General features: G+C 33.2%; 11 protein-coding genes and 3 non-coding genes across 30 annotated transcripts in view; 9 read left to right on the top strand and 5 right to left on the bottom strand.

Moving 5' to 3' along the window:
* Kn (EBF transcription factor knot) overlaps positions 1 to 103,535 on the top strand; it is a 171,252-nt gene extending 67,717 nt beyond the window's left edge. The window contains exons 7-14 of one of the 4 annotated variants that reach the window (XR_013081743.1): positions 77,524 to 77,605; positions 83,593 to 83,725; positions 90,263 to 90,417; positions 90,576 to 90,702; positions 91,929 to 92,231; positions 93,515 to 93,751; positions 94,645 to 94,882; positions 100,695 to 100,812. Coding sequence is in view for 3 of the 4 variants with exons in the window: in XM_076782927.1 (XP_076639042.1) it covers positions 77,524 to 77,605; positions 83,593 to 83,725; positions 90,263 to 90,417; positions 90,576 to 90,702; positions 91,929 to 92,231; positions 93,515 to 93,751; positions 100,695 to 100,807 (1,150 nt within the window). In the remaining variant the exon portion in view is untranslated. Of the gene's footprint in view, positions 1 to 77,523; positions 77,606 to 83,592; positions 83,726 to 90,262; positions 90,418 to 90,575; positions 90,703 to 91,928; positions 92,232 to 93,500; positions 93,752 to 94,644; positions 94,883 to 100,680 lie in introns of those variants that run through there. The other 3 variants (XM_076782927.1, XM_076782928.1, XM_076782929.1) reach the window with 3 other exon arrangements.
* A 6,869-nt stretch (positions 103,536 to 110,404) lies between these two features.
* Trnal-uaa (transfer RNA leucine (anticodon UAA)) lies at positions 110,405 to 110,488 on the top strand. The gene has a single exon. It is a non-coding gene; the product is annotated as a tRNA-Leu (tRNA).
* Positions 110,489 to 111,508: 1,020 nt separating this feature from the next.
* On the top strand, positions 111,509 to 111,592 carry Trnal-uaa (transfer RNA leucine (anticodon UAA)). Its single transcript has one exon. It is a non-coding gene; the product is annotated as a tRNA-Leu (tRNA).
* Positions 111,593 to 112,594: 1,002 nt separating this feature from the next.
* On the top strand, positions 112,595 to 112,678 carry Trnal-uaa (transfer RNA leucine (anticodon UAA)). The gene has a single exon. It is a non-coding gene; the product is annotated as a tRNA-Leu (tRNA).
* Positions 112,679 to 113,130: 452 nt separating this feature from the next.
* Positions 113,131 to 136,444, bottom strand: Invadolysin (leishmanolysin-like peptidase, invadolysin). Of its 3 annotated transcripts, none has more exons than XM_076783994.1 (15): positions 135,361 to 135,498; positions 127,499 to 127,598; positions 126,505 to 126,605; positions 125,915 to 125,945; positions 125,478 to 125,560; positions 123,053 to 123,164; positions 122,714 to 122,895; positions 121,259 to 121,462; positions 120,581 to 120,806; positions 119,929 to 120,122; positions 118,563 to 118,695; positions 118,071 to 118,230; positions 116,727 to 116,893; positions 116,518 to 116,637; positions 113,131 to 115,591 (listed from the first exon to the last, which is right to left on the bottom strand). In XM_076783994.1, exons 5-15 carry the CDS (start codon positions 125,513 to 125,515, stop codon positions 115,436 to 115,438), a joined length of 1,692 nt encoding a protein of 563 aa, XP_076640109.1. In that variant the 5' UTR covers positions 125,516 to 125,560; positions 125,915 to 125,945; positions 126,505 to 126,605; positions 127,499 to 127,598; positions 135,361 to 135,498; the 3' UTR covers positions 113,131 to 115,435. The 3 variants fall into 3 exon arrangements, with proteins under 3 accessions (XP_076640109.1, XP_076640111.1, XP_076640108.1); XM_076783996.1 differs by lacking the exon at positions 127,499 to 127,598 and adding an exon at positions 132,470 to 132,537 and having other exon boundaries at positions 135,361 to 135,478; XM_076783993.1 differs by lacking the exon at positions 127,499 to 127,598 and having other exon boundaries at positions 135,361 to 136,444.
* LOC143351915 (EEF1A lysine methyltransferase 2) lies at positions 135,622 to 145,768 on the top strand. 5 transcript variants are annotated; one of them, XM_076784001.1, is made up of 4 exons: positions 135,622 to 135,722; positions 143,404 to 143,500; positions 143,578 to 143,676; positions 144,055 to 145,768. In XM_076784001.1, exons 2-4 carry the CDS (start codon positions 143,445 to 143,447, stop codon positions 144,575 to 144,577), a joined length of 678 nt encoding a protein of 225 aa, XP_076640116.1. In that variant the 5' UTR covers positions 135,622 to 135,722; positions 143,404 to 143,444; the 3' UTR covers positions 144,578 to 145,768. The 5 variants fall into 5 exon arrangements, with proteins under 5 accessions (XP_076640116.1, XP_076640115.1, XP_076640114.1 ...); XM_076784000.1 differs by lacking the exon at positions 135,622 to 135,722 and adding an exon at positions 143,176 to 143,275; XM_076783999.1 differs by lacking the exon at positions 135,622 to 135,722 and adding an exon at positions 143,226 to 143,325.
* Fech (ferrochelatase, mitochondrial) lies at positions 138,522 to 143,363 on the bottom strand. Its single transcript, XM_076783997.1, has 9 exons — positions 143,236 to 143,363; positions 143,076 to 143,137; positions 142,626 to 142,824; positions 142,326 to 142,547; positions 142,131 to 142,232; positions 139,804 to 139,969; positions 139,601 to 139,708; positions 138,853 to 139,017; positions 138,522 to 138,786 (listed from the first exon to the last, which is right to left on the bottom strand). The coding sequence occupies exons 2-9, from the start codon at positions 143,107 to 143,109 to the stop codon at positions 138,589 to 138,591; spliced, it is 1,194 nt and encodes a 397-aa protein (XP_076640112.1). The 5' UTR covers positions 143,110 to 143,137; positions 143,236 to 143,363; the 3' UTR covers positions 138,522 to 138,588.
* Positions 145,769 to 146,443: 675 nt separating the features above from the next.
* Sosie (oogenesis-related protein sosie) lies at positions 146,444 to 153,599 on the bottom strand. Its single transcript, XM_076784003.1, has 4 exons — positions 153,065 to 153,599; positions 152,119 to 152,268; positions 149,950 to 150,084; positions 146,444 to 149,594 (listed from the first exon to the last, which is right to left on the bottom strand). Exons 1-4 carry the CDS (start codon positions 153,210 to 153,212, stop codon positions 149,503 to 149,505), a joined length of 525 nt encoding a protein of 174 aa, XP_076640118.1. The 5' UTR covers positions 153,213 to 153,599; the 3' UTR covers positions 146,444 to 149,502.
* An 8,625-nt stretch (positions 153,600 to 162,224) lies between these two features.
* LOC143348041 (uncharacterized) lies at positions 162,225 to 165,584 on the top strand. Its single transcript, XM_076777815.1, has 10 exons — positions 162,225 to 162,342; positions 162,585 to 162,764; positions 162,845 to 162,985; positions 163,060 to 163,200; positions 163,608 to 163,760; positions 163,804 to 163,962; positions 164,215 to 164,337; positions 164,427 to 164,714; positions 164,789 to 164,908; positions 165,351 to 165,584. The coding sequence occupies exons 1-10, from the start codon at positions 162,225 to 162,227 to the stop codon at positions 165,557 to 165,559; spliced, it is 1,632 nt and encodes a 543-aa protein (XP_076633930.1). The 3' UTR covers positions 165,560 to 165,584.
* Positions 165,585 to 185,519: 19,935 nt separating this feature from the next.
* Singed (fascin domain-containing protein singed) lies at positions 185,520 to 221,705 on the top strand. Of its 5 annotated transcripts, none has more exons than XM_076781920.1 (8): positions 185,520 to 185,606; positions 210,506 to 210,628; positions 210,934 to 211,177; positions 214,857 to 214,990; positions 215,276 to 215,565; positions 217,870 to 218,030; positions 218,337 to 218,807; positions 221,420 to 221,705. In XM_076781920.1, exons 2-8 carry the CDS (start codon positions 210,566 to 210,568, stop codon positions 221,623 to 221,625), a joined length of 1,569 nt encoding a protein of 522 aa, XP_076638035.1. In that variant the 5' UTR covers positions 185,520 to 185,606; positions 210,506 to 210,565; the 3' UTR covers positions 221,626 to 221,705. The 5 variants fall into 5 exon arrangements, with proteins under 5 accessions (XP_076638035.1, XP_076638009.1, XP_076638027.1 ...); XM_076781912.1 differs by lacking the exon at positions 185,520 to 185,606 and adding an exon at positions 208,600 to 208,776; XM_076781903.1 differs by lacking the exon at positions 185,520 to 185,606 and adding an exon at positions 208,605 to 208,739.
* LOC143351433 (SCY1-like protein 2) lies at positions 185,645 to 190,578 on the top strand. The gene is made up of 3 exons (XM_076782910.1): positions 185,645 to 187,703; positions 188,394 to 188,775; positions 189,329 to 190,578. Exons 1-3 carry the CDS (start codon positions 186,014 to 186,016, stop codon positions 189,756 to 189,758), a joined length of 2,502 nt encoding a protein of 833 aa, XP_076639025.1. The 5' UTR covers positions 185,645 to 186,013; the 3' UTR covers positions 189,759 to 190,578.
* On the top strand, positions 192,327 to 208,168 carry Tbcd (tubulin folding cofactor D). Of its 2 annotated transcripts, XM_076781788.1 has the most exons (9): positions 192,327 to 192,960; positions 193,038 to 194,718; positions 195,685 to 195,888; positions 196,856 to 197,020; positions 197,638 to 197,762; positions 197,838 to 198,191; positions 198,263 to 198,565; positions 198,633 to 198,941; positions 208,035 to 208,168. In XM_076781788.1, the coding sequence occupies exons 1-8, from the start codon at positions 192,619 to 192,621 to the stop codon at positions 198,912 to 198,914; spliced, it is 3,456 nt and encodes a 1,151-aa protein (XP_076637903.1). In that variant the 5' UTR covers positions 192,327 to 192,618; the 3' UTR covers positions 198,915 to 198,941; positions 208,035 to 208,168. The 2 variants fall into 2 exon arrangements, with proteins under 2 accessions (XP_076637903.1, XP_076637894.1); XM_076781779.1 differs by lacking the exon at positions 208,035 to 208,168 and having other exon boundaries at positions 198,633 to 199,133.
* On the bottom strand, positions 199,386 to 204,308 carry Fuctb (alpha-(1,3)-fucosyltransferase 10). Its single transcript, XM_076781941.1, has 7 exons — positions 203,649 to 204,308; positions 203,166 to 203,205; positions 202,941 to 203,062; positions 202,547 to 202,766; positions 202,136 to 202,325; positions 201,876 to 202,053; positions 199,386 to 199,894 (listed from the first exon to the last, which is right to left on the bottom strand). Exons 1-7 carry the CDS (start codon positions 203,745 to 203,747, stop codon positions 199,415 to 199,417), a joined length of 1,329 nt encoding a protein of 442 aa, XP_076638056.1. The 5' UTR covers positions 203,748 to 204,308; the 3' UTR covers positions 199,386 to 199,414.
* A 1,439-nt stretch (positions 221,706 to 223,144) lies between the features above and the next one.
* Rnasez (ribonuclease Z) lies at positions 223,145 to 228,129 on the bottom strand. Of its 3 annotated transcripts, none has more exons than XM_076781853.1 (7): positions 227,993 to 228,129; positions 227,423 to 227,634; positions 226,588 to 227,305; positions 224,728 to 225,041; positions 224,246 to 224,641; positions 223,826 to 224,169; positions 223,145 to 223,728 (listed from the first exon to the last, which is right to left on the bottom strand). In XM_076781853.1, the coding sequence occupies exons 2-7, from the start codon at positions 227,594 to 227,596 to the stop codon at positions 223,353 to 223,355; spliced, it is 2,322 nt and encodes a 773-aa protein (XP_076637968.1). In that variant the 5' UTR covers positions 227,597 to 227,634; positions 227,993 to 228,129; the 3' UTR covers positions 223,145 to 223,352. The 3 variants fall into 3 exon arrangements, with proteins under 3 accessions (XP_076637968.1, XP_076637976.1, XP_076637984.1); XM_076781861.1 differs by lacking the exon at positions 227,993 to 228,129 and adding an exon at positions 227,718 to 227,970; XM_076781869.1 differs by lacking the exon at positions 227,993 to 228,129 and adding an exon at positions 227,764 to 227,970.
* Positions 228,130 to 252,068: the final 23,939 nt, after the last annotated feature.

Genomic DNA, 252,068 nt, shown 5'->3' with positions numbered 1-252,068 from the left:
TAGGAGAAATTGTTCAGCAATAAGGGTATAATACAACACTTTTAATTTACACAGTGTTGGATTATTAATTTGACATTAAAATTAATAGTCTTTTGATTTTCTGTTGGAAGAAATTGCAAGAATTTATTTTATTGTACCTTTTACCAGCCTTATCATCTATTAATATTATTTGTAATTCACAAAGAATATTGTATTCCATATTTTTTACGAACATTCCTTAGTTTATACAAATTTTACCATAACAAAAATTTATATTTTTCATATTTACATTGAAATTCATATTTTTATTAATAGATTTAATGAAATGTAAGCTTTGTCGAGGGTTGTCCCAACCCCTAAATATAATAATTCGTATCTTACGTATTTCTTATATTTTTGCATATTAAGTGCATTCTATAATTTTTCGAGAATTAAAATTTCCCATAAATGTATAAACGCTTTAAAGTTTACTAAATTATTTTGATTTATCTCTCTTCGTTTAAAACAGCCTCCTATGCTATTACACATTAGAATGTAAATACGAGCTATTCACAAGTACTGAAATAGATATCTAAATCTTGAATAATTTTAAAAATATATAAACAATAAGAACGCGATTTTCGCCTAAAAGGAGCGCGACACTTCATATTTCTTATACAAGGTGTTCGGCCACCCCTGGGAAAAATTGTAATGGTAGATTTTAGGGCCCAAAATAGGACGAAAATCAAGAATACCAATTAGTTGATGGAGGCTTCGTTAAAAAGTTTTTAACGTTTAAAGTTCCGCCCGTATTGAATTTTTTACTCGAGAATGCGCAGGATTGCGGAGGTATGTCTATTGGGCAAAAATGATTATAATTGACCCCTGCAATCGAAAATAATTTTTTTAGAACGATTTGAAATATTTTAATTTCGTCGAATAAATGTCAATACCTACTCGAATTTTTTTCTCGAAACTGAGTAGGATTACGGGGATATGTATATTCACAAAAAATGATTGAAATTAACCCTCGTAACCAAAAATAATTTTTCCAGAACGATTTGAAATTTTTTTTTTCTGTCGAAAAATTTAGGCACCTACCCCCTGTTGATTTTTCTTAAAAATTCGTTTTTCATTTTTAGTAATTTTGTTTGACACCCTACGGAAAAGTTGTCTAATACTTTTTTGTAGGTACCCATGAGCTCTACTTCAGAAAAAAGTTTCATTGAAATATATTCACTATTGTAGGAGTTATGGCTGTTTGAAAATTGGACCATTTTTATAGGGTTTTTCTCGTTTTGCTGGGTTAAGGACCAACTTTTCGGATATTTTTGCGATTTGTACATATTCTCCATCAAAATACGCGTAGTTTGCTTTTTTAAACATTAAAATCGTCCAATCCGTTCAGAAGTTATGACGTTTTAAAGATTCGCAAGAAATTTCAGGGTAGCATTTTTGGCCTCACATTAGATTTTCAATAAGGAATTTTTTTCTCGAAAATGCGTAGGATTTCGGGGGTATGTGTAATGATAAAAAATGATTGTAATCGACCCCTCTAACTAAATATAATTTTTTTAATATCATTTGAAATTTTTTAATCTCGTCAAAAAATTTCAGTATCTACTCGAATTTTTTTCTCGGAAGTGGGTAGGATTTCGGGGTTATATGTATTCACCAAAAATAATTGTAATTGAGCCCCGCAACCAAAAATAATTTTTTCAAAATGATTTGAAATTTTTTAATAACTTTTTAACGAAGCCTCCATCAAGAAATTGATATTCTTGATTTTTATCTTATTTTGGCCCCTATTATCTTCCACTACAATTTTTCTCAGGGGTAAACATCCTGCATATTTGCATATTAAGTGCATTACGTAGTTTTTTGAAAGTTAAAATTTCCCATAAATATATAAAGATTCGCAGTCTAATAATAAACGAGTATCCTGATAGTCGTCGAAAAGTTAGGAATAAATAAAATTGCACAGTTTTACACCCTCGTCCGTTTCTGGAAGCACTATTTTCCGACGCGACTATTAAAGAAATCAAAACATACTCGGTGGTAGTACACGTATTGGTACACGAAACATATGGGACCCCATTGCTGGGGGTATCACACCCTCCTTTCTATACCCCTAAAATAAATGGTCGAGAGCGCGCGTGCACGCTCCTGTACAGAAACAAAAACGGCCGTTCGCTCGAGCGGGAAATCGCCGTATAAATAACGCTGTATTTGCGCGGCTAATTATTTTTTGGCTTCGCTGGTCAGAAAATTGAAACTGATAAGCATGATCGAACTTACACAGAGGCATACGCAAGCATAATAACACACGAGAAAATATATTAATAGAGTGTCACGAAACTTTATTCGAACCAAACGTGATTTTCAAGAGAAGTCTGTACCAATTCGTTGACAAACACTTTATTTAAACTTCCTCTAAACTCGTACTTTCCTTCAGTGGTGCGTTTTTATAAAATAGTTTAAAACCTCGTATTTTTCGATGTTCGTAAATTTCTAAAGCGTTTCGAATTTCAACTAAACGGTAGCACTTCCGGCAGTAACTTCTCGATGCAAGACGTAAAAGAGACATCGAGATTTATTATAATCCAGTATCGTCGTTTTAAAGCACATAAAGAATCATATTAATATTTTTTAATATCACGTGCTTAACGAAAATAAATATTTAACAATGTTTAAGCGGAGTGTTTTATTCGAGAAAGTGATCGAACAAAGAAATAAAGTGAATTCATCGAGGATAAATTAAACATATTTCATACCTCGCCCCGTTCCGGCGAAATTGAGGAATTCTGAGGGATTTTTGGAACGATCGTTAGGGAACAAAAGGAATCGCAGATATTTGAGAGCCAACAATGGCTCGGTTCCCTCGTAAATTCGCCCAATTAGTCGAATCACCAAAAAATTTGCGGAATATACCTACTCGATGTCGGCAGATATGCGGGGGTCCTTTTGACGAGTCCGAAGAGGAGAAAGGCGCCTAAAACACTCGCTTCACTTGCGAAATACGACTGGAATCTATATTGGATATTATCGATATCTCGATCTATTCAGTCTGCTAATGGAAAACTTATGCTAAGTTAACCCCTGTCGATACATTATGTATCAGCGGAATCGGTTCTCGAATTGCTCGAGCAAACCATTTGGTGCGTTTTTTGGCACTACTCTCTGACAGAAACAAACATTTGCACCCTGTACTTTCCAGGGGTGACGATAACTTTCGCTATTTGCAACGGTAGCGTTCACATCGTCATTAATCATTCGCTAAACGGCATCGTTCGATTAACGAAGCTCGTTCGTTCTCGTGTATCGAGAAAGGATTGTGTTTTTTTTAAATAATAATGAGCTTAAAATACACGAGCAAACAATTTAACGAATAAATATTTTTACACCGTCTCTTTGACCCTTTAATAAAATTAAAAGAAATTTCGAATTTTATACCTAATATCCTTGAATATTTCATTTTATTGTTATTTATTTTATCTAACTTTCGTTACTATACGCTAGGATTTCAATAATGTTGAAAAGATTATCATAGTAGTGGAGATAAAATTTCAAATGTAGAATCAGTATTTATAATTATGAATGTTACATACGATTTTTAAATATAAGGTGAGGCAAGAATCGTAAAACGATCGAAAAAAAAATAACTCTTTGGGCGAGAATAAATCGAAAATTTGGAACAAAATGTTCTCCTAAGAAACTTCGTTTCAAGGAAAATTGATTTCAAATATTTATTTAGACTCGTGCTGTAAAAGAATAACAGTTTACTTATTAATTTTTCCTGTTCGAGAATCTTTCTTGAGGCTATTTTCCTATACGATAAATACTTTGTTTTCCACACAACTGAAATTTTATATTGATTATAGCCATCTGTTATAACAACAAATATACAACAAATATAACCTAGTCTAGTGGCAATAAAAGGAACCTTATGAAAATAGAAAACACTGGAACTAAATGTTTCGTGTGTTTATTTGTTGTACTCCAAGAGATTTTTTACCCACGAATATTAAATAAAGAAATAAATTTAGCTGTAATTAATATTAATCACCGATATCTTTAACCACATTTTCTACACATTCTGTCAGAAAACATTTTGTTGGATTTTATCATTTATACGTCTCTATAGATATTGCACGATTCGTTGAATTCAAACAGTTACTGTTTATATTTGTTTACGTGCAACTGTGTAATTCATAGGAAGTAGTCCAATGATTGAAAAGATCGAGGGATGTGTCAGAGAATTTATGCATTAATAATAGTTTGCATGTAATAAAGAGGGGACTCTTTGAACAATTTCTTGTTTAATAAATTAACTAATTTTCAAACATCTCTACAATTTCATCGAACTTTACAACTGTCTAACAGATTGCTTTCTAAAATGGGGTGAGCAATCCCTTAAAAAGATTAAACACTTCTTTCTATTAATCGAAACCCAACAACTGCAGAAGTATATTTTTCTTGTATTACTTTAAACCCACGCAAGAATTTTCCTTCCTCTTTTCAGGAATGTGCCTCTCAAAAGACTTAAAAACCATCGAACTAAAGTTTAATTCCTCAAACTTTGCGATGCTTAACAATAAGTATAAGCTTATTGGATGAATTTTAAAAATTGTGATTCGAAAAGAGAACCAAATCGCGTATTTTGTATGAAAACATTTTAATCTCATGTTTTTTGAAATGGAGTACGAGAATAAGATTTTAATACAGGATGTTCGGCCACTCCTGGGAAAAATTTTCATAGGGGATTCTAGAGGCCAAAATAAGACGAAAATCAAGAAAGCAATTTGTTGATGGAGGCCTCGTTAAAAAGTTATTAAGAATTAAATTAAAAAATTTCAAATCGTTCTAGAAAAATCATTTTCGGTTGCAGGAACCAATTATAATCATTTTTGGTCAATAGACATACCCTCGAAATCCTACGCATTTTCGAGAAAAAAATTCCTTATTGAAAATCTAATGTGAGGCCAAAAATGCTACCCTGAAATTTCTTGTGAATCTTTAAAACGTCATAACTTCTGAACGGATTGGACGATTTTAATGTTCAAAAAGCCAAACGCCGCATATTTTAGTGTAGAATATGTAGCAATTATAAAAATATTAGAAAAGTTGTTCCTTGACCCCGTAATGTTAAAAAAACCCTATAAAAATGGTCCAATTTTCAAACAGCCATAACTCCTATAATAGTGAATATATTTCAATGAAACTTTTTTCTGAAGTAGAACCTATAGGTACCTACAAAAAAGTATTAGACAACTTTTTTGTAGGGGGTCAAATAAAATTACTAAAAATCAAAAACGAATTTTTAAGAAAAATCGACAGGGGGTAGCTGCCCAAATTTTTCGGCGAAAAAAAAAAATTTCCAATCGTTCTGGAAAAATTATTTTCAGATGCAGGGATCAATTATAATCATTTTTGGCGAATAGACATAATTCCGAAATCTTACCCACTTTCGAGAAAAAAATTCAGTACTGGCGGAACTTTAAATGTTAATAACTTCTTAACGAAGCCACCATCAACAAATTGGTATTCTTGATTTTGTTCTTATTTTGGCCTCTAGAATCTTCCATTAAAATTTTTCCCAAGGTTAGTCGAACACCTTGTATAGAAAAATATAAATAATTTGAACATTTCATCGATCAAAGCTTAACAACTAAGTATATTTTTCTTGTATCACTTTCACGAAAATTAAACCTTCACAGAAATTTTTATTCTTCTCAGAGGTACACTTCTTGGAAGATTTTAGAACCCATCGAACAAAAATATCATTCCTAAAATCTTATGGTTAATTGTACGTATTCTGGATGAATTTAAAAATTCATAATTCCCGAAAAAGAGCAAACTTTAACATAGAAAATCCCTTTTCTTTTCTGTTGTATTACGATTCCTGCCATGCTCTATTTATATAACGAACTAAAGTATCATATTTTAAACCTTGTGGCAAAGTGTACATTTCCAGGACAAATTTTAAAAATCTCGATTTCTGAAGGAAGCAAATTTTAACATAAAAAATCCCTTCCCTTTTCTGTTATATCACGATTCCTGCCTCGTTTTCTTTAAATAACAAATTAAAGTGTCGTTTCTTAAGCCTTGTAGCTACGTATACGCTTCCTGAACAAATCTTAAAATAATTCCTCAAAAAAGCAAATTTAAAAATTCCCGTACCAGAGAATACAAATTTTCTGCCTTATTACGATTCCTACCAAGCTCTATTTAAATAACGAACTAAAGTATCATCTTTTAAACCTTGTGGCAATGTGTACATTTCCTGGGCAAATTTTAAAAATCACGATTCCTGAAGAGAGCAAATTTTAACATAAAAAATCCTTTTTCCTTTTCTGTAATGTTACGATTCCTGCCTCGTTTTCTTTAAATAACAAATTAAAGTATCGTTTCTTAAACCTTGTGGCTAAGTGTACGCTTTCTGATTAAATCTTAAAATGATTCCTGAGCTTTTAGCATAAAAGTTCCCGTTCCAGAGACTACAAATTTTCTGTCATATTACGAATGCTGGCTCTATTTGAATAACGATATAAGGGTATCGGTGTCATCGGAAACGGGTACATTGAGAAAACTCACGACATTTGAAAAGTCCTTGCTCAAAGTGGACGTTGATTGTCCCACCGTCTGTACGAAAAGTGGTGAGCATATCGAGCGCTGTGACTACAGAAGAGCCTATATAGACAGATACCAAAACGTACCCAGGAGTGTCGTAGAGCCACGGAATCTTAGTCGTACTTGAGACTTCGGCTCGATTCCCTTACGGTTATTCTACCTACCGAGAATTACCCCGATACGCTATCCTTATTTTCGAAGAATATCTTAACAGCTTCCCACACAGTGCTTGTTTCTTATTCCATTCCTACTTCGTCGAAGCAAAGGGTAGAAAGAGGGAGCTCCTTGTTCGACCACCCCCTTTCTACGGTCTGAGCTTTTCTTCCCCGTCCGCCTTTTCGGCCCGTCTCTTTCTCTCCCTTAAAAAGAAAAAACCAATAGGGAGAACCGATCAGCTTAATGCATATTGATGCGCGCCGGGCTAAGTGAGTGAAAAATCGCCATCGATCTACCTTCCTGGAAACTGGAGGCATTCTCTTTTTCTTGTCGTCACTCGCCAGTTTTCTTCCACGGTCCTTGCCAAAGCCAATGGCGTTTCGAGATTTCCTCTCTGACCCTCGTCTATAATAAATATAATAAGTACATTCGCGCTTTCAAACAATTTTACACGCAACTTATCCATCGTGGACCAACCCTCCTTTCGCACAATATTCTTTACACAATTTCGAAGTTACGCATCCTCAAATTTTGAAAATAAATTCCCTCAAATATGGAGACTCATATGATGAAATTTTATTGCAAATTTTCGATACAGTCTTGCACGAATTTTTTATTATTATTTTTATTATACCACTATCTTCGACGATAGACGAGATTCTGCATTGGCAAACCCTCCTTTCACACAATTTTAATGTTACACATCTTCAAATTTTTGAAAATAAATTCCCTCAAATATGGAGACTCATACGATGAAATTGTATTGCAAATTTTCGATACAGTCTTGCACGAATTTTTTATTATTATTTTTATTATATTTCCTTTTTATTGTACCACTATTTCCGACGATGAACGAGGTTCCGTGTTAAGTCTAATTTTTAGAGTCTTTTACGTAGAAAATCTCTGGGGATAAAAGTGTACGAATTTCAGCGATTTATAGAAATTAGAAGAAATCTAATAAAGTAGGTTTGCAGGGGATTGTTCTGCGCGATCGCAGTCAATAAAAATTCCCCGCACAGGAACCCTTCCGATACGATTTAAGAGTACATATCTTTGCTGGTGGGTTAAATCATTCGGAAAAACGCGGGGCAGCATGGTGCTCGCAGGATCATTCTCAACGTTCGAGTGCACATAGACGTCATGATAGGACTCTTGACATTTTGTAGCGTTATATGCTGTCGCTGTCGTTGTTTCTGCCGTCCTCGTTGGGGTCTTGGCCCGCAGAACAGATGCCAACCGTCACGGCTCGCCGATGGCTGGAAGGGTGCCTCTAGATTGAGTCCTCTGCCCTGCCTCCCTCTCCCCATTCTCTTCTCGCTAGAAGAAATCGATCTCCTACTCTAATCTGTCCCACCTTCTATTATTTCTACCGAGATTTTACGCTACTCTAATACCTTGTCAAGAATTCGAAACTTTGCCCTAACGAACGTTCACTGCCACGATACACATTGGAATTTCATTTATTTTTAAATGGAAAAGGAATATTACAGTTACTTTCTCAACACTGTTTATGGTCCTTCAACACCTTCATATTGGGATGCAAATAATTGTTAAAAAGAATATTCTTATAAAATGAGAAATTCAATGGGAGGGGGAAATAGTTTAAAGTTAATGTGTTGCAGTTTTTGTTGTTACGTGTAACTTTCTTCCTTCGCTATTAGATTTAAATTAAAATAACACCTTTAAAATTTTATATTAAAATAACACACTGAGACTTTACCTTCGTTTCCTCCTTTTCCCCCCAACGAGTGTGCTAACAATCATAAAGATCTTTTCAATGTAAATAGAATTATTATCAAATAAAAAGACTATCCAATCTTGAACGATTGAAGTTTCACTAATGGAAGAAAACAAAATAACACAATGGAATTATACATTTCAAATTTTCGAGCAACATCGTATTGAAAAATTACGAAGACATATCAGGTTTTAAGACTGTTAAATATAGAAGGAACGCAAGAAGGGAGCTATAATATTTGAAAATTTTACATAAAGCACAGAAGAATTGACAAGCGTTTCCAGCGCACGATTTGAAAGAAGCGCACGAGCGCACTGGAGGACTCTTTATCTCGGTAAAGAAAACGAGCAAACAGATCACAAGGGAGCATCCGTACAGAAGGGATGATAGAATGACAACGGGTACGGGAGCATTATTTTGGGGCTTCGAGAACGGTGGCGCCCATCGGCCTTATGTCAAACCCTTCGACACAATAGACAACGCGAACGTCGAGTGACCAGCCCAGTATGCGCGTGTTTGTGTATTTTTCTTTATTGTCCGCACGTGTGGACGAGAGAGAAACGAGGGGGACAGAGATGGCCGGTGGTTTCGGCTCAAAACAGGTGGTTACCAACGAGAAGAAGAGCCTGCAGGGGTTGGTGGGAAGCCACTTCAAGAGTCGCGTGGCCAACTCAATTACTTTCTAGAGCCTCCAAACACCCGAGCACGCATTAATGCTTCGAGCACTTTGAACTCGTTCGTAACACGACGAGACAACCGTGTCGTCTTATTGTCGAAATCCATTTTACCCGGTGATGTATTCGAACGAAATTTCCACGAGATTAACCGACGGTAATTCTACCCTCGTAGAACACAACGTACAGGCGATCGTCAATAGAATTAATCAATTTGTTTGGGATTAGAGTCGTGTGCACGTCGATTATTCGATTAAACGGCGGCCTGTGTTGTTGGGTTTTATTCGCAAATAATGAATACAAACTTTAGATAGCCTGAATGCAGATTTAATTATTAGCACTAAACCGACACTTCGTGTATACCCGATCCTACCAAAAACCGGTAAAATGTTCCTTTTCTCTTTTACGAGGCAACGTACTTCTAATATTTGCATCATATGTGTAGAAAGTTGTGTTTCGAAATTTACTTATAAGATATTTCTCTTTTATGTAGTATATTTTTTCTGAAAGCATGCATTTTAAAAATTGAAATATAAATACTTAGTATTTTAACTTAAACATTTACAAACTACGTCGAAATTCTGTAATTTTCATCGAATAGAAGATAAAACACCCTTGAAAATGAATTTTGTTTCAAGTAGTTAATTCCGGAGAAAACAATTATTTACGAAAAAATGGCATAGTAATTATGCAAACACCCTGTATTTAAATTTAAATTAATTTTCAATTAAGTAAACAATTTATGATTAAGTTTTATCGTACACTAGTCGTAGGATTAGTAGGAATTGCTAAAACTTCTTTGGGTATGTAGAGTCAAAGTAAATGTTAAAATAAACATAGAAGACAACATAAATAATAGTAGTTGATATGGTCATCGGATAGGGGATGAAATGCCCTTTAAAATGAGCGTTTGTACGAGTCGATAGCTTTATTAGTTCCGGAGATATAGCGATTTTAATTTCAAGTCGATCGGATGGCTAGTTTCGGAGATAGGATTTGTTTACGTTTCGTTGATGCGCTCGCGAGCTCATTGATCTCGCGCGCGTAAAAATAGTAAACAGTGCGTAGTAAATTCTTGGAAATACTACGACTTCCTGGTCACGTGACTGTCTCGACTCACGCGCGACAAGGAGGTACGACGCGACGCGTCAGACGGAGACAGAGATAGTCAAATTAAGAAAAATACCCTTTTACATAAATTACGATATCTCGAAAACGAAAAGTCCGATCGACAAAAACCAAAAACCATTTCAAAGAGGAAGGTTTGCCGCTGCCAACGGTGGCTCGATCATGGAGAAAATGCTAATAATTTCGAAACTGCAACTAATTAAAGTTTTAGTAATTTCAATACGGGTCAGTAGTCTACTTTAACACGGGAAGTCCCATAAGAGAATTTTTTTAAAATTACCTATTTACATAACTTACGATATCTCGAAAACGGGAAGTCGGATCGACAAAAACCAAAAGCCATTTTGAAGGGGAGGCTTTGCCGCTTCTAACAATGGCTCAATTATTAATAAAACCCTAGTGGTTTCGGAACTGCACGCGTCTAAAGTTTTAGTATTTTTAATACGCATCGCGAGACAGAGATAGTGAAAATTGAAAAATTACGCCTTCATTTAAACTACGATATCTCCGAAACGGAAAGTCGGATCGTCAAAAACCAAAAACCATTTCAAAGAGGAAGCCTCACCGCTTCTAATAATGGCTCAGTCATAGATAAAACGCTAGTAGTTTCGGATCTGCGCCCGTGTAAAGTTTAACTATTTTTAATACGCGTTGTTAGACTATTCTAAGACAATGGAAACTGAAGATTCTCTCTTTATATTTTTACTATATATTTGCTATTCATATAGGAAGCTAACCGGAATTTGATACCAAATTTTGTTCGGATTTTTACAAAGAAATATAAATCATTCAATATTGAAAAAATTATTAATTATAATTTCAATATTGAAAGAATTTAAATGGCGCTAAAATAACATTGTATGTTAGAAATTCTAAATGAAATTTTTAAAACGACCCTTTAACCGGTCGTAAGATTTAGTGTTAATTTGTTATATATTATGAAACGTAAAGAGATGTTAGTTTGCGAATTCGTTATTTGTGAATAAAATTTTCTCTACTCCGACAGCATTTTGATAATTATGCATCTTTTCGTTTATGCAATTATACATATATTCATTCCGAAATACTACCAGATTTAGGCAAAAAAGCAAGTCACAAGAAAAGAACCATTTGTCTCTGAGAAAAATCGAAATCACTGAGATCGAATTTGCAAAAGAATTAAAGCAATTTTTAATTTTGATGGAGAGACATACGTGAGATTCTATCTAGTAGAATTTAAAAAATATTGCATTGGAGAATTAGTTCTTAACCGCGGTACAATGAAATCGATATAGAAACGTGATAATTCCACATGCAAGAAATCAAATGCCAAGTAATTGTAATTTAGCGAAGTGGCCATTATAATCTCCTTGACTTTTTCTTGTATTTATTTTTACATTCAATTAATTAAAATAAATGGGACCAATATCCTTCTATTTTAAATAAATATTTTTTTATTGAAACGTACCAATATACCATCACCAAATTGTTATCAGTTTCCAGAAACACACTAATTGATGCTTAGGTGTCGCTTTACAATTTTGCTAAATTTGCCTTTACTAAATATATAAATCAAGATCTGCATTGAAATTGGGAATTTACAAAACCGTTACTGGAAATTGTCAAGTTTCCAAATTAATTAGACTCGAAGTACCGTTCCAAATTAAAATATTAATTTAAATTAGGAATTTACAAAAACGTTATCGGAGACTGTCGAGTTTCTAAATTAATTGGATTCAAAGTACCGTTCCAAATTAGGAGAGTCGTACGGTACTCAGCAACCTCGGCATCGATCAGTGTGTACGAAACCTCGACGTGACCACGGAAAGTGGTCGAGAGTGGACGATTACAAAGTACAGGCGATCCACTTTAATGCCCGGTGTCTACTTGAGAGTTTTACTCTTGAGAATCGGTATGAGAAATGGCGACATAATAAAAACTCTACAAAAACCGTAAAAATTCGAAAATTTACAAATATTTAATTTATCCGGATTGAGAAACTTTCGACGACGACGTGCAATTAAATACGTACGCGCGTGGAGAATATTTAGAGTCGATTATTTTGAAACAAAAATCTCAAATAGTAGACTTCACTACCATTATCTGTCGTTGTCACGCGTACGTTATTTCACTGCTTCGGTCGCGATCACCTCGTTCATTCAACTTATTGAATTAATCTTTGTGTGCCTGACTTAGGTTTACGAATGTTGGTTTAAAAATTCGTTAATATTTCGTTGATTTAAATTCACACGAGTGAACCGCCATTTTGATAATTCCGAAAAAAAACGAAAGAGAATACTCAGACATATATAAATTAATTAAATTGAAGTTTGTATGTTTACTCAGTGCTGGAACTATGCAGGGGCATTTGAATATTTATAAACTGTTAAATTTAACAATTTCACATCGGAAAACAAGTTTAGAAACTCCCATTATATGTCTTTATGTGAAACGAGCGAAATATTAAGTTTTCCAATTCAGAACCTTATTGAATAGTTACTAAAAAAACTGTTGTAATTGTTAGAATATGGAAATTCGAATAAAAGGGCTCATCATCTATGTTATCATATATATATAGACAGCTAAAGCGAACGCGCCTTACTTTGTATATAAATTCTCGTGAATAAAACAGTAATTTCTTCAATTATTATTTCACTAACCAACAGTAATACGTATGTATGTATATTTTGGCACGCACAGACCAATAACTGAGTAAAGAAAGCTATAAAAGAAACTAACCAGATTCACCCCAAATCGATACCACTCGAAGCATTGCATATCAAAACATAATCGTCTATATTATAATCTCCCTCGAACGTTATCGCGTTAACTATTCATTAATCGTCGTTTTAATCGCTACTGCTCGCGGTGAACGAATAGAAAAGTTGAGGATCGAGTAGATACCCGTGGTAAATCGTCGAACATCTCGTCGTTCGTTTGTGTTCAGTGGTAGCACGCAGAAATAACACGCACACAGCGACGGGCACAGGCTCGTTAAGCTGTCGAGAAGGCAACATAAAATAAGAGCCGAATAGCTCGCATAGCTTGGCGCCTCCTGACTGTCCATCAGCTCCAGGGAACTGCTAAGGCACCCTACTCTTTCTTTGGCACCCCATGGACCCCCCCCTTCCCTTCGGAATCCGTTCCTCCCACCCTTCGATTCGTCCTTCATCATCAGGCGACGTATATCGTTCTTCGGCTCCGCAGAAGGGTTTCGCCGTACCGAGAACTAAAAGGCAGGTTTAGGAAAAACAGGAAGTCTTTGCGCGCCTGTCAATCAGCCGTCCACGGTTTTGCGGCCATCCGGTTAATGATGATCCACTGCTCTATCTCGTCAAGATCGTTCGCCTGCCAGCTACGCGCAGCCTGCCCACCCGAACGCGTCCCGATGAAAATAGTAAGCGCGATTGTCGTTACGTTGTCCGCGGGTCGTAGCTCTGGAATCTTCCATGCGACCTCGAAACCCTTTTTTTTCGAAACAGTATCGTCGCTGCGCCGATCCGTCACGTACCAAAGCTCACCGACTCGTACTTTTATTCCGATCACGGTGATCGACAAATTTATCCCTCAAATTCTGGGAACTTGCACGGGTCTCTGTTGTGCCAACAACGCCAATAAACACCCCTATCACGGATGAATGTTCCACTAAATAGAATACAACACATTTTTTAAAATTCGTAATTGATATGGAAAAGATATTTGTTGATAATTAGGGGCGAGTCGTGTCTATTGTTCCAAGTTCTTTAATTATAGCTTCACGAGAAAGTAAAATTAGAGAGCTAGTTTCACGAAAAAGTAAAATTAGGAAGAAATGTCTACAGCATGTATGGATTTGTGTTCGAGGATATTTTGGGTTTATCGTAATTTTGCGACAAGCCAGGCGAGACAAATTTTTCGTAGGCGTCCGCGTTACCGAAAGGGACGATCAATGCGTCAAGATTTATGCGATTGATTCGAACAGAGCAGAGTGACAGTACAAGGAAGCGCTCTTAGTCCTGGTGTCTTTGGTCCCCGGAGGATACATCTCCCTTCGAAGCGCCGGTGTCCGAAGGATCTCTATAAATTTGCATGTAAAATACTAGTGGAGGTTCTCACGACAGTATCTACGGAAGATAGTCTGTCGCATCTATTGACGCACGTTTCAGACACATTCGAGACGCTACGATTGCCTAATTTCATTTTCAAAATAACCGAAAGTCTCTTCCTCCCTGAAATTTCAAACGCTACATACTCTCTTCCACTTTTCGTCCGTCCGGTTCAGTCGATTCCATTCGAAACGGTCGCCATTTTAATTCAACGACCTACATTCTGATGGTAATTTTATTACGATTTAAATATTGCTATTAATCTACATATTAATTTTTGACAACGACTCCAGGTTAACTGAGGTATTAGAAAATTGCGCCATTTTGTGCTAGAAACGATATTTGTTTGTTCTATGCTCGTTTATATGATAGAGGATCATAAACATGTAGATGATGATTGCTATAAAAATATAGTAAATATAATGAAATGTTGGGAAGTGGTAGATTTTTTCTCAGACTCTGCTGGTTAAAATGATACAGTAATATAAACAGTAGGTACTGATTACTATAAAAATACAATAAGTATAATAAAATATAGGAAAAAATTAGAAATTATATTTTTTTGCGCAGACTATGCTGGTTTATATGATATAATAATATGGACATGTATAAACTGGTTGCTATGAAAATACAGTAAATATAATAGAATGTAGGAAAATGCTATAAAGGACATTTTCTTCTGGTCAGATTATGCTCGTTTATATAACACAGCAATATAAACTTCCAGACACTGGTTGCCATAAAAATACAGTAAATATAATAGAATATAGAAAAATACTACGAACTGAATTTTGTTCAAGTCAAACTATGCTGGTTTATATGATACAGTAATATAAACATCCAGATACTGGTTGCTATAAAAATACTATCAATATAATACAATGTAAGACAGTGTTACGAACTGAATTATTTTCTGGTTAGACTATGCTGGTTTAATATAAATATCCAGGTATTGGTTGCTACAAAAATATAGTAAATATAGTAAAATGTAAGGAAGTGCAAGAAACTGCACTGTTTTCTGGTCAGACTATAGTTGTTTATATGGCATAGTAATATAAACATGTAGATATTGATTGCTATAAAAATACAGATAGAATATAGGAAAATACTAGGAACGACATTTCTTCTGTTTAAACTATACTTGTTTATACGATATAGTAATATAAACATCCAGATACTGGTTGTTATAAAAATGCAATAAATATAGTAAAATGTAGGAAAGTGCTAGAAACTGCGTTGTTTTCTCGTCAAACTATGCTGGTTTATATGATACAGTAATATAAACATCCAGATACTAGTTGCTATAAAAATACTATAAATATAATACAATGTAGGACAGTGTTACGAACTGAATTTTTTTCTGGTCAGACTATACTCGTCTGTACAATACAGTAATATAAACATCCAGATACTGTTTGCTATAAAAATATAGTAAATATGATAAAATGTAGGAAAGTGATAGAAATTGCATTGTTTCTGGTCAAACTCTGCTGGTTTATATGATACAGTAATATAAAACTACAATAAATATAATGAAATATAGGAAAATCCTACCACTGTCATTTTTTTTATCAGACTATACTCATTTATACAACGCAATAATATAAACATCGAGAAACTGGTTGCTATAAAAATACAGTAACTGTAATAAAATATAGGAAAATAACTAGAAACGATATTTGCACTGTTCAGACTGTACTTGTGTATACGATATAATAATGTAAGATGCTGTAAATGTAAACGTTAAAATGTCTCGGTGGTAAAAATATGTCGTCGTAAGAACCCTCGATGATTTAGAAACGTAAAAAAATTGGTGCTCGGCCCTCCGAACGTTTTCCTGTCTATCCGAAGAAGATGACGAAGAAGTTATGGACGGTGTAACGATAGTTTAAGGAAAAGGCCGAAGAAGGGAAGAAAGAGATTCCGGCATAGGTGGAAGGGACGAAAGAGGTACGTGAACAGTTTCGTAAACAACGGTTCATGAATACATTTGCTTCTATTGGATTTCCGTTGGATCGAATCGACGTAGGCTGCCCGGTAGACAACTGGACATTGGGACGTGGCGAGATGAGAATACACAGACGTATGTATACGTTTTCGTTGGGCTGAATTGGTACCGCAAACGTAAAGATTCTTGGGCGAGGAAAGTACAGCGGGAGCTTGCTGTCCACCCTTCGCGGAACGCGGGTTCTCTCGAACCACCATCATCACTGCACCCCCGGGTCCATTCGTCCATTCGTTGGGCCGGCCTGGGTTTCCAGACTTTGGGCGTCGGGGGTGGACAAGCCAGGCTGACCGGTTGCCATGGTGACCATATGGATTGATCCGAGCAAATATCATCTCCGAAGACGCCCGAAAGAATCGCCGGATTTCAGAGAACAGCTCTCTGGATTTCTCTACCCTCCTTCCTCCGCCTTGACTCCCCCGTTTCTTTCTTACCATCGCTTTCTACCGCTTGGCAGCTCGCGCCCAGACAAAGCGGGAAAGAGAAGAGAAACTTAGGGGCCGGTTCGCAATAACCATCGGTCGTTGGCTCCATCCATCCGTACAACTAATAGTCGTCTTACATAAGTAAAAAACGTATCCACCTGATCGCGGAATATCGACGTTCCGCAGGAGCTTGAATCCTTTTTAGCCCTCGTCGAAAATTTATTATTGGGTCATTCACCAAGTTTACGCGGCTTTTCCTGCGCAGGATTTTAATTCTGGGTATATAAAATCCTACACAAATATGGTTTAATATATTTTATATACTATGTTTAACGCGACTTGTGCTTCTTTTATTTAAAGTGGCCACTAGTTGATTTTGTTTCATTCAGCGTATAGGGCATTTAAACTCCTAGCACTTAAAGAAGCTTGCAATATGCAGTTAGTGAAAGTGATATGCTAAGTTCAAATCTGGAAATTTTAATCTCGTAGATGTGGTTTCAATAAATGGTTCTCTAAAAGAATTAATGGAGACTAATCTCTGGGAAACTTGTGCAAAGGCACAAAATCTTGGCATTTCACGTGAAGAAATTTATATAGAATGCTCTTTGCTAGAAAATTTAAATAAAATTAAATAGTATACGATTGAATAATTATTTGAAATTAAATCGTACATCAAGGGATTAAGCATGTAATTTGAAACTCGTTAAATTAATTCTGTAAATCTAATATTAACGCTTGTAGAGTTTAACTTAACTTTGGACAATTTAACAAATCTAGCACTGAATATTGAGGAGGTCTTTAGTGACGAAAAAAATCTTCAAACAGTGCTTTCGATATGCAATGTCAATACAAATATTCTTCTGAATCATCTAGTGGAAATTGGATGCTCAATTAATACAATTAATTTCGTGAAATTCCTAAATTACATACGACTTATGTATGCTGATGCCACATGTGATGAAGTTAGGAAAGTATTATATATAAAAGTGTCCCACAAGGAGGTATCTTGAGTGAAATCCTACTCATTATTTACATTTACAGAAATACCATCGATTTGCTAAAAAGCGTCAAAGTCCCAATTTGTAGACGATTTCACACTATATCGTAAGAGACCTCCAATCAATTCCAGCAAATCTTTACTAGAAAAATAAATTTCCTCAATAAACAACTATTTAAAGAATTTAGGTTTATCCCCCCAGAAAACGATTCTCATTCATCTTAATAAACATTCAGAAAAAATAAAAATAAAGATTAACAACAATACACTCAAGTTAAACAGTTCGTTTTCCAAGGGGTAATTTTCGACTATATTTAAACAAAAACGACTCGTAAAACAGTTCTCATTCATTTGAATACATTAGGAAAAATTGAAATATAAATCAACAATAATACATTCAGATCAAACAGTTTATTTTCCAGAGAATAATTTTCAATTATACATTTACATTTAAACGAAAACTATTCATAAAACAGTTCCCATTCCTTTTAATACATCAGGAAAAATTTAAATAGGATAATTTTCAATTATACATTTAAACGAAAACGATTCGTAAAACAGTTCTCCTTCATTTTAAATCAAGAAAAATAGAAATGAAAATCAACAACGCTACAATCAAGATAAACAGTTCGTTATCCAGATGATAATTTTCTACTATTTTACATATAACCGAAAACGACTCGTAAAACAGTTCTCATTTATTTTAATAAATCAGGAAAAATAGAAATAAAGATCAACAACAATAAAATCAAAATAAACAGTTCGTTTTCCAAGGGGTAATTTTCGTTTATATTTAAATGAAAATGACTCATAAACCAGTTCTCATTTATTTTAATAAATCAGGAAAAATAAAAATAAAAATCAACAATACTACAATCAAGTTAAACAGTTCGTTTTCCAAGGGGTAATTTTCGACTATATTTAAACGAAAACAACTCGTAAAACAGTTCTCATTCATTTTAATACATCAGGAAAAATTGAAATATAAATCAACAATAATACATTCAAATCAAACAGTTTATTTTCCAGAGAATAATTTTCAATTATACATTTACATTTAAATGATACCGATTCGTAAAACAGTTCTCATTTGTTTGAATAAATCGGGCAAAATAAAAATAAAGATGAACATCGATAGAATAAAATAAAATAGTTCGTTTTCCAAGGGATAATTATCGTCTATAAATGAAAATTTAACCGAAAACGATTTGGTCGTGATTCCGGGTAGGACGTCTGGTAAAAGAAATCTGGTAGCGAGATTCCGATTGGAAAAATCTGTCGCGATCGAAGATAGACACCGCGTTTGGCGGGATGCCCGGTAATAAGTTTACGTGGACAAGTAGCGGTGTAGTAAATAATGTAGCCTTGTAGAATGTTAGAAGGTACCAATGCTCGCGAGTTAATAGCTCGCCTCTCGGTTGACTCTCGGTTACGGCGAACGACAACTAAGCACGATGAGTGATTCAGTGCGCGTCGTGGCTCGATCTCACTCTCCGCTGCCTTCTAGGTTAGCGATCGGTGGTTCTCAACGCGCCGATCGTTCCGATGAATCCGGGATGACGCCTGGTAAGACGTCCTACGGGGGACCACCCACGGGGACGACGCTCCATATAAAGGTCCATGATCGTCGCACCGCATTGTCGAACAGTTGCCCATCGGTGCAAGCGGCGGCATCGGCATTCCTTCCGTTTTATCTTCTTTCCACCGGCTTCTTCTTCTTCTGTAGGCGCAGAATCTCTGCGTCCTCCTTCTTCCTCCTTACTTTTCGTGCCTTCGTTTTTCTCGGTGACTCTGTTTCACTGACTCGCGCTTCTTTTCGTATCCGTTCCCTCTTCGCTAACTTCTTCTTACAATACGCCGTCCAACTTTATCGGTCGTTCCTTTTTCTTCCTTTTGCCTCGTCCGTCTCTATCGTCAGCTTTGCGCTTTGGCTCGCCTCTTCGTCCTCAGCCCCGATGCCTTTCGCCGGGGTTTCTTCTTCTTGCGGCGAGAATTATAAATTAAGCTATTAAATGTGTGTTGAACGTTTCTTGCCGGTCCCGCCGTTCCATCCTACGGTGGACTTTAGGAACGATCCTCGAATCCAGATATGGACTGCTTGAGGTCGTTTCCCGAACCGATGGTCACGCTGGCCGTGGTTCCGTCCCGTGGGTCAAAACGTCCCCCGGACCCGTCCTCTTGCGCGATTCGACACCTGGATTTCCATCCACGTGGTTTTTGCTGTACGTCGAACGGACGCGATCGTCGTCGTGCGCGACTTCTTCGCGCCTGTCGACAGCCGGCTGCCAGATCGTAATGCCGAGATGAAGCTTTGATCGTCCTTCGTTGGTGGGCACTCGTTCCGTCGTTGTAAATTCAAGTGACGCTTTAATTAATTGCCGGACGGACCCGACGACATGCCTTTCTTACGCCTGCTGCCGCTCATCCGACGACGCTTCGATGGCGTAATTAATCAGCGCACCGACATGCTTTTTCGCGCAATTGTCCAAATACGATTATCGTTTTAGTATTCTTGTTGAATTCAGTAGACGTCACGCGGCGGTTTCATCCCGGCGAACCGCCACATTAGGCGCGCGAATGGTAATCGGTACGAGGGAACGTCGTTAAGGCATCATAAAACATATTCCCCGACCGTCTCTTGCGATAAACCGCGAACGACCTTACTCCCTTTAATCTCGGGAATTAAATCGAACCGTTCGAAAAACGCACGCTGCCTCGCGAAAGTATTCCAGCGCATCGAATGTGTACACCACACCTATCGAATTGCACGGATCTGACCCCCCTGCAAACTATTGACGCGTTGCTAATTTAATACGTAAAAGTTTGTAATAGTTAAATGAAATTTCGATGGAGAAACTACATTATAAAATTGAAAAATATTTCGAGCAATCTTAATGTCAATAAAATTAAACTTTCTCGAAATTATCTTGACAATTCGATGTTCAAACATTGAACTATAATATTGAAAGTGAAAATAGCTCAGCACGAAAGAGTCTTCAGTATTTTTTGATTGAGCCAAACAGTGAAAATCGAATATATTGCGATGGTAATTGTATTCATAAAAATATCGAACAAAACACAGTTGGCTGTAGAAACCGTAAAAACAGCATTACAAATTAAATGCTATTTGTATTGAAAGGTTATCAATGAAACAACTATATTATAAAATTAAATTTAATTTTAAATCATTACAAAAATTGCATATCTTCGAGCAATCTTAAAATGATGTAAAAAATGAATTCAATAAGATTAAACTTGACTTTTTCGAAATTATTTTGACAATTCGATGTTCAAACATTGAGCTATAATATTGAAAGTGAAAATAGCTCAGCACGATAAATTAAATGCAACTTATATTGAAAGGTTGTCAATGAAACGATTATATTATAAAATCGAATGTCATTAAAAAAAAGTATGTTTTGTCGATATACTTTGAGCAATCTTAATACCAATGAAATTAAATTTGACTGTTTCGAAATTATTTTGACAATTCAATGTTCAAGCCTTGAACTATAATTTTAAAAGAGCAAGTGAAAGTAGCTCAACACAAAAAAATCTTCAGTATTTTTCGATTGAGCCAAACAGTGAAAATCAAATATATCAGCATAACGAAATAAACGCAATTTATATTGAAAGGTTATCAATGAAACAACTATATTATAAAATTAAATGTCATTAAAAAGAACTACATCTCTTCGATATACTTCGAGCAATCTTAATGTCAATAGAATTAAACTTGACTGTTTCGAAATTATTTTGACAATTTGATGTTCAAACCTTAAACTATACTATTAAAAGCGCAAGTGAAAGTAACACAAAAAAGTTTTTAGTATCTTTTGATTAGGCCAAAGAGTGTGAGATTGGGATGTATCGCGTTGGGGGAAACGCGCGACGAATTTGGAATATCTAGAACCGAAAATAGCGGTTCAAAAAAAAAGAATAGTTTTCGCGCAACTTCTAAGACATTTTCCCGGGAACTCGTAATCCATTGAGAGACTTAAACCTCTTGGCTCGACTTCGTTCGGTACGGTGGTCGGTCGGGTGGCGGTAACTTCCGGTTAAGTCAAACACAGCGTAAAGTCGCGGGAACTTCGGACTTGGCAAGTCCCAATGAGGCGTGTAATGCCATTAAAGGGAATCTTATTACGCTACGGCACCCTAACACGCCCCGTACACTAGACGCCTTCGCTTTACTGCAACAAGTACCCGTCTAACCTGGTAATTAAGTCCCGATTAATTCTCCGCTTACTTTACCTGCCAAATGGCGCGGGACGAGAGGAATACGAAGAACATTAAGGCCTCTCGACGAAAAGAATATTATTTACGGTAGCGTCGTTCTTTACGCGTGATCGACAATCTGTCAAAGTGACAGAGACATCCACTGTACACAAATCGTGTGAAACAGTGTCAAACTTGTGAGTCAACGTGGGCCAACAAATGCAATTTTGGGGAATCTATGAACCACGAACGGAGAAACGTGTGACAAAAGAATTTTAGCAATTTGGAACACGGTTCAAATTTTATATTTATTTTTGTTTCGATGCATTTGTAAGAATTTAAGAGTATTTTAATTGTTAGTAGGTGTATAGAATGTATTGATCATATTTCAACAGAGACGTGCACTGTGCATAAATCGTGTGAAACAGTGTCAAACTTGCGAGTCAACGTGAAACAACGTCAAAGAATTTTAGCAATTTGAAACACGGTTCAAATTTTACATTTTTTCTACGATCCATTTGTAAGAATGCAATTAACACTAGAACTACCGACAATTACACTGTACTTATTTGTACCAAAGAAATTAAAACAAAACTTGAAGAAATATATAATACAATGGAAATAAATGTCTATTCATTCTCTTATAGAAAACCACGATTTTTGAACAATTTTTATAAGAAATTACGAATGGCTCATTTGACTGCTTTGGTAGTTCCAGTGTTAAAAAAGAGTAATTTAATTTTCCAGTAGTAATATAGAATGTTGCAACGAAAATATCCTTTAAGATGTGGTGTTTTTTGGTAATGATATTTTTAATATTAAGGATAAATGTTGGATTAATTATACAAGATGTCTTTCATTTTTCAAGATTAATTCAGAGCTCCAAAAGTGTAATTTCTTTGAAAGTGGAGCAGTAAGTTACTTAATCTTCCTCGTACTTCGAGCTTGTAAGAAAAGACAGGGGTTAATTGCACCATTAATATTACAAACAATGTAATTTCCCTTCGTTCTACTTAATTCTCCGCGTTATTTTCACGACTAAACACACATGTACAATATTCAGAGTATCAATTGGTATTAACAATATTGTTTCGTAGAATGTGTAGTTTCGTTTCATTGCACCTGTTGCTGTAGGAAGTAAAAGCTTGCATCAGCGACGGCTCGGACTTTCAGGGACCTGCTAACTCGTATAGATTGCTTCGTTTTGCTATTTATTATTTCCACTCATACGAGAGTGAACAGAACTTTATGCCTTCGCAGAAATTTAAATTTATCTTTGAGTGAGAAATTGCTATGGGAGATATAAAATATATGATGCATGAGAAAAATAAATGTGAAGGAACGTGAACTAGTTATCTGTCTTATTATTGTAAAAGTTTTTATAGTATGTCGTATTAATTTTTTAATGACTTATGTTTCTATATTTATTACATACAAAGAAGACGAAATTCCAAAAGAAATATTGGATACTATAATTTATATAATTTTCCATAATTGTTTCAAAATATTAAAATTTTATTTGACATGTATTTAACTTTCAATCTATGATTTATTTTTCACTGTTTGGAAAGTGCTTTTTCTTCTTGCCTTCTCTAATTTTCTCAGTTCTTCTAACGTTCCTAGATCGATGTTACGTTCGACACAGTCATTCGTAAAGAAAATAAGACTAGTACGAGACGGTTTAGAAACGTTTGAGTAACCCGAACAAATCAAACGACCATTTTTCTTCCCGCTGTCAAAGTTCGAATCCCTTTCTAAGACGCGTTCGCTGAAGAATAAATTGTTATTTGGAAATAGCGACAACCCTTTCGGCCCACGGTACACCTGTTTGCTTACCTCTAACGACGATAAAGTGCTCGAGCAGCTCCGAAACCGTGGCCGTAAATCAATAGAAGCTAGAAAATAACTTCGCAATAATTCACAAAAGTGCGGGGAATCTCAACGAAAGGCCGCTGCGTTGCCGGTGAGAAATTAAAATAAATCAAACTTATCTGTTGCTCCGGCCACTTGCCGGTGGTGATCTGGTACGTGTACGTTTCCACGTACGTGTGTGGAACGAACACACATCACGAGTCACATGTACGTGGAAGACTGAAAACAGTGCGTGATAGAAACACTGGTGTATATAAATATTTCCTTTACTATCTACCGTGGCTGTCCTATCGTTATTAAATAACGGCTAACATCTATAGCGGGTGGATTCCATTTATTCGAACCGTGATCAGAAATGGACATGGTCTTTACGAATACATATACAGGGTGTTCGATCACCCCTGGGAAAACTTTAATGGGAGATTCTAGAGCTCAAAATAAGAAGAAAATCAAGAATATCAATTTCTTGAGGTTTCGTTAAAAAGTTATTAAAAAATTAAATTACAATGTTTCAAATCATTCTGAAAAAATTATTTTTGGTTGCGGGGCTCAATTACCATCATTTTTGGTGAATAGATATATCCTCGAAATCCTAACCATTTTCGAGAAAAAAATTCCTTACCGAAAATATAATTTCTGGCCAGAAATGTTACCCCGAATTTTCATGCGAATCTTTAAAACGTCATAACTTCTGAACGGATTGGACGATTTTAATGTTTAAAAAAGCAAACTACGCGTATTTTGGTGGAGAATATGTACAAATCGCAAAAATATTGAAAAAGTTGGTCCTTGACCCCGCAAAATTAGAAAAACCCCATAAAAATGATCCAATTTTCAAACAGCCATAACTCCTACAATTGTGAATATATTTCAATGAAACTTTTTTCTGAAGTAAAGCTCATGGGTACCTATAAAAAAGTATTAGACAACTTTTCTGTAGGGCGTCAAACAAAATTACTAAATATCAAAAACAAATTTTTAAGAAAAATCGACAGGGGGTAGGTGCCTAAATTTTTCGACAGAAAAAAAAAAATTTCAAATCGTTCTGGAAAAATTATTTTTGGTTACGAGAGTTAATTTCAATCATTTTTGGTGAATAGACATACCCCCAAAATCCTGCACACTTTCGAGAAAAAAATTCGAGAATGTGGACAAATTTTTCAACAAAATTAAAAATTTTCAAATCGTTTTGGAAAAATTATTTTTAGTTGCAAGAGTCAATTACAATCATTTTTGGTGAATAAACATACTCCCGAAATCCTGTGTACTTCCAAGAAAAAAATTCTTTACCGAAAATATACTGTGTGGCCAGAAATTCTTGTTTAATTACTGTCGCTATTTATTTAAAAACCTCACCACTCTGTAATAAACAGTTTGCAGAGAAGTAATTCTCTTGGAACCTGTAGAGAAATTGAATATGTAAATTAACCACTATAACCACTAATAAATATATTCAAACAGACCATTCACTTTTATGTTATCTTAAGTTCAGTATTTCGAAAGTATACATTTCAAATTGTAAATCATAAATGGCTGACGTGAACGTAAATAAAAAAATCTTGCAAGGAAATATTTAGATACACTTTAAATCAGTGAAACACTACATTAAACGCAATTGTGATCGTTTAAATGGCATTGTATTGCACGTATAAAGTAAAACAAGCGCCAGATTTGTCTTGTGACAAATGATTCTCGCTGGAAAAATTAATTTAGAAAGAAGTTGCGCAAAGTGTTGGATAGTGTTGGCTCGTTAGTAGTTTGAGCGTACACAGTTTATATTGGGGAGTCTAAAGAGGTTGATAGGGATTACTGATGATGGTTAGACCGACTTCTGAAAGACTTCATGGTGTTAAGACGCTGCTCGTGCTCGAGGCAAGACTTATCTCCGACGGTTCGGTAAATTCAGTCAGCCTCCCCGCCCCCCTCCTTCTGTGAATAAATACGGTTAGTGGCCAGCCAAGGCCCTTTAGATCCCTTTGACCGGAGGGGGCAGTGTGCGGGGCGATGGTAACTGGTAAGTGCCTAGGGCGACCATCTGTGCCCTTCTGCGCCTATGCTGCCACGTGGATGGCGTTATAGTTTATGCGGCATTTGTTGCAGCTATGTGCATGTATTATCGTTAATGTGCCGGGTAAGCTAAAGTAAGGCATCGCCTCCAGCAGTAAGTCATACATAAGAGAACAGGGAAACTTCTGTTCGTCAATCCGTGTTACGTTTGTCGACATCTATGGTAGCGTCGAGTCATAGATTACTACAATTATAATTTGTTAGGTATCGTATTATTTATTTGAGAAGAAACTCTTTTTTCAATATGGTGTAGGACTCAGGAGATGACGTCAAACGATAAGTACCCTTTAAAAGCTGGAGCTTGGGGTCACTTCTGACCTAGGATCACGAAACCAAAGAATACACTTTGGCAAGTTTCCGTTTTTCTATACTATTTCCCATATAGTATAAGAGACAACTGATTCCCCAAACACGGCCCAATAATGACACTTTAAAAGCTTGGGGTTACTTTTGACCCAAGATCACGAAATCAAAGAACAGACTCTAGAAAGTTTCTGTTTCCAATAACGACCCTTTAAAAGCTGAAGCTTGGGGTCACTTCTGACCCAAGATTACAAGATCAAAGAACGGACATTAGTAAGTTTCTGCTTTTCTATTGACCCAAAATATAGTACAAAAAGTAAGTTCCTTGCACAATTATCTTCAATGCATTTTTTTCATGTAATAATAGAGCACAATATTGATTATAAATAAATAGTTTCAGTCATGGGGTGCTAAGGTTTGAAATACACATACTTATGGAATATAAATTTACGAATTTTTAAGTCAAACTGAACCTGTGACGAATTTGTAATTAGGAGAATGAAACAATTTAAACACGGATTATTTGATAAAAATAATTGAAACTATTCCTCAATGTTTGTAAGAAGTTATTCGACATGATTGTAATTTTATGAAATCATCACTACACAGATTATATTAATATTTGTATGAGCTTTCATAGCATCTTTCCTTTTTAGGAAACAATAAGCAAGTACCAAAATGGCGGAAATTGTATTCTAAGCCCCGATGTCTAGCTTTAAAAATTCACTTTAAACTTTTTAGGACTAAATTTTATTCAATGAGCATCGTTTTCAAATTTTGTTTATTACAAATTTTATAACGATAAATTCAATATTAGATCTGTTATCTTAGAATAAAATATAACAAAATTGTCTTTTTTGATTTTCCCCTATTAAAATCAACGAGTAAACGATTCTTACTAAAATCGACCCATAATCTATCAGAATAGACAGTGGATTTTCTGTTTAAAACGAAGTTAGTTACATTGTAAGAGATGTATCGCCAACTGTTGAGGAAAAAACTTTTGAAAATTTTACTGTGATAAAGTACAGATTGTAGAGGGTTCGATTGTTAATTTGATTCGCAGTTTTTGGACTGGCCGTGACCTTTTTGGCGTTGTTCCGCTGAAGATGGCCAAAAACCCCTGACAGTAGGGACCAGTAGGGGGTGACTCAACGATCGTAGCGTTACCAAACTGTAGTGGTGTAACTTAATACATGGGGTATACGCCCCTCTCGCACACGTCGTTTAGCGCGCATGCCGCTATCGCCACCAGACGAGCCACAGTTAGCCTGTGTTTCTGTACACTCTGTGCACGCGCGTGTGCGTGAGCGTGTATCTGCGCGCTACGAATTAGTCATGGAGAGGCAATTCCCGATAATAAAATAAGAGAGGAGCGTAACCGATTATCGTGGTAACGAGCGTTGCGAAATTATCGTAACGGCCTGGTTCGCGGCTATCGGGCAGCGCGATCATCGCGATTCTTCGTACGCGCTATTGTTTTCTCTTGTACCGAGAGCTGGTCGATCGATATCACCGGGAAGGATGGTTAATTAGTCACGATCGGTGTCCGCGTAATTTACGACGCGATGGCGTAAAGATAAAGGGATAGCATCGTAAGCGACAACTTTTGTTAAGGTTGATCGCGATCTGATAGATACTCCACGCGACCGTGTATATTTAATAACCTAATCGTTTCGGTACATTCGGTACTAGTAAAAATTTTATCGACGCTGAGCTATCACCCCCAATCCATAGGTTCGTCCCTAGTTTGAAGGGAATCTCGAAAATGGAACGTTAAATGTACGTTTCACTGCTCTAAAATTTCTTTTTAAGTTGCTTTCTCAACGAAATTTATTATTCTTTGTTATTGCAAGTCATTGACCAGGATATATTTATTTTAATTCGATCGTTCGAAACATATACTTTCGTGCAAATTATTCGTACAATTTATCAATCTTATGTAAGTTTTATATTGATAGAACCAATCAATTTCTGCATCACGATGGAAAAATATTTTTTTTATGTACTTTTAACGATACTTCACTATCAGTCCCATAAGTTCGTTCTTATTTTGGGGGGAATTTTGAATTTAATACACATTTTGCTATTTTAATCGCCATTTTTTTTTTTAGTTATATTCTCAACGAAATTTATTACTTTTTTTGTTATTACAAGTCATCAACAAGGAGATATTAATTTTAATTCGACCGCTCCAAACATACACTTTCGTGCAAATTATATAAGTTTCATAATTTCTGCATCACAATGGAAAAATAGTCTTTTTAAATAAGGTTTTTCTTTTAATTGGAATAGACATTCCATTCGTCGTTATATTAATCAAATTTAGCGTAAATTACTAACGAATAATATTTACAAGTTCCATACTGTCAGATATGGAATTTTAGGGGTATCGCCATTTTTTAAGACGGAAACGTTTAAGTATCTCGAAACGGAAAATATGTGACTCGAGCCACTTTCGCGATAACCGGCAGAAAGATCGTTAAACATTCAGAGATAGGCGAGCATACGTATAAAATGTCAATGCCTATCAATGTCGGCATGAAATGAACTCACGACGTACCCTATTTCCGCGTCGTGCTACCCTCTACCCCAAATTGCCAATTTTATCGATAATACGGATCTAGTAATTCGATAGATATATAATGCAAATTCAGTTAATTGTTCCTTCGAAAGGAAGAGACGACAGGGAGTAGGAACGATCACGCTTGTTGCCCTTTTGTTGCCCACAGGACGGTCGAGGGTAGCGGGAACGGTGTTAGATATCTTCCTGTAAGATTGAGTTTCCATCTGCATGTGTTACCGATGAATCGAAGGACATGACTGACAACGGAACATGCCGTACAAATGGACCAGATGGTACAGATCTATTTCCCTCTTCGTAGAATACTGCGAATTTATATTTTATTCTTCCGTTAAATCTCGCTTGACGCGTACGTAAAATATATCCGCGCAAAATTGTGTCATTTGGTAGCACGTGAAAATTTAAATAAAATTAAAGTTAGATTGTTGGAAATAAATTTTGATTTTAAGGAAAAGTTTCACCTTTCAAAGAGGACCAGATGATTTGTAGGACACAATTTTCAGTTGTTTTTTATGCATTTCGAATTTGTTAAGACATAAAACATTTTCGTTGCCAGCCAGGTTCAAAATTGACCCACTTTTACTATTATATTTTAAGCCTTCAAAGGGAGAGGTACACTCTAGGATAATGTGACAAGTCAACCCCTAAAATTTTCCTGTTTCTTAGCACCTATCGAACAGTAGAAATAAAACAATGTAAATACCAAGAATCTAATTTTTCTAGAGAAAGAGAAACCAAACACGTTGCAAAAGTTTTTATTTCCTAAATTAACAATATACAAAGTGGTGTATAAAGTGGCCACGTCTTATAATAATTCCAAAGTTCTGAACCTGTTCGAAAATTATTTGAGAATATAAAAATACGAGAAACCAAAAAATATGCTTCGTTTTATTTTCTGTCAAGAGACATTGCAAACATTTATTTTATTGGAACTTGGCGTTGTTTTCTACAGAAATTTCACATACTGTCGATATAGAATTATTTATAATCATTTACAAAGTATACTGTCGCGTTTCCAATGACATATAGAATATTTTAGAAAGAAGAAAGAGAATTTTTTACACTCGCGATTAGATTGTTTTATAAATACTTCTTGCTTGTGTAAATCGGTTCGAACACGATGCGTTTAGAGTGATGGGCAGTAACGGGAAACGACAAGTAGACTGAATTCATTTTACACGACACGCGGTTGCTGTAATACATACTCTGCTTACCCTGACCTACATATTCCGTACTCAATCAATTATCTACGTACAGCCAATAGAAGCCAACAGTGTACTCGACTATACTCGAGTGGCATGACAGTTGATGTGTACCCTTATTTCAGCTGCTAAGTATGGTACCTCGCATCAATTAATACGGGAGAAGAAGAAATTAACTTCTCTATTCTTTCCATTTCTTTTCTTCTGCCATGTTTCTACAGTTCATTTAATTTACGATTTCGCTGTACATCTTTCGTGACTAATCGTCATTAATTATCGAAAGAAAAAAATTAATAAACTTCTGCATACCACTTTTGTATTATTACAAGCTTTCACGTTATTATTTTTATTAATATATATTTGTGTAGGATAATTGTATTAGTGATGAACTAACAACGCAGGGAATACAATTCGTGTTCTTTTACTAATTACAATTTGTGCTCGGTTGCAATTCTAAAATTGAAACAAATACTTTTTACGAGTATCTATGTTACTTTTTCTAAAATTTCTTCGACTCTAAGTAAAAAATAAAAGTTATTTGCTTGGGGGTTGATTATATAAAATGAAGCTTGGAATTTATTCCTAAGACCTCGAGCCGACTAAAAAACAAAATGGTTACATTTCAGTTATTACATCCCACATAAAACACGATTCTTTACAATACAGAATGATTTGAACGAAATAGAAAGTCTAACTATTTTTATTATTAATATACTATTGGGGAAACTATTTCAGGAACAATGGGATTTTAATATAATATCAAGGAAACCTACATTATATATTTGTAATAATTCAGACACATTCTTTAATAATAACAAAAATTAATAAAAATAAAAAATGCAATAGGACATAAACGTTCCAAAGACCTAGAGCAGATTAAAAAAGAAAATGGTGACACTTCGGTTATGACATCCCACATAAATCACGATTCTCTGCAACGCAAGGATGGTTCGTCCGAACGAAACGGGTCACCAGTCAGGGAAACTCGTTTTCCCGAGGAAAGGAGACTCCGGCCGGTTGAAATCTGTACGATAAAATTCAATCCGCAACGGTGCGTGAAACCGCGCCAGTCCGTCTTCCCTGAACCAGAGCCAGATGGTATCCACTAATTTTTTAAATGGCTATTTAAAGGGTTGGTGTCCCAATTAGCATGCTAATCGGAAAACTGGCCAAAGTTTCGGAGCGCCGGGATCCCTAGACCGGAAAGTCCCGTTAAAAAACAGCGGCGAGAACGATTTGCGCAACGGCACTCGTTGGCTCGTGGACGCCGTGTGCACCCTCGTCGATCGTTCGCAACAGATAAGAATGATAATTGTGCGGTACCACTCATTCTCGCCACACCCGAGCAAACGAACGCGCGGCTCGCGTGACGCGTGCGCTTCCACACACCTTTCCTGTCGGCTTTTCGTATCAACCCGGTGCACGCGTCCACGGACGTACGAGCATAAAATTGGGATTGCCAACAGGATGCTATCCGGCGCAGAACGAGTGCGTTCGATGCCTGTAAAGGAGTGTCCCCATAAGCGCGACTCGCCTCAACCTTTTTGGGCCAAAATGGCGCGCGAACTGCCAACCAGAGATGCCAGACGGAGGCCCCGGGTGCACCGAAGACACCTCATTCCACTTTCTCACACTATGCCAGATCACGCGTACGTGAGCTCGTAGAGTTTCGGAGAGTCGACAAAGGCAAACTGACACATGCCCTCTTTTTCGATTCTCCAGCCTCTGTTGGTCTCTGCATGCCTCTGCTGGTCTCTACATGCCTCTACTGGTCTCTGGTTGTCTCTGCTGGCCTCCACTGCCCTCTGTTGACTGCTACTGACCACTCCTGATACTTTTGACAAGGTATAACGATTGCTACCGACTGCTGCCAGCCTTTGTCAGCCTCTACTGGTCTTTGCTGATCTCTGCCTGCTGGACTCTACTTGCCTCTGCATGCCTCTGCTGGCCTCCGTTGGCCTCTGCCCACCGCTGCTGACCACTGCTGTTACTTCTGACAACGTATAACGATTACGACTGGCTACTGTTAGCCTCTCCCAGCCTCTGCTGGCCTCTGCTGACCACCGCTTATATTTCTGACAACGTATAACGATTACTACTGACTTCTGCCTGCCTCCACTGGACTCTGCTGACCGCTACTGACCACTCCTGTTACTTCTGACAACGTATAACGATTACAACTTGCTACTGTCTGCCCCTGCTGGACTCTGCTTGCCACTGCTTGCCACTGCTAGCCTCTGCTGACCACAGCTGACCACCCCTGATGCTTCCGACAACGTATAACGATTACTACTTATTACTGCTTGCCCCTGCTGGACTCTATTTGCCTCTGCATGCCTCTGCATGTCTCTGCTGGCCTCCGTTGGCTTCTGCTGACCACCGTTTATATTTCTGGCAACGTACAACGATTACTACTGGCTACTGCCAGCCTCTGCTGACCTCTGCCAGCATCTCCCGACCTAAGCTGGTCTCTGCCAACATCTCCCGACGTCAGCTGACCATCGCTGATCACTGCTAACCGTTGCTGACAACTTGTGACATGATGTAATATAATATAATATGTTTATATGTATTAAAGATTTGTATAATGTAAATCTATGGCAATAAATGATATAATAAATGATATGTTCTCATCATTTCTACCTTTCCTTTCCTCTCGAAACCATTCCCTTACTTATAAGATACGTGCCACCCCTTCCCATTTCATGTCCTCGTGATAACAAAGTCTAAAATGGACATAAAACTGTCAGCGTTTTACTTATGGTCGATTAGAGATACTTATTCATTCATTCAGTAAACGTCAGCTCCCGTACTAGCTGCCAGAGATAAAAATTTTTAAGTCTAAAATGGACCTGAAACCGTCAGCGCCATAGCTACGGTCGATAGGTAAACGCCAGCTCCGCGTACTAGCTGCCAGAGGCAAAAATTTTCAAAGTTCCGCGGAAAAATTTTAAATCTGCCGCCGCCTGGGCTTTCTCACAAGCGCTCGCTCGAGCCTTCGTTTCTATATATACACTCGTTAACCCAACTCTAAATGGGCCATTTCATGACATGCCTTCCTAGCAGCAACATCTAGCAGCAGCAGCGGAGCCGGCAGGAGCTGGTCCTCCCCTGGAGGGGGGGTGGGAGTCCGGCCAGGTCTGGCTGGCGGTCTCCCACCCAGTGGGAGAGGGGGGGGGGGGGGTGTCGCTGCAAAATTTTCGGGATGTTCCTTCCCGAAAATTTTCTAAGTTCCACAGCTGGCAGGAGACAACAACAATGGCGGATGGCGACTACCAGGAGAGAGGAGAAGGGGCCAGCGACGATCTTCCAGAAAAATTTCTAAGTTCCACGGCTGGCAGGAGACAACAAACACTTGGCAGAAAAATTTCAAAGTCCCACGGCTGGCAGGAGACAACAAACACTTGGCGGGAAAATTTCAAAGTCCCACAGCTAGCAAAGTTCCCGGGAAAGATTTCACAGGGGGGGCTCTTTAAAATTTTTGCCGAAAAATTCAGGCCGGAATTTTTGCCGCTGCCTGAAACTTCCGAGAAATTTCAGGGATTCCGAGAAGTTTCAGGGTTTCCGAGAAGTTTCAGGGATTCCGAGAATTTTCAGGAATTCTTAGAAATGACGTCATTTCCAGGAATTCGCAGAAATTTTCTGGCGGCGGGAGATTTGAAATCTTTCCGAAGAACTTCGAAAATTTTTAAAGATACGGAGTGTCGATCGAATCTTATAACTAAGGGAATGATTTGGAGAGGGAAAGAACGGTAAAAAATGATGAGAACAGATAGAAATCTTTGAAATTATATCATTTATTGACATAAATTTACATTATACAAAACTTTAATACATATAAACATATTATATTATATTATATCATGTCACAAGTTGTCTGCAACGGTCAGCAGTGGTCAGCAATGGTCAGCAATGGTCAGCTGACGTCGGAAGATGTTCGCAGAGGCCAGCTTAGGCCAGGAGATGCTGGCAGAGGTCAGCAGAGGCTGCCAGTAGCAAGTAGTAATCGTTATACGTTGTCACAAGGATCAGGAGTGGTCAGTAGCGGTCAGCAGAGGTCAGCGGAGGTTGGCAGAAGTTAGTAGTAATCGTTATACGTTGCCAGATATATACGCGTTGGTCAGTAATGGCCAGCAGAGGCTGAGAGAGGTTGACAGTAGCCAGTCGTAACCGGTATACGTTGTTAGAAGTGTCAGGAGTGGTCAGCAGAGACGAGCAGAGGCATGCAGTGGCAAGCAGAGATCAGCAGGGGCGAACAGTAGCATGTAGTAATTGTTATAAGATGTCAGAAGCATCAGGGGTGGTCAGCAGTGTTCAGCAGAGGCCAGCAAAGGCATGCACAGGCAAGCAGTAGCAAGTAGTAAACGTTATACGTTGTCAGAAGTATCAGGAGTGGTCATCAGTGGTCAGCAGAGGCCAGCAGAGACACACAGTAGCCAGGAGTAATCGTTATACATTGCCAGATATATCAGAAGTGGTCAGCAGTGGTCAGCAGAGGTCAGCAGAAGCAAGCAGAGACCAACACACGCAGGCAGAGATCAGCAGTGGCCGGCAGAGTACGTTGTTAGAAGTATTATCAGTGGTCAGCAATGGTCAGCAGAGGCCTGTAGAAAAATTCAAAAAGTTGACATTCCCTTTTTATTATTTTTTATTATCGCAAGCCATCGACTAGGACGTATTAATTTTAAGTCGATCGTTCGAAACACATTTCATTTAGAGCATTTTCTATTTTAATTTATTTTTTTGGACAAGAAAGAAACGCAAGAAAATTGGGAAATAGATTATTTTTGTATAAACTACTGTTTTCTTTACGAAAAGAAATTCCCGATCCGTAAAATGTAGTAAAACAGATTGTAAAAGAATTCAAGCAAGAGTTTTGCATAGAACATCGACAAATAAATATCGATGAGAACATGAACTCTAGAACTATTTTGAAAAATTATGAAACGTTCAACGTGAAAGATATGATTTAATTCCAGCAGTGGGTGACGTCCACTCGAGTATGTGAACCATAGACCTCCCTTTTGGTCACAATGGAATTCATTTCGCACATAAGGTGCCATTATCCCTTTGGAGAATCTCAAGTACGTTCTGTGCTGTTCGTCGCAACAGTGGGAACGCAGTTTTGACCCAAAACGGTCTGCCATCATCGTCAGCTCCGCGTTAGGTTTGTGGGATCGCGCCTTTTGTGGAACGCATGCGATTGATTTACTTATCTTCGTGATTTCGTGTTCTTATGCATGAAAAATATGCACATATGTACATGCAATACATTTATTACCACGTTTTCGATCATTTTTACTGTAAAATTTACAATGTTATTTGAACTCTTTATTTTTCGAGTAATTTCTCTATTAAAATGTCTTGCATCGCTGGAAGAAATTATATTTTTCATACATGTACTTGGAAAGGCATTTTTTTGGACTTCTCAGAGAATAATACTTCACTAATTTGTTGAGTGACTAAAACAATATCTCTACGTTTTGTCCCATGTATTTTTTTAGACCTCAAGAATGAGTTATTTTCCTATTGATATTAATTTATACGCAGAATAAATGTAAAAGAAAGCTCCAATAGCGTCAGATTTCTATATTTCAAAATTGAAATAAATATAGATTCAAAAACGTAACTTTTTCTCGAAAGACAAAAGCTATTTGCAATTTTGGCAGACAGTTATTCACTAAACGAATAATATTGACAAAATAGACACCAAAAAACGACTATCGAATGTCATTGTTGCCAACATGTTCACCATACTGTTTAATGCTACACAAAAGTGACAATAGTTGATAGAAAAATGTTTACTGTATTTTTTACGGTGATAAAAATCATGGTTTTTGAATTGTATCACTCTAGAAATATTTATGCAAAACATATGTAAAATATAAAATAAGTTTTATAACCCATAACTGGTAACACAAGATATTTTTCAGCGATTACATTCATTTTGTTTACAATTAATATTGTACTCTACTATTTCGCGTAACCAACAGCAGATAATAAAAACAATTATACAAGAAACTCATTGCTTTTTATTTTTCAATATATTTTGTTGTACTAGTTTTAAAAATACACGATTCCAAATAAGAGTGATCCCCCCTAACGACGAAACAAATTTCCAAATCTCACTTTTCTATCCCTCAGTACATTAACAAACGTACGCGACTATTCATATATTAATATGTTTTAAATTATTATTCAAAATGAGATACTTTAATAGTGAAATAAGGAAAGTTAATTAAAGGAGGTTCACGCGAGGTCGAAGGTCAATAAGGTGCGTTTGTTCTGCAATATAAACGTATCATTTATACAGGATCAATTTCAATTTTGATAGATCGACGCAGAAATTTATTTATTAGCCAGCCGTGCCGGGCACGTACAACATTTAGGTGGTTAAATCGCAACTTCGTTCGACGATACCAGCGCCAGTACCGAAAATCGTTTCGAGAGAACTCGAATCATTAGATTCCGTATCACGTTAGCTATAGCGCAAATCTAATAGAGTGCCTGCAGCATCAAATGTCACTGCTAGTTGTAGAGGGGTTGCAGTATTGTAGTTTTTGATTGGCTAATCCACCCTAATCTAATCGAACGTTCCCCGACATTGTAGCCGTTAGAACGGTCCTGCAGTGTCGTTCCAACCAATCACTAGTCAATTACGAAGTACAATCTTACGATAACCTTGTTCGTGGATCGTCAAGCATTGCGTCCCAACAATTCTACGACGAATAGAAATAGATTTTCGACAAATTATCAGGTGCGAATATAAGTGATTACCCTATTTATTCGTCCTCGCGAGAAAATCGTTTAAAGTCCAACATATTTCACCACTTTCTATCGCGATGGTACCGATTATTAAACGTGATTAATCAATAAAATAAATCGGTGAGTTGATCGCCCAGCAAACCTCGGGTCCATTTAGACCCATCAAAACTGTTTATTTTAGCGTTGTGCTAATTTTTAAAATTCGAGGCATAAAAGTGGACTTTGAAAGGACTAAAAGCTTCTTAAATTTAACGGAAGTATTTACAGATTTATCAAAATGGTTTGCTCGACTGTTTTACGGCGCCGTCGTCGTCCTTTCGAAATTTGATATTCGTTCGATTATTAATTACAAAAAAAGTTTGAGCGATCGGTGGATCGATGGATCGTTCCACATAGTGAGATGCATTGTACGGTTCGCTGGGCGAAAAAAAATATTGTATTGCTTGAAACCGGTTTTCTATTGCGCAGGCAGTTGCGATCGCTCGCACGTGATTAAGGATTATCCCAACCTCGTTGATATCGAGTCTTCCTCTACGTACCTCGCATTACATTATTCCACATTCAGTTTACCGGACTAGCCCCAATGGGATGAACGATTCTCTTCGCTAGTTCCATTTGTACGAATCGACTAGGTATTCCTTCCTACGAAAAGCTACTGCGGAATCATCTTACGGTTTCTATCAAAAATTGTAATTGGTGTATTTAAGACGTACAATGCCACTCATTAAATTGTTCCTTTAATTTAAATTCCTATTGGATTTCTTTAAAATAGAATCTAGACAAATAAAGAATACATATATCAGACAAATATCATTTTTCAATGGACAGAATGTAAAACTCAAATATAAAATTTCATTCGATAATCACATAATCTTAAAACGTATTTTTTCTGGATTAAAATACTTAAATTGAGAATCTGGAACGAAATGCTAGGAAAATCAAAGTTAGTCGATGGTATTTATTATATCATTCTCTCACTTAATTCCTCCGTACAAATTATATCCATTAATTATTAAACTTCACTTTCCCGAACCGGTGATACTTTGATCGCAATATAAATTACTAAAGTTTCCTGAGACCTCAGAAAATAGTTGTCCATATTCGAAAGCCAGCGTTCACATTTTGTACTGCAATTCATGATATATGAAACACACAGATCCAAACGGAACTTCAACGAAGAGTTCGATTTTTCAAGTAGACACGAATATACGTCTTCGATAGCCTTTTACCCTCATAAACAAATTTACGAGATTCTCCGTGTATTCCACAAAGCCGAACGGTACGTAGAAACGCAACGTGCACGGTTGAAAATAAGTGTACATAAATCTTTCCTGAAACTTGCGTAAGATGGAAATTTTATTACGTCGTCGAAACAATCCGCCTTCCGAAGGTTGAAGTTTCTCCGACGCGTAATCGCCCGTCGATGCTGTGCCAAACATTTATAGTATCGTGTCCGATGGTAATTGTATGCTGCTCGTTTGCTACCAGAGAGAGAATAGGAATAAGTTTATCGAACCGAGATGCTGTACAGGCGCAAATATAGACATCCGACACACCCTAAGACCGAGATATCTGAGCACGATGGTGCAAGCGAGGGTGCATACATTGTGTCGAGCCACCCTCCTCTTCAACGACGCCCCAGTAACACCCCCCCTTCCATATCCAGAGCCAATAATGCTTCGTACTAGTGGGCTACTACAACGGCTTATTATTTTTCTACGGCTCATCGAGCCCAATGTACTTCCTATCAATTACAGGACATTCCACGCGAGGCCCCTTCGGCCGGATTTAGGCGGATCAGCCTAACCAGCATTCCATCTGGTAAACTTTTACGTTATGCCAACTTGGGCACCGTGCAACCACACGATAGAGGATTAGTGGGGATGGGATGGGCAAACTCGAAGACGCTACTTACATGCAACGTTAACAGTACACGGATTTTCGAGCTTGCCAGAAAATAAAGTTTAACAGATTTCTACGTTTAGATTAAAATACGTTTAGGAATTTGTACGATTCACCCTTAAGATTGCAGCATTTCTCTGTAAAAAGTATTCTTTTCATTGTATATTTCTAGGACTCGTGCACGAAATATTTGACAGGTCTGCATGATGTTTTCAACTGTATTCTAAACATTCTTTATATTGTTTAGTATATTTACTGTCATTATATAGTATTGTAAATGGTGTTTGAAAGATGGAATAGCTTCTGATTAAAAAATAAAGGCACTTTCTATTGTCAGAATTTAAGAAAGTGCTTTTATTTTTTAATCAGAAGCTATTCCATCTTTTAAAAACCATTTACAATATTATATAATGACAGTAAACATACTGTTCTGGAGTCATCGAATTACCATACATTCAGCAGTATACGTCAATCTTTATATATCTTTTAGTATAGCTAATTAAAAACAAATTCGTGAAATTTGTATGGGAGATCATCCGCCATATTCATCAAACCTCTCACTAACAGATTTCTATTTGTTTCATAGTCTGGAGAACCATACAAGGAACAATTTAACAATGAAAGTAACCTGAGAAACAAATTTTGTCTTCCCTTGGTAAAAGACAAGATTTTCATACAAATGTCATCGATAAGCTATTAAAACAATAAAAACAAATTAACATGTTTTTTGTTAATGACCAAAAACAGGTTGAAACCATTCTTCACCCCCACATTTACTATGTTTAGCTCCAGCTGATTTCTTTTCGTTCCCAAAATAAAAATTATCGCTTAAAAAAAGGGATTCCAATTTTTGACATTCGAACAACGATGACAAGATCTTCAAAGAATATTAAATTTCTGTTCCTGTTTGGAAAGAGGATGCAAAGAATAAAATAAATAAAATTAATTTTCATGCGAAATTGAATTATTCCACAACCTTCTTCTCTGTCTTCTCAGCTCGGGTCTAATTTGACCCGGTACCGCGTCGACAGCCTCTTTCACAAATACTTTTTCAAGAACTGTATCTGCCATTTTGATCGAAACCGGCTCGCGTAAGTGAAATTCTGAACGAACGGCAGATCCTGCTGCGAGTCCCCAAGATTCTCTCATTGAATAAACACGAGTCGTAGAAAAAAATGGATAAAGCAGTGTCAAAATGTCGAACGATATCGTTGGTATTGCTCTATCGAAGTCGGTAGGGGAACGGTCGGAACATGTATGTAAATGGAAATAACATTATCCGTTGCTCTTGCGGCAATAGTAGGCTAGGAAGGTAGACAAGTAGAGAGGGAAGGATACGCGGTGGAAGGTAAAAGGGTGAGAAAACCAGAGAGGGAACTAGAATCCGAAATTCGAGGTAGGTAAGGGGGGGACAAAATGCATTTCACCCGCTACCCTTGTCGCCCACGGCGACTACATGTCGCAATGTAAACGCGAACTCCTCCGCGCTCAACATATGGCCGCGTTAGTCGCTTTTACCTATACTTTTCCACGGCCATATGACCGATAGGCATACAAACCGAACAGACGAAGAAGAGGGGTTGAACTAGGCTACTAAAATTTTTAATTGGTTCCTATATAACAGAAATTTTTTCACTGCTAACTCTTCTATTCTGAGAAAGTATTAGATCTTAACGTGGAAATAGACAATTCTTTTGTAGTAGGAAATATCTTCGTTCAATAATAAATTTTATTTATTTTAAACGTGCAAATGGGCAATTCTTTTGTGGCAGGAAATATCTTGATTCAATAATAAATTTTACGTTCTAAGTTATAATATATTCCCATCTTTCACACAAGTGAATTGACATCTTAAGAATCGAAATTTTATCCATTAAGGAGATTTTATAGCGAGCGTATTTTAAATAAAATAAAAATGTTTAAAAGACTACTTTTGATTCATTTTTTGATGACACTTTCTATGTACATTTTATATTTCGTACAGGTTAGCGCTTCGATTATTTATTTTTTAAAATATAACAGCTACAATCACGTCGAAAATGCTCCATTTGGATGTTCATTTGCAAAATTATGCCAACATTATAAAAAAGAACTTTTTCGTGACAGTATACAATTAAATGTTTACCTTTTTGAAGTCCTAAATTCATATTTCAAGTTTGGTTATTAGATAAATGGTGACAAGCTTAAAAAATAAATCACTTTTTATCTATTTATAAAGAAAATTGTTCTGGAGATTATAAAAGAGATATAAAATCAATAATAAACACAATGAATAATCAAGCAACACTTGAACTGTCACAAAATGGTATCATGAATGAATATTATCTAAAAGTGTGATATTACTAATTTCAATACTGCAGGAACGATACAAATTAATTCCTAGTATTTGAAAATAAAAACAAACACCAACATAACACTCGAATCATCACAAAATAATCATGAATGAGTATCATTAAAAAATCTGTTGCCAATCTTAACACCGCGGTAACGATGAAATTCGTGAAACAGCAAAATAAAAATAAAAAATAAAAAATGTCCAATTTCGAAGTGGAACCTGTCGAAACACCTGTGGCACGTTGAACACCGAAACAGATGAGAATGTGTTATGAATTTGTATACTTATCGCGTTGCAGGTCTGTAAGGTATCTTGCTCGACCAGATCTATCACATTTGACAAGATCTATCAAACCCGTTGCGACTGAACGATATCATTAAGCGTTGTACCGGATCCCTTTCGACGAAAGGATCCCTCTACTGGGCGTTTCTTTCGCGCAAGGAATTCTATCGCAGGAAAAGACGTGTCATATCACGAGGACGGTCTGTGTGTGGCCAAGCTACTGGACGATGAGGTGAGCTCCGGCTCGCTAAGTTGTCACTCGCAGTCAGCGACTCCTTTTTGCCAGACAGAAGGAAAAGAGCGAGGAGGAAAGCAGAGAGACGGAGAGTCCTGAGTACCCCGGGTTTCCCTCCCTTGGTCCCTCCAGGGATCTCCCTGCCCGTCAAGAACCGCGGATTTCCAGTTTTTCTTCAAGCTGCACGCAACCAACTCTCGATCTAATAGCTTGGCGTCGTCCTTCTCCTCGCGATCTTCCAACTTCCACGTCTCTTTCCCTCCACTCCTTCCTCCTTTTCTACCCTGCGTACCCTGTTCCCTTCCGCTCGATCCCCTTGCCTTTTCACTCTTCGTTCGTCTTGCCTTTCGTATTTATCTCTGTTTCTCTCGTCCTACGACAAGACGTTCTCGTACGAGGTCCGCGAGCGGGCGGATAGAAGCGAACTCAGACAACCCAGACTGAGAATCGACCTAATGAGGATAATTCCTGCATTGATTGCCAAGCCACAATGAATGGTACAAGCAGTACTTGTCCGACTGGCAGCCATGGCTGGTTAGCTCGGTGCTCGGATGGCTGACTGACTGACTGTCATCGGTAAATCATTTTTAATTAAACGATAGATATTTAATTCGGAAGACCTAGATTGAGTTAGTTACGAGGCGTGTAACCGTCGGCCGTTATCACGGTGGGCGATTCGGAGGCATCTGGCGATGCGGTCTGGCTTGCTTTGCGCCTGGCCAGACTTTTATTGTCAAACGAGAAAGAGGGCGGGGAAAAGATGGGAGCCACGAAATCATCGATGCTCGATCAGCGACGGAATTTAAGATCGCTGCGATCGTATTCCCAGCGTCGATTAAACTTCCTCGAGTTCTATCCTTCCATTAGCTTGGAGCACATGAAATTTTTTATTTATTTTTAGAAAACAAGTTTGTATTAACTAATTTTTGTTCACTTTCCACTTAGTACCCATGGATAGAGAAAACGCATCTGTTTTTAACGCTAGAGCTACTGGCAATAATGGTGTATTTATTTGTACTTCAAGATATGTATAATGCAATGGAAATAAATGTTTATTCATTCGCTTATAGAACACCACGGTAAATTTGCAAAAATTCGGTCGAGTAAAGTTTTTACAATTTTTATTACAAATTACGAATGGGTCATTTTGACCACGATAGTTCTAGTGTTAACAAAGGACAAGCAGAATATTACATTTTTTATGTTTAATTCTGCTGGTCCCCAGGCACCAAAATGGCGTTTAACCCTTCGATTCTCTGTAGTATATTTTTATATTTGAGAATCTAACTTTAACGTCTGAGATCGACATAGTAGTTGTATCATGTGCCTTCTTCTGAATAAATAGTTGTGTAAGAATAAATAAAAATTAAGCAGAAAGTTGCACCCTATCTGAGGGGTTAACACGTTAAATAAAACAATATCCATCTGCTTGAATACACTTCTATCAACAATGTAAATACAGTCCTTTGAAACATCTAAATTGTTAAACAACTCAAATAAAATAATGTCCATTTGCTGTAATATGCTTCTATCAACAATGTAAGTAACAATTTTTTGAAACATCTAAATTTGTAACCTTTTGATTTCTTCTTGGTTGGCAAAATTTAAGAAAATGTCCAGACTTTCCAAAGAAACAATAATCCGTAGAAGATAAATCTAGTGAACGTGAACTATTTTCAAAAAGATTTAGAAAAAATAGACTACATGTCGTAACTATAAAACCACTCTTAAATTGTCAATTTTAATACGTTGTTGTTAAAATAATAAAAAGTGCACCATATTTGAAATTGTGTTAAGAAACGATATTCCGCCAGAGAAGGATAAATTGTGTCCACTGGAAAAAGGAAGAATTACAGAAAGCTGATTTATTCTTGTTTAATAACTATAAAACCGGAATAACGAGGTACTCTTATTAAACAAATTATGCAAATATTGCGCTGAGAATACAATTTAATTAAGTTTTAATAATAATTTAATATCGTGTATGACCTTCCTTAGTTTCAAGAATTTCAATTAGTCGATTTTTCATGTTTCTTATTAGATTTTGTCGTGTTGTATTTTGTACCTCGCCCCACAGTGTTGTAATTGCATTTCTTAGTTTGGATATATTTTGATACTATTTATTACCAGTATAGATTTTTAATTTTAATAAAAATATATAAAAAATTGAAAATTTTAGGGTGGTTTTATACAGTGACTGTCACTTAAAATCGTACACCTACCGATTGAGTCGATTTTCATTTAAAAATCGTAAAATTTACAGAAAATTACTGAAATACAGATACAGGTATATAGTTCAATGCTTCTTTGTTTAATAAATTACAAAAGTAGAATGAAAGTTTCAGTAATTGTTAGAATAACAAATACAAATTGTCATTACGTATGAAACCAGCCTGTCAGTAATAATCGTACAGTATTTATTTTCGTTTATATTTAATATATACAGCTTATGTTAATATTTTGTAGGATATCCACGTGCATTTTTTAATAGATTATACATTTAACTAAATTTTTCTAACGTTTTCCTGAGAGTTTCTTTGTTTGTAATATTATGCAACCTTATTATGTAGACAGAGATATTATTATCACGTTAATGTCAGATAATTGGGTAGACGTTTCAAGAACTTTGAAGTAGTTATTCGATAGCCAATTTTGAATCACGTACAAATTATATTGCGAGTCGTTGTCGTTAATAAATTATTTGTTAATATATTCAGATAGATTCATTTGTTACATTATCTATAAATATTAAATTTGCAACGCTATTTACCTCATATTTCAAGATTTATTAATGAAAATCAGCTGAATTGCTAGCTATACGATTTTAAATGACAATAATATGGAATACGTTCCTAATTTGGAGCACCGCAATATTAAAGAATTGTGATTTTGTCATCTATTGACGATGAATGAAATCGATTACGATTGCCGTTTGTTGCAACTAGCGTGCATATGCCCAAATTCCAAAGCAAATTCCAAAATATCGCAGTCTGAATTTTTGATCTTTGATCTAATATTATACATAATAAGGCAAGTGCATCAGCTTTAGTGTTAGCTCGATTATTTCTTCAAATACAAATATAAATATAGTATTCTATATTACGAGCACTATGAGCCTACTACTAAAAATGAAGACCTCGCTAAAAAAAGTAAACATTTTCTAAACCGTTAAAAGATCATAAAATTTCCTATAAATTCATAATATTTAAGTTTTTATCAAAGTTCTGCAAGCAAGCGAAGCCAGTGCATAAAGAAAAGTATTCCATATTAGGGCAACTGATCCTATATTCCATTTCTTCAAACAACAAAAACAAAGTCGAAACTTTCAGAGTGGTTTTAGAGTTTTGACGCGCAGTGTATAATGGCGAGTCGAAACTTATCATGGAGAAGCGGCCGGCTGATTCGGTGATAATTCCCTTGATCGAAGGGGGCCATCGTCGCGCCATATTTCACGGTAGCGTTTCACGCGACACATGCGTCGATGCATGTCCCACGTCGGATACATAAAACACTTAACGACTAATTTCTCGGCAGGTCGTAAAGTTCGGTATAGAAGCCAGACCGGGCAGATTGCGGAAAACACGATCGGGCTGATGTAGGTTCTCGGTTGTCGAGAGGTTTTGACGGCTCCGTGACAAATGCGCGTCGGTAGGACATATATAAAGTACACGCCGAAGGAGGGTCAACGGGTCAGACAAACGCCAGGCGCCCCACTCGTCCTCGTGATCTGGTTCTCGTTCCTCGCTCAAAAGACATTTCCTTTCGGGGGGACGAGCCACGACGCTTGTTTCCTTTAGAGAGCAGTAACTCTCTGCCTCTATCTCGATATCCTCGGCACTGTTTCTCTCGTTACCTCCGTCTCCCTCTGTCTCATTCTCTTTCTCTCTCTCTCTCTATCTCTGTTTTTCCCCTCCTTCCGTCCCGCTCTATTCGTATCCCACTCTCTATTCTCGTATTTCGCTTTCTTCTTTTCTGTTTCTCGAATTACAAATTATACCGGCAATTAACGACGAGCCCGAGGCTTGTACGATCCTTCCTCGGCGAATCGAGCGACGACGTATCCGCAGTTAATACCGGTATTCTCGACTACGTACGTATGTACAAGGAAACTTAGTTGCGTCCTCTGAAGTAACCATGCGCACGTTTTGAGGGAACACGATTTTTTCCGATGCGTCGTTACGTCTATGGCAGCAGTAGCCACGGTGTCCTTAAGCAAACGTTTATTTTATGCCGAAGATGTAATGGCGTAACTCTCCCTGTCTACCGGCAAGGTCCTCGCAACGGAGTATGTCACTATCGACGGATCTCATGAAAAAAGGAAACGTACGATTATGTCTTGGAAATTACGAACCGTCCCGATCCGGTAACGGGAGATGCCCAAGATAAAATGCTACCGAGCTGCTGCCTACAACTGCTCAAATCGTGCCTCGACAACTTCGATGAATTATAAACTCCGGGCTCGGGCATGGCTCTACAAACAGAACTACACTGGACTCTCCACGCGATCAAACTGTAATTTCTGATTATTTTAGAAACGCTTTTAACGTATGCTTTGATACGTAACGTTAATACGAAAGGTGCAAAATATAATGGACATAGGATTTCTTAGAATAATAGTTAAATAATAGGTGTAATGTTGGACATGATCGATAAGTTCGATGAATTATAAATTCTCGTTCAGTCACAGAACTACAAACAAAAGTATTAAAGTACAGTTTTGGAACTATAAATAAAACTATTTCGTTAAAAATGAAAAATTTTAATAGGCGATTCTGGGATTACTAAAGTTCCGCCCGTACTGAATTTTTTCTCTCGATGCGCAGAATTCTGGGGCCATGTCCATTGACCAAAAATGATTATAATTGATCCCAGCCACCAAAAATAATTTTTTTAGAACGATTTGAAATTTTTTTTTCCGTTGAAAAATTTAGGCACCTACCCCCTGTCGATTTTTCTTAAAAATTCCTTTTTCATTTTTAGTAATTTTGTTTGACGCCCTACAGAAAAGTTGTCTTATACTTTTTTGTAGGTACCCATAAGCTTTACTTCAGAAAAAAGTTTTATTGAAATATATTCACAATTGTAGGAGTTATGGCTGTTTGAAAATTGGACCATTTTTATGGGGTTTTTCTCATTTTGTGGGGTCAAGGATCAACTTTTCGAATATTTTTAGAATTTCTACATATTCTTCATCAAAATACGCGTAGTTTGCTTTTTTAAACATTAAAATCGTCCAATCCGTTCAGAAGTTATGACGTTTTAAAGATTCGCATGAAATTTTGGGCTGACATTTCTGGCCAGAAATTATATTTTCGGTGAGGAATTTTTTTCTCGAAAATGTGTAGGATTTCGGGGGTATGTATAATGACCAAAAATGCTTGTAATTGACCCCTGCAACTAAATATAATTTTTTTAGTATGATTTGAAATTTTTTAATTTCGTCTAAAAATTTCAGTACCTACTCGAATTTTTTTCTCGAAACTGCGTAGGATTTCAGGAATATGTGTATTCGCCAAAAATGATTGTAATTGACTCCCGCAGCCGAAAATAATTTTTCCGTGAATGATAATTTGCCGATAAAAACTTTTCCACTGACTTTGAAACCTCACTTTTATTTGTTTGATATGCAATTTAAATATTGGAGCTGCCTCCTTCTTAAACTAAAGTAAGCCAATAGGTAGTAAATAATTACCTAAATAAATAGTAAATTACTATTTGCTAAAAAGACTTAGAGAAAGAGCAAATTGTAACCATTATATATAATCAAATATAATGTATTGTCTTACAAGATTTAATACATCTTTACATTTTTATTGATATTTTTGACTTCTATTGATAATATCTTGTCAATGCTTCCTTTTGAATAATTTTCTGGACAAATAAGTTTTATAACAGAAGAGTTTATACATCATAATCAAATATTTCTTTTCCCCCTTTATTATTTGCTGATCTATTGCAAGAAGACCATACATATTGGAGTTAACTCTTGTTCACACCAAATAACAGATCATATTTATGTTAATTAAATATACGTCAACCTATGTATTCACCAGTATACTAATAACAAACATTTATTCGTTCTCCTAACTATTACGGGAAGAAAACAAATACATTCGTATGCTCCTAATTCAACAGAAATTTTCCAGCATCTGATAATCAACTCACTATTATTATGTTTGTCTTAGTCAACATATTTACTAAAAATTCCCAAATGGAATTAATTGTAAATTTAGTGATGAATTAGAAAAAAAAAAAAAAATAAAGTGTATAACAGTGAACGTGTAAAATGTAGAATTACCTTTAAACAGAGAAATAATAAATAAAACATACTATAATATAGAGAAAAAGAAGATACAAAGTATTTTAGTCGTATCGAAGACATCTTGTGAACGAAATATAGAACAGTTCTGTACAGTTCGTACAAAAAATAGGGTCCACGGTTTTTTCAACGCGCCGTACATTTACCCCCGTCATTTAACGAGGATATTAAAGTTCCCATATGCGAGGTATAACTCGTCACACAAGAGCTTCCGCGTAGGCAAGCTAAGTGGCATTTTACTGGACGTATTACATTTATTTAATATTATTTACGACAAGTTTTACGACACCAATGATACATATGCGGAGTCTATCCAATATCAAATATAACGTCGTAACCCTCGAGAAGACGCGGAGGATGGCGGAGGCAATAAATGTACGGCAAACGGCGTTCCCGATAGGCATCCCCACATACACACAGGTTCACCCTTCGAATATAGGTACCAATCGAAGACCCCGACAGACTCCAATGTCGCGTCTGGGAAAGGAGCAACCGAACTTTCCACTTTTCCTTTCTTCTCATCACTCGCATTTCAATGTTCTACGCGTTAAGAAGCCAAACGTTTCGTCCAATATAAATATCGATCGACCATGTCATTCGACAAAAACGCATTTGTTCTTCTCATTTTGTATACGTTTGCATTTATTAATGAATCTTAAACTCACAAGGTGAGCCTATAGGTTACGTATGTATAAAAACAAATATTTTCTCAAGCACTCATAGAAAATTAATTTGCAATGAAATATTACACTCATAACTATTCAGTTCTAATTTCACTATATATTTGAATCCTTTAAGTTCTTCTGAAATTATATAGATTGTTAAGGGTAGCTGCCATTATGCAAAGGTCTTTCAATAATCCATCAATTTTCAAACACTCTGAAGCCGTGAAATATTTTTAATATATTCATTGTCTCATCTTTAACTCACAACGTGAGTCCATAGGTTACTTGGTAGGTTACTTTTCTCAAGCACTCATAGAAAATTAATTTGCAATGAAATATTACACTTATAATTATTCAGTTTTAATTTCACTATACAGGGTGTTCGGCCATCCCTGGGAAAAATTTTAATAGAGGATTTTAGAGGCCAAAATAAGATGAAAATCAAGAATACCAAATGTTGATAGAGGCTTCGTTAAAAAGTTATTAACAATTAAATTCAAAAATTTCAAATCGTTCTGGAAAAATTATTTTCGGTTGCGGGGCTGAATTACAATCATTTTTGGTCGATAGACATACCCCTGAAATCCTACCCACTTTCGAGAAAAAAATTCGAGTAAGTGCTGAAAGTTTTGGGTGAAAAAAAAGACTTTCGAATCGTCTTGGAAAAATTATTTTTGATTGCAGGGGTTAATTACAATAATTTTTGGTCAATAGACATACCCCCGAAATCTTGCGCATTTTCGAGAAAAAAATTAATTACGATCGGAACTTTAAACGTTAATAACTGTTTACGTTCCGACCATACATTACGTTCTGCACTCGAGAAATATTTTTAACATATTCGTTGTCTCATCTTTAACGTGATCTAATACCATAAATTGATTCCAGATAGTTTCACACGATAGACTAGTAAATTTATAACATCAGTAAGCAATGCAAAAAAATTCTGTTCTTTGCAATAAAGTCTTATGCTTAGCTTTAATTAAAAAGCTCTGTTGCACATTTCTGTTCACGCATATTATTTCTTAAAATTTTCTATAATATCTAAAGAATCAATTGTAAATGTGTCAAACACCGTAATTGAATAATATCAGCCAAAAGACTGACCATAACTCCCATAAGTTCTATTTTAATAGACTATTTAGACATTGATACTTCATTACGCGTTTGTCTTTCCATTTTCAATTGCACCTGTCTACAGAATTATGTGTCAAGTAACCAGATATTAAGCAGCCCGTAAATCTGTCACAGCATTGTTTTGACAACGGTACGAACAGTGATTGTGGCCAACAATAGATGTATGGTATGCTGTTGTACAGAACCTTTCCGCGGTACGTGCCACGAGTACGAAATCTTTTTCGTGGGGCCAACATGAAATAACTGCACCGGCGAATTGTCTGCATAAAATATTCAAAGGCAAGTTGAGGGACCAGTAAGATGGTACGCGTAAGATGGAGACGCCATATTTTGTTCTCTTTCGATTTCCTTTCCTTTCGTAGTTACTCGTTTCATCGATACCAACTATCCTACTCGACCAGGGTGAAATTTCCGACCTAACATCTGACGTTGTCCAAGTTTAATCGCGTTATAATATTAATACGTCCACAGTCAAAATACTGTGGAAAACGTGCGAGTACAGTGTGTCGTTTCCAACTTGCAAAAGATTTTGCAAATTCAACCGTGGTAACTTTAAATTGAAACATAAGTCATTGTACCTTTTATAATTATATTTTGAACAATTTAAGGAAGAAAAAATCCACGAATTTTGATGGCCTTGCTGATAATTAAATAAGTTATATGCCGTAATTGTAACATTTATAATATCAGTAACGTTAATTAAAAGTTCACAATTAGGGTTTGTAGATTACAAGTTTTTTAAAGAAACAAAATGAAACAGTATAAATTTGAAAAATTATTTCTAATTAAATCGTATGTTAAGGGGTTAAAGCGTGGATGTCCAGTTTAACCATAGTGGTTAACGCTTTAAACGGGTACAGTTATTGTTTGCGTAAGAACGTTTTCGAACTTTGGACGCTCAGATTCGACGAGTTCGCGGAGCAAAAGCGTATAGGTACAAGTCAACCGAGGAACTATGATGGCAACAGCGAAGAGGAAGAGAATGAAACAGAGAAATCGGGGAGAGTGTGAGCGACCGTAAACTGGGGTGTCGTTTGCGTTTTCTATTTAGCCATTTGAGATCAACCTTTCTCTGTTTCCCTTTATAGTCTTTTCCTTTCGCTCTGCCGCCATCGTTCCAGTAGACGAGCGGCTCGAATTGAATTCCTTGCGATACGGGTAGTTGAATTTACATGGATACTGAATGCACACAATTTTGGATCGACTTGCTTTCTATAAGCCTGCTTGTTAACAGCATATCGATTGATATCTGTCAATTCTACGCGAGTACAAATTCTGTTACATTTAAATTTCACCGCTTGCTATTCCTAGTGAAAGAAAATCGTAGACAACGACTTCGAAATGGCAAAATTTTCTATTCCAAAGATCGAATTTTGATCGAAATAACTCTGTATTGCCTTGCAAAATTCTGATTAAATGGGCGTTTCAAATTACGTGCGTATTGACACGAGTTCTTTGGGTTTGTTTGCATGGACTTTGGATGGGTAAAAAATTCTGTAAAAATTCTCCGAAATATGTTCCAATATGTAGTTCAAGCATATGGAAATTCGAATGCTCGAAAAAGATTAAAGAACCTTTTTATTTGCAACTATCTCACAGCGCGATAATCAAAATCAGTGTCCTACAGGGATTTATATTTTTTTCTCTAAATTTAATTATTGTTAAATCCGTAGAAAGATGTTTTGTTATTTGTTTGAAAAATTGCTTTCATTTTCAGAATAGTATTATTACTCGTATGCAGGATGTCCTGCGATTTAAAACAGATAGATTAATCAATGGAAATGATATCGTACGAAGAACTTAAAGAATTAAAATACTGAGAAACTTCGAAAAATAATAAATTCAATTGTTTATCATTTTGAAACGAAATGTTAAAAATAATACGATGTGGAATATATGTATACAATTTGTAATTTTTTTCATATAATAAAATATTTGTAACGTTAACTAGAAAAATATTTCATTTGCCTTTTTGAGTCATTTTGGACATTTTCTCCGCGGAATGTTTCTAATATACAAACTGCAATGTTAATTTTATTAATACATAAATTTGATACTCGATTGAGAGAACATTAATTCAGTCAAACATATTTTAAACATGACAGTAATCCTAAAACATTCTTATATTATTAAATTTATGAATAAAAAAGTAATTGAACGAGCTATGAAGCTTATCAGTAAGAAATGCTAGTAAGTGCAATAGTAAAAAAACACGAACTATTTCTTTCATTCCTGACTTTGTATTATCTCGAAAATCGTAATGTACTAGGTAGTCGAATTTGACTCGATATACGCTTTCGTATAATATAAAGAAATACGTAATATGCAATGTAATATTTGTTTCGTTTCTCCAAAATTATTCCAAATATGAAAAATTGACACACACTATTACGTTTTGTTATAAAAATGACAACTTTCCTCTCCTTCAATTTCCTCAATATAATTACCATTTAAGAAAAAAAATAGTAACGGAGTGAACAGTTGTGTGAAAAATAAAATGATCTAAATTACAAAAATTTTCTATGAGATAATAGGATATTTTTGCAGTGATTGCATTTTCATCGTTTCTAACATCTGGATGTTGTATTATTACCATTTAATAATTACCATTTAGGAAAAAAAATAGTAACGGAGCAAACAGTTGCGTGAAAAATAAAATGAACTAAATTACAAAAATTTTTTATGAGATAATAGGATATTTTTGCAGTGATTGCATTTTCATCGTTTCTAACATCTAGATGTTGTATTATTCGAGGAGCGTTTCACAGGAATATTTAGGGAGAATATATGAAATCGACGATTTTAATCGCAGAACGGTACCGTTAAAGGTTTCAATAACACGCGAAACTCTTTACCGGAAATCGTCATGGCGAATTTGTTCGAGTCGCGTCGTGTTTAAGTACTATACCGGCGCGTAGCTACCGTGTATAACGTCACGGTGTATACGTGGCGTTATCGCTACACCAGCGGCTATACCTACACAGGTATACAAAGGTACAGAGAGGACGTACGTATCGCAGCTACGGCGGAGCCAAGTAGCATTTGCATGAATTTGTTGGTCCGATATCCAGCCAAGGATCGTGCTTTAAGCCGAAGGAACCCGAACTCCTCTCTCGAAGCAGTGTGGATCCTCGAGCCACCGAGACAGACTCCTTTAAGAACTGCCCAGGGGGAGACGACTTTTTTCAATTTGTTAATTCGGAGCAATCTTGGGGCAGCTAATTTCGAACCAACCCTTTCTCTGTTCACAAACTAGCGATACTCGTCTCTACCTCTTCTTTCGCAACTTTTAATCTCGCCTCCCATATTTCTCCAGACATACCCCGTACCGCGTTTTCACCTACGTTTCGTTGAAAATTCATCCACTCGTTCAGTGGACAGTGATTCGAGTTAATACCCGGACACTGCAATTTTTTAACGTTATTTAATAGTATTTTAGTCTGTTAAAACATCAATTTTATTCACTTAATTCGTATAGATTTTCGGATAACGAACGATAAACTAAGTGATCTTGAAATTTGTGCTCGAAGAAGTAAATATTGTTTGTTAATGATACTTGACGTTAATATTTCAAATGTCGTAACTCGATTTTAATGAAAATTAGAAAATGAATATCTTGTTTTATTTTTGGACAACAAACGATACATTAAGTAATACTGAAAGAACTCAAAAAAGTATTTATATATTGTTTGTAAACGACACTTGACGTTGTTAATATTTCAACTGTTGTAACTCGATTTTAATGAAAATCAGAAAATAAATATCTCGTGTGTACTATAATGCGTTTTTCAACAAAATTCAACAAAAATTGCTAAGGAATAATATTCACGAGTCGAATAACCCGATCCCTTAAATCAAGCGTTAATTGGAGTCGATATAAGTGTATTCAAAACTTTAGAAACCGATTTCTGGAACGATGAATTCCAAGATGGCCTAAAATGCCCTCGGGGGTAATAATGTAAATCCTTCCGGACTTTTTACAAGGCTTTCTCCGGCGATCGTGCTTATTCGTGACTCGCGAACATAATCTGGAAGCAAGTTCTTCGATCTCCACCGATTCGGAACAGATTGTTCGTCGATTTTTAGTGAAACGCGAACAAACTGAAACGGGAAGAGCGCCTGCTGAAACAGTGTCGCAATCTTTGAACGTTCTTGAAGCACGAGGGTGGTCGAACATGGACTAGCGTACTTACACATAGGGTCGCTAGTAGGATGACGGGCGTCGGCCATGTTGTCTTGACATTCTCCCTCGAGGGTTGTCGGGGGTGGATATATTTAGCCTGCCGCCTTCAGGGACCCTCGCCACCCCAAACGCCACCCAACCCCCAAACCACTCCCGACTTATGATGCCGTTGTCCGACGAACCCCAAACTTTGCGCCACTCCTTACACGGGGTTTATACACAGAGCTTTAGTGAATAAAGAAAACACACGCCTGGAGCAATTGAAACATCTCAATCATGCGTGCCCCTTAGTCGACAAATGAATTACCGTGACGAGCAAACGCGTGATCACGCAACACTTCCATTTAAATTGTTAATAATGCTAAACACGACGGATAAAATTTCTACTAGAACGAGCTACTGTAAAATTAGACAGTGTGCTTCTACTTAGTTAGGTTCATCGACTTCGGATGTTCGATTTTTCGTGTCGCAAATTAATTTTTGCAAGGTTATGATTTATTTTCCATAAATTTTCAAATTCATGTTCGAATTAAATATTCTTCGTTTCGTTGAAATTTTAACCTTGTAGTTTCGTGACTCTGACTCTTTAGCTGATAAAAATTGACTTCCTTTCGTTTCTACTATAAAGTTAAAAAATATGCTTCTACCTAATTAGGTCTGCCAATTTCAAATATTCGATTCTACCTATCACAATCTAATTTATTTTTTATAAATTTTCAAATTCACGTTCAAATTAAATATTCGTAACTCTAACTCTTTAGTTGAAAAACATTCACTTCCTTTGGAGAACGATGAACTATCATGGTATGAATAAAAACGAAATCTAAGAATAAAAATAACCAGAACATTGTTTCTACCACCATAGCATCGATTATCTACTTGCGATTAGAAGCACGTCAGAATCTTTATCGCGTGCCAGAGGCGAAAAGCAATATCAATTAGGGCAAAGCGTTGCATCCCGTATGTTAGTATCAACGATTCCAGGTAATGACGACGTGTCTGCGCAATAACCGTGCGTCGTGGGGGGCGCGTACACCGAAACGAAAAGAAAAGAATCGTAGGAACGATATTTACAGCTGGAGAAGTGGTTGCCCGGCGTACTTCGCCGAGTACTTTCCACGCGCTCTAGTATTTCTCTTCCCTCGGTCTCCTCTCCCTCCGGTTCTCCTTTTCAAACAGAGAAAGAAGTCATCAATATCGCGTGGCTTTTCGTTTCTGTCCGACAAACGGGGGACAAAAGTTTAGCTGCGAATGGGCGGAGTCACGCCTAATCCCCAGAGTCAAAATGGAAGTCTCTGGAGACCCTACGGCCGCGGACCAACCCCGGGGTAAATTCTGCCCTACGCGAACGAGGTTAGACCGGACTCGGGGGTGACTGTGGACGATACATCCGCCGCCGCATAACGTATTACCAAACCGGGAGGACATTTTCTGAATGTCCGCGGTCCGACACGAAACCGACGCGGAAGGGGGGGAGGGTGGTCGAACGACCGCGACGGCCTCCTACGCACCCTCCGATCTTCCCCAGAAAACGGAAGAGGATGCCTCCTTTTATCTCTTTCGGCAACGCCGCGTTCCCCTGCGTGTCAATACCTCTGCGACCTTGCACGCGCACGTGGAGACTGTTTCGTGACGATTTTCGATTTTCCAAAGCCTCGGCCGCCCATCGATAATTCGAGAGAAAGACTATTTAATTCCACGCAGTCCTCGTTCTGGAAAGACTGGCGACTAGAGTGTGGATGTTTATGCATTTATGGGGAATTTTAATTTTCAAATTCTACGTAATGCATTTAATATGCAAATATAGGGGTGGTGTGCAACTTGTGTACCTTTGTAATTTCCAAAGTATGCATGGCTCAAAAAAATTTTATATGAAAAAGTTGGGGGTAGATTATGTAGTGTATTTGTTTCCTGAGATTTGAAGGTCAACTTTGTCTTTTTAACCCTTAGATGGATTATTAGGGCCGTTGCAACCTTCTGCAAATTTAAACTAATGATTGTTTAATATATGTCAATGTAATTATTTGAAAATTTATTGGGTAAAAATCAACGTTAAGTGAAATAATCCAGTTGAGATTGAGACTCCACCTAAGGGTTAAACGAAATACTATACTTCGTTTACCATGATATGGAAGAATATCAAATTCCGAGTTAAAGAGTGTTGATCTGAATTTCGTTTTATTCTTTGACAATTTTCTTCACGTCAAATTGGAGACTCAACGTAATCACAGATTTCTGCAGAAGAGTGAAAATTGTTAAGAAATAAAGTGGAATTACTCATTAGTTATTAGGTTTAGGGTTAATACAGATCAGCACCTTTTTATTCAGAATTTGAAATTTGAATCTGACTAAAAAAGACAAATGCACTACATAATGTTTATTGAAAAGGTATAAGCTTTTAAAGATATTTATGATGTGCAAGAAAGCAAGCATTCATTTATCGAATTAGTGATTGTCGAATTCTTTCAAATGTTCCATCTGTATTGGAAATAATAGTAAATGCAATTTTGATACATTTAAAAAGTTGATCTATTTTTATCGTATTTTTATAAACCAACTGTTCTGGGTATACGAGGAAATGTTTATTAAAAGGAGTGATTGTAAAGATCTTAAGGACGTAGACCAGGATATGTAAACGATAATATTATTGAGAATTTATAATACTTATGTAAAAAATACCAGTTCCGTATGTTTGGGTCTCTTTTGACCCAACATGAAAAAATGGCTATTATAAGAACTGATATTTGAGATCTTTAGGGCATAGACTGGGACATGTAAATGATAATATTATTGAGAATTTATAATACTTATATAAAACATACGAGTTCCATATGTTGGGGTCTCTTTTGACCCAACAGGAAAAAATAGCTAGTAAGAGAAGTGATAGTAAAGATCTTGTGGACGTAGGCCAGACGATATAAATAATAATATTATCGAGAATTTATAATACTTATATAAGAAATAGGAATTCTCGTTTGGGTCTCTTTAGACCCAGAGGGTGCGCGCGAAACGAAGGAACGTAGTAAGGTTAATATAGCACTCGAACGGAACGGGTGTAAAGCATATAATATTTCAATATTCGCCTCCATTTTCTACTTTGGTATGCGAGCTTGAAACCATTCGTTCCGGGCAGAGAACAAGGAATCTGCAGAAGGCGGAAAAAATAGGGGTTGTAAGTTGTGCGGATAATTCTCGGAGGCGGAGCAGGGCAACCTTTTGTGCAAGAGCGGTATGCTGAAAGAGGGTTGGTGATCGCAGGCATGAAGGAGTAGGCGTCTGCGATACATAGAATTTTATACAATCTTGGAGAAACCGTACCTTTCTCCAGACATCTTATTTTTTCCTACTCGCATTCCTGCGACGCATTGTTTTCATCGTTTTCGTTAGACAGCTCGAGGGGTTGAACAGCCAAACTCGAAATATAAACTTTGGACAAAACGAAATATCGAAGTTGATTATCTGTCGAATCATACTATAAACAAATGGGTCCTCAAAATGAAAAGAGTTAGAAAGAAAACTCGAAACAAAGTAGAAAATCATTGAAATCTATTACCTTCGATTCAAAATCAATCTATTTCAGCGATTCTTCTAAGTACACTTTGTATAAAATGCCATATTTATAATTAAAATCGACACAGATCGTACAACATAATAAATATTTAAAAATTGCCATATGTATTATGTGTAGAGAATAAAGATAAAATATATCTTCCAAGTCACAATAAATCTGCTTCGATACTCAAGCAAATGGAATTCGCGATTAAATAAATCAACTTCCGTATACTTTAATCCACAAGTGAACGTTTGAACGATTACAAAATTTTTATTCAATGAAACCTCTGATATCCAGTTAATTAGAAACGAGAATAATTTTCGAAAATGAAATTGCTCGGGGTGTCGTTACTCCATTTTTTTTTTCCTTTCTTTCCGCCCGAACGACCTGACTTTGCGACCCACGCGAGGTTGGCGCGGGTGCGCAACAGAAACGGGGGTAGTTCTTAGAAAAGGGAGGAAAGAAAAACGGAGGGAACAGAAGAAGATGGAGAAGGAGGGGACATAGAGAGTCACGGGATCGAGAAAGAGATCGCGAATCTCACGGGACTATCGACTGCCGAGTCCCGTGGGGCAAGTCGATACTCCAGGGACACCCCGTCCTCTTCCTTCGGAGGTTCATCCTCTTTCTCCTCACCTTCTCGTCACCTCTTTCTACCAGCATTCGAGTTCTAAACAGTCGGCGCAGGCGCGAGGCGCGGTTTCGTCCTGAACGAAACGTTGCCTCCGGTCTTTATATTTTGTCTTAAAATGAGCTTCATTTACGTGCGCCATCTTAAGGAAAACCGAATGTCCCCGCTGGGAAGAAGTTTAGCTCCAATTGCGCGACGCCGGCTCAAACGATCCACCGAACGTATCTTAATTGTTTACTCGCGCACGAATACTTTTTATCTTTGATTTCCTAAACTCTCCGGCCCATTCCTCGAGAGCAAACATTTTACTAACCATTCGATCGAATCTTTCGAGGCAAGTAACCGGTATTTTTAGCATCGTGTCATCGAGGGGAAATGACTGAACTTGGAGAATAATTTTAAATTAAAAGTTCAAAAAGTGTCTTTTGAAATTAACGAGTACTTAGGAATTTATTTCATAATTGCACTCAGGATTATATTTTGTTATCAGGCCTTTCTATATACAGTGTTTTATACCACGGAATTTTACGAAGTTTGAAGAGAACGTGTCCCAGGACAAATTAGTTTAACTCAAAGCTGAGAATAATATAATCCATGTGAAGAATCTAGTTTGAAAGCATTATTTACCTTGCAATAAATTTGTCAAACGATCTCCAGAAACATTTATTGTGAAACAAATAAAGTTAAAATAAAATTTTTCTTTCTCGTCAAAAATAAATGAAATATTTAAACAGATAGACTTACAATAAAATAAAAAAGTCCAAAAAGAATAGAAAAAGTGCAAAGCATTTTTCGTCGAATGATATTATGAGAAATTTCGCTTCGATTTCGAGGGGAGTATCGTTTATGGAAAAGGGAAGTTGCAGTGATAGGAAGCTTGTCTTTTGGATAGACGCACACAGACTTACAACTAAATATATGCGGCACGATGAGCGGTAACAGTGTGTGGTCGGGTTGTCAGCACCGGTAAGTTATTTAGCGGTTAAGGCTGTAGCAGTTGGCAGCGCTGTCTAATTGTAACGACACCTTTGGGACTGGTATCACTCCCCGTATCCACCAAACCACCCACATTCCACCCCCGTAATCGTTGAAGCGCTCAGGTACTCTCTCACACTGTCAGCCGCTTCCTTCTTCCTCTCAACTCCACGTCTCTCCTCTGCAACTGTTAGATGCTGTAAACCAAAAATACGACGACACTTTGTCGAAGCGTCCGTATCCCCTACGTTTTAAGGCTCGAACGGGCGGCAAAGAGGAACACGCTCGCTAAATATAGTGGTCGTCGAACATAAGTCATAAATTACGGGTGTGCTCGTTTGTTTCCGGGCATAATTTCGATACGACATGATCGAACATTCGAGATACGGAACGACGTTAGTTACAAACAAGATGTGATTCTGCTGTATAGATTCAAAAATGTTTAAAAACCTACAGAAAAACCGTGATTGGCATACGAACTCATGTAGATTTATTTTATTTTATTTCGAGTTACTTCGAACGTTAAGTAAAATGAAAAAGACCTGGAAAGGAACAAATATTTTGTTCAGCATTGTTGAAAAGAATTCTTATGTAAAAAAAAACACTAAATATTATTCTGTAAATAGTACTGTATGAGGCTATTGAGTAATTAAAGTTACGTTTGATATTCTGAATGTGCCGTTTATGTTTACATCGATGAAAGTTTTATTTGAAACTTTTTTCCGATGAGAATTTAATTGGTGTTTTCTAACAATATGAGAAACTGTAGTTGCAAGTGTACAAAATGTACTATCTTACTTTGGGGCACTTGTTTGACTAATTTAAAAAAGAACGACTTAAAACTACTCGTGAAAAGACGTAGGAGAAACTACTGACTGAAAAATGGAGGAAAGTGTAGAAGAGAAAATTCTTTGGAAGCTCCAAAGAAAATGAAAAGAATTCAACTGCAAATTAAAGAAGATATAACTGACTGTTGCGTGACTCTTGTAACTAAAGAAGCCATTTCGAGTAATTATATAACCAATTTTTAGAGGTTAAAATATGAGAACAATAAATTCTCATGACACAGACAGCATTACTATAAAAACTGTAAATATAAAAATACGTATTAGTAATAACGTTTGTTATGATTTTCGTATCTTTGTTAGAACTACTACTTCATATAATAGTTTGGTTTAAATAATTCTAGAATAATTTGTTTATACGTAATTCTTGCTACGCAGGTTCTAAACTTTGCCCAACATGGAAATCCGAGTGTCTTAAAAAACGTACCTTTTTCAATATTTCTGTAATAAAAACATTTATGAAAAGGGCTTTACTATATATACACGAATTAATCAATATTTCTCGAGTAGGCCATATTAGACATACTTTGTTTTAAATTTTTGCACGACTTGTGTTTTCTCAATTACAATTAAAATTCTGCAGATTTGAACTGTACTAACCTACTCTGTCTAAAATTCAAATAATTTCTCTTCGAGACAGATTAACTGAACTAATTCCATGTCAAGATCTCAACAGTGAGATCAAAGGAAGACTGTTGAATAACTGAACCCAGCGTAATAGATCTAAGTAAATTAAGCAGAAACGACCAAGTCACAAACGAAAATGTCCAAACTGTAACACAAATCTCATTATATTGGAAAGCAATAATTTTCATCATAGTAAATGGAAACACAAAATTGAAAGTGAGTGAAGTAATGAGCTCAGTTGTAAACATAATAAAACGTGTCAGTTTTTTAAATGACATTAATATATATAACACGATCTAAAATAAGAAGTAAGTTATCGATGGTTCCTCGTGAGTCCTCAAATAAAATAAGATAAATACAGAAATATGAATTATACTACATTTATGTTACCGAAACGTTGGCTTCGTTTTTAAGAGAAGGAAGGAACGCTCCCGGATCAGAATTTTTTCCCCCAAGAGCAAGAGGTTCGTTCGTTTCGAGCTCTGGTTTAAACGATACCTCGCAATTTGCAATCCTGTATCATTAGCGGCGTAATAAGAAGTTCCTCGCGAGCAGGAACAAGGAGAAGAAAGGAAAGTCGGTCTCGGTGGCAAGGACAATGTATCGGACAGGTTGTCGCCTCGTAATCACGCATCTCGAAAACCGGGTCTCTCGTAAACTTCCGTGCCAACATAGACGTTTGCTTTATTGCCAAGGCTTCTGATATCGCAGCAGTTGGTAGCAACATCGGTAGAAAGGCAGCCAAGCAGGCAGGCGGCATTATCTTCTCTCAGTGAGGGTGAGAGAGGGCGAATGCCCTCCCCATGAGATCACCATGGCAACCCCTGTACGGCCCGCCACGCTGTCGTGTCCTGCGTGCTTCTATGTCCTGCTAGCATGGCGACTACTAACTTCCCAAACTCCTCTGTCGACGATAACTTAGAAGTCTTTTTTTACCCTGTCATTCACTTTTCTCGATCTGCCTCCCGTTTCGAAATTCGTTTGCTCCAGTTGCGCGCGAGAACGTACGACGTCGTTCGTCGCGACGGCCATTTTGAAAGAAACGCGGCAAACCGTCAACCGCGCCAAAATTTCGACGAAACGGGATCGAAAAAAATTAGCTACGACCGTGCATCGTTAGTAATAATTACAGAATATTTAGTTGCGGTTATAATTTTGAATGTATTATATAATCTGTCGATGCGTGGCGTATTTTACGTGGGATTTGGAAATCGCGAGCAGTTCGAACGGTGAGAATGTAGAATGGCGGACAAGTAGGTCAAAACGTTATCGGAATACGCGTGATTAATGTAGAACGTTTGTATTCAGCGTACGAATTAATTTTAAAGGGCAAATATCGGCAACTGGCTGAGTCGATTTTTTTAAATTTATTTATTCATTCGATTCTTCGATGTAGATTATTTTTATGGAATTTGGAATCAAAGATAACATGACAAACGCTAGATAGGAGTTTAGAATCTCGATTACCTGATCAATTGTACTCACATTTTAAAAAAACGATTATTTATAAGTTATTTGATTACCAGAAATATTTTTTAGTTGATACAATTATACATAAAACAATCTTATTTAAGAATTGCATATAACTATAACTAATGATATATATACCACTCAATACATATTTTTATAACCATCAAGAGTTAAATTTAATGTAAAACTTGAAAGATTCAGCTTTGAATAGTTTCATAGAGAGACAATGAGTATTATTTAAGTGTATTTTATAAACTGTTTATATATCAGTAATTTCAATTGCAAAGGAGAGATTTTCTTTAATATTTTAGCAATGCTAAATGGATTCTTTTAGTTATTCCAAGTATTATTTTATAGTGACGATTGGTAAATTTTCTATTTATACTCGGTTTAAATATGAACTTCTAACGTTTATTTTCTGAAATATTTTTCTCTTTACAATTGTGAAAGGATGACATTTAAATTGTCCAAAGATTAGAGGTTAGCCAGCAAGTCTGATCATGCATGGTATAATCTACTTCCAAGAGATCCAGATTCCTGGGTTATAGAAAGTAGATTATACTATAACTGATCAGACCCGCTAGCCAATTTCTCGCCGCTGCACAGTAGATACTTTTTATAATTAAGTTCTCCACTTATTCTCCAATCACTTTATAAATCATCAATTATAATCAAAATACCATTATTTGTCTTTTGAACATCTCTGAACGTATCGTCAATTAATGATAGACTTTTTGTTCGAAACCGATACATTGATACTATTTTCTACAAAAATAATCGTTAAAGTGATTTTTTGACATTTACATTAAATGTTTCTTACTGTTATGTACATACAAAAACTATAAATAATTTTCTTGCATCTCCACAAAATTTTTAAAATATTATAAGAATGTGTGACTTATTATCCGTTAAACTTGACTGATAAAACAGATGGAAACATTGTTGTAGAACTTTCCTGATATTATTTTGAAGCATTTAAATTTTTCCTACATTAAAAAAAAACTTCATTACTAAAACGAAAAATCAGAATCGACTAGAGAATCACCAAAATCGTTATAATAGTTTATTCTTTAAATTTGTCAGTAACTAAATTATTCACCAATGTTTTCAACTCGTTAAAAATAATATAATAAAAAATCGATTAAAGTATGCAATAAGTAAAATTTTGAGGGTAAACGCGCATATAATTAAAAGACTCGTGAAAAATCTTGTAGAAAGGTTGCAATTATATTACTAAAAAAATAATAGAAAACAATTATCGACAGAATTACACGATTAATTCAAAGGATCGTTTTAAAACAAGGCTGCTACACAAATAAATTGAAAATTCATAATCGAGTTTCCTTTACGATGTAATGAATAAGTAAGTGTTAGTTTAATTTTATAATTTACTCAACAATTAAACGTACAAAAGTCAATTCTCCGTAACATGCTTACTTGTTTCAAATTAGATTTGCACGCGATACGATCCTGAGTTTATCTTGGGAACCATAAGCGTACGCGTAAAAACGAAACGGTCGAATGTCAAAGGAGGAATCACTGGTAAAGAGAAGTTCCCAAACGAGACAGAATTGCAGATTTTTCCGAGTTCTAAACTAGGTCCGCTCTTCAAAGCAGAATGCTGTTCTCACGAAAGGGAGTAGGCAAGGTTTGAGGCACCCTTCGTAAGCCTGTTAAGGAAGAGTCGCGAGTTTCCTCAAAGGAGCCGCGAATATTAAAATCACATTTTACTCCCCTTCTGTTTCGACGACAAACTCCATGACCGTGCAATGAGGTTAGTTTGAATTAAGCGAGCTTTCGCTAAACTTGCAACACTCGGTTACTGCGCGAGGACACGCATCGGTGAATCGTTTGCAGTCGATGAATTTACAAATCGCGTCGAACGTCCAACCGGGAAACGTATCAAATTTTCCAGAATTATACGCGACGAACGAAAAGTGATCCGTCTAGATACGCAAGACCCAATTTCGATTTTATAAAAATCGGGTAACTTCGATTAACATAATTTTACATACTTTTTCAAGCACTTCCAATGCAACGACGAAGAGATGTTTCGAAATCAATTTTCAAGAATAATTCTTCCTCCCGTCTGATGAAATCTGATATTCGTATAATTTTAAAGAATGTAAATTTAAACGTTTTTCCTGTATACTTAAACAACTTGCTTGCGTCATCAATCGCACTTAATTTTAAGAAAATAAAATAATACTTTCATTTTAATTTCAGCTAGAAAAATTGATTATATTTATATGACGGAAGAAAATAATAGAATTAAAGTATTATTGCGAGCCACTATTAATGTTACGATGATAAAAAGGGGCCAGTTGAATTTCAAACCATCAGATTTACGTGTCATCGAAAATTTACCATATTCACTCCACCAAACGCAATCGTGGCGGTCATTTAAATGGTTATTTCACGCATAATGTGACCGAACGTCAAAACGAAACGAGCACCAGATTATATTTCGTAGCTTTCGTTTGATTTCAATTCGAAGTTCTATCGCTCACGCTGGAAAATTACAGCAATTACGGAATGTTGCCAGTGAGGGCCGGCCAGGGATCGATCGTTCCTAAAAAATAATACGAGGTAGGATGTTTTGGTACGCTTAACGTTCCTGGGTTCTGTAAGAAACACATGCGTGTTGGAGCATGCGCGACTTACGGCCGTTTTTGTCGATATTTGACAGCGGCAACTTAAGAGGGTCCTAACCGTCCCACCGAGCCCTCCGGGGGCTCTGTATCTAAATGCAGACATTAATAAATCGTGGGCACACTCGTACATCCGTGTTAAGTTAGTTTACGCCGGTGGAGGTTCTGATGCGTTTATGGAAATGACTCGTGCCTTGCTCGGAAAGCGTGCGCCTAAGGCACTGCGACATAATTCAACAATTTTCGCGCAGCTCTTCTCCCCGTTAGAACGTTCGGACACTTGCGCCTAAAATTACAATTATTAAACCCAACGACGCCGCCCACTTTCAGATACTTTAATTATTATTAGTCATTCGCGATCCGTTTCATCTTCGTAAAGTATTTCATACTTTAACCCCTTTCAAAGCAAGTATCTTGAATTTTCCATCCACCCTCTGTCGCTTCTTTTGCATATTTTATTTTTAATTCAAACCGGTAAAATGATCGTTCCTTAAATTTCGTTTAGAATTTTTAACATGCAATGTTATTTTAGCGCCATTTAACTGCGTGACTTTTCTTACAGTATACGTACAATTAATTTTTCAATATTCTGTTCTTACTGTTTGTTTATCTGGTCAAATAACCGTTTTTTGAATTTCGTTTAGAATTTCTAACATACATTATTTTAACGTCATTTAACTGTATGATTTTTCTTACAGTATACGTACAATGAATTTTTCAATATTCACTTTCATTTTTATTATTTGTCTATCTAAGAAAAATATTAGTTTGTCTTGTCTACGACGATTTACATTTTTTGTAAAAAATCGGGGATTTAGTATCAAATTCTGATTAGCTTCCGCTGTAAATGAGAAATATATAGCAAAGATGAAAAATGAGAATCTTCAGTTTCCACTGTCTTAGAACAGTTTAAAAACGCGTATTAAAAGTACTAAAAGTTTAGACGCATGCAGTTCCGAAATTATTAACGTTTTCCCCATAATTGAGCAACTGTTAGAAGCGGTGAAGCTTCCCCTTTAAAATGATTTTTGGATCATGTAGATCAGGCTTTCCGTTTTAGAGATATCGTAATTTAAATGGAAGGATAATTTTTTAATTTCCACTATCTCTGTCTCCGTCTGACGCGCCTGACCTCTCTCTCCCTCTTTATCGCACGTGAGTCGTGACAATCGTGACAGAGTGACGTAATGTTTACTATTTACTACGAGCACGTGCGGTCAACGACCTTTCCAAGGCTGTAGTGATGAAAGTTCATTGACCTCGCGACGTAAACAATGAAAAGTAAACAAACACATGGAACCCTTATATCTCCGAATCAATTACGCTATCGATTTGAATGAACTCTCATTTTAAAGAGCTCTTCATCCTCTACCCAATGAATATAACTACTGTTATAATTTATGCTACCTTCTATATTTATCTTGATATTATTTTGACGCTATATACATATCTAAAGAAGTCTCAGCAATTCCTATTGGTTATACGACTGGCGATAAAACTGGATTATAAATTGTTTATTTAATTGAACATGAATTTAAATTTGTATACGGGATATCTACGTAATTATTAGCCAACATTTTTTCGTAAATAATTGTTTTCTCTGAAACTAACTACGGTAGCGACTTGAAACAAAATTTGATTTCAAGGGCGTTTTATCTTCTATTCGATGAAAATTAAAGAATTTCGACGTAGTTTGTAAATTTTCTGTATGAAGTTAAAGTACTAAGTGGACGCATTTACATGCAAAATTTATTTATCAAGTTTACATAATTATATTTGAAGAAGTATTACTGAATAACGATCAGAAACTACAATTATAACATGATATTTAAAGAAACTTCGTTCTCAAATGGTATCTCAGAAAGGGGTATCTCAGGAATTATACAAATTTAAGTTTAATCATACTATTTCTTGGAGTTCAAGAGAGGACAAATCTGGACTTCTCTATTTGAAACTGTTTCCCAAAATTAATTTTCTCTAATGATACCCTAAATCAGGTTTTAACTAGAGGACACTCAAGGGACTAAAAACACCCTACTTTCGACCAGTGACTAGCGTCAACGTATACATTAGCCCAGAGTAACCACGCGAAAGATAGTAAATCGTTAGTTGATGCATTTTAGGCGTAGCGCAAATCTAGTTATAGCAGCCGATCTCTCAAGCCGTCTTGTAGCTAATATGATAGACTGCCATTAGGGATATCTTGCTGTCGTGACAAGGGGACTATGAAACGCACAAGGAGCGGTAGGGGAGAAGGGATGCACAACGTAGAGCGACAGGGTACGTTAGCTCGGGATATGCAAGCTAGTAAGACGTATTACTTACGTATGAATTATGCATTACCTTGGTATGGGTGCCTGCCGAATAGCCTCTGCCATCTTAGGTCTTGGGTAAACGGAACTCTCCCTACTAACAGAAATTCGGTTAAGTTATCCACTTTACACATTCCCCAGCGCCTGATTTCCTTTTGTAAACACCGAAATCTATATACGTCGATACAAAGTACCTCGAGACATCAACGGCCGTGATTAACGCCGTATTTGCACCCCTTTCAAATTAAAATTTTAAGCTCTCTAAATGTTCCAGACGCTCAAAACGGGTTATAAAATGCGAGATTTATTATTTCTGAATCTTTACTGCCAGAGAAACGTCTCTAAAGACTGCAAATCATACTTCTATGAACCTTCCAGGAAGAAGAATTAACGATTAATCATTTTCGAAATCTCGTAATTAACCTATTTAACCTATTTATATGTACGGACGTTGAAGATGAACTTGTTTCTAAAGACGTTTAAAACAGAGTATGCAATTTATTGTGAATTAATATCGAGTGTACAAAAATTCAATTCAGAAGTTCTCATGCAGAAAATAAAATTAATGTCTGTTGTAGAAGGAATGTTATTTAATAAGAATTAATATGCAGAGTATAATATAAAATGTAATCAATTTAGGAATGGAAACTATAAAATAAATTTCTGTTTTGTGTTATACATACATTTATATTTTTTATAAACATAAAGTTGCTTATGTAGAATTAAAAAAAAATATTTGTTTTTAATAAGTTTTTAGAATGTAACCCCCCCTTTTTGTACTGACTTTGTGTCTCATATAACACGGTTTCACACAACACGGCATTTTCTAGGAATCTATCCGTGTTATAGGAGGTATAATAATTTTGCGAGGTCGTGAAAGCACTTATTGCATTTTTGTTTGTTAACGATAAATCCTGTGATTTGTTTGTACCATTTCGTCAACCGAGAGTGTAAGGTATATATTGTGTAATAATTTTAATAATTTTTAAACTGTACATCACAAAGTTATAATCGTTCGAAGGCAGGTAAGAAGAAACGATTCGGGGGAGCATCCACGTCTATCCAGGCGCTTGATCCCCGGAAAATGATTTCCTGAATTAGTTGATTAGCTTACATGCGATCCTTCTTAGCCATTTCCTATCTATAATATTTCCTGCGAAGGAGATCCGAAGGAACGAATCGGTGGATGCTGGATGACGGCGGAAAGTGTGGGAGGTTGAGGGGGGTTTCAAGAAGACCGAAGCAGGAGGCGTAATGGAGGCTAGTTAAACATTAAGCATCCCCTGATACCTTGCTAACCCCTTACTAACCCCAGTTAAGGTGTATGCAAGGTATACAGCTCTAGGTGGTTTCCTATGCCTTACGGACCTCCGCATACATTCTTACTAATTGACGTCCTGCGCGTCTGCATTATGCACTCGCGATAACTCCCGGGCGTTTTCTTACTAAAATAATATATCCGATCGAAGGGTATACCGTCATATTTTCTCGGAAAGAAACAGTAGACTGGTCCGCGCTATTGTATTATGTACTTCTTTACATTAGCGATCGAGATACTTTCTACGATACTATCCCTTCCATGTTTTACATCTCCTTTATCGACAAAATATTATTCATAATATCAAAACGCTTTCAATTCAACGTAGTGAACAATTACTTCATTCATTTATCAAAAGTCCACGTTTTCGAAGATTTACGAAGTTTCGAAAAATTAAATAATACGACATATAATGTATGTAACTACGAATCTTCTGAATCTTAATAATTTTTATATTGTTTTAAAGAAACAGTATTAACGATTTACGATAAAGACGAATTTCTTACCCAGAAATTTTTTTTGTATCCTCAAATACCTCTGCGTCAAGAAAGAATAAAATTGAAATTATTTAAATCTATAAAAAATGCAAATTGTTTGCTACGAACAAATTTTTGGCTAGCAAGTGCAACAACACACTATAAAAAGAAGTTTGCTCGATTAATTTTTATACGATCACGATAATTTGTTTACGCGAATATGTTCTCGACGTTTAATCGTACCGTTTTATAAAACACATAGAAAAATTTCAATCGCAACGAATTTTGATCGAAGGTTCGTTGCAAAAAATGACGACGACGAGGGTTCGTGTTTATTACCCTAAGCTAAAAGAAATATAAAGTTATCGAAAGATGAAATGAAATGCGACAGTTCGGAAATTCGCGCCAATTTTCACCGCGCTATATCTTCTCCTTTAGAGTGGCAAAAGAAGGGAATATACTTTGGGAAGCGAAAACATGATTAAAGATTTTCCGACGTAGGAGAAAATGGATTTCTGATACGCGTAATGCTACCCTATTTGGAACTATTACGCGTAAGTCCCCGAGTAAGCTTCCTATATCCATTCACCCCCCGCTCGAAACATATTTACTACATCAGACGACATTTATTTGCAACTTGGCACCCCCTGTGCGTGTCAACGTATAAACGCTTCTGTACAAAATTTCACAACAGTAAACTATTTGTTATTCTCTATTAACAAAGGCACCCTCGATGTATTTCCTTTCGTAATTTTTAATATAAGATTTCATGGAAATGTGGAATTGTTTGCGTTCTGATTTCGATTCTTTTCGTTTTTTAAATAGAAACCAATCTTTATCTTAACAATAATTCGCAATATTCCATTTAATTTAAAGTTTCTCTCATTTTGACAGTAAACAAATATGCTTAGAGCAAATGGTTTGATGTTCGATACATTTACTATTTTTCCACACTATACAATTATTATTCTTGAGTTAAATTTAATATTTAATTTCGAAAACACTCGTTTGTTGTTTATATGAAGACCAAAGAAAATTGTCCCATACTACAAGCACGATGTGAAAAGGATAATTACACCATAAAACTGGTGTCATAAATCACACATGTACACTGCATTTAAATGTTTTTATCTTTGAAGAAATGAATGTACTGAATATTCTGAGTAAACATGTTACGTATAGTGTGACACTGGTCTACAAATCATATTTTATTTGCTGTATAGATCTACAAACCGTGTTTAAAATCTAAAAACTAAAATAGGCTAAATCAGTAGCTCCTGCTCGAGATAGAGGGACTGAAATGAAATTGCTACAAGCTTCGAACAAAATTTTGTATCGTATTCGCTGCATGTAATCGTTCCACAGAAAAATCGAGCTCTCGATACACTAAAAAAAAAAATCTTTTCGCGCGGTTGAACCGCACCTTGCGAAACGCGTTTTCCAATCGGGTCACTGACCAGTCGAAAATTTTTTTTTTTACCACGAATTGCTTTCGCGGAGGAAGCGGTGTTCGTTTCGACGCGGCGAAAAAACTTGCTAATTGGTAAACGAGGAATATTAAAAAATCGCTGCGTAGGAGCCGATGATTTACTGCAAAGTTTGATTGAATTCATTTGCCTTTTGTTTACCTGACTCTCCCCTTCCACCGTTTCTCTTCTCTCCCCCTCCCGTTGTCCTCTCTCTTTTTCACTTCGCGAACCTCCAATATTTAGCGTATTTTTTCCATTGGCGTCGTTTATTTTGTCTGGTTCATTCGTTCATCCATCCCGACGTTGCAAAGTTGTGTACCGTAGAAATGGAAACAGCGAACTGTGCATGTTTCCCGCTACACGTCGTTCCTGCTCCCGTCTCCCTTTCTCCTATCACACACAATCCTCCACTTTCCGCTCCCGCGTTGCTTCGTTTTATTTTCATTTTATCCGAAGCTACGGAATGGTATGCTACCATCGGAAGAGTAGGTTGGGAATGATTTCTGAATCGGGTCTGCCTCTGTATATTTTATTCCGTGTCAATTCGTTAGCAGCCAAACGGCCAATCTGGCTAGAATCAATCGATTTGCTCGATGTATTCGCCCATAAAACGCTTTAATTACAATACGTTATTGTTTCCATCGACATAATAACGACCACTCTCGCACGAATTAAGATTTCAGGCAATCTTTGCGGAGGGAATCCCGGTCGATCGTAACATTTCGACTTATACGATAACAAAGCTTTTTACAAAAGTGTGATTACAGTGGTCAACAAATTGTAAACAATATTTTGTATTCTTTACAATTTCCTACAGCGTGAGATATTGGTGTAAAAAGTTTAGATTGCACTTTTCATTTATTTTGTTGCTGCGTTATCTATACAACGATGGCGACCAGTGACATGAAAATGTTTGTAAGAAATATTCAATGAATAAAAGGACAGTGCAAGAACGATTTAAAAAAAGTAATGAAACGCTGATAGACTTCTTTATGTAGCATTTGAAAACACTTAATAAGTGGAATACGAATAGAAGGGATGCAAATTGTAACGTTGCAATAATTTATTCGAAACTGATGCTAACAATGACTGACTTTAGTAATGGAAAAATAAATTAGTTCAATGCTTTGAACGAAATTTTGCTTTGCCGAATGGTAACTAAAGAATGTATGGAAATTGCATTTACGCCCATAGATATTCGTGCAAACCGTATCAATCTTCATAGTTGAAACGATCTTCAACTCGATCCAGGGTTTCGAGGGTGTGAAACGCGCCAACCAGCTGTTTTAAGCGACGATACAAAATAGATTCTGTCGTGAAAACTGGCGGAAGCTCGCGAAAAGCATCGACGAAGGAGAAAAATCTAATAGATGATCGAAATCGAATTTTAGCCCCTGTAAGAAACTAGCCATTCCACCCTTCTCGCTCGTGTTCGCGTTACTACATCGTCGACACTGTCGCCCCATCAAGCTTGGAATGAAATCCAGTTCGCATTTGAATCAGTCGGTAACACAATCCATTAGTTCCTAACAGCCAATACTCGGAGGACAGAATGGAAGAAAACGACTCCCAAATGGAAAAGAAAAGAGGGATAGAGAAACGTGGATATACGAAGCGTAGTGTTACGAATGATTAGTTTCGTCTATGAGTCCCACTTAAACAGGGAACAGAGAATATTTCTTTTTCCTTGTTCTTACCTCGATCGAATTAAGTTTGACCATCGAGAGAAAATTGTTACATCGTCTCTAACATTATTGGAAACAAAAATAAATTGTAGTATTAAACGCGATGACGTAACAAATCTTTCGATATTTAATGGTTTCGTTCAATCGAAACTATCACCATAGAATAACAGTTAAAATGTTAATAAAGATTTATATTTAAAAAAAATGGCCATTTTCTGCTATCATCCTTTAAGAAAAGGATTTTATTACTGCTTTGCACTACAACTAAGTTTAATGCCTCAAAATTGTTCCAAAGTTGCTAGTAGCTCGTAATAAAAACAATTCTTGAAGTACAATGGGTTTTTACATACAATTAATGGTGTGATGTGTGGACAAATTTTTCGACGAAATTAAAAAATGTCAAATCACTCTAAAAATATTATTTTCGATTATGAGAGTCAATTACAATCACTTTCTATGAGTAGACATACCCCTGAATTCCTACGCACTTTCGAGAAAAAAATTTCTTACGAAAATATGACGTGTGACCAGAAATGAGTCTCTGAAATTTCATGTGAATGTTTAAAACATCATAACTTCTGAACGGATTGGAGGATTTCAATGTTTCAAAATGCAAACGACGCGTATTTTAGTGGAGAATATGTAGAAATTCCAAAAATATTTGAGAATTTGTTCCTTAACCCCATAAAGTAACAAAAACCTCATAAAAGTGGTTCAATTTTCAAACAGCCATAACTCTTACAATAGCGAATATATTTAAATGAAACTTTTTTTCTGGAGTAGAGCTCATGGGTATCTACAAAAAAGTATTAGGCAACTTTTCTATAGGGCGTCAAATGAAATTATTAAAAATCAAAAACGAATTGTTAAGAAAAATCAACCGGGGGTAGGTGGACAAATTTTTCGACGAAATTAAAAAATTTCAAATTATATTTAAAAAATTATATTTAGTTACAGTGGGCAATTACGATCATTTTTGGTCATTATACATATCCCCGAAATCCTACACATTTTCGAGAAAAAAATTCCTCACCGAAAATATAATTTCTGGCCAGAAATGTCAGCCCAAAATTTCATGCGAATCTTTAAAACGTCATAACTTCTGAACGGATTGGACGATTTTAATGTTTAAAAAAGCAAACTACGCGCATTTTAGTGTAGAATATGTATAAATCGTAAAAATATTCGAAAAGTTGGTCCTTGACCCCGTAAAATGAGAAAAACCCCATAAAAATGGTTCAATTTTCAAACGACCATAACTCCTACTATAGCGAATATATTTCAATGAAACTTTTTTCTGAAGTAGTGTTCATGGATACCTACAAAAAAGTATTAGACAACTTTTCTATAGAGCGTCAAACACAATTACTAAAAATCAAAAACGAATTTTTAAGGAAAATCGACAGGGGGGTGGTGCCTAAATTTTTCAGCGAAACAAAATTTTTTCAAATCGTTCTAAAAAAATTAGTTTTAGTTGCTAGGGTCAATTACAATCATTTTTGGCGAAGACAGATGCCCCAGAAATCCTACGTACTTTCGGGAAAAAAATTCTTCACTTTTCTTTTCTTTCCTTCTGCTATCTTGCTCATTTCTTCCTACAACAGCAAGTCTCCACAATGGAAAATGAATGTTCTTTATAAAATTTCGAAACGATTGTTCGAAGAAGGGTTAAACGACTTAAAATAGTTATTCGAACGCCGTTGACTGGGTCTTTCCAGACCCATATCTTACTCATATATCTAGACTTCTAACCTATAATAATATAGAATATTTATTTAATCCACTTGTTAGAAAACACAGTGATCCCAATTTTGTCCTAAATATTTTCGAGTTTCATTGAAAGAATACATATTTTATTACTCTTAAAATACCAATAAAATACAAGCATTCACAGAATGTACAATAAATACCAGAGACATTAACGTTTCAGAAAATAGACGAAAAGAATGAGTAAGAAACAAGTGTAATCCGGGTCGAAGAAGACCCACGAACCGCCGTGCGAGCGTTAACAGGTAAAATTCAATTATCTGGTCCAGTATGTGTGACGTAGGCAGGTCAAAGAGAGGTCCCTATCAGCGAAAAACTAGATGCCATCGTAGTTCTCCGGGTGCTTCAGGGTCGACAGAGACATCGTGTTTAGAGCGAGATCCAGAGGCGACGATAAGCCAAAGTACAATGCTTTGAATACCCATCCAGCATCCCGATAAGATCTTAACGCCTTCTAAGAGTAAACGGAATTAAATTCGCTCGACGCTCAAGGGCGGCCAACTGCAGCCGTTAACACGAGAACCGAGAGTATAGCTCTCGGATACGGATAGATACGGGAGAAGCATGTACCGGGAGATCGATACGTTTCTTTCCCTTTCTGTTTCTGTGTGTCCTCCCTTCGTTTCCGGCCACCCCCCTCCTCCTCCTCCTCTTCCTTCCCTCTTTATATCTTGCCAGCATTCCCTTCCGTACTCTCTACACGAACGCGGAGGGATCCGGATCCGTTTTCATTTTTCCCTTTCACTTTTCGAATATGTATGGATTTCGTGCCAAACGTCCGACTCGGTTGACAACTTGCACAGGACGACAATAAAAGTGTCGTTTAGGTAGTCAGGGATGAACGGTTATGTACGGACCGTACACGCGTTCGCTAATGCGGGATATCTCTATCGAAACCATTACGGGGTAAAAATTTAATCTGATTATACAGGGCGTCGCAGGTTTTAACGGCCAAACTTTGTCGGTATATCTTGTACAGCAACGGTTCTTCACCTGTGACCCGCGAACATGCACGTGGAACCTTTAGATATTTATTTTCACTGCATATGTTATGAAAATATCAACTTCATTGGGTCAATTTCGTACTCTGATGGCAAATTAAAAAGTTGGTTTAGGAACGAATCTAATTGGAAGGGGGTGCACAAAGTGTTTGGCAAACGGCGGAACGCCAGATCAGATCGTTTTCAGCACCAAATAGCTTCGTTTGAAAAATAGACACATAGATTCGCTAGAGATTCGTTGCAATATAGACTCCCACACGTACTTATACATTTTGTTGAGTTTTAAATAAATAGTAAAAACCAATTCGTCTCGTTTAGTCCCCTAAAGACAGGGGTGGTTCTTCGAGTTTAGTCTTAATCGGCAGACTTTGTGCAATTTAACAAAATCCGAACGAGCACGCCTCATCCATGGATTAAACACTAATATTTGTAATTTTTAAAAGCTGTTCTCTAACGATATCTTCAAGACAGGAATTTTGCAAACAGATAGAAACAATACAGAACTCTTTTAGCGATTAAAATTGAACATGAATAGATTAATACTACTAGTTCACTGTTTAATATAAGTTGATATGAACAAAACCATGTTTATTACCTGAAATCATTAGAGGTAGTGCTTTTAGTACTTCTTGAAATAATTAAAACTCCGTTCTAAAATGTACCATGGTTTTGACCATACTCTTGACAAAATAAATAATTTTTAGTAACTTAAAGAAAAGTAAACATTTATAAATTGGTAAACAAATTAATGAATTTTACAGCATCATTCTTTTATTAATAAGAAAAAACTGGTTTTCTTCATCCACCTAAGTACGAAGTACTTTTCCACGCTAGAAATTATTTACATATACATATTAACATTTTTTTGTAAAACAATGCTACAATTAATAGAAATCAAAATTATATTGACAACAAAATTGAAAGAGAAAAGCTTCTTTCTCCAATCACATAAATGCAAAATACTTTTCCACGCTTGGAATTATTTACTCATACATATTAACATTTTTAATATAATATTGATATCAAAATTGATATAGAACCTAAATATGACAGCCATAGCATATAAAACCGATATAGATTCTTTAAAACCGAAATCAAAACCGACATGTTTCGAAATATCAGACTTACAAAGATTCTTCATAACTGTCTCTCAATCAGAACCGATAAGTAACAGTTTGAAACAGTTATTTAATCCTTTAAAGGTAATCGTGGTCATTCAAACGATTATTTAATGTGCTCTGATGTACGTAAAAATAAACCAACGAGTATCAGATTATCGTAATTTTCATTTAATTTAAATTCAAAGTTCCATCGCTCTCAATTGCGAAAACCGTCGGACACTAGGTTCTATAGTCGTCCAAGTTTGTGCCCGTCTCCGAGGACGAAGTACTCGTGAAATGACCGACGCAAACAAGCAGGAAAGAAACGTTGTATCGGTAGGAACAAGGCGGCAAAGAGAAATTGTCGACGAATTCCTCCTACAGTTTCGCTTGGACGATTCGCGCAAACGAGAAAAGAAGAAAGCGGACGTCGCCAGTAGAAGGTATGCGTTTGATTTTTCGATGGAGTCCCGAATCGTATGGACGCACTCCGCAGGGGATGACAATGGCGTCCCATGGGAGGAGAGGCCTACCAGCCACCCAGAAAACTACCCCTTCGTCCCTCAGACCGCCTCATCGTCTCGGTCCTCCTGATTGTTTCCTACGCGGTTTCCCCACTCTCTGCGTCTATCTCAGTCTATCTATAGAGATTATTCGCGTTTCACCCTCTCGTGTCTCTTCGACGAACCCTTCATCCAAACCGCCACCCTCCTCCCCACCACCCGTCAGCGCGAACACGGATATCGCGCACCTACAAAAATTTCCTCGAATTCAATATCTCCCGATATTTTACATAATTCATGAAAATTGAGCTGTTCGCTTCTCGACCGAAACCCGTTTTTTCTTTCCACCACCCTCTCCACCACGCGTATCAACATTCATCCCATACGCGATGTTTTCTGTCACTTCTCGCTTTAGAATATTTTTCCAGAAGCTTCATATTTTTTATCGACGTCAATCTACGAAAAGGCAGTCTTGATTCTTGAAAGGGTATTTCTAAATCCTTTTTGATAATTGTTTGACAAAAGACTGTACTGGTATAACGCATTTATTAATATTTGTAAAGTATGCGGAAATTTTTTGAAAGTAAAATAATCACAACTAGCCATTCTGATTGTTGTAAAATGTAGTAAAAGAAAAATGTCATGTTATAGTTTTCACGATTTCGACCATTCTATAGGTTTGAAACGAAAAATTAGATTAAACAGAGACGATATAATTCAATTTTTTTAGAAAAACTGTTATTAATTTGGATTTTTTGGGGAATATAAAGGGACGTAATAATTAATGTGTGACTGCAGAAAACAATTTTCTTAAGCTGGAAAATTGAAACGTTTGTAACGTTTGAAATAAAAATTAACTTTCTTGCTTGGATAAACCGTTCGGTAAAAACGACTTGCCCTATACATTTTCTATCGTTACTAATTTTCCATGTGATTCGAAGGCTCGAGAGAGTATTTTAGGAGAAGATTTAATAAGAGGCCTGTGCCAATAGTTTTGTGAGGGACTGTATATTTTTAGACAAATGGACCTTTTGACATTTCGGTAAACTGACATAGTAGGTACGTAGTTGCCATACTATACAATGCCGTACGGTCCTAAAGGTCGAAGAACACGTGGTCGGGGGTTTAATCTAGAGAAATGCTGAATAATAGAGGCGAGTAGAACGGGGCTTGCGATTGGCTTATGCAATATTCAGGCTTACTTTCCGGGCAAGTTCACGTTCTAATTAAGTTCTCAACGTTGAAAAGCGTTAAGCACCTTGTCAACCGTTTAACTGTTGTTCATTCTGCTTTCAGATTCTTCCTTAAGTTCTTTCTCAAGTGCAACCAGAACTGCCTTAAGAATGCCGGCAACCCACGCGATATGAGACGCTTCCAGGTGAGTTAACATATAAATCTTTCATGAGTGAAACTCTCCAGAAGCAATCTTCTATTAGCTTACCGAAACATTACGTTGCTACAAGGATACAAAACTTGTTATCGTAACGCGCAGTAGGGTAACTGTCCAAATAATCAAATATGCTTCAGTGATCCGATAACTTGGCGAAGATCCTTTCTTAATATTAAGAAAACAGGATACGTTTAATTTGTTGTAAGCCTATTCATAACACAGCATCGAACGTAGAATTTACACAATCCTGAATCTCACCTTCTTTAAAAGTGAATAAAAATGTTAAACTATATGGTTAAGAAGTTAAATTTGTTTACGAAAACATATTTTATAAGGAAATAAACGGAATCAAAATTTCTGATATACAATAATCGTGATTAAATAATATCTTATCGATAAAAAACACAAAAACCCAACACGTTTTAACAAGAATTAATTGATGATAAATAATACATTTTTACCACGATTTTCATGAATCTATTGCTTAGTTTATGCACTGGATTATATTTTTCATACGTGACACAAAATTTATGTCGAAACATGAGTTCACAAATTATACTGATATGATTTAACAACTCTTGTAATAATAGAATCATGACAACTTTTAGTGTTTCTACTTAACTTTTATGATTATCGTCTAGAAAAACTTATTACATTTTTATGAGTTACGAAAGTATTGGTATTTTTTTTATTAAATATTTACAGAACTTACAGAACAAAATGCCTGTCATTTTTTCAATACTTTTTGTTCTTCGGTTAAGTTATATATTCACCACTAAATTGCAATTATATTTATTAATAACAAAGTAATAGGTATGATTTAGAAGTCGTTACTATAATCATGAATTAAATTTGTAAACTGTAACATTCTGCTTTGAATACTACTTGATAAAAGGTTTAAATATATCATATTAATAGATTAGATGATAATTTTCCACATTAATTTATGTACAAATTAGCACAAATTAGTACCAAATAAAAAATAAAAAATAAACAATATAAATAGGAATATAAATACATTTCTCTGCGACCAAACATTTTTAGTTTTAATTTTTTATATAAAATATACAAAATTTTATATAAAAATAAATAATTTGTTGCCGGAATATTTATCATAATAATTATATGATTCATAGTTATATAATTACAAGATTTATTTGCGAGAAAATTAAATTAAAATATTTGTCGTGTCTGTCTGACCATTGCTCGTTATTTCTACTTACATTTACATTTATTAATATTGATGATGGCGTAAAACGATTCGATTTTAGCCGATTTTACTATCTTGTAACTAGTCAAAACTGGGGATTAAAAATAATAGTTATTCTAAAAATTTACATGAAATACATCACTAATAAACACTTGTTCGTTACTTAATTTTAAGCATAACAAATATAAAGTCGAAAGCAAATTTTTCAAGACACTACGTAACTAAAAAACCGATTTCTAAACTTCTTCGGTTACACAATAAACATTATTTATGAAATATTAAAAATTTATTCGTTTGCTCATAACAGTAATTGGCAAAAGAAATTTTTTTAGACGCTCACAATCGTTATTCAACAAAGTTTTTGTTTTATATTGTTGTTCATGATTTAGTATTGTCAACAATACATTTTTTGATTCGAGTGACTGATAACCAATATCAATAACGTAACTCATAGTAAAGAAGAGTAAAGTAAAATGAAGGAAATAAATTCCCTTCAACGATAATAGTTATTGACATTGAAAACAACAATATTGAACAAATTTGTTTAATTTTAAACTTGGTTTTTCAAGAAAGGGACTATAAAAATTCGTGGAACAATAAAATACGACTTAGGCAACATCCTAAGTAGAAATAAGGATTAATGGTCAGACGCGATAAATAAATCCTGTTTAGTCAAACGTATGCCCCACAAATGTTTAAATTAAATTATATTGAAAAACGAGGCATACAACAAAATTTTGTTCCACATTTTCGATTCATTTTGTCACTTCTTTTCCGATTGTATCACGGTTAATTGTGATTAACTTCTCTCAGACCTGAAATAAAACTTGCATTTTCATAGATGTTGTATTCTCTAATATTTGTTTTATATATTTCGTGACGTGATATTTTTGATATCATTCTTTGCACGCTGTTCTTGGCCTAAAAGAACTTGTGTACCTAATTTAAAGAAAATATTCGAACTCAGGCAAGCGAGGGGTTGATTGGTCGAAGCAGTTAAACAATCCAGTCGGCTAATTCCTTTCCTTTTCCGAACAATAAATATTGGCATCTCGATTACATACTACAAAATTCGACGTCTGTTTTGTATTTTGAAATTTTGAAACTTATTAAAATTAATTTTGTATTGAAAGAAATTAATGGGAAGCTTTTCGTATATTTTTTATTTCGAAAGAGAAAAGTTGCAGGACAGTAGCAAGAAGGATAGATCGAATGGAAGAAAGGAAAAGTACGATGTTTTTGGCAATTTATTTTTTAATTTCACCTTTTGTCTCTCAAAATAGACACTGGCGGAGTGACGAGATACGGCTGTCGGTGAGTAGAAGAGACCGTAATACGGTGGAAGGGTGAACGGATACAGGGGTGGGTTGGTTGATACCGCGCTGAGCTAATTGCCAACCCCTTGGATTACGTCTCTTGGATGGGGGATCTCAACTTTCGACGATGGCCGACCATCGAGAAATTGCTCGTTTCCTCGACGAACTTCTTTTCCTTTTGGAAATTAAAAAAGAATGCCTCCAAGTGGAAGCTACGCATCCGCAGACGCGCTATACGACGATAGGGTGGCACGCGATTGCGGAGGACTTTTACTGTTCTCGTCTCCGTCCATCCACCCCTATAATTTCATGAGTCGTGACTCGCATGACGGCCGAATTTCGATCAGTAATTCCACGCTTCGCTAAAATTTTCAGCTGTTTTCGAAACAAATGCTACGTATCATGGTACGGTCGGAAAGGGGTTGAAAAAATGAATCGAAAACGTGGACTACAATTGTTTCGTATCATGCTTCGTTTTCGAGATAATCGAATTCGAATATTTATGGAGCACGTCTGACCATTAATCGCCATTTCTACTTACACCGACGTCCAAGTCTGCTCCGATTAATTTACAAAGTCGATTATCTCGAAAACAAAGCTTCGTACGATCAAATTTCGTTTCACATTTCCGTTCTATTTTTTCCTGATTAGTGCAAAATGTCCAACGTTATCACGCGAATCGAAGTTGAATCAAAGTTGCCGTTAGAAACGCTCGTGTATAATCAGTTACGTAATTTTCGAAGTTTGTCGCGCGTTCGTTTATCCTAATATACATTCGCCCGAATGCCTAGGCGGAGGTAAACCAAAGTTAAGTTGTTATCGCGCTTTCAAATTTGTTTAGGAATTGCTTATTACTCGAAGTTGCGAATTAAAATTTTAGCGGTACGCCTTTCTCTCCCTCGGAAAATTTCACTCGCGAAGGACCGTCAGGTTATACTCACGCTTGTGCCGGGCGAATTCGCACTATGTTACGCGCCAGGTAATACGGCCAACCAGCCAACGAAGTTGCCAAGTTGCAAAAGGACGAAAGTTTCAGCATTTACCGACCGCCCAGCCGATTTTATAAACGTTCTTTCTACTTTCTCCCAAAAATCATCGTCTCCTTGTTTGCGTCCGGAAAACTCGAGGTTAAATGTACGCCTTGTTTCAATTTACCCAAACTTTTCACGCGCTAAAATACGTACATCCGCTACAGGATCCAATAAAACGCATCAAATATAGAATTGTCATAACTATTATTTATCGATTTAATTTCCACGCAATTGCTGCGAGATTTACAAAAAAAAATATATAATTGCATAAGCTATTGCAAGAAGGAAACTGTATTTTATGTACTCTATATTTTATCATCTTCAGAATGAGTATACAAAACGTTAAATTAGAAGAAAATACAATACTAAAGTTAGGAAAATAAATGTCATAAGCTGACTCTCGTGGATACAATTATGAGACAGTCTATTCTGTATTCTTATGGCATCTGTCAGTAACTATTTGTTTAAAATAATGAGACTAACTAAAATGTAAAAATTCCTTAAGCAAAAAGAAATCGAAAAGTCCTTTACCACTTTACGATCTGAGACTTCGTTGTCGAGATATAAGAAATTAAAGGCTAGGCATTGCTCGTGCGTGAATCGTGTCTACGCATGCGCGCGATCAGCTGACTGGAATTTAAATGACGCGCACTGTAAGTTGCACCAATAAACTTAAACTGTTAATATCTCGGAAACGAAGATTGTAAAATAGTAAAAGGTAAAGGACTTTTCGATTTCTTTTTACTTAAGGAATCGTTTGGCATTATTTCGAAATACAATTTCTAATCGATGCTTCTAGTTAGTATTCAGTAAAAATTATTACACAGTCGATACAGCTGTTCCATGTATATAGATATGGAGTGTATGTTTTTAAATGAAATCTTATTCCACAATGAATTGTGACGAATGAAAATATTTATAGTGACTTGTTATACGAAATAATCTGTAAATGATTATTGAATGTTATACAACTAAAAGGAGATCTCGTCAAAATACTAATGCCACATTTAGTAAAACATTTTAATAAAATAAAGTCAGCTCAAATTATCATTCATTTCTCCAACATTTTTGTTTTATGTCCTACAAACTTAAGATTTTTGTATACTCATTCTTGATAGAATGTGTATAAACGTTTGTAAATTTCTTTTAAATACACAAAATGTAAGTGTCTTATATTTTTGTCCAATACTTTGTAAAGGCCAAACAATTACTGCATCGTGATTTACAAAAATATTGGTAAATTTTTGTTCCACGAAAGAAGATCGTGATTATATAATAATACATGCAACTGAAAGTCTAGAGGCATGAATAACGAAGTATCGTCAGTATAAAATATTTAAACAAGAGCAAGCATTTGATTCCATAACTCTTTGCTTTAATTCTACAATGTAGCTATATTCCAAGGCACAGCTTTAATGAGATTATGTTCATACATTTATATGATAGTGCCTATCATACATGTAAATAGGGGAACACGAGAGTCACGAAATACATGGCGAATATACATAACGCGATGCAGCAAATCAAACTGCATTGCTTGTTCACAAGAGATATGATTAACATATATACGCAGCTATATTATACCTAAATAAAATTATGCAACGTGTTGTGAGATACAATTTCCGTACATGCGTACTATTGATTTTCGCTGATCAATGACTTGAAACATTTTAACATACAATAAAAACTGAAAGGGTTGAATTTAATTACGCTTCGATACGAAACTAAAATTGTCTTCTTTTAGTTGAGAAACTTCTTGTTCTTATAATCAGTTCTATATTTAATGCTAAATAATATTTTTCAGCAAAGGACTTTATTCGATAAATTAAAAAAAAATCAACTTCTAAAGTCTCTAAATTGTCTAGCTTTTCTCTTGCTGCCATTAAAAGTTATTTTTCGTTTGATTGAAAATTTTATTTTAAAACATATGATTACTACCTATCAACTGATATTAAGAAAGACTTTACAATTATGTAAACATTTCCTTCAAAAAATTTTAAACCTCTAGTAATACGAGAAATAAATTTGAGACGAAACCTATCAATTTTAATTTTACTACCTCAAATAAATATTACTTACTAAATCTTTACCTTTTCATCACTTTTATTCGTATTAATTTACGTAAATCTGTATATTTTATATTTTCAAGATGTCAAAGTAACAAGTAAAAAAAAATGCCAGTTTAATAATCGTTTCTACGGTTTGAAATAAATATTAATAGTATACAGTACTGAAATATAAACGTAAATGTTTTAACGGCAAGGTAAATTTCTTATTGTTATTTCAACTACAGGAAAGACCAAATATATACCACTATCGTTTTATATTATCACACGTGACTAGAAATACTTCTTCACACAATTTTACTGAATTTTCAACTAAAATCTCATATCGACAAATTTCAATCGTCTGTAACAGGTGGTCATTTCCACGCAAGTAGGAGTAGAGGGACCACTACTAGCAGTCTCGGACAACATGTTCGTCCACAACAATAGCAAACACGGGCGCAGAGCGAAACGATTGGATCCCAGTGATCCCGGCGAATACAACAGTAAGTATTGCAAACTATACACGCGTGAAATAAGTCTCACGTAAAATTATAATCGAGAAATAGTAAACTGAAAATTATTAAAAAAGAAATTTTAATTTAACATATTGACCGCCATAATGGTCACTGGTAACCGACACTTCAAACTTGCAAAGTGTTTCAAAATTGTTCGCAACAAAAGATTCGTAAAATTTTAATCAATGCTACTGGCATTAGGAATGTTATTATTGGTACACTTTTAAATTATCGAATATTTGTTATATTATAATTTGAATGAACGTCGAACGTTTCTAAATATGGTAAACTATGATTTGTTATGAATTTTACAAAAGTGTTGGCGAACAATTTAAAATTTCAGTCTTCTTTTTTAAACAATCATTCAAATTAATGGTGGAATTCTGTCGAGAATTGATTTTAATATTTCTTCATTAATTTTACCACGAACTTTCTGTAATATTTTCCACGAGTATTTTTTTTTAGTTTAAACACATTTATCTTTAAAAATTACTGCCTCGTACAATCTCTCTTATTATATAATTATTTCGATTTCATTCGTGCGTTATAACATTTATAGAAAAGTAATAACTTGAAAGGAATAAATATAAGGAAATACGTAGTGAGATCACTTCGCATTGGTGTTGGTATTACTATTGTATACTGTTTGTATTACATCTCTCTATCGGTTTTGTAATTGGACATCGACCTTTAATATTTAAAAAAAAACTAGACGGTGTAATAAAAAAAAATATGTGGCAAAAATAAATGGAAAGAATTCACAAGAAACGAAACTACTTCGTAAATAGAAGTAATACAGTGTAGTAGAAACAACATTTGGTAAAAATAAAGGAAAAGAATTCATGAGAAACAAAACAATTTTGTAAATAGAACTAATCACAATGCAATGAATGAAATTTGGTAAAAATAAATGGAAAAATTTCATGAGTAACAAAACTACTTCGTAAATAGAAGTAATACAGTGTAATAGAAACAACATTTGGTAAAAATAAATGAAAAGAATTCATGAGAAACAAAATAACTTTGTAAATGGAACTAATCACAATGCAATAAATGAAATTTGGTAAAAATAAATGGAAAAAATTCATGAGAAACGAAAGAACTTAGTGAATAGAAGTAACCATAATGTAATAAACAACATTTGGTAAAAATAAATTGGAACGAATTCATAAGAAACAAGTTTCTTTTCATTTATAGTAAATCACCATTACAATGTACAAATACAAATGAGACTAACTGTATGTGTATTTGCGATCACGTAAAATAGTATAACATAAACAAAAATAATAAATAAATGGAAAAAATTCACAAGAAACAAAACTACTTCGTAAATAGAACTAATCACAGTGCAATAGACGAAATTTGTTAAAAATAAATGGAAAAAATTCATGAGAAACGAAAGAACTTTGTAAATAGAAATAGCCACAATATAATAAACAACATTTGGTAAAAATAAATGGAAAGAATTCATGAGAAACGAAACAACTTAACGAATAGAAGTAAGCATAATGTAGTAAACAACATTTTGTGAAAATAAATAGAATTAACTCGAGATTCAAAACAACTTTCTAAATAGAAGTAGCTACAGTATAATAAACTAAAAATATATGGAAAAAAATTATAAGAAACGAGTTTCTTTTCATTTGTAGTGAATCGAATACAAATGAGACTAGCGGTACGTGTATTTGCGAGCACACGTAATATGATATAACATAAACAAAATCACCCTGATCAGTCGACAGTGTGTTAACGACTCATCGGGCTGTTCGTGAAGATTTCGTATGGGAAATTAGTAGGTTACAGTGTTGTCTAGTCGCGAGAGAGAGAGAGAATGGTCGGAATCCTAGACTAAAAAGAGAGAGTACGGGGGAGGTTAGAGAGGGTTGGTTTCTTCGAGATCGGTATAACGACTGGAGGGCCACAGTAGAGGGTGGAATCGTAAGAGGACGAGAGAGGGCGTGCTCAGAGGATAGGATATAAGGAGTCATAGGGCAATTCAGCAAAGTTTGGCGTCGACCGCGCATACAAACGGCTGATATCGTGCGGCCACCCCTCGACTACGCGCTCTCCTCTTCGCCTGGCCTTCTTCTTCCATCCTTTCTTTCTACCTGCTCCAAGGGAAGATGTAAATCAATGGGATGCGAGGAAACGGGAGATCCCGCCACGTTTCTCTCTGTGCTTTCCCTCCTTCCTATTATTTCCTCCGTCCCTTCTCACGTTTCGAGTTTTCTTTCCGTCTTGCCGCGCCTTTTTCGCTTCTACCCCGGTTATATCCGGTTGGCTGACGCCGTACACAAAGAGCAGAACGACCGCGAAGAAGAAGAAAGAAGAGAAAGCCTGTCGGAATTGATCCTTCCCTTCTTCTTTTCTTTTCTTTTTTTTTTTTTTGCGCTAATGTCTTTCTTCTCGCAGTGGTTGCCGCGGCGTGTTGGTTCGCGAATGCTAAATTTAAAATACCTCCTGCGAGCCTCCCGACTTTCGCTATTCTCGCGACCGTGGGTCCACCAGTGAAAAATTTAGCGACGTCTCGGGGCGTATTCCACCGTAGAACGCACGTTTTTAGGCCTTTGGTAATTTTTTGACAAACTGTGTAACTGTATTTGTCCAAAAATTCCTCACCTCTTTCGAAAGTTCATTATGTCACGGAGAATCATTTTTAATTAAGTCGTGTTTCGTTGGAACAGGTATTGACAAACCGACGACACTTTCGAGTTTAATTTCGATTTTTTAATATTTCTTGCGAACAATTAAATTCGGTGTGCACTAAAATTAATTCACTGTCTTGTGTATTTTACATTCTTCTAGTCAAACAAATACGTGACATGTTCCTATAAAAATTTGTCTCCCTTATAGTAGCATTACAGTAGAGATTCCCCTATCCGACATAAATACAAAAATGGCCGAATAACGGAATCTTTAGACATTGGGATGATCACTTTTGTTTATATTAAATTTGATTAATTCAATTCGAAATGAACAAAAGTGATAACTCATTACAGACAAGTTTTTTAACAGAAATAAATAATTTTAAATTCGTGTTTGTGGAGAGAAAGCAGTTTGGTCGTAAAGCATCAACTTAATGATGCCGTTTCGCGGTGAAAGCGAAAGCAACTTTTTCTGGCAAAGTTCTCGAGCATTTATATCGCGATCTCACAGTGATCAGAGAGAATCGGACTGAACATGTTAGAGTACAACGGGCTCCTCGATTTCGACGACGGTTTGGTGGTAAAAGAGGAGTTCGGGGGTAGAGAGTAGCACCCCTTGCCACTCAGTAATGGCACGGGGGATTTTATTTATTCCGGGTTGGTACGCTTGTTCCGGCCTCCTCTACTGAATCCCTCTTTTCAACCCTCCTCCTTCCACTCCACCTCTTCCTACGTTTCTGCCCCATACCATTTCGTCCGACAATTCTCTACTGGAGTGGTTGCCAACGTGGCCGACTCTGTTTAACGACTTTCTTGTACATTGAACGCAATAAATACCCGTGTCCCATTCAAGAATCCCCATTTACATTGAAATTGCAACTCTTTAACGCTATTCTCTGCCCGCGTATTTAAGTTGCCGCTTAATTTACGCGAGACAAAGTGTTCCCATAAACAAAATATTACCAGCGTGGAAAAGGAATAACAAAGATGATATTTTATCTGGTTGTCTCCGAGTCGTATAGTCGAAGCAAAGCTTGGTGAATCTAACTCTGTATCGGTAAATAATCTTTAATTGTCAACTTTTTGATACAAATAATCGAAAATGAAGGAATCTCGTTTCACGTATCGAGCGTTTGAGCACGATGCCCACCGTCGAGATCTCTTAAGCTTTCGAGATTTAATAGCGGAACTACGTGTAAGCACTCAGGGTGGAAACTGTTTGAGCATCACTGGAAGCAATATACCATGATGTCAGCCACTCTGCCGTGGCTCCGCTCTACCAGGGTCGGTACCGGGGGTGGCTTGGCTTCGCTGGGGTACAAAATGATATCATTGGGTTATAAATTCCAAGCAGAGACACCAACGGCCCGATCGCCCCCCCCCCTCTCTTCCTTCTTGTTACAACTCTTCTCCGGCCACTCCGACCCTCAGTCTCTTCCACCCACGCTCTTTCTCTTTCTCTTTCTACGCGCTGATGTCGTTCTCCTTCATAGATTCTCTGTCATTTTCCCTCTCTCTTACTTTCTCCCATCCTCGTGGCTAGAGTTTGCTTGCCATGCTGCCACCAGAAATATATCTACCACTCGGCCTCGACCGAATAAACAGAATATTCAGATACTTTTCCGTATACCATCCCCCTAACTAACCGTCTCAGTTCACCTCGTACAATCAAGGAAATTCCCGTAATTTTCCGACTTAACTCCCTTACGACTTTTTCACTCCGTATACAGAGTGTTATTGTTTTTCTAATTTTATTTATTGACACTGAAATCATCGTTATCCACAAATTCGTTACCGTGATTGCTAGAAATGGCTTCCCGTGAAAATGTACTTTCTTCATTTGTCAATCAACTAATCAATGTCTTAAACGACACAAAATTTTGTTTTCTTCATTTACAGAGTATTATTATTTTGCTAATTTCATATATTGACACTGATATCATCGTTATCCACAAATTTATTACCGAAATCGTTGGGAATGGCTTTCTGTGAAAATGTAATTTCTTCACTTTTCAATCAACTAATCAATGTCTTAAACGACACAAAATTTTTTTCCCTCATTTACAGAGTGTTATTTTCTAATTCCATGTATTGAAACTAAAGTCTTAATACGAATGTCCTCCTGTGAAAATGTAATCATTTTTCAAACAACGACATCTTAAACGACAAAAAATAAACAAAATTTGATCAAATTAAAATACCACGTAGGCACGTATGCGAGATTATAAAAGAAGTTTAAGTCATCGTTTTGCCAGCTTCTGATTTGTTTACAAATGAGTCCCTATCTACGAAACTATCAATCGTACCGAATTTGTCTTTTTTTTATTTGCGATAAAAGGATTTTCAATTCTAGTTTCTGTTTATTGCATCCGAAAATCAGTAAAATTCAATTTGTTTCATCGATCATAACTAAATAGAATGCTTCTAAATGACGGAGTTATTCACAAAACAGAATATTCGACGAGTTTTCGTCTCTGTGTACAGACTTTGTAATTCAAAATATTGAACTTAATTACTCGAAACGTAAATCTTCGTTATCCATAAATTCATTCCCCAGATTAATGCGTATGTTACATTATAGTTTTAACGCCGGTATATATTAAAACAGATTCCCGACATTTGGGAAATTATTCTAATTAACGATATTCGATTGTCGTCGTTTAATGAAAATATTTATCCCTCGTCGTACGATTCAATTGCCTACCAGGAATTCTTCAAATGTATATTACTTAATTTTCTTTTTAATTATGATCGACTATCTAATAATCACAAAAGAACAGATTTGTTTTACGATGCGTGGATTTTAATATATCAAAAATAAAGAGAGCACAATAGAAAATAAATCGAAAATGTAGAATACAATTTATTCGTATAATGCTTTATTTTCGGGAAATTGGGTTTCAAAAGTTTGTCGGATAGGCGTGCGATTGGATACGATTTGCCCGGCGCGTCTGACAATTTATCACTGTTTCTACTTACAGTGCTATTCAAATATACTATTCAAAATCGATTTTCTCCGACAAACAAGATCTCGTATACAAAAATTATATTTTTTCTAGTAAAATTACCCTGTACATTGAACTTTATGACGAGTGCAACTCGTAATTGTACGAGAACGGCTTAAAAACAATATTTTGTATTATTATATACATATATTGAAATAAAACAGTCATATTTACATACGTACGTCAAGATATGAATGTATATTTCGTAAATTTGATTTTAAACCTAATCAACTCGTAATAAATGAAATACCAGTATGGTGAGGATGACCTTATTGAGCAGTATGGCAACATATGTATGTGTGTCCCTAACAATAGCATGATATTAATGCATTAACCGGAAATGTTAAATGATACACCGACAAAGTAGAATTTTAAATGATAATTCATTTCTATAACTCTCAATTCTATATTTCTATCGCAATATATTATATTTCATCCTTTATATTATTACGCATATATATTGTCCCAGTAATTGTGGTATTGAATGATTCTATGTGAAAAAAATAAGTAAAAAATGAAGGAATAAATTTTTTAATGCGTAGTTCGATTTCTGAAAAAAATTGATGCAGCAATAGAGCACGACTTGGTCAGTGTAAGTAGAAATAGCAAAGAATGGTCAGACGGGGCACGAAAATTTTATTCAGTCGCTTGTGTGACCCGTAAATTTTTCAAATTCAATTTCTCAGAAACATGACAATTTTAACTCACATTTTCGACTTATCTTTTCTCAAAGAGTCACTTCTTTCCGGATGTACCATAATTACTGGGACATCTTGCGTGTAGTTAATATTAAGCTCGTTAAAGAAGACATTGGATAAGTAAATTATTCTATAGTTAGTCGATCCTCTGGTAATATTATATCTCTGTAAAATTAGGTCTCTATACACCCGTACCTCTCCAAACGCCGTGCATAAAAGCGATATCGCCAAACGAAGGATGGACGTCAGGTGGGTCCACAGTAATAATCATTGGTGAAAACTTCTTCGATGGACTTCAAGTAGTTTTTGGGTCGATGTTGGTTTGGAGCGAGGTGTGTAATTCAACCTTTTATATAAAATGTGACCAAAATCAAAGCCAGAATACCTTTGCAATAAATAAATAATTTTTATTTTATTTTAAAGACAAAGAACCGACCGATATAGGATCCATCAGACTTGGATATGAATCCTTTTTATTGTTTGTTTTCAGTTAATCACGCCAAATGCAATCAGAGTACAAACTCCGCCAAGACAGATACCAGGTGTCGTTGAAGTCACACTATCCTATAAGACTAAACAATTTTGCAAAGGGGCGCCTGGTAGATTCGTTTATGTTTGTAAGTATAATTACTACGTATCTTATAATACGAAGCTACACATACTATTTATCGTGCACGATGCATTATTAAAAAAATCAATTATTTCAAATTATTTCAACGATTATACGTGTAGACTCTTATGCATATGGAAATGTCAATATTTTTACAATTGAGAAAACTTATTAAGTGATTGTTGTATTTTTTATTATTTATTAAAGCGACTTACAAATTTGGTTTCATTGAGTTTTATAAAATGCACCAACCAAATTTTGAATTTTTGTATTAAACAGCAATAGTTAAATAAACTAGTCTCTCAATTACGTTTTAAAACGATGCTGTCTACAAGAAGTATTTGATATAAAAGTAGTAAAAAATTACAAAATATAGCTAAAAATTCCAAAATCGTCCAGTCCATTCTTGTAAATTTCAGACAGTAGATATTCCATGCATACAAAGGATGTACCATTAATCATAGTACAACCGGGAAGAGGATGATTCTATGTGAAAAAATGCATCGAAAATTTAGAATGAATTCTTCTTATACGAGACTTGACTTCCAAAAAAATTAACTTCAAAATTGTATAGATGACTAGAAACAATGAATAATAGTCAGACGTGTCAAGTAAATCACACCCATTGTCAGTCAAATTTTCAAATTCGATTATCTCGGAAACGAAGCATCGAACAAAAAGATTTTGTTCCTTTTCGACTTATTCTTTTGCGTAGTATCACTCCTGGTTGTACCATGATTATTAAAGCACACTGTAGTGTAGTAAAACATAACAAAAGAATATATTTCATTGCGTGCGTCAATATTATCGCGCTAGAAAATATTTTAAGGCAATACTATAACCAAAGTTTAATATACCTCAAATTTTTATTGGGAAAATCTAATCTAATTTTCACTTGTCACTCTAATTAATTTTCTATGAGGGTCTAATACTATACTTACTAACATTGTTTACCACTAAAATTAAGAATTAATTTGTTAAAAATAGTAAAGGATACTGTTATATTCTATGTTGGGGCTAAAACAAAAACTGTTACTAATTTTTCAGCATTTTTGTTGGGAAAAACTAATCTAATTTTCACTCGTCATTCTAATTAATTTTCTCTGAGGGTCTAATACTATACTTACTAACATTGTTTACCACTAAAATTAAGAATTAATTTGTTAAAAATAGTAAAGGATACTGTTATATTCTATGTTGGGGCTAAAAGAGAAACTGTTGCTAATTTTTCAGCATTAAATGAACCCACGATCGACTACGGCTTCCAAAGGTTACAGAAACTTATTCCGCGACATCCTGGTGATCCCGAAAAATTACCGAAGGAAATTATACTGAAGAGGGCGGCAGATTTAGCGGAAGCTTTATATAGTATGCCCAGAAGCGGAAACGCGGGAATCACAGGTGCTCCTAGGAGTCCGGGATCGGGTCATCCGCCCGCGCCTCCGACCTCCAGTTCAGCGACGGCGTTCAACTCATACACAGGGCAACTTGCAGTGGCGGTACAGGAAAATGGTAGTGCGGCGAAATGGACAGACGGTAAATATTAAAACTTATTGCATTCATTTTTTTTCAACGACCAGTTTCGATGTCTCGAATTAATAAATTCTATTTAGAAACGCGAAACATCGACGCCGATCGCGAATTATTTTGTGCAAACAAGGTTAACTACTAACATTTGAACACATCATCCGGAGGAATTAAACGTTTTTAACGGCTAGTTTGTTTCTTATATTTGCAAGGTCTCATTGCAATCGCGAAAGGAATTCTTGTTTCTTTCCACAGTGTAAACAGACGAAGTAAAAATTCAAACATTGATGAAAATTAAAATCTCTATATTTATCACTGTCTCTAGTTGGGAATGTGGTCTTGACGAGTTTTTCTCAATGAAAATGACTCCAAACATGGTATAATTTCGACTATTTTTTATCATAAGCGATTCAAAATTTTTCAAAAATTGAGTAAGGTATTTGAACATGTTTATTTTGGAGAAACTTTGTTAATCTATTGATGATGCAATGTTTATTTTATATTATCGATTGGCAAAGCTTGCACACTTATTTCAGTGAAATTTTGAGATATAATTGTAATTTCAGCCGTAGATGACCAGCAAATTACAGGAAAATTAGGTGTAGAATTCTATCAATCGTTAATTTGGTTACAAACCGGACAAACCTTGTCATATTTTCGTGTGCAGTAGATTGTAGTTGACGTTAGAAAAGAATCGAGTTGGAGGTGTAAAATGATTTCTGTAAATCGTTCGCCATTACATACCTAGACACAAGATCAGAAAGCGATCTCAGACTAAACGAGACTAGCAAATTGATCGTATTTCAATTTCATCAAAATCCCTAACACCGAGCTCGAAAAGTGATTTATAATAACCATCTCGACGCTTCTCTGGAGCATCAAGATACAGTAATGCTTTGGTTATTGGTAAACGAAACTGGCCAAAATCGAAAGGAGGTAGATCTTCCAGGAAAGTGTCTCCTTTTTCCGAACTTCCGGACTCCTCGATAATTTAAAAGTTTAAAAACATAAACATATTCGCAGGGATAAGCGAGTAGCCATTTCCAAGAATTATTGAGGATAGCAACCGGGTAATTTCCAAGACAAAATCGCGGCCAATTTCCAAAACATCACTGTACTCAAATTGTCCTCCTTGTCCCTGTTTTCAGCGCATAGAGACTCGAGTTAAAATCGCGAAACGTGATCGTTCGTGTTTCCGAATCTGTTGTGTCCGTTCCAGTGCATTAGGCAACACGATAACAGAATAATGAAATACTGACGGGTTCGTCTGACGGGCAGGTTTCTATTTTTAGACGGTAGTTCCGTGACGACAGGAGCTGGTGCTGGAGGCGGTGGCGGTGGTAGCGTTGGAGGAAGCGTCGGTGGCAACGTCGACGCCTATAGGCAGAGCAGTAGCGCAAGTCCACGTGGGGTTGTAACCGGTGGCGGTTATTGCGGAAGTTCGGCCAGTACGCCTCACAGTCACAGCACCAATGGAAGTTATTCGGTCGCCAACCCTTACACCGGTAGCCCGACGCTTTACACATCGCGTAAGTATTCTGTTTCTGCATTTTCCAAATCTTTCCTGCCTATTCTCTTTCCTCGTTCTAACATACTTCTTCGGCAATTCAAAGTGTATCGACGGTAGGGATTGGTAAATCATAATTCAGCAGCGAATACTGGACGCCATTTTGTTGAGTTGCTGTTCAAGTGCAAAAATAATATCGCTACTCTTGTTAATTTAATACTATTTAATTAGCAATTTGATATGTACTGTTTTCTTTTGTGTATATTTTTACACAGTTATGCAAAAGAAATTTTTGAATTGTCTACATTAAGTGAAACGTAGTTCCAATAAAATAGTATTTATAATAAATTTCATATTTATTCAACAATAAGACGCTTATTGATAATTAGTAAACTGACCTCTTTAATTGCTTTTATTATTTATACGCTTATTTTATAATAAATATGAAATCAGAACCGAAGGTAGTTATTTTTTATTGATACTGTAGTAAAAATGTATGCACAATTCGTGTCCCCCTTTCCATTCTTCGTTTTATTCAAAAAATATAAAAATTCAATTTACGTTAGAATCAAATTTAGTAACTCATATATCCTGCTTTGACCGAAGATACTGGCACCAAATTTTAATCAAACATAAAATGAAACATAACACTGTTAAACGCTGCTTCATCGTGTTAATAGGAAATATTACAAAATTTGCAAAAATAACGCGAACGTAAACGATAAAGTGTGGGAACTGGTAGCTTGGAAAGGGATCGTTTACGTCAATACACTTCGATTTGCACTTCGTTATTATAAATGCACGTAGATATGTAGCTAGACACGAGGACCTAACACGCACGCGCTTCTCATGTTTAGCATTTCGTTAAATCGCACGCACTTTATGATTTTCCCTTATATGAAATTTTCGTTTTAGCGCACGAACAGTATGGCATTTTCTATACGTCTGGGGATGGGAGTGCGTTCGCCCCCGTAGTACGACCACCGACCACCTCAGTCCCACCGCACTGGTCCACACAGCACCACCTCGCCACAGCCGCCCAGTAACCGCTAACCGTCCACCATCACAACCACCATCATCACCACCACAACCACCCTATGCACTGCGATTAAAGAATTATGAGAAACATGCACGAGAGACGAGATTCGAGAATGTATGTACACACGTTCATTTACGAATCGTTGCTAAACCATTCCCTTCCTTAATTAATTCGACATCATATCAAATTAGGGGCGCCGGAAATTAATGTCGCATCGCGGATGAGAATAGTCGTTAAAAAAATATTCTACAAAAGTATTACTTATGTTATTTGCACTTAAAGCTCGTTGTTTGGATCCACTGAAATTAAGAATTTAATTTGAACCAGAGTTGCTACCCTCGATCGAGTGACTAAAGTAATCAAACATATCTACAGTGAGTCGACTTAACATTCGAATACTGTACAATTTGTACTTTATTGCGGACTGTTTTACAGTATTTTGGACAGAAGTTTAGATTCTCTTAAAAACTTGGTAAGGTTGATTGTTTTCTTTTTGCGACAGTTGTCTTTTAAAATTCTTGCACTCTTAAAAAGATTACGGTTGGATCTGTACTTTGGTCAAAAGAGAAGTAGTTAGTCTATAGGGATCAGATTTAAGAAAGTAAATATTTGGTAATATATTACATTACCATCAACTATCGAGTTAACGAAATAATTCAGGACACTTATTGTAGGTATTATGCAATCGATCATGTAAATTTCCGTATAGTACAATCTAAAAGTTTCGAGCTCTAATACTTCAAAATAATAATGAGTAAATGCTACGAATTTCTATTAATTCTTTTCCGTGTCTATTTATTTAACACTAAACCTACCACGACCGGTCAAATGACCGTTTTTTAAATTTCGTTTAGAATTTCTAACATACAATGCGCCATTTAACTTCACAACTTTTCTTATTGTATACGTACAATGAATTTTTCAATATTTACTCCTATTGTTTGTTTTCTGAGAAAAATATGTAGTCTGTCCTGCCTACGACGATTTATATTTTTTTGTAAAAAACCGGATAGGTATCAAATTCTGGTTAATTTCTAATGTAAATAGGAAACATATAGAAAAAATGAAAAGAGAGAATCTTCAGTTCTTACTGTCTTAGAACAGTCTAATAACGCGTGTTAAAAATAGTTAAACTTTACACAGATGCAGTTCAGAGACTACTAAAGTTTTCTCTATAACTAACCCACCAATGGAAGCGGAGAAGCTTCCTCTTTGAAATAATTTTTTGGTTTTTGTCGATCCGACTTTCCGTTCTGGAGATATCGTAATTTAAATGAAGGATTAATTTTTAAAATTCTACTCTCCGTCTTACAGAAGGCTATCAACACGCATTAAAAATACTAAAACTTTAGATGCGTGCAGTTTCGAAACTACTAGGATTTTATTAATCATTGACCCATTGTTAGAGGCGGCAAAGCCTCCCTTTTGAAATGGTTTTTGGTTTTTGTCGATCCGACTTTCCGTTTCGGAGATATCGCAGTTCAAATGAAGGCGTAATTTTTCAATTTTCACTATCTCTATCTCCATCTTTCGGTCGGACCTTCCTCTCGCTCCCGCGATACGCGTCTTAAAACAATCTCGCGATGCGTATTAAAAATACTAAAACTTTAGACGCGTGCAGTTTCGAAACTACTAGGGTTTTATTAATAATTGAGCCATTGTTAGAAGCGGCAAAGCCTCCCCTTCAAAATGGCTTTTGGTTTTCGTCGATCCGACTTCCCGTTTTCGAGATATCGTAATTTATGTAAATAGGTAATTTTAAAAAAATTCTCTTATGGGACTTCCCGTGTTAAAGTAGACTACTAACCCGTATTGAAATTACTAAAACTTTAATTAGTTGCAGTTTCGCAATTATTAGCATTTTCTCCATAATCGAGCCACCGTTGGCAGCGGCAAACCTTCCCCTTTGAAATGGTTTTTGGTTTTTGTCGATCGGACTTTTCGTTTTCGAGATATCGTAATTTATGTAAAAGGATATTTTTCTTAATTTGACTATCTCTGTCTCCGTCTGACGCGTCGCGTCGTACCTCCTTGTCGCGCGTGAGTCGAGACAGTCACGTGACCAGGAAGTCGTAGTATTTCCAAGAATTTACTACGCACTGTTTACTATTTTTACGCGCGCGAGATAAATGAACACGCGCGAGCACAACGAAACGTAAACAAACCGTATCTCCGAAACTAGCCATCCGATCGACTTGAAATTAAAATCGCCATATCTCCGGAACTAATAAAGCTATCGACTCGTACAAACGCTCATTTTAAAGGGCATTTCATCCCCTATTCGATGACCATATTAACTATTATTATTTATGTTGTCTTCCATGTTTATTTTAACATTTACTTTGACTCTACATACCCAAAGAAGTTTCAGCAATTCCTACTGATCCTACGACTAGTGTACGATAAAACTTAATCATAAATTATTTACTTAATTGAAAATTAATTTAAAGTTAAATACAGGGTGTTTGCATAATTACTATGCCATTTTTTCATAAATAATTGTTTTCTGTAGAACTAACTACGGTACCAACTTGGAACAAAATTCGTTCTCAAGGGCGTTTTATCTTCTATCTGATGAAGGTATACACGAAGTGTCGGTAGGTTTAGTGTTAAGATATATGTGGAAAATTGTTGCAATTCCTTATAATTTCCAATACTTAGCTCATAAATACAAGTTAAAGATTAAGACAGCGAAATTGAGATGAAAAAAGATAAAACAAATATAAAATACGGGAAATAATGTAAAAAGGAATGAAACATTTGTATCGAATATTGAAATCTTGGTTGTTAACTGGCAAAAAGTTATTGAAAATGATGCAGATAAAAATTCAGAAATTTAAATAATTATTACTTAAACAGATTACGTTAGTTTCTGGTACCCCTAATATTTCAGTTACTTCAGTACAAATACATTAACACGTTAAACGCCGCATCGGTCACGGATAACCGACGACACACATAAAATAAGACGATCAGATTCTGCTATCCTTTTTAACGAGGGAAAAATCGCGACTGTCAAACTTCAATTTCATAGAACTTCTGTAGATCGATAAAAGTTTCTAACTGTAGTACACAAAACAAAGAAAAGACATAAAATAACAATTACATTCTCGACTGTTCTAGAATATTCTAAAACTCGACAGCACTTTTTATCAAATCAAAAACACGTTTTACTCGAAAAGCTGAGTATCAAATACGCTATTTAGTTAACTCGGCGCTTAACGTATTAAATAATAATATTTATGGCAAATTTTTCCTAAAGTCCAATCGATAGTGTTAACAATGTGATAATTACTGTCTTGGCGGTACTATACATCTACTTATCGGTGTACTGTGCAGTGCTGAAAAGATGACAAGCAAAAGGAATACGATTGGCCACAGTGGATAAGTCGCGCCATCGCACACTCACATTTTCCTGTACAATGTTGTGTACGCACATTGTTATGCACAACTCATTAAAGTTGAAATTATCGTTTAGGGTTAGGTGTAGATCTTATCAGATATCATAACTTCAGAATAATAATTTGTCCATATAATTTATTAAAAAACATAAACTGAAAAATTGATCAACCAACTCAAGTTTCTCTTATAGAGACACCAAAGGTCACCAATGACCTTTTGGTCGAATACACCCTTCTTACCCTCGTGTCGCCCTACTAATCATCTTTCCAGGTCTGCACAGTATAGAAAATACTTGTATGGTACAACAAGTATAGTAAAATTCCCATATTCTCGTTTCTGTTGCTATATGCCTTGCTTCGAAGTTTTCTTTTGGGACACAAATGATTCATACTCGATAGGATTACATTCCTTTACATTTTGCATTCAATTGTGGAGACTGTCGATTGCTTTCGTCAGTAAATTCTCAATTAATGGGTCACCGATTTACGAAACTATACTCAAAGCTAAGATTGCAATAAATGTATGCGTGTACATATGGGGAAAGTTACGAAAATTGCAGTTACGAATCTATGCTTAATCTGAGATTATCATTGGTAACATATTCGATTCAGAATACTCCCCCTAATTTCGTCTGAGTATTTCTTGCTAGTAACTGTTCATAATTTAGAAAAATATTATATTGTTACTAAATAACATACTAAATAAAAAAAATAATTATATATCTAAAATAGACCTCTACTTCGAGATACAACAAACTGTCATGTCATCGTTAGTATCACTAAAATAGGCCCAGATGAAGAATAATATTACCACGAATCTGTTAGATCAATTTAAATATAAATTATCTTCTTTCCTAATAAACTTAAGAAGTTAATACTTTAAGAAACGTGATCTTAAATAATATTTGCATTTTATAGAATTGATTACAGATTGTATACTTATAATTAAATTTATCAACGACTATTTCATTTAAAATGAATTGCTACTAATAACAGTAAAATTCTATTATATAGGGCAGAACGTTTAAAATAGATCAGCTAGATAACTCGTTTATTACTTTCCAACTTACAAAAAAGGGAAATTCTATTAAAAAAATGTTAAAAAATTAAATATTCGAATAATTAAAGTATTGAATTCGTATTCTAACTAGTATAATAAAACCTTTTAACTAACTTTATTGAGCTCAGATCAGGGGTGACAAATTTTCTCCTCGCAGAGGGCCACGAAAATACCACTACGAGCCAACCAATTCTCACCAGTCACTAGTTAGGTCCCTAGCGAACCTTCGCTCCAACTCTGCAGAGTAGGTATAGTGGGGGCAGTTCTTCTACGCTTGTGCAGAGTTGAAAAGTAGGGAAAGCAACCATAACAGTGTCGCGAACTTAGTCCCAACTCTGCATAGTGGGGATATTTATAATTAGAAGAATTTTGTCACCCCTGCCTTAGATAACATTGAACTGTGTTTTATTATATTCATTTTACAAACATCAAATATAATTTATAAAACAGTTTTTGCCAAAAATATTTTTTCTATCTTTTATCCTAAATCGCGTTAACCAAAATGGTTATACACCCCAATTTTGTACGAACAGATGTTCTGTTTTGATTCAATGTGATAATTAAGCATTCAGGAGTATAAATATATCGCAAACGAACCATTTGTAGCCTGCTAGTGTACCAAACGGTTAATAATAAACGAGTCATCTCCTAATCTGTATTAAATGCTCCAGTCTGTATTGCATAATGAGGTCATTTACTAAAACAAGAAGGAACCTTCGCGTAGCTTTATTATTATCGCGGTATGGAAATGTCCATCTGAAGCAAGTGTTTAATATCGTTTATTGCCACCAATTGTTAAGAGCACCACATCGTTAGTGGTCGTTAGTGTGGTCGTTTTGTGTGACACGTGTCCAAACGAGGTGCGATGTCTCGAATACAAATCGTCCATTTTCTCCCTACGTTCCCCGGCCTTGAATTTGAATACACGCATAGAATATACTGTGATCCTAGTATATTTATGTACCAAATCGAAACAGTTTACCAAACGAATGCAATTTTATTAAAATTCTCTTAAAAAAGTGTGCCAATTGAGAATTAACCAATTGTCTCCTATAAGTAACTTTCATTTATATGTTTCTAAATTACACATCGCTTCTTTTATATTTCAATCGAGTAAATATTTCAAGAATTTAACTACCAACATTAAACAAGTCTAAATTTTAGTTCTCCGTCTGAGTGGCTACAATATTTATGAATATACTTATTGAATCTTTCGATTTCTTTTACAAACTGGACTTAGAAAAATTTATTTTGGTATTTTAAAAGTATATCTCTAGCTTGTTAAAACCCCCAGTACAAGAACGATAGACATTTTTCCAAAGGAATAAGTTTCGAATGCAAGTGGCTACGATGCAACAGAAATTTAACAGCGGTTTATAATGTGATTTTCATTTCTTAGCTACTTTTTAGTCACGGAGTCATGGCGAATTACACTAACGTATAACCGACAGTGGGTATGTTGCAGGACTAGGAGAGGTTGTCGGTTCACCGTTCAACATGAATCCGTTTATGTTGCCCACCTGCAGCCAAGGATACTCAAACGCCGCCAGTCCGCTGCTCTCGTCAAGTAACAAATAGTGTTACGAGATGTAAACTTCAAGTATCGAAGTGTCGCGTCTTCGTAGATGCGAAATCCGTCGGCACGAACTGTTCCCGCGGTTTCTAACGTTCTCATAATCGTCGTACACGTGGTTGACAATCGCTTTCTTGAACTGAAATCGGTCCTATCGATGTATGTTTTGCTTTTTACTCCCAGTAATCGCGCGAACGGAAGAAGACACGGACACGGAAGAGCGGTCCGCGCGCCATTCTCGTCGGGGCAGAGAGACGAATTAAATTCGGGAGAATATCGAAACCAGTGCAAAAAAAAGAAGTTAATAGCGTTTTATGATTAATGATCGAATAAGTTAAGAAACGATACATATCGAAGAACACGGTGTCTTCTACGTCTATCGACGTGGCCGTTCTGTTGGACTGTTTCGAACATGAATGTGTGCAACTTTCTCGAGAAAACATAACTTTCATCTTTTACTTGTTATATTTTTAATTTGAAAAGAGGATACTTTAACTTTCAAAATCTCTATTAACAGAAAATGGAAAATTAAACACTCGTTTTACCGACATTAAGAAATAATCTCCAAGTCAACACCTTTCGAATGATACCTAATTTATCTATTTTAAAATGTACGCTTAAGTCAATATAGGATGAAAGATCTATTAAGAAATAGATTAATTATTAATTCTACTGTTGATTTTATTTATTTATTATTATCCAATCTCTTTAATTTAACCAAAAGATACTGCAACTTTAGAAATTTCTATTTTTATTTTTAAATTTAGTAATTTGTGAAGAATGTTTTAGGATCTATTACTGCCACCCCTGAAATGTGTTCAACCGAATTACTAACGCCCCAATTACTATAAACTGGCCAAATACTGTCGAGATAAAAGGTCCAATTACTGCCATATCATGTATTAACGAAATTTGACTATATTTTCTGTTATAAATAAAAACGTACAACATGCCATAATACTATAAAAAAGAGTTGGATAAATTTGTATAGCCAAATAAATAGGTGACAAATGCACTTAAACCAAATTGAATTTACGATGTATACCAATTAGTAGCTCTGCACAGGATAACAATTTCTACCAAGTTTCAACCCTAATGTCATTTGTTGGAAACAGTACGAAATTCCTAAACAACCTAATAGTCTCATAACTTGCATTCTATCTGTGTGATTCTTGATTTGGTCGAGGAGATAAGTTGTACGTTCGTTACGAAAGTTAATGAATGTCTACCAAGGAAAGTAAGTTGCTTTAAACGTAGCGATACGCTCGTGGAAAACAATCGAACGGCCATAGTTCTTTTCGTGTCGTGAATTATGCTACTTTCGACGTAGCTATCACGACACGAAGAGATCATTTTTATCGATAGACACGAAATACCTTCTTCAGCCTGCGTCTTCTCTCGTACGTGGAGTAGCCGAGCGATCGAAACTTGCGACAGAATATTTTTGAAGCGTTTTCCTTCGATTTTGTAGTTACATAGGTGCTCTCACAAATTCACCAAACAATTCGAGAGTTCAAAAGCGACGGTAATATACGTGATCGGGGGTCGTTCACAGGGTGTCGAGCAATTTTATATCAAACCGAGCGGAGAAGTGACGAGGGTCGAGAGAAAAAGACACCACTTGACGGACATATCGCTTATCATTGAATAACAGACATGATAGTTTTAGAGAACATTTTCGACTTTGAAATTTTATCTTCCTACCCCTACATTTTAAGAAACTAACCAATATCAGCTAGGTAGCGTAACGTCTAACATGTAATTTGTAAATTTTCTTGTAAATATTGTTACGATGTACAAAAAGACAGAATTATTTCTAGGAATCCAACGAAACGATATTAACGTGATTGTAGGACGAAAAATTATTATATATAGGTGTAAATAATCGTAGAGCGTCCGTAGCTTAATACGTATGATTGTGTGATGATAATGGCGGCGATCCATTTTTTTAACGTGCAGACAACCGTGCGTATAGTCGGTAGGAAAGGTATAGTGAAGTCCCGAATGACCAAAATCGAGAAGAAAAGAGGGGAACAATAAATGGAACAAGGTTACCAAAATTAACTTTTGTCTTTTTCATCCCGTTTAAGATTCATTCATACCCACGTGATGATCGTCGAGACTAATAGTGTTCTATCATTATTTCCCATTGCTTTATTCCATTCAACAGGATAATAGGAAAGGAGATGGAGCATCCATCCAATTTTGAACAAAAACTTTTTCTTCGTAAAATTTTTTTAAGTAGAATGGTAAAATATTCTTTCAATATTATATTAAACCAAAGTAAATTAGTTATAATGATTGAAGACTGATCAAAATCAAGACCACCAAACGAACGTTTGGTAATTGTAACACTTTGTGTAATTCTCACTTTGCAATTCTACAAACATCGAACGAGGACTGACCATAATTCATTGCCATTCGAATTCAAACACCTTCAAGATCCATTTATATACTATTTGTGATTATTCGTTAAGATACACAGTGAATCACAAAATTATTGTCACAGGTACAAATTTAAAAAACAAAATGTCAATAGTGTGGTTTATTTTTAAAAATGTATTTAAAACAGAGTGCCTTAAAAATTTCATACAAGTTTCTGCTGTAGGAAGATAATAACCTCAAGCAGAAAGAGTGCATTGTAAAATAATGGTAATTATACTTTTGAAATAATTTCAGATAAACTTCAGATACAGGTATATTATGTAACATATCAAAATATTTGAAAAGCTAAACTAAAATCAGAATGGGATTCTATAGATGAGAATTATATTAAAATATTAGTTTAATCAATGATAAAAAGATTAATACAGGTAAAACTAAATTATGAAGCTTACCAATAATTTTTTGAGGTCGAAAAAACACATATTACGTTAGAAATTGTTACTTTTGTTTGTTTATAGTAAACATTTTCATTCAATTGCGTTATTTAGTTACTTGAGAATATAAAGCATACACTACGATTCAAAAGTTTGGAAGCAATTAAATGTAAAATTAAATACTAGATATTTAATTACAATCAAAGTCTCATGTACTATTACAAAACTAGCTTACAGGTTTGAATTCATATTTACCTTATCGAATTTTCTTTCAACTAGCTTTTGAACATATCTCGAGGATTCTATTTATTAGTTTCTTAAAACATTAAAAAGATCCTATTCAAAATTTTGTTTCTTTAAAAACAGAAAAGAATGACAGAACATGCATGCAAGTAATTTTGTAAAAATGTGATTAAAAAGAGAAATTTGATCTGCAAACTGGTCGAAATGTACAATAAAGTTATTTTTATAGACGGTTATTTTCCATCTATTGACAAAAGAATATTTTAATAAAAACTATAACGGCTCCCAAGCTTTTGAAAAGTACGTTCTAAATGGAAAAGTATTAAAAATTATTCTTGCAATTAAATTGACGCTTTCTTTTTTAAATATACGTTTATGCCAATAATTCTGTCGCTCACTGTATACAGGGTGTTCGGCCATCTCTCGGAAAAATTTTAATGGAAGATTCTAGAGGTCAAAATAAGACGAAAATCAAGAATACTAATTTGTTGGTGAAGATTTCGTTAAAAAGTTATTAACGTTTAAAATTCCGTCCGTACGGAATTTTTTTCTAGAAAATGGGTAGGATTTCGGGGATAGGTCGATTCACCAAAAATTATTGTAATTGACCCCCGCAACTGAAAATAATTTTTTTAGAACGATTTGAAAAATTTTTTTTTCGTCGAAAAATTTAAGCAGCCACCCCCTGTCGATTTTTCTTAAAAATTAGTTTTTCATTTTTGATAATTTTATTTGACGCTCTACAAAAAAGTTGTCTAATACTTTTTTGTAGGTACCCATGAACTCTACTACAGAAAAAAGTTTCATTGAAATATATTCACTATTGTAATAGTTATGGCTGTTTGAAAATTGGACTATTTTTATGGGGGTTTTCTCATTTTAGAGGGTTAAGAATCAACTTTTCGGATATTTTTGCGATTTGTACATATTCTCCACCAAAATACGCGTAGGTTGCTTTTTTAAACATTAAAATCGTCCAATCCGTTCAGAAGTTATGATGTTTTAAAGATACGCATGAAATTTCGGGGAACGATTTCTGGCCTGAAATTAGATTTTCGGTAAGGAATTTTTTTCTCGAAAATGCGTAGGATTTCTGGGGTATGTGTAATGACAAAAAATGCTTGCAATTGACCCCTGCAACCAAAAGTAATTTTTCCAGAACTATTTGAAATATTTTAATTTAATTTATTAATAACTTTTTAGTGAAGCCTCAATTAACAAATTGATATTCTTGATTTTCGTCTTATTTTGGCCTCCAGAATCTCCCATTAATATTTTTCCCAGGGGTGGCCGAACACCCTGTATATTAATAAATAATCAGAAATAGAATATAAATAGACCATTGAAACATTTGATTCGTCGACAATGAATTTTGATAAATTCATCATTATGGTATTGCAAATTGAACATTACACAAAATGTTATGAATGATGAAAAATTAACAGAATTATTCTTGTTACACGCAAAATGTAAGATGGAAACACTCAACCTGGATATAAATGGACCTTAAAGAATGTTTTCAAAGTGCTCTTCATACTGTTATATACGAAACAATTTTTTCAGAAAAACTTTTCAACTTTGAGAACACTTAATTTCGAATTTTCTTTTACTTGTCCTATTATAAAACGTTCTTCCAATGTGTTTAAAGCTCTTTTCCTACTCGATGACCTTAAAGGTCCATTTATAACGTGGCATTATGTCACAGCGTTACGGATGATGAAAAATTAATACAATTGACGAGGGAACACAAATTTCTTTTTATCTTATCACATCTAAAATATAAGATAAATGTGTAAATGGACCTTTACTCGTATCGTCCGTATCCATTTAACCGAAACAAGTTTAAATTCAACAACGCTCGAACGTGCTCGATAAAGTTCACTATATTCCTTTCGCCGACCGTACATTCCGAAACGTTTTTCGCCAACAGTCGCATAATATTAAATTTGTCAACGGAAAACCCCATGAAAACGAAGTCTGAACAAAACATCATTGATAACATTAGCATTAATGGACCACGTTAAAGACTGGATCGACCTGTGACAACTGTGTAAAACGTATAGTTGATTTGGATCGTTTGACAAGCCGGCCCAAAACAAATCCCGCACCAAACGAATCTCACGAAAGTATACGAAGCATGTACCAGAATCGAGAACCCTAATTAGTCCAGATTTTGCAACAGTTTGCGAACGTAGATCGTATCGTTTGTCGGAACGAGCAACATTAAAGAAAATTATTCTAGACAGTTCCTTTTTGCATATCGACTTGGCGAGCATTCTTTGATGGCGGAAGGATGCGCCCTTTGTCCCGGGAGCCACATACGCTCTGTGATCTTGTGATCTTGATTGCAATATTTGATTATCACATTTCGTTCGATCACGCAATGTTATCTTTTGCATGGCGCGTCGTTCTTGTACGCGTGCTGGCGCACAGGCGCGTACAGACGCTCGTCAGTGTATATTATAATAAATTAAACTTACATTTTTGAGAATTAACATCGATTGTTTATGATTCTTTCGTTGGTACCCATCTTTGGATTTAGTTGTTGTACTTGGAAAAGTAGTCTTATGGGTTTAACGCATCGGTAAGTATGAAAAACGAGTACAGGTATTATTAACCTTCGAACGGCGGGCCTAGGGTTCATTTTGACCCGATCTGAATTTTCTCTTTTAAATTTCTGATCGAATTTTTGTGTTATTGTATATCGTATAAATTCTCTGTTCCGTTAATTTTGCAAACTCGATGCAAAGTTATTTTTATCACAAACCAAAATTTGACAACTCTTAAAGAAATAGGACCCCTAGTTCATTCAGAGCAAGGATTAATATAAATTCAATTAAATTTTATCAAGTTTCGTTTTCATATGATAGAATTCGTAAACGAAAAAAAAAATGTAATTTTGATTTTCAGCATACTGTTATCTCACTCGTATTTTTAATTATATTAAATAGAAGGAAAAAGAGGTAGTCATAGTTATAAACTTGTTCGTAGTTATACAATATAAGTGTTTGTTTTCATATGGCTGTTTAAAAAATATTTATTACCAGAGTACTGTTGTAGTCACATAATAAAAAGACTACGACAATACTAAGCTTGTTTATTTGTAATATTTTTAAAATAAAACAGTATTAAACTATTTAATATATGTTCTTTGCTTTATCTTGACGAATTCAATAAGAATATTTTCATTCTCATATACATGAGAGAAAACAGAAAAGGTGTGATGGACTTATTAAAATACATTTTACCTATCAAACGTGACTATTACAATTTACAAACAAATCGAGCCAATGAAACACCAAATGCAGCCGAGTATGAAGATATTAATAACGATACAAATTAATGAAATGATAACTATGGTTTTTCTAAATATCCTTTGAAAATAATAAATAAAACTGTAGTACGTTTTGTTGTACATATTTTCCCGGGAGTATTTATATCTTCAGTTGCCAGATCGATTAAGTCCACAAATTTTTAAGAAATATGAAGAGACGTATATTCATTTGTATATTTTCTATAGAAAAAAGAAAATAAAAAAATAACGGCCCCATAACATCATCGCGTTTCTTTAATTTTCATTTAATCAGTTTTATATCTGAATGGCTCATTCATTAAACAGCGATTCCGAGTTTACTCGCCATCTTTGCACCGTTGCATTTATTTTCAGCCCCAGCGCTTTTTCTCCCAGGAGAAACCACGTCAGGATCAACAAATAACGAAACAGGATCTCGAGGACCACTTCATAGCGATTAGTTCACATGGTGTCCTATTACCTCTAGCCGCCAAACGGTAGTACGCACGATACACGTTATTGTAAGGTTGTTTGCGTTATTAGATTTAGATTGGCCGACACGTGGCGCGCAACCCGCCATGCCCATGGGTCGCCACGTGCGCCATTGCAAACGTTACATGGGGCACAATACGAAACCATTTTTCTTACAATATTGGTTCCCTTGCCGGTTCCTGCGAAAACATACTCTTTCATCGATGATTTGTCATCTCGCTATTATTTTCCTCAATGTACCAGCGCACAGACCGATCAATTATTCGTGCAATCGTAAATTGTTTCTCCCCGTCGGAACGTCCTTCGTGTAAGTTATTCATTTCATAATTAGCCACCGTTGTTTCCAAACAATTCGTCAAAACTATTGTTGAGATTGGGCAGTTGGAAGAAATCGAACGTGAGGTGCAACGTATAATAAAAGCGTCGTAGAGTGGGAGATTTACACCCAAAAAAAAACATGCCACTAGAATTATACATTTACGTCTTATTTTTTGGTTTTACGTAATTAGTATATACATATTTCATGAAAAATAGTAAATAAATGTGATTTAAGCAATTTAGTTTTATCAAAAACTTATATAAAATAAGAAAGTTTCAATTTTAATTATAGTAAGTGACTCCACTCTCTTTCTCAATATTCTTCTAATTATATTTCAATTTGCATTTTCGTCATTATCATTTGTGATACGTACAAAAGTAGTTTTCATTACTTACTTAATTTCAAACATAATTATCTTTTATAGTCAGCTTGTTCTAAATATGAAAAGGAAACAAATGATCGAGAATAAAGTTAAGTGTGAAGAACGGGGCGGTATTGTCGATCACCTAATAAATAATATTAAAAGCATATAAAGCTTAAATTATCTTCTTCCGGCTACTCGTGTTAAGTGTATTTAATACCTAGAAACTTTTTATTGCACTAAATATGATATATATCGTATAGTCAGAATTACTTATGCTTTTCAAACTGATCACGATAATATTATTTCGTTTAATTCTTTTAACAGAAAAATGTATAACTGAACATTTTTTAATTTTACTATTTATGAAACTGATCGATGCAACTACTGGGTCAATATCAACTACTAATAGGCTTTTTCGTTGAGTTGTTTCGACCCTTCTGATACAAAGAACACGATTCCCCCTGCCCGCCAATCCACCACGAGCCGACAGCTTAGTTCTTTGGCACGTGCAATCTCATAAAACACTATGCAAGACCTGCAACGCCCAATCTAATTGGAATCTCTACAAAAAAAAATTTGAAGCACAAACTTTTACAAAAAATCCGAAAGCTTTTATTTACTTCTAAATTCGTTGCGTTTAATATTTTTAATATTTAAATTAACCCTTATTTTTTACTCAACCATAGAGCCAATCTATTCATAATTTAATTAATTTAAACACTTATTACAATGACATGTCATGAATGTAAGCAATATATCGCACATAAGCTACGAAACTAACACAAGTAAAAAAGTTAAAAGATGTTACTTCGTCAAATAGCATTTATGTCCATCTAGAAGACTGATCTTGAATTATTAATGAATATAGAAAACTCAGAAAATAAGTTTCGATAAATGTTTCCTGGAGCCAATTCTTATTAGTATCACCGAGATTCACGAAATACTGTGAAGACAAAAATGGTTCGTTATGTATCATTTTCTTCCAATGCTATGCACATCAAAACAGTCACACCAGTCCCAAAAATAATGAGAAAGTATAAATAGAGAAAGCAAACGTTCGTAATAATCAAATAAAACAAACATACGTTTTGTACGTTTTGCGTTAATAATATAAATAACTGGAGAGGACTTACCAATTCTCAGGATATAGTTACCAACGAGTCACCAAGGGTCCATCTGTAAAGTAAAAAAACATTCATAATATAACAAAATCAGTTGAACAGTTGAATAAATTTAAATTGAAATCAAACAATAAAATTAAAGAGGGGAGAGAAGTGTTAAATAAATCTTACCACCATTGATCAGCAGGTGTCAACTTTCGTTTATTAATTACCAAGGATGGCCACGATTTGGAATTTCGAAGTTGAAGATGTACTTGAATCAAACCTAGAATCTAAAAGAATTTAGATTATACGAATTTCGTGGTGTTCTTATAGAAATTTTATCCACTGTACATCGAGGTTGCACCGCGCGTGTCTTTCACGTCACAATATCGGGGTAGAATTTGAGTCGGGCGTCAAAGGGGATGAACCATCGGACGGCGGCAGGGATAGGAGCAATCCGGTGATGCACCCCTGACAGTTCATCGCGATAAGATCTGCTCTTTCGACGAGTCGGATCCATTTGAATTCTGTTTGTGGACCCCAGTGACGCTACCCTTCGACTATATTGTGCTACTATCGATGTAAAAGAATATTACCATCTGCTGATTACCGACAAGGCCTCTTTGAGCTCTTTCGAACATCACGCGTGCCAGTACCTATCTATCCTTTTCTTCCGCTTTGTGTTTCTCCAGTCACTCGCTCTTTTCTAGGCGAGAAAGCGTCTCTCCTACACTGCCATGATGAGGATCTAATCACGAAACTCAGTTGACGACGATTTCTAGAATTATAAGTAAATATAATTAGATATATGTACAGAATATACAAAGAAACGATTCATTCTTTTAATATAATACAAATTCTTTATTCTATCGTATAAAGTAACATGAAATATACTATAAAATTACGTAATTAACGATGGCTAAATGTAGTTAGACATATCTATTAGCATAAAGAACTATGCTTCCACATCGCCAGGTTGGCCGAGCGGTCTAAGGCGCCCGATTTAAGCTCTGGTTCCCGATAGGGAGCGTGGGTTCGAACCCCACACCTGGCAAATTTCTTTTTTTTCTCTAAAATTATGTAAAAAGAAATATTATAACATTAACAATCATTGAATGATCGTGAAACTATTACAATCAAGTAATAAATATATTTGACTACATCAGCCATATATGGATGACAGGATTCTTTACTAAGGAAGTAAGAAAAAATAAGTATGGATAGAACTTATTAATCTTGAAAAATAAGTACCAATTTTCAAATTTATATAGTTATCTCACTCGTCAGAAAATAAAACTGATCTCATAGAATTATACACAGATTTGGTCTCGTAAACAACGTATTAAATATAAATAAAAACACCGTGAAAACTGTAAAATACTTATAATTTTACTGATTATCATAAACTTATTCGATCCTGTTTTTTAAAACTGACTGGAAATTATAAATCTGTATGTATTTGTCCCGCTGATGCGTTATTAATTGCGGCAGAACAATTATTTATACTTCGGATGATTCTCCCCGTACAAATCTTTTAATTTAACAAAGTTATTAAACTTAAATTAGTTTTGGTCGGAAAGCTGTTAGGGGTTTGAATTTTGATACTATCGATCACTTTAGTTACCTGTAAAACGGTGTGTGAGTACTTTCAACGACTTTAGTAGTCCACGAAATATTCTGCATATAGTACAAGAATAATTACATCAAACACTTTCGACGTAATGCTATTTGAAATACTATTTTGAGGAATAATATTGAAAATGATAATTGTATATCTGAAGTACTGAACATACATTATTGATGGCTTCTACGAACTGCATAAACGCTTAATGGACTCTACGACCAATAAATGGGGTTAAGAAGTCAAATGCATTCTTGACCTTTCGTAAAAACGTCATCAGTTTCGACATCGATCAAGATATCTGCTTGAACACATTTGATTTCATCATGTATATCATCCAAAAAATGTATTATTTGAACATATTCAATAAAATATTCTACAATATTATACAATTTACTATGACTGAATGTACTTATAGGTTTATATACGTATAAAAAACCATGTAACCACGTCGCCAGGTTGGCCGAGCGGTCTAAGGCGCCCGATTTAAGCTCTGGTTCCCGATAGGGAGCGTGGGTTCGAACCCCACACCTGGCAATAACTTTTTTTTTCCTGGAAATAATATAAAATTATTAGCAATTTAGTAATCATGCAACCATAACAGTAAAATAACAAATGCTTTAAATGAAAAATTAAAACACTTGTTACAACTGCTAGTCACAGTTTTACTAATTGTCATGAAATTATTCAATCCTTTTCTTATAAATCAATCAGTGCATCCTCAAAAACACATATATTTAAGTCGCACTAACATTAGGAAGTGAAAGTCAAAGATGACTCCTCTGGACTTTTTAGTTTTTGAAATAAAAAATTATTATTGGTGAAAACAATTTTTAGAAAGTTTCTCCTTATTGATAATGATTTATATAAAGTTTTAATTATGTGAAATTCAAAGATTTCCACATTTTCCAATCTACGATTTGGTAACAGTAAATTGTGTGCCATTGGCGTAAACTTCTTCAACGATTTTTAATGTTAAAAAAATGAATAGAACAAGTTAAAATAGAAGGAACAGTAAAAGAAACTCATATAGGTAGCATATAGCAATTGACTTTAAATTTGATACTATCGATGACTTTAGTTGTTCTCCGTAAAATGATTTGCAAGTGCTTCGACGACTTTAGTAGTCCTACGCGAAATGTTCTGCATATAACACGAGAATAATTACATCAAATACTTTCGACATAATGCTATTTGAAATATTATTTTGAGGAATAATGTTGAAAATGATAATTGTATACCTGAAATAGTGAACACATTACTGGTTGCTCGTACGAACTGCGAAAACACTTAATGGACTCTACGACCAATGAATGGGGTTAAGAAGTCAAATGAATTCGTGACCTTTTATGAAATCATCACCAGGTTTAACATAGATCAAAGTACCTACCAGAACACACTTTATTTAATCGTGGATATTGTTCAAAGAATGTATTCTTTGAGCATATTTAATAAAGTATATTATAAAATTATGCAATTAATAACTATATGTATGTAGTTGGATTTATGTAGTGATATAAAGAACGGTTTCTCCACATCGCCAGGTTGGCCGAGCGGTCTAAGGCGCCCGATTTAAGCTCTGGTTCCCGATAGGGAGCGTGGGTTCGAACCCCACACCTGGCAAATATCTTTTTTTTTTACGCTAAAATTATGTAAAATTATTATCTATTATTAAATGATCGAGCAACCATCGCGATTAAATAATAGATGTGTTTAAATTCAAAGAAAAACACTTTATGATAACAAATTAACACCGAAAGAGCCAACCTTGCCAAGGAAAAATAGTGGCAACTTAAATTATTAACTATTTTAATTATCTATGTAAACTTGACTCTTCAAGTAATTTGTTGGTACGGTGCACAAAAACAGAGAAGATTGTTCAAAATATTATCTATTATCTTTTAAAAAATATTATTGTCACTTTCGTAAAAATCTCGTGCCAAGTTGATTCTTGCGTCGTCTTCCTTCACCAAGATTTTCTTGTGCCAAGTTCATGGCGTTGTATAATTAACATACGCGTGTAGAGTAGTAATAAACAAGGGATACGTATTAGTTTTAACTTACATTTGCGAAACTGCTTTTCATTATGGTGATTTGGTATTAAATGCAACATTTGTATACATAATTTGTAGATGAAAATATGTACTTCCTTGACAACAATAGGAAATTATACACACTTAATCCTTAATCACTATATGGACGTAGAACCCAATTCAATCACACTGTGTTTGGAAAAATTAATTACATTTTATACATACATAAATCACAAGTTTTCAAATACTGAAACATTCGCCTCTCGTCTAGGTGTTTCGAAACTGTTCTCACGTTCTGTTACACAATTTGATAAAAATACATCATTAATCAAGTTCATGGTATTGGTTTGTACATTTTTAATTACAATTAATTAAATAATAAATAGTCTGCAAACAGGTGAGAAATTGGTGGTAAATGTTCCATACAATCTACTCCATCTGCAACTTATTTGCATATATTTCGTTTACATCGTAAAAATAAGAACATGTCCTTTAAAAACAAAATAAAAATGCTGCTTATAATGTATACTTTGTAATCTATATACATTTGAACTTTACAGACTATGAATTACAACTTGAATAATTTGAGTATCAATTATCATTTAAACAGTTGTTATTATCAAAATTTCCGGTTCCTTAATGATTAGAGGTGGGTCGAAACCTAATTTTTAATTTCTCGAAGCTCTTGAAACTCAAAATTTTCAGAAAATGTAAATCTAAATGTTTACTTTTTTCTCATATTTTTAGAAACTATCCATTTTATTATAAGCATGGTTAAATTCATAATAAATTGTTTTTACAGAAAATTATTTAACGAATATAATTAAATGAAACTTAACTGAATTTCAAACAATTAGTTATGGGATTTCAAGGTATGAATCTGAAAATGAATTTATAAATACTTAAATTGCAACATTCACAAGTATAAAAAAGGCTAAGATAAAAAATTAGAAAATAATAAATGTGCCATAATTCGTGAATTCCAAAATATTTTTGAAAAGAATTTATTAATATTTGTAAAACAAACGAATGTTTATGCAAAAATTAAAATTTACGTACATTACTATTTTCTTAAGTTTCGAGAGTTTCGAATTATACAAATAATTAAGAGCTTCGACAATTTTCGTATGTCCCACCCCTATTAATGACGAAAAGTTCGATAAATAAAATACTCTGTTACTTCTTAAATTAAAATTTTTCAAGCAAAGTAACTTCCCTCATACAAATAATAAAGTGATTACATCACGTGAACTAAGTATGTACATTTATATAAAAAGTATTTGTAAAATACTTTAACGAACTAACAACGTTACTGAATAAATACATAAACGAGTATTTCGTCTAGGGAGGAGGTAATGTTACTTATAGATAAATAAAATGTGGTTAATGACTTTCGGAGTATTGTGTCTATGTGTACGTATGACATAATTACACGGAAGATCTAGGTGTGTCGGTTGCACATAATGTTAGCACTTGTACAATTTTATAAATCTAAGAATCACTCGTACTTGTGTATTCGTAACTGACGTTAAATTGGATTTATTAACAATTAATAAAATTAAATTTGTTGAGCGTAGTCTGCTGATTGTTGAGTGTGTTGTGGACTGTGTGCTGTTGTTGATTCTTGTATGGTCGTCCCTTTCTCATTCGACAGTATTATCTGTTGTATGTACAATGTCGCGTATTATAAACTACTGCAAGAAGCCCAGCCATAGCCAATCAGAACCTTTTTCATCCAGGATTTATGACGGCCATTGTAATATTCCGTTTACATTAACGGAACGCTGAAGCCATTACCGTAAATGGCTTGTAGCGTTAATGTAAACGTCGAAATGCTATTGTAAAAATGGAAGGGCATGTTTCGCGACCCAACAAAATTGTTCGTCATAGTACATTGTAAGGTACATCTGACTTGACAAGACATACTACCTCCGCGGAGTTGGCCATAACCACACGAAACGTGTAGAAAAGTAGGAATGTATTCATTACTGTGAGGCTACATGAAATTATTAGATAATTTACACAGTATAATTACAATACACGAAACACAATACGTTTCAATGCATTTTCGTGTAGGATCGTAAAAGTATTAATCTATGTTATATACGTCATCGCTAAAATTACTAAAAATCGTTAGGAAACTGTATTTCCGGATAAAATATTAAAATAAAGTTGCTATTGTGGTTCTCGAAATTGATCTCAGGAAACTACTTTTGGTTCCAGATATGCTTTCATGTCGTTAAATCCGCAACTTGCGATTAGGAAACGCTTTCAGCCGACATTTTCAAGGTATATCATTAATCTAACTTTCACGTTCATAAAAATATTACCTAATCTTTACGACATATCATCTGAGAATAGAAAAATATATTAAGACGATAAACGTTGACAAATTTGTGAGTGTCCCTGCAGACGCGCAATGGAGATTGTCTCTATGATAATATGTCGCGGGTGGGTGTTCATCGCCTGGTTTGCAATGTTCCCGCTTTTCTTTTAGTTCAGCCTGAAACAAATAAGAATGGCCAATGGATTCCATTATTCCTTTCAGCTTTAGTTCACTTTGGCTCTTGTTATTCCAATGATCAAGTTCCATTCGATTGGTTTGCAGTTTTCATACAATTTTTTATAACTTAACTCCTTGCCTGTCCCGCAATTTTAACAAAATTGGCCCAAAAATTGTCTGCGTTTTTCTTTTAAATTATTTGAATATGTATATTTTAATGTAACAAAAATGGCATAAATATTTAAATACGTATGTTGAAGCTCGCGTACATGATTTATTATTTATAATCCCACATCGCTATCTTTAAATATCTGAACGAACATGCTCTTATAACACTATCCAACAAGTACGACAAGGGGTTGAATTTATACCTTACAAGGGTAGTCAAGATTGGAACTAAAGCTGTTTGGAGAAAATGAGACTTAAAATTCAAGGAACAATGAGTGTAAACAAACAAATCCTAGAATATTAACCAGAAATACTCAGCGATTTTTATAAAAAATGTTTCTGAGATCCTCTGCTACATGTTTTCTTGTCTCTTGAGAAAATCTTCTATGATTTCTTGTAATCACAATAGCGGAGCACTCACAGTACACTTTCGGACAATTTATCGTTCGCAAAGTATGCGAACTAATTCGAAGAACGACTAAATGTTAGGTTAATTTTATCGATAATCTCGCGATTGCGTATAAATAAATTTTTGTATTCCACATTTGCCTTTGAAAATAGTTCAAATAATTTTGAGGACGTTTTCATACATCCTCGAAGCTAAATGACGTTAAACGAAAACAATTGAAGCTAAATCACGCGAAAAAATAGTGAGTTCATATTTAATTAAATTCTGTTCTCTGTTTTCTCATTTTGGGAATAAAAATACAGGACTATGTCGGTTTAGAAAAATGTATAAACTTAACATCTATTCTTACCTGACAAATATCTCGACAAGGCGGGCAAGTCAGAGCACCTTTATGAAGCCAGCCATTTTGCAGTATCCTAACAGCAATTTCTTGGCCAGCGTGATAACAAGTATACGTGTAATTTGCCACCTGTAAAATAAAATTAACGTTCTCGTTTTTTAATCCGTTTCAATTACCAAATTAACTTAAAATTTAATTAAATTTCGCTATAAACTAACCACGATATGCAATCTTCCAGCTTCGCATATATATTGATAACAACCAGAACCCCAATGTTGCCACTGTCGAGCTTGTTTGCAGGTTTTTTCCTCCCACATTTGATTTGTATGATCGAAGCATCTCGAATGTGGACCATACTTTTCTAGTGCAAAATTTTTATCTGGATCTGAAGGGAAATTATATTCGTTATGAAACTGCTTACGTGCCAGTAAATTTTATATTTTTCTTCTAAATAAGAAATAAAAGTTGACGAAACATCTGTGCGTGTAATGTTAATATAATATACAGGGTGTTCGGCCACCCCTGGGAAAAATTTTAATAGAAGATTCTAGAGGCCAAAATAAGACGAAAATCAAGAATACCAATTTGTTGATGGAGGCTTCGTTAAAAAGTTATTAACAATTAAATTCAAAAATTTCAAATCGTTCTGGAAAAATTATTTTCGATTGCGGGGGTCAATTACAATCATTTTTGGTGAATACACATACCCCCGAAATCTTACTCAGTTTCGAGAAAAAAATTCCTTACCGAAAATATAATTTCTGGCCAGAAATGTCTGCCAGAATTTTCATGCGAATCTTTAAAACGTCATAACTTCTGAACGGATTGGACGATTTTAATGTTTAAAAAAGCAAACTACGCGTATTTTGGTGGAGAATATGTAGAAATCGCAAAAATATTGAAAAAGTTACTCCTTGACCCCGTAAAGTTAGAAAAACCCCATAAAAATGGTCCAATTTTCAAACAGCCATAACTCCTACGATAGCGAATATATTTCAATGAAACTTTTTTCTGAAGTAGAGCTCATGGGCTTCTGCAAAAAAGTATTACACAACTTTTCTGTAGGGCGTCAAATAAAATTACTAACAATCAAAAATGAATTTTTAAGAAAAATCGACAGGGGGTAGGTGCTTAAATTTTTTGGCGAAAAAAAAAATTTCTAATGAATTCTGAAAAAATTATTTTCGTTTGCGGAGGTCAATTACAATCATTTTTGGTGAATACACATACCCCCGAAATCCTACCCACTTTCTAGAAAAAAATTCGGGAAGGTGTGAAATTTTTCGACGGAAAAAAAAAATTTCAAATCGTTTTGGAAAAATTATTTTCGGTTGCGGGAATCAATTACAATAATTTTTGGTCAATAGACATACCCCCGAAATCTTGCGCATTTTCGAGAAAAAAATTCATTACGGTCGGAACTTTAAACGTTAATAACTGTTTAACGAAGCCTTCATCAACAAATTGGTACTCTTGATTTTCGTCTTATTTTGGCCTCTAGAATCCCCCATTAAAATTTTTCCCAGTATATGGGTTGTATATTTATTGATAACACGACTTACGAGGATTATTTTCTTCGTAAAGACAATGAGAACCTCTAACTACTATATTCCGAGCTCTCCACGTGAATTCTTGTATGTAAGGACAGTAATCTGCCAGAGATACTGAGCCACCATAGTATTGTTCTTCTCCAGACGGCACGTGAGGAATCGAGTCGAAGTTCTAAAAAACCGAAATGTTACGGTTAATCCGTTTTTAAACCCCTTAATTATTTAAGCCATAAACCTGGATGACTAAGTGAGCGTCAGTAAATTAAGAAATAGATTGTAAGAAACTTCGTGTCGCGACTATCATCGGCAACAAAAATAATTAATAAACTACTAGTCTACTGGTTTTGTTCCGAAAAATGAAAAACAAAGGTTTCTGTGAATGGTGGAATTAGGACTCAGAAATAATTGGGCATGTTAAAAGATAGGCATTGGTATTTCATTGGTGTCAATTACAATTGACGAGTAACAGAAAACATTTGTTAGTATGTATATTAAATTCCATACCTGATATTTCTTAGGCAACGGCTGTGGATGTTTAATTAAATTGCACAACGCTACCGAACTTCGATCGTCGGTACATTCAGTCTGTAATGGATCTTGCTTCACTTTATTGCAAAACGGATGAATGGATTTTCCTCTGAAAAATATTAATTAATTTTACAATTATTTAGTGCAAATACTACTATCCTCCAATGAGGGATGAAACCGAATGGGATTGATTCGACCAAAAAAAGCACAGGATATAACAACAGTAAATAAAACAATAATCGGTGAAGTTACAAAATATAAATATGACGAGAAAACAGTTCAATTTGAATAAACGTTATAGGTGATTTAAAGTAGTGGTTCAGAATTAATTCGTAGACCTAATATACAGGGTGTTCGGCCACGCCTGGGAAAAATTTTAATGGGAGATTCTAGAGGCCAAAATAAGACGAAAATCAAGAATATCAATTTCTTGACTGAGGCTTCGTAAAAAAATTATTAAAAAATTAAATTAAAAAATTTCAAATCAGTTTGAAAAAATTATTTTCGGTTGCAGAGGTCGATTACAATCACTTTTGGTCATTACACATACCCCCGAAATCCTACGCATTTTCGAGAAAAAAATTCCTTACCGAAAATCTAATATGAGGCCAAAAATGGTTCCCCGAAATTTCATGCAAATCTTTTAAAACGTCATAACTCCTGAACGGATTGGACGATTTTAATGTTTAAAAAAGCAAATCACGCGTATTTTAGTGGAGAATATGTACAAATCGCAAAAATATCCGAAAAGTTGATTCTTGACCCAGCAAAACGAACAAAACCACATAAAAATGGTCCAATTTTCAAACAGCCATAACTCCTACAATAGTGAATATATTTCAATGAAACTTTTTTCTGAAGTAGAGCTCATGAGTACCTACAAAAAAGTATTAGACAACTTTTCTGTAGGGCGTCAAACAAAATTACTAAAAATCAAAAACGAATTTTTAAGAAAAATCGACAGGGGGTAGGTGCCTAAATTTTTCGACGAAAAAAAAAAATTTCAAATCGTTTTAAAAAAATTATTTTCGGTTGCAGGGGTCAATTTTAATCATTTTTGGTCAATAGACATACCCCCGAAATCCTGCGCATTTTCGAGAAAAAAATTCATTACGAGCGGAACTTTAAACGTTAATAACTTTTTAACGAAGCTTCCATCAACAAATTGGTATTTTTGATTTTCGTCCTATTTTGGCCTCTAGAATCTCCCATTACAATTTTTCCCAAGGGTGGCCGAACACCCTGTATAATTCCATTCCACATCAGCGACTATATCGAATAGCTTTTATAATCGAAATATAATTTAAACGTTTCGAAGAGTTCATTTAGATAAAGTACTTACGTCAGACGAGATGACTTAGAAGATATCCACTCTTTACAAGATTTCATCGCAAAAGGGCAACCAAGATTTCTACCCCATCCTAATTCTTGGGCCATCGAGTAATTTGCACTGTACCATCCGGTGTCTTCCATCAGAGCAAGTGTTATTCTCGAATAAACGGGGTTTTGAGTATGTGTCCCTGTCATCGCTTCATTCTGTAAAAACAATGATTACGTGAATATAGTGAATTAATAAATATTATGAATAATTATAAGAATGATACACATTATTCGTAATGAATATTTTAGAGTACGAATCGACTGTTAGTTTACGCGAATAGAATAGCAATAGGTACATCAAATAGAGAAATTTATAGTCAAAGAAAGTCTTTTCCTCATTCATTTATATCAGGGAACAGAATTAAACACGTGAGGATTAAACAATTATAAATAAAACTTAGCATTGTGTAACATTACAATGTAATAGTTTGAACAATTCTGCAAGCTGATCCTAAAGATCTTACCGCTCTCGTCTTGGTATCTCGACTTTTATCTTGCTATTGTTTTGGTCTCAACGTTTTTAGTTTAATTTAGTTGTTTAACTTAGAAAAACGGACGATTCTTCTAGCTAGTATTTTTGATTAATATTTCAGCTAATATTTAACCACACTTACTTCAAACACTCGTTTTTCCCAGTGCGTTAGGGCTGTGCCATCTTCTCCTTGATCCTCCAACTCTGCGCCTTCTAGGTCCGGACAATTGAAATGATTTTGAACTTCTACGCGAACTTTTGGCGTGACTATAATTTGCATCTGCCTTTCCACATATCCGCCATGCACTTGCCAATATGGTCTAACTACAGTTTTAATCGTGTTTTCGCTCCATTCGTGTGTTTGAAACCTGCGCACAACGAACAACGAGAGTTATAATTTTTCCTCAATTTATTAACCTTTGTTGCTATTTGTAATCTAATGAAAGCGCTCAGATCTCGAAATATGAATCATTTTTCCTTTTCAATTAATTTGTCTTCTTCAGAAATATTAGCACAAAAAAAAACATTCTAAGATATTATTTTATACTATTATTCAACGAAACATTTAGAATGAAAACTGAAAGTTGTTTGCTACAACTTTGTCTGATACTTGTGAAGCTTATTACGATATAATCTATTTTGTTAAAAAATTTATAAACTAATAATATATCATTGCTCCCTTGGTCAGTACAGAGTCCAAATTTATATCTCACAAAACATTTAGAAGATCAATTAAATTGCTAAATATAGTAAGGAAGGTGATATTGCAAATACTATTGTTTATAAAATAATGATCGTTGACAGCAGAAAATGTGCTTACTTCTCGTTCAATGTTGGTTTTCCCGTATCAGTTCGTCTGGGAGTTCTCGGTTCACCATTTTCATCCCGATAGAAGGCATACAGGCTTACAGAAAATCCTAAGGCGTGCAATATTTCGTGTTTAACGGTGCTTAACAGAGTTTCCAGTTCTTGTGGTTTCGTGCTAATACTTCCTGGGCACAGATTGGCGTGGCCAGCTATTGGCCTAGAAAACATTACCATCAATATTTCCTTAAATTCTACCAAAAAAAGAATACGTGAGTTCGTGTAAAAGAGTATCAAGAGTATCTATGTACTAAAAGAGTATCAGAATGTAAGTAACGAATTTCATAATGATGATGATGGTATAATAGATTTCTATATGAAACTGAGGCCATTCATTACACTTTTCAATAGAATCTTGGCGAACTCTAATAAAAAATAACTTTATTAATCCTTCGCCGTACAATGACGAATCTGACTCGTAATAAGATCTTAATGGGAATAAGAAAAATTATAAATACGAATACAAATTAAATGAGGATTATAATAAATGTATTTCTATACGACTCTGAAGCCATTACACTGAATTTAAAGCAAATATGAAATCCATAATATACATTGTATTAAAAGCAAGACATACATTTGAAAAATTACTTGTAATTAAATCATTTGTATAGGGATTAAATGGAAATTGAATTTTGTACTAAATGAACATAATACGTAATTAAGATAAAAGAAAATACAACATACAAAGGTAAAAGTAAAATAAATATATTAAATCTCGCTATTACAATTTGAATTCAAATTATTGAAGATGAAAATAGGTAAGAAGAAATGTAAAATTGTCCGAAGATATTTGAAATCGTGTGCTGGCGAAAAGAAACTTCAATGTACAATTGGAAACTACAGTGATTCAAACCATGATCGATATGGTATCACCGAAATAAAACCAAGATAAGACCGATACCAGAACCGATACTAAACATAACTGAAACCAATATTACGTCAGAACCGTTATTTCGATAACAGTTGTATCACTATTTAGGTGCTTCGCAACTGTTTTCAGAAGGGAAATCGATATTATATAACAGTTTTCAATTCCTATCACGCAGTCTACCTAAATTGTGACATACCGCGACATCGCTGTCACGTTTCAATTACAGTTTTTGAGTATCCGCCAATTAAAACAGCTCGTTCAAATGAACGAAGGCCCAAAAATAGAGATATACGTTTTTCCAGATTTCGGAGACTCGATCAGGTGATCGAATGTGCCAAAAAAGAAAAACTATTGTTTACTTTTATGTTATAAAAATCACGTTTACAACGTAGAAAAAATTTATTCGGGGAGTGTCGGTCTTTTTTATTGATTCGAGAATTAAAAATTCATTTGTGAATATAAAGACCCCCAAAATTTGTATGGACTACAACTTATGTCAATATAAATGGCCCATATTGAGAGAATGAATTACCTTACCGGTCTAATGTTGCCTCCTGTTGGCAATGCGCAGCATAGGCTACAGTTAATCCTTTATGGCACCTTTGAGTTTGCATTGCAGACACATAGAAGACAAAATCGGCACCGTCTATTCCACGACCTGCCCTGCTTCCTTCTGCTATTCCACAATTGTGTCCCGTCGCGTTACACGTTCGACAAACCTACGTATCAGATAAATCAATGATGTGTTATATTTAAACACCACCGACACGCTGACCGTATTTGCAAATTTTGTTGAAATCTAACTTTAAATGACAATCAGTCTTTATTTGTGTATTTATTTGTATTAACTAAAAGATCATTCATTAAATTTCTTACGTCAAGGTGATCTTCGGGAACGACAACTTCACCACACATCGTGGTAGGACGACAGCTATCTATACAGTGTGTGTGGTGATCTTTAACGAAGACTTGACTACTTTCGCATTTCCTGAAACATAGCAAATTGACACATTGTTACTTTTAAAATTCATAATCTCATCATTTAGTTTTTTACGAAGAGGAGAAACACTTGTATACATAAAGGTAATATTATTTAAGCGAATAAATACAATTTACAATACATAGATAGCAGAAGAAACATCCACCTGGGATCATTGCAACAGAGTAATTCCCAACATGGAAGTCACATTATTTGCACCATAAATTGCACCAAACCTAACCCAGATCTAACACAGAACCAACTCCATAGGGTGACTATTAACCTCCTCGACATTTAAAAACTCCCCACCCTCCACAATCATTTGATACCTAAAATGCATTTAGACTCAGCGGTTTGCCAACCTTCCACTTCCGTTTCAAATGAAAGTAAACGAAGCGAGTGATGGTTAACTGTGGGAGAGTTTTTTAGCTGAGGATGGAACTGTATAGTATGCCTGATTTTTCAATTCATCCAAACAGTCTAACACTGACTAAATCACGATACAGTTTAACAAAAACAAAAATACTGCAAAGAGTCAGCCTAAACAGTTGGAACGACTACGTAGATTCTCTGCGATTCCTCATAATTTGGAGATTATAAGACAGACTCTTTGCAAACAACTTGCCTTAGACACTGATATCGAAAACACAATAACGATAGATTAGCTACGAACTTCTAAACGAGCCCAGCACTTCGATTTACTGGAGATATGAAAGAATTTGAACCTGTAAAAATTCTTAGCCAGGTGTAGCAAAAATCATGGAAACTTTCAGGATGATCGAATAGCTTGATGTGCGTCGGAAGCTAGGATTCCAGAACTGTCGAATTACAATCGAATACAAGGGCTCATTAGGATGCTGTTCACAATCAGCGATGTATCCCGTGTCGAATGAGTAACCCGAATCCTAATTTGATACCTAATTACAACATAGCATAGCACATTCGCGGTAGCACTTTGACAAATAAGGCCTTCTGATCGACGTTCTAATTGGAGCGGAATATTATAAAGCCCTCTTGATTTAATTGACCATGCGATCCAATCGCGCAATTAAGTATCTTTGGGTGGGTAATTTTGGATCTTTAGTCTGCTTGATACGCACTTGTAATTCATCAACCTACGGTTGAAATCAAAATGTCGATATTGCCAGGACTAGATCAACCAGTAAACAAAATAAGCACGGTCAAAATAGGACGAAATAAGACGAAAATCAAGAATACCAATTTGTTGATCGAGGCCTCGTTAAAAAGTTTTTAAAAAATTAAATTAAAAAATTTCAAATCGTTCTGAAAAAATTATTTGTGATTGCAGAGATCAATTACAATCATTCTTGGTGAATACACATACCTCTGAAATCCTATCTATTTTCGAGAAAAAAATTCGGATAGGTGCTTTTTTCGACGAAAAAAAAAATTTCAAATCGTTCTAAAAAAAGTATTTTCAGTTGCGGGGGTCGATTACAATCATTTTTTGTCATTACACATACCCTCGAAATTCTACGTATTTTTGAGAAAAAAATTCCTTACCGAAAATCTAATATGAGGCCAAAAATGCTACCCTAAAATTTCTTGCGAATCTTTAAAACGTCATAACTTCTAAACGGATTGGCCGATTTTGATGTTTAAAAAAGCAAACGACGCGTATTTTAGTGTAGAATATGTAGAAATTCTAAAAATATTCGAAAAGTTGTTCCTTGACCCCCTAAAATGAGAAAAACCCCATAAAAATGGTCTAATTTTTAAACAGCCATAACCCCTACAATAGTGAATATATTTCAATGAAACTTTTTTCTGAAGTAGAGCTCATGGGTACCTACAAAAAAGTATTACACAACTTTTCTGTAGGGCGTCAAATGAAATTACTAAAAATCAAAAACGAATTTTTAAGAAAAATAGGCAGGGAGTAGGTGCCTAAATTTTTCGACGAAAAAAAAATTTTTGAAATCGTTCTAAAAAAATTATTTTCAGTCGTGGGGGTCAATTACAATAATTTTTGGTGAATAAACCTACCCCCGAAATCCTATCCACTTTCGAGAAAAAAATTCATTACGAGCGAAACTTTAAACGTTAATAACTTGTTAACGTAGCCTCCATCAACAAATTAGTACTCTTGATTTTCGTCCTATTTTGGCCTCTAGAATCTCTCATTGCAATTTTTCCCAGGGGTGATCAAACACCCTGTATACATATGTATTTATAAAATAAATGAATTTTGTAAATTATGATGTTCTTATTGAAATTGCATCCACCGTAATACTGCAAATTCGCTGTAAGTGATTTGTTATGACCAGTACTTTTAATAGTTGCTAACGTAAATAACGTTACCTGTTCAGCCTAATAGTGTTTTTTGTTTCACGGACCATGAGTGCTCGTTCCCAAAAATGTACAGCTTCAGGCAGAATGGTGTTCTGAAATATAGAAAGATACAACATTTAATTCTGTCGCAATTACGTTTCAATTTTACACGGATCGATAAACATGCAATAATACTTGCGTAAAAATACAATTTTATTTTCGGCTATTTGTTAAGTGCCGGAAACTTGCTACGCCTTCAGGTATTTGAAAAGCTACCGGTTTGTATTCTCCTTTTTACATAATAATCGTGCTTATTATGCTAAACTTATTATATTTACCTCTTTTTAATGTTTTAAGTTTGAAACTAACATATCTACAACACAACTTAAAGAAACGATAATGACGACGTTTTAACGTTTATTGGTTTAATTAATTTCTTATCGATTACATGAAATTGAATTACTTACATTAATGAGATCCAGTTTTTCATCGTCCAGTCTGTAACAAAAAATACGAAAGGGTACGCTAATAATAGATATCAGAATCATGAATTACCCTGGCTAATAATACTGTGAATTAATTCTGCGCTCCTCGTCAAAGTAATTGCGATAGAAATAGAATTCAAAGAACACGAATAACGATTTGACGACAACATATAAACCTGTCAATTTCTTGCATCAGCGATAACATCAGCGATTAACTTAGAGTCGTTTACAGGAAAACATCTAACCACAACAACAAACTTAATTTATTTACGTTTCGAAGAAAAAGACATATTCAATGTTTCAAATCGCAGTTGTCGTCTATTATTAGTAGAATATTATTATTGTAGACAAAATCTACGTAAAATACTCATTCTCTGCTTCATCTTCCAATCTTCCAATCTCTTATCAAATTCTAATATTCTTTGTCACTATTAATTTCTTCTCAAAGGTAATACAAACGAGTCTAACAGTATAAACTATGCACGTACGCAAACATGGTTTTACGTTTAAATATACCTTTATCGCGACGTCGTACTTAAAATTAGAGAATTATTATTCAAATATAAACATACCTGTAGACACTTTCGTCGTACGACAGAAGGATCCGAAGCGGCTGATTGATGCTACGTTTTTTTACTTCGTGTGCTGATTCTATATGAACACCATGAATAACCTACAATGAGAAGACAGTATTATTAACACCTCTGAAGAAATATCTCATACATAATTCAATTTATGAATTTAAACATTTACGATACTTTTACGTCTCGCAATAAGCTTGTATTTATTCATAGGGGCCCAAAATCATGCAGCAATTCAGAACATATGTACATATTCATCGTGACTATGAGAATTAGAAAATCCTTTGCTATTGTATAGTGTGAATCTTCATTTTCGACGTTCAACAAATTAAACGATAAACACTGGTTCGAAGAAATAGGGTTTTCCAATATGGCGATGCCCCTACCCCGCCCACGTTTTATTTTTTCTCATTGAAGTTAACAGCTTTCTCTCTTCGCTTTCGAATCATCAAAAAAAGCAAACATCATCGACTGTACTACAAAGCTATAAATTCGATTACAATAGACCCTTGAAGAACGCTGTGGTCCAGCAGCAGACTTTACAGCTGCATGACAAATGCCTTTTTGCCTAAAACATTGATTCCAACTCCGAGTTGACGGAAATAAAACATGAAAGATCTCACAGAAGACAAACTGAGAATCATCAGGCTGGTACTTTACGAAACGAAAGGTGAATTAAACTAGGGTTCAAATTGCCCGCAGTTCTTCTACGATCATTGCCCAATTCTTCGCTGAATTCGCCGAGACGAGACATGTAAATAACATTACAGAGACGACATTGGATACGTAAATCGTGAAAAGATTACTTGGGAACAGCTCTTACGCAAGAAAATTATGCAATGCTCTAACTGTAAGCGGTTTGGTCACGCTGCCACTAACTGTAACCTTAATTACAGATACGCGAAATGCGATGGCAATTGTCCGAAAGGGTCTGGCGAAAGAAACGCCGAGTAAATCTTTTTATTGTATGAACTGTAATACTCACGGTCACCCCGCGACATACAAAGGATGTTCAAGCTTCGACAAGGGCGGGCAACCAGCGGAAAGAGCAAATTCCGAAAGACTCAGGAGTATTCTGGATCAACCTGGAAGAAAAAAGCGTCTCCAGACTCGATGGCTAACAACCAAGCCTAGCGCTAGAGCGAAGAAAACTACGTCCAAGTTGTAGTAACCGTATAAACTAACAAAAATACGACCTTCGAGCGTCAGAATGCTCGATCACAAAGGAACATACTAGCAAAAATGCTGCGTATTTTAGACATATCGAAAGAAATCTCTAAACGGATTGGCAATTTATTGCAACTAGTCCATGACGATATTAAAAATATTCAAACGATATTAAATTCTAGTTCGTCACGATATTTCTACGTTTGAGGGGAGATTCTCCTGTATCAGGTTCAAAAAAAATTTTTTTTTTTTAATAAAAGTATTAAGTTGGTCTATACGTTTTTGTTTTATATTAGATGTAACTCATAACATTTGACTATCATTTGGCTACGTATTATACATCATTCGAGAGTTTTTGGTGTCTTCTTTTAGGTTTAAACAATAAAAAGAGTTGTGGTCAAAAACTACGGATCTGCAAGCTTAAAAAATGAACATCGATACATTGATATATTTTACTATATTAGTTTAATCATGACATGAGTATAAAGTACTGACAAAATAGTACAGAAATCGTTTTCATGATTCGCTATTTAAAAACAATGGGAAAAGTATGAAAATTTAGAACACGGAAGAAATTACAAATTTCACATTTGAAAAATTGACCAACCCAATAGATTTCGAAAAATATAATATCGAAATTTTAAGACTGAATTTGCAAACATAACAAGAGTTATATCCTACTCTTCCTTTTTATTTTACTGTGGGATTTTCCCATAATTTCGTTGGTGATGGTTGCACTAAAACATTGAAAACGCTTCTGGATCTTCAACCTTACGATAAAAATGTGATATCGAAAAAGAGTGAATGCATGGAACGTGTTGCATAAAGAATGTGCACTCGACTGAAAAATATTTTAGAAAAGGAAAATCTCGAAGGGCACGATTGACAGATGCACTTATGAAAAGTTGAGAAAATACTACGACTAACGAAAATCCTCAACAAAACAGATTGAAAACCGCAACAAAACGAAAAACTTGACGAGTTTTAGCATCAGGCGTTTCCAAAAATATCCAAAAACATCTGCTGCCAATTTATGGAGATTCATTAAAGATGATTAGACGGATTTCAGAATTTCAACAAAAGATTCAATTCGACTATTCAGCGACTGGCACCAAAGCATCTCCTCTGCGGTTCTAGATCTACAGATACACTAGACGAAGTTTCTATAAGAACATTACTGTTTTGAACTAAAGAAATCAAATATTTTCATAATATAATAAAACGAAAGTTAGAAAATGGTTAAGGAATAATAAAAAGCAATAAACCAATATTAAAAACGAAGAAAACGTTCTATTTTTATTATAAACGAAATATAACAGTTTAATGTATAGAAGTGTGACGAAATTTGCATAGGAACAGACTATTAAATTATTACAAAAAACATATACTATAATATTAATAACTAGTATTTCCATCGATAGATTTAATAACTTCAAATATTCGATTCTTCGAGTAGTATGGATTTTATTTAACTCATATCTTATTTTGTTTTCACGTTTCTTAATATTTCCGTAGTGCTTACCGTTTCAGTATATTTTTCTTGACAGAACTTCCCATAATTCAAGTCCGAGAGAAAGAAACGACATATAGAGGGTGTTCGGCCACCACTGGGAAACATTTTAATGGGGGATTCTAGAAGCCAAAACAAGACGAAAATCAAGAATACCAATTTGTTGATGGAGGCTCCGTTAAAAAGTTAGTAACAATTAAATTCAAAAATTTCAAATCGTTCTGGAAAAATTATTTTCGGTTACGGGGCTGAATTACAATCATTTTCGGTCATTAAACATACCCCCGAAATCCTACGCATTTTCGAGAAAAAAATTGTTTACCGAAAATATAATTTCTGGCCAGAATTGTCTGCCCGAATTTTCATGCAAATCTTTAAAACGTCATAACTTCTGAACGGATTGGACGATTTTAATGTTTAAAAAAGCAAACTACGCGTATTTTGGTGGAGAATATGTACAAATTACAAAAATAGTCGAAAAGTTGGTCCTTGACCCCGCAAAATGAGAAAAACCCCATAAAAATGGTCCAATATTCAAACAGCCATAACTCCTACAATTGTGAATATATCTCAATGAAACTTTTTTCTGAAGTAGAGCTCATGGGTACCTAAAAAAAAGTATTAGACAATTTTTCTGTAGGGCGTCAAATGAAATTACTAAAAATCAAAAACGAATTTTTAAGAAAAATCGACAGGGGGTAGGTGATGAAATTTTTCGACGAAAAAAAAATTTTTCAAATCGTTCTAAAAAAATTGTTTTCGGTTGCGGGGGTCAATTACAATCATTTTTGGTGAATAGACCTGCCCCCGAAATCTTACTCACTTCCGAGAAAAAATGAGTAAATATAATAATATAAAGATACAAAATGTATAAAATATATTTATTTTATTTATTTCATAAATTGGTTTACTGCAAAATATACAACAGTATAATATTTTTTTCTAATAAACTAGTTATGTGTTGTCATATGTTAGGTATATCAAAAAACGAACCTGTAATATTTATTATACTAATCATATAAATGTAAAAAAAAAACTCGTTCCTGCACTCTGAAATCTTCTGCGTCTTCCATTGCTTTGCACTTTTTATTATCCAGAATCTATGTTGCATTTTGTTAGCACGTTTAACAAAATATGTAATATGAATATAAATATTGAAAAAATAACACGTTTTAATTTTGAAGATTGAATTATAATGACAAAATTAATAAATAAATTATTGTAAAATAAATATACATGTATATAAATAATATACATTAAAGGAATTAGACAAAAATTTATATTCACCTGTTTAACAAAAACATGTCTTCCTGTTTATAATTCGAAGTCTGTTCTGCTGAGTGAATTATTTTTAAATAGCTGGAATATTTCCACTGTACAAGGGTAGCATAATAATTAGGGTTTTAATTGAAGTCTTGCATGGAGGAATAAATTAAATATAAACTATCCTGGTGCTGTGTTAAATATAAACAGTATTTAGGTTTTTGTTCACAGAATGATAACGACCTCATAAATCACTTTTTATTTATTTATGCAGGCAATTTTGCTGGGGTCATGAATAACCCTAGTGTGCCATTTTAGAATTAACATTAATTAAAACGAAAATTACCAAAAGTAATAAAGAAGTTTCGAAGCAAATGTTGGGACAAAGGACGAACGATTTTTTTTTACCACGCCTCTTACCGCTTAAATAAGTCCCATGGATTCGCATATCGTTTTAACTATAGTAAAACGTATATAACGAGAAGGTGCCGGCCTTTATGGCTCCTTTCGAAAGTCAGGTACGAGACCTTCAGTAATACAATACACCAGAGATGGGAAACCAGTGGCCTATAGGCCCAATGTGCCATTTCAAACAGTTCGGTGCCGCCTTTTCGCATATATTATCAATTATGCACTTTCTTCCATTTATATAAATTACAATAACAGCGTCAATAACCAGGTAAAATAAAGAAAAATAAAAATTCACATCGACAGAAATTAATTAAAACAATCGTTTGGATCATTAATGTTGTTTACTTCCAATTATACATTTCATTTTTTACAGTTGATCTTTTTATTTCATCCCTTGACGCACGACTTAATAACAAGTAACTTCTCAAATGTATGATATTTAATTTTGTTTAACGTTTCTTTGTACATACAATGCTCACAAAAAAGGAATAAAATTGTTCCACGAATACCTTGCAAATACGAAAATGTGTTAATTTTAATCAACAAACCAATAATCAATAGGTTAAAAGGAACGCACACAGGTTAGTGTGGAAAATCCACGAATAATCAGTAACAAAATAAATCATGAAATCGGTAAAAACAAATACAAGCAAGTTTGGTAGATGTACACTGCCGCTTGTAAGTATTAGGACGCGCTATTAATATTTGGGTTATTATAACTCTAAGATAAAAGTCGTCCAATAAACTTCCAAGTTATTTTAAAGATTGAACCATCTATTTTTACATCCACGAATTGAATTTCCTTGGAGATTTATTTACACTATGAAATGAATGAGAAAGCGAAGATGCTTTTACTCTAAAAAATGTTTTAAATTTGAAACTACAAAAAATTTAAAAAATGTTGTACCCATCTAAAACTACTATAAATGTTAAAATTGAAGTCTCATCTTTACTACAATCTCTTCAAAAGTTTGTGTAATATCCTTTCGCCATTTTATTCCAGTTAAAATACACCTATTATGCATATATACATAAAATAAGAAAGGTATTTTGATCAAAATGCATGTTCCACTTTCAAATCACTCAATAAGGAAAAATTAATTCAAATTCTATAATAAATTTGGATCATTTTCTCAGTTATTCCTTATAGAGTAAATGCTAAGTTATGTTCCTTGATCGATATGAAATAAAATGACGAAAAAAACCATATGTAAAATTTTGCAGTAACCGTCGTAAAGTATAAACTTTAATCTCTAAATTTATGGTAGTTTCAATTACATGAAAAATTTGTTAAATTTTTAGGGGCCGTTAGAAATTGAAACATTTTTTAGAGTATTTTCTCTTCGTTTTCTTACTTGCTTCTTAGTGTAAGTAAACCTTCGAAGAAATTCAACTTGTGAATGAAACAATAGAAGATTCAATCTTTAAAATAATCTCAAGAAGATTATCGTACAACTTCTCTTCACGAAGTTACAATTACTAACACATTTTTAACTGTCTTGATACTTATGAGCGATAGACTGGAGAGCATGGATTACGCAAAAAAACAAAACCATGAATACAATAAGAACGAAGAGAAGGGGGAGAACAAAAGAAGATACTTACAAAAACACGCAAGATATGTCCACATCCAAATTAATTATGGGAATGCAGAAGTAGTTGCTAACCGCATCCTAAATATAAAAGTTGAGAATGTTAAATTAGGGGCCAAAAGTAAGCACGTTCGTAACAAAATAAAAAATATATGCGTCAAACCTAGAAATATAATATTATTATTATATATATAGGGTGTACGAGCAAGAAGTAATAGAGATAAACAAAAATGAATAATGCTAAAAGAAATACCTTCTTCGCCTGAACAATTAAAGTATCAAAATGGTAAAGTCATTTTAAAAAATTAGAAACTAGTCCATTGTGGAAAACAGACAACAGGAAACGAACGTACAGAAAAGCACATGAAACTGCAACATCTGTAATATAAAATAACAGATCGAGTGACGTTGCTATTTTTTGTATTAAGTTTGGAGTTTTAGTGTGTCCGTTTAAACATTAATAGCAATATTTTTACATATTTTTATGCTTACCATTTCTGAAATACATTATATTTTTATTTATACTGATTTCATAATTTATTTTATTATTATTCACATCTTCCTCATACTTAATGTTACGTGTTTGCGTTTCTTTTGATCCCTTGATTGTTGGTTTGTTTATTATATTAAGGATAATATTATCCACGATAACTTACTTAAAGTTCCTAACTAAAAAAAAAAATATAATAACCCTCTTTTATGAATCTTTCCATACTTCTTATTTGGTTCGTAGACAAAACGTGGTAAAAAAGTAAAATCTTAATTATTAATTACTTATTATTTGATATAATATACAATATTATTTTATTTTATTTCCAAAGAAAATTAAATTTAAGATTTATATGTTTATAAACAGCTAGGAGGGTGCAAGTGCTCCTTTATGATAGGGTATAAAAGATTTTTCTAGCATGATTTACAATGTTTTATACGTTAAAATCATTTATACGAGTGTATAGTTGTAAAATTACATTGAAATAACATTAAAATCGGTCGTTCATTGGGTTTGTACGACAAATTTCGAGTTTAATTTTTGTGTGCTGAGTATTTAATAACAGAGGAAGCTCAACACATTTGAAATATTGGTAATTTGAAATACTAAAGTACCTAGAAACATTTTTTCGGACTACCGCACGACACAATGGGGTCTTTTAGGTTTGGCGTGTCATAATCATAGATCATAGATCATAGATCATGCACATATCTTAAATGCATAAAAAATAAATAAATGTATATGAATAGATAGATAACTAATAAGTAAAGATAGTAGTCTCTATTAAAACCATACTGCTCCATATTTCGACGCAACATAGAAAAGATGATCGTAAATAGTACATAAAGATTCAGTATATGACAGGTCTATATAGTATATAAATAAAAATGCTGTGTTTCTATCATTGTAATTTATTTTGAAATAATGATAACATAGTGACAATTGATCAGGGAGATTTTCCTCATTGGACCACGCAGGATTGTGCGCTTACAAGCACGCAATAGGTGTATTTATATTAACTGTATGCGACCTACAACCAAAAACAACATTAACAAGCACTAAATACGAGTTATATTTTGAATAATATGCATATTTAAGATTAACCATTCTGCTAATCTTCTGTGGAGCTTTTTAGCCTTTTTCGAACTTCTATCAAGTATAATTCGTGAGATTTACTACTTGTCTTTAACAAAAACAGTTATTTATAAATTATTCTATTGTTATTATTATTATAAATATGTAAAAAATTAAGTAATTATGCAAATTGGAGAATTCAACTCCAATAACCTTAATCTTGATATAAATATGTTGTCAAGGACACCCTCCCTAATCAGATACAATAAGTTTTACTCGTCGCTGATGTTTTGATAAAAAGTTATGAACATTAAAAATTTGGAGCAACGCAGCACATATTTTCAGCAATTGTTTTCTAATCTCGACGAAAACTTAATAGTTCAAGAGTTACATCATTAAAACTGAAAATAATTTATACTTTCTTTTCCGATTAAAAAACAAACCAGAAAATTATGCTCCAAAAACAAAAAATATGGTAGAAACTAATTTCTAAGAACACGATAAAATCGGCAAATGTCTTCTGCTGGTTTCCTATATTTCCTCTCAAATTAATGACTTCTAAGCGGGGGTGTACGTGCACATACTCCAAAAACACGTGGTTCGCTGGCGCGTGAAAACAAGTTCACGAATATCGTTCTCAGCAAGATCAATGTCACGTTCCAGATTGCGTACCTAAGAACAAGCTCTATTGGAATTCATAAGACGTTTAAGACACTCCTAATGTAAAACATACGTAAGACCACTAACACGCCGATCCTGTTTGCGAAACGAACAATACGAATTTTGCAATAACTTCATAAAGAACGTTCTGTCCTCCGCGTCGGAGAAAGATTTGCGAACGTAATAAAGATCGCATTGGAACCACAACGCGTAACAAGAATATCGACCATGTGTCGGTAATAATACCATGATCAATGGCACGTTAATGTTGAGCATTTAAACAACCAATGAGTAGAAGAGAACGGCTGCTGATTGGCGGAGCAAAGTGGGACGCGCACGAGACACAGGTATGCAAGAGAGACAGCACGAGCACGTGACACGTGAAACACACGCTTCGTTGAAGTCATACAATTTCTTTCCCACAGAAATGGCACAGAACTCGTTCGACGCAACGAAGAGGAGGATCTTTCGTAATTGTACAAGTAAGGTGGAATAAAAGGGCGACGAACGTTGCTCGGGAATAGAATTAATGGAAGGGAAATAGCACTGGCGACCAGAAGTCGCGTTGCTTGGCCGGTGTGCATCCACTACCGAACGCAGGCAGACACAAAAGTGAAAAGAGAGTAAGAGCGAAGGAGAGAGGGAGAGAAAGAGAGTCGTCCTTTTCGTGTAACGCTTACCTCGTGTGCCCGGGGATATCGGTGACTGCAGTGCCGAAGCTCGAACATCCCGCATGCAGGATCCGTGCCACACACCGCGATTATTACGATCAGCGGCAAAACGACGGTGCCGCATTGCATCTTCAACCGCACCAAAACCGCCATCACGGACGACATCCGCACTCACAAGACATGACACATACTGAGCGCGCCCGCCGACGCCGCGAATTTATATAGACGTCGCGGCACACAGCGCCGCGCTACTCGCGTTCGATATCAAGAGCATGGCAGATGCTCGTTGGTGTCAATTCGAGATACTTCTCCGAGTGTAACCTGTAAAATAATCAACGGAAATCGAATCACAAGTGCAACGAAACTCCGTGGTCATATATTTCGCTGTAATAACGAAAGTGTTAACTGATTTGTTCGATATTTCGATAAGACACGGATCCTTGTTTAACCCTTTAGGTACGACAAATATTTGACCCTTTACTGATCTTATCAGTGAATCTCAACGTAGTGAACGTATTAAATTTCTTTCCGAACAAACTCTACGAAAACACTGCACAACACATTTGCAATTAATTATAAGTGATATTGTAATATTGAGTATGCTTTCACAAAAAGATTTCTCGAAATGGGAGTTGCGTATGGTCACTTTTTTATTAGTATTTGTATCCGATAGTAACTCCGTATAATCAACTTCGTATTAGTTATTTATTTAGTAAAATGAATAATAAATATTTCATCAGTTTAAATTTTATGACTAGTTTAATAGATAGACTCTATAAATCGTAACTGCAATTTTTTCAAACTGTGACCACTACGCGTTTGTACAGTCTATTTTTCTGTCTTTAAGGGGGGATTCTCGTGTAACGGTTCTAAAAGCAACGGAAAACTATCGTTTATTTTTGGAGATATAAGAGGACATTTCTGGATTACAGAAACAATTATTTTTATTATTCATTAATTAATGTAGAATCTTTAACCTCTTCAATGGTCTAACCCCTATTTGGTCTCGTGTAGTATATCACATTTATCTAATTGAAAAAAACAAATTATACAAAAATCTATGCCATATACTACATTCATTCGCAAAAAGTAATGAGGGGAAATAGTTAAAATTTATTTTTATTCGTTAGTAACGTTAGTTACAAAAAGTAGCAATATATCTTTCAAATATAAAAAAGTATTAAAAGCATTGCAGACTTAAATAGTAAACATTTATAAATATTAGTATTAATATTACATTTGTAAGAAGGACATAAGTATTTTATTCATATTATTCTTTTCTGAGTTTTACAATGGTATGTGTGCACGTGTAATTCGAGGAATGAATTAAGTAAAACCCATGATATATAGAAGTCATGCAACAAGACTAAAAATTATGTCTCTACAATATATGATAAGTGGCTGATAGGCAAAAGTTTAAGGTCTGTACACAATGTATAGCTCCCATATCTTATCTATTACAGTTAACAATTATATATAACTAAATGTTTATACTTCTATTTTCTAATCTCATTTTTACAAGATCCTTTATTAAACTTGTAAACAGCTTACCTCAGTGTCAGAAAAGTATGTCAGATATTGTGTTTAATAATATAGCTATCAATTAAGTGGGTACATTTTAATGATAATGTCTGAAAATCACAATTGCTTATGATTATCATAAATCTTTTTAATGAGATTATATATTTTACCTAATTAAACCAATTCTTGTCACCATTTTATGTGTAAAAGCACTAGAAAAATATATATTTCACAAGCTATTCCAAATTTCCTAAGAAAGTGTGCTTTGTTTAAGGTGTTCAAACTTTCTACAACCATATAAGTATTTTTTGAACCATTTAAATTATATTTTTCATGGATAACACTAAAACCTTCCCTAAAATGACCATAAAGAAGTTATTTTTTGCATCACTATGTTTGCCCCGTTGAAATATGTAACTTTGCCCTGAAAGTATTTTTGTATATCTATAATCACTGGATTTAATTATGTTCATAACAATAAAAACATGCATAACATTTTCTTCTTCGATACTACATTAATCAGTGTGAGAAAATATATAGAAAAATTTCATAAAAATATTGCAATAATTACTAATTAAATGTAGTAAAATCCCTGCTTCATAATATACTGGTATAGTCATATTTATAAAAAAATATCTTAATGAAAAAAAAATTTGAACTATCAAACATTAACTACAAACATCATTTATTATATTATTATTAATTGGTCAATACAAATGAAAACATCATTATAAAATTAAAAAAACAGAGAAGTAATTAAAATATAAGTTAAGTGAAAAGATAAGGCGATGATATTATGAATCATATTTCATAAAATTAAATATTTAATCATTGTTGAGATATATTTGAGCAGGAAATGGTATTATTACTAGAATAAGGTCTTCAATATTATGTGTGTAACGTAATTAATAAATCATTATTATTTATTAATGTTTTTATGCTTGTTAACGCTATCACTATTTATTGTCCTTTGACAATTAATAAACATTAATTTTTTAAAGATGCGATAACGTGATGGCGTAATACTGGCATTCTACACGATAAAAACGAGTCCGATTCCTCGATATTTGTATTTTCATTTTATCAATTCAAATTAATTAGTCTTACATGAGAAAACGCACGTTAATTTGTACGTAAAATAATTTTATTTATTACGTAAAAAGAAAGGCACGTATCATTATATACACACATAAAATTCCAAACTTTTCAGTAATGAACAAATTTTCGAAAATGTAATGAATATTATAAATACGGATGAAATAATTGCAGATGTAAATTTCATTATTAATAATGAATATGATAACAAAAAAATAAAAATAATAAAATTAGTATTTCAACTTTGATTTAAAATAAAAACATGCAGTTTAAAGTTCGAAATTTGTAAGGGGAAAAGACGATCTATTATGGTGGGAAAAATAAATTATTAAAGGGGGGATCAAATTCGAGAAAAATAAAGCCATTCGTGAGTGGACATACGCTTTCACAAATAAATTAAATAAAGAAAAAAGAAAGAAAGTCGAAATGATACTTACAAATTTGTCCCATAGTTTATATAACAACCCTGTTGTAGTTGTTAAATATAATCAACAACCTTATTTTGTATTATTTATGTTCAGTATGGAAAAGTTATCAAACATAATAACAAGTCATTTTTAACAGTGCATATAAATAGATAATATATTGATCATGTGTACATTAAATATATTTTCATTTATTTTAACTTTTGCACGTTTGTGCATACCATTCTTTACTTCTGAGACAAATGGTGTTCACACAATGAGGACAACGCGTTAAAAACTTCGGGCTTACCGATTGCTTCGATTTAAGATGAGAATTAACTATATCCGCCAAAGCATCAATAAATATGGGATGATCGTTTGGCGCAGCAGCTCGTTTTATTCTTTCAATGCCAAGCTATAAATGAAAAAAAGACGATTTTAACCCATAACTTTATCAAAATTGTAAGTAATGAATGCTTACTTCTTCGGCTAAATCTTTGCAGTACTCGATATCCATCTCGTGGAGAGTTTCAATATGTTCATTAACAAACGCTACCGGCACTAATATAAAATTCTTTTTTCCTTGCTTAACATATGCTTTCAAAGCATCATCGGTAAAAGGCGCCAACCACGGCAATGGACCAACCTAAATGTACATTACAAAATTAATATACTAATATGATAAAATCAAAATAACATAAATAATATAAAGAATAACAAAGATAGATAACGAAACAATTGAGCAATTCTTTTGGTAATTTTTTTAACTGAATGAAAAGAGGAAATATATTCAAACATTTTTTCTTTTAAATGTTTTAAACCTTTTTAAATATTATTTTTATTCATTTTTTTTAAACATAAACTTTGTTAAAGAAAACAGTAAACTAGATAAGTGTTTACAAAAGAGATGGATTAGAATAGTCTGGTTCTATTTATAAAATCATAAATACATAATCACAAAATTCTACTAGTTCTTTCGTTATGTTAAAACTAAATGCAAATACTTTCTTCATTCATATTTTCCTTTATCAAATTTACGTAAGACAGTAACGTAGAATTAAAACCACGAGCATAAATAAATAATTCATTATGTTGTACTCGTTACAGTAATCACGGAAATTAATTGGTATAACAAGTGTGCATATCCACATACTTATCTTTTCATTAGAAATACTAAAATCTGTATTTTTAAAACAACATGTTAATGCAATGAAGAAAAATTTCTGTACCTTTGACTGCCATACTAAATTGTATGGATTACAGTAATTTAATTCTTGCATTACTAATGCAACCGTTGCCCCAACTTCAGATGGATAAGAATCTCCTCTATTCACTGCCTAAACATACAACGATACAGAAAACAATTTGTTAACAGTTGGTAGTAAATTTTTCTTAAAACGTCGATTTATGCATAATAAGAAAACATAGAAACCTTTAGAGGAAGTGAATGAGCTGAAAATAAAATTATAACATCGTCTTTTACATTATCAGGAAATTTAACTAATTCATCCTTAATTCTTTCAGCAATTGCCTTTATGAATAATGGATGCGTTGCCCATCTATCTATTACGCTCCATTTCATATTAGTAGGTAGCTGCCTGCAAATGACGAAGTGTAAACATAAGACATTTTATTGGACAAACATTAAAATTTTATTCTTTACTTAATATATTTAAAATTAACGGCGATGAGTGTTTTTTATCTATTACGCAAGAATTCTTAAATAATTAAAAAATACAGCGAGCAATTCTTCTGGCAGAAAAAATATTCGATGTTTCGATCCACGATGAAGGTCTTTTTTAAAAACTATTAAAATATTGTGCCTCCTTGTCGATTTACAAAAAAAGGAATTTTTGTCATAAAATGTTAGTTTAGATTCTTATAAATAATATACAAAAAGTTTGACTAAAAAATTCGTAGTAATGAAAGTAATAAAAGAATGTGTAAACCGGATGAGTTTGTTACAGGACTAGTCTAGTTTTTCATCTAAAAAATTTTTGCGCGACATTTTTGCGTTTTTACTGATATAATATTCAGTATTTCAAAAGCTTCACATCATTGGATTAGCTACAGTTTCCGTGAAAATTTCGTCAGTTTTACAATCCATAAGCATAGATAAAAAAAAAAGTCAAGATAAAACCTAAGGAAAGAGTCCCACGCTAAAAACAATGAAACCAACCACTTAGTCATTTCATAATAAAAAAACATGTAGGAAGTGTTGGCGCATCTGCAAGGAAATTGCACGACAATCTGTGCAATACGATCGTTGATCTAAAGCAGCCATATTCAACCGTTTCTTTAAAGATAAAAATTTTTACTTGTAATATAGTACACCATACTTAATAATATAACATTGTAAAAATAAAACTCAACATCTAAATGCATCGAAGCATTTATTTAAAAATTAGTGTAATTTTCGATGTCGAGACAAACTTTTTACTGTTTCAGATGCATCAGGTTTATAATTGCTACGTGCTACTTTAAATAAGCCATCAAGGTGAAGATCATTAAGCCGATTTCTACATATATATTCCACGCATATTTCATTTTAGAATAGGATGATTGACACTTTTGTACTTTTTAGGGATTAACTTAAAAAATTCAGCGTATTTTTTTCCTTCTCTCTTTTCCTTAAAAATAGCTCCCAAATTTGTATCGTTTTTGAATTCAATAAAATCGAATAGCTTTTTATAATGGATGTTTGTAAGTACCAAGGATTTTTTACAAATAACAGACAATTCTTAATTCATCGTGAATCCTGAATGCATAAATAAAGATTTAAAAATAAAATCCCCAATAAATTTTTAGTAGACTGAAATCGGATATCAGATTTCAGACTTATCGGATATACCTAACATAGAAAACTACATAATGCATAAACTTAATAGCTAACAATTTCTCAAATTATTACGTAAATAAATTCTAGAGTATGTTAATACTTACAAACATTTTATGTTTTGACAATTTATTTTAATCGATATTTCCATTGCACATTGATCGAATTATTAATCGCTTTCTAATAAAAAATAATTTCTTTTTAGGGTATTTTGACATCCTAGCTACATTTATTTGATGTGTAATTACTATTGTGCTTTATTATTTTGTATAACCAATTACATAAAATAAAGACAATTATACAAGGATCTCGTTTTTTTTATTTTTTAATAGTACAATACCATTTAAAATTTAAAATGTGCTTTAAATCGTAAAAAAAAAAATTAATTCGTGAAATCTATATTATAACTATACATAAAACGTATGGGATACTATCCTGCCCGAGTATTATTGCAAGTCATTGCATTTTAAGAATTAATAAGAAAAAAGATTCCATTTTTTGAAATTTTAAAGAAGGCACTGTGACAGAAGTTAGCTACTAGTAGTCATTGAAATAAAACTTCGGAAATTTCTACTTTTGTCATTTTCGACGCTGAATTAAACAATGAAAAAATTGTTTTTGCCATTTCTAAAATAATAATCGAATCGCAAAAATCATACCGTTATTTGTTAATATCCTTTAGAACGTATGTAAACGAAATTTCCGACGAAAAGCTTCATATTTGAATGAGTTATTAAGAAAAAACGGATATTCGATATTTTCAAGATGCTCATAATTAGCACACAATACACGTAATTAAAAAAAAATTCAGACACAAAATATTCTTTTTTTAAATTTAATGGAGAACATAAATACATATCTATGTAGAAGGGCATGTATCAACAAATTTAATGAAACAGTATAAATATGTTCAGAATAACTACCTTTTTTTATAATACTTATATATTGCATTAAAGCTAGATCCCGTTGTAGCACAACTATATTGTGGATATTGAGAAAATATTACTGTTTGTTGAACACCATCTCTAAACAAAAAGCAGTCTTTGTTTATAATTATTATTTAATTATTATTTATGATTTTGAGACATTATTATTCATAGATCAATCAATATCCTTACTCCTCTAACTGTTGAAGCGTATCTTCAGTAAGAGGATCAACATATCGAAAAGCTACATAGTACTTATGAGGTGCAGTTTCTGGTGAAACCTTATCCAACTTTTGGCACAATAGTTCACCCTGTATTTTTGTCCACTTTAAAATAGGTGACCCTCCACCAATTTCTGAATATTTCTTTTGTACATCTGGTGTACGACGCTTTGCTATCCAAGGACCTAACTGACTGTAATGCACATTATAATATACAAACCTCTTTAAAATAACAATTATGGAGGTAAAAAACTAATTTGTGCAAATAAACCTTTGAACTGGTAGTTGTATCATTTCACGATCAGTCATTATACGTAATAAATACTCATGCACCTGTTCAATATTAGAGGGTCCACCCATATTAAGCATTAAAATACCTGTTTTTGGCTTAAGGCTATTTGATTGACTTTTAGTTGTCTCTATAGAAATGTGACGACAAGACAAAATGGAAGATTTTCCATATTGTTTTCCTAAATAATAATATGAAAAAATATATTCGATTATGCACATTAAGAATAATAAATACAATAAAAAAATACTGTATAATGGTAAACACAGACAAACATTCAGTAAATAAGAATAAATATTGTATAATATAATCTTAAGTTTATTATTTAACTACAAAACGTATTCTTTAGTCATTTTTATAAATTTTATAATTTAAAAATCATTCATATAGGTAGCATAAATGTAGTATATATAAATTTTAATCTTTACTTACCGAATTGCAGTAATGTTGATAATTTACTTGCCATGTTTAATAAAATAAACTCAAACTGAACACTTTAGCACACAACAAATATAATGAATACTTGATTACGAATGCGGCAAAGTTGTAGATTATGCACTATCACGATAATGACAAGTCTGACGTTACTTACCACAGTTTATAGGTTAGGTTTCAAAGTAAGGTTATATTTTGTGGTTACAGAAGTTTTGCATAATACGATTACACGACTTGGGTTTATATAGTAATTTTCTAATACATAGTGCTCTTAATTAATTCTAGTAGAATTATATCATTAAACAAATATTAATACATTTGACAGATACTATAAACAATCATTTGCCGCTAAATTAAAATACAATCATGACAGATCAAAATGATCAAGAATTGAGTTCATCAGATTTAGGTACTCTTGATTAGTAAGTAGTACGTTCCGTGTATCTAAATACGAAACACTTAATTAACATTATTTACACGTCACAAATATTTCTTACAGTTGGGAAAGAGTATACTCGGAAGAACTTAATAATTTTAAGGATCATGGAGACGTAGGGGAGATATGGTTTGGTAGAAATAATTCACTAAAAGTTATACGGTAGGTCATTTAAATAATCTATAAAAACTATAATAAAACACGAATACAAATAATACGAAGTAAATTTTCACATTAAATGGTATAACATTTTAATCTAAAACTAGTGGCGCTATCTTTTGCTTACTGTGAACATATAAATTTTGTCGCCATTACAAAATGTCTAAATTTTGGAATTAAAAAATAAACATTCTTGCTTTTGTATATAATATTAGTAAACGTAATATTTTTGTAATTTTATGTAAAACATTATGAAGTTTATAAAATTGTAGTTTTAAAGTAATTTGTTTTCAAATTAGTTATTATGAAATTGTTTAAAAATTGCGTTAATACATTTTAAGAGAGTCTATTTAGTTTTTAGTACTGATTATAATATTTCAGTTGGATTACCACACATCTTAAACTTAATAAGAAAGATGACAAAATAATTGATATAGGGTGTGGAAATGGAATGACATTAGTAGAATTATCAAAGGATTTTACAAAATTGATGGGTATAGATTACTCTGAAAAGGCAATTGACTTAACTCGGGAGATATTAAAGAAAAACAACCTATTGCATATTGATTTGAAAGTTTATAATATAGTGGATTCTGAAGAATGCGATTTACTAAGGGATTTTAAAGTAGCACACGATAAAGGAACATATGATGCTATCAGTTTGCATCCTCAAGATCCAGCAACAAAAAGGCAGAAGTACATAGAAAATGTGTATAAAATTCTCTTGCCTGATGGTTATTTAGTTTTAACATCATGTAATTGGACCAAAGAGGAATTAACAAACCATTTTCAAAATTGTATGTTATTTTATTGTTTCTTTTTTTTAGCAATAAAGAACATTTTTAAATCCTTTGTAGTCTCTTATATAAAAACTGAATTTAATTCAGAACCATATATGCAATAACATTTATTCTCTTTTCAAGTTGAACATAATTTCCAAATTTCAAACATACTAAGGACATTGTGTATTCAGTACTAAATATTTAAAATGCTTGATATTGATATAAAAATAATATGTTGGACTACAAAGGACTATTAATATGTTACTCATTACTTTACAGTATATTAGGATTATATTCAAGGTGGACAAAGATATTGATCCACCTTGAATATCTCTGTTATTTCTAAAGATATAGAGAAATATTTTATATAAAAATTGTATGATATGGAGAGGTTCATAATATGCAAGTAACAATTTTTATATACGTGGAGGGATTTCGGAGATCTTTTCTTAATAAAATAGCATGTGTTTAGACAATTTCAATGACCCCTAGTACAAGGCCATTCGGTAACAGGTAACAAAATGCCAAGTGACTTACGTTATTTGTTAAAAACAACTTTCATATGGGGTTCAAACATTTTAAAATTATTAAGTTCCATGTTAAAAGTCATTTTATTAAATGTTCAAAATGGTGTCCGCGTACACTGCCGCTCATAAGTATTAGGACACTTGGCCGAGAAGTTCATCAATTTTCGAACTATTATAATTTCACGGAAAGAAATCGTACAATAATCATTCTGGGGTCATTTTAAAAGTTGAACTCTCTATTTTCACATCTGTAAGTGATATTTCCTCGACGATCCATTTACACTAGAAAACGAGTGAAAAAATAAAGATCGTTTCACTCTAAAAAATATATCGTATTTAGAGAGCCACCAAAAATTTAAAAATTTTTTCATGCAACTAAACCACCATGAATTCGAATATTAAAGCCTCATCTTTACAATAACCCCTTTGAAAGTTCATATACGATTTTTTTCGTTGTTTTGTTGCACTTTGAATCAGGTGTGTGTCTTCAGCATTGTATTCTAGTATTTCTGTAAAAAGTAATGTTATTAAATTCTTGTTAATAAGTTTATTAATTACTGATAATATTGCCGATATCCACTGCCCGTTCTCTTGAATTGTGTCGAACGTGTCGACAATTGGTATAATAATGTTGCACAGTATTAATAAACTATATAATGTTTCAGATTTTAATGTCATGAACGTGCTTCCCCCCTCCGATACATTCCAGTTCGGTGGACAAATCGGAAACACTGTAACACAATTAATCCTTCAAAAGAAATAATGAATAAAGAAATTTTTAATATACTATGTATGCAAAGTTTTTTATTTAACCACCTTGTACAATGTGTTCTGGGATGAGTGGTATACGTGGATAGAGTTTAATTCTACGTATAAAAATAAATCAAAAGATTCGTTTTATACATACGTGTTTGTTTAACTTTCGACTCAATGGATTTCACTATGTACTAATATATTGTATATTATTAATTATATTTATCGATCTATTATGTCTAATAAACAAGAATTTTTTAAATTGATAACATTGAACACAAAGTCTTATTTAGGATTTGGAGAACATGTACAAAGTTAAAACACAGAAACAGGTCATCATTTTTATCATATGATAAGAAAAATCTATATTCTGTCAGGATTTATTTTATCTTTCGTATTGCCAGATTATTAACGGGTTTCGTAAATCTAGTGTCCTTCTATACGTAATTACTGTATCTGACCATCGCAAAAACTTTGTTAATATCGATAGTTCAAACCGATAATAAAAAACTGATGGTAAATAGTCAAAGCATACCGTTATTAATGTTTATAAAGGTAAGATTTGTTATGTGGAAACAGAGTTAAGTGCGCATACACTGTGCTCAATTGCACCACCCGTTCCAGGACACTCTGTATAATTGGTTCCCTGTAACTGACATAATAAGTTGCAAGTACCATAACTTTACTGGTATTTAAAACACAGCAGTCAACTATGAAGAAGAAATTCTTGTTAAAACGAAATATCTTTTTGTGCCGGTAACAAGTTTGTATAATGGAGATAAATAATACGCCTTACTATTGTACTGTTATCGAGTTATAAATGTTACAAAATACATTATAGTTAAAATAAGCACTGCTGTTAAGTTAGTGTGCCGATAGATTTTATATCAGTGTATATTATTCTTATTTAAATATTATATATTTCGTTTTATACAGTCATATTGATAATTAAGTCACGTTGGCATATAAGAATGTTGCATGTATGTTAATTGTTGCATGCACGTATAATTACATTCGAATTGTTAGACTAAAATGTGCAGTATACATAATGTGTAATTAAAAATAAAATGTTGTAGAACATCAAAGTGTTTATACGTACATATTTCCAGTCGAACAGTTTAATAATTCACTATATTTCATCTATATTGTTACTTACTTGCATTGGAAAAGAAATGCAAAATTTTGTAAAATATTAAGTAATAAAAGTAAAACAGTTCGATACTCACAATAAATTTTTCTACTTGTATTTTATATAAACTAATGCACATGTAATCGTGGTAGACGAATTTCATTGAGATCCACTGGATTAAGAAAAGTATCTGTTGTTTTTTACTATTCTGCGTTCGATCAATAAACGAAACTTTTTTTTTTATACGTTGAATGAAACTTTTGTATAATCTTACGAAATTATACTATGTTTTGATAATGTAAGTTTACGATACAATTTATCGAAGTCTTCTTTGAAAGTAAATTATAGTGATTCAAGTGTACTCTGAAAATGTTATCACTTTTCAAATTAAAAAATAAATATATGTGGATACATAAATATCTACAAGTTCGCATACGTTAACATGTATGCATAGTATAGTTCTATGAAGAGACAACAAAATTTTATAATTATTCTTTTAAAATTAATGCAGAACTAAAAGTTGTATTTATATTTTGTTCAAGATCCGATTATATTAGTATAGTGTACTACATATATATATTATATAATTACATATCATCTGTATTAAAATGCACAAAAAACGGTTTATGTTATCTTATTATGATATTTAAAGAGGAAATTGTTCACGGATAAAATATTCATTAATAATACAAATATTATGGTAATATTTTCAGTAGATTACGTTCTTATTTTACCGTACAATAGATGATATCACTGTACAATAAAATTTAATTCTTAACTGCCTAGAGTGACATATATTATATAATTCTCAAAGTTTTGCTACTTTATGATAGAGCATGTAATAAATTGTAATACTATAATCCATGAATTTGGTTTCTAAATTGTAAATATTCTGAATTACGAGTATATTAATAAATTGAAATTCTCTTGATTAAGGAATAAATTGATAATTCAATTTTATAATTAACACCAAAACAAAATTGTTAGGCAATTAAAAATTGAAGCACATAATACTTTAGAATTATTATATAATATAATATATAATATTATATAAATTAGTTTATTTGTATGTTGATTATTTGTATGTATGTATGTTTGTACACGATAAATTCGAGAACCACTAAACCGATTTATATAAAATTTTCATTACTAAATAGTTTATTTTTCCAGTTTGTAATAAACGAAAATGCAAACTAAGTTTGTATTCTTCCTCAGTTCACCATTTCTAAAACAATGTATGGAGAGTTAAAAGGACACATAATTTTCAACAAAAATAAATCAGTTTCTAAAATTAATAGTTTATCTATAATAATATTTCTAAAATTTTTAATTTTCAGGTATTAATTTGCTTCACACGAAATAGTTGTAGTTATACAAAAGAGATCCTGAAAATACTTTTGTGATAGTTTCATTAAAATCGATGGAGTAGTTTTCGAAATAATAAGATGTAAAGTTCTATAATCAAAGCTACTATAATCTCCTCTATTTCGATAGGCTGTCTTTATTAGACGCTTTGTTGGCGCTTTTTTTTAAACAAATGAAAATTCACATGAATTTTTTCACGTAACATTTGATTATTGAGAGAGAAATATGTATTTTATGGAATATACTTAGAAAGATATATTGTATATAATAAAATATTTTAGTTATAAATAATTTTATACCTTCAAAGTATGTTTTCTAAGTATGATAATAATATAAGTATATTTTCTAATAAAGTTATAGTAGTGTTTCGATGAAACGTAGAAATTAAAAATTTTTATATTTCCTATTGCATCTTTATGGGTAATAATCTGGTGGTTGTGCTAATGAAAATGACTTTAAACACGGCCATATTGGGGGTACTTTTACTTACACATCATTCACATAACATACAAGTAAAACTAACTCTAATTCTGCCGTGTTTTATCTCATTTTCATTAAGAACTCGTCAATTCATTATTAATACTTTCATAGTGATACAATGACTGTAACAGCTCAACTAGCTGAATTTTAAAATCTACGTTTTATCGAAGCGTTACTGTATATAGTTAGTTTCAATGAATAAGCATAATTTCATATTGTTATTAGAGCTATATGCCGTATGTTAGACTTAAAAGTAATAATTTTTTATAAACGTGGTCAAATTAATACGATTACTGGTGAAACTTTAGGATCCTGAAATAAAGTAATTTCAGTACAGTCGTTTTCATGACCATAATCTCCGTTTGAAATAGTAAATAACGAAGTTTTTACATGAAAAGGATGTAAACGTATCTCCGTGGTCTATAAGCAGTCCTGTGACATTCATGTCACAGAAAATTTATAAACGATTATTAAACTACAATAACAAAAATTACTACCAGCACAAAGAACTAAGAATAGAAGCATAAAAGTCCACAACGAATAAGAAGTAATTAAGAAAAGTTTAAGCACATGTGTACACAATCTAATCTCCATTATTATAACGTATGTTTATAAAATATATTATTTTATCGACAAGATGTGATTTTATTTGCAATCGTTTAATTTAACCACGACTGTACGTAATACGATATCGTAGTTTTAGTTGATTCAAATTTTAAAAGAACCAGCATATACATATAATATCCAAATGAATAAGATTCTGTAATATTTTTGTTATTAGTATTTTGACATTTTATAGCGAATATAAGGAACTGACGTTTCCTTTTATAAGATTTAAAATAAGTAATAGAATCGTAACATGAAACGTAAAGATGGATGCACTACCTGTGGAAAAAAAACATACAATATTTATTATTAGAAAGATCATGCAATTCTAATCATCTTCAAACGTATTAAATGAAAATTAATTATTAATGAACACGAATAAAATTAAAAATGATTTGAAAATTTATCGAGCAGCCGTCCAGTTGAATACCACACTGGTCTGACCATCTATTACTGTTTCTACTTATACTGATATCCGAGATTTAGCTATGAATATTCAAAGTCGATTTTCTTGGAAACGAAGTCACAAATGAAAACATTTTATTTTTTTATTATCTCGGTTGTATCGTCGATACTGGGATAATCGGTGTAAGAGAAAAAAATTGTTTTTCGTTTTAGAACTTATATAACGTACCACTGCAAACCAAAAGACTCTCTTCGTAAAATCCTTCTTGACAGTAACAACGTTTTTCGGGCATAGTGCTGTTCCTTTGTATGCAATGTGCACCCTCGATACATTCCGAATCTTCTTTACATATAGTACGTAATGCTAAAGATAAAATGCATAAATTAATCGCTTATAGAATAATTTAAACATTTTTAACATTATTGCCAGTTTAGAATGAATGTAACGTTTGATTGTCCTAACTAATGGAACGTATCAAAATGTTTTCCAATAATTAAACAAACAAGAGTTTAATATTTTTTTTTTATAGTAAATATAATGTAGGAAGAAAGAATTATCGGTCTTGAAAGGAATTGCAGAAAATATGGGAGTAATTTTGGTTATTGTTTGGACATTTTTTACTCGAAGTATCTATTTATATTAGACTTTTTCAGAACTTAGTTGACTATTATGCTAAGGAGATATTAAAATGTTTGAGATGAGATTTAATTAATAATTCAAAAACGGCCATTTCATTTGCACTAACCTAATAATGAAATTAATTTACCCTTGTAAATTATGGTAAATTTCTTATTTTAATTGCTTGTTTTTATTTCTCCCCTTCTATCAAGCGGCATTCATGCTACGAATCACTTTTTTCAAATTTAAATTCTATCAGTACTAGCACAAAACACAAAACAACAAATTTAGGGCGATCTATAAAATATGATTCTTCATTACGTGATATGAAAATTTAGATTTGTGAAATTTTACTGCATTTTAACTAAAAGCTATAGAAAGAAAATGTTACATTCAAGTCATAACGTAGTAAAGGCTCATTGCTTTTTCATAGTCCCATTAGAATTTACGAATTATACAATAATAAATGTTTAAACATGAATTGTGTAAGTTTTTTAAATTTCGTATATCGAATTTGTACACATTTTTGGAAAAAAGTACCGTTTTGACGTAAACGTCGTGGTATTGTTATCTTATTCTACATACCGAATATTATATGTTTACTAATCGTAAATAAATTTATACTCTTTTTTACTGTGTCAAATATGCCTAATTTCAACAGAAGGGTCTGTTCGTTTTAATTTCACGTTAACACGCAATTTCACAGAAATGTGCTCCTGACATGACTTGGCGATCAATCAATTCTCAATTTTTACAAGAATGTGTAATTTTGCTTGGAGTTATCTACGTTTTTACATTCGTAATCAGATACACGTTGTTTACGATAATTTAGTAATCAAACTAAATTGTAACATTCCCAAATCGTTTTTGCGAAGTTATCTCTGATTTGTTATTATTTTCTGCGACCATCACGTGGAAATTTTCAATTAAAATTTTCAGTCGATGCTTTATTTCTATTTCCGAGCATCAACTTATACCGCTTCGAACAAGTTACGGATCTAGGCCTATTGATTGTTTTAAGCGCTGAGCCAATTGTATATTTCTATGTATAAGAATTAGTAAGAGAGTCACAAATTAATTATTTAGATTAGTAAAAATATAATTGATACAATAGAGCAGGAAAAGTAGTTAGATAAAGAATTAACTATTAAATATGTCATAAAAAATTTGGGAATAAAGGAGAATATTTATTCTGTAAAACAAAAACTAGAGTTTCGTAAGATTGCTAATAAATTGTTCGCATCAAGAATTTTAACGAAAGTCATCGTTGATGCTATTTATTCCTTAAACTACAGAGTTTATTTCGTCAAATGTCGAGTCGGTATACTACAGAAAACAAGGAAAGTGTGTGTTAAGGCCGCAATGATATTCTTAAAGCTTTCCAATTTGCATAGATAACCATAGACCAAGTACTAACACCGTCATACGTTCACATATTGCAAGGAAACACGTGAGTATATGCAAATGATAGTAGTTGCTTGTGCGGCAAGGAATTCAATTTCTTTTTAAAAAAGTTTTCCTCGTCGTTAGTTCCCCTTTAAAACCTAACTGAAACGTGTTACGAATTTACATGGCATCCAACGTTATACTGTTAAATGATATTTCTCATATTTAAACAAACTTTAATTCTATAGTATTAATACAAACCAAATTATAAAAGGCACGAGAGTATAATAAATTTTTCCTAAAAATTCGATTCTTCTTCGAACAAATTTTTTAACGACGAGCTGTAGAAACGTCGTTCGAATGCAAATGATTTATTTTTAATCGATTAATTACCTTTGAATTTGTTGGTACATGCGCCGTTAAGAGGTGCGCTATAATCGCCACACAAACAGCGTGTCCTTCCATCTCGAGAATCTGCCATACATGTTGTATTTTGTATACCGGCGCAATCGGACTCTAATTTGCATTCGCGAGCTTTTCCAACTGTAATTATAAGTATCCGTACGTGAACAATATTTTCAAATAATTATTCGATGCATTTACACGGATATTTGAAGATGCTATTTTCCAATAATATTTTTTATATCAATATGTTTAAAAATTGAATTAAATAAACGACACACTTTGAGTCTGATTTTGGAAGGAATATTTTCCTAGTAGACAGGATGTCCAAAAAGGTTGAAACAAAATTTACACTACGTATTACTGAGGGCGTATAGATGAAAAAAGTTCATATAATGTAATCAAAAAATGTATTTCTTTTTATTCGTTGTACAGAATTGCATAAATATTATCAATTCTCAATAATATTATCGTTTACATATCCTGATCTACGGTCACAAGATCGCAAAACGCAAAAGAGTTGGTTTGTTAAAATACGATAGAAACAGAAGATCAACTTTTGGAATGTATTCAAAATGCATTTACAACTTATTTCCAGTACAGATGAAATATTTGAAAGAATTCGACAATCACTAATTGCAGAGGGAGGAATTTTCAAACATTTCTTATAAAAGCTTATATCTTTTCAATAAAGCATTTTCAGGCATAAGTTTATACGAACTGGTTTTATCTAATTTGACAGTAACACTTTGGTTTCAACTATTTTGGACATCCTGTGTAATGAAATATTATAGATCAAAAAGAAATAAAACGTATTCGTGTTATTTCGAAGAGATTTAAATATGATTCTCGGAATTGTTCGATATAGGGTAAAGATTGCAATAATCTAAAACCCTTATCCTAATTAGTGGTTTCGATAAAAATAAATGGAACGAACCTGGCGTAGGCGGCGGTGGTGGATTTTGATTTTGAGACTGTGGGTTCGTTTTACCAAAGGTGGTAAGAGCCCAAGTGGACGATGGTGATACGAAAAATAATAATAAAAGGAACGACGCAAATATGTGGTAGCTTCTACCCTTTTTCATTTCTTCCGAGTTTACTTGTTGCACTGTCTTTTGAAAGGATTGCCACTCAAACTGTTCACAAACACTGGATTAAGAAGCGATAGAGCTCGAAACAGAGCCGAAGTTTGAAACAGAAGACACTTTTTCGTAATTCGATGAAATTCCAACCCCCCGATGGCCTTTCGTCGCAGAGAATTTAAAGTTCACAGGATCTCCTCAAACTGTTTTTACATGCACTGACGAACGAATTACCATCGATCTTGTGGTTAGAATTATCAAATATCCGAGGAAAGGTTGGGGGCCAATTTTGTCGCACTTTTAAACAACTTGCTTCCCAAATGGTGTACTATTACGCTCTATTCGAGAACTGCGTGTTACAAGGACGTTGGAAGGCCTTTTAAGCCTTTGAAGCACTCCCCTTGCCTCTACCTCGTACCCCATGTGCTGCCACCTCCGTTTGCCTCAGCAGAAAATACCTTATACCAAAACGCAGTTGGTCTACCACACCGCTGAAGAATCGGAGTATGCTTTGGGTTCCTTTAAGTTTCGATCGCAGCTTGTGGTCGAGAGAAATATAGCGGTATTGTGTTGGAACAAAGCATCCCCGGTTAACTTTATCAAGGAACATTCTAACCTTTTGTAATAGACGAAAAAAATACCTATTTTTCATACCAATTAGCTATATCGTTTCAGCTAAATATTTCGTAAATAAATTATCTCGTTTCACTGAAATATTAATTGCGCACAAAAACAGAATATTGAAAAGGCTACTGTTAAAATATTATTCCACAACCCTAACGTCGCATGTCGAATTATAAATTATTATTTGTTAAACTTTAAATTACCAAAGAAGAGAAACCGAAGATTTATAGTATAAAAGATACTGAAACTGTGAATGAACTTTATTTACGTCATTAATTCCTAGATAAAATTTAAACTTTGGAAAAATTTATTCATTCTCAAGTAATGGTATTGATTTGTTCCTTGCAGTAGTACTGACATTTACTTCAATCGTGACTACTTAATAGCGTTGTTACATAAATAAAATGTTATTTTATCATTTAAGTATTATGACAGCTTACTAGTATCGAAAATTCGTACTTTGTGACAACACGTTAAGAACAATTGAGTCTTATTTTCGACGAGAAGAATTAATTTAATTTCCTTTCCATCTTTACTTCTATTTAAAGTTCTCATAATTCCTATTTTAACAAATCCTTCATGAAAATGTAAACAGATCACTCTTTGTTAAAAACAGTTAGAAATAGAGGTAGTATTTCAAGAAAATTTTAAAATATTAAACTAGAAATAGAAATAAAACCAGAAGTTAACAGGAAATTGGAGAATAAAATGCATTAAAATCTCAATTTTACCCATGTAATTTACTTATTGAATTTCGATATATATTATATTTAAATTAATATAAATCAATAACATGGCACACTATTTTGCGAGTTAATAAATTTACTTAGAATTTCGTAACAACCTACACAAAGTTTTATTTTTACATGTACATTGCACAAAAAATATTGAAGGCTTTCATCGAATAGGAAACAAAATTATTTTCTTTTGAAAACTACTAATATTTTCGCGGCAAAGGAATGACGTAACTCCTTCAAAATGCGTGATGCAATTATCTTAACTACTGAACTCGTTTCGTACGAAAACTATACATATAGAGTAGGCGGTTTCTTCAATCGTTACCTGTTACTATGTATGACGAAAAGAATACTTGTGTATATGGGTCAGTTCACGCCAAATCGATCACTTTTTGCACTAGATGTCAAGGATTTTAATAAAATTGAAATATGATGTAGTTTGTGTAAAATTAGAAGTTACGTTACCGTTTTATTGGTGTTATATTTACTTAAATAATATATAATTTCAAACTGTGTCATTTATTTTCGCGATAAATGGCTATAAAAATGTACTTTTACCCTCAAAACTGGTAAGTGCATTCGATTCATCATCTTTTTTATCCTCATCGAGAGAAATCAATCTTTTAGAATATATGTATTTTCAGAAAAAATTATAATTTTCGTTTTGTCAATACTGAGACAAAAGAATAGTTTTAAAATTTTCTTTTTCTAAAAAGAAAAATGTATTCCCAAAGTGAGTATTTAAGAAATAATACGAAGAAAAAAATTACCATTTAATTTGAAAAGATAAAATTGTAGTACTCGGTTAAAAGATTCTAATTTGATTGTCTAATTCATTTGTATTTTAATTAAAATTGCAATGTGTAATTTCCATGTTCACTTGTTTTCAAAATATCTTTGAAAGAACATAAGGTACGCCTAGCAAATAAAAGATTTCCCTTATAGAATCTATTTTTATAAACTGGTTTGATTATTTTCGTCAATATGTTAGGTATTATCCAAATTGTTTCGCAGAATTGTATCGTGGAACATGCAACTTAACAAACAAAAACTATAACAATCATACAACCAACTTTAAGTGCCACGCCTATAGAAAACATTTTTCAAAGTTTATACTATCTACATCATTAAAAACTAATCCAAAGTTGGTGACCAACCTATAATATGCAATTTTGCGGCGTATATCGCTTTGAAAAATGTCATATTGCACCAACAGATCGAATTTCTTATACATTTTTATATTTCTTACGAGCAAAGTCTTTTTATCTTTTCCACAATTATTAAATTTTTACGAACACTGATTTCTTCAACAATAAAAGTATTGATTTCTCAAACTAACGTATAGTCCGTCTAATTGTTTGTTTTTCTCCTCAATCGTATGTAAACTAAATCCATTTGCCCTGCATTTGTCGAGTATACTCCTCGTTCAAAGAAAAAAACTACCATTTAGTGTAAAAATATAAAAGTAAAAGCAATCTCGTTTAATTGTCTATCTTACTTGTATTTTAATTCAAATAATAATGTGCAATGGCTTTGTTTGTTATCGAAATATTTTTACATTACTTTATTTCCACTTTTAAGAGTTGATAAACCATATTTGTATATTATTATTCATGTAACGAATATACATTTATACATTACGTTAAACGAATAATAATCTATTCGTTAGTACAGACTGAAGAGTTATTTGTTATTCGTTATTCTATTTCATTAGAATTGCATTTAATGCTAAGTCGCCTACCCCAGATAGTGAAATAACATTTTATTTGATTTATTTGAATACTGCTGCTGGACTTTTCGTTCCATGATTTTATAATGTGTGGTGAATTAACGAAGATATAAAAATCCTTATAAGTTCATCAATTTTTAATGTCATGAAAATTCCACATAACAAATTAAAAAAAAGTGTCTTATGTTTTTCAAACCAGATCCAAATAATATTTTTTCTATTATTTCCTATCTCACAGTAGACATAAATAAATAGAAAAATAGCTTAATCGTAAAGAATACGAACACGTGTTGTTGGAATAAAATAGTTTTATCAGTGCACCTTTCGAAATCTAAATACGTTCGTGTTTGGTCTAGTTTTCATCAGAAGAATCTCGCGGATCCGACCACAGTATTTTCATAACGATAAAACAATAACTGTAAAAGTTTTATTTTTTTGTGTCGGTAACTTATTAAAAATCATGGCGGCCATGACGGTCGCGTGTCGAAGATAACGCTAAGGCTTGCTCTGAGCTAGTAGTTGTAGCGCGTGACATGCGTTTCTCTATCACGTGAACTATACATGTGAGCCTAACAGCTTGTCGAGTAGCCAAGTACATTAGCAAGGGACTTGGCAAATATTAGAATGTTTAGAATCGACTTCAGGTCACGCAGAAACAAAATATCTTGAATGCTTCGTTAAGGGAGTATTCTGTTGTAAAACGCGAATTTTTAGGTTTCTTTGATAATTTCTTGTCAAAAATCTGTACAATCTTTTTTTCGGAATTTCTCATACGTATTTATTGATATTTATAAAATGTGTACAAATTTTTCGAAAGTAATATACTAATAATTAATCATCTTGCACGTTCTAGAAATTAGTAAAGAAAGCAAAAATGTTGCGTTATGGTTTCCATGATTACAGCCGTTCTACACATTTTAAATGAAAAAAGAAGAAAGACTTTTAAGTAAAATAAGTTTAGTTTTGCCTTCCTTGAGGAAACTATTTACATTCTTCTGATATATCCTGTGTAACATTCATGTATAATTTATAAGGGTATTGTAGCAAGGTACACCTAAAACAATTCACAGTTTGTACGATAGAACGAAATTTACTTTCATAAAAACTGATCACGCTAAATGTGGAAAAAATCACAAGGTCTATCACTGTCTTGAAGGAAGTTGTACACGAAAACTCGTGTTTCGTTTTACACGAGTCACGAAACCTTAACGGTCATACAACTCCCCTATCCATCAGAAAATCAAGCTTCATTTAAAACTGAGGTTACCATCTAAGGTTATTAATCTAATTACAAGCGATTCAATCGACGCAAATTGTACTTCTGAAAATATATTTTAACGGGTTTGATTATTTCCATAAAAAAGCAGCAGTAATAAAAAAAAAAGTCAATAGTAATAGCCCTAAAAGTAACCCACATTTATGATTAAAAAAAAAACTTGTTAGCTTGGATAGAACTTTCGTTAGGAGTATAAGAAGACATCTTTGAATTACAGAAAATAATCTTTCTATTATTTCTTAATTAATATAGAATTTTGTTAACTTCTTTGATATTGCAACAAAAATTAGAAAATGTTAGTATAATATAGTGTTTAAAAAAAAATTACACTTTCTTTTTGGATAAATTAACTTTATTTCGATGAAAAAATATATGATAAAGATATCATTAAGATGAAATTAAAACTTTAGTTTCAGTTCCTGAGGTTATATTATACATGTATAACAAATAAAACGAGCTATGTTTGAAAGTGATCAATCGATTAGTTTCTTAGTTATTCTAAACGTCAATCTAAAAAATGTGATTTCGAGAAATACATATTTAAAGATTTTATTGCAATTTTAAGACACATTCCAAGTGCAAAATTTTAAAAATGACGGTTCAACGTACAAAGTCGAGTTCCAGTAAGAAAATCTAAACATTGTTGATCTAAAAAAGAAGTAATTTCATATCTCTAGCTCATATTTGTTTTATAAGCAATTAAAATTTAAATCTTTGATAAAATTTCATTTCTGAAATATGCTTTTAATTCTTCAACGTATATAAAAATTCAATAAAAAGAAATCAATGTTTCTTAAGTAGAATCAGAAGAGAATGTCCGAAGATGTAACAGAAATATTCCATTTGAGCATAAGTCCACTACGAAGAATAAGTAGCATATTACTGAAATGTTTACCTTGAATGCAAGTAGATTTAAAAAATGGATTGCTTAAAATAGAACGACTATATTCAAAACGTGTGTGAAAAGATTCAGAAATGTATCACGTTATCCTCATCATTTTATAGCGCAAATATGCTAAAGAATGTCCTTTTGCACGCTAAGCTGTTCGAAATATCTACAAGCTCCAATTTGCGAGAAGCTATTGACATATCACGAAGATATCGTAACAGTTGGCACTGTCTCTAGCTTTCGATAGAAAAGAAACTGATCGGGAATGAATCGTGAATATTCACACGACACGTACACGTTTCTCCAAACATGTGTTGTACGATTCTAACATCTACACGAATGTGAGAGTAGATTTTCCTATAATTTATGTACACTTCTAATCGAAACATCACAGTTTAATGTTGCGTGTCTGATAGAATTAGCAATATAAGGTCAGCGTGTAGTTAATTTATCCTTCTGTCTGAATTGCAAGTGATAGAAGTGCAGTCGGAGAAAAAGAAATTTGGTAATCTATATCTACACACACCTACGTATAGGGTGTTGCTTTTAACCAGATACGCTGGAATATCTCGATAATCGTCAAAGATATGAAAAAATTGTTATTGTAACATTTGTTTAGTACGAAGGAAGTGACGTTATGTGGTGTAACTGGTTCTTTGCAAATAGAACGGATATTTCAAGGTTAAATGGAATTTTCTTAGTGGAATACTAAACGTCATTGCATTCCTACATACTGCCACAGAATAGATTTCGCGCATAGCGTCTTAAAACTTATTTATTTTACTAACGTCTTAATCTAAACACATTATATGTAGTCATCACTTGACAATCTTAAAACTTACGTCAGTCTTATAACATTGGCAATGCTTAGAGGACATATTCAAGCTTTGTTTGAACTTTTATTCCAGGTAATCTCGTTTAGCAGAAATTCTACACACCATCTTAAAAAACTAGCTGAGGCGATGTCGTTGAAAATATACAAAAACTTGTATCAATGTGTACTTTTTTTATATTGTTTTGAAATTTGAGTAATTTTTGAACACGTAAAAGTGTCCTAAATCTTTAATAACAACACATTAATATATACTATGCAATGTAATTCGAATTAGAATTCGTGTTACTCGGATATCAAATATTGTGGTCTAACCAACTTAAAATATATCGTGTTTTCACCAACGCAGAATATGTTAACCTTTAGAATTTATAGAAATAGCAGGAAGCCATTAACGAACAAGACTGTTCAACTGCTGTATCGCGATATGTGGACTAAATCGGTACCATAAAAGCTCAGTTAATTATAATTGAGTATCACTTCGCACCCACACCTTTACAAATTATTTCTTCGATTCTTTTATTAGATGGTACAAATGCACTGTGTAGGATTTGTAGGTAAATAAATAATATAATTAGATAACTATACATGGGAAATATAGCACAAATATAGTATCAAAGAAATTATGCAACATCGAATTACGAATGTCATTTAATCAGACTTCTCACAATCGGTCTAACAAATTATGCAAAGTATTTTCCAGTAAAGATAATCAATTTATAGTGGATCATTAAACGTTGTAAAAATTATGTGCGTTACTTGATAAGGATCTCTTTCAAATGTACAGACCTGCTTCACCTTTGTAATCGTCGACTAAACAATTGTAATTACCTATTATCCAGCGTATAGAAACGTTATCACACTAACTCTGGTGCAAATCGTTGCATATTAGCATAAATAAGTTCAAGGTCCATGCGCAGCTGTGCAAATGATGCATTAATTATTCTATGACACGATTTTGTCATACAATGGTAAACTTTACGAGGGTTGTTTGTAATTAAAAATACGCGTAATACATTAAATAAGCACACGGGAGTTAAATGCAATACATGAATGTAAAATTTCGTAAAATGTTTGTTTTCCTAACATCTGCAAAAAATTGTGTATTTTTAAAAATTAAAATTAAATAACACATGTAGAAGAACTTTACTTTCCCTCTTTCATTAATTTACTTTTATCTAATTGTTAGATAGTTTACCTTGATACGTTTTGAGTAATTAGTTCAATAATTTGATAACAATAACAGATTATAAGTACTCAGTGAGTCATGAGCCTAATTATGTAATGTATATGTTATGGACCAAGAGACTGATACATCATTATGTCTAAAACAGTCAGTCAATCTGAGAAATATCAATAAAAAGAACTTCGAAGGAAACAAGAACTCATTTTTTCATTAAGATTTAATTATTTTTATTTAGGAGCAATACATTAATAAGTTCATCAATAATCTTTAGTAAACTTGGAAAATTCAGATTGCTGACGCTGTTGATAAACCAAAATATTATAGTACTTACGGAGGCTTAATTGCATAAAATTCTATATGAACTGTATTATTGAGACTTTGATGACATTTAAAATTACATAATTTCTTTTCCCTGTGGCATTTGCATTTATTAGATTACAACTACATCTTCCAATATTATCAAAAGACTATCATTATAATCACTATGCTCGACCATATGATAACAGTATCCATATTGATCAGCCAATGTAATAAATTATGATAAACTATGTTGTGTCATGATTGTGTCACATTAATAGAACTCTATAGATACTGAAATAGGAATTTTGTAATTTTGCTATGAGACTCGTTTAAAAATACGCGGACTATTGCCATTTCCATGTCACCACCAACGTTATCGGTTGAGATTGGAATACTATGTCAGAGCTCTCAAACGTTTGAAATTAAAATTAAATAATTTTACAAACAATCTAAAAAATATCCGTTGAAATAAAATTAATTAACTGAAAAAAAGTAAGTATTTAATGTTTCATGACATAGGATTGATTGAATTCGATGATATACGAGATATAGCGTTTAAAATAAGTCACCTGAGTAACCTCCCTACTTTTGGCAGTAGAAAAACTGCATTTAACTAAAACCTTTGTTCGAAGAGGTAAACATTATGGTCCACAACTCATTTTTCTTTATGTTATATTTTTTGGGATTTCAAAGTTATCGATATTTTTTGATAAAAATATTTACAGATGTGTTATTTGTAATTAGCTTCATTAAAAATTAATACATTTGTGTTATAATCACATTGCATGCTATTTCAATTATTCGAGTCTTTATTTTTACCTTAACGATAATTTAAATTCTTCTGCATCTATTCACCTTAACTTATCGATAGTATCGATATATCAAATTATCAATAATGTTCCAATATTGTTGACATCTTTATTAAGCCCCCAATATGACGAATCTACAACAACATTGATTTATTCCGAAATGAAATCTAATATTAAAAATTGTCACTACAATTTCGATTTACTAGTTTTATTGACATCAGTGCTTCTAGAATGATAAACAAAGAATAAGTTTATAATCCTCCTGTAATCGCAAAGAAATTGTGTTAATCCGCATAAATACGTAGGTTTTGTTATTTTTTAGCAAAATTGGTATGTGTTATATTTATACATAAACATACGTACGTGTCTGTACTTCCTAGTTGATATTGTACACACTGAACAATCAAACTACCTCTATTATTTGTAACATTTGTTATAATTAATATTTTGCGTTCAGTTAAAATAATAATGTATAAAACAGTTTCTTTTGTTTAACGGCTCAATGAATAATGAACAAACTAAATGATTACGATAACATCTTTTTCTTCGATAATTTGATATTTCTTTCGATAGCAACGCAGGTGTTCATTTTCTATCATCTGATAGATATGAGCCTCTTGATAAAATTGGTAAATGAGTATCGTATTACAAACTTATGCGCTTCGAATAGAGACAGATGTGATGAACATGGTTTACGTTCCAATTACTATACTTTGTTTTGTATTCACCCTGCAGTGTTCCTTGTACGAAGGTAAATATTTAAATATATTTTCATATCGTTTAACGACAAAATGTATTATCTACAATTTTCAAATATATGAAAAAATTGAAACTATAAATTTTAATTCCTTTAAGGCAAGTTGTCATTTACAATACTCAATAGTTTAAACCTATGTACTAGTTAATTACAGTATAAATAGATCTGCTTGTTTCTAGATTTTTCGAAAGTATACTACCGTTACTTAATAACAATATTGATGGTTTGAATTTTAGGATCTGCAGTTAATAGTAAACTATTAGAGGAACATATTACTCCTCAGGAACAATTCATAGATGATTGGAAATGCAATTCTAATTTAGACTGTACCGTGATTAATAGTAATTGTGTCAATAGTACGTGCCAATGTTCTCCAGGCTATGTTTACAATGGAGAAATGACGTCGTGCGTTAAAAGTAAATTGAAAAAAAAAATAAATAATCGAATCTGATTTTGATAAAACGGCTAATGTATGAAATTTATTTTTACAAAATAGTTGCTGATGCTTATGGCGATAAATGCAATGAATCGATACAGTGCTCTAGATATTTATTGAGTGGTGGAACTTGCATAAATAATAAATGTATATGTTCTGAGGGGTACTATTATGCGCATGGAAGATGTATTGCATATACAGGTATTTTATGTACTTGTCGAATTATCGAACTGATATGTTCTTATACAAATTCTCCATAAAGCTTGCTTGTACAGGATTGTATCAAAAATGTCACCACGACTACGACTGTTACGTATTTGCCAATTACGGTTCAACATTTTGCGATAATGGAATCTGTAAATGCAGCCCTGGATTTTATCAACGCGAATATAGAACGTGCCGTCCAGAAGCAAAAGGTACGCATTGTTTAAATTATTTCGTTCTATAAGAACAACATGTTTTAACCCATTCGTTAATTAATTATAATCGTTTTAAATAATGAATTTTAAATGAGTGCCAAATTTTTATTAATACAAAAGAAAACAAATTTAGGTATCGTAAGCTATTATAAACCACAAATTTTAATAATTTTCAAACGTGTGTTCCATTGAAAGTGGAATAAAATAAGAAACAGAACTGTAAATAAACTTATAAGGGAGTCATTGCAAAAAGGAAGCTCCCATTTTTAAACTCATAGTGGTTTTAGTTATGTAAATTATTTTTAAACTTTTAGTTAGAGTGAAAATTTATATTATGATCAAAAAAACAATGTATGAATTATTATTATTATTAATCTTTGTACTTTGATTTGTGTTTTGTGCAGACTTCAACGATGACTGTCTGATAAATAACGACTGTGCATTTAACAACACTGCATACTGTAACGATGATTATAAATGCGCTAAGTTGCCTAATGCTATATCAGAATCCTTAGATGATAATGACGTATCTCAAAGAAGCTATGCAAATAAAATAGGTTTGTAATATTATTTTCTATTACCAACTTCATAGATGACAAGAGATAATAAGATACGATTTTTCCATAGAACTGAGCATAGACAAGGAATGTACAACGAACGAAAATTGCAAAGAATTCGATAATGCGGTATGTGGTCCTTTAGGAAAATGTATTTGCAAACGTGCGTATTTCTTCCATAAAAAAGGAAAATGCGTTCCAGGTAAATCAAATATGTTTACAATTCCTTAATAATTTTTACAATAATTGAAATCTTTATCTTTTTGGTAACAGAAGAGTGTAAAGTGAACTTACATCACTATGATTCTGAACAAGTTGTTCTTGATAAAGAATGAAGTAATATTTTAATTGACTATGAGTGCAACCAGACGATGCCATTAAGATTTGAAAAATAGCGTTAACATAAATTTTCAAACTAGCAAAAAAATGCAAAATAATACAAATATCTTTACAGAACTTGGAGAACCCTGTCTTGCTAATGATATCGCTCATATAAAAAGATCAGAGTGTAAATACGGTAAATGGAATTGTATATTAAACCAAGTTGCTTCTGTCGACAATCGAAGCTGCAGAAAGGGTAAGTGATATGTCGCGAAATTGGCACATAATACTGCATCGTTTAAAAAAAACCAAATCATAAAGAATAATTTCTTGGATACATCATAGCCAACAGAAAGTACAATTTTTCGTGTATGGTTGATGAGCAATGCTATACTTTTGGACCGGATGCAGTCTGTAATAATGCCAGATGTCTCTGCAACGAGAATTCTCAATTCATTGAATCTGAATTATTTTGTTGGGTTAAGAGAAAGATTGGTGACAAATGCCAGCAGTCTAAAGATTGTTATGTTAATGATAAGAGTGCCAAGCCATCCTGCGAAAATAATGTTTGTTCTTGCCCGAATGGAACTCAAGCAAATCCTGAGCTCACAGCTTGCGAGAAACGTGTAATAGGTAAACTTCAAAAATTCGTATATTCTTCGACAAATCTATATTTGTTTATCGGACTAATAATTTTACTATTAAAGGTATTAATTCTACTTGCACTGAAAACAATGATTGTCCAACGAAAAATTCAGAATGCAAATCAAATCGTTGCACCTGCAAGGAAAATTATGTTGCAGTCTCAGTTGATTCGTGCTTGCCAGGTGAGCAATAATCTTGTGCAACTAGAAACAATGTAAAATAATCAACAACGTAGCCGAATAAGTAAATTTTAGATTCAATTTTCTTTGGAAATAAATGAACGGAATGTGCGATAGAATTGTAACATCAAAAGAAAAAACGAGAATCGTAAACATTAGACACAATGTCGATTATTGTTTAAATATTGTAGATTATATTAAGAAATACGTAATTAGTAATTAAGTTTCAGTCTAGCATTTTTGCTATAAATAAAAATGAAATTCTAACTACGCTCTTGAGAATAATAAAATTAAATTCTAAAATAAAATTTGGCGAATATAGATTCGTTTAAAGTAATAGAATATTACTAGAATAGAATAGTTCATATAACGTGAATTTTATTTTACAAATTATACTGCATTGCATATGAATTTTATCAATGAAATAATAGTATTGTGTTTTCAGTTGTGGAATACGGAAAACCTTGTGAAAATGATCTTCAGTGCTCCGCCACAATGTCGAATACAGTTTGTATAGGTGACGACAGTTCGAACTTAAATAAAACTTGCAATTGTGCCGCAAATTGTCACTATAAATTTAGGAAGTGTTATAAAACTAAAGGTCAGTATAAAAAAAACAGATTTCTATGTTTTAACATTCGTATAAACGTATGACCTACAAATTATCAGATTAATTAAGAAATTATTTATATAGAGTGGGGCACTTAAAACTTTCCGTCTGAATAACTAGCTTGTTATTCACTATATAAAAAAACGTGTCAAACAAATCAAGATTTTTTAGTCATTAACTTCTTTTTTATAATGTTATCGTTTAAGAAATGACTAAAAATGTCGCCCATTTTGGAGCATATACACGATGTTCGGCCACCTCTGGAAAAAATTTTAATAGAGGATTCTAGATGGCAAAATAAGACGAAAATCACGAATACCAATTTGTTGATGGAGGCTTCGTAAAAAAGTTATTAACAATTAAATTCAAAAATTTCAAATCGTTCTAAAAAAATTATTTTCGGTTGCGGGGGTCAATTTTAATCATTTTTGGTGAATAAACATACCCCCGAAATCGTACCCACTCTCTAGAAAAAAATTCGAGAATGTGTGAAATTTTTCGACAAAATTAAAAAATTTCAAATCGTTCTGAAAAAATTATTTTCGGTTGTAGGGGTCGATTGCAATCACTTTTGGTCATTACACATACCCCCGAAATCCTACGCATTTTCAAGAAAAAAATTGTTTACCGAAAATATAATTTCTGGCCAGAAATGTTTGCCCGAATTTTCATGCGAATCTTTAAAACGTCATAACTTCTGAACGGATTGGACGATTTTAATGTTTAAAAAAGCAAACGACGCGTATTTTAGTGTAGAATATGTAGAAATTCTAAAAATATTCGAAAAGTAGGTCCTTGACCCTGCAAAATGAAAAAAAACTCCATAAAAATGGTCCAATTTTCAAACAGCCATAACTCCTATAATTGTGAATATATTTCAATGAAACTTTTTTCTGAAGTAGAGCTCATGGGTACCTACAGAAAAGTATTAAACAACTTTTCTGTAGGGCGTCAAACAAAATTACTAAAAATGAAAAAGTAATTTTTAAGAAAAATCGACAGGGGGTAGGTGCTTAAATTTTTCGGTGAAAAAAAAAATTTTTAATTAATTCTAAAAAAATTATTTTCGGTTGCGGGGGTCAATTACAATCATTTTTTGTGAATAGACATACCCCGAAATCTTGCGCATTTTCGAGAAAAAAATTCAGTACGGTCGGAACTTTAAACGTTAATAACTGTTTAACAAAGCCTTTATCAACAAACTGGTATTCTTGATTTTCATCTTATTTTGGACTCTAGAATCCCCCATTAAAATTTTTCCCAGGGCTGGCCGAACACCCTGTATAATCAAGCTCCCTCTACATTACTTTACTTTTGCCCAAAACTTAAGGAACCAATCATTTTCAAAATTGTTTTTTTTGAAATAAAAGTCTCAAATAGAAATTTTTTTTCTATTATATTCAATTTACATCACATTGACACTTTACTTACTTTAATTTACTCGTAATATGTATTGCTTGGACAAAAATTCATGTTAAAAATGTTTGTAAAATATTGAATTATCTTGTTGTCATCGCTGTAAATTAACGAAGTCAACTTAAAGCGCTTATTAGCAAGAATCTGTTATAAGATAATAACTTGCTATTAAAAATCTGTACGTTGGCTTATAAAAATATTGAAATTGATATGCCTCTTCTAGTACTTGGTTCGCGGTGCGACAATCTCGGGGAATGTTATCTGAATTCCGACAATCATCGTGTCGTCTGTAAAAATAACCGTTGCTCCTGTGATTGGGGTTACGTTAAAGCAAATGACACTACGTGCAGAATGGATTCGAATACTCAACGTTACATTAACGGTAAGTAGCCTTGACTCGTGACCGATCGAAAGGTTTCCCCGCGTTTGATTTCCGGCGATGCAAGAGGAAAGAGCGGTCGAAACTTTAACTTGTAGTTTTTTTGAATTGCGCATGAAACTCTTATGCGGCAAGGTAATGTGCTTGCAATTACGTCTTGACCGGTCGCATGCCGTTTCTGAAGTTGCGTTGCAATTTGCCGATTGTAAATGTCGATAAAGCGTATCTGCAAGGCGACATAACCCATCTGAAAGAGACCTTTTCGCAGAAAAGCTGACAAAGATAGCCCAAAAAAATGAAATCTTTGGCTACCTTCCGTATTATCACGAATTTATCGATGCATGTATTCGTTTTAATTCTAAAACGAACCACTATTCGACTGCACACGGTGTTCGGCCACCCCTGGGAAAAATTTTAATGGGAAATTCTAGAGATCAAAATAAGACCAAAATCAAGAATATCAATTCCTTGACTAAGGCTTCATTAAAAAGTTATTAAAAAACTTCAAATCATTCTGAAAAAATTATTTTTGGTTGTGGGGCTCAATTATAATCATTTTTGGTGAATAGACATACTCCCGAAAACCTACCCACTTTCGAGAAAAAAATTCAAGTAGGTATTGAAATTTTTAGACGAAATTAAAAAATTTCACATCATACTAAAAAAATTGTATTTAGTTACAGGGGTCAATTGCAAGCATTTTTGGTCATTACACATACCCTCGAAATCCTACGCACTTACGAGAAAAAAATTCCTTACCGAAAATCTAATATGAGGCCAAAAATGGTTCCTCGAAATTTCATGCAAATCTTTAAAACGTCATAACTCCTGAACGGATTGGACGATTTTAATGTTTAAAAAAGCAAATGACGCGTATTTTAGTGTAGAATATGTAGAAATTCTAAAAATATTCGAACAGTTGGTCCTTGACCCCGTAAAATGAGAAAAACCCCATAAAAATGGTCCAATTTTCAAGCAGCCATAACTCCTGTAATTGTGAATATATTTCAATGAAACTTTTTTCTGAAGTAGAGCTCATGGGTACCTACAAAAAAGTATTAGACAACTTTTCTGTAGGGCATCAAATAAAATTATCGAAAATGAAAAACTAATTTTTAAGAAAAATCGACAGGGGGTAGGTGCTTAAATTTTTCGGCGAAAAAAAAAATTTCAAATCGTTCTAAAAAAAATATTTTTGGCTGTAGAGGTCAATTACAATCATTTTTGGTGCAGAATCATATCCCCGAAATCCTATTCATTTCGTAGAAAAAAATTCGAGAAGTTGAAATTTTTCGACAAAATTAAAAAATTTCAAATCGTTCTGAAAAAATTATTTTCAGTTGCAGAAGTCAATTACAATCATTTTTTGTGAATAGACATACCCTCGAATTCCTAACCATTTTCGAGAAAAAAATTCAGTACGGGTAGAACTTTAAACGTTAATAACTTTTTAACGAAGCCTCCATCAACAAATTAGTATTCTTGATTTTCGTCTTATTTTGGTCTCTAGAATCTCTCATTAAAATTTTTCCCAAGGGTGGCCAAACACCCTGTACGTAAGGTTTTTGGATCGAAAGTCACTCGAATATATGAAATTCTCATTCTTAATTTTAGGGTTTATCTTTCATTGCAAAGAACCAATCTTTTAAAACTGTTTATTTATAACAACTTGTACAGACTTTCTTGCACTATCTGTTACGTATATTGTTTGTGCGTTTTTCAAATTTTAGAAAACTTTTGTTGTCGGTTTTGTTACATGAACAGTATTTACCCCTCTTTTTATGGCTCGCAAAACTTCTCAAACAATTTATGCTGTTCTTCGACCCAAGTTAATCGAACATTTAATTTAATAAAGTAATCGAAAATCAAAAGAAATTATGAGATTTAATTATTTAACAGAGAGTGAAACAATCTTACAAAATTATAACTACAGTACAAATATTATTTTATTTATTTCTTCTTTTTCAGAAGTAAAAGCTTTTCGAAAGTGGTTTAAAATAATATAACCACGAGTTCATAATTAAAAGTGGTTTCATGAATATTAATAATTTTTATTATGAACAAAAAATATTAATATTTCAAATTTAATTAAATACGTTATCTTTTTTCCAGGTAGTACTATCAGAGGCGATTCAGGAAAATTACTGCTAATACTTTCATTGGTGATAAATATTCTTAATATAATTAAAACTTACTGAAACACCATAGGTAGAACAAATGTGTAAGCTACTGTTTGTTTTGGTACAAAAAAATACAATATCATTTAAACTTTATATCAAGCCACACATCTGTAGGCCCACTGCAACACATTCTAAATTATTGTAATCACAAAACTGTAACATAAAAAAGTATATAAAATTTTGTTTTGTAATCTTCTATCTCTTGTGTTTTAATTGGAATATCACGTGAACGAACAACTTGGTGTTTCTACAACAATATTTTTATTTTAATAGAAGATAATAATTATGTAAACAAAACAATAATTTCATAAATTTATTGATTAAAATATTTGTGGAAAACATCCAATGCGTAAGATTTCGATTACTTTTTTCTTTATTAGACAAGACAAAAAAAGTATTTATGTAACTCTCTTTATATAAAATTTACTTTCCCCTAAGATTTATTAACAAATATATGGGGTGGCTCGATAACTTCGACTATCTTGAATATCTCCGTAATTGTAGAGATACGGAAAACTGTCTTATTTCGCGTTCTTTTTCTAATACTCTTCAAGACTAATCTAAACGTACACGTTATAAAAAGAATCGTTATAAAAATTATACGCAATTGTCAAAAATTATTTATTTTACGAGTTACATTGGCCACCATATTGCCACAGACTAGGTATACAAGTAGATCCCACATTTTATTGATTTTCGTGGCCCAATCTGACTGCTATACCGACCTGAAAATTCGAAGGTGATTTTAGCGTCCTCTTCTCATGGATGGTGGTCAGTTGAGAAACTATCCAGCTGCAGTGCGTACGTAAATGCATATGAGTTGACTATGGAAGGGATTGAAATTCATTTCTAAATCTGTTGGTAATGTTGCGAGTGACACGAAAATGGTAATAGAGTTTTGGGACCTCATAAAAATGGTCCGAAAAAGATACATTGGATGAAAGATCTACTCGTATACCTCGTCTATGATAATACTCTAGAATCTTTGATGAATCAATAAGAATCAAAACCAATAAATCAATAAAAATCAAAATATGCAAGGCGGATCGCAGCCAATTTGCTAATATTATTTAGTTTTTAATTAATAATTGCGTTACCCAGCTAAGAGTGATACGATTATTAATTAAACGCTAAATAATATTACCCAGGTCTCAACCACCCTCCATTAATAAAGATCTTTTATGATCAACGATCGTTGGTCGAAGAAGAAACAAACGAATGTGCAACCAACGAAAGATGCACAACCAACGAAGAGAGTTGAAAGAGTTTTCAAAAGAATTTGTCTTCAAATAAAAATAACCTGCCTAGACAGAAGGTCGAAGAAACGAATACGTGATGTACGACCTTGGTTCTCAATAGAAATTCAATCAAGCGTACGACCATTGTTCTCGATCGAAATTCAAAGAAACAGTCTCCTCGAATTAGTCCATATTTTCATTCCTATTGTTTGTAACAATTATTAATTAACATCAGGTAATAGTTAAAATAATGCTGGATAGCAGGTGTTGGATAAATAATTGTTTTTAATACTATTTTGCATAGAATATTCATTTTTCGGTCGAAGAAACGGTTCATTGTTAATTGATTGGCGAAGTCGTCAAGGACGGTTGTCCCCACCCCTTTCACTCTACTGCCTAAGGACTGCCGGCGACGAGCTCTCCCTCTTTCTCCTCTGGGATGGTGGACATGGCGGAACGTCGTAGGGCTGCGCTCCACTTCTACTGACCACTACTGACCACTGGCGAGCTCTGGGAACCAATACTGACCAGTAGTGACCTCTAGTGACCAAGACTGACCACTCGTGAGGACTCGTGGGGACTGTTGACCAGTACTGCTCACTACTGACCACTACTGACCAATGCTAAAATACCGCGTGTAACTATGTGTCAACAAGTAGTAAGTCCATTCCACTTATATGTCCACCTCATTTATATGTATTAGTACAAAATTTGTTTGTTTCTTTTATTCGATTGTACGGTGTCAATTGGATTTTGTCTGTCTATTCATTATTATCGACGTTTCTTTCGTCTTTTTCGACTTTTTCATTATTTTTCAAATCGGTATGATTGGTTTGATATCTATAACATCAAGTGAAATGGTAATGAACTATCGTGTTGGTTCATTTTCATATTTGTTCCTATAATATTTCGTGAACTTTGACGACATTGATGGGAATAAGATTTTCAGTCTTGTGTTATTGCTCGAATTCTCGTAAGATTTCACTGAGATACTTGGTTCAATTGTTTCGTACTTTCTTTTTGACGTTATCTGTGAAATTGTTTCGACGTTTTCACTACATATGTATGGGATTCTGTAGAAAATTAGGAACTTGGTAATACAATTCAAACACTCGTGAAGATATTTTATTTTGCCGGATACAATTCAACACTCGTGCTCGCGTTCTAATTACTCTTTTTCGACTCTCTCATCAGCTGTTTCGCGGTTTATATATTGTTGTGCACGCGCTCGCGGATTATCGCACCTTCATTTTATCTCAGTCACTCACTCGCACTCTCTTTCTCACACTCAGTCTTTCAGTCGTTCACCTATCATTTTTGAACACGCAACGCTCGTCTTGTTTTTCGGACCGTCCCGTAACTGACTTACAAAAACGTGTGTCGCGGGCAAAAACGCGTGAGCACGCAAAACGTTTAACGGATTTTGTGCGAATTCTTCGATCGATCAAATAATTATGTTATTCCTACATATGTGATAATAGAATTTTACCTAATGAGAAATTACTTGTTGCATAAAATGTGTTGAATCGTTATCTAGGTAGATCGTCAGAATTTTTATTTTGTTTGTTGGTTAATTATAATTCTTATTTTGTCGATATTTGTGAATAATTTTATTTGTGATTTATTACCATTTTCACTGTCTCATTATGTGTCTATTTTGTACATTTCTTTAGGTATGAATATTTCTAAATTTCGTAGATTCTCCAACTTATAGATTCTCATCTACTCCACAACATTCTTCGATACATCAGTTCACTAATTGCTTCGTTTCTTTAATATGATACTAATATAGGTATGTGTTTTTGTTTTTGGTCAGATCTATTACAGATCAATTGCAAGGACATCGAGGGAGCACGCCACAACCGCCGAGGGACTTTTAATTCTAAGTCGATTAGATTTAAGCTTCGTCGCGAATCTTAAAATTAACGTCGAAGATTTCTTTATTGTACATATTTCGCGTCTTACCAAGCAATTATTCAATAAGTAGCTTCTCGTTCTCACGTTCCCTCGTTTCTAGCTTCGATCACCGCTGTTTCATCGATTGAAACATGTGATCGGCCGTGTATCTGGTCCGAAAGATCTAATCGCCTTCCCTTGGTAGCTCGATCGAGGGAAAATGGTTCTTCGCTGGAAGGTGTGGAGTTTCCGTATTCTGCGGAAACGCACACCTTCCAGCGGAAGTCGACTCTGTTTCAGGTACTCTCTCTTTGTCAGACAGCCTAAGTCGGGTCCTTCGGGCTCCCGGCGGGTTGCGTTGGAGAAATGGAGACCTCGATTCGGGGTTGCAGTTATCTGTTTTCTTGTTGAGATCGAGTTAGCAAGGGCAGTAGGTTCGATCCTCGGATCCGCTGCACGGTACAGCATCGTGTCGCGTCGCATCGCGTATCCCACGATTTAGCTTCATCCCTCTTTTTAACCACATAATTGCTTGGTACAATTAACATCCAAGGAACTTTGTTTCCTTCAATCGTCCGAATTTTAATTTCAACTTGACTAGACTTGAGCTCTGACGTTAATTTTAAGTCTCTATTGTATGTATCTCCCAATAACGCCAAGTAATTATTTAACAAGTAGCTTCTTTCGACTCGTTATCTCGTTTCTTGCTTCGATCACCATTGTTTCGTCGAACGAAACATGTGATCGACCGTCCAGTTTGTCCGAAAGATCTAGTCGCCTGCCCATGATAGATCGATTTCTAGAAATAGAAATCAATCTACCAAGGGCAATGTCGATTCGATCCGAAGATTTGCTGCACGGTTCAGCATCGCGTCGCGTCATGTCTCCCATAATTTAACTTCACCCCTTTTTAAACAAAATAATTGCTTGGTACAATTAAACTAGACTTAAGCTTCGACGATCATTGTACGCGTCTACGTATGTGTCAAGTAATTGTCCATCAACTAGCTTCTTTCGATTCGTTCTCTCGTTTCTTGCTTCGATTACCGCTGTTTCGTCGAACGAAACATGTGATCGGTCGTCCAGTTGGTCCGAAAGATCTAATCGCCTTCCCTCGGTAGCTCGATCGAGGGAAAATGTTTCTTCGCTGGAAGGTGTGGAGTTTCCGTATTCTGCGGAAACGCACACCTTCCAGCGGAAGTCGTTCTTGTCTCAGGTACTCTCTCTTTGTCAGACAGCCTAAGTCGGGTCCTTCGGGCTCCCGGCGGGTTGCGTTGGAGAAATGGAGACCTCGATTCAGGGGCGCAGTATCCGTTTTCCTACTGAGATCGAGTTAGCAACGGCAGTAGATTCGATCCAAAGATCCGCTGTACGGTTCAGCGTCGCGTCGCGTCACCCACGATTTAGCTTCATCCCTCGTGTAAACCAAATAATTACTTGGCACAACTAAGCTAGAAGATCGAAGGGACTTTGGTTCCTTCTATCTTCTTAGTTTAGTCACTCAGATTGTGAAATTGCGGAAGGGAGATCGATGGAACTTGGATTCCATCAATCTCCCTTTGGGTCTCCACTCGCAGCAACCTCCACGTGGTGAGACCTGGGTAATATTATTTAGCGTTTAATTAATAATCGTATCGCTCTTAGATGGGTAATGCAATTATTAATTAAAAAGTAAATAATATTAGCAAATTGGCTGCGATCCGCCTTGCATAGGTCATCATAAATATAGAGCTTCTTCATTAGGTTAGTTTTGATTCTCAATTGATTCATCAAAGATTCTAGAGTATTATCACAGACGGGGTATACGAGTAGATCTTTCATCCAATGTATCTTTTTCGGACCATTTTTATGAGGTCCCGAAACTCCATTACCATTTTCGTGTCACTCGCAACATTACCAACAGATTTAGAAATGGATTTCAATCCCTTCCATAGTCAATTCATATGTATTTATGTACACACTACAGCTATCTGCCCATCAATAGTAATTCAGTGAATAGTTTCTCAACTGACCGCCATCCATGAGAAGAGGACGCTAAAATCACCTCCCAATTTTCAGGTCGGTATGGCAGTCAGATTGGGCCACGAAAGTCCATAATGTGTACGGTCTACTCGTATACCTTGTCTGTGGGTATACGAGCATACCCATATTACCGACATTATAATGATCCATAGATCGTTCATGCCCATTATGAAAGACTCCTGAGCAAATTACTAATATTGATAAAATTGCAAACGAAACATAGGGACGACTGGATGTGTTCGATGGAACCGATTATTCAAAAACTCTGAGGACAGTAGAAAACACTCTTGCCTTTATTGATTTAGTATGGAATTAGAATTCAACGCCGTTCATAGTGAGAAAACTAAGTATGCAGAGAATTGCATATTTGAAAGTGATATAAACCTAAATCGATCTGTATTTGACGAGTGTTTCTGAATCTATGTGGGAACTTAACTCACAATGAAATATTTTTGTCGATTGTTACAAGATATAGAATAGTTTCTGAAGAACGAATGTGAAACTATACGAGGAAGATCGCAGCCATTAGCTCATATTATTTGCTATGTAATTAATTATTAAATAATTATATTATACAGTAACAAGCGATAAAATTAATTACATAGTAAATAATATGACCCAGGTCTCACCGCGTGGAGGTTGCTGCGAATGGAGACCCGCCCTAGCCTCGCCCCAACCACCCTCCTTTGGCGAGAAATCCTAACGTCTTTGGATATATTCTCCTGAGAGAAAAGAAACTAACAACAAGAGAAGAGTTATCAGAACAGGTGCTTGATAAAGAGACCAAAAAACTAACAAAACGTCGATACAGGTGAGATGACTCACCACAGGTTTTCTAGGAACGAAGTAGAAATGTGCAATTGCACGTACGAATTCTGACTAATAAAGAGACCAAAAAACTAACAAAACGTCGATACAGGTGAGATGACTCACCACGGGTTTTCTAGAAACGAAGTAGAAATGTGTAACTTCACGTACGAATTCTGACTGACAAAAAGATCGAAAATCTAACAAAATGTGGATACGTGTAAGATGATTCAACACATATTTTTTAGAAACGAAGTAGAAATGTGCAGCTGCACGTGTAAACCTTGTGTAGGAGGAGGATACTTATATGTATCTTAATATTAATCATTCGTACTTAATATGTATGTAATGTATATTTATGTATCGGTAAGTACTTAGGCGCCGCCTTATTCGCTTATTTATCTTATAATCTATATACATTTATACTTAATTCTAACGCAATCTGTAGAAACATGGAGTATGGGAAGATATTTTCTTCTTGATGTTCTTGTTAATCCCACGATGTTTTGCTAAAACACACACTAATATACAATAAATATAACTCGTTTAAAACAAAAACATATGACAAGATGTTTTCTTCTTGATGTATATTAATCCCACGATGTTTTACTGAAACATACACTCATATACAATAAATATAACTCATATAAAACACAGAAATATGAGAGGATATTTTCTTTTTGATGTTTTTATTAATCCCACGATGTTTTCCTGAAACATAAACTCAGATAATAAATAGAATTGATATGACACAGAAACTTCTTTAAAAACCATCAAACTCGAATATTGTTTCTTGCAGTTACTTTTACCATTTCCAATTCTAGTCTTCTATTCTTACATACTCTGTAAAAAGAACTTGATCAAAAGATTAGTAAGCTGAAATAAAAATGTATTAGTGGACACAGAAAAAAATAATTGTATACTATCAAGATAGAAAAGTTCAATTCGTCTCAGTGTTAAGATAAATATCAAATGGATTGAAAATTTTATTCATTCGTTATAAAATTGTGCAATTAAAGAATTTTCTCCTTATTAAATACGTGAATTAAATTTCATTCTTGATATATAGTGATAGACACTTATATACGACAAAGAAAACAATGCTGAATATACTTGAAAAAATTTTTCAAAGCGTATAAATTGGAATAATTATATTTTACTGCATTGAAAATTAATTAAGATTCATACAAAAAAAACAATAACAAACATAAATGTCGATTCTACGCGGAAATGAACTCTCAATATGAAATATCGAATTGTAATTTGCATACACTTTTGACGCAAGCATTTTATTTTGCATCTATTGAAACATCGATCGCGAACAAACTTTGATCTATGCAACATTTCCGAATATTTATAAAAAATATCCACTATTTATAAATAAATACCGCGACTGGAAAGTATCCCGTAAAAATTAACTCTAATAATAAATAATTAGTGATATAAGTATATATTGAAATCGCGAATTCAATCCACAATCAATTTAATCATAATAAAGCATTTTTAAAGGCATCACAAATCTGTGATAAAAATGTATTCATAAAAATTGCAGACTTTTACACGTTATGAAAAATGAAACATTTGGTTTATATACAACAGTCCTTTCAAGCAGTATTTCCATTCACAAATATCCAAAAAGAAGATATATTTCACATAGAATAAACGTCCACTCATAAATTCAAAAAACAACCCGTGAGTGAACCATTCTTTCTTTCGCAACGCTAATTTAATAAAATACAAAAAATCGCGAGAGGTGCCTATTATTCACAAAATGAACCACGCAGGGTTGTTTTATTAATTATATCGCGTGCACCTATATTAAATAATTCGCATCACTAATTTAAATAATGATGCTGAGCCTTTTCAGGCTTCGTAGAATATCAGCTGCGTCTTGATCCTGGAGCAGTGGCCACCGTCAGATTTTGGGCAATAGATCGAATACTACTTAATAAAAAACACGATAAATCAAGATCGCAACGCTAATTTATAATATAAAAATTCCAAACGCGATTTATAACAATAAAAGCAACCGCGAATGATGATTATTCGCAACACTACCCTGAAAAGCAAACGCGAAAAATAGTGATTCGCCACTCTAAAAGCAATCGCGTTTACTAATAATTCGCTACACTATTTTTAAAGCAAACGCCCGATACCTAAGTCTGCATAAAAACAATCGCGAATCGTATTTATTCGCAACACTAATATATCAACACGATAAATGTTTATTCGCAACTCTACGAGCAAACGCGAACATTGTATATTATTCGCAACTCTAACTTTAATCTGGGGTTAATAGTACATGTAAATGCACATGTACTGGCCACATAATAAACTAACTACTTCTAATACTACAGTTGGGGAAGAATTTTGGCATTGAAAGTATCGCAACGCTAAAGAAAAAATCGCACGGTTAATCAAGAACGCAACTCTAATTTACAGTATGAAAATTGCAAACGCGGTTGATATTCATTATATGTAAAGACAGAGTAAAAAAGCAACGCGAATCGTGATTATTCGCAATTCTACTCTGAAAAGCAAACGCGAAAAATAGTAATTCGCAACTCTACAAGCAATCGCGTTTATCAATAATTCGCAACGCTACTTTTAAAGGAAACTCCCGGTACCTAAGTTTGCATGAAAACAATCGCGAATTGTATTTAATCGCAACACTACCCTGAAAAGGAAACGCGAAAAACAGTGATTCGCAACTCTATGAGCAAACGCGATTATTGCTAATTCGCAACTCTATGTAGATTATAATCGCGAGTTGCCCTGATGGCTGGCATGTATGGTGCAATCATGTACAAAGTACATGCATACGTGAGCCAGTCAACAGAATACAGGAGAGGGGTGGCTGGCATGTATGGTGCAATCATGTACAAAGTACATGCATACGTGAGCCAGTCAGAAAAACAAACTAACTACAACTACAGACGAGTTAAGTGACAAAGTAGTAACAGGAATGACTTTCCATCCTCATGTAAAGATGAAGATGAAAAGCCATTTGTTGTAGCCCACTCTTGAAACAATTTGTTAGGGCCTCTTCAGCTCATATAAAGCCTTTTCTTTCTTCGGCGGTCCTGCCAATGCCTGAAACTTACTTAAGACTGGGCTCGAGATTTTGTGCAATACGTAGTCTTCCAACAATATACGAATTGATGGTCGAGCATACGTGGTGAATCTCGAGCGGGACGAGCGTTTCGTAAGGGACCTAATCACGACCGCGAGCGCGAGAGAGCGACTTTAAGAGTCGCGCGATTCGAGGAGTCGAAAATAAAGCTAAAACAAATAGCATACACTGTTTGAATCAGCAAGATTTCTACTCTCGAAATCGTAACTACAGGAACAGAACTGCCACGCGAAAACGCGCCTGCCCGAATAACTAATGTGGCAGCCCTGCCCTGACCCTACCTACTTAGATTTAGCACCCATACCAGAAAGTTACCTACCTACCTAACCCTATATTTAAAAAATGGCAAAACTCATTCTCACAAACAAACACTCCACGGTTCTCACGCATAATGTCCGGGCGCGACCTAAACTAGAAAGGACTCCCCGGGGTTCCTCCGACACCCGGACATAACTGACTTCAATCACACTCTAATTGTACGTACCATTTCCTGAAATCGACTGACAAAGACTAGTGACCATTGCGTACTTCTATTATTTATGTAAAACATTTTAATATATCTAATATAGTCTTTATTAAAATGTACTCTATATATGATTATATAAGATTGAAAAGCTAATTCATTATGCATTTTACAATATTATTGACGTGCATGCAATATGAACAATTGCCAAGTAAATAATAACTGTAAGTTTAATATTATTATTATGATTGTTAGGAATCTAATGTTAAAAAATTCTGTATGTAAATTGTAATAAACTTTTGAAACGATGCACTTCCACAACCTAACCACAAACACACATGTGGACAGTACATCGTGCACGATACACTAGCATTATCAGCCGCACACAAATTATTATTATAAATGTTACAAACTAAGTCATCGTGCCCCGTTGCCTTCGCTCGTGCAAATAACACCTGGGCATGTGCATGAACTTAGGCAACGAACACGGAAAAGTATCCTGAAAATCCTGACTAGAAAAACTGGTAATTAATAATTAACTAAACGATATCTATCCTCAATTAAAATGACTCGACTTGTTATATGTAATTTATCAACAATAGAGTACGTTAATATTGAAAAATATTATTATTCAAGAAAAATTTGTGACTGAAATTTAATTGTTTAAAATGGAAGACTTTAATAAAGATTTCATGATAAAATAATTTACTTTGCAAATTGAAATAAATTTATTAAATTATTATTCAAAATATTCAATTATCCTTAGTCGATTTTGTAGTCAAAGTAAATTTTTTAAAAGATGAAACTAACATGCATGTTCCTTTGAGTTGAAAATCGACCAGTCGCGAAACGCCTTCTTGCACGTGAAATACATCATACGATGTATTAATTAATGAAACGAATATTTAATAATTATATTAATGTTATAAGATATTCTACTCAATCATATGATTAATATAATGTTTTCACATTATATTGATTCATAACTCAATTATATAATTCATATAAAGTTAATAAAAATATTTCATATATTTTATAAAAATTGTATGATAATCATATTGTGTAATATTTATTGGTAACATTCAAAATCGCGAGTGCAAGAAGACCCTAGCCTGCACTAAAATATATAACAATTGATGTTACTACTCACGGGTATTTTTCATACCCGCGGTCACTTAACTCGTCAAAAATACTAAATATACAACTGGTCACCCGTGTTGATTCGGATCTTTCATCCTACAACATGATTGGGGACCAGAGGAACACAAATAACATGCGACTCACTAATGATGAACTTGTACCTGTGGGATGACTGCATGATGATGCTGCTGCTGCCCAGTGGAAGTCATCAAAGCCCTCTGCATGGTCCTGCTATAAAGAATAAGAAAGCAATTATAATCTATTGTTAAAATTATAGAGATTTTTAATTTAAAATTTGAAAGTATAAATTTATACTTACGTTGTTCGCTCGTAATCCACCGGCCGATATAGTCCTCTGGATACTTTTGCTGGTTTTCAGGATCAGGTTCAGTGACTGTAAGAAAACTGTAAGAAAACAATTTGAATCTATTGTTAAAACTGTAGAAATTTTTAATTACAAATTTGAAAATATATACTTACATTGTTCGCTCGTGGAGCACCGCCCAATAATCCTCTTCAGTGATGCACTGACTCTAATTCCGGTAACGAGGAGTTTAAATTTCAAATTGAAAAAATAATTAAGTTTGTTAAGAAGTATCAAAATTAGATTACCGCGACCGAAGATTCAAATCGGCGAACAAATGACTCTATTCTCGCGATTCAGAAAACAAGGAGAGCCACGATGCTCTGAAATAATTTAAAACTGCGTAAGAAACACTGATTCTATTATCGCGTAACCTAACATGAAAACGACTCAGGGTTATTTGCCCCGAAAAACAAACTGTTGCTACGCACAATCACCGAAGCTACCGGCCGCATTGCGCGCGGCCAACAAATTTCCTGGAAAAAGAAGGCCTGAAAAGAAAAGGACAGGAGAGAAGAAATACAACAAGCACACCTGTGCTTTTCCTACTTGTTTTCTTTTTCCTTCAATGTTCATCAACAGAAATACTGCTTTACTTAGAACTGCTATAAAAGTTGTTACGACTAACCGTAAAAGGTTAATGCCACGAAGGCGAAATATTCTCAAATCATATGATTTTCAACTATAAAATATTATCCACGAAAATAAGTACTTTACAGTAATTATTCAATTTATAAATATTACATCACCAACTTTCACAGTTAGAGTTGTAGGAAATGATTATATTTATTTTATCGAATGTTTGAATATATCGTAATTTTTATAAATATTCCGAAATTTGCAAAAATTTAAATTCGTTAATTATTTATGCTTTAATAGCATATTCCAAATACGTAGTCTGTACGTTTTCTTAAACTTGCATTGAAAATGTATGCAAATTACAATTACAACAATTCATAAAGACAGATTTATAAACAATAATAAATAATACTTGCGGCCAGAATACAGTTAAATATAAATCATTCCAATTTACCCTTAATGTCTACCGTTAGCCATTCCTAAGTATTACACAATCGAAAGTACTTTGATATGTGTATATCGAAAAAGGTAAAAAGTTCATTAACCATTTACATGATTCATCTTAACACGGACCGATTATAAAATTATGTATCAACAAATAACTTAATAAATAGATGAAAATATATAAATATTAATATGTATGTTGATTTTTGTTATAATAGGTTAAACGTTACCAATATTCCCTTCGAAAGTTGAGTTGCCTGCCATCTACCATGATGTCGTTTACGCGCCAATATTATAATAAACCAATATTCCCTTCGAAAGTCGAGTTGCCTGCCATCTACCATGGTGTCGTTTACGCGCCAATATTATTCCATGGCGTCGTATTCCAATCAGAGACTGCCACAGAAATAAAATACCTCGTTAGCCGTGAAACGCCGACACGTCTTGACATGTCCGAACACGTCTCGTGAATTGGGGGGGGGGGAGTTCCGCTATCACACAAAGCTTGTATTTCGAAAACGAATTTCATGAACGATTATTATAATCAAGTAATAATTAAATCCAAACTGTATTGTAGGAGATCGTAATTAAATTCAGAGAGACACGTTAATAATTAACACCGGTCGAATATCAAAGAAGTACGAAACCGATTCAATATTTATCACGATGTCGATTGAATTTATAATAAAAAATGTATTAATATTATGCGAAAGCATCGATAGAAAGTAAACGCGAGTAGTAATAATGATGAAATAGCAACAGGTTAGAAATACGCACCTATGTAGTTAGTCGCGAAACGCCGATACGTCTTACTACGTCAACTTTTAGATTACGAATGATGACCACTCGCTGTATACAGTAACGCTTGGAAAGGAAGATTGAACCTTGTTTTCGAAACTTCGTTAATTCGCGGAACTAAGGATGCCTCAGGTAGAAACCGCGGATACAAAAAGAAAGGAACGAATACTAGGCCTATGTACTAGAACAACGTACATATAAATTAAACATAACTCACACTTTTGTCGATTTATACTAGCAGATGACAAGCTTCTTGAATTTTGTTAACACTAGGTATTCACTTCGGTGATTACATGTACGAACATTTCTTTTATCAAATGTAGAAACTTATTTTCAAAAGAGTACGCGCAAAATGACTACTTAAATTATTGACTTCCCGGGTACACATCTAACGTACAGAGAGTACAGACTCTGACTGAGAGCGAATTAATTGTCGCATGTGGGCGCCAGTAGTGCTGCGCCGTTTCCATAAACCGCGATTTGCGAACGCGTCGATTTCGCGCGCGATTTGAATATAATAATTGCTACACAAAACGAACAAATTTTATTTCTTTTCTCTCTGAATTGATAAAATGATTGTCAAGATCAGCTTAAATCAGAAACTTATCTAAAAATATTCTTCTTCTGACAGAGTAATTAATAATTCTCAAGAAGTAATATAATACATTAAATATCTTAAAATATGTAATAAATAACAGAGTTGGATAAATTTTATCCGTAAATAACGAATATAAATTTTAGATTTATTCATAAATTCATTTGGAAATTACAATCTATTAACGAATTTTATAAAACGTCATCTAAGCATATGAAATTGTGAACAAAAATTAATTTACGAATAACTCTGATAGATAGTAACACAAATGTTGGATATATAGTGTAAAATAACATTTGAAACACACCCATGTATCACAGCTGTGTAGATACGTAATAAACATCTGTATATGAGAGAAATAACTTTTCGATATCTCAAAAGTAACTATTTCTTACTGCTTTAAAATTGTAATATAACTATTCTCTTTACAATATATCCTTTTCCTTTTTTGTGATCTTTAATATGACCTTTCTTTAAAGAGATACTGATCTAATTTAGCACACTTAAGCGTCTTGTTAACAATACTTTATAATTTTCGGGTACAATTATAACATCGGCAGTTGGCATCGGTTGTAACGTTTCAACATCATCTGATACCAACTAGGTGACAGATAATTTTTGACCAACGTAATAAACAAGTAGCACTATACGAGCTGTGTTAATGATATTTCGTTTTTCTTTGCCCTCCAAAGCAAAAAATATTTTTTGTATCCTTTCAGATGACTCACCCTGTGTGTTACTCTAATATGAGAACGCAGAACGGTCGAAAGATCTGTCGCAAAGATTTCCTTGCAGGTGGTTTATACACACTGGATCGCGTGTCTAGTATTACCATGTCTGTCTTAAGTGTCTTGTGTTATGTATTACCCGACTACTTCAGAGGCCAAGGTCACTAGTGATGATTTTTTACTTGTCTCAAGGGATTATACAATTTTTCCTACCGATTTAATATTACAAAAATATTGTTCATATTCGAAGACGTTATACAATTTTCTATGTAGCAATTGTTTCCACCCAAGATTCATACACATTTGAATTTTTTGAAATTGTTATTATTGTTCTTCTTAAAGTATTCATTAACTTTTATTTTAAACATTTTCTGTGACCGCTAAGATAAACACCCTGTATTACAATAAAATATCACGATGATATTCATATACGCCCGGCATAATACGCAAAACCAAACAAAATAACTTTGAGTTATTTGTTATACGTATTCGTATGTGTTTCTTCCATTCTTTTCCTTCTATGATTGCAAATCGTGTGTTAAAAGAAGCGGCATTAGACTTTATTCTGTTTTCTGTTTATTAGTCCGTTAAAATATAAATTATTGGAGTATGAACTGAGAATAGATACATATTCCATCATTATAGTCAACGGTTTATTCGTTTAACTAGTATGCTTTTTAAAATACTAGGTTTCTGTGAGCGGATTCTTGATTAAATACATATATTCCATGCGTAACATTTAGTTAAGTAGTGTTTTATTAATATGTTTTAAAAGCATTTGTACATTAAACATTATTATACGCTCTGGAGATTTACGATTATGATTGCGTCTCAATTAGGCAATATTACCGTTGATTTCTTTTCGTTTCCAAAATTAAAATTACCAAAAGAGATTTCAGATATTCAAATAATGGTAACAAACTACTTGAAAGATATTTCCTAAATTGATTTTCCTACTGATTTCAAAAAACTCTTAGATTGTTGTAAACGCTGTATTAAAAGGAAGGAACTATATAAAAAACTGAATAAATAAAATTCATTTTTATGTAAAATTAAATTTTATAAAGAATCGATACCAAGCATTAATTTCATGGAAAAAGATTTGAATAAAAGAATAATAATTAATGGTATATTTTTAAAAGTATTTTTAAATATATTTTTTGTTTTTAGTTTCCGTGATCCTCATGGTAATTCTATTACCCTTATATGAATGCATTAATTTATTATACATGCATAGATGCTATATGCATATATACAGTAGAATTCCGCCATATTCTTGGTTGTATTATTGGTGCATTCACATGAAACGTCAGCGACACAAAAACGGAGGGAGTAGACTAACTGTATAAACTCTGGTTTTATGACTTGCTTTGTTTGTTGGTTAGCTATTCGTCCAAATTAAAGCACTGTTCCCACATTTACCGTGCAATAAATTGTTACTAGATAAAAAACTTATCGTAGAAATACGAAAATAATGTGTGATAAATACGTGAGTGGACACGTTTTTAAACTTTGACGCCCATTTACATCCAATCAAAATCACAAATTTTAATAAACATAATATATTTAGAAAAGTTTCCTTCATTTTTTCAAATTAAATAAAATTTTTTAATATTTTCAGTGCTTGAGTAAAACTCCATTTTTGCAAAAAATTGTATATTAAAAAAAAAACGTTTTTCAAAGTTGAAAATGATGAGAGCGGTTCTACTTCCGGATTTGTGTTTGGAACAAGGCACTATAGTGACCATCCAATGAATATTACAGATCTAAGAAAAGGTTTTAATGCAGTGAATAGTGTTATTATCGTTATTAGTTATTGTTGGCTAGTGATTAAACAGTTTTTTTAATATCAATACGTGTGTAGTTATTCTCCGTATCAATAACATCGCAGTACTCCAACATTTTTGACGTAAGTCCTTCTTATATTCTATTGCGTTTGTGGCTGAATTTTATGTGTGGAAGTTTTCATATTTCGTTCAATTTAAAAATATTGCTATTAATGATTATTATTCATTGTACAGTGAAATTATTACATAGTATTATTAAATGTGCATAAAATTGACTTTTTGCACGGTAATGTATAGTGCATGTCGATATATAATAATTGTCTAAATGTCGAAAAAAAATCAAAAATTAATAAATCGTTAACCACAATAAAAGTTTATTTAATTAAATTGAATTGTAGTGGCAAAATTTATAAAAATATGATATATTAAATGTGTAATTATTAAAGATAACCATATTATCAGTGAACTTATTGACTCTATTAATAATATCGATAACTAAATGAACAGCGAAAATAAATCATAAATCATAATGGATGTGTTAACAAAATTACGAAATACTGTTAGCAATACAATTTCCAATACCGTTCAAAACACTGCTTACGGTTTATCTCAATTGTCAAACGTCCTTCCGGGTAATCCAGTTACCAGAGAATTTGAAGTAACTGCACACATAGCAAGTGCAGGACCATCATTGCTTTGGAAAATTTATAGCGGTTACAAAAAATCTACAAAACAAGAGGCAGCAATATTTGTGTTTGAGAAACGCATCCTTGACAAGTTATCAAAGAATGAAAAAGAAGTCATTTTAGAAACTCTGAAAAGAGGTGTTGCGCAATTAACCAAATTACGTCATCCGCAAATTTTAACAGTACAACATTCTTTAGAGGAATCAAGAGATAGTTTGGCATTTGCGACCGAACCTGTGTTAGCTAGTCTAGCTAATATTTTAGGAAACCATGATAATCTACCACAACCTTTGCCATCAGATTTAAAAGAATACAAACTGCATGAGGTTGAAATTAAATATGGGCTATGGCAGCTCGGAGAAGGCTTTGCATTTCTGCATGGAGATGTTAAATTAATCCACAGAAATTTATGTCCAGAATCTATCGTTGTTAATAGTCACGGAGCTTGGAAAATTTTTGGATTTGATTTTTGTGCTTTGAACCAAAGTATGGAAGGTAACCAACCTGTATGGTCGTACGTAGAATATGATATGTCGAATTCATCTGCTGTACATCCAAATTTGAATTACCAAGCGCCAGAATGTATTCTACAAAATAATATTAGCACAGCCAGTGATATTTTCTCTTTCGGAATGTTGGCATATGTTTTATATTCTCCAACAAATGAACCTCTTCACGAGTCTAACAATGACTTTTGGAAGTGCAAAAATTTCCTAGAGAACTTCACTGGTTCGATAGTAGTTTCTAAACTTCTTCCAATTCCAGAAACTCTCAAAAATACTGTGAAATTAATGTTGAATCATGATCCTAAATTAAGACCGGATGCTCATCAATTTGTTAAGATCGAATATTTCACAGATATAGGAGTGAAAACTTTAAATTATTTAGATAAGATTTTTCAATGGGACAATTTACAAAAATCGCAATTTTACAAAGGGCTACCGCAGCTTTTAAAGCAACTACCACACAGAGTTACACTGCATAGGGTCCTTCCATGTTTATACAAGGAATTGATTAATCCGCCAATGATTCCTTTCATTTTACCAAGTATATTATATGCAATGGAGACCAGTTCTGTAGAAGAATTTAGACAATACATACTACCAAATATTAAAACCGTTTTGACGTTAGACGATCCGCCACAAATTAATCTCGTATTAATGCAACATGTCGATTTACTATTGAAATTATGTACTACAGAGGTAATAAAGACAGACATAGTTCCAATGTTATTACGTGCTTTAGAATCGGAATGGGAACAATTACAAGAGTTGTGTTTGTCTGCATTACCTAATATCATAACAATGATTGATGGGCCGGTGATTAAAAATGCAATTTTACCTAGAATGAAAAAGATTTGTTTACAAGGAAAAGGAAGTAGCAGTAAAAGTCTTGGAGTCAGAGTCAATTGTTTATTGTGTCTTGCAAGATTGTTACCTAATTTTGATCGATGGTTGGTTCTTGATCAAGTATTACCTTTTCTACAAGAAATTCCACACTCTGGTGAACCAGCAATTCTTATAGCCATTATAGGTATTATCATATAGTAAACTATTTATACAGGGTGCGGCCGAATAATATGTACAAACGGGCGGGAGATGATTCCTTATGAGAAAATAAAAAGAGAGTTTTATTTACATTTTTACGAGGAAAATCAACATTATTGAATGTCGTGCCGTAGTTTATTCGAAAACAAATCATTTTCCAACGCAATGACAAAGTGTACTTCACGGTACTTCACCGAAGTATTAAGAAAGTTTTGAATAAAAATTATTAATATTGAATTGGTTGTGGAGATCATCAGATTTTACTCTTCTCGATTTTTATTTGTGGAGTTATATTAAAGAAAAATTTTATTGTATAATTATACATTTGAAACCTCAAAAAGAGAAAAAACGTTACCTAGAGTTCATGCATCCGTAATTGGATAGTTTCAATAATTTTGTAATTAATTAAAAATTAAAGTAGTTAACAAAATTCATCATTTTGTTCTTTGTGGAATCTAGTAATTCATAAACATTGCGTAAATATTGTTTAGAAACACGATATATATTATACGTCGTTCAAAAATGAAAAATTGTCTTCTTTTTCTTCTTATTTTTTCATAAAGAATCGCTTTCCGCTCAAATGCATACGTTATTCGGCCGCGTCTTGTATAGCAGCAAAGAATTAGAAATAAAAATAATGAATTTACAGTAGTGATGTTATTTATTTTTCTATTAGGTATTTATCGAATATTACTAAGTCACAGTAAATTAGGAGCAAGTAAAGAAATATTAGCAACAAAGATTTTACCATTTTTATTACCGTTGTGCGTCGAACAAAATTTTAGTCTATCGCAATACGAAATTCTTTCAAATCTTGTGATTGAAATGATAACTAGTGTAACAACAGAACACAAAGAAGCTTTGAAACAATTAGATGCAATGCGTCGTGAAACTCAACAGCTCGACGAAGAACTTTCGCAAACTTCTAATATTTATAAAAAAATGAACTTAACTACCGATACTGCTAATGTTATTCCCACAATTCCTGCTCCAAATACAAACACAAATGTAAAGCCTGTACAGATTGAGAATGGATTGACAATGGAAGATAAGTTTCGGTTAGTAAAAATTGTTGCTGTTTAATGTTTAGTAATATATTTTAAGCATTGTAAAGCAGAGTCTGAATACTGGTGTACTTAGAGGTATCGGTATTATATTGGTAAAAATACTAAAATATATACCGATATTACTGTAATAGATATATGATCCGAGATTGAATCAGTAACAAATTAAAATAATAAATATAATTGATTGGACGGCAAATTAAACGACGATGTTTTTAGTTCGTCTACTTCTTGCGAAATCGACCTATTTTATTATTCTTTTTCATTTTATAACACGGTGTACACAATACAATCGCGAAAAGATTCGATCTTACCACCCAATTTAGCACTGAGATTCGGGCATTAATAATATTACTTTAGTATTTTTAAAACCATGTTTTTCGTATTTCTTTAAATTTAATTCATGGTTCCTTCTTCTTTCCTATAGAATATTTACCGGTATTTTATCGATACTTGTAATATCGATTCAATCTCTGCTATAAAGTACAATTTAAACATGATCTTCTACCTTAATTTGTCAAGGGTCTTTAAATTGTATAATTTACAGATTAATTCAACAACAAGAGATATATCAAAGATTGCAATCTCAACAACCATTAATGCCAACAACTATTCAACAACGTGCAAAACCTCAAATAAAAGATTTAACTGATACTTTATTACAATCAAATTTAAATCAATTAAATCTTTCAGTATCAAGTTCGAAATCCAATCATTCTTGGATACCTTCGAATTCAAATCCTCAACAATATTGCAATCCACAAGGAATGAATGCAAATTCAACTTGGAATACTAATACTTGGCTTCCTAATCAATCAACATTAAATACGACTATACCTCAAAATAATATCAATTATCCTATGAATCAAGGAAACTTTTCAACTAATCAATTGGAATTCAATTCCAATTTAAATTCTAATGCGAGTCAGAAGGTTGAAAACTTACCTTCACAAGATATACTAGATTTGCTTAGTTAATGATTTTAAGAGTACAAGTTTATTTGATATTCTTTATTGTGTATTAATAACTAATGTTTCGTATAGTAGAATAAAATTTGTCCCTTTAGTCTTTTCTAATTACAGTAAAACCTTCATATTTGTGATTTCCGTAACCGTAATTTGTTTAACAAAAAAAAAACCGGGTGGATGTTAAAAAAATTTTACGAAATATTCCAAATTACACAATTCTTAAAGAATAAAAGTATCGAATACGATATTTTCATTAAACGAAGTATTAAAACTACATAAATAATCAAAGAGACCATTCTTAAAGACATCCTTCAGTCTTTGTAGACTTTTTAAAGAGAGCCTGCATTCAAATACTATTATACATACATGTATATCACTTGTATTATTCATGTAATTGTTATATGTTATTATTGATTATTATCATTATTAGTTGCCTTATTGTATTTTATAAATGGAACCTCAATATAGGTATATAATATACATATATGTATATACAGTTACTTCGAACCGAACACCCGCGGATACGGAAGTTTCACTGTATGTATTTGTTACATATTTAATGAAATCTGAAATCCTATGGAAAATTATGAAATGTAACAACCTTAAATTATTCATGTGATTATCTTATTTCTAAAATTGTGTAAACAAAAATTTCACAAATTTTTTATTGATCCCGATATTCAGTTCAAGATCGTAACATGTGGAACATCGTTCGGTGGTAGTTTAATGATATAAAACAATTAAATAGAGCACGTGTTTATATAAACATTTTTATTATTTCTGTGTCTCTGATCCACAGCTGGAGTGGGTCCCACGCATTACGATAAAACTTGTGTATTGAAATTGATTCAATGTTTGAAGTGCAATGTTGTAAATATCTTGTAAATATATAAAAAAAAAGTATTAAAAAATATCAAATTTTGTACATTATTTGACAAATATTTTATTTTAAACAAATTTTCATTTTTTCTTTGTTTTATATTATGTAATAATTGTTGAAATCAGAAATGATACATAATTTTAGAAACAAGGTAATAATATCCAATGAATGCAAAAACTTACCAATTGATGTATGCACATATCTACTAATGAATTGATCACACATGTTATTTTTAATAATATGTATATCTTCGGAAATATTTAAAATAAGAAAAACTGCTAAAATTGAATACAAAATGTTGCATTTACTACAAATTCTGAAGCACAGTGTAAAGTGTGAGTGAGCGAGTGTATGTGTGTGTGAAAGAAAGTGCGTGCATGTGTGTTGTGTATTAATTGGAAAAATTGAGAAATACATTTAAACCAAGATATACATAAATGAGGGAGGTACATATTCGTGTTTATTAGTATTGGTTTATTAGTAAATGTGTATAAAAATCAAAAAATTATATGTGGTCATTGCTGTACTTAATTGTAATATGTACTTTGTATTCATTAAATACGTTTTATATTATGTAGCTAGATAGTTGCAAAACATGAATTCACAATTATACTATTCAAAATAATTTATGATATAAATTTAAATAATTATTTAATACTTTCGATATATTATTGATCAAATTATAAGTCTTATATAATATATCAGAATTATAGAATGTAAATCTAAAAAAAGTAGTAGTGTAAAATTATGTAATTATACAGGGTATTACCGAAAATATGAGACCTTTTTTTCAGGATCACTACCTAATGTCAATATAAATCAACGAGTCCTTTGCTATTTTGCAATCTGCTAAGAGAAATCTTAGTATTGTCTCTCTAATTTTTTGAGATGTTTATGAGATAATATTTAATAAAATTACTATGAAATTTAGTGCACCTCCTTACGACGACGAATGCAAAAGAATATATAAAACTAATATTAAAATATGGTTTCTTCTAAACTATTTAACTTTGCCCTATGACATTTTTCTTTATTACAAGAGTTTCAAAAATATACAGTCAGTTATTTTAAAAAAAATAAATGATAACTTTCTATAGTATTACGTTGTATTTGTAAATATAATATTACGAATTGCATAAACGAATCTTTATTTTAACGAAAATTTATTACGTTACAAAATTACTTTAATATAATTTTCGTTTAGTTTTACTTTACGAATACTTCGAAAAATCTAATGAAATCTGATCTGGCCACCGAAAACAGTAAGCAATAAACATTTTTTTTGTATTATAATATGTAAATTTCGAACCTATAAAAGAGCTGATGCAAAAACTTTAATTCAAACCGATATTGACCAAAATTTAAGTTCTTTATAACAGTTATTCGGAATATAAATTCTTCATAAGTGTTTGAAAAACCTAAACCTATATTATACCAGTTCTCAAGCCTTACTTTCACAGCAATAAATTTGTTTTGCATTGATTGCATAATTACATGGATTTGAATATCATTGATTTTACAATAAAACAATATTGCAACTACGTGAAATGTTCTCCGATTTCGTTTTTCCTCCAGAATCAAGTATGAATCTGGTTGCGCCTTTTAATCTAGCTATCTTTATACAGAAACAAGGTCGAGGATATACATATAGGTACCTAGTCGTAATATATTTTATAATAAAGACGAGAAATGAAAATCATAACAAGAGATTAGTGGGATAAAGGCGTTATAATTTCCCCAGTTTCGTTATTTTCACAAATTCTAGTGTTACGTGAAAACGAATCTTTAATGAAATATACGGACTATAATTGAAAACTTTGTTGCGTCGATGCGCACGCGCTATTATTTGTCATCGTTTTGTCGCGAACTATCAAAAAATTTGTTCTTAATGTTTTCGTGGTTTTGTAGGTAAACTTAGTTACTTATAAATGTATTTTAATTAAAGACATCAGTTTTTGTGAATAACGGTGAAAGGTTAAGAGGAAGAAAATGGTGTTGAATGATTATCCGGATCCAGAAGTAATTGGTTGTGGATTCAGTGCTTTTAAGGAAATTGATGAAGTGACTTCTCTGATTGCGGAACTGAAAAAAGTTGATCTTTCGTCGAGCCTTATTGAGAAAAATCGGGATCGATTTAATTTCATTCTGTCACAATATCAAGATCAAAGACAATTGTTGGATCCTTACTTGGATGATATTCTGCAGCCATTGATTTGTATTATTAAAGATGAAAATTCTACAGAAAGTATGCAACATAATGCTTTCAAATACATTTTTATCGTTATGTCTGTCAAAACGTACAAGAACATCGTTACGTATTTACCACATGAGGTATATGAGTGCATTAAATATTTTCATATTCTATCGAACATTTCAATTTTCAAGTACATATTTGTAATTTGATGTAGGTAGCAGATCTCCTTCCTGTTTTGCGAATGTTGGAAAAACAAGATCCGAATGACGTGGAGACATGGGAGACTAGATATGTACTTTTAATTTGGCTTTCTATAATATCGAAAATACCATTTCCACTTTCGCGTTTAGAAATCACAGATGTTAATTCTGAACAGTCAATAATAGTCAGAATTTTAAAAATATGCAAATTATTTTGTTTATCAAAAGATGCTTGCGCCGTAGCTGCAGTATTTTTAATTGCCAATTTCTTAACAAGATCGGACGTTAAAAAATTATATTTGAAAGAAATGATAATGTGGTGTTTAAAATGTGTGGAAAACGATCCTTTGAGGCATGGTCCTCTAGCGGTTATAGCTGCAATATTAAAACATACTGCAAGGGAAGACGTTAAACCACACACTCAAGTGATTTTGGATAAAGTTTTACAGTTTCGTTTAAATAATAATCCTGCTGATCTTATCAGGAAATTTGGGATAAAAATTGTACAAAGAATTGGATTAGTGTTATTAGGAACGAAACTGGCATCGTGGAGATATCAAAGAATGAATAGATCTATATGTTTATTGCTTAACGATAAGCATATTAATGCTGTGAAAAATTTGGAAAAGTCTAAAGAGGTTTCAACTAATAATGATGATCAGGATATTCCATTAGCGATAGAGGATATTATTGAGCAACTTATACAAGGTCTTAGAGATAAAGCAATTACAATACGATGGTCTGCCGCGAAAGGGTTCGGAAGAATAACAGCAAGACTACCAATGGAACTAGCAGATGATGTAGTAGGATTTGTGCTGAATCTTTTTTCTGGTCGGGAATCAGATTCTGCTTGGCATGGTGGTTGTTTGGCGTTAGCAGAATTAGGTAGACGTGGGCTCTTGTTGCCTCATCGTTTACCCGACGTAATACCAGTAGTTCTTCAGGCTTTAGTATTTGATGAACCAAGAGCGTACGGATCGATTGGTTATTTAATTAGAGATGCTGCGTGTTATATTTGTTGGTCATTTCCAAGAGCGTACGATCCCGATATTTTTCAACCGTATGTAAAAGAAATTGCAGCTATGTTGTTGGTTGTTGCTTGCTTTGATAGAGAGATTAATTGTAGAAGAGCTGCTTCGGCGGCGTTTCAAGAAAACGTCGGTAGGCAAGGAAATTTTCCACACGGAATAGAGATATTAACTATTGCCGATTATTTTGAAGTTGGCGTTAGAAATCATTCGTACTTAAAAATCAGCGCACAAATTGCTCAGTATGACGAGTATAGGAAACCTCTTATTGACCATGTGGTTGCACGAAAAGTTACGCATTGGGATACAGCAATCAGAGAACTTTCGGCTAAAACGCTCTTTAATCTAACATCGGCTGCTCCAAATTATATTAAGGACACAGTTTTACCACAGTTATTAGATATGTTGAATTCTATGGATTTGAACATTAGACATGGCGCGGTAGTAGCAATTGCAGAAATTTTAGAAGCATTACACAACAGTTATAACGAAAAAATTGAAAATATACTCCAACCAACGGCCATGGAAAGAATAGGAAATATAGTGAATACTTTTCGGAAAAGGGGGCAGTTCAAAGGTCTAGGAGGAGAATTAATGAAGCAAGCTTGCGCAGTATTAATAAAAAAATGCTCCATTGTTCATTTTCCAGTTTCCATAGAAATTATATGTAAGTTAATATTATTCGTACATTCACTGTACAGGATATTAATGAATTTATGCTTGAAATAATTACGAAACAATGGGAAATACAAGAAATGTTGTGTACTAAGTCCATCCACGATTTTCCGTAGGAAAATACTGCCAATTTTTTTATAGAACTCAATTAATTAATGATATATTCGTTAGTTTGCGGTATGACCTTTAACCATTTTACGGGTAATTTGAATATTTCTTTAATGTAGAACTCTTCATTTTTTTTCTGTTTTTTATTAAAAAATTCTTCCGTGTTTTTAAATAATTTTTCTTGGAAAGAATTTTGTAACGAATGAAATACATAAAAATCAGAGGGAAGTATGCTGCATAGAGCAAAACGTCCCTGTCAAATTACAATAATTTTCGCCGTGTGTTAGTTTACAACCGATTGAAAAAATTTCCCTAATTGTACTATGCAAAATTGTACACTTACAAACACGCAATAAACGTGTTTATATTAATTATATGCAATCTAAAATTGAATACGACGTTATTAGGTACTAAATAGAAGTCAATTTTCGAAGGATATTGATTCCCCAATTGAAGAAAAATAATTAAACGTGGAAAATAATTTCAAATTAAAATTTTAAAAGATATAATTGATATCTTTGATAAAAATAGTGTTAAAAATATTAGATAAAATTCGCAATTTCATCTACGTTAATCGTCGATGCCCTGCTACTTCGTTTTTGATTATCCAAGTTCAAGATCTTTATTTTTAAATCCACTTTCGAATAGTACGTTCGTTGATAGCATTATCGTCATAAGTATCATAAATTTTTGTTATCTCTTTCACATATTTTTGCTTTCAATAATGAAAAAGTGAAAGTCATCAATGCGAATGGCCTTAATACACAACCTAGTATAATTCATACTGCGAAAATTTAAAATATAAAAAAAGTAAAGTTAAAACAAAAGCAAGTAAATGTAACTTTTCCAGATGACTGGCAAAATCTCTTAGAAGAATGTTTGGCACACGAAGTGTCTGTAGTAAGAACAAAAGCAGCAGAGGCACACACAGAATTTTTTTTAAAATACTATGCTAACATAGATGGCGATTATCATAAGATCGTTATTAATCGTTATCTTGATAATTTGCAATCGAGTAATCAACTCGTTCGAATAGGTTTTGCACAAGCCATAGGTAAAATAAGAATGTTTTTATGTGCTGTAAATCCCCCTATTTTAGTTTTTGAAAATTACATAGCATTCTGTTGCATTAATTGCATTGGGTCGTTTGTTAACTTCTGCAGATATTTTTATTTTTAAGCTTTTATAAAATTAATGCGATTATAACTTTTAAAAAATTGTAATAATTGCTGCTTTTATCATATTCTCCCACTTATACACTTATACAATCTATTTTATAAGTTTCTTTAATAAATCGTTTCGGATCTGTCGCCATTTTTGCAAATTTAAAATTCAGCAAAATGCAATGCTGGATATACTCCCTTTCGGGTATCGTTTTCAATTACAACAATCGAACATTGAATATTTTTTATTGGAAGAATGAGAGTGTCAGCATATTTTTTATAACATAGCTAATCTATGAGAAACAAAATAATAATTATCGCAAAATATAAACACAACATACGCCCAGCGTTGTTTAAGAATGATCCGTAGAAAATAATAAACGACTTTCAATGGACGATCTCCAGCCCGAAAATTTAAAAAATTCTGATATTTTGGGAATAGATAGGTGTATATTATATTTTAAAAGATGAAAATTAATCCTTATATATTCGACTATTTTTTATTTAACCGCTTGCCAGTTCAGCAATTTTTACAAAGTCAGTCGAAAATTGTGATTCTTTTTTATTTAAATCAGTGATCCACGGATCCCACAGGGATCACAGATAGATTTGTGTGGGTTCGTGAATTTGTATAGAAAATTATTAAATACTAGTTTTTGTTACATCACATTTACAAATATTAAAATAACTTTTTCGGTGCTTTAAAATGACGATAGTTATTCAATAAAAAATATTTTAAATTTCCGAGTTGTGGATCATTCCTTGCTGCTGCTTCGAGCCGCGAAACTTTTAGAATATTAGATTCTTGCTCAAATTTAATAATTGTCATTATATACTAATTATCAATTATTTCTGTAGGATACTTTCCTTTATTTATAATTTGTGAAAGAGTAACAGATGTGATAAAGGCTCTCATTAAATGTACTGAAATATCAGAAAATACTCTGAAATGGGCAGAGAGTAGGAAAGAAGCTATTCATGCATTAATAATGGTATGTCAAACTTTGGGAGTGAAAGAAGCAGGTGTGTTTTTATTTAAAACATTCAAACTTATATTCCATTAATTTTCTAACACAACATTGTAACCCTTCTAACTTGACAGTAATATTTATACATAATCGTTTAAAGTTAGTAATTATGTGGAGTACTATACACTTTAATAGTAGATATATGACATAAAAGTAATGAAAAAAAACGCGAAAAAATTAAATTTTACAAAACTTTATCTAACTATAAAATTCTATCCTTTGTAAGAAGCAAGAGACTACAATAGATTTTTTGTTGGAGATTTACATTTTTGTTAAATACAGTTTCTTATTTTTCATTGTAATGAATATTATACAATGCTAACTAAAGTGATTTTTAAACATTTTTTCATTCGTGATAGACACTCAAAATAATTGCCATTAATTTGACGTTACTTGTTTAAAAATGAAAAATTGTGGAATTCAAATTTAAGAAAATAATTATTCAAAATAATGTTTTTTAAGATAAATACAAATTACTTTGTACATACATTAAAGAATAATTGAATTTTATTTAGAAGCAAAATATAATAAAATACATAGCATTCAAGTGAACAAACGATTGAATCTTGTTCATCTAATGATCAATCGAATAACTTTCTTTTTAATTTTTAGATAAATGGGAAGTATTTGTGCACGATTTGTATAATTGTTATTTACTGTCATTGAAAGAATATACAGTAGATAGTCGTGGAGATATAGGAGCATGGGTGCGGGAAGCAGCAATGACTGGTTTACATGTAAACATGATTTCTTTATGATATAATCGTGTTTAGTAGTACACCATTTAAATGTGATCCTTAAAATAATTTTAGATGTTAACAAATTTAGTGTTTCAAGCGAAATTGACGACCGTATTGAACGAAGAGTTAATGACAAATATAATAGGAGGAATTGCACAACAAGCTGTAGAAAGAATCGACGGAATCCGAGCGCAAGCAGGAACTGTCTTCAGCACTCTCATTCATAATGATCCCCCGCTACCAAACATTCCATATCTTGCTGAATTAAAAAGTATCTTCCCTTACGACGAGTGTAAAGAAAATATAGAATGGCGAATGGAATCCATTACTTTTCCACGATTTATTAAAATGTTATCTTATCCTCCTTATACAATGAACCTTTTACGGGGAATTATATTCAGCGTCGGTGGTTTAAGCGAATCTCTGGTAAATATTACTAATAGGTGTAAGGATAATTAAATTTTTCGTTGGAATTTTTCGTTCGATCTTTGTTGTAGGTTAAACATTCTAGCGTTTCTTTATTTTCTTATTTACAAAAAATAGACGAACAAGGTCTTACGAATTTATGTTACAAAATTTTGAATATTTTTGAGGAAAGTCACAAAAACGAAAGAATGATTACATCGATGTTAGCATTTTTGGATCGCTTGCTTAGTTCTGGATGTATTCAAATTGTTCTCGATGATTCTAAGAACGGCATTTCGGAAAAAATTTTAATGTTACTTAAACAGGAAATAAAAAATACAAGTAACACCAAGTTATTAATCATCAGTATAAACGTCTTCTGTCAGCTCTTGCAGGTATTTTTATATTGTTACGTTTAGGATAAAATAGTGATAACAATTTTACGATGACAATTATTTTTAGGTACGGGGTCCAGTTGCAAAGCGAGCGTTTTGTCAATTGAGTATTTTTCTTTGCCATAAATATAAGTGTATACGAAAAGTAGCAGCAACGAAAACATACGAAGCTTTAACTCTTTATGGGGAAGAAATCGATCTTCCTGAACAAGACTTAGTTAAAATTTTAACTGAATTAAATGTCACTGATTGGGAACGATCAGTATCTGAACTTCGACCAATAAGAAATCACCTTTGTGACTTGATGGGGGTACCTACTCCAATTTTACAAAATATGACCGTGAACTGAATTTCATCTTCTTTTCTGATAAATTGAGTAAGTGAAATTCTAAAATAAGACACTTACATGGCTATAACTATTATTCCAATTTTATTAAGTAGTTATTATATACAACATTTTTGTCCTAAAATAAAAATAAAGCGGTAAAACTGTCGAAGTAAAATATACAATTTTGTACAAACGCAGTAGAAGGTAAATAATACTTATAAAATAAATTATTTTGTTGTACTCGTTTTTTTGTATAGTTTTTTTTTATAACACAATAAATGTTTAATAAACGTTTAATTAAAAAATATAAATTGAAGTAAAACTAAAAGTTTTAAAACCTTTCGAATGTTATCAAGAGACTGATTAATATTATAAAAATATGTCATATATTAAGAAATTTACTATCCTTTAATTCATATGTGGGACCAGAATAGTTTTATTTTTGGAGCCTTATTGTTTCTCTGAATACATCCGAGTTTCTGCTTATGAGAATACTAATTGTTTAAAAACGTTTTGGCAGTTTAATCCAAGTTTTGATTGTATAGTCTCGTTTTATCTATATCAAAATTTTTTACATTCATTGTAAGATTATTTTTTGAGTAATAACTCAATATATTTGCATCAGATTTGTCTAGAATCCATTGTTTTGTCCACCAATTATGATAATCGATCTTGGTTGTTATAGGGTTTCTGGGCAGTGGACAATCGTAATGTGACGTATCGATTCTTTTTTTTCGTCTGTTAGCTTTCTGTATATCTTTACAAACGAAACATTCAAATTCTTCTAGATAGTTTCCAAATTCATTTTGAAACCATTTTCGATTTTCTAATGCTTTCCTTAATCTTTGGTTTTCTATTTCATAATTGTCAAACAACTTATGTGATAAATATTTATCATACTCAGTATCGTTTTTAGAAAGATTATGTAAAAAAGTAGCTAGATTTTGCGGGTCTTTAAAATCAAGTACTGAAATGGCAGAAATATTATTTGGTAGCCAATCCTGAAAGAAAGTCAAATTACTTAAATTCTGTTTCCTAATTTATGCATATGAGTAAATCTAAGATAAATAACGACTGTTAATTACTCGAATACTGAATCCCTTGTGAAATATCTTAATGTGGTTACGATCAAGGACGTTATACGAGGCATTATACAGGGTGTTTCGCCACCCCTGGAAAAAATTTTAATGGGAGATTCTAGAGGCCAAAATAAGACGAAAATCAAGAATACTAATTTGTTGATGGAGATTTCGTTAAAAAGTTATTAACGTTTAAAGTTCCGCCCGTACTGAATTTTTTTCTCGAAAATGGTTAGGAATTCGAGGGTATGTCTATTCACAAAAAATGATTGTAATTGACTTCTGCAACCGAAAATAATTTTTTCAGAACGATTTGAAATTTTTTAATTTTGTTGAAGAATTTCATATTTTCTCGAATTTTTTTCTACGAAATGAATAGGATTTCGGGGATATGATTCTTCACCAAAAATGATTGTAATTGACCCCTACAGCCAAAAATATTTTTTTTAGAACGATTTGAAATTTTTTTTTTCGCCGAAAAATTTAGGCACCTACCCCCTGTCGATTTTTCTTAAAACTTCGTTTTTGATTTTTAGTAATTTTATTTGACACCCTACAGAAAAGTTGTGTAATACTTTTTTTGTAGGTACCCATGAGCTCTACTTCAGAAAAAAGTTTCATTGAAATATATTCACTATTGTAGGAGTTATGGCTGTTTGAAAATTGGACCATTTTTATGGGCTTTTTCTTATTTTGCAGGGTCAAGAATCAACTTTTCGGATATTTTTGCGATTTGTACATATTCTCCACCAAAATACACGTAGTTTGCTTTTTTAAACATTAAAATCGTTCAATCCGTTCAGAAATTATGACGTTTTAAAGATTTGCATGAAATTTCAGGGAAGCATTTCTGGCCTCACATTGGATTTTCGGTAAAGAATTTTTTTCTCGAAAGTGGGTAGGATTTCGGGGGTATGTGTAATGACCAAAAATGATTGCGATCGACTCTTGCAACCGAAAATAATTTTTTTAAAACGATTTGAAAAATTTTTTTTCTACCAAAAAATTTCAACACCTACCCAATTTTTTTTCTCGAAAGTGGGTAGGATTTCAGGGATATGTCTATTCACCAAAAATGCTTATAATTGACCTCTGCAACCAAAAATAATTTTTCCAGAACGATTAGAAATTTTTGAATTTAATTGTTAATAACTTTTTAACGGAGCCTCCATCAACAAATTGGTTTTCTTAATTTTCGTCTTATTTTAGCCTGTAGAATCTCCCATTAAAATTTTTTCCCAGGGGTGGCCGAACACCCTGTATTAATCATATAATTCAACTATTTCCGTCATTATTGATTCAATAAAAATTTTTTCATATGAAGTGTTTTAATATGAATAGTAGTATAATACAGGGTGGCTATATTAAATATATTCGGTGCTGTTGACGATACGAAGAAATATCGAAAGAAAAAACTATTTTTTAGAACTTAACAAGTACAAAAAAATAGTGATTGCTTTATAAGGTTTATAATAACTCGAAATAAAAATTGAATATAATTTAGTATGTATTTCAATTGCACAGCCCAAATGTTCAATTATTTAAAATAAAAAATTTCGATTGATTCCTTAATAATGGAAAATATGAATATTATATGCCTTATAAATTATTTCAAAAATATTTAATTGAGTCATAAGTAATAGCTACACTATCAATAAACATACTTTGATATGCTAGAATAAATATACCGTCCCAACGTTTGATAAATATTTTTTCATACTATTACGATATTTTACAATTTCAAATATTTCATGATATTTCAAACATTCTACTAAAACGTATTTTATAAATGCAAAAAATGTAGAAATATATTTCGATTTAAAGTCGGAAATTACTTATGATCGAATTTATTATAAATAGAACAGAGACTATGAAAATATAATTGTGATTCAATTTGTAGTACTTTGAATGATGGTGATCCATAATACACAGGTACAGATCCAACAATAAGGGGTCTCCATAATTTTTCGGTAATATAATCCTGACAGACTGCGTTCTCAAACGCGATAGTAAACTTATAATTGCCAATGAAAGAGAGAAAATCGTCGCTGTTTAATATTTCGAGATAATTTTCCTTTAATCTATATCATAATTATATTATTTACAAAGTTAATATATTGAATACAATTAGACTGTTTTTCTTTTTAAATCTGTAGAGTTTACCTTTTGTCAAACTGAGCATTATTTAAACATGTACCATATGAATCTACTCTTATGTACTTCATTAATTCTGCTACATAGATATCTCTGTTACTTGCAGTATCACAGTCAGATTGTATATAAAGCAGAGGTGCAAGATTTCGTGTATGCATTAGTTTAGTTTTTTCTCTAGTTGGTACAAAATACTTTCTGCCTGAAAGATTGATATAAAATATCAGTTTCTAAACAATGAAATTATGATTTGAAAAAAAAATAAAACATTGCAGAAACATAATTATTTTCTAATTCTTAAGCAATTTGTAATTTGTGGGGTATAGTTATATGTAGTAATAATAGGGAATGTACTATAAGAGGGAAAAGAAAATTGTTCTTAACAATAATTTTAATATATTTAAGGTAGTTAATTGTATCTACCTAATAACTCTGTAACTCCAGGTAAATCGATCAAAGTAAGAGGTACATCACTAAATCTGCTAAATGTTGAGGAGTATGAAAAAAGATTGAGAGTTTCTTGTTGAACAAGAATAGGGTTGTTTCTAGGTGATTCTTCATGAATCAAGCCCCATGGAACTCTGTCCAATTTCCATTTTGGTAAATCATTAATTTGAAAATTAGTACCATAAAAAAGAAAACTCTAAAAAAAAAGGAAAAAAAAGATACAATTATATTTTTCATAATAATTCGATTGTTTTATTTCAGAAAGACACAAACAATTTCTGAATTATAAAATATACTAAAATAATTTACTTATTTAATGTTTTTCACAAGTTTTCAAATTTAAATAATATAAAGAGATTTATAACATTACGCTTATCTTATGATGATATTGGAAAGTTCGATTGCTTGTAAAATAACATGAATAATTTTCACAATTTCTATGTAATCCATCACTTCCAAATGGTGTCCACCATAAAATTATAGGTACTTCGCCTAAAAAGAATATCAACAAATAATTGTTAGTATTCTTTTTAGTTTTATGCATTTACATAATACAAATATTTACAAATTTGCAAATTCAATACATATTACATACCCAAATAATGCTGTCCATTGTTGAATTCAAGTAAACTTATCTGTAAATTGCTTTAGTCTTAAAAACTATCAGTAATAGTTTAAGTTTTTAAAATTTAGTTTTGAGTATTGTAATCATATGAACAATATTTATATATTAAATATTCATTATAATAGATATTTTTGCAAAATTTAAAAATTATTCAATAATAATTTCATTTTTTAAACGAAATAAAATTATCACCACTAATAATAATAATATTTATTTAGTAATTTCTATGTTTTAGCAAAATGAAATTAAAAATTAAATAAAATAAAATATTCCATTTTATATTAGAATTGTACAAAAATTTTTTTTTGTATTCTACATTTAATCCATTCAATTAGCTAATTTATTAGCCATTATTTACAACCAAATTATTCTTAAGTAATATTTTTTACTACAGTGCAACTATTTATGTATATTATTATACAACTGTTATATATTTTATGCTATAATATATACCTGGTAAATTATTACACTTGCTGTGAAAACAATAATTGTCACAAATGCAAGATACACTTTTTGATGGAAGTATAACATTTTATAGTTTTTAATTATCATTTAATGAATTATTATACGAAAAAGCAATAAAAGTTTGCCTCTATGGTGGAAAATTCTTATTAACCAAATTTCTTGATTAGTTTTTTATAAGTTTTATACAAAAATTATTGATAAATCAGAATTTATTAGTAGTAAACTTAAAAGATCGCAATAGCAATAATGCAGAACCCCATTCTAAGTACTTCACTGAAGCAATAATAAAAAATTGTTCAATGTTAACTACCTACATTATAGTTAGACTAAAGTTACCGACAATAACATCAGTTGCAAACAACAGTTTAAGAAATGTATTCAACGTAAATAATGATTATGTATGACTGTGTAAGTACTGTGTATAAAAAAAGTTGTAATAATTTCTCGAAATAGAACTTTGTTCCATCATTTTAATGGTTAATGTTTTCACAAATTTAAAGCAAAGAAATAATAGAATGATTCATTAATGAAATTACCAATCCGAAATAAATTATTTCGATTAGTTATTTATGGTATGGTATATATCTACACACGCACGAACTATATCTACATAGTTGAACCGGAAATTTATGTACTGCGTAAAGCAACGTGTAGTTACACTAGTTACCTCAAGTTTAGTAGGGAGCGCTAGTAGGCATTGTAATTCTAGGGATTTGTTGAGTGTTGTGTGAATGCACATGCATGAATATGTTCGCGCGAGAATTTGGTTAGAAGAATAAATGAAATTAAGTTTATACGAATCATTGCATTTTATAACATTTTTTGTGAATGGTGGAATTGCAAATATTTATTACTTGTTATGGTTTTATTTGCACATTTAATGTTTTATTGGATTTTTATAATACGCAATTTTATGTTAAACGTATCAGTGAACATCGATGTATCGATATATCGATGGACTTTTGAAAGCTTATGATAATAGACTAATTAACAGAACACAAAGAGCAATGATATCTTGAATGTCTTTAACAATAAGTAAATGACCCGACAATAGGGCATATAAAACTTGATGTTATCAATTACAATAGATTCCCGGACTACAATGGAGATCCTCTCATGACGTACTAGTCTTTATTGTTTATAGATTTTGCTATCTGGATGAAATTTGAATCTCCTTTATATTATTTGCGGCCTTTGCACAAGCTGCTTGAAATCCTTTCGCGTTCCATTCTCGGCATATACAGGGTGTTCCCTGTAACGTGAACATTCCGAACATCTCCATCTTTTTTTTGAAAATACGAAAATAAGTCAAAGAAAAAGATAGTTTGTTTCAAAGAGGCAAATATAATCAGATATCTTTGGTGAGGGAATCGTGTTAAAAGAAATCATCTCTATTCGCAGTATTTAAGACAATTAGCAAATTTATTGCAAAATTATACTCGTAACCATTATTAAAAATGTAGAATGTCATGAATACTGTCACCTTAACTAAAAAACACCTTTTGTTTACAATAGATATACATAAAACCTGAGTAGAGATAACGTTAAAGCCACTCATTAGTAATTTCGGTACAATTTGCGAAATATGTTATTCGGGCTTCCATACAGCTGTCACCTACATTATTATTTAAAATAATAAAATATCTTTCAATCATATTATTGAGTAAAGCACTAGTTAAACGGTACTAAATGCCCAGATTGCTGAATGTAGTTACCTTCCTGTTCAATTACCGTTCAACTCGCAGTGTACCCATCCACAATAGTGGCTACATCTTATTTTCTTCAATCTATGAATAAACTTTTCTGCAAACTGTTTTGCATTATTCTGCATTTATAGCTGTTGCAGTTAGTGTTCACTATTTTTTTTTGCTATGCGTCTACAATTTTTCCTAAAAATCAGATTCAATGTAACAAGGATAAATATTATTTTAAAAATTAATTTAACTTAAATTCGCTGAAATAATATGTAGATTTTACGCTTTACACATACTATATAGTGCAATATATATTAATTATATATAATCCCAATATTATACGTGCGTAACACAATTTTCTAGGATGTTATGTAAACGCAAGTTAGTCATGGTTATGAGTTACGATCACGGTTACGATCCAGATCACGATCACAGGCACGGTACAGTCATGCTTCTGACTTTCCTTTGACGGCCAACGAACTCTCTCATTCCTTCTCTTTTTCTCGGTTCGTTCTTCTTTACTCTCTATCAGTTACAATTTGCCTAACGACGGTGCTAAATGCATTTAGGTTACGGTGAAATAATTTTTTGTTCCCGATAAAGTCAAATATATACATATAATATAACGGTCGTTCCAAAGTAATTTTTACAAATGTAGTAACTAATACATATTGCACATTGTTTATAAAACATGTAAAACAATTTTGGCAACATGCTTGCAGTACTATTTTATAAATTACAGTACATTTGTGTATTACATAAAATTTACATAGTGCATAGATATACTTATTGTTGTAACTGTCGTTTGGAAGTATCAGTTAACATAAATCATTTTTTCTATGCTCGATAGAAATGCCTATTATTTGTATAATCATAAAAATAAAATTATTAATAACGTAAATATAACATCTAATATTGTACAATAATGCTTTTCGCATGAATTGAATTGTGTGACGAAATATAAGTTTGAGATCTAATTGCAAGCGCAAAGAAAAGAAACGTTTCGTTACCATTGTAATTAGCTTCATTAGGGGGTCAGATGACACAGTGATACAGTATCATCAGCAAGAATCCGGGCCGCGAAGGCTTAAATAATTTCACAAAGGTAGAAATTTGTAATTAAATGTTCTGCGTCCGCGATTTGCGAGAAAAAAGACAAATCAGTGCAAGCCTCTCGTTAGACACGCTCGGAAGTTCCAGACTTCCTGAATGAAATTGGATAAAATTCTGACCATCCCATTAAAACGAATAAATTTTTAATAGTTACGCGTCCTTGATTTGTTATTGTACATGTTACATCTTTTTTTCAATATCTTTTAATTAGATTATAATATCAATATCGCGTACCAATCAAAGCTGCGTAATTAATTTTTCAATACAAATATACTGATTATCGACTGGTCAACGTTCATTCTTTCAGAAATATAGAAATAAATAACGAAATAACGTATAAGAATTTGTAAAGCTTGGATAAATTTTTATTATAAAATAAGATTTATTTAGTTAAGAACTAAAATCTTATGATTACACAGTATAATACATTTTTTAAATCTTTTGTCTAAAAGTCAGTTTTTTTTTTAAATTGTGTTTTCTAGATATTTTTCATATTTGAGGAATATGAACGTTAAATAAGGGGTACGATATATACAGAAAGTAAGTGAACGAGATATCGAAGAGAAATGTATCTTGTTCCGTAATATAATATTTAACGATTAAAATATACTGAAATGACAATTTGATTCGGGTTAGAGGATGTACCGTTTACTATTTGAAATTAGAAAATTTTCCTATTTCCTTTGAAAAAAAGTTAATTATCATCCCAGAAACTCTATTGTAACATAAGTAGGACAAAATAACTGTACACCGTTTAACTGTAAACTGTCTATGACAACAAGATTAAATTGCTAACTATGTAGATATACACGAGTTTTATTAAAGAATATAATAAAACTTTTTTTTTATAGTTAACTGATCGATAAAAATTTCATAAAAGAAAATAGACAATTATTCATAAGTTTATTTAAGAAGTATTGTCAGTTACAAACTTAAATTTTCAACGAAATACATAATAGTATTATTAGTAAATATATACCAGGAAACAATAAATATAATCAGTAAATATTTTTATTTTTTTCGCTAGTAACATAAAGGAAATGTGGAATTTGTAACACTTATAAAAATAGCAACTTCCGTCTTTCTTTCTCGAAATTCAGTATAAAAACTGCTATTAATTCATAAATCTTATACATATTTTTGACATCTCACATTAAAAATTAATTTTTTAGCTTCTTAGTGGAAAGTTCTGTCCTCCATATGTAGATGATGTGGCAATCAATGTATTAATAAACTTAGGTACTGCATACCTGTGCTTAAAACCTTAGATAATGATTTATAGTATTATACATTTATTTAAAGTAATGCTTACAAAATTATACGAAAATATATTATCACAATATTGATTTTACCGAATAATTATTATTTATTAAGAGTTCTGTTGCATTCAATATTTCATATTTAACGGATATCTAAATATGCATATCACGTGTGTAATATGCCAGTGATTATGAAAGTGGCTCGAGTTAATTATTTTTTATTTTTAATATGTTTATTATTTTACATTAGTATAACGTAGATCGGTGTGGAACAAAATAACTAATAAATACAATTTTATTTGGCTTAGACTACTTTCAGAATTATCAGCACAAATATGCCAGACATTTCGAAATCTCCATGAAATGTGCATAGTGAATATTTAAAAACAAATAACAAATAAGAGTAAAAATGATGAGAATTGAAAAAGATGCAACACAGTGCTATTGGGAAAACAGCAATTACAAAGTGGGGTCGTCGATCCACAGTTCACGGCCCTCCAGAAAGTCGACAGTTCGATGTATGCTTGTTCCCCACCGTTCTCTTTTTCTGTTTCCCCTATCTTTCACGTTTCCCTTATTACAACGGCGCACGCGCGATATCCTGATAGAATTGCACAGGGCCGTACACCTTCAAGGAATAGTGCTAGTTTTGTTTCGTTCATAGCAGTAAATAACATTGTCTACTAAACGATATTCGATGGTATTACGTCGCTTTTGGAGCAATTAAAATTATCATATATTAAATCGGTTCAACAGCAGCGCAATTAGTGGAATTAACAATTCTAATAAACGTACTCCTATAATATTCTGTTCTATGCACAGTCCTGATTCTATGGTGAGTTCAGATGTTGCGCATGCGTTGGAAGTCCTGTGAGATCCTTACACAATCGCGAGAAAACCAACGAGTCAAGTCAGTTGCCGGGTATCTTTGTTGTGACGAACGTATTTTAGTGACCGTGATTCGTACTTTTCTTGCTTCCTTCTCTCTTTTTTTCAGTGTTCTTCCACAACAAGTACGTAATTCTATTTTCTTTTCTATCTCTCTATCAGGTAAGTTTATAGATCTGCTTGGCAACAGTAGCTTAACTTTCCTCGACGATTTCCGTCATTTCGTTTCGAATAGGTGTATTTATTCGTCAAATTTATGCACCCGAAGTACAATTGCGCAAATACATATTACTATTATTGATTTATCGATTACTTTTACATGCTTAATGAAAATCTTTGTAACTTTGTATAAAAAGTATTATTTTTTATTTTATTCATTGTTAAATTGTATCTTTATTTTAAATTATCGTGTGTAACTTTGATATCCTTGTAATTGTTAAATACCTTAATTTCTTGAAATTATTTCGTATAATCACCTATTTCAGATTCATCATTTGTGTTATAATATTTTAATCATTTTGCATTTCATGTTTATAATTTGAATCTTCGATGGCATCGATCGGGTTACATTCGTTTGTTTAAAACGATTCGAAGTTAGTTATTTACGAATTGAACAAATAAAGTTTCAGTCATTCCCCTGGCTTTCCTATTGTATTATTGATTTTACATTGCGCTTTAGGAAATTGAATTTTGATATTGAATAATTTTTCAAATTTACATTTAATATTCTCGTAGTTAAAATTTTCATTTTCATGTTAAATAACTTGTTTCGATATAAGTTAAATAACGAAGGAAGAAATATTTTTCCGCAAATACGTTTTTCTGTTCGTTTCATGTTTGATGAGTCTTGACGATTAGACATTATATGGCGTGAAGTTTAATTAGATTGGTACGGTTCAAACGATTCTAGGTTTAAAGAGATCTTACCTAAACTTAGATTTAAGTTTAGAGCATTCTAACGAAAGTATTTCGTGAAAAAAATACAAAATATTCTTTTCAAAATAATAAAAAAAGTAAATTTATCATAGAAATAAATTTAATTCATTTTTATACGAGCAGTCAAAATTTTGCACAGGACAAAACATTTTTTATTGTCTTTCCATTAGACGAGTTGGCCCCACCCAGACGGAAGTCACGTAGAAATGAGTCACTGAATTCAGAGTTTAAAATAAATTATCTCTTCGGAAAAAAAAATTTGGGACAAAAATACCAATATACAAAATTTCGGAACATGTCGATTAAATTATTTTTTAAGGTTGGGTAGGCTCGTATCTTCAGGAATATAATTTTTATCCTGGGATGTTATAACATTTTATTATTATATTATATAATCATTTAGTATACGATAATCATAAATATTTAATGAACGTAAAAATTTAAATGTTAACTACTGCAAAGATAATTCAGATTAGTCGTAAATAAATATTGAAGATGCATCTTTTCTCTGCACGAATATTTGCCGAACTGTATACGAAAATAATTATTTTAAATTTGCATTCATTCATTATTACATATAAAATAATCCAATATTACTTTTAGTTATTTTACATGAAAATGAAAATGTTAATACAATTAATAATGAATATTTTTGTTTTTCATAAGAGCATATTATATTAAAATATTTTATTAAAATTGTTTACATCTTATTTTTAATTCAAAATAATTACTAAAATTTTATTCTTTTCTATTGTTCTTTAATTTAAAGATTCAAAGTAATTTATTTTTGTTACGAATTTATAAACTTAACTGAATTACGAGTCTTTATATTTTCTATATTCGATCAACTATTTTGATCGAATAAAAATTTAAAATATAAAGACTATAGTTGTAAAATATTTTATAGGTTTTATATTAAATTTAATACCTGATTTGCTCTTGATTGCAATTGCAGAAGCAATTTATAGGATTTTTACCACACGCGCGCCTAAACGTCAATTGATTAAACTAAACGATGCAGACCAACGGTTCTGAAAATGTCGGTTCCGAAAATGCAAACGAGAAAACGGGATGGACGGTAATCTTTAACTTTTTAAAAACCATATTTCTTATCAGTTTTCGTGTGTAGATTATGTCTATCAGAAACTATTGTTTTTACATTTATCGAAAGTATCTAGTTTAAAACAGTTAATTAAAATTAATAACTAAAGTGGTTCATTTGATAAAAATTAATGTTTGAATCAAATCAGTTTAATCGATGATTATAAATAAGTTATATTTCTTTAGGATCGAATCATTACTTTCATTTAATTAAATTCAATATTGAATCTATTTTTCTAAACATTTATTTTATTAATAAATGTATTATATTTATATTTTTAGGTCGGATTAATAAATGGAAAGTTTAAGTACCTTACAGCAGAAACTTTTGGATATAAAATTAATGCAAATGGCTCTAGTCTAAAGAAGAAGCAATTATGGACTCTAGAAGGCAGCGAACGACGAGTTTACCTTCGGTCTCATTTAGATCGTTATTTGGCAGTGGATCAGTTTGGAAATGTTACTTGCGAGGCAGAGGATCCAAACAATCTTGGTTGTGCATTTCAAATTCAACTGGCTACTGATGGTATTTGCAAATATTTCTTTTTAACATTATTTTAATTTATTTTTATCTTTAAAGTCAAAATTAAAAATTTTAAGTATTTAAATTTCTGTGTAACCACAATTTTTTGAGCTATACAGGTAAGATCTACTGGGTCAGTTTTGATCTTTAATAAGATGCCCTTCGTAGACTTTCCAGAAGAAATTTTTTTCATATTAGGTTTTAATATTTTTCTACCCCTACACTTTTTATTCATAAAGTGGTAGTTAATGATTATCAAAAAATATTAACCTAATTACAAGAAAAAAATATATAGACTGATTACAGATTTTTTATTTAGAACATACATTTTATACCAAGCATAAAAACATCTATTTACTAAAACTCATATGAACTCAATGTTACTTGTATTCCACATATATATTTTATGCGAATGCAAGTGTATGTAAACCAATATACCAAACATATTTTACATTTCATAGTAATGTAATATAAATAAAAATGAATAGTATAAATGAATCAACCAATCAACAAATTTATTAATGTTTATATTCATGAGGTTATTTATGTACTCAGTTACATTTAAATGTACAAAGATTCTTAGCCTTTTTTTACAAGGTACAAATATAATTGTTGTTTATAGAATAATAATACAGTAAAACAGTTTTTCGTGTTTGAAATACCACATGGGGAAGTAAAAGTAATCTCAAGGTAAGCTTGGTTTTTTATTAGGGCATTATTACTTCATGTAGATATTAAGTCTGATACGTAAAAGTCGAATTTAATGACTTCATAAAATACTTTTGAAACTAGTCAAGATTAGACAATCACAAGTTAGTTAATCAAGTGACTTCCATTAGAAATGTTTGCTGCAACAATGATTTGATATTATTTTTCTTCTTCAGCAATTACTGTATTTTTAATTTACGGACAAGGTTTTGTTCTAGAACTTTTTGTTTCATATATAGTATTTTAGATACATAAAGAAATAGTCATACTCGTATATTCTGTAATTCCTACTGTGTGCAAGTAAAATCGTATTCTGATAACAGTATAATTGTAAATGCTCAAATTAGAGAAAATACCAAGTAAAACGTATATATGAGAAGATGAGTCCCAAAGGGTCATAGAGGAAAGCATAACTGTTTCTTGGCGCCGTTTATGGACGCACACTCGGACGTCTATGTGCTCTAGCTCAGGGGTTTTTAACCTGGGGTCCATGGACCCTAAGGAGGTCGTAATTAAATTTAAGGGGGTCCGCGAACTTCCACATGAAAATATTCAATATTTATTTTCGTTACGATTTCATCCTTTCAATGTTTCGACATTACCATAGCGATGGAAGTAAAATAAATACTTTATCGAAAGAAACAAGTTCGAGTTAATTTCTTCCATAATTAACGAAGATATAGATCGTTATTTTGTTTGAATGTAGGGAATAATGAAGTGTGCGTCGAACGAAAATTGCTTTTTCTGTGAAAATTCACTCTGAACATCAACCCTTAATGTTTTTTCGTTTTGTCAATGTAAGTTTGTAACGGTACGAGATAGTGTACATTAAAACATTGTTTGGTTGTTTATGGTTCACCGCATTATTGTAAATAAATTGATCTTTTGTTATTTACGTGAGAGATAAAAGCAATCATCCTATACAAAGAGTTGATCATTTTAGGCGATCTATCGAAATGTAAAAAAATATAATTTTTTATTCACATGTATTTTTATTTAATTTACATGTATTATCGTACCGAATAATTTTAATTTAATTTATTTCTGTTACATAAATGGAAAGCATAGTTTTTAGACGTTTCCGTTTTTTGTAATCTTGCGTAGTAGCACAAACGTAATTCTGATAGTGTTGACATCACTACAATAGCATTTCCTTTGATATCGTGCGTGATAGTGGTGAAAGTCGCGGAATATCTACATTCCCGAAATAAGTTTGCTTATTTTTGACGCCGCCAGTGTCCTATCTAAATCACAGTGACCTTGAAATATGTTATTTTTGCGACAAGTATAGGATAAGAATATCTGCTGTTTATGCATGCATTCCTCTCGCTTTTACGCACCCAGTGCAGTGAGTAAACCGCAGTGTTTGACTGAAAATTTATACCCGAGTCAAGTGTCAAAGTCAGTGAATTTAGCTGACAGTGCTCTACAGTGGATGAAATTTCTATAAGAATATTACTATTTCGAATAAAAATGGCAAGAATTCTGATTCTAATATTAAAGAAATTCTAAGAATTAATTAAGAAACAATAAGAAACAGAAAATCAATGTATCTTATAAGCAAAACATTACAATTTAATGCTGTAAAGACGATTGAAACTGGCCCAGCAAATTTCAATGACATACAAGGTGTTCGGCCACCACTGGGAAAAATTATAATGGGGTATTCCAGAGGCCAAAATAAAACGAAAATCAAGAATACCAATTTGTTGATGGAGGCTTCGTTAAAAAGTTATTAACAATTAAATTAAAAAATTTCAAATCATTCTAAAAAAATTATTTTCGGTTGCGGGGGTTAATTAAAATCATTTTTGGTTATTACACATACCTTCGAAATCCTATCCACTTTCGAGAAAAAAAATCGGGTAGGTGCCGAAATTTTTTGGCAAAAAGAAAATTTTTCAAATCATTCTAAAAAAATTATTTTCGGTTGCGGGGGTTAATTACAATCATTTTTGGTTATTACACATACCTCCGAAATCCTACGCACTTTCGAGAAAAAAATTCAGTACGGGCGGAATTTTAAATGTTAATAACTTCTTAACGAAGCCTTCATCAACAAATTGGTATTCTTGATTTTCGTCTTATTTTGGCCTCTAGAATCTCGCATTAAAATTTTTCCCAGGGGTGGCCGAACACCCTGTATATTTTATAGTTACTCAAGAAATATCAGCATGTTTAGTTTCTTTGAATTTGTACTTCTCAACAGGTTTAACTCTAGATTAGGAAAAAAAATATTGTACCTTTCAGTACCTTTATTTTCACTTAATAATTTAAGAACGTTTTGGAAGCTATTACTGTCGTTTCTAAAATACATTTAACCGAATTACTGACATCCTAATCACTGGCAATTCCTGGTACAGTACCTCTCTCGATAATGTGCGGGTCGCGGACCTGAGCCAGCGAACATTAGCGAGAGATTACTTTATATAGGGTGTCTCACCTATACCAGACCATCTAAATATCTCCTCTAATTGTGGCACCACAGAAAATATTTTGTATATAATTTAAATTTTATTAAAACCGGTTCTACGAAAACTACAAAAATGATACAACCATTCGATATACAGTTACGCTTCGATAAAACGTAAAATTCTGTTTCGGTAAAATATAGGTCGTTGTCTTTAACACTGTGAGTTTAAAACTCGGTTGGTTGAACTTTAAAGCTTGTCGCGCTTATTGGGTTGTAGCCATTAGCACACATCAGACACTTTTAGCTTGAGATAAAAAAGATCGATTCTAGGAACCAAATTTGCATTATCGTTCCGTTAAAATGTAACGAACGGTCCCCAACTTCTATGTTTTATCGAAGTACTATTGCATATGGATTTCGGACATGGAAAGGATGTATAAGATTTTCAGACGTTATACTCATTTCAAATATAGTTAATTTACACGTTACAAAAAAGAATATCTGTTTTCATAAAAAATAATCACTGGTACATAATTTAATACTGTTTAATTTACAAATTAGGAAGCGGAAGATGGGCTTTGAAGAATATTCAGAGAGGATATTTCCTAGGCTCAAGTCAAGATGAGCTTAAATGTGTGGCCAAAGCTCCAGGAGAAGCTGAGTATTGGCTTGTGCATCTTGCAGCTAGACCTCAAGTAAGTTATATTTTAGATATCAACAAATGAAAATTCCATATTTTTTTTTATCTTCGTATGTAGGTATTAAGTCTTCAATAGTCTGGCTAAAAATAATAATACATGTACCCTGAAGAGCCTGTTTGATCCCTAAAATAATTTAAGAAAATATAATTGATATATGATATCCTCATAAATACATTATTATCGAACCAATACATTTTAAACATGTTTAATAGTTTTCTACATTTCATTGTATGACAAAATGTATAAAATGCAGCTCAAAAAGGAAAATATATTCTTTAGGTAAATTTAAAATCTGCTGGAAGAAAACGTTTTGCTCATTTGAGTGCAACACAAGATGAAATTCATGTGGATGCACCAGTTCCTTGGGGAGAGGATACCCTCTTTACCTTAGAGTTTCGTCCTATCTCTATAGAAGATAATGGTCAAGAACATGTGAAATCTGAGGGTGGACACTATGCTCTCCATACTTGCAATAATAAATATCTGGCACGCGATGGAAAACTTTTGGATTCCTGTACACGAGACTGTCTCTATGCAGCCGAGTTTCATGCTGGATTACTTGCGCTGAGGTTAGTCTTATTAATATTCATTTTATTGTTTTATTATAATAGTATTATATTACTAAAGGATTATACTATAGTAATAGTAAGGCATGGATCTTTTTTAACTCTTTCACGACGGTTGGATAAACGCGCTACGACGTCTCCGTTGTTCGGAATTGTGAGTCGCCATTTTACTGCGGAAATTATTGTCTTCGTCATATTTGTAACACTTAAATCAGGAAATATTATCCAGCAGCAGCAGAGATTCTTATTCTTATCGTTCACGTTTTTTTTAACGGAATTACATATTTTTATCGCTGTGACGTAACTGATATCAAGATAAATACAATAACACATAACGTGACATTTAAATTTGACTTTGTATACGAAAAATAGTCAAGGTCATTTTAAGGTCATATTATCGTACGTTACTGCATTTGTTATGACATCTGTTGTAGAAATTCGGTGTACGGAGCTAGGTAGTCATTAATAACATGCACGTACCACTCAAGAAGGAAATGCAAAAATCATTATTCGAAATATTGAAATTATAGTATGAAAAGGAAAAACGTATTGTATATATATCGATATAGATCAAAATACAAACGAGATATAAAGATGAATAAACGATACAATTGTTTGAATTTCCAGAGGATAGGAGGATAGGACGCTAGGATGATTTTCTATTAGATTGTAACGGTTATAGTGTTTTTGTTATTGCATGTTCTGTTTTGTTACTTCAATCCACGATGGTTTATGCGCGTCGGGAAGCTAGCTAAAATTATTTTCCAGCTGTTGTTGCTATTAATTGATGTACATCATTTATTACTTTACTACACAGTAATGGAATTAGTATTATTTTAAGACGAAATGTATGTAATGAATCCTCTAATTTGGAAATGGACCCGGAGTCTGTTGGCCGAGGGTTAATATGATACAGTCATCTTAACAGTAATGCATAAACTTAGTACTTGCAATCAAATGCTATACAGGGTGTTCGGTCATCCTTGGGAAAAATTTTAATGGGAGATTATAGAGGCGAAAATAAGATGAAAATCAAGAATATCAATTTTTTGACTGAGGCTTCGTTAAAAAGTTATAAAAAAATTAAATTGAAAAATTTTAAATCATTCTGAAAAAATTATTTTTGGCTGCGGGGCTTGATTACAATCATTTTTGGTGAATAGACGTACCCCCGAAATCCTGCGCATTTTCGTGAAAAAAATTATTTACTGAAATTCTAATATGAGGCCAAGCATGCTATCCTGAAATTTCATGCAAATCTTTAAAACGTCATAACTTCTAAACGGACTGGACGATTTTAATGTTTAAAAAAGCAAACTACGCGTATTTTAGTGAAGAATATGTAGAAATCGCAAAAATATTCGAAAAGTTGATTCTTAACCCCGCAAAATGAGAAAAACCTCATAAAAATGGTTCAATTTTCAAACGACCATAACTCCTACAATAGTGAATATATTTCAATGAAACTTTTTTCTGAAGTAGAGCTCATGGGTACCTACAAAAAAGTATTACACAACTTTTCTGTAGGGTGACAAATAAAATTACTACAAATCAAAAACGAATTTTTAAGAAAAATCGACAAGGGGGTAGGTGCCTAAATTTTTCGACGAAAAAAAAAAATTTCAAATCGTTCTGGAAAGATTATTTTCAGTTGCAGGGGTCAATTACAATCATTTTTGGTGAATACACATACCTCCGAAATCCTACTCACTTTCGAGAAAAATATTCGAGAAAATATGAAATTCTTCAACAAAATTAAAAAATTTCAAATCGTTCTAAAAAAATTATTTTTGGTTGCGGGGGTCAATTAAAATCAGTTTTTGTGGATCGACATACCTATGAAATCCTGCGCATTTTCGAGGAAAAAAATTCAAGACGGACAGAACTTTAAACGTTAATAACTTTTTAAAGAAACCTCCATCAACAAGTTAGTATTCTTGATTTTCGTCTTATTTTGGCTTCTAGAATCTCCCATTAAAATTTTTTCTAGGGGTGGCCGAACACCCTGTATATTTATATATATTTTCTCCACAAAGTCTGTAAGAATTAACTGGAACGTCGATGATCTTGAAATTTCAACTGAAATGGAACATAATTCATTTCTCAAAGCTTTGTTTCTGTACTTTTTTTTTAACACATTTCCGGTCGCAATAAGTGGATCATCTTATATAATTAGCTATTTTTAAAGCATCAGATACTCAACGAATGGTATCTATGTATAAGAAATCCTTAAATTGTTTAGGGAAACGTAATTATCAATCTTTAAAATGATTCCAATGCATAACAATGAGTTTTCATTAATTAAAGAGATTTGTATGGAGCATATTTGGCGCCTATTGGAAGCAAGGCTGTCTTAAAATCACGATCAACGACAGTAACACGAGATGAATTATTCTCTTTGGAGGAATCGCTACCACAAGCATCATTCGTAGCTGCTCTAAATCAACGATACGTTTCCGTGAAACAAGGTATTTTAGATACTTTCGTGTACGAGTGTAAATGCAAAATGTACGCAGTCGATTTTCAAATCCGATTTTCTCAAAAACTAAACCTCGAAGGGGACATTCTATTTACTTTTTCGTCATCACTTTATATTATCATAAAAATCACTCTATGTTATTCCACTCTATACAAAGCTTTCTTCTCGATCAAAAAGTGAAATTATATCAGTTTCTAACATTCGATTAGAAGTTTCAGTTTTTTAGATTTTTAAACAATGTACAAAGTGCTCTCGAATACCTATGTAGGTAGCAATAAATCCATTGCTGTTCTAGGAGTTGATGTAACAGCTAATCAAGATGAAATCTCTGGACACGAAACTTTTCAATTAGAATTTGATCGTGTAACTAAAAGGTGGTACGTGCGTACTATGCAAGATCGTTATTGGAGCCTTGAGGCTGGAGGAGGAATTCAGGCATCGGAACATAAACGTTCGTCCAATGCTTTGTTTGATTTGATTTGGCAATCGGAAGATGGTACAGTGGCTTTGCGCGCAAACAATGGCAAATTTTTGGCAACTAAACGCTCCGGACATCTCTATGCAAATGCAGATTCTGTAAACGGGTCGGATTCGGATACTAGCAAATATTACTTTTATTTGATGAACAGACCCGTTTTAGTTTTGCGTTGTGAACAAGGATTCGTAGGACCTAAAAGCGCATCTAGTTCGAAACTAGAATGCAACAAAGCTATCTATGAAATCATCAGAGTGGAGAGATGCGAGCGCGGAATCGTTAGATTTAAAGGTAAAAGATTCTCTAAAGGATTTTTAAAATGAAATGCTTTGCATGTTTATAGTATAAGTTTGTACAGTCTGAGTCTCCATGTACAAAGTGGAAAAGTCCGTTTAAATATGAAGACTATTGGGGTGAAAACAGGGATGCCAGAATGAATTGTGGTGGTCATCTATTGCTAAATAAAAAGTACTATTGGGATAACGATTTAAAATCGGTGAAACGAAATTTTCCTAATAAAAATCGAGGTTTTATCTTTTGAGGTATCCGAGTTTGGTATTGGTCAGATTTAGTTGCAGGAGTTCCTTTTCGTTGTTTTCTATATCATTTCATAGCACTGAATGTGTTTTAATGTTATTTCAATAATAAATACTGTTCATTTTATTTTTTGTATGTTTCATTTCCTTATTATTTATATTCTTTAGAATGCCCTAATTGGGCTGAAATTTGAAGGTTTGACAAATTTATGAGTCGTGATCAGACGATACGTTATTTGTCATAGAGATTTTACAATTGTTTTTTTTCGAAATTACATTTTTAAAGTTTTTTCAATTCGACTCCTACAATAACTGGAATTTTCTAAAAAGTCTCCATAGCTAAAGTATTTGAAGCACACTTTTGCTGGTTGTATCTTTCCCGATGATCTTTTATTATTTAAGCCCGAGCCTGTTATTTTTGTAACTGTATTTCAAACGTGGTCAATCTTGCAGTTAGGGGGCAGCTATTATATAATGTAGGCTGTCATTTTCACAATAGCTGTGTCAAGATGGCGAACTATCGCCGCACATCTTATTGCACATTCTCTTTCGAGCAATACGAACCATAATTTTGGTTTCTCCTATCAAAAAAGGAATAGTTTGACCTGTTTGAATCTCTGCTTTGCACTTGCTTCCCAAGCGCACTTGCTTGGCTTAAGTTACGCCGTAACATTGTTGTAGGACTTCTTTTCTTCTGAAAAGTTGCTGGGTATCAGCACGAATTGTAGAATTTACTTTCTTTAATTTTTAAACGTTCAGGAAATCTAACACTTTTTAACGTAACAATAACAGTTTATAAAGGCAAGTCAGGCCGCATAGTAGTAGAATTTCCAAAACTACAAATTAACTTAACAAAATACTAAAAAATATGGGGTTTAAATGGCGAAAAGTAGTAGTATTAGTGAAGTATCAATAGAAAGACCAAACATAATTGTGTGAAGAGGACACGGATATCGTGAAAAAATGAAATTAGTTCCATCAACGTGATTAAGTGTGAACGAGAAAGAAGGTAGGTGTCAAAATGCCTGAATTGGTTTCTCGTTTTCGGATTTGATTACATAATTTAATTATTAAGTATTAAATGTGACATTTTTCTAGCAATTGCCAATTTCTTCCCAACAAGATCATGTCTATTTTGAGCTAAATTGACTATCATAAGTAGAATTTAAAATAAATATTGATTTCATATAACTATTCTTTACAGATACTGAATTACAATTTGTGTACGTTCATTTATTTATTATGTACATATTTATTAACACGTTGACCGCCATGTTGGTCTCTAATGACCGGTACTTTAAACTTACAACGTATTTCAAAATTTTTTACGACGAAAGAACCTTAATACATGTAAAATTTTAAACAATATCATCAGAAATGCTATAGAATAATAGAAACACTATAAAATTATCGTAATTATAATTTAAATAAATGACGAGGACCTCTCTAGACTTTAAAATCTAGTGCGGCGGTCAACGTGTAAAGTAATACTATATTGTTTATTTCTTATAATAGTGTTTTTTATATGTAAATAAAATTTATCTGTATATCGAATATAATACGGCATATCGTATTATCCGTGAGAGAAAATACTAATGCAACGGTGAAACTTTATTACTTTCGATTCCTTCATACAAATTTTTTAAACACATTCGTTATATTTTTCTGATTAAAACAAAACCAAACATGACATAATTTGGATTATATTTACACATTTATTTAATAAGTACATAGTAACTCATTTTTTACTTATTAAATAGATAAAAATGTTTCAAATTATGTCGTGTTGTTTGGTTTCATTTTTTCCAGGATAGTTTTATTATTATGACACTGAAATTTTAACAAATTAATCGTCTAATGAAGGTTTTAAATAGGAAAAAGTTGGATATGTGCCCGAAAATTGGGACCCCCAAGCCAGGCGATCATGGAGTCGATGAATCGATTCTAATTATAGAAACTGAGGTTCTTCTCAGTTGCAGAGCTTTGTGGTGTGTTAAGGGTAATCCCCCACTGAGTGGTGGGGATGAGCACCGCGCATTTATGCTGTAAATCAATTCGGGCATATATCCAATGTTCACTGTATTAAATTTCTAACTACATAATGTTATGTTTTTGCAAAGAGGGTGCCGAAATCTCTTAATATATAAAGTTACAGTTAAATTGGTTATACGAAGAAATTTGAACCGAGGTTTTGGACATTCTCTGCATTCCTCCGATAGTCTTCATATAATTTATATGAAACAAACTCTTAATTTTACTCTAAGATTTGTTATAATAGTTTACACTGCGAGTTATACAGAGCGTAGTATTGTATTTAAGATATTTTTTAAATTAAAAATATGTGTTCTTAATAATTTTGTATCATAGGTCAAAATGGAAAGTATTGGCATGCAGATAGTGAAGGAGTAAACGTGGATTCCGATATACCATCTGATGGTTTTTATTTGGAATTACGAGAACCTTCTCGTATTTGTATTAAACACGCCGATGGCCGATATCTTACAGCAGGAAAGAATGGAGCACTGCGTTTGGGAGAAACAGATTATGAAACTGCTACAAAATGGGAATTCTAATCAACAATGACCATGCAAAAGCTGTGTTCTTTTCAAACACGTTTCGAATTCATTCTGTTTTTATACATTTGAAAAAATAATATTTAAATTTAGTAACGAAAAGGCAAATAACACGATTTAAGTAATTTTATAAACGACGATTTAATAAAAGATTTTATAAGGTATGAAACTATTAGGAATGAAAGACTACTTAAAATGAAGGTTAGAACGAAAGTATTCGATCGATGTTTTAAAAGAATATAGTTAAAATCCACTGCCCCTTTTTATAGCTTTGAATGTAATCTAATATCATATTTATAAGTACAGGAAGAGCTCCTATCAAGTACTTAATTAGGAGTACATTGTCGAATTGACTTTCCTACGATTTTTTATATTACTTTTAACTAATAACTTTCTTTACTCACGAAATATTGTATAAGACTGATGATTGCAGAGTAATTAGTGGTTATTACACTGTTCCTTAAGTAAAAAAGATTTTAAGATCGCTTTATTATTTTTTCGTGATTAAGTAATTGAATTATTTCTTAGTCGTGTAAATTGGAATTATTTTCCATGAATCTCATTTTTTATTTGGGTCACTTCATTTCTCAATACATAACGCTCAACTTATTGGCTGTTTATCCATTAATGGCAACAATCTATTTATCAATTTTTAATAATATTTTATACTGCTCAAACTTACGAAATTTTTCAAATACACTATATTTTTAATCGAGGTATAAATAGTAGTGGAAGTAACGTAGTAAAACAAAAAATATTAATAATCTGGCCGATCGTTTGTGTTAAAAAAAAATTCAGTTTTCTAGTCTTTACATTAATTATTATTGCTATTCCTATTCTATTCCTTGAATACCTATGAAAATGTTCATGCACTACACAACATACTTCCGAGGTATGTCAATAAGCAGAATAGTATTTCAATTAAGAAAACTAATCATTCCATAAAATGAACATATTTACTTTTTATTACTCAATCATATACTATTAACGTAAACGCACAAATTCATCGTTAGTGTAAACTTGCTATCTAGTGTACATACCTTTACAAAATCAATGTAATAATCGAATTAATATGTGTATTTTGAGACCATGCTATTTCTACATTACAAATACACATTCCGCGAACTACGTAATGGATGAAACTTTTTTAGAACTATTTTTGGATAAAATCAAATTTCATATGATTTAGTACAGATTTGATGAACGTGCGACTTATTGATTAATCGATCAATATATAAAGCTTTCCCTTTTTTGTTATTTTAATATTTTCGAAATGAACCGACATTTTGCTTTCACAAAAAAGGAGAAATTATTTTTCCATTTACCTTTTTATCTTCTATATTATAGTTGACCTTCTTCTCTATTTTTCTTTTTTTTTTTTTATATACATATATAAGCAAGGTTAATATTACAATCGTAATTTTAATGAAACAATTTGTAATTTACATTATTTATCACATTGAGGAAAGCGGGATATACTAAATGCATTTATGTAAGCAATAAATTCTGCTATCAAAAATTTGTTTTATATGCATTATTAATGTCTTAATCCTTTCATTTTAACATTACATAGCATTTACTTATCGTTAATAATGGAATCGGTTATATAATTGTATCAAGAAAGAAAACAATTTCAAATTATAAAAAGTATAATTTTTTTCCCATTTAAATAAATTAAAATTTATTAATGATTAACAAAGTAATATTATTTAGATCGTACATAATTTTTAAAATGATACCATCCTTCTCTTACTTCGACTCTCTAATATTTTGTAATATTCGTTAAACATAAGTTTTATGCACGGATAAAATAAAGACAACAGTGGCAGTTGCGACAATTTAATATCCATATTATCATAAGCTAGGCCGACATTTTCTTCTTCTTCCGAAAGCAAAGGAATTTTAGAATAACGCTGACTAAAATGAGTCAATAAGGTGAACTTTGCATTCATTAATTTTCCAGCATTTATCGCTTGGGAAGTTGTTGAGTGTGATTTCTGTTTTGCCAAATCTTGTAGTCCATCTTCCATTGTTGCTTCGTGAATTAATAGATCACAGTCTTTACCTAAGTTTATAAGATTGTCACAAGGCATGGCATCACCACTGAAATCAAAATATAATGAAAATTAATTTTTTGTTTGTTTTATTAAAAAATTATTAATTACGTGTAAAGAATTGTACATATTTTCATTTGATTTACCTGTAAACGATTTTTCTTCCATCTTTCAGAATAACAGCGACACCGTATGAAAATTTACAATGTTTAACATAAACGGTATTTATTTCTTGAATATTTAATGTATCATACATCGTTGTCTCATAGACTAGAGACAATTTATGCGTGTTTAAATACAAATCATAATTGTCCACTAATTTATAAAACTGTGAAATAGGTTCAAATTGATTGTTATATAAATTTAACCATCGCATAATTTGGCCTGGTGCTATCAAATAGATCTTATCGTTCGTATATTTCCCTCTTGCTTGCAGTAAACCAATAAGACCTATGTGATGATCCGCGTGCAAATGTGAAATATAAACAGCCTAAAAACAGAATTAATCATAAATCCTTAAATCAATCAATGGATCATTGACGAAATGAATTTAAAAAAATATGTACCTTAATAGTACGTAAAATGTTACCAACATTCGAAGCCCCATAAAATCTAACGATTTGACTAAAAGTACCTTCTCCACAATCCATCAATATGCTCGTATTTTCGTCAATTCTTAAAAGAATACCACTGGTATTTCTGACTTTATTTGGTATACTAGAACCGGTACCTAACATAACAATTCGTGGGTACTCGCGTGTGTCTAATAATTCAAGTTCTGCTGTTTTTATTTCAATATTTGTTTGCAATTTTGTTAACTCATCTTCAAATTTGGGAATCTTAAAAACTTCGTTGATGTATGTGTTAGGGTTTGGTAAAACCATACATTTCATTTCTTCTATGTATGGATGTACATTTAACGTTTGCATTGTCCTTGCACGATGGATATTATTTTTCTTGGTCTGAAGAACATATTTACTCTTTAAATTTACAAAATTCCCAAGTAATTATTTTCATTTGAACTATGTTTTACCTATAAATTCCTTACTTTTTTATCTTTTTTGAAGCAATCTTCTTTCAATAATGGAAATATTTCAGGATGCAACAAATTAAGTAAATACTGGTTCTTATAAACAGCTTCACTACCCATACAATAATTTTCATTATTTAGCAAAATATGTTGTGTATTGTGTGGAAACGTATTTATCCAATCTTGGTATTTTTTATTATTGACAATTCTTTCAGGGGTAAAATGAAATATACAGAGAATGTGACCATCCTCCGGATTTGATACTGAGTATTTTGAAAAAGCAGGATGATTCACAACAGAATCCAAGTATTTTTCCCCAGGACATTCTATAACTGAAAGTTAGGTCAATAAACTGTGAAAAACATGTTCGTTCAAAACCCCAAATTAAACATATTAATCAGTTAATCGCACTGTTATTAAAAAGAAATTGTCATTATTTCGAAATATATTAAATCTGAAAAAATACAAAAAGGCAAATGCCTTAAATAAATAATTTCTAAACCAGTAGTACAGAATGTTCTTATACTGGGTTAAATAAAATAAAATAATATTTCTTGCTGGCCAAACTTCAGATCAGAGTACTAATTAAATAATATTATTTTTTACTTATTTCATGCAGTTGAAGGTGAATTTGAATGTCAACATTGGATCTTTGTGACTACACAGGCGACTTTTACGGAGTTTTGTACGCCGCATACAACAAAACGTCGTAAAAAACGCCTGTGTAGTCTCAGCCTTAGACATAAGTTCTTTATTCTCCAAAATAAACGGCTGTCAAGGTTTTATTGTGAGTTTGTAGTATTGAGCTGCGCGAGTTAGTAAACATACCGAGCGTTTACCCAACTTGAAGTCTACATTCGTTATTTAAATTCCAAGCGTTAGGAAAACGTCTAATTGTTAAATTGACTATTGTGTAAAACCTTTCGACTAGTTTCCCGATTTTTATCGATGGCTAACTCGAAGATGGTATTTAACAAACCGCGAGTTATCAGTGCGAATCTACCGTTCGATTTTCCTTCATCTGATTGGCAAATTGATGCTACAAAACAAAAACCGGGTACAACTGCCAAGAAAAGAACTTTTAGTATCGAAAAATCAACATAGTGCTCGACTCTTATGTTAACATAGAGATGTCGAAAACACAACCCTCGTCTAGAGAACCCTCCGCCTATCTACCTTGACGACGTAATCGACATTCAATCCATGGTAAACCTCATACTACAGAAAATTAAGGTAGATGACTTCAAACTCAAATTAACAAATGATCAGGCCAAGATCTTGCCAGCTGATTCTAATACAAAGAAATGACAAAGCTATTAAAATCACTTAATGCCAATTTCCATACCTATCAGCTAAAGCAACTACTAGCTCCTAGACTCTAACCTAAGTCTCAAAAGTAAAATTCTCCAATGGTTATAGCCCAAGACACTTGAACTTATCTCTAAAGCTCCATGGTGCGTCACTAATGAAAGAATTCATTGTAATTTAAATATCCCAACAGTTAAAGGAGAAATTTCGAAATATAGCTGTTTTTATCACAATCACTTGGCTAATCATCCAAATCCTCTACTTCTCCAACTCAATAACAGAGCTGAGCACTAGATCTAAATGATAAATTCTTATTATGGTGAATAGTTACTTATCATATCACTGTCTCACTCCATCTGTATTACTACAAAATTCTTCGTAAGAATTGATTGTATTAATAAATATAAATTTAAAAAAGAATGATTTTGTTGTTTGCTTACATGGAACTATAGAGATCCACAAATAACGAATACAGTAGTGCCCACTTAATTGACCACGCTCAGGACCGGTCACTTAAGTGGGTAAGCTTAAATAAATAGTTAATCTAGTTTAAATAAACATTCTATATACCTGCAAAGACGAGTTTTGGACCATCCGGTGTGCAAACATCTTTACTCATAATAACTGTACCATCTTCCCTCGTAAAATTTATTCCTTCTTTTAGTAATCGTAAGTGTGGACCGGCTTCTATACCTAATTGTATGCATTTCTCGAATGACAATTTCCCACGTTTTGGTTTAATTTCACAAATGTAACATATTACTTTCGGTGTGGTCTTTAACTTCTTTTCTATTTGGCTACAATTTTCTTCAGTTTCTTCGGCATTCATAACTCTTTTTCCACTTATATTCGAATGATTCTGACTTTCAGTACTCAATTTTGTAGAGCTATCGGTGACATTGTCCGAAGCCACTGATATAGGAACATACCAGACTGTCATTATATTGTCTTTGTATGGTTTTAATGCATCGATAGGAGCATGAGTAATGTCGATCTTTGATAGATAAACAAACTGTTTAAGCGAGTCTAACAAATCATCCATTCCATCCGAACAATGAATATTTATCATAGGCACACCAATCTCTTGTATTGTCAAAAGTAAACCTGGGATTCCTCCAAGGTTTTTCCAAGTAGGTCTTGTCACAAATACATGATCCAATTTAGATAGTTTACAGTGATATTCATGGGCTAATCGTTGTGTTCCTTCTCCGCAATTAAATATATAATTAACATGGTCAGTCGAAACAAATATAGAACATGGGGCTCCGGTAGCTCCGCTTCCAAGAACCTATTTTGAAAGTTCTCAATTTTAAAAATATTTAATGATTCAATTACGAAGTAAATATCATTATGGATAGTCATGGATCATTAAATAAAAATGTTTTAATATAAATGTTTTAATTACTTGTAATGTTAGACTGGTATTATTAGTGGTCAACATTTTTATCTTCTTCTTTTGACGCATTGATATTATATTATAGTGATTTATGTCTTTAGACATATTGTTAAAGAAACGAACTGTTTTGTACGAACCACTTGTAAAATTAATGCATAAGTTTAACATTAGTAGTTGAAGCATCACTAAATGAATTGGAGTTGCGTATTATTGTACCAATTCTGTAAAGGAAATAAAAAAGTCATAGTCTTATCGCTTGAAAATTGAAGAAATATATTATAAATGTAACAACGTTTTTAATTACTTATAAATTTTGTTAGAGACAAAATTAATCTCCATTTTAACCTTACTATCTTTAACTTACAAATCTATAGAATAACGTGCAAACTGCAGCGTTAATTACACAATTTTATTTATTTGTAAATAATTATTACGATATTAAGATATACAAAGTTAATGTAGAAATGTGAATATATGAAAGCACGTGTTACTATACGCAATACATGCACGCAATTACGAGAACATGAATCAGCGTAGACGTATTCTTTCAATTTGTATTAACGAAAATAACAATATAACCTGTTTTTTAATTTATTCCATGAAACCGTTGATTTCATTACTATTGTACCGACAAATTCTGCATATATGAAAATATAAACATAATATGGATTACGTAGCAATAGATAAATAATTATCAGGTAGATGGGTAACTCTAGAAGTTTTAGTGAGCCATTGTACAACGCTGATAGTGTCGTGTTTTAAGAACTAAACAGGATGGAGGGAAATCTGAATTTTATTTCAGTTTCATTTCTGTGTTTCGTATACCTTGGTATTACTTAATAATTGGATAAATTCTATCGATATCAGTTTATTTTCGATTCAGTATCGATATGTATCAAAGATGCGAATATCAGAAAGAATCGATACCTCCGTTGACACTAATTCCAAAGAATCGATATCTTTTACGAAAATATCGATACTCGTTTGATATCTTTAGTATCGATATCTCAAGAATATATCAATATCTATTTGATGCTTAATGGTCTATTCTATTGTAAATCTTCTAAAAATCAATTTTTATTTTTAATATGTTTGAAAGATGTATGTGCAAAATCTTGTGCCCCAATTCCTTGCTTATTTCATATTTTGTTTAATTCACAAAAATAAGTAAAATCTTTTAATGCATTTTTTTTAAATTATTTGTTTTTACTGGTTTCTATGATATCTTAAACTCTATTTTTGATACGATTGGCACAAAATTTGGTGCACGCCTACAGTATGCATGTCATTATAGCCTGCCATTACAGACTTGATAGTTGAGGAAGGAGTAAAACAGATCATGGACCTGATGGTATTGCTGACAATTCAGACTTGACCAGAAAAATGACACCCAAGAGAAAATATTCTTATAGGCAATTGTACTATACTTGGCGCGTAGATCGGTTGCCAGAATGCCCATCTTTAGATTATAGGTAGATTACACGCTCACACGAAGCAACATAATAAAAGAAATAGTTATAAACGTTTGCAAAATGCAATACGGTCAATATTTAAGTTGTCGAACAGCAGAAAACGGGGCAATAATTTCACAATACAAATGCATGGACAGTTCATGTAATTTATCCGCTTCGGTTGATCGTTAAGAGAACAATACTTCGGTCAATCGTTCTCGCGGCGAAGTCGCGACAGGAGACAAAAGATTGCAATTTGCCTTGATTCGTAACAAAGCAATAAAGGTTTCTATTTCGAATGACATGACAGTGGGTAATGTTGGTCATCGAAGAATACGGGGAAAGGTTTAAACAGAAACAAAACGTAATTGCATTATAAACGTTTCGATATGTCCTCGGGATAAGAGGCGCGCTTTAATCGAGGACTCTTTATCTCTGACGCGTAAATCATGTTGAGCCCGTCAAATCGGGCCGCTGTTCGCACACCAAACGCAGTACGCTTCTTTGGCAATTACAACAAATTAACCGTGAAATGGCTCGTTAACCCTCGCTCGACCGCCCGTGTGATCGCAACTAAAACGACTCGGTTCTGACTGGGCGAGGGTTAATAAGAACGTTACTCTCGATCACGATATTGTACCACTAATTTGTACCGGAAACCGTTTGGGATGTGACCAGTCTAAGCTGTGATTTTCAGATTCACGGAACGCAATTATCTATTCAACGCTCGTTATTTACATATATTTTTTGATAATGCAGAGTAACTTTCGGTTAACATAAACTTTAAAAAAGGCAACAACAATTGTAGCTTTTATGTTTTGTTCTGCAGTATATACTCATGAACAATGTACATGGTATCGTAACATTAGTTTTAAGTAACATTTATATCAAATATTGTTTTAATTCGCAGTAACTGATGATTGATGTACAATGATTTTGCATGAATCGAGTTCTGTGAATCCTGGGTTACTGTATATAATTCTGAAAAATAGAATCATTCTGTACATGACAATCGTATGTTTGTATAAAATATCTTATAAACGAAATTAGGAGCAAAACATTCTGTTTATTACTGTTAGTCTAAAAGGCTATGAAAGCCGCAAAGTCAGTGGACCAAGAAAAGCCACACACGCGTGTACTTCCGATTTTCTTCAACTATTTATTTAGAACGTTAGAAAAGACGATTAGGACGATTAAGATTAAGAACGTTTAGGACGTTAGAAAAATGAGATGTTGCATTGGAAACTTAACACAATTATTTTTAATTATTCGTGCGATTGTGAGCATGATTACGTCCTCTATTTCTTATTTTTGTCTAATCCATTTGTCACTAATTACAAATCTAATGACAAATTAATGTTTAAATTGACTGTACATAAATTGAAACTATTTTTATTCATAAAGTGACGAAGCTTCGAATAAGCTTTCTGTTTATTACCGTTAGTCTAAAAGGCCATGAAAGCCACAAAGTCAGTGGACCAAGAGAAGCCATACACGCGTGTACTTCCGATTTTCGAGTAGAAACGCAACGGAAATGACGAAATAATACAAGGACTCGCGGAGGTCTCGTGCCAAATAGCCAGTGGAAATAAATGCAACGATGATAACCGTGCGACGGTCGAGCGAATGGATATGTGGTCCAAATTCGCAGTAATTTAGTTTCACGTTACAGAGTGATTATACGGCGTAACGCAATACGGATTTGGGCGGTTCATTAATCCGAAACAAAGCGCCGGTGTCGATGGGCAGAAGCGGGTGTGGGGTAGACCTCACACATCGTTCTACTTTTATCCTCCGGTCGGGAGCGCGAAACGAAATCTCCTAGACGGAGGACCCTTTCGAGAAACTGGACGCTACGGTATAATTACGCGCAGACGTTTACGCGACCTCTTCTTCTCCACCTTGAATCGGAAATCGATTACTCTTCGAACTCACGTTTTTCACTGAACTGACCTGCCTTCCTGGAATCGACGCTGTAACAGGAACATCGCGATGCAACTCGTTTCCATTCTTCTAGATTGCTACCGCCATACGGTTGGAATTTTCAAGCCTATTTTGTTATTTTTTTAAAAAGAATAGACTGTTTCCTATTGGGGATTTTTCACATATATTTATTGATGTTTTGAGTACATACAGTAGTTTTTGTAAGTAAAAATAATGAAAGTCATGCGAGCTACGGATCATCGAAGAATCTCCCCTTAGTCAGTTATAGTAACATTTTTATTTTGTTAGTTTTTAAAAAGGATAGATTGTTTCCTATTGGGGATTTTTCACATATATTTATTAACGTTTTGAGTATACACAGTATTTTTTGTAAGTAAGAATAATGAAAATTATGCGAGCTACGGATCATCGAAGAGTCTCCCTTTAGTCAGTTATAATAACATTTTTATTTTGTTAGTTTTTAAAAAGGATACCATAGACTGTTTCCTATTGGGATTTTTCACATATATTTACTGATGTTCAAGAAAATAATTAATCCTTTGTTCCATTTAAAAAAGTAATTCTTCAAAAGCCTGAAAATTATATTGCATCGTATTTATCTGAAAAATTATGCAAATTATGTCAGTGACATTTTATGGTGTATAGTATGTAAAAAAGTTTTTGAAGTTCATTCGATCAAATTGTATTATATTAGATAAAGAATTATGACGTGGGACGATGTCAATACATTTTAATTATCTATAGGGGTAAAGTTCTTCTGGATTTCCTCGAAAATGGACCGTGAATGCTGTGTAAACACACTACAGAAAACTTGTCGTAGCAACAGTTCGTAATTGCAAGTAGGAGAATCGTCCATTCTTCTGTGATGCATGTATACGCCACAGTACGATTTACAGTTCTAAGTTCAAGTGGCCAAGCAATGTTTTACTCGTGGCACCCAGCCGTGAATCTACTCGTGAATATCACACACAGCACACGCGTGTCTAATAGTATGTTCAAATACAACGGTAAATTAGCGCCGCCACGAATTAGCTTCGACTTGAAACGCAGGTTTTCATCGTAATTAGTATCGCAAACACTGTATTGTATTCGGAATTGCTTAATTCCGATAAAAGATACGGTTTTGCAAAGCATATCTAATGGATCGTGCCGCACACAATATGCCATGACGTTAATATTGTACTAAAAACAATGAGCTACATTTACTTCTTCCAGTTCCGGTCTAAATATAAGGATTCATCTAAACTTTATTCTAAACAGTATACGCATAGGATTCAATGCAAGAGAGAATATCAAGGTCTTTTGGAATTTTGTTAGAAATATAATTTGCTGCGGTAATATTTCTGTTTTATGTGTAACTATTTTGGCCAATTTTTGATGAAAATAACTGTGGATATAATTGTTAAAAAAGAAATATTTTTATAAAATCAAAAAGTAAATAATTAAATTTGGAAAATAATTTCAAGTTTAATTTTTAAAAGGTGTCTTTTGATACCTTTGGTAGAAATAGCGTCAAGTTTTTAAAATTCTTATTACATATGACTATGTTGTTTGTTTCAGTTATTCGAATGATGCGCCAGTCAATTAGGAACATACTTTTGTGTGGTAAAAATTGAAAGAAATTCGTCTGGATTGATCATCTCAAGTGATACCTAACAGCTTTACCACGGAATCTCCATTAAGAACGAAGAACAAGGAAAATCGGTAAGATCGTAATTAATGCAAAATAGTATAGTGAGTGCCATTTGCTGTAACAAGAAAACAATGCTATAATGCACATGATGAGAAAAGATTGTGTATGTTATATAATAGAATATCCCACGTCGAGTATTCGAAGCAGTTTTTTCAGAAATTAACAAACATATCGACTTGCTTCCTTTTTATATTAATTGGTACAAGGAGACTAATTTAGAAAAACTAAAAGTAGTCGAAAAAATGGGTCAATGTTTAAATATAACATTGCAGACAAAACATTAAATCATTATCGAGCTTAAACAAAAGTGTACATTTCGTAAATAAAATCGAAATAAGTTAAAGTATTTGTCCCTAAACGTATTTGTTTATTCGATTTTAATTGTTCACCATAATTCTTTAACTATTTACAATAAAGAAAAATGGTCGAAGTAAATATTATTTACTCTAGTAAGAGCTATTCGAATAATTAAAAATTTGTATAATATTCCATTTGACATAGTTTGAGGGGCATTCTTTTTTCTGTTTATCGGTTGACCCCCAAGAATTTGTACCACAGACGAGGTACATAAGTAGACTTTATACCATAGGTACATATTTCGTGGCTCAAAGTGACTGCCATACCGACTTAAAAATTGAGAGGTGATTTTAGCGCTCTCTTCTCATGGATGGCGGTCAATTGAGAAACTATTCACTGAATTAGTGTTGATGGGCAAACAGCCTGGAGCGCGTGTGCTTTCAATCGCGATTTATCAGTTCGTATTTCAGTTCGTCTGTGATAATCTAATAAATAATATAGCATTAACAATGCACGTGATGAACTAGACAATTCAATGGAAGGTTTGTCTTTGATGAATTAAAATACCAGCCTTGTAAGTAGAGTTTCATAGCGTCATTTCGAGAAACAAAACTTTGCTTGCCACGATGAAAATACCATACCAAAATCTTTGACATGCATATTTTATTAGAAGAGTTATTTTCACAGTCGTTGAAAACGTTTCTGTTTCGTGACACTGGCCTCGTATACTTTCGGTAATAAGAGACGAGCGATGGTCGTAGTTCCGGGAAAACAGTTCAACAGAAAATAAACAAACGATACGAAAGCTTGTCGAAGCTGGTCACGTTGCGTCGTAAGACGAAAGGTTCAAATCAGCACCGATTTCGCCTTGTTTTCGTCAGAATAACCTCGTCAATTTATAGATAATACTCTTTTAAACTTACATTATAACCTAAATTATAAAGTATTTCGATCGAGAAAATTATCCATGACTCGCACGATAGATATCGAGAAACGCTTAGTAGCAGGGGAAAAGTGTAACGATAATAAATTATTTGGTAATTAAATTTTATTCTGGAATCTTTTACGGTCGTAATTTCTACTTAAGGCACCTTCGAGTTCAAGTATCATTCGAAATTCGAGGGTTAAGGTTTCCTTCGGAAAAACATCGAATATCGAAGACATTGGACCTTACCCCATCTACCGCCTAATTTGCGATGTCGCTGCTAATGGTACGGAATCGTCATTCGTAATGTGGAAATTGGCGCGATCAGACGTGTTGGCGTTTCCCGAATAATAAGGTACAACGTACATGCATACAATTTTACCTATCGACATTTAATCACTTTTCTTCTAATTATTACTTCCCTCTGCATTCTCTAACGGTGTCTTCGTTTAATATTAATTAATTTTCATCATGAATTGAATCGGAATTGCGAAGAAAGTTGAATCGGTTTCGCGCATTTTTTCCGACACCTAACCTGCTTTGTTCGTCATTATACTTCTGTAAATATAATCGTATACAATCTCGTACGACATATTTCAAATTCATGTCGTCGTTTAATTGTAATTTAAGTATATTTACGTTAACAGATTTAATCAAAATTTGTATTTTATTTCTGTTACAGTTTCTGATTTTGAGGACGCCACCGGCCATTAACGCCATGATATCGAACAATCGAATCGATCGAATCATTTGAAATGGATTGGTAAAATCTAATTTATTATAGTAAACAATGCATTTATTCTTGTGTATATATTATTGTTTTTTTAAATTGAATTTTTACTTTTCGTAAGTACGATATGTAATTGCATTTAGTATTACGATGAAACAAGAAAGAATGTAATGCATATTTTTTCTATTTTCGTTTATAACGATCACGTGATTTCATTTGAGCGGGAATTCATAATGGTGTCGTTATGAATGGTGTTATGAAACGTCGCAATTGCATTTTCGTACAGTTTAATATGGAAGTTTGATAAAACATAAAATCTACGCAAATATATTCTAATACTTAGGTACGACTAATTAAAGAATTTAATTTTGCAAAATTCAGAATATTTATAAAAATCCGAATATATTTTAAAATTCGGTTCAGTCAATAAGCTTACAATTCTAATATAAAAAGGCTGTAATATAATAATTTTTAATTCAGTAATTACTTCTCAGATTTAAAGAAATAATATTTCCTATGATAACATTAAATTTAGAAACAAAACAGGAAAATAGGAAAAAGCACACGGCGCTTGTTTAACATTTCTTATTTCCTTTCTCAATTTACAGTTTTTCTTTTAGGAATTTTGACGACCGCGTGCAATGCGGCCAATAGAATCAGTGTTTGTTGCGTAGATTAGTCTATTGTTTTTCATTCTATTTCTTAGTGGCTCTTTGCATTTTAAATCGCGACAGTAAAATCACTTGTTCGTCGATCTTGATTTTCGCTCGCGTTAGTTTACTAGTTTCTTTAATATTTTTTTTCAATTATTCCTTTGAAAAGTAGAATTACTCGTTATCGGTATTAGAATCGGTGCATCACTGAAGCGGACTATTGGATGATGCTCCACGAGCGAACAATGTAAGTATAAATTTATACTTATGAAAATATAGAAATCTTTATAATTTGAACAATAGATTATAATTGTTTTCTTGCAGTCTTCTTACAGTCTCTGGACCTGCATCTCTCTACATCCTGGAAACCAGCAGGACCATGCTGACTGATGGATGACTTTTTTGATGACTTCCACTGAGCAGCAGCAGCATCATCATGCAGTCATCCCAGAGGTACAAGTTCATCATTAGTGAGTCGCATGTTATTTGTGTTCCTCTGGTCCCCAACCATGTTGTAGGATGAAAGATCCGAATCAACACGGGTGACCAGTTGTATATTTAGTATTTTTGACGAGTTAAGTGACCGCGGGTATGAAAAATACCCGTGAGTAGTAACATCAATTGTTATATTTTTTTAGTGCAGGCTAGGGTCTTCTTGCACTCGCGTTTTTTACTGTTACAAATAAATGCTTCACAATACAATAAATAATTTTTATAAAATATATGTATAAAATATTTTCATTAACTTCACATATATGATTGAATAGAATATAAATTGATATAATGTGAAAACATTATATTAATCATATGATCGAGTAAAATATAAATGTTCATTAATATTGCATTGTAGAATAATTTTTAGAACATTAATATAATTATTAAATATTGACCGTTTCCTTCATTAACACCTAATGTGATGTATTTTACGTGCAAGAAGACGTTTCGCGACTGGTAACATGCATTTTATGCTGATCTTTTCAAAAATTTACTTTGACAATAGAATCGACCAAAGATAATTAAATATTTTAAATAATAGTTTAATAAATTTATTTCAATAATGTATTTCAATTTTAAAAGTAAATTATTTTATCAAATTTTTGTCATTTTATCACTTTTTAATTAAAATCTTTTGTTTTAGGAATTAAATTTCAATCATAATAGTTTTCTTAAATAATAATATTTTTCAATGTTAACGTATTTTTTTGTTGATACATTTGATATAACAAGTCGAGTAATTTTAACTAAAAATTAAATAAGAAATACCGTTTACTTAATTAATCACTTTTTCTAGTCAGGATTTTCAGGATAATCTTTCCGTGCTCGTTGCCTGAGTTCATGCACATGCCCAGGTGCAATTTGCATGAGCGAATGCAACGGAGCACGATGATTTAGTTTATAACAATTTCTAATAAACCATGTATGCGTCTGACACTGCGCTAGTGTATCGTGCACGATGCAATTTGCATGTGTGTGTGTTTGTGGTTAGGTCGTGGAATTGCGTCGTTTAAACAATTCATTATAATTTACTATATTTCTATAAATTGTAATATTAAATTTTTAAATACAAATTTATCAAAGTAATTATTAATATTATTGTTCACATATTCATTATAACAGTTGACTGCTAATCTAAAATTCTAAAATTGTTTACGAGACCAAAACATTAATTTTAAGCAATTGTAAAGTACTCAACTTAAAAGTTGTCGTAGTGGTTACTTTTGTAACCTCATTAAAATTTACGAAGCCTATTAAAATTTATTTTTCTTTATCATTTCAACTTGATAATTAATTGTTTTAGTTCCACTGTTAAAAGTTCTGTCACCCATATATGGGTGACGTAGCAGTCAAAGTGTTAGTACACGATGATCGTAGTAGTTCATACTACAATAAAGTAACAAATACAATATAGTTGATCAAAGGCTTTATACTATATTTAATAATTCAAAGATTTTATATTATATTCAAATATTATTTATAATATAAATACGCAATGGTCACTAGCCTGTGTTAGACGATTTCAGGCTTTGGTACGTACCCTTAGAGAGTGAAAGGTGTGTGCAATGTCCGGGTGTCGGAGGAACCCCGGGGAATCCTCTCTAGTTTAGGCCGCGCCCGGACATTATGCGTGAGAACCGTGGAGTGCTTGTTTGCGAGAATGTGTTTTGCAATTTTTTAAATATAGGGTTAGGCAGGTAGGTAACTTTCTAGTATGTGTGCTAAATCTAAGTAGGTAGGGTCAGGGCAGGGCTGCCACATTAGTTACTCGGGCAGGCGCGTTTTCGCGTGGCAGTTCTGTTCCTGTAGTTACGATTTCGAGAGTAGAAATCTTGCTGATTCAAACAGTGTATGCTGTTTGTTTTAGCTTTATTTTCGACTCCTCGAATCGCGCGACTCTTAAAGTCGCTCTCTCGTGCTCGCGGTCGTGATTAGGTCCCTTACGAAACGCTCGTCCCGCTCGAGATTCACCACGTATGCTCGACCATCAATTCGTATATTGTTGGAAGACTACGTATTGCACAAAATCTCGAGCCAAGTCTTAAGTAAATTTCAGGCATCGGCAGGACCGCCGAAGAAAGAAAAGGCTCTATATGAGCTGAAGAGGCCCTAACAAATTGTTTCAAGAGTGGGCTACAACAAATGGCTTTTCATCTTCATCTTTGGATGAGGATGGAAAGTCATTCCTGTTACTACTTTGTCACTTAACTCGTCTGTAGTTGTAGTTAGTTTGTTTTTCTGACTGGCTCACGTATGCATGTACTTTGTACATGATTGCACCATACATGCCAGCCATCAGGGCAACTCGCGGTTATGATCTACATAGAGTTGCGAATTAGCAATAATCGCGTTTGCTCATAGAGTTGCGAATCACTGTTTTTCGCGTTTCCTTTTCAGGGTAGTGTTGCGATTAAATACAATTCGCGATTGTTTCCATGCAAACTTAGGCACCGGGAGTTTGCTTTAAACGTAGCGTTGCGAATTATTGATAAACGCGATTGCTTGTAGAGTTGCGAATTACTATTTTTCGAGTTTGCTTTTCAGGGTAGCGTTGCGAATAATTACGATTCGCGTTGCTTTTTTACTCTTTTTTTACATATAATTAATATCAACCGCGTTTGCAATTTTCATACTGTAAATTAGAGTTGCGTTCTTGATTAATCGTGCGATTTTTTCTTTAGCGTTGCGATACTTCCAATGCCAAAATTCTTCCCCAACTGTAGTATTAGTAGTAGTTAGTTTATTATGTGGCCAGTACATGTGTATTTACATGTACTATTAACCCCAGATTAAAGTTAGAGTTGCGAATAATATACAATGTTCGCGTTTGCTTGTAGAGTTGCGAATAAACATTTATCGCGTTGATATATTAGTGTTGCGAATAAATACGATTCGCGATTGTTTTTATGCAGACTTAGGTACCGGGCGTTTGCTTTAAAAATAGTGTAGCGAATTATTAGTAAACGCGATTGCTTTTAGAGTTGCGAATCACTATTTTTCGCGTTTGCTTTTCAGGGTAGTGTTGCGAATAATTAGTATTCGCGATTGCTTTTATTGTTATAGGTCGCGTTTGTAATTTTTATATTATAAATTAGTTAGTATATATAAATAAATTATTACTTTTTCTTCGCTTACTAATTCATTCAACAAGTTTTTGTTACAGAGTATACATGCATATTGCAATTGGAGTTATAGATATGCAAAAATACTACATAATGCAAGTTTTATTGAATTGTGTTTTAGGGAATCTTCGTAAAAGCTGTGGAAGAAACAACAAGGAGCAACATTTTTGTTGTGTATTTGTTTAGCTACGTTTTTAGATAAGATATACACAATATACACACAAATTTAGAATATACACATTATGTACACAAATTTAGATTTATAATTAGGCAGTTTATAAGAAACAGTTCTCTTTTTTAAGTGGGAATTGTGAATTCCATTGTCGATTGACTTTCATGTCATCTTGGTGGCCTTTCACAGGTACATTTTTCTGAAAACTCCTCTCTTGTTTGTTGCTTTTTCGAACGATCGATCGTTTCTCGTAATAGTTCTTTATAAATGGAGGGTGGTTGGTATTAGGTTAGGGCGGTTCTCCATTCGCAGCAATCTCCAAGTGGTACAACCTGGGAATCATTATTATTCACTATGTAATTAATTCTATCGTTGGTAACTATATAATATAATTATTTAATAATTAATTACAATGGAAGATAATATGAGCTAACTCTTTTTTATATCTCGTCTGTGGTTGTACATTGAAACAGGATTTTCAATGTCAGCTCCCTCGAACCATGTAATTTCGTTAGAAAATGAAGTCGATGTCTTTATTAGTTTGCGCGAAAACAGCTTGTATCACTTTACACGTCACCCTGTATAAGTTGAGGATACAGTACGGCGCGTGGGAAGATGGCATCGCAGGTAGATCGGCTTTGGTATGTATCGATAGGGCGAGATTCGAGACAAGATCGTGGCGTCGATACGCACGGATGTACCGTTCGCAGGGCCCATTAATACGGTGCGATACCGTCTCGTAAATATGGCGGCTGATACGAAAAATTACCAGCGACTAACGCATATATGCGAGCCGGTAAATCAATCCTCTTTTTAGCCTCCGTTCATTCTGGTTGCACGGTACAAATAAACGCCATTTGTCAGGCTTTTACGGAGAAAGAAACGCTCGGTCTTTGTTGCTACCGCGGAAAACCAATCGCGAGCAACCGATGTTCTTAATTTCATAGTTGAATCTTTTTCTTCGAGCATACAGGATGTACGGTCACCCTTGGGAAAAATTTTAATGGGAGATTCTAGAGGCCAAAATAAGACGAAAATCAAAAAATTAAATTAAAAAATTATAGAAACATTTCCGGCCACACAGTATATTATCGGTAAAGAATTTTTTTCTCGGAAGTACGTAGGATTTCGGGGGTAGGTCTATTCACCGAAACTGATTATAATTGACCCCTGCAACTGAAAATAATTTTTTTAGAATGATTTGAATTTTTTTTTTTCGTCGAAAAATTTAGGCAGCTACCCCTTGTCGATTTTTCTTAAAAATTCGTTTTTCGTTTTTAATAAATTTGGTTGGCGCTGTATGGAAAAGTTGTTTAGTACTTTTTTGTAGGTATCCATGAGCTCTATCTCAAAGAAAAGTTTCATTGAAATATATTCACAATTGTAGGAGTTACGGCTCTTTGAAAATTGGACCATTTTTATGGGGTTTTTCTTATTTTGCGGGATTAAGGAGCAACTTTTCCAACATTTTTAGAATTTCTACATATTCTTCATTAAAATACGCGTTGTTTGTTTTTTTAAACATTAAAATCGTCCAATCCGTTCAGAAGTTATGACGTTTTAAAGATTTGCATGAAATTTCAGGGAAGCATTTCTGGCCAGAAATTATATTTTCGGTAAAGAATTTTTTTCTCGAAAGTGCGTAGGATTTCGAGGGTATGTGTAATGACCAAAAATGATTGTAATCGACCCCTGCGACCAAAAATAATTTTTTTAGAACGATTTGAAATTTTTTAATTTTGACTATGAACAGAAATACTGATTTGGTAAAGAAACCAGTGATACATAGGCGATCTTTTCATTTAAAGATTAAAGCCTTCGTTCTTATTCGTTTAGAGCTGCTCCTGAGATCTAATTTTGATTGCTTCCGAAATAATTAAATTCTCCCAATATTTAGTCTTAATTCCAAACACTAGGAGTGCTCAATTCGAGTTTCAGTGTGAACCGATAACGTTGAAAGTGACACGGAAATGGTAATGAGGCTCGCGAGCCTCTAAAATAAATTTTAGAGAAAAGCAGAACAAAGAATAGCTTTTTTCATTTTAAGAAATAAATAATCCTGTAAAGAGGAAGGAGTATTAACTGTAAAGAGAGGATGTATTAACTAGAAGTTACTTCATATTGACCACAATTTTGCAATAAAATGAAGATTTAATATTTGTAACAAGGGAACTATTCAATTGCATTTAGCGATTGTCACTTATTTAAAAAATAATTACAACTGTAATCAAATCATCAAATAATACAATGCAAGTGTAATGAAAGAAATCATTTTTACGTTTACTTTACCAACACTGGTGACAGAATTGAATAGTTATTCTTTAAATTGCCGCTTTAACTTGTAGAGGGCATCACAAAACTCTTGCTTTTTTACACTATCGGTATTTTAGTTGTGACACGGGGCCCCGTAAGATGGTAAATCTATTCTGCACTTTGTCTGTGGTCTAAGCCAGAGCCCGCCAGGTAACCTTACCGACGATTTCTCTGGCGAACCTCGAAAAGGACACAGGGTAGATTTCCCAATTTCTGTCCCTTTAAGCCAATTTTAGTCTTTATTTAATTTATTCGAAACAAATATTTAGTTTTCAGACATTCTTGTTTCTAAAAATATTCTATTACATCACAAAAATTAGTGCTTAATGATGTTTTTAATGAAATAAAAAAGGCTGTTGCCCTTAATTTTGTTCCCTTTCAAAAACTAAGCACATAATTTTGTGCCCCATACTTCCATTCACCCTATTTCAATAAATCTTGCAGAGGAGTTTCGTGGCTTAGATCTTTCTTTAAGAAGGGGGACACCAAAATGATTTTCTAACATACAGGGTGTTCGGCGACCACTGGGAAAAATTTTAATGGGGGATTCTAGAGGCCAAAATAAGACGAAAATCAAGAATATTAATTTGTTGATTGAGGTTTCGTTAAACAGTTATTAACGTTTAAAGTTCCGATCGTACTGAATTTTTTTCTTGAAAATGCGCAAGATTTCGGGGGTATGTCTATTGATCAAAAATGATCGTAATTGACACCTGCAACCGAAAATAATTTTTCCAAAACGATTTGAAATTTTTTTTTTCCCGTCGAAAAATTTCACACATTCTTGAATTTTTTTCTAGGACGTGGGTCGGATTTCGGGGCTATGTGTGTTCACCAAAAATGATTGTAATTGACCCCCGCAACTAAAAGTAATTTTTTTAGAACGATTTTAAAAATTTTTTTTCCATCAAAAAATTTAGGCACCTACCCCCTGTCGAGTTTTCTTAAAAATTCGTTTTTCATTTTTAATAATTTTATTTGACGCCCTACAGAAAAGTTGTCTAATACTTTTTTGTAGGTACCCATGAGCTCTACTTCAGAAAAAAGTTTCATTGAAATATATTCACTACTGTAGGAGTTATGGCTGTCTGAAAATTGGACCATTTTTATTGGGTTTTTCTTAGTTTACGGGGTCAAGGATCAACTTTTCGAATATTTTTGCAATTCCTACATATTGTTCACTAAAATACGCGTAGTTTGTTTTTTTAAACATTAAAATCGTCCAATCCGTTTAGAAGTTATGACGTTTTAAAGATTCGCATGAAAATTCGGGCAGACATTTCTGGCCAGAAATTATATTTTCGGTAAGGAATTTTTTTCTCGAAACTGAGTAGGATTTCGGGGGTATGTCTGTTGACGAAAATTGCTTGCAATTGACCCCTGCAACTAAAAATAATTTTTCCAAGACGATTCGAAAGTCTTTTTTTTCACCCAAAATTTTCAGCACTTACTCGAATTTTTTTCTCGAAAGTGGGTAGGATTTCGGAAGTATGTGTAATGACCAGAAATGATTGTAATTGACCCCCACAACCGAAAATAATTTTTCCAGAACGATTTGAAATTTTTGAATTTAATTGTTAATAACTTTTTAACGATGCCTCCATCAACAAATTGGTATTCTTGATTTTCGTCTTATTTTGGCCTCTAGAATCCTTTATTAAAATTTTTCCCAGGGGTGGCCGAACATCCTGTATAGTTGTTTCCATTATTTACTGTTTCAAAGCAACTGACAAAGCAAAAGCATAAAAATTTAATGCATTTATTATTTTAAATTTCACCAATTTGATATTGACATGTACTTTAATATTTATTTTTTACTATTGTAATCTGATTTATAGCTCCTAGACGCGAGTATAGAGTTTCTTTTTTTTTTTTAAATAATCACAAAATACAAGGACATAAAGAGAATCTATAATTGGGATTCATACAAGTCACGTTTGTAAATTCGGAGCACATATATTTTGGCAACAAAGCCTTCAAAGAAATGGTAAAAAATTTGTCGATTTATAATTGACCCTAGAAACAGATCCCACACTTTTGATATCACCTTATATACGATTAAGTGAAGAGTTCTTGCGAGAAAATCGAGAATCTTCACGTCCGCGGATGTAACAGTATACATACGTTCATTCAGGACCGGATCTGGGCGATCCGCCACCTGCATGCTAGAAATATTTGGTCGCCCCTATCAATACAGTTTTTGTGACAGTTCCAAGCAATAAATAAGAGTAAAAAACCCTTACAAATTTTTGATACATTCATTTTCCTGTTATTTGAATAGAAAAGGTGTCACGAATTTCGAGATCTTCTTTGATCATTTTTTGGCAAAGAATTATATTACTTCTTTTTGTCGGAACACCTCACATGTGTTTATTGACATTTATGAAACATGTACAAATTTTTTCGAAATAAAATAATCATTATTCATTATTTCTAGAACACAGAAAAAAAAACTATGTTATGGTTTCCATGATTTCAGTAATTTTACACATTTGAAATAAAAAGTGAAACAGAATTCTTAAATAGGATATTAAAATGAAAGGTAAAAATCGTTAATTAAAGAAATAGTAACACTTTGAAATGTAATTATCGATATTTTAATATTTCTTATCATTTTCGTGTTTTAAAAAATATATAAAAACACTGAGTTTGAATATGGGAAAAAGAATCGATTTTTTGAAAGGTTTATGGTAGAATATCACTTTAAATGGGAATAAAAAAAGGACTTTAGGTCCATTTTTTGCTCATTTATCGATAATCTTTGATAATTCTAATCTTATACATGATTTCTTTACAAGAGTTTTAAATCATTAAACCTTTCTTGGATCACTGACGTTCTTAACACTATTCCTATCAAAAGATGTCTTCTGACACCTTTGCATTTGGATGTAAATAACTGTGGAAATAATTGTTAAAAAAAAGGTATTTTAACTTAGAAAATATTTTCAAGTTAAAATTAAAAAAATTTTTAATTAATTTTAACTTTTGATACATTTGATAGAAATAGGAATTTTATAAAAGTAGTTTTTGAAAAACTCCTTTCATCAATGATATCGAGTTACATGTAGCGTAGAACAGGTTTTGTAAAGGGTCTGTAATCCTACTGCTCAAAGTTTTTATCTTATCTGCTCATTAAAGAGTTCAGAATCACCGATATCCTTAATTATCGTGTTTTCTTTATTAATTTGAAGGGAAACGTCTAAATCAAAGCAGGGCTCTTTAATTTCCTCTCCAAATTCAGGAAGGAATTTATATTCGTTTAAATTTCCAAACCTTTTTCAAATAGAATTTATTTCAAAATTTTAAAACGTCACATTAATATTTACAAACTCCAAAGTTGTATGCTTTTAGTTACTTACGTTATTATGAATGTTGAATAGTCTTCTTAAGTAATACTTGCTACGTTATTTTTTGTTTAATTCTCATTGTGAATTCGAAAAGTACAAATTAGTTTTAACCTTTAAAATGTATTGCACACCTATTCAAACCGGCCCTGCATACATTGTTTGATGTCTGGAAAAGATAGAGCTATTATTAGAATTATATTGATAATATTCCTCTATCCATCGATAAAATGTCTCAATGTTTCCAATCCGTGCTGTTAAACGAACAATGAAATAACAATAATTACAAATTTATTTATTTCCGAATAGAATTTCAAGCCGAAGAATGGTACACTTTGAAAGCAACATTAATGCATTCTTTGGAGTTTTTCAATATTTAACATTTACAATTTTATAGTACTTTCTATAGAAAATTCTATATTTTCAGATCCCCTTTTTTGTATTTATTTTACATCGATTTACTTTCACTCGCATTATTTTATTTGGTATCTTTTATTGCGATTACGAATACTCTTTCGAAAATAAAAATCTCATATTTTTGCCCATAAATTGCATTTGCAATTCTAAGCAGTAGAGAACGAAGCTTTTTAATCAAAATTTGTCCACTAACAATAAGGAAACTTCGATAATTTTTCGTAATTATTTAAAATAGACAACAATAGTTTTTAAAAAAATAGGTTTTATTCTAGTTTTCCATATATTTTTAAAACTACACTATGTGTACAAAAATTAAACGATTTTCTACTGGGATAAAAATGTTTCGTTCAGCAGTAGTTCTACCAAAGTTGTCAAAATACACTTTATAAAATTTTAACATAAACACAGTCAACTTTTTGATTGTTTTTACAATGATTGTTGAATTAATTTAGTGGTATCTTTTTCCTCTATCTCCTTTTTTCAACAATTATTTATTTCCACAGTTATTTGCATTCAAATAAGACACCTTTTGATCGAAATAGGCGTGCATAAAACCGTAGAAATGGTGTTAAACGAAAATCACTGGCCATCGTTATTTTAAATCATCAATCCGTATGTCGTTGTGAAAGCATACAAAACTTATCGGATAATGCGATGTTTGCACCGTTGCACTTCGATCGATGCATTATCAATTATCCAACAAATTTTTTTTATTTCGTATATTTCCATCGAACGACGTGAAATGACAATTACGTGAAAACCAAGTGTAAACAATCGCCTTATCAGCGACACATTTGCTTTTGTCATTTCTTGCTTTCATACAGCGCACAATATCTATAGAAATATAATAATGTTTCAGAATTTTGTGTCATACAGTACTATTGCCACGAACTCGTTCTTATAATTTACCAACACTTTTTACACGACACTTCGTGCGAAGACAATTCAAGAAATTTTGCCAAATTCAATTTTCGACTGTATCGTGCAATTGTAAAATTTGACATCTATCGAATACAGAATAAAAAAATTATTATACGAGAGAATGACACGATCAAATGTTCCAAGTTTCAAAAGATTCGAGAAGACCATTGTGCTACGATAAAAACAGTGATAAAATAAAAAAGTAATTGCATTGCATGTTCCTCTCAAAACCAAATAACTTTATAAAATTATTGTACTGTATAAACACGTTTTCTTGGTTTCGAAACGCTAGAAAGGAGCGTGGCGTGGCAAATAAAATTGTTTCTCGTCCTTTTGGATTTTTTTAAGACAGCATCGGGACCAATTTCTTTTTCTTAAACTGCTCGTGGCTCCGCGATAAACGCAACAGTTTTACGCGTATCATTTCTTCGCGATAGTCGATACTTTTAGACAATGCAGCTTACTAGTTTCCAAACGCGATTATCCATTTCTTCCCAGCAGCGACGACCCTTCCTGCATAACATGCATATCTTACCACTCCGAGGTTTATTACCCTGCGGAACGTTACCGCCAGGATTGCATGCTCACGCCACGTGCGACGAAACAGCGTCTTTATTAAGCGCATCACCGTGCAAATTTACCATACTTACGCCGATGGTTTTATTAAATACCGCAACAGCGATACATCAGTGAATTGAGCATAATTTTTCCAGTTCTCAGCAAGAATGCTATCTATGACTTATTTGTTCTTCAAATTTGTTAATTCTATTTCTATGGTTAACGATAGTCTTTATACGATCGAATATATTAGGAATCATCTCTAAAATCGTTGAGGATAGAATTTTTGTACGTTAGTAAACATTTAAAAACGTTTCAAAGATAATCGTTAGGCGACCGTAATCGTGAAATATGCAATTTCATTCTCGGTATTTAATAAATTTGTCGACAAGTTTATTTGCTATTCTTTTAGCCGCGAAAAAGAAGCAGAAATTTATGTCCATTAAAATTAGAAAGTCAAATCTGTACGATAATTTGCTTACGTCGTCTTGCGTAGCGTGGAAAAAATCATTTTTACACGCGGTATGCACGACGAGATTATTGTTTTATTAGTCACATTCTTTTCAGAAAGTGATTTCTATAGCGGCTAAAAATTCTTCAAAGTTTTAGAATAAGTGCCAATTAGATGGAAATATTTCCTGAAAATATGTAGGAACATTTTACTGAAATTAATTGATTCAATGGGAAAGTATGGTACAAAAATTATTGCTTGAAAGCGAGTAGAAATGCGTTTCTTCTGATTCACTACGTGATTTTTATTTCACGCATCGTTAATTATTTGTATCCTGAGGATATGTTATTTGTTTATAGTATTAAAGAAAAAACAAAATTAGCTGTTTTTTTATAGTTCATGGAAGTACATTTCAATCGCGAAGGATTGAAATAATTTGATTTATAATAACGGAATTTCCTTGTTAATATTTTTAGTATTGAAATATAGGAGATTTTCATCTCCTTCGATTCTCTCAGATTGGTGCAGTTAATTATTTCCTTCATTCTATAATGCTTTACGTAGAAAATTTAGTACTTAAACATGCTTGAGTCTAAAATAATGGAATTTCCTTGTCAATATCTTCAGTATCAAATTCTCTTAGTCATTGCAAATTTTTTTAGCGAAGCTTCACGCAAAAAGCTTAACGCTTAAATATACTCGAGTCAAAGTACCTTAATTTACTTATCGCCTAAAAAAGGAAAGAAAGACAGCAGAAAGATGGAATGGTATTTATTAGGATGGCCAAAAAGTTCACACAGTTCTAAACTTGCAAATAGGGAATTCTTTTATAGTAGCAACTATCTTCATTCAATAATAAATTTTACATTCTAACTTATAATTAGACTGCAGATCTTTTCAAGCAAATTTATATTTTTAATAACAGAATTTATTAATAGAATTCGTATTTTTCTTTAAGTATCTCTGATATTTTTACATGTTAAGTGCATTCTGTAGTTTCTTGAGAATTAAAATTTCCCCTAAATGCAAAAACATTCGCAGTCTACCTATATTCTATTTCCATCTTTCAGATAGCTTCATAATTCCCATAAAAAACTAAACAAGACCTCTTAAGAATCGAAGTTTTGTCTATTAAAGGGATTTTAAATAAAATAAAAATGTCTAAAAAGCTACTTTTGATTCGTTTTTTGACTCTCCGTACATTTTACGTAAAGTACAGATTTGCGCTTCGTTTGTTCTCTTTTAAAAATACAACAGCATAACGCGTCGAAAATGCTCCATTTGGTTGCTCGTTTGTAAAATTACACCAAGATTATAAAAAACATTCAACCGTCAAACTTTTTCGTGACAATATACAATTACATGTTAACTAACAAAAAATGATACGCTTTTAATTTTAATCAAATATTTTATTTGATAACTTTTTATACGTCGTTAATGTCGACGCGCGTAATAACGAAATATAATTCATAAGCTCGGGCGGAGAAATATGGAGCGAAACGAAAGCACGAGTAGAGATCGCCTCGACCGGACCGATGGATCGGAAAGATTGACTGGCCAGTTTTAGTTCCTTCGGTGATTTGTAGTTACTTGTAATTACTACCACTAATATGATACACTTCGGTGACTGCCATACGAACGAGTCGGCTGATTACACCCGAGACAAAGGCCCGTAACCATTGTTGAACGACGCGGAGAGTTCTGTCCCGCGCGAATAGGGCCCCATCACGAATCCCCGAGCTTTACGATCTTCCACGACGCCCGTAGGTTAATCATTCCGAGTCTCTCCATTTTGGTCCTCGCGGACTTCAATATCCTCCCTCGCTTACTTTCTCAACGCTTCCGTTCGAAGAAAGATGCTTCTGTTTCGTACTGGATTCTGGCTCCTGCTGATAGCTACTGTCTCCGATGATTCAAGAGCCGAAACGCAAAGATCGATGGATCCGAGCGGCCTCCGCCTTTTGCTGGCCAGATACCGGCCCGAAATTCCAGGAGCCCCAGGACCAGCTGCATCCTCTTGAATCACCACCTACACTCTCGACGTCGTTTTCTTAAATCACGTCCCTTGAAAGAAGCAATTATCACTCGTCACGGAACGAGTTCACCGTTCGCCACTCGAAACGCGGAGGCAATCGATGCTTGAATTACGACGTACACGTAATTTTATCGGTTTCCTTAAATGTTTATAACTCTGGTGGTCGTCAATGATCCTATCGAGCGAAACGGAAACGGTGATATCGAAAAATATAATACTGGGGGGGGGGGGGGGAGAAATCGTGCTTGGAAGCTTTCACGAAACTTCAGTTCTTTCACAGTGGAACTACCGAAGTGGTCGAATTCATAATTTCTAATAAGAATTGTAAATACATTACTCGATTGGATTTTTGAAAGTTTATTGTAGTTTTTTTTATAAGGGAATGAATAAATATTTATTTCCATTGCATTATGTGTTTCTTCAAGTATCTATCGTTTTAATTTCTTTGATACTAATAAATATACCATAATTGTCGGTAGTTTTAGTGTGAATGCATTGACTGTCACGTTACCTACGTATGACACGATTCTTCCATTAAGGAGCTAACAAAATTAATCCTCAAGATTAGATATTAAAGAAAATAGATCTAGAAGGGACTTTTGGATGTTAATGAGGTTATAAAAATAAATGATATGACAAATTGTGAGAATACTAGTTTCCAATTGTCTAAAAAAGAAGTTCTAGGTTTCGTGGTCAATTTGAGGGGTTTGATCTGGCAATCATTAAACTATTTTGGTTAACATATCCAGGTACATCCTGTCGAATGAAATGGAAAGATTCGACGATGCTATTGAAAAATATAATACTGGGGAAAAAATAAATCACACATGATATACTAAGTACGATTTTAGAAGCTTTTACAAAACTTCAGTTTTTTTCTTCAACATATCGACTGTCACGTCACCCAAAGAGTTAAACAAAATTAATCGTCAACATTAGGCGTTAAAGAAAATGAAACTAGATAGGATTCTTGAATTTTAAAGAGGCTATAAAAATAAATTACATGACAAATTGTGGGAATATTAGTTTACAGTAGTCTAAAAACAAAGTTTCGAGGTTCGTGGACAGATTGAAGAGTTTGGGAATCATTAAGATATTTTGGTTAACACGTCCAGGTACATCCTGTCGAATGAAATGAAAAGATTGAACGATGATATTGGAAAAATAATGTCGGGAAAGAAGAAGTGATATGCGCGTACGATATCTAGAATGTTGAAAAGGTTTTCCAAGTCTTATCGTTTTGTCCCACATCGTGTCGGTCCTCTTCATCCGGTGACGGGGATGACAGCACAGTCAGCATGGTTTCGTCTCGTAGTCGTCGATTTCAATCTTGCGAGGAAATGACGTGACGAGGCTCGGTGTGGTTGGAGGGGACGTGCAAATTGATTTGCGGTTCGTCGTGTGCCGATATACGGTTCTGGCGCCACAACGGCATTCCGGCATTTCCGGAATGGCATAGTTACCTTCTCCTCCCTATTCGACTCGACATTAACGCGAGCCTGTTAACGAGAGAAGAGAATCGGGTACAGAGGCACCGCGTTTAGTTTCGTGTTCATTTCTTTTTTTTTTTCTTCTTTTTTACTTCTTCGAACGATAAAACAATCGCGACGCGAAGGTAAATGCCAATGAAGTCGAAGGAAACCTAAAAAGAGAACCCGAGATTACAACACACGCCATTTTATCAGCTAGTTGAGATAAAATTGTGGAATAAATCAGAGTGGAGTTTCGAATTCAGTGAATTATAGATTATCGTAAAAGACAGTAGAGAATTTGCATTTTATTATGCAAATATTCTATTAAATGTTACATTAATTGTTTGATTAAACCATAATACTTGTTCTCAATTAATTTTATTTGAATTTTCGAATACTGTCGAAAATCTTGAATTTTATACAAAATTTTAAACTGATTTAATATTTCATAGAATTTCTCTTAAGTGTCAAGGCATGTTTCTCATTATTTTCTTTAAATAATCTACATATATGTTGTATAATTTTTTATATTAATATAATATATGAAAAATACATCACGATAAAGTAAAAATTCTATAGTATCCGAGTATTCATTCGATTCATTCCAACTAAAAACAACGTGAGTCTTTTGAACAACTCTAGATGATATTGAAATTGAGTTATTATTATTCAACAGTAGGTAAATTAGTTGCTGAGATAAATAAATGTATGTTTTATTAACGCGTGTGAAAATTATTTTTTCAATTACTGCGAATTTCTAAGCTAAAATTCATTCAAAGATCACCTTGCAATAGATCGTTGAATTTGTTTTTTCATCAATATAACGCTATAACAAAATTTTCGAAATTCTTATTAGTGCACTTTATTCTCCTCAAAGTACTCATTAACACTTTTTTATCAGATCAGTGTAAATGTCTAAACAATTGCTCAAAATGCCTAATTTTCTTCGTTCACAGACATTTCGATTGGAAGAAATAATTCAGTGATTTCCTTTAAAAATAATTTCGATGTTTTGTATGTTTCTCACTCGATTGTTCAGTTAGATCTCTCTGGGGTTGAACATGGTAGTTATTTCGATAGGGATGACTATAAAATAAGTAGTTCAAGCGTCCAGTATATCGGTAAGAGTAACTTGTATTTCGTACTTGGTTAATTCATTCATGCTAAGGAACGTTTAAAGTTTGTTCCATTTATAATATTTCAATTTGATAATTGCATCCCAATAGAAAGTAGTCTATGATTTTTTTTTTTTAAAATAAGAAAGCACAGACCTGTGGATCGCACGTTGACGCTGGAATACCCCACCCATTAAACGACGATTATAATCACGCAGAAAAGCAATGACGAGAAATTTTTGACTCGTCGTAAAATTCCGCGACAATCTAACCAACATCTGAGAGCGCGTAAAGCCGCGGGTGGTTGCGTCGTATGGCGAAGTTCCGTTTACACCCGAAACGCGAGTGGTCTTAAGCCGGGGCCGAAATAATCTGTGGGAACCGGGACCGCGCGGTACAATGGCGGGCTTATTAAAATTCCTGACTGTATTTTATGCTCGCGAGATGGTGGGCAACGTCGCGAGAAGGTATGGAACACCGAGTGGTAGTAGAAACGAAACGGTGTAAGAGAAAAGGCAGGGGAAAGAGACAGAGAAAGAGGAGAAAG

This window comes from Colletes latitarsis, chromosome 2 (assembly GCF_051014445.1).
Source record: "Colletes latitarsis isolate SP2378_abdomen chromosome 2, iyColLati1, whole genome shotgun sequence".
Classification (NCBI taxonomy): Eukaryota; Metazoa; Arthropoda; class Insecta; order Hymenoptera; family Colletidae; genus Colletes; species Colletes latitarsis.
Note: the sequence above shows the minus strand (reverse complement) of the source record. Positions and strands in the feature narration are given on the sequence as shown.

Bases quoted from the DNA above. Each gene is read 5' to 3' on its own strand.
- Invadolysin (XM_076783993.1), bottom strand. From the start codon at position 135,516: ATGTCGTCCGTGATGGCGGTTTTGGTGCGGTTGAAGATGCAATGCGGC. The intron at 118,696-119,928 runs GTAAGTACTTTA...AATATTTTTCAG, and splicing joins TCTAAGTCATCTCGTCTGAC to AGGAAAATCCATTCATCCGT. The intron at 116,894-118,070 runs GTAAGTCGTGTT...ATTTCCCTTCAG, and splicing joins TTACGAAGAAAATAATCCTC to ATCCAGATAAAAATTTTGCA.
- Fech (XM_076783997.1), bottom strand. From the start codon at position 143,109: ATGGCAAGTAAATTATCAACATTACTGCAATTCG. The intron at 139,709-139,803 runs GTTTCTATGTTT...TTGTATGTTTAG, and splicing joins CTCATTCACTTCCTCTAAAG to GCAGTGAATAGAGGAGATTC. The intron at 138,787-138,852 runs GTAAGCATTCAT...TTTCATTTATAG, and splicing joins GCAAAGATTTAGCCGAAGAA to CTTGGCATTGAAAGAATAAA.
- LOC143351915 (XM_076784001.1), top strand. From the start codon at position 143,445: ATGACAGATCAAAATGATCAAGAATTGAGTTCATCAGATTTAGGTACT. The intron at 143,501-143,577 runs GTAAGTAGTACG...TATTTCTTACAG, and splicing joins GATTTAGGTACTCTTGATTA to TTGGGAAAGAGTATACTCGG. The intron at 143,677-144,054 runs GTAGGTCATTTA...ATAATATTTCAG, and splicing joins AATTCACTAAAAGTTATACG to TTGGATTACCACACATCTTA.
- Sosie (XM_076784003.1), bottom strand. From the start codon at position 153,212: ATGAAAAAGGGTAGAAGCTACCACATATTTGCGTCGTTCCTTTTATTA. The intron at 152,269-153,064 runs GTTCGTTCCATT...TTATAATTACAG, and splicing joins ACCACCGCCGCCTACGCCAG to TTGGAAAAGCTCGCGAATGC. The intron at 149,595-149,949 runs GTACGTTATATA...TTTTTTCCACAG, and splicing joins GAGTCTTTTGGTTTGCAGTG to GTAGTGCATCCATCTTTACG.
- LOC143348041 (XM_076777815.1), top strand. From the start codon at position 162,225: ATGAGTATCGTATTACAAACTTATGCGCTTCGAATAGAGACAGATGTG. The intron at 163,963-164,214 runs GTAAATCAAATA...ATATCTTTACAG, and splicing joins AAAAGGAAAATGCGTTCCAG to AACTTGGAGAACCCTGTCTT. The intron at 164,909-165,350 runs GTGAGCAATAAT...TTGTGTTTTCAG, and splicing joins AGTTGATTCGTGCTTGCCAG to TTGTGGAATACGGAAAACCT.
- LOC143351433 (XM_076782910.1), top strand. From the start codon at position 186,014: ATGGATGTGTTAACAAAATTACGAAATACTGTTAGCAATACAATTTCC. The intron at 187,704-188,393 runs GTATTATCATAT...TTTTTCTATTAG, and splicing joins AATTCTTATAGCCATTATAG to GTATTTATCGAATATTACTA. The intron at 188,776-189,328 runs GTTAGTAAAAAT...TATAATTTACAG, and splicing joins ACAATGGAAGATAAGTTTCG to ATTAATTCAACAACAAGAGA.
- Tbcd (XM_076781788.1), top strand. From the start codon at position 192,619: ATGGTGTTGAATGATTATCCGGATCCAGAAGTAATTGGTTGTGGATTC. The intron at 194,719-195,684 runs GTAAGTTAATAT...TAACTTTTCCAG, and splicing joins AGTTTCCATAGAAATTATAT to ATGACTGGCAAAATCTCTTA. The intron at 197,021-197,637 runs GTGTGTTTTTAT...TTTAATTTTTAG, and splicing joins TTTGGGAGTGAAAGAAGCAG to ATAAATGGGAAGTATTTGTG.
- Fuctb (XM_076781941.1), bottom strand. From the start codon at position 203,747: ATGATAATTAAAAACTATAAAATGTTATACTTCCATCAAAAAGTGTAT. The intron at 203,206-203,648 runs GTATATATTATA...AGCAATTTACAG, and splicing joins CAAGTGTAATAATTTACCAG to ATAAGTTTACTTGAATTCAA. The intron at 203,063-203,165 runs GTATGTAATATG...TATTCTTTTTAG, and splicing joins CAATGGACAGCATTATTTGG to GCGAAGTACCTATAATTTTA.
- Singed (XM_076781894.1), top strand. From the start codon at position 208,572: ATGTTGCGCATGCGTTGGAAGTCCTGTGAGATCCTTACACAATCGCGA. The intron at 214,991-215,275 runs GTAAGTTATATT...TATATTCTTTAG, and splicing joins ATCTTGCAGCTAGACCTCAA to GTAAATTTAAAATCTGCTGG. The intron at 218,808-221,419 runs GTAAAAGATTCT...TTTGTATCATAG, and splicing joins CGGAATCGTTAGATTTAAAG to GTCAAAATGGAAAGTATTGG.
- Rnasez (XM_076781853.1), bottom strand. From the start codon at position 227,596: ATGCTTCAACTACTAATGTTAAACTTATGCATTAATTTTACAAGTGGT. The intron at 224,642-224,727 runs GTAAGGAATTTA...TATGTTCTTCAG, and splicing joins GCTTCAAAAAAGATAAAAAA to ACCAAGAAAAATAATATCCA. The intron at 223,729-223,825 runs GTAAATCAAATG...TTTTGATTTCAG, and splicing joins GGAAGAAAAATCGTTTACAG to TGGTGATGCCATGCCTTGTG.